Source organism: Maniola hyperantus, chromosome 26 (genome assembly GCF_902806685.2).
Source record: "Maniola hyperantus chromosome 26, iAphHyp1.2, whole genome shotgun sequence".
In the NCBI taxonomy this organism is placed as follows: domain Eukaryota; kingdom Metazoa; phylum Arthropoda; class Insecta; order Lepidoptera; family Nymphalidae; genus Maniola; species Maniola hyperantus.
This window is the reverse complement of record NC_048561.1, coordinates 3,312,468-3,600,825: the sequence shown is the minus strand read 5'-3', so window position 1 is coordinate 3,600,825 and position 288,358 is coordinate 3,312,468. Positions and strand designations below refer to the sequence as shown.

Here is a 288,358-nt window from a genome sequence, read left to right as displayed (position 1 = left end):
ATTAGGGGCGAGCGCGAAGCTCCGCCTGGGTGTGAGCCCTAGGGCTCGAAGAAATAATTTGAGAGGTCGGGGGGCTCCTCCTGTAAGGCTCAGACCACGGCTTAGAATGATATTGGGATGGGTGGATTGGTTGGACTACTGGTTAGTCCGTACGCCCCCGAGGCCGTGGCGTGAGTCCACGTCCGGGTGACGTTAGAAATCGGGGACCTCGTCTTCGCCGGCGAAGACGCTGTAATAAGGTTGAATTGTGTAGCCCTACGATATAAGAAGCATTGTCGGTCATGATTTGATCGTTGGGATCGTTAAGGACGTGCTTAGGGCACCTTTTATCGGGGGGACTGTGTCCACTGTGCGTGCACCCTACAATACCCTGTATTGTAGGGTGCACGCACAGTGGGGTACAGTGGGGAGAGTTGGGCAGTTGGGTATACTAACCTTGCCACTCGGGTGTCGGTCGCGGCACATGAGACTGAATATAGTCTTGGCATAGTCCGCGGTCTGGCTCTCGGTGGGCGCTCCGGAGTACTCCCCGTAGTTGGCGAGCTCGGCCGCGCCCCCCAGCGCGCAGACCGTGTCCGTGTACACCACGGACGCTCCTCCTCCGGCCACCATCGTCCAGATACGACCGGACTTGTTCAGGACTGTTAACTGGAAGAGAACAATATTTGTCATCTTCTATATATATAAAATTCAAAGTCCAGACTGACTGACTGACATATATATCAACGCACAGCCTAAACCACTAGTCCTAGAGACATGAAATTTGGAGGGTGTGTTCTTCGTAAAGAGTAGGTATCCACTAAGAAAGGATTTTTCGAAATTCCACCCCTAAGTGGGTTAAATAGGGGCCGAAAGTTTGTATGAAAGTCCGTCATTTTTCAAGTTATTTGCATGAAAAATGGTATTTGGGCCAATGATGCCTAATATTCCCTTTTCCCCTCCAACTAAGCGTTAAGCTTGTGCTAGGAGTAGGTACGACAATAGTGCAACGTGCGGGGTTTGAACCGGTGGCCTTTCGGATTTCAGTCCGATCCTCTTGCCTTTTACCGTTGAGCTATTGAGGCTATTGAAGCGTGGTTCGTGGTTTAACGACATTATACAGGATGTAACCAGATTCTGGTTCAAAATCAAAATACTCAAAAGTACCTAATACAATTTTTGGTCCGGCCGCCAATTCCAATAGGTAAACTCTTTCAGAAGCCACAGACAAGGACGGTTAGCAAGTTAATCAACCCAAGTTCGAGCCAATATTTGAACCAACAAATGTACCATGGTTTAAAACAAAAATCAAACTAACCTTAAGACTAGACCCCCGCTCTTGGCATCCAGATCAGCAATATGTGCCTCTTCAGGTTACGCATCCCTTCCGAATGGGGGTGGGAAGTTCACCTCCCCCCAATGCTTTGCGCAAATGAAGTCAGCCGTTTGCTCCAACTTGACCGCCAATATCGATAGGCAAACTCTTTCAGAAGCCACAGACTAGGACGTCGTTCGGACGAAGTTCGAGCCAATATTTGAACCAACATATGTACCAAGGTTTTAAACAAAAATCAAACTCACCTTAAGACTAGCTCCACTTTTAGCATCCAAATCAGCTATATGTGCCTCTTCGGGATACGCATCCCTTCCGAAAGGGGGTGGGAAGTTCACCTCCCCCCAATGCTTTGCGCAAATGAAGTCAGCCGTTTGGTCCAACTTGGCCGCCAAGTCCAATAGGTAGACTCTCTCGTTGGTGACCACTACCGGGTTGATTTCCATGTATGTGAAGTATAGGTCTACGAATACCCGGTATAGGGAGGTAATGAATGTTGTTAGTATCCTGGGAAAGAAAAAAAAACTATTATTTATCTACTACTATAGTCGACGCATTGTAAACCGAGTCGTCGAGTTATCTGTCTGTTTCGCTCGCACTTACCTACGACGAAGTGCGAGCGAAAAAGACAGATAACTCGACGACTCGATCCTTTACAATCCTTAAGGGGGGGTTTCCAAAATAAATTATACAGGTTTTTATTATTGAAAGCTAATAACCTATAAATTAGGTTCTGATAAAAAAAATCAAATGTTCCATATCTTAATCCTCTAAGTGAGTATAATATTATCATGCTAAACCGGATGGCAATGTAGTAAGCAATTGATAACTTTGATAACTTTTATCAGACTCAATAGCCTGTCGGTAACTTCTACTGATATGAGATATTTGTTTTCTTTATAATGCATCACACGAAAGTTTTTTTTTTTAACTTACTTATTACTAACTAACCTTTTAATAGTGATAGATTTAATGTTCTTCAACAGCGCGCGGTCAATGTCTTCGCCTGTAGGGAACGTGTCCACAGGTATCTGCCAAAATACGAAACAGTGACGTCAAAAACGGCGCCTGTACTGTAGTGTCATATGTAGAGACCGGATTGTATGCATTTGCATATTCGCATATGCATTTGCATATTTTAGCCATTCTCAGCGGTAATAGCATATTTTACCTAAGATCTAGTTATGATGCATATTATCGGTACATTTACAATATTGTTCACTCGCCCTGCATTCCGAAATGCGACCGAATTTAATAACAGTCACAAAATATAAGGGCCTATTGATAAAATACGCTAAATGAACTCCGCGTTGCCAAAGGCATTGTCGCATAACTTGAAGAAAAGTTTAAAAACATATTGCACAATAACTCAGGTTTTCAAAGTTTGTGTCAAATTGATAGTTTCATGAATGGGACTGCAGAACTTTTGCAGATTAACGAACTTTTTCCACTTACAAAAATATTGTAAATGATCGTAGACACAATCTTACCACTGAAAATTTAAAAAATTTTTGATTGTGACGTTTACAAAAATTTCAAATAGTTTAAAAAAATAATTAAATAATAATGTTACCGTACCTATTGTCGCCTATCAAAATATAATTTACTAATTGTATGCTGATTTTAAAATAAAATAAAAACGAATACTTACTCTTTTTTTTGGGGATTCCTAAAATTTATCATTTAATTTTGCATATTCTGCCATTTTTTGTGCATATTTCAAGCATTTTTCATGCATTTTTCATGCATATTTACATGCATATAATCCGGTCTCTAGTCATATGTGACTAATTCTGTTGTACAATGTCTAAACTAAATAGACAAACCTAAAGGTGCTGATAAACTTGAGCACATACTTGTAACAGAACATCGAGCATTCGCCGTTTTTATTTTTGCCGAACTGAACAACGAGCCGAGCCAAGCATAGAGCCAAATATTGCTACGAACATTTTGAGCATTCTAGGGAATGCTCGTGAAAATGTCAGACTTGACGGTCGCGTGTGCTCGCTAGAATGCTCGACAGAACGCTCGATAGAATGCTCGCTAATTGCGAATGCTCATTACAAGTGAATGCTCAAGTTTATCAGCACCTTTAGAGAGAGCGCACTGCGGTGCGGCGAGTTGCGGTGCTTTTTAAAATCCGTAAATTTGAATTTAAATAATTTCCGCACGTTCCCCCCCCCCCCCCCCCCCCCCCCCCGCAAAAACTGTGAACTGTAGAACTACATAGAAGTGCGCGTGCTGCGGAATTAATTCCGTACCGGATTTTGATAGACTGAAATTCAAATTTATGGATTTTAAAACGCACCGCAACTAACCGTACCGTGGTGCGCGTTAGCTCTTAATTTCGCAGTGCGCGCGCTTCTATGTAGTTCTCAAATTGAGGGGAGGGAGGAGGGGGCTCTATGCTCTTCTAAGAATATAATGAAGAAACAAAGAAACGAGAGAAGAATATGGCTTGTATAGTACGGTATAATAACATTGTAAATTGAAAAATTAAAAAAAAAAGAGCAACCGCCGAGTTTCTTGCTGGTTCTTCTCGGTAGGAACGGCATTCCGAACCAGTGGTAAATTAAAACTACCTGACTATTCATAAGCACTTGTAAAAAGTTTACATGAATAAAAAAACATTCTATTCTATTCTATTCTAATAGGCATCTTCTAGGAAAGCGCGCTGCATCTTATACTGCATCATCACTTTCCATCAGGTCTGATTGCAGCCAACCAAGCGCTAGTCTATAAATTAAAGAAAAATGTACTGACGTCAAGGCGCAGCGCGAGCGCGTCCACGTCGCCGACGTCCACGCCGCCCTGGTGGTGGAACATGATGGTGTCCGCGCGGCGGCCGGACTGGATGCACAGATACATCTCTTCCGTCTGGAAACAAACAATTGGCTATTTTCCTACTTTTGAATTTGATAAATATTACTATTTTATTATAAACTAGCTTATGCTCGCGACTTTGTCCGCGTGGACTACACAAATTTCAAACCCCTATTTCACCCCCTTGGGGTTGGAATTTTCAAAAATCCTTTCTTATGATGCCTACGTCATAATAGTTACGATACGTCCAGTAGTTTGAGCTGTGCGTTGATAGATCAGTCAGTCAGTCAGTCAGTCACCTTTTCCTTTTATATATTTAGACTAGGATAAAAATAATGACGTACTCTGTAAAAAATATTAAAATCCAACAAAGATTTACAAAGTTACAGGCATTTTAATGGAGCAGGCATAATAATTTGGAGTGGGAGGGTCTTCTATCCCTTTCTCGCAAAACGAAAATTTGTATGAAACCGCACGAAGCTACTATGGCATTAGTAGGTGTGACGTCAGACTGCTGTATCGCTATCTCTGTCTTATCAGAAATATTTAAATGCATATAACTTTTTTGTTATTAAATCGATTTAATTAGTTTTTTCAGTTTACTTACGTCATTATTTTTATTCTAGTTTATAATACAGTAATGAAAAAAATTGGAGTCAATTATACAATGTTAGTTTTAATTGACGCAAAAACCGAAACACGTCAAATGTTTATACATAAAAAATATATACACAATTTTTAAAAACATTTAATGAAAATTTACTAAATTTTAAGCTTGTTGTGTTGAGTCATTGTCCTCGAAAAACATGGTCACCCCAAGCGAGCGGCTGTGAGTGAAAGGGACGGCTAGCGTCGATCGTGCGCGCTCCCGCTTGCGCGGTTCGAATCAGCTGGTGTATGCAGTGTTCAAACTTGCAGGATTTTAAAGTATTTTTTGTTCAAAATATAACCCGTACTAAAAATGACTGCAATCGTATCTGATACTGATTCTGAACAACCTACCTTTCAATTTTGCGTATACTAAAACTAACGTTGTATACATTAAAAAGTATTCTAGATCCGTCTCCAATATGCAAGCCATCTCTGCCAAATTTCGTCAAGATTGGTTCAAGAGTTGAGCTGTGAAAACATAACACACAAACCTGGTTCGACAGACAAATACATATATCAGCAATTATCCAGCCAGTGACGCACTTTTGCTATCTCATTCTTTCTTACTTAAACCTACGTGAGATAGAAAAAGAGGGGGTTTCACTCGCATATTCTTGCTTCCAACGAACAATTGTAACAAACCTCCTCAGCTTTCCGGAGGCAGCGTCGATTTTCTGCTCCTTGTTGCTATATTTTTTTTTTTTAAATAGAATATTAGCCATGATAATGACTAATATTCCCCTTTCCTCTCCAACTAAGCGTTACGCTTGTGCTAGGAGTAGGTACGACAATAGTGCAACGGGCGGGGTTTGAACCGTCGGTTCGGTCGACCTTTCGGTTTTCAGTCCACTCTTTTACCTGTTGAGCTATTGAGGCTCTATATTCGAGTATCTATCTTGCTTTACACTGTGAAAACTGTCTCGTTCTCTCTTACCTACAAATGATGAGTTAAAAGAAAGAGGTGTCACACTCTGCCATCTTGCTCTCTCTTAGCTACAAATGCTGAGTTAGAAAGAGAGGGGAATCACACTCACGGGTTCATGCTTGATGAATGGTTCCACAACGAACCTCCTCAGCTTTCCGGAGGCGGCGCCGATTTTTTGCTCCTTGTTGGTGTGTTCGGACAACCAGCGACGCACTTCGGCAGCTGACTTGTTGACTCCGACCAGGCCGAGCTTGCCTCGGCGCTTGATCAACTGATCAGGTTTTACAACTAATTGCTGAAAATAAAAATAAATGTTATTAAATTAACCATTAATTTTAAGTTTATTTGTACCTTAGGCATATAAGATGAATAAACTAGTCTTATTTCTTTTCTTTCTTTCTTTTTATATTAAGTTATTTAAAAATATAAAAATCGGCGCCAAGTATTAAAAAAATAAAAAAAGTGTTATTTCTTGTACGACGGTACTGAACCCTTCGTGTGTGAGTCCTACTCGCACTGGCCGGTTTAAGATTCTATACTATAAGAACTTTCCTGGATGGGTACGATTCTTGGCTGGGAAAAATTAGGAATTCATTGTTTCCAAATTAACTCGAATCAGCCCCCCGATTGTGTACGAAAAACGTACTTAATCGTAATCGACAGCAAATCTTGCGCCTTGAATGGTTGAATTCGCTGTTCACATTTTTAACAGCCATCACATTTTTCACAGCCATCACATTTTTCACAGCCATCACTTTTTTCACAGCCGTCACATTTTAAACAGCCATCACATTTTTCACAGCCATCACATTTTTCACAGCCATCTCATTTTTCACAGCCGTCACATTTTTCACAGCCGTCACATTTTTCACAGCCAATCAAGTGGCAGAATTTGCTACCGATTATGATATCGTCGTTTTCGTAATACGTTTTCCTTACACAATCGGGGGGCTGGTCTAGGACAATCCAAACTAATATTATAAATGCGAAAGTGTGTCTGTCTGTCTGCTAGCTTTTCACGGCCCATCCGTTTAATCGATTTTGATGAAATTTGGTATAGAGATAGCTTGCATCTCGCGGTAGGACATAGGCAACTTTTGATCTCGGAAAATCTAAGAGTTCCCACGGGATTTTTAAAAACCTAAACCCACGCGGACGAAGTCGCGGGCATCAGCTAGTCTAGTATAGCATATTAAACGTAAATTGTAAACGTACCTCTTTCGTGAGCCATGGGTTTTTGCCCAATTCGTCTTCCCATATCGTCCCCTGTTCGAACACTGCGAACCGACACGGCACCAGCGCAGTGCCTGGAGCTATGTGCCTGGAAATAAACACTAATATTTAGAAAAAACCGGCCAAGCGCGAGTCAGACTCGCACACGAACGGTTCCGTACTGTCGTACAAGATATTTTAACACTTTTATGTGCAACACTGCAAGATAATGACAACAGCGCCATCTATATGTGATTTGATAAATTAAAATTAATTTGTCAAATCGGGATCTCTTTTTCTAACGCTGGCCTCGCGTCATATAGCCGCTGTATTTTTTAACCGACTTCAAAAAAAGGAGGAGGTTCTCAATTCGTCGGAATCTTTATTTTTTTTTTTATTTTTTTTTTTTTTTTTTATGTATGTTCCCCGATTACTCAAAAACGCCTGGACCGATTTTAAAAATTCTTTTTTTGTTTGAAAGGGTATACTTCAAAGTTGGTCCCATTTCAATTTGGTGAAGATCTGATGAACATCTTCGAAGATAGATACTGGAACTCCTCAACGGATAAGAGTAAATTGCTCGCGATCAGTGTAATAGCTTAGTAAACAGTAGATTTTTAACCAGGCATAGCATAATTCCATGGGGCCACTAAAAATTGTGAAATAAAATTTTTTTACAAAAAAAAATAAAAACCGACTTCGTTACATAAACACTAAAAATTGAAAAATAATTTAATTTATTACCGAATATATTATGTATACAAGAGTTAATATAGTTCCATAATAATATTTTTTGGGGTCGGTGCCAATGAGGTGCCATTGTGGAGTCCCATAAAAATATGAAGTCTAGACGATTCGCGCAGCTAAAGCTAATTGGCACCGGCCGCGGCACCAAAAAGTATTATTATGGAACTATATTAACTCTTGTATACATAATATATTCGGTAATAAATTAAATTATTTTTCAATTTTTAGTGTTTATGTAACGAAGTCGGTTTTTATTTTTTTTGTAAAATTTTTTTATTTCTATACTAGGGCCGAACGAACGTGCGAACTAGGCCATAAATCATTTATATCGGACCTCTCGCTCGCACTTACAGCCAATCCGATGCTTTGGTGTTGTGTGCAACAAAAGGATTTGTCGATAGTCGATAACAGCTGTAATAAAAAGCGCCCATACTTTTTACCTGCATCCTAACGCAGCATCCCTTTATCGATAACGACTTCTGCGGTATTCTCACAACCCTTGATCGTAATGACTTATGACTCCGTTCGCACATTCGTAATGGCTCAACTATATCATTGAAGCAAGTATGTAATAGCAAAGTTACCTGTTAATAAGATCCTTCCCTGTCGCCTCATATATAGCTTTCGACGACATATTGTCGGGTTGTCTGTGTGCTGTCTTATTCTAACGCTGGCCTCGCGTCATAGAGCCGCTGTATTTTTTTTCTGGAACAAATAAAATCTATATATATAAAAGGAAAAGCTGACTGACTGACTAATCTACCAACGCACAGGTATAACTACTGGATGGATCGGGCTGAAATCTGGCATGCAGATAGCTATTATGACGTAGACATCTGCTAAGAAATGATTTTTGAAAATGCGATAAGGGGAGTATGCGGACGAAATCGCGGGAATAAGCTAGTAGATAGATTTTTAACGATCTCCCTGGCGCAGTGGTAACAACTGTGGTCTTATTAGTGGGAGGATCCCGGGTTCAATTCCTGGCAGGGGTTTGGAATTTTATAATTTCTAAATTTCTGGTCTGATCTGGTGGGAGGCGTCGGCCGTGGCTAGTTACCACTCTACTGGCAAAGCCGTGCCGCCAAGCAATTTAGCGTTCCGTTACGATGCCGTGTAGAAACCAAAGGGGCATGGGTTTAATAAAACTGCCATACCCGTTCCAAGTTAGCCCGCTTCCACCTTAGACTGCATCGTCAGGTGAGATTGCAGTCAAGGGCTAGCTTGTATCTGAATTTAAAAAAAAAAAATGGGTTCACACACCGTTCAATGATCCACAAATTGATTATTGTAATAATTTCTGAATACCTAACTAGCAAAATTCGGTATATTTATAGGTATATTATGTAAATATCCATTCAGTATAATGTATAGGTACCTAACGTCCAGGCTAGTCGGTGGCATGTCGGTGGTCAATGACCGCCAAAATAACTTGGAAACACCTGAATATGGGGCAAAGACCTGCACCGCGCGCCACCGTAAGCAGTTTCACCCTCACCACCTGGGTGAGCTCCCTGGTTTTGACGACCTCCCTAGCGCAGTGGTAAGCGCTGTGGTCTTATTAGTGGGAGGTCCCGGGTTCGATTCCTGGCAGGGATTTGGAATTTTATAATTTCTAAATTTCTAGTCTGGTGGGAGGCCTCGGCCGTGGCTTGTTACCACCCTACCGGCAACGCCGTGCTCGCCAAGCGATTTAGCGTTCGATGCCGTGTAGAAACCAAAGGTGTATGGGTTTAATAAAAACCACCATACTCCTTCCAGGTTAGCCCGTTCCCACCTTAGACTGCATCGTCACTTACCATCAGGTGAGATTGCAGTCAAGGGCTAACTTGTATATGAATTTTAAAAAAAAGCTACGCGAGTTCGCGCACCACTGGCACAAGAGGCGGAACAGTTCGTACCGTGATCGTGGACCAGTGGGTGTTTGAGGAAGGATTCGGACCGCGGGGCACGCGGGGATCTGCGTTTTTGTGCACGTCTGCCCCAGAAAGGGGAGAAAGACTAATTAGGGACAAGGAAAGGTAAAAGAATTTGTAAGGAGTCAAGAAGGCGCCCCGGGAAAGAGCCACCGAGCAAGTACCTAACGCCCTCCCGCGATACGGCCCATATAACCGCGAGGTTGGTGGGGCCATGGGAGGTGGTGGGTTGTCACCACCTGGGTGGTATACTGTATGGCCAGGTCCAAAATATTTATTAAAAAAAAATATTTGACAAGAGCAACCGCCGAGTTTCTTGCTGGTTCTTCTCGGTAGGAAAGGCATTCCGAAAAAGTGGTAGATGCATCCGACTATTCGTAAGTACTTGTAAAAGTTTATTCGAATAAAAAAGATATTTTTTTTAAAAGGCAAAGGTTGGACGATATAGCACAGGTAGCAGGAAATGATTGGCTTAAAAGGCCAAGGATAAAGAGAAATGGCACCAACTGGAGGAGGCCTGTCCCCAAGGAGGGATCCTTATCAAATAGCAACGGAGCAACGGATCGACGTGATTTTTAGGGTTCCGTACCTCAAAGAAAAACGGAACCCTTATAGGATCACTTCGTTGTCTGTCTATCGGTCTGTCAAGAAACCTACATGGTACTTGCCGTTGACCTAGAATCATGAAATTTGGCAAGTAGGTAGGTCTTGTAGCAGACATTCGGGGAAAAATCTGAAAAACGTGAATTTGTGGTTACATCGCACAAAAAAATTAAATTGTGGTCATTAACTAATAATTAGTATTTTCAATTTTAGAAGTAAGATAACTATATCAAGTGGGGTGTCATATGAAAGGTCTTCACCTGTGCATTCCAAAACAGATTTTTATTTATTTTTATGCATCATAGTTTTTGAATTATCTTGAAAAATGTCGAAAAAATACGACTGTATTACGGAACCCACGTTGCGCGAGCCTGACTCGCACTTGGCCGGTTTTTTTTGCATGGGTATAGTCAAAGACCTGGAGAGGGACATAGGCTACTTTTTATCCCGGAAGATCAAAAGTTCCCACGGGATTTTTAAAAACCTAAATCCACGCGGGCGAAGCCGCGGGCATCAGCTAGTCTGAAATAAGAATGTTGCGAGGTTACCCAACTAGTTATACAACACGACAATTATCTCCGTGGTGAAGGGCACAGGTTAAAAACATAAAAATGCTATTTTTTTAATTTTTTTTACTGTCACAATCATAAGATTATAGATAGCCATTTTTTTAAATAAAACTACTTTCCGTAAAATCCGAGGTCGTACGATACTCGTACCTATGTTTGTTTTTTGGTTTATTGGTTTGTTAATTTGTCCTTCAATCAGGTCGCAAATGTGCAACGGATTGACGTGATTTTTTGCATACGTATAGTTAAAGACCTGGAAAGTGACACAGGCGTTTATCCTAGAAAATCAAAGAGTTCCTACAGGATTTTTAAAAATCAAAATCCATGCGAACGGATCAACGGATGAACGGAAATCAAAAAAAATGAATCTCACGCACTGAGGGTTCCGTATTACAATCGTATTTTATCGTCATTTTGCACGATATAACAAAAACTATTATGCCTAAACATATTGTATTTTATGTCTTTTTTCTTGTACCTTTATTTGTATTTAAATTTATTTTTAATCATCTAGTTAGTGTAAGTGGCACTGCCGTTCTAATTAGATATAAAATAAATAAAATAAAATAAATAAAATAAATAAAAATCTGTTTTTTTTCTTGTGATGTAACCACAAATGCGCGGTTTTCAAATTTTGCCCCTTATGTCTGCTATAAGACCTAAATACCTGCCAAATTTCATGATTCTAGGTCAACGGGAAGTACCCTATAGGTTTCTTGGTAGGTAGACAGACAACAAAGTGATCCGTTGAGGGTTCCGTTTTTCCTTTTGAGGTACGGAATCCTAAAAATAATAAATATCTTGAATTCCACGGATTTATCTACTTTTATTAACTGATGGAATAATTTATTTTAATTTTGATCATAGATAAATAAATTAATTATCACGATCAACAGTGACTGGTGGGGATGGGTTGATCATGATGAAATAAATTATTCTATCGTGCAGTCCGCACTGAAGCCCAAATCTAAAGAAAGAAAAAAAGAAAGCAAAACGTTTATTTTTTAAAGCTGTGCCCACACATTACCAGTTAGACCTAGTTAGGTTATCCCGGCGCCTCTAATACTTGAGTTCAATAAAATAAGAAAAGCTTGATAAATGTGTGCTATCCCCTTTAAAAAATTGCGGAACAAGTGATGGCGCGAACTATCCACCGGACTTATAACCACACGAGACTCTGTGCTTATAACTCCGGCGATCGGTCGAGAACCGGTGTGTTCAGCATAGTATGCCGTGATTGGTCGAGAGAGATGGTGTGGTGTCGCGTGTTCCGCGTCTCGCGTCTCGCGTCATCGTGCGTAGAGTAGAGTAGCGGTGGTAACGGCCGTAGTGAGACAATGGTCACGCCATATACCTACTTACGGTATTTTTAGTAATAGGGTCTTGGACTATAGTAATAAAATGATGTGATTTTTTTGAATAACGGTACCTTATGGGGCTAGAATTCATCATTAAAGAGAGTAATAAAAAAAAACATGATTTTTAAGTTCCGTACCTCAAAAGGAAAACGGAACCCTTATAATAATATAACAGTTCCATTATTAAAAATAACCGACCAAGTGCGAGTCGGGCTCGCGCACCGAGGGCTCCGTAGTACAGTCGTATTTTTTCGACATTTTGCACGATAAATCAAAAACTATGATTTATAAAAGTGAATAAAAATCTGTTTTAGAATCCACAGGTGAAGCCCTTACATATGATACCCCACTTGATATAGTTATTTTACTCAGAAAATTGAAAATCCTAAATATTAGTTCATGACCACAATTTAATTTTTTGTGTGTGATGTAACCACAAATTCACGGTTTTCAGATTTTTCCCCTAATGTCAGCTATAAGATCTACCTACCTTCCAAATTTTATGATTCTAGGTCAACTGGAAGTACCCTGTAGGTTTCTTATTTATTTTTGTGCATCATAGTTTTTGAATTATCGTGCAAAATGTCGAAAAATACGATTGTATTACGGAACCCTCGTTGCGCGAGCCTGACTCACATTTGACAGGTTTTTTTGTATAGCGGTAGCTTAATAATTCATCATTAAAGAGAATAATTTTGAAAAATCAGGATTTTTATTTCAAAGCGTAAACGACAAATATTTTTAAATTTTTTGACATATAAAAATACAGTAATTACTGCTGGAAAATATTGTTAAAAAAATTGAAAAATATTTTTTTTAAATATATAAAAATATTGTGACATCATTATTCGCTTTCCGTACAGCGGTGATGTTAATAATTAATTACGTTAAAAATAAATAAATAACATTTTTTTGAAAATTATTTTCTTTAATAATGATTTCCAGCCCCATACACTACCACTAAACAAAACATCACATCACACATGGATTAAAAATAAATGTCAAATGAGCTCGGTGGCTACACTAGATACTGAGTTAGCGAATCAGTCAGCATAACGTTCTCTCGTATGTGTCGTTGCCCTAATACTAGACTCATAGACAGGTGATTGTATATATAATATATGAATAAAATATAAACAATGGACTTTGTGCTTTGCAAATCTCATATCATCTAGAGGGGGATTCCAACAATGATCTAAACACACAATATTATAACTAGATAAGTACTTATTTATTGAGTCTTTCTTTCCAAACATATCTATGTATGTATAGTACGCGACAGGTCGAGATGGCAATCAGGATATGAGGCGGGGGGAGGCCCCGCGCGTCACCCGCGCTCGCCCACACCGGGTTAGCGCGGGGGCTGTGCGGGTGAGCGGGGCGTGGCCATCCTGAGCTCCAAACATATTTACGTACAGTACGCGACAGGTCGAGGTGGTAATCGGGGTGGGGACGCCCCGCACACCCGCACAGCCCCCGCGCTATCCCGCTGCGGGGACTCAAATATATGGTTAGCGTTATTTTCGTCTCTGTCATTTGTATGGCATTAAGTAACAGAGAGGGCCCTATACTAACTTCTTTCCGTGGATAGTATACAAGGGTGTAACCAGAACGCTAGCAAAAACGAAGACAGGTGATAGTACTGATGATAACTTATATGATATCACAAAACAAATGCGATTTTTTATTTTTATAAAATTCTATAATATAGTTCCACAGTTGCTATTTACTGCCACGCGATTGCTATTACCTATATCTAGTATATTTTGTGATATCATATCAGTAATCATCAGTACTATCACTACCTGTCTTCGTTCTGGTTACAACCTGTATAGTCAAGAGTCAAGACTTGCGTGCACCCTGCACAGTCGAGACTTGCGTGCAAGTACCAGTTGCTGTTTACTGCCACGCGATTGTTATTGCCTATACATATACCTAGTATCATTAGAGTAACTTATAATAAAAAGTAAAATCGAGTAACAAACCATTCTAATCAGTAATTAAACTTAATCATTAATGAAGTAAAAAATAATTATTCAAGTTATTACTCAAACAAAGGCTTTAAATACCTATCTATACTAAATGGTATAAAAGGAAAGTTGACTGACTGACTGACTAATCTATCAACGCACAGCTCAAACTACTGGACGTATCGGGCTGAAATTTGGCATGCAGATCGCTATTATGACGTAGGCATCCGCTAAGAAAGGATTTTTGAAAATTCAACCCCCAAGGGGGTGAAATAGAGGTTTGAAAGTGTAGTCCACGCGGACAAAGTCGCGAGCATAAGCTAGTCATATAAAAATAGATACCACAGAATAGATAAGTAGGGTCGGATGGAGGAAGAAGGAAAGTGAACACTTCAAACATTTTTAGTGCGCTACTCATAAAAGCCTGATTTTTAGGGTTCCGTACCTCAAAAGGAAAAACGGAACCCTTATAGGGTCACTTTGTTGTCTGTCTGTCTGTCTGTCAAGAAACCTACAGGGTACTTCCCGTTGACCTAGAATCATGAAATTTGGCAAGTAGGTAGGTCTTATAGCTGACCGTGAATTTAGGCTTACATCACACAAAAAAAATTAAATTGTGGTCATGAACTAATAAGATAACTATATCAAGTGGGGTGTCATAAGAAAGGTCTTCACCTGTACATTCTAAAACAGATTTATTTTTATTTTTATGTATCATAGTTTTTGAATTATCCTGCAAAATGTCGAAAAAATACGACTGTAGTACGGAACCCTCATTGCGCGAGCCTGAGTCGCACTTGGCCGGTTTTTTTAAACTAACAGCCGTACTCGGAGTCGCTTAATTATTACTTAAGTTAAGTTAAAACGAGACAGAGCTATATCTCTTACAAATCTGTCTCGTTTTAACTCAATCTTAAGTAATGATTAGCGACTCTGAGTACGGCTGTAAGAATAATTTATTTAAGTGTCGTTTAAAATTGAACTTTATACATTTACGTCACAATTAGTCGGTTCCACAACACAAAGTGACGTAAATCGAGTTATAAAGAATTTGTGCGTATACAAAACACATACATTATTAATGTAAAAACTCGTATAGTGAAATCTAATTAGTGCATAAATTACGTATAGAGACAATGAATTGATAAGTTAATTTATTCATTAAAAAGAATTACCCAAGTATTATTGGCGTAAAAAACCCGGCCAAGTGCGAGTCAGGCTCGCGCAATGAAGGTTCCTTACTACAGTCGTATTTTTTCGATATTTTGCACGATAATTCAAAAACTATTATGCATAAAAATAAATAAAAATCTGCTTTAGAATGTACAGATGAAGACCTTTCATATCATACCCCATTTGATATAGTTATCTTACTTCGAAAATTGAAAATACTAATTTTTAGTTCATGACCACAATTTAATTTTTTTTTGTGTGATATAACCACAAATTCACGGTTTTCAGATTTTTCCCCGAATGTCTGCTATAAGACCTACCTACCTGCCAAATTTCATGATTCTAGGTCAACGGGAAGTACCCCGTAGGTTTCTTGACAGACAGACAGACAACAAAGTGATCCTATAAGGGTTCCGTTTTTCCTTTTGAGGTACGGAACCCTAAAAAACCGGCCGAATTGAGAACCACCTCCTTTTTGGAAGTCGATTAAAAGGAACGTATTTTCACGGACTCTGCTGGATGAGTGCGTAAACGCTGTAAGGGGGTAAGTAAAATAGGGGTATGAAATTAGTGTAGCCCCCGCGGACGAAGTGGCGGGCATAACCTAGCTTTTTTTTTTGCTCTTCTGGCTTTACACAGATTAGCCAAGCTAGCTGTACATAATATAATATCCAGCATATGAAATTAAATGAAATAATTTATTTGTGTGAATATGGGAAGACAAGGTGTTTACAATAGAGAGTTGCCAACAATAATACGAGACCAATAATAATTAATATATGATATCCAGGTATAGAAATAATACTGATTAATACACACATTAGATTACAGTATTAATCAATAAACAGATTGTATTATCTGGATACTTTGGCCAGATTTGTTTTTTTTTTATTATGATACAAGTTAGCCCTTGACTGCGACCTCATCTAATCTGTCGAAAAAATACGACTGTAGTGCAGGAACCCTCGTTGCGACTTGCGCGTGCCTGACTCGCACTTGGTCGGTTTTTTAGGGTTCCGTACCTCAAAAGGAAAAACGGAACCCTTATAGGACCACTTTGTTGTCTGTCTGTCTGTCAAGAAACCTACAGGGTACTTCCCGTTGACCTAGAATCATAAAATTTGGCAGGTAGGTAGATCTTATAGGTGACATTTGGGGAAAAATCTGAAAACCGCGAATTTAGGGTTAGATCACACAAAAAAAATTAAATTGTTGTCATGAACTAATAATTAGTATTTTCAACTTTCGAAGTGAGTGACTATATCAAGTGGGGTATCATATGAAAGGTCTTCACCTGTACATTCTAAAACAGATTTTTATTTATTTTTATGCATCATAGTTTTTGAATTATCGTGCAAAATGTCGAAAAAATACGACTTTATTACGGAACCCTCGTTGCGCGAGCCTGACTCGCACTTGGCCGGTTTTTTTTAATTTATAGACTAGCGCTTGGCTGTAATCAGACCTGGTGGCAAGTGATGATGCAACCTAAGATGGAGCGCGCTTGCCTAGAAGATGCCTATTCAGTCTTGACTTGAAGGTACCCATATTACAAATTGGAGGGGAAAACTGATGCTGGAAGGGTGTTCCAAATCTTAGCGGTTCGAATTAGAAATGAGGAGGCAAATCGCTTCGTTCGTATCCGTGGAATTCGACCACACAAGTAGATATATAGACCAGAGGGGAAGCTTCATACTAGCGGATGGCTGTAGGCTGTAGGTTCACTCACTCAAGCGCAGTTTGCCATCGAACTGGGCGCATACGGAGCATCCGTGGCACGTCGTGCTGTGCGTGAGCTAGTGTGAAGCTTCCCCTCTGGTCTATTATCTACTCGTGTGATTCGACTACGTACGGGCGCAGACCTTGGCGATGCCTTGCGGTACGATAGTAGAAAGGTGACGGAGGAACCAGGTTGAAGTCTACAACCAATCACTTGACGGTAAACTTGATCGTGTCAGCATAAGAAGTCGAAGGCAAAAGCATTTTAAAGGACAATTTCTAAATTTAGCCAATCGGAAATCAAACCTAGGTCGAACTTGGGACTATTTTTGGATTGTTTTATATTTGATTAATGCAATGTCGTCCTTAAATCTAAATATATAATAGGAAAAAGTGACTGACTGACTGAAACCGATTAATGCCAACACTGGTTCGTAGGTGACTCACAAGGTCAGGTCAAGTAAGGAGGTCTAAAAAATCTAAATATATAAAAGGAAAAGGTGACTTACTGACTGATCTATCAACGCACAGCTCAAACTACTGGACGGATCAAGCTGAAATTTGGCATACAGATTGCAGATAGCTATTATGACGTAGGCATCCGCTAAGGATTTTTGAAAATTCAACCCCTATGGGATGAAATAGAGGTTTTATATTTGTGTAGTACACGCGGACGAAGTCGCGAGCATATAAGCTAGTTTACATCTAATAAGCTTTCAGCTGAAAACATACTAAACACATCACCCAGTGCATATGAGTCAATCATTTATTTCTCGACCCTCAGAAATGAGTAAAACGCCGCAGAGAGCATTTTAATGCCCGTTTACGCACACTGAGATTTTTTCTCTATCATTTTTATGGGATTACGTAACACTGACTTCTTTCCGTGGATAATGGAGCACGTGCGTGGCGGTTTATCAGTATGTATCCAGCCTAAGTGTGTCAGCAACGGTGAAAGGAAACAATACCGAAGGTTAGCAACTCCTTTTACAACCGGAAGCGGTTGGGTACAACGCTCGCGTTGCGTTCGTGAAACGAAAAAAATATTGCATGTTACATACAATATCTACACTAGCCTAGTTGTTAGTACGTCCGCCTCCTAATCGGAGATCACAGGTTCGATCCCACGACGAGTCGCAGGGACCCGCTGGATTCAGGCGGCGCAAGACCGTGGCGTGTGGAAGTCCCTACAAGAGACCTATGTCCAGCAGTGGACGTCTATCGGTTGATGATGATGATTCCTCAAAAGGAAAACGAAACCCTTATAGGATCACTTTGTTGTCTGTCTGTCTGTCAAGAAACCTACAGGGTACTTCCCGTTGACCTAGAATCATGAAATTTGGCAGGTAGGTAGGTCTTATAGCAGACATTCGGGGAAAAATCTGAAAACCATGAATTTAGGCTTACGTCACACAAAAAAAAATTAAATTGTGGTCATGAACTAATAATTAGAATTTTCAATTTTAAAAGTAAGATAACTATATCAAGTGGGGTATCATATAAAAGGTCTTCACATGTGCATTCTAAAACAGATTTTTATTTATTTTTATGCATCATAGTTTTTGAATTATCGTGCAAAATGTCGAAAAAATACGACTGTAGTACGGAACTCTCGTTGCGGGAACCTGACTCGCACTTGGCCGGTTTTTTATATGTATAAATCGGTAATGTAGGCAGTGCAGTGCCCTTTTGCCTCTTAAGATTATCATGAACCTAAAAATAGGTACCTTAACCGGACGAGCAATATTGATTTTATTTTCCTTCCTACAGTGCTACTTACTTGAACTTTGACGTACGACGTAACAAGAAACTCGGAACCGGTTTGAGTTATTTGCAAATAACTCTCATACATATTACATACCTCACATAGTATAGTATAGTATAGTACATTCAATATTAACTGGCGTGTTTCCACTTGAGACCGTCATTAGCAATAAGAACCGGCTCCTTTAAAAATGAATGGGCTCTATGAGTGTTTGGTTTATTACCCTCTATTGTTTGCATGGCAGTAATCCTATTGTTATTGCTAATGACGGTCTCAGGTGGAATCGCGCCAGTTTATTTTGAATGCACTATACCTTAACCGGACGAGCAATATTGATTTTATTTTCCTTCCTACAGTGCTACCAACTTGATGAACTTTGACGTCCGACGTAACAAGAAACTTGGAACAGAGCCGGTTTGAGTTATTTGCAAATAACTCCCATACATACCTCACATAGTAACACCTGTGAGATACGTACTAGTATTCTTCATCGTCAACCCATCGCCGGTTCACTACTTTTTTTAATTTTTATTCTTAACCGAAAGCCTGTACAATGTACATATATACCAATTTTCATCGATGTAATTTTAAAAAGATAGACTTTCATACAAACTTCCCGACAGACGAACGGAGTCTTAGTAATAGGGTCCCGTTGGCACCCTTCGGGTACGGAACCCTAAAAATACATATCTCATTATATTATTAATAACTTTTTTTAAATAAAGGAAACGTGAAAATATTACACGTCGTCGCTTCGTCCGTGGTCGCCGGTCGCCACATGACTGACGGAGGCGCGAAAATTCATTCAAAAATTATGGATTCCGTTCGTTGGTTTCCACGTATAGATTTCCATATTTAATCAACACACATTCAGACTTACACGGTTTATTTTAAAGTAAAACTAAAATCGAGTTGTTTAGTCAGTATACGGTGTCTATTAGCTAAAACGCGGCAAGTGTAAAAAATAAAAAATTAAACACCTACGGTTCGTAACAATGTTGGCAAATAGTTAATCTGATTAACGATTAAAAATTTAACCGTTAATCGCGATTAAAAATATATGATTAAACATATTATGTTATATGTATATGTTTTAAATGTTAGCGTACGTCATGATACCTATTGGTCGGACCACTTCCCGCTGTTATTAGAGTGTGATATGAGTTTAATCGTGCCGAAAATATATTCTGGAGATGACTTAAATAATAAAATCACATGGGGTCATAGATCAGATGAACAGGTTAGGGGTATCATGACTATTGCAATAGCAAACTTAGAACTATTTGTTTCCCTGAGATGTTTGTGTCGTGTGGAGGTAAAATATGTGCGGATCCTAAACACAGACAAGGACTAGAGAATATGTACAAAGAAATAGTGAACATATTTTCTGACGCTGCGACTGAAACTTACAGGGTAAATAAGTGTAGCAAAAAGGGCCCGATAGTTGGATGGAACAAGCACATACGGGCCGCGCACTGTGAGGCTCGGTCGAAATACCAAACATGGTTGTTATATAACAAACCGAAGTCTGGAAGGGTCTGGGACGAGATGTGTGACAGCCGTAAAATATTTAGAAGTCGGTTAAGATGGTGTCAAAATCATCAGGACCAAATAAAGATGGACATAATTGCTTCGCACAGATCGGCTAGAGATTTTTCCAGATTTTGGAAGTCAACAAACAATCTGAGTGTTCGACCAAGCCTTCCAGTGAGTGTCGCCGGGTGTAGCACGCAGAAAGAAATAGCAAATCTGTTCAGGGACCACTTTAGGGTATCGTCACCGCTGGGGCCGTCGACTCAAGTGTTCGATGCTCAGATAAATCGTGACAAGGAATTACTGCGTTTTTCTACCAAGGAAGTATCAGAGGCTATTCAAAAAATGACCCGAGGAAAGTCGCCTGGGCACGACAGCCTGAGCATCGAACATTTGAAGTACGCAGGTTTTCACTTACCCAGGGTACTAGCAATGTTCTATTCACTCTGCGTGAGTCACACGTATCTACCGGGTGACATGATGAGAACTATAGTGGTCCCTATCGCAAAAAATAAAACTGGAGATCTTTCTGATAAGTCCAATTATAGGCCCATATCACTTGCGACTATTATAGCTAAGGTTCTGGACAGTCTGTTTGATAGAAAGCTGAGCGAAACACTCGATTTTCACGATGCTCAGTTCGGCTTTCGACCTGGATTATCGACTGAGACCGCAATATTAGCCTTAAAAGAGACTGTACAATATTATACAAGGAGAAAGACACCTGTGTACGCCTGTTTCCTCGATCTCTCCAAAGCTTTTGATTTAGTTTCTTATGATATACTTTGGAGAAAGATGGAGGAAGCAGGGGTGCAACAGGAGTTGCTTAATGTTATGCAGTTCTGGTATGCAAATCAGGTAAATAATGTCAGGTGGGGGAGGGAGCTCTCGGATTCATACAGGTTGGAGTGCGGGGTGAGGCAGGGGGGGTTGACCTCGCCGAAGCTCTTCAATCTGTATGTGAACGAGCTAATCGTGGAGCTCAGCAGCAAGCCAGTTGGTTGTTGGATAGACGGCATTAGCGTGAACAACCTAAGCTATGCCGATGACATGGTGTTGTTGGGTCCCACGGCTGGTTCAATCAGGGAGTTACTTCTAACCTGCCAGGAATATGCTACTAGACATGGTCTGATGTACAACGTGACCAAAAGTCAGTACATGATCTTTAAGGCTCCTCGTAAGCAGGTGACATATGAGCCAAAAATTATGCTGAACGGCGCTACACTCACACGTGTGCAACAATTTAAATACCTGGGTCACTATGTTACGGAGGACCTTAAAGATCATGTCGACATCGAGAGAGAGAGAAGGGCCCTGGCAGTCAGGTGTAATATGCTGGCCCGCAGGTTCACCCGATGTAGTAAAGAGGCAAAAATAACGCTCTTCAAGGCTTACTGCCAAAACTTCTACTCGGGTAGCCTGTGGGTCAACTATTCGAAAAAGGCCATAGACACCTTAAGGGTGCAGTATAACAATGGGTTCAGGATGTTGTTGGGCTTGCCGCGGTTCTGTTCAGCGTCTGGAATGTTCGCAGATGAACAGACTGATGACTTCTTTGCAGTAATGCGGAAGAAGTCATCATCACTGCTGACAAGGCTGCGCTCAAGTACCAACTGCATCCTGAGCATGTTTGCGAGCAAAATGGACTCACCAATGCTTGAACACTTTGTTCAAGTGTTGGTGAGGCCACATTTGTAAATGTAAATAATAAAATTAAAATTAAAAACTGTCTTTTTCCCACAATTTTATTATTAGTTACTAACATTAGTTTTTAAGTAAATCTGTCTACTAACAAATTGAGCCATAGATGCTTTTAATAAAAAGATTTTATTTATTTTATTTATATATTATATTGTTGTGAAAGTAGGTACAACAATAATAAATAGACATCAGCTAAGAAAGGATTTTTAAAATTAAACTCCTAATTCACGCAGTCGACATCGCAGCCACATAGATAGTGATGCAGTTGAATAAACAAATGCAAATATTATACCGTATACCGTACGTATACGGTAAACGGTATATATTATATACGGTATACAAACAAATACACTTTCGCATTTATAATATTACTAGATGACGCCCGCGACTTCGTCCGCGCGGATTTAGGTTTTTAAAAATCCCATGGGAACTCTTTGATTTTCCGGGATAAAAAGTAGCCTGTCCTTCCTCGGGATCCAAGCTATCTCTGTACCAAATATCATCAAAATCGGTTGAACGGATGGGCCATGAAAGGCTAGCAGACAGACAGACAGACACACACTTTCTCATTTATAATATTAGTATGGAAGGATGGATGGAAGTGATAGGTACATCATCATCATCATCAGCCTGTGGACGTCCACTGTTGGACATAGGCCTTCCCTAAAGAGCGCCACCACACCCGGTCCTCAGCCTTCCTCATCCAGCCACTTCCCGCCAGCCTCTTTATATCGTTATGATTTCGTTATGAGGGCTATGTTAGGAGTTTCCTTGAGGGACAAGATCCGAAATGAGGAGATCCGCAGGAGAACCAAGGTCACTGACATAGCCCACACTATTAGCAAGCTGAAGTGGCAGTGGGCAGGTCATGCCTGTCGTAGAGGCGATGGCCGTTGGAGCCGGAAAGTCCTTGAGTGGAGACCGCGTTTAAGCAAGCGTAGTGTGGGACGCCCTCCAGCACGATGGACCGACGATAGGTACATAATATCTCAAAAACTACAAACGTTAGAAGCACAGTTCCAAGACAGATCGATGCAGAATTTTCTGCGCTATAAAACCGGCCAAGTGCGAGTCAGGCTCGCGCATCGTGGGTTCCATTCTACAGTCGTATTTTTTCGACATTTTGCACGATAAATCAAAAACTATTACGCATAAAAATAAATAAAAATCTGTTTTAGAATGTACAAGTGAAGCCCTTTCATATGATACCCCACTTGATATAGTTAACTTACTTTGAAAATTGAAAACACTAATCATTTAGCTCATGACCACAATTTAATTTTTTTGTGTGTGATGTAACCACAAATTCACGGTTTTTAGCTTATGTCTGTTATAATACCTACCTATCTGCCAAATTTCATGATTCTAGGTCAACGGGAAGTACCCTATAGGTTTCTTAACAGACAAACAACAAAGTGATCCTATAAGGGTTCCGTTTTTCCTTTTGAGGTACGAAACTATAAAAACGAGCGTGAAACCCTCAAATACGGCCGCTTTTGACTTAACGTGTTTTTACTTAATAAAATACGTAACCGGCGTATTTTCGCCACCAACATCCAATATACACTTTAATATAACGTAACTCAGCCAGATATGAATTATTTACCATTAGCGACCTGCTCCGGTTTCGACATAATATGTATTACAATTTTCGTAGGGATCTCTAATTTTTAGGGTTCCGTACCTTAAGCTTGTGCTAGAAGTAGGTACGACAATAGTGTAACGGGCGGGGTTTGAACCGGTGGCCTTTCGGATTTCAGTCCGCTCCTCTAACCGTTGAGATATTGAGGCTCTCTTTTGAAGAGACTTTACCTCTTTATAATATTAGTATAGATATAGGTATACCACAAAATATAAAGCACTCACATCCAAGCAGCGTGCTCCCAGCAATGTGAAATCCAATAGGAATTTTTATCAGCACGGTTTTATCACTCGCGGTTTTTTTAAACACGACCGACCACCTCGGCTGCCAGCGGACAACTGGTTACTCGACTTGAAAATGGAACTGGAAGGAGCTGATAGCGTGGCTGTTGTTACGTCACTACGATGTACGATATACGTCGAATGACGTTTCGTACGGGTGCAGAATGTAGAGATCTTGTCTTTTGACAGTATCTAATGGCCTATAGTGAATAGTCACGTTTGGCAAGCGTGTTTGGCCAATGCTTTAGGGTTTATTCCAACGTGTGTGTGTGTACAGCTATCAATTATCATAGTCTATACGTAAGCCTTGTATGACCAAGGTCAGACTAAGTTCATTGGCATTATAGGTACCTACCTAACTAATAATATGTTAGGATTTAAGAGCTAATGTTCTCAAAATCTCAGGTTTTACACGATTGCTCAAAAAAAAAACCGTCCAAGTGCGAGTCGGACTCGCTCACGAAGGGTTCCGTACCATCTATAAAAACCAGCAAAAAAATCACGTTTGTTGTATGGGAGCCTTATGGTTATTTTATTCTGTTTTTTTTAGTATTTGCTGTTATAGCGGCAACAGAAATACATCATCTGTGAAAATTTCAACTGTCTAACTAGCACGGTTCATGAGATACAGCCTGGTGACAGACGGACGGACAGCGGAGTCTTAGTAATAGGGTCCCGTTGTACCCTTTGGGTACGGTTTTTATTAAACCAAAGGGGCATGGCATCGCCACACTACACTACACGGGTCTCCTCTCAAGAGTGAGAAGGGTTTTGGCCATAGTCCACCACGCTGGCCATGTGCGGATTGGTAGACTTCACACACCTTTTAGAACAGTATGGAGAACTCTCAGGCATGCAGGTTTCCTCGCGATGTTTTCCTTCACCGTTAAAGCAAATTATATTTAATCAATGAAAACGCACATAAGTCCGAAAAGTTAGAGGTGCGTGCCCGGGATCGAACCCCGACCTCCGATTAGAAGGCGGACGTCCTAACCACTAGGCTATCACAGCTTGGTGCTTAGGTATATAATCAGTTATAATTTGAAGTCGTTACGTATAATGCACCTACTCACATTATTTTGTAATAAGTAAGTAGGATTTAAACTTGCATTACTTATGCAAGTTTTTTGATTACATAAAGAAAGAGCAAATTAGTTATTAGGCACTGGATGTGGATAATCCCCGCGACTTCGTCCGCGTGGATTTAAATCAAATCAAACCAAATCAAATTTATTTTGCAAATTTGTTTGTAAATAACAGATAGTGGTACTGATTCTGAGCACAACCAAATTTTAGAGTATTCTCTTCTTACTAATGTAATATGAAAAGGACAGACGCAGTTTGACAGTTTTAAATTTAATTTTTAGATGGTAAAACCCGTGATTTTGGCGCACAGTCGCGAGCCTACTGTTTAAATTTGTAGCGTGCACTAAAATTTAGAGTCTTTAAATGTTAAATGTTCTGTCCCTTTTTAGCATTGTTAAAAAGAAAAGGATGCAGATACCTACTCTAAATTTAGTTAAGAGAAAGACAACGGAATCGGTGCCAGTACCTACTGCAATAGTTAGACAACACATAGATAGAGTTATTTAAGAGGAAGGTGTATATTATGTACATAATATAATACATGCATAATATATATCTTTGTAGCTTTCGGGGCTGTGAAAATGTAATAAGACAGACAGAGATTTGTATTTATTGTTAGTATGGATATAACATACCTACCTATCCAGGTAGACGGTGATTAAAATGCTCATTAAATATTATTTCATAAGTAGGTAATTACCATTTTATTAATAAGTAATTTTATTCTTCTAATGACTCCTGTACACTATGGACCAATGCACTCTGACTAATCGGACAGAGTTGGCCAATGTGTAATGAGGAAGTTTCTAGCCAACGTTCGATAAAATTTTCATAGATGGCGCTAAATTACTACCACCACTAAAAACGAAAATTAATACCTATATCTATATGATCTATGCTTTAATGTTTAGGTCTTGTCGTGTCAATCAATGACATAGATGAAGAGTAACAGCTAGCGTGCACTGCAGTTTTCCTTATGTTTCTTCGCCACAAAATCTGTGAACTATAATAGAAGTAATTAATTAATTTTGCATCGGTGAAGAAACGTAAGGATTGACTTGACCTAAAGCATAGATCATATAGATATAGGTATCACTTTTCGTCTTTAGTGGTGGCAGTTTTCAGCGCCATCTATGAAAATTTTATCGAACGTTGCCCTGAAACTTCCTCATTGACCTGAAGGTCGACCTGATTGGCTGAATTTGTGCTATTCTTGTTGCAACAATGCATTATAGCCAGTAGTGAGCGAGCGTCAATCAATCAGCGGTGATTGCGATCGTGACATTGTAGCTGTCATTCTACCGCAATCGAGGCCCCGTAGGGCGATTGCGTAAAGCCTGCATCAATCATTATTACAATCTCAATTGTTGTGATTGGCTGAATTTGTGCGATTCTTGGTGCAACAATGCATTGTAGCCAATAGTGAGCGAGCATCATCCAATCAGAGGTGATTGCGATCGTGACATTGTAGCTGTCATTCTACCGCAATCGAGCAGCGGGTAAAACTTTTCCCGATGGTAACTAGGCGACGCGGGAGGCCGAATCCTACGAGACCTAAATAAAATGTTTGTCACATTATTTTTCCAACATAATGTTCTGCATCGTCATGCCACGTTCTAAATGGAGACAATAAAATCAATGAAACAATAGGCTAACTAGGTGAAACGCGTACTTTACCTATAGTCCGTACAAAATAAGTTCTCGCGCGCCATTTTAACTCTGTCAACTGTCATGTCTGTCAAAAGTACGGTTCACCTATAAAATAAGGACTAAAATCACAGATATGTCCAGATTTGCAACAAGCGTGGCCCCCTCAGTCCCTCTCGCTCAAACAGATTTTCTTACTTGTGAAATGTCATTCCTTCTACACTTCACGTTGTTTGCCAAATACTCACGTACAAATACATTTTGGCAAACAAAAAAAGTGGCCGCGGTGATAAGGACAAAACAATCATTTTGTCACGTTCTAACAAGAGCTTAAATGCATTTAGCTATCTCGCTCTAACAGTAAGTGTCACAATAGGGCTACTTCTAACAGTCCTTATTCTAAGACTATAATCGTACTTTTGACATGACAGTCGACACATAAAAAACGGCGCGTGAGAACTCATTTTGTACGCATTATACTCTCGTATATTTTATAAGGGCACGTTTATACTATAGCTAGTCAAGGCCAACTTCTACGACACAAATAAAAGGTTTAGGCCATAGTCTGCCACGCTAGCTAGCCCAGTGCGGATTGGCAGACTTCCCACACCTTTGTGAATATTACGGAGAACTCTCAGGCTCATTCTTCACGATGTACCTCACGGCCTTTACAATGACATTTCGGCTTTGTAGAGCGTTGTCTTTGTCACTCATACATATTATATAACGTTTTTTTCGGTCTCAACGACAGGAACAACGCTCTACAAATTTGCTATCTCCTTCATTAGGTCGATGTACATTACTTTCGGCCGCGTACTGTAAGTGATAATAGCTACGAAAATTTAGAGGTCGGGATCGAACCCCCGACCTTCCGAAAAGAAGGCCGCCTCCTAACCACTGGGCTATCACCGCTCGTCTATAAGAAAACTAACAAAGGCTTGCTAATAGCTGTAAAGTGCCTAAACGAGCATACAATAACTCTATTCGATGCTCGTCTCTACCCAATACTAATTTGCTTGGTGACACACGTCTGCGAGAAATCTATCCATTCATAATATAAATGCAAGAGCGTGTCTGTCTGTCTGTTATCTTCGAAATTCTTATCTTTTAAAGTTTAAATCTCTATAATATAAAAATGAATCACTAAATGTGTTGCTCATCGCAAATCTCGAGAACAGCTGAACCGATTTCGCTAATTCTTTTTTTATAATATTCCTTGAAGTACGAGGATGGTTCTTATGGAGAGAAAAATTTAAAAAATTTGAATCGACTGTCAGGCGGAACGAAGCTCGCCAGGGCAGCTAGTAAAGTAATAAAAAAATTAAATACCCAAATGTCAAGGACGAAATCGGTTAAATGGTTGATCATGATGATGATGATTTTTAACAAGTTATTATGCCCTATACAGTTATGCAATACCCTCTAGTAGCGTGACCACTTGCCGACCTCTCACCTCTGGACAGATAGCCGCGACCTTAGCAATGTCGCGCCAATGTCGAGCCGTCCTCTGTATGGATATCACGGAAGAGGTGTAAAGCTCAGCGCCGACCTCTGGTTGACCTCGGGAGAGAGTCATGATGAATTTACGAAGAACATGAATGATGTTACGAAATGATGCTATTGAAAAGAGCAACCGCCGAGTTTCTTGCTGGTTCTTCTCGGTAGGAAATGCATTCCGAACCAGTGGTAGATGCATCCGACGATTCGAAAGCACTTGTGAAGGTTTACTTTTTATCCCGGAAAATCAAAGAGTTCCCACGGGTTTTTAAAAAATTTAAAAGTCGCGGGTGTCAGCTAGTAAAAAATACTTTTATTTATTTATTAGTGGAGCACAGGAGGCAAAAGATAATTTATATTATGTTCCTACATTAAAATGAAGGAAACTGGCTACATTTTGATGACTAACCAAAGGAAATCATAACAAGGTTGGGTATTTTGTGGTCAGACCCACCTACATAATAAGGAAAATGGTTTTTCTTTACCACTACAAATACAAGAGTAACCATAATGCAGTATACCTACAGGAACCATAATATTATGTTATGACATAACTAGTGGTTCGCCCCAAACACAGAGAATTCAACTCCCAGAGTACGCGAGTACTTTGTTTCATGCAAAACCTTGTATATATACAAGGTTTTGCATGAAACAAAAATCGTAAAATGTTGGCGGGGGACAGGGGAGAATGCTTTGTTGTGATTGGTGGACTTAAAAGTCACATAATCAAAACAATGTGCGGAATGAGGGTACTGAACGGGCGTGGGTCGACTTTTATGCTAAGCAAATGCCTAAGCTTGGCGAGCGGGGGTGTTCAGCTATTAGGTGTCTATAGGTGGTGGTCTGTGGCCCCAAACTAAGACCTCGTGGTATACCATAATCCCTGAGAATAAATACCTGTAGAAGTATCCCTAATGTGACTCTTACTGTTAAAGCGAGATAGCTAAATAAATAAATTAAAAATCTTTTTATTCATATAAACTTTTACAAGTACTTACGAATAGTCGGATGCATCTACCACTGGTTCAGAATGCCTTTAAGCTCTTAAATGCATTTAAGCTCTTATTAGAATGTGACAAAATGATTATTTTTGTGCCTTATCACCATGACAACTTTTTTTTAAAAATAAATATGGCGAGCAAACGAGCAGCAGGGTCACCTGATGTTAAGTGATTACCTCCGCCTATGAACATTTGCAGTACCAGAGGAACCACCAATTTTTGTTTGTAAAGATGTATTTGTACATGAGATCTTGACAAACAATGTGAAGTCAGGTTATGTTGACTCAAGTATTTTAAAGAAATAACTGATTTGTTTTGTTGTCTTTTAGTTTTTGAAGTTATTGTGCAATGGTGGGTTGCAGTATACTAGGCTACAATAGCTGAAGCGAACGTAAAATAGAAGGAATCACATTTCACAAGTACCTCTGCTTGAGCGAGAGGGACTGAGGGGGCCACGCTAGTTGCATATATCTGTGCATAATCCGGTATTTGACAACTATCTATAATAATATAAATAACTATAGTCAAATCAGTAACTTTTTATCTAACGTCAAAACGCACGCTTAGTATGCAAGCTTCTATGAAATACTGGTATGTTACGTTGCAATGGTTTGACATGCTTTTTTTAGTTTAATCGATAATTTTAAATGGTTATGCTCGCGACTTTGTCCACGTGGACTAAACAAATCTCAAAACCCCGATTTCACCCCCTTAGAGGTTGAATTTTCAAAAATCCTTTCTCAGCGGATTGACAATAGCTATCTGCATGACAAATTTCAGCCCGATCCGTCCATTACTTTGAGCTGTACGTTGATAGATCAGTCAGTCAGGCAGTCACCTTTTCCTTTAATATATTTTCCTTTAATAGATGTTATCATATACCTAATGTATGTTCTATATAGGTACACATATTATATTATATATCTTCTATAATATTTTTCATGATAATGATCAGTTATTTTAATTATCACTAATCAATTTATACAGGTCAGGTCAAAACGTAAGGAATCATGAATTTGATTAATGAACTTAATTTTTTTGCATATTCCTTGATAATTTTTAAAGCATAGTTATGGATTATTTAACTACACAACCAGAAAAAAAACCGGTCAAGTGTGAGTCAGGCTCGCGCAACGAGGGTTCCCTTGTACAGTCATATTTTTCGACATTTTGTTTTAGAATGTACAGGTGAAGACCTTTCATATGAAACCTCACTTGATATAAGTAGTTATCTTACTTCGAAAATTGAAAATATGTACTAATTATTATTACTTAGTTCATGACCGCAAATTAAGTTTTTTTGTGTCATGTAACCACAAATTCAGTTTTCAGATTTTTTCCCGAATTTCAGCTATAAGACCTACCTACCTGCCAAATTTTATGATTCTAGGTCAACGGGAAGTACCCTGTAGGTTTCTTGATAGACCGACAGATAGACAGACAGACAACAAAGTGATCCTATAAGGGTTCCGTTCTTCCCTTTCAGGTACGGAACCCTAAAAACATCAACAGCATCAATAAATACAAGTGTTGAAAATCACCAAGGAAACCCGCAGGCGAAAACTAAACAATAATTACCCATGCAAAATCAATGCCTTCCAATCATACGTGGTATTACTTGGGTATTACCGGCTTAAGACATTGTTATCAAAGATTAATCAAGCGAAGTTGTAAAACTTATCTCTACCTCTATATAACCTATAAATAATGTTTTGTTAAACTGCAAAGACTCACCGAGAATGCGGCTGGATGTGGCGAAATGTGTGATGAAACTTGAATTAATAAAACATATAAATTAAATGCAACGAGAACGGAACAAACTGCAAAACCACTCACGACGCCCGACCATACGTTTTTATGGTTTTTAAGTTTGACAGTTCGGTTTGACACTTCATCAATCAATCGTTGACTTTGTCGTTTCGGCCCTATGTTTGGTCCAACAAGGTTTGGGCCATGTTTGGGCGTGGTTTGGGCACTTTAGATTTTAGCTGTGCAAAGAAAAACACACGAAGAAAGAAGCACACGAACACGACTAATGTACACAGTACAACTTACTCGGCGACCGTTTAGAGTAGAAAATAAAATATTTTGGAACTAAAATGTGCTTTAAAGCGCAACCCTAATATTATAATGCTTTTTGACGAAACTTGTTGTCGAAACTAGTTGACGGAACTTGTTGCAGAAACTTTCTGACGAAACTTGTTGCTGAAATTTTTGCCGCAGTGCTGTACTGCTGGAACACTTGTATTTTTCGTATCTATGCTTTGCTCTGTAGTGGTCCTATAGACAAAACTTGTATTTTTTTTTTGTTGTAGCGCACCCCGACTACTTCGAAAAATGTTTCCATCTTCGTGCGTTATAGACTTTGGAACCACCCAACCGATGTGTCCCAAACTGGTGTAATTATAATGCGAAGATGGTTTTAGATGTTTTTTTTTTATTTAGCGTAGTAGCATACACCGGCTATCCACTAATTTTATTATCTTTAAGGGGTAGGCAATAGGCATATTAAGTGAAAGTTAAGTGAAGTATTACTAGGGAGGTAGTACTTAGGTTATTTTAGGTTACTTTGTGAGTAGTTACAATATCCATGCAATTCACCAGTGCACGACAGTGTAAACGTTTTAGAATATTATGAAGTTTCAAGCAATTTGATAGTTTACACTAGGAATATTATAAATACAATTTTATTATTATTACGATATAGGTTCTCCAGCGTTTTAAACAATTTAAATTATCAAATATCAGTATTGTTTTGGTTGCAGTACATGCCTACATGGTGCTACCGCAAAAAAGGAAAGTGGCGCCCTCATTTAATTTCAGCTCTTTTCGGTTGAGCTATAGATTAAGGAACTATATAGGCACTTATACACAACGCCTAGCGGCAGCGTAACCCCTGTTCCCACTTGTCGTTTGTCGGGCCCGGATTAAAATGATGTTCCAGTGGCAGAACATTTTATATGAAGCTGTATAGCTTCATATAAAATGTTGGAAACCGATTTTGTGCCAAAATGTACTGCCACTGGAACATCAAGCAATAAACGACAAACGACAAGTGGAAACGGGAGGTAAGGGTTCATCATCATCATCATCAACCAATAGACGTCCACAGCTGGACATAGGTCTCTTGTAGGGACTTCCACACGCCACGGTCTTGCGCCGCCTGAATTCAGCGGCTCCTTGCGACTCGTTTGATGTCATCCGTCCACCTAGTGGGGGTCTTCAAATCGATTGATACCTCATTCATCAAAATCGGTTCAATAGTGACGTTACGGTGGAACACATATAAATACAAACCTACATAGACTGCTAAAATCATAACCTTTCCTTTTAGTTTTTTGGGTAAAAAGTAACAAAATTAAAGAGTTTTCACTGTATTTTAGTGTTTTATTAAGCTAATAAGTGTAAACGTCGGTGCCAAGATTCCGCTCGGCCACGTGTTGGTCGACCCAAGAGCGCAGTGTGGCGACGTGCGCGTGCGCAGTGGGCACCCCATGCTTACCGCACTCAAGGTCCCACAGCACTACGCCGAACGCCGCAAAACGCTCTCCGTTCTGAAATAAATGAGTACCTAGTTGGTTTACTTTGTGCCATTATTTGACGACCTCCCTGGCGCAGTGGTTAACCACTGTAGTCTTATTAGTGGGAGGGTAATATCGATCATAATATTATTATAATCATCATAAATAAAACCATCAAATTAATTGTGGTATGTACCCGTTATCTACATTAAAATATGTCGTTAACCACGAAATAAGCTTAAAATCATTAGACTGGAAATTCTTATAGTGATAGCCAACTTCTTATAGTGGAGAGGCACAAGAAGCTCAAAGAGCTGCATTGTAATATGGGCCTTTGAAAGTAGTTTCGATAACTGCAAAGTGTCGCTACTAGATGGCATTAAACAGTCGCTTCAGTACTGAGTGAACATACGTATCACAAATTTTGTCACTGGCGGTAAGCGAAACCGTGGCCGAGTTGGTCAAGGCATCGGGCGCGAACCTAAAAGATGCAGGTTCGATTCCTGCCGGTTACGCAATTTTTGATATGTATTTAAAATTATTTAGAAATTTCCTTGAAGTGTAGGTAAAAACACTAAAAAATTATAAAAAATATAAGAAGAAGACGACTAGCTAGTTACCACCCTACCGGCAAAGCAGTGCCCCCAAGCGATTTAACGTTCCGGTGCGATGCCATGTAGCAACCAAAGGGGCATGGGTATAATTAAAACTGCCATTTAGCCTGCTTTCATCTTAGACTGCATCATCATTTGACACCCAAGGGTTAACTTTAAATATGAATAAAAAATATAATGAAATCAACATCATCGTCTGTTAGACGTCCACAGCTGGTATAGGCACTGTCCAACATGCAAGTGCGAGAAACTCGTATGATTCGTACAAACAGTGCGAGTAATGCACTGCAGCTACTGGCTAGGCCAGCTTGCGCGCTAGCTCGCACAGTGTAAATCAGGCATTATACCTTAGTACCACAGAATATAATAATAGTACTAACTACCCGTATTAGTATATTATCTATGGTACTAACGTTAAAATTTCATACGAATTATTGTACTTCATGGACGGGTATGTGAGGCACATCACTAAGGTGCCGCCCCCTTAGTGATGTGCCTCACATACCCGTCCGATATAAACGATTACTGCTATTGTGCCACAGATTACAGAATCGGTAGAAATAAATGCTAGTATGTAAATAAGGTGAAATATGTTATTTAATAAGGAAGAACACAAAATTTTAAGGTTGAAACCAATAAATTAAAATATTAGCATGATATAAAGTTTTACTTTCTCCTTATTATAAGGCATACCTACAAATAAAACAACTAAAAATTTTATACGTTCACTCAGCGAATGTAAATGCGTGTGACTAGCACGCGCGTTTGTTGCGACTGACAGACTAACTACGTCAAAATGGCTGTCGCACGGACGGTTGACGTATATATAAGTTTTTACGATTGTAACATTTATTATCATACTAATAAAATAATATGAAAATAAATATTAAATTATATTTTTTACAAAAAAAAAATCCATATCAATTATTACGTCACGTACATCACTATAACTTAGCAGTCGTCGAGCTGTCAAAAGGCCGTTCTTAAAATGGACAAAGTATAGGTACTTTTTCTAACAACCGCTGAAGGACTTGTCGAGTCTGAAGTAGCCATAGCTACCCACGTGACTGCTGCGGTACTTGACCTGGCATTGCTGATGAGTTAGGACCTTACCTCTACTGGACAGATGAGGGGGAACCCCCCATCTCCCGTGCAGACTTCCCTGCCTTGCTCCCCGCCGGCGCACAGGAAGGACTTGTCGAGTCTGAAGTAGCTACCCAGGCGAGTGTTGCGGTACTTGGCCTGGCATTGCTGATGAGTTAGGACTGGTACTTCCACCTATGGAGGCATTATACTGTGTCACATTTAGTACCTACAAATAGAACTTACAGTACGCGGCAGATAGTACATGATGTCACATCGACCTTTAGAAGGGGACAGCGGTTTTGTAGAGCATTGTCTCTGTCGTTGACACCGACAAAACGTCACATAGGTATGAGTGACAGTGACAACGCTTTACAAAGTCGAAATGTCGTTCTAAATGTCGATGTACATTACTTTCTGCCGCGTATTGTTTTCGCTCTAATTCGATCTCTGATCCAAATCCTCTTGACATAACTACGTCATACGTCCGATTTGAATCGGGCACATCCAAGATATTCTCTCGGATGACAGACAGATATCGGATGACGGAAGTCGGATGTAGTGCGTAAGCTACCTTACAAAATATAATGCAATGACTACGCTACGGATATAATACGGGAATAATGCTACGGAACGTATTTTCAGTAATTACAGATTCAGCGGTGCGACGTCATAACACGTAAATCGCGAGTATTCAGTAACATTTCGTTAATTACCGACCTACATATTTTTATATTATGATCGCATCGATTTCATCTGTTTTGATTCGTACCTATAACCTAGTTATTATCTAGTTTTGTTTAGTATTATAAGAGGAATGTGCAACATCCATATAAACTCAAGAGAGTTTCTGGATGTCAAGCGTAAAATTGTATAATTATTATTTGGCTGAAATAAATAATTAAATTTTTTTTTTTTTAAATGATCGGATGAGTGCGTGACCGCTCTAATTCGAAACCGGTCGTACAAACTACAAACATAGTACGGCTACGTCAGCCCGAATATTTCTTCCGAATTGGAGACTCATGGATGACGGAGAGAAATCGGATGACGGAACTCGGACAAATAGTTCTATGACTACTTCGGAAATCGGAACGTAGGTATTTTCACGGATTCGGATCAGATGTCCGCGTGATCGCTCTTAAAGTAAAGAGAGCATTACCGTTTTGACGCTCCCATCTCCAGTGTGTGGGCTCTGTGCCCACTCCGTGGACATACAGCGCGCGGGCGCCACAGCGCCTGCGTGCGGTAGACAGACGAGCCGCACGCCGGGCGACATGGTCAAGGGCTCCGTCAGGAAGAGCAATGCGATGTCGTTGTGGCCATTTACTGAAACATAAAATAAGCTAAGTATTCTCTACAAGGTGTCTCTACAAGATCCGTAACATCCCGGCAAGCTGAGGTTAGATACTAGATGTACCAAAAAATAATGAGTCTCGTAGCATGACACCCGTGGGACAATTTGTTTAAAACTCCAATGAGAATGAGAAGCTGACCACGGAAATGAACTCATAAAAAACTTCTGTGCACTAGAAGGACCGTTTAAGACTGTTTGTCAAGGAGCAGATACAACGTAAGAATCGTGTGCACGGCTGTTAGCACCTCGCTGGGGTGTATGAGGTCTTGTACGTACGTCTGTTAAAGTGTTCATGCACTTGCACGCTGTCGACGTCGCGTGTCTGTTTGTGTGCTCTCCCGGCCAGCACTTGTAGCTCGTGTCTGGCATACACTGTGTGCGCGGCGGTTAGCACTACACTGGCATGTATGATGGTTCCGCCGCCAATGCTGCCTTCGTACAGGTTGGAGGATTTCCAAATTTTTGAGGGATCTTTTCTGAAATTGATAGATTATTCTATTAAAGACTAGCTGATGCCCGCGACTTCGTCCGCGTGGATTTAGATTTTTTAAATCCTGTGGGAACTTTTTAATTTTTCCGGATAAAAGTAGCCTATGTCCTTCCCCGAGATATAAGCTATCGCTGTACCAAATTTCATCAAAATCGATTGAACGGTTGGGCCGTGAAAAGCTAGCAGACAGACAGACAATTTTTCGCATTTATAATATTAGTATGGATGTTATCAGCTCTCCTGCCTGCCTGCGTGGATTTTTTTTAAGTCTCTTTTAAGTAAGTTGTTTTCCAAGATTAAGTGTCCTAAATTCATTTCCAGGATGCAAGCAGCTGTACCAATTTGGGGGTTGAGCCGTGAGGTAACAGACAGACAGTTAGACACACAATCTAGCAGCTTATAGGTAACTAGATGATGCTCGCAACTTCGTCCGCGTGGAATTAGGTTTTGAAATCCCGTGGGAACTCTTTGATTTTCCGGGATGAAAAGTAGCCTATGTCCTTCCCCGGTATGCAAGCTATCTCTATACTAAGTTTCGTCAAAATTGGTAGAACGGGTGCGCCGTGAAAGGCTAGCAGACACACAGGCAGACACACTTTCGCATTTATAATATTAGTATGGATAAGTATGGATAAGTAGGCCACTACATCACTGTACCTATTGAAAATTCAGCGAATGACAAACAGAAATGACCATAGTACCCAATTTGAACAAATGATTTGACTTTGATTTTTCGACTTAGGTACTGATGCCTGCGATTTACGTGCAGCTGATGATTCAAAAATACTTGTAAAAGTTTATAATATTGAATATTTTTTTTTTACACGGTTCGATCGGAAATCGAACTCGGTATTGTCCGACATATGTATAAGGCAACTGTATACGCTTCTGTACGTGGACGTGGACTTCTTCGAGACGTGGACACTGACAGTAGGCCTTGTCCACAAGTTCAAAGTCGCTCAGCGTGCTATGGAGCGAGCTATGTTGTGTGTCTTTCTGAGGGACAAAATCCGCAACGAGGAAATCCGTCGGAGAACCAAAGTGACTGACATAGCTCAACGAATTAGCCAGCTGAAGTGGCGGTGGGCAGGCCACGTCTGCCGCAGAACCGATGGCTGCTGGGGCAGACATGTTCTGGAGTGGAGACCGCGTATCGGCAAGCGCAGTGTGGGACGACCTCCAACCCGCTGGACTGACGACCTTAAGAAGATAGCGGGAAGTGGGTGGATAAGGAAGGCGGAGGATCGTGTGTGGTGGCGCGCTCTAGGGAAGGCCTATGTCCAGCAGTGGACGCAAACAGGCTGATTGATTGATTGATTGATTGATTGATTGATACGCTTCTGTGTCAGCCGCCAGGTCAGCAGTGGTTGGTTTGGTGGTACGGTGGTAGGTGGGTTGGTATACTCACATGATGACCAGCCAAGGCGTCTCCCCATCTTCATCACCGCGTATGCCACACGTTGGCTTGGGTACTTTGTCTTCGTCCACCTCTTGGTGTTCAACCACCTCTGTCAAATGGTCCATGTCTGAATATCTCTAAAAATAGTGCGAATAATTTTATAAGTTACAAGTAGCACCAAAAAGACTGAGGGATTGTCGCCCGTAGCGTAATTATATTAATACTGATCATCATCAACAATAAATTAATAACTATTGTTAACTATTCTATTAATTTTATAGTTTTAATAATTTAGTATTCAAACCCGCAATGCATAACGTGCAAAACTCGGGGTCAGTGCCCCACCTACGAGTCGTACGCCGTGGCATTGACCCCGCGGCATCTATCCACGTAACGTTCGTTGACGTTTGCGTGGGGGCTATACGGGTGTGCGGTGCGTTCCCTCCCCGATTGCCATCTTGACCTGTACTATAGAAACTGATCAGGGGTTTGGGTTTTTAACTGCCGGACCTCTTCCAAGTTAGCCCGCTTCCATCTTAGACATAATCATCACTTATCATCAGGTGAGATCGCAGTCAAGGGCTAACTTGTATCAAATATTTAAAAAAACAACTTCATCCATCTAATGGGGGTCTTCCAACGCTGCGCTTTCCGTTAGTGATTCCTACCAATTACAACCCGGGTATCTTTAAAACAAGAGTGAATAGGCATCTTCTAGGTAAACGCGTCCCATCTTAGGCCGCATCATCACTTTCCATCACGTGTGATTGTGGTCAAGCGATTTGCCTATAATGAATTTTAAAAAAAGAGGTCGCCATTCCAGTACCTTGGGACTATGAGGATAGCTGTTTGCATGTAGGGCAGGCAGATTCCTCTTAAACGGGCAGCAAATCTGGGTGTACATCGGGCATTGGACGTTGGAACTGTAAACAATAGACCGTAATATACCTAAATAATATCTGGCAAAGCCGTGCCGCCAAGCGATTTAGCGTTCCGGTACGATGCCGCGTAGAAACCAAAGGGGTATGGGTTTAATAAAAACTGCCATACCCTTTCCAGGTTAGCCCGCTATCATCTTAGACTGCATCATCACTTACCATCAGGTGAGATTGCAGTCAAGGGCTAACTTGTTTCTGAATAAAAAAAAAAATCAAATACGGTATTTGACAACAAGTCAAATCAGTAGGTAGGCTTTTATCAAATGTCAAAACGCGTAGCCGATATTCTATAAAATACTAGAATGTGACGTCATATCATAATGACGTACTTTTTTAGTTTAATCGATAATTTAAAATGATAACAACCGATTTTGATGAAAGGTGCAGAGTCAGCTTATACCCCGAGGAACGACATAGGCTACTTTTTATCCCGGAAAATTCAAGAGTTCCCACGGAATTTTAAAAACCTAAATCCACGCTGACAAAGTCGCGGGCATCATCTAGTAAGATGAATTTCTTTCGAATAATGCGAAGATATTAGCGTAGAAAAGTGTGACATCATTATGACGTCATAATCTGAGGTCATGATATTATCTCCAGTTTTCCTCTACCGCGACCGTTGTGTCATGTGTGTCTTGACCACAGATTACAGACTTCTCTAATCTGTGGTCTTGACGTCACCGCCAGAGAACAGAGCAGGCTCCTTGCGTCCGTCTCTATGACGTCATCATCAGGAGTGGCGAGTTCCATCTTCCAACACATTTTCCTTGGATTGCTGACCCACAAAACACACAATCCTCTTCACAGATGGTGTAAGACTATGGCAGTGGTCCGACCAGTTTGGCAGCGAAGATCACAGCTGTGCTAGTGACGTCTAGCCCCCAAGGGGGGAGAGTGAGCATAAGGGACAAGGAAGAGACAAAATAATTTGTAGGGAGTCAAGAAGGCGCCAGGGAAAATGCCAAGAGCAAGTACCGAACGGGCGCCCTCCCGCGATTCGGCCAATATAACCGAGAGGTTGGTGGGGCCATGGGAGGTGGAGGGTTGTCCCAGTGGTCCGACCGCCGGCGAGAAAACGAATAACTATCGGCGATTTTCTCTCTCAAGAAACGAACAATAAATGTACATTCCGTGTAAACGAAAGATATCAAATATATCAAAAGTTGCTCTCTGAGTGTTCACACTGCCGGTGACGACTCGCTTTACTAGTTTTGTCGCTGAGCGACGAGCTTTCAAAAATAAACTCGCTCAGCGATATTCGCTCAGCGATGCTCGCGCGCTTGAACACATGTGTAAATTGAGGACTAAGCGACCGCGGGCGAATGGCGCTCGTAGCCCGGCGAAAAAACTATCGAAACTACACACTCGCTTCCCGCTGATCGCCAACTCGTAGGGAGTCAAGAAGGCGCCCCGGGAAAGAGCCACCGAGCAAGTACCTAACGGGCGCCCTCCCGCGTTTCGGCCCATATAACCGCGAGGTTGGTGGGGCCATGGGAGGTGGTGGGTTAATCGCCAACTCGTTTATAGTTTCTAGTTTTACTCGTTTCTCGTTCATCGTCGGCGGTCGGACCACTGCCTATAGAGCATAGCGTGAGTGTAGAGTCCTTACCGTTCTGCGTCTATGACGTCACCGCCTTCAGTGATGAGTTCCATCACATCTTCCTTGCATTGGTCACGCAAAGCGCACCACCCTCTGCCACCAGATGGCGTGTGACATAGATCGGAAAACTTTTGTTCTGTAATAGTTAGAAAATTCAAAATATGTTATTGATATACCTACAGGGTGTAATTAGGTCGCTAGCAAAAACTTAGGACTACTATTTAGTATACTATCCTTACTACCCGACAGGTTGAGATGGCCATCGGGGTATGAGGCGGAGCGACGACACGCGCGGGGCTGTGCGGGTGTGCCGAGCGTCTCTACCTCAATCGATAAATTCAGCCAATCACAAGAATTGCGATTGTAATGATGATTGATGCAGGTCTTGCGGAATCGACCTACAGCACTCTTTTAGGCTCCACCCGCCGACCAGTTATCGCTTCCATTGATTGGTTTCGTGCGTTTCGTGTTACAGTTCTTGCAATTCACGAAGGCGAGTGAACTTCACTTGTGGTTACGTCGCATACGTGGGCATTTGCGTATGTATCAGAGGCGGTTTTTTTTTTAATATTAGCCATGTTAAAAAATGACTAATATTCCCCTTTCCTCTCCAACTAAGCGTCAAGCTTGTACTAGGAGTAAGTACGACAATAGTGCAACGGGCGGGGTTTGAACCGTCGACCTTTCGGTTTTCAGTCCACTCAGATTAAATGTCGAGAGCGCCCTAGGCAAGCACCTCATAGGCGCCCCTCTAAAAGCCATATCAAAAAATTTACTAATTTCAAAAGAACGAGGAATCGTCTCTTTGCATAGCTGGTTGTTGGTGATTATACTATTTATGTGAACGAGTGAAGAAAATCACGTCATGACACTTTGCTATATTAAAGAAGAGGCAGTTTCGGTCACTCAAAGATAATATTAGTAGGGATAATTAGGTAGGCCAGGTAATGGAACTCTATATGAACGCCTGCGCCCCTTCGTAACCTTACGTCCCTAGGTACGTGCCTAGTTTGCCTTTTAGGGATAATCCGCCTCTGGTAAGTGTGCATGCATGTCGGACCAATCAGTCGCAAGCGAGCGAGCGCTCGCAAACGCACACATTTACATTTACATTGTACCTCACTTATACCGATAAAACATGAGGCACTCGCTTTCGTGAAATGCAAGAACTATAGACAGCAAGTAACTTACTTTCAGTAGTTGTAATTATTGGTGGCGGAGTGCCGAACACTTTCAGCTTGAGTGCTTCAATGTCGATTTTGGTAGAGGCCGCCACTGCTGGGCGGATGTCTGTGACCACCAACACAAAGAGTGGCAGGATGATGGCGTATTGGACCATCTGGAAAGATGCATCTAAATAAATATAAGGAAAAGCTGACTGACTGACTGATCCATCAACGCACAGCTCAAACTACTGGACGGATCGGGCTGAAATTTAGCATGCAGATAGCTAATATGACGTGGACGTCCGCTAGGAAAGGATTTTTGAAAATTCAACCCCTAGGGGAAGAATCATTATCATCATCATCATCAACAACTGATATACGTCCACAACTGGACATAGGTCTCTTGGAGGGAATTTTACACGCCACGGTCTAGCGCTGCCTGTATCCTGCGGCTCCCTGCGACTCGTCTGATGTCGTCCGTTCACCTAGGGGGGGGGGGGGGGCTTCCAACACTGCGTCTTCCGGTGCGAGGTCACCATTCCAGCACCTTGGGACCTTGGGAGCTTCGCAACCCGTTGAGCTATGTCGGTTACTCTAGTTCTCCTACGGATCTCCTCATTTCTGATTTGATCGCGTAGAGAAACTCCGCACATAGCTCTCTCCTAATTCGACGCGGGCATCAGCTATGTAGTTTATTTTTATAATTATAAATATAGTACTTAGTGATTATTCTTAGAGACACTAACTTTTATCACAATTTCCTTAAGGTAGGACGTATTATTTTCAAGGAAAATAAATTCACAGCAAATCCGAGTGTGCTCACTTGTCAACCATTAGTATGGCACTGATTTACGATGGGGAACCCACTGATTAATATATAAGCGTGAGTAATTCACCTATGGGCTCACCCACAAGGAAACTGATGGCAAGACGTCATACTAAACGCGCGCGTACGCGTGCCTGATAGAGTCAGTCTAGTTAAAAGCTGAGGGCGAAAAATGGCGAAAAATTAAAAAAAAACCGGTCAAGGGCGAGTCGGACTCGCACATGAAGGGTTCCGTGCCATCGTACAAAAAAATATCAATTTTTAATATTTTGTGATGTCAAGCACAAATTAAGGGCGGTTTCAGACTAGCGTTTTATACGCGCGTTTTTGGAAGCGCATGTAGGCGCTTATAGGCGCTAACACGCTCAACTCGTACGAGCGTTGACGCGCTTCTAAGCTCGTATAAGCGCGAGCCGCGCGCTGTTCATACTGACAACATCACCGGTTCGAGCGAACACGCCGAAATATGCCCGTCTACGCGAGTCCGGTTTTTGGAAGCGCGTAATGTAGCGCGCGTGTAAGCGTGTATGCTGAAACGACCGTATACGCGCAAAAAAAAACGCTAGTCTGAAACCGCCCTTACGGTTTCGGATTTTTCCCTTGTGCGATAAGACCTATAGGTACGGTATACCTATACCTGCCAAACAGGCATGCTGATATTTGGCCCAATAGTCCCCAGCATATTCTCATTGTGAAATAAAACCGGCCAAGGGCGAGTCAGGCTCGCGCAACGAGGGTTCCGTACTACACTCGTATTTTTTCGATATTAATTCAAAAACTATGATGGATAAATTTAAATAAAAATCTGTTTTAGAATGCACAGGTGAAGACCTTTCATATGATACCCCACTTGATATAGTTAGTTATTACTGATTATTAGTTCATGACCACAATTTTCTTGTGTGATGTAACCACAAATTCACGATTTTCAGATTTTTCCCCTAATGTCTGCTATAAGACCTACCTACATGCCAAATTTCATGATTCTAGGTCAACGGGAAGTACCCTGTAGGTTTCTTGACAGACCGTTTAAGGGTTCCGTTTTTCCTTTTGAGGTACGGAACCCTAAAAAACCACAATAGTCATTGATAAAACTTTTGAAAGTTATGGTATAACAATCTCTGTGAAATAACTTGATGACTAACCCAACCACAAATACCTAGTACCTAAATACGGACGTAGTAGGTTAGGTTTAATAATAGACGTAAGTATTATAATTATTATTTACCTAAACTTTTATTTATTTATTTTATTTATTTATTTATTTATTTATTTAAAACTAGATGATGCCTGTGACTCCGTCCGTGTGGATTTAGGTTTAAAATCCCGTGGGAACTCTTTGGTTTTCCGGGATAAAAAGTAGACTATGTCCTTCCGCTGGTGCTGGAATGGCGACCTCGCAGCGGAAGACGCAGCGTTGGAAGACCCCCCACTAGGTGGACGGACGACAGCAGACGAGTCGTAGGGAGCCGCTGGATCCAGGTGGCGGAAGACCGTGGCGTGTTGGAGTCCCTACAAGAGACCTATGTCCAGCAGTGGACATCTATTGGTTGATGATGATGATTATGAACCCTTACCTCCCGTTTCCACTTGTCGTTTGTCGTTTATTGCTTGATGTTCCAGTGGCAGTACATTTTGGCACAAAATCGGTTTCCAACATTTTATATGAAGCTATTCAGCTTCAACATTTTATATGAAGCTATTCAGCTTCATATAAAATGTTCTGCCACTGGAACATCATTCTATACCCATGCAAAAATCACGTCAATCCGTTGCGACGTGATTGAAGGACAAACCAACAAACCAACAAACACACTTTCGCATTTATAATAAGGGTACTGATGATGAATGGAATATGAATTACTAGATGATGCCCGCGACTTCGTCCGCGTGGATTTAGCTTTTTAGAAATCCCTTGGGAACTCTTCAATTTTCCGTTATAAAAAGTAGCCTTATGTCCTTCCCCGGGATGCAAGCTATCTCTGTACCAAATTTCATCAAAGTTGGTTGAACAGGTGGGCCGTGAAAAGCTAGCAGACAGACAGACATACACACTTTCGCAATTATAAAATTAGTATGGATTAGCTTGGATTAACCCGTAACCCATTGATGACGTCCTATTTAGGCAATTAATTATTATTATCAATGAGTCCGTAGGTATTACTCATTTTATTAATTACTGCCCATTATCATGCCGTATCCACACTAATATTATAAATGCGAAAGTATGTCTGTCTGTCTGTCTATCTGTCTGTCTGCTAGCTTTTTACGACTCAACCGTTCAACCGATTTTGACGAAATTTGGCACAGAGATAGCTTACATCCCGGGGAAGGACAAAGGCTACTTTTTATAACGGTTTTTTTTATTTTAAAAAAAGAATATTAGCCATTTATAAATGACTAATATTCCCCTTTCCTCTCCAATTAAGCGTCAAGCTTGTGCTAGGAGTAGGTATGACAATAGCGCAACGGGCGGGGTTTGAACCGTCGACCTTTCGGTTTTCACTCCTATACCGGTTGAGCTATTGAGGCTCAAAATTGAAGAGTTCCCAAGGGATTTCTAAAAAGCTAAATCCACGCCGACGAAGTCGCGGGCATCATCTAGTAATTCATATTCCATTCATCATCAGTACCCTTATTATAAATGCGAAAGTGTGTTTGTTTGTTGGTTTGTTGGTTTGTCCTTCAATCACGTCGCAACGGTGCAACGGATTTACGTGATTTTTGCATGGGTATACAATAGAAACTGCCATAACCCTTTCAGGTTAACCCGCTTCCGTCTTAGACATACCACCATGAGATTGCAGTCACAGGCTAACTTTTATCTGTATATTAGAACCCCGGTCAAGTGCGAGTTGGACTCGCACACGAAGTATTCCGTACAATCGTACAAGATATTTTAACATTTCTATGTGCAACACTACAAGTTAATTATGACAACAGCGCCATCTATATTAATTTTTTCGTGAATTCACGGTTTCAGATTTATTCCTTTCATCATCATCATCATCATCAGCCTGTGGACGTCCACTGTTGGACAAAGGCCTTCCCTAAAGAGCGCCACCACACCCGGTCCTCAGCCTTCCTCATCCAGCCACTTCCCACCAGCCTCTTTATATCGTCGGTCCATCGTGCTGGAGGGCGTCCCACACTACGCTTGCTTAAACGCGGTCTCCACTCAAGGACTTTCCGGCTCCAACGGCCATCGCCTCTACGACAGGCATGACCTGCCCACTGCCACTTCAGCTTGCTAATAGTTTGGGCTATGTCAGTGACCTTGGTTCTCCTGCGGATCTCCTCATTTCGGATCTTATCCCTCAAGGAAACTCCTAACATAGCCCTCTCCATAGATCGCTGAGCGACTTTGAATTTGTAGACAAGGCTGTTTGTTAGTGTCCACGTTTCAGCACCATAGGTGAGGATGGGAAGAACACACTGGTTAAAGCCTTTCGTCTTCAGGCGCTGAGGAATTGAAGGAGAAGACTTGTTTCATTTATTCCTTTACTTGTGCTATATTCAGACCTACCTACCTACCAAATTTCATGATTCAAGGTCAACGGGAAGTACCCTAAAGGTTTCTAGATTGACAGACAGACAACAAAGTGATCCTATAAGGGTTCCTTTTGTATTATGGTCACATACCACATCTAACCCTGCACGTGTGGCGGTTTATCGTAAATCAAATATTAATGCATGATTTATTGATTTCCCCCATCCCGCCCACCCCGCCGGACGAAGTACGTGCCATCGTCACTCGTAAGCACAGAATAGATTGCTGTAAGCGGCAATTATAACGCGGAGCCATGTTTGTTCTGCTAGGCTCTTTATAGTGTACGGATCCGAGCCTTATTTTCTTTACTTACTTGTCTGCGGAGGACCCAGGAGAACTTCGGTCACATCGCAAGAAAGGACGCCAGCAATATTGAAAAGCTCATGGTCACTGGGAAGATTGAAGGAAGGAGACCCCGCGGACGTAGCCCGAGACGTTTGGTCAGACCAAATAAAAGAAGCGGTCGATACACCTATCTGCGATGCAATCCACGCGGCCAGAAACAGAGAAAATTGGATCTAAGGGGAGCCACAATCCTCAAAATTGAGGGAGCGACGCAGGAAGAAGATAAGTATACTAGCTGACCCGCCCCGGCTTCGCTCGGGTGGAATTTAGAAAATCAAGGACATAGGTCTCTTTTATAGGGATCCACAGTCCACAGTTTTGCGCTTGAATCCAGCGGTTCTCCGCGACGCGCCTGATGTTGTCTGTCCGCTTAGTGGGAGATCTTCTAACGCTGCGTTTTTCGGTGCGAGGTCGCTATTCTAGCACCTTGAGACCCCAACGTCTATTGGTTTTTCGAACTTTGTGCACTGCCCTTTGTGACTTCAGCTTCGCAACCCGCTTAGCTATGTTGGACTCGGTTGCTCTGTTTCTCCTACGGATCTCCTCATTGCTGATTTGAGCAAGCATAGCTCTCTCTATCGCCCGCTGAGGGACTCTGAGCTTTCTTATGAAGCTTAATAGTTAGTGACCATGTCTCGGATCCATTATGGATTTCTGGCAACAGGCATTGTTCAAAAATTTTTGGTGTTCAAGCACTGAGGGATTTTGGACGAGAAGAACGCTGCCCAGCCAAGTTGGGTTCTGCAGCTAACCTCTTTCTCGAAATTGGACTACGGTTAGTACTGCTGTAAAAAAAAGCTGTGATAGCCTAGTGGTTAGGACATCCGTCTCCTGATCGGGGGGCGGGGTTCGATCCCGGGCACGCACCTCTAACTATTCGGAATTATGTGCGTTTTAAGTAGGTACTTAATTGATTATCACTTGCTTTAACGGTGAAGGAAAACATCGTGAGGAAAGCATGCCTGAGAGTTCTCCATAATGTTCTTAAAGGCATGTGAAGTCTGCCAATCCGCTCTTGGCCAGCGTGGTAGACTATGGCCAAAACCTTTCTCACTTTGAGAGGAGACTCGTGTTCTGTAGTGAGCCGGCAATGGGTTGATCATGATGAAGTACTGCTGGATTGTGTGTAAATAGTTTCATCGTCAACTCCTCAGTGCCTGAAGACGAAAGTCTTTAACCAGTGTGTTCTTCCCGTCCTAACATATGGTGCTGAATCGTGGACACTGACAAACGGCCTTGTCCACAAATTCAAAGTCGCTCAGCGAGCTATGGAGAGGCCTATGTTAGGAGTTTTCCTGAGGGATAAGATCCGAAATGAGGAGATCCGCAGGAGAACCAAGGTCACTGACATAGCCCAAACTATTAGCAAGCTGAAGTGGCTGTGGGCAGATCATGCCTGTCGTAGATGCGATGGCCGTTGGAGCCGGAAAGTCCTTGAGTGGAGATCGCGTATAAGCAAGCGTAGTGTGGGACGCCATCCAGCACGACGGACCGACGATATAAAGAGGCTGGTGGGAAGTGGCTGGATGAGGAAGGCTGAGGACCGGGTGTGGTGGCGCTCTTTAGGGAAGGCCTATGTCCAACAGTGGACGTCCACAGGCTGATGATGATGATGATACTCATCAAATATTTCGAGCATCATAGTAACTTTATTTTGTTTCAAAGTCGGTTAAAAGTAATCAGAACTGTACACTATAAAGAACCCAACGTGGTTCGGAATCACTAATGACTCTTCATTAACAATACATCACCCATTACCCTGTGTCATAATGACAGGTAACTGGAAAGCGTGGGCGGGGCTCCGGCCAATAGGCGCCGTGAAAATTACCTAACGATTACCGAACCCACCAATCGCGGCCCGGAAAATTATCTAACCGTTACCGAACCGGCCAATCGGGAAGCGGGAAAACTTACATAAGTTTTTCGTGTGACGGTAAGAGGTTAGTAAGAGAAGTGCTTTTGTTGTGCAAACGTTGGTTTTAAATTAATATTTCCGGCTGAAAAAACTGATTAATTTTAATCGTTGTACTTAGGATTTAAATAATTTTTAGTTTTAAATAAAAACAAAAATACCTAAGTACCTTGGATTGGTTGCATTTGAACCTCATGAAAATTGGTTCAGTAGGTAGTATTGCTAGGTACCTACTTGCCAGTGCATGGTTTTTTGAAAAGATAAGGAATAAGGATCCTATCCTTCAAACAGTCAACGACGTCATTGATAAGGCTTTTGAAAGTTATTGTGGTACTTGAACGTTGACATATCTCTATTTTTAGGGTTCCGTACCTCAAAAGGAAAAAATGGAACCCTTATAAGATCATTTTGTTGTCTGTCTGTCTGTCTGTCGGTCTGTCAAGAAAACTACAGGGTACTTCCCGTTCCCGCCCGCAACGGGTTAGCGCAGCACCCGCGCTAACCCGTTGTGGGCGAGCGCGGATGACGTGCGGGTGTGCGGGACGTCCCCCCGCCTCATACCCAGATTGCCATCTCAACCTGTCGCGGACTATAAGTACATTAGATAGCTGTACTAATTAGGAAAGAAAATAAGCGCTACGTAGAGTCTACGAAGAATCTACGAATTCAGTGTCTACGAAAATCTATTCTATCTTTGATTTGAATTCCGAATGAATGCTAATTTCAGTAAATTACGAAATCAGCGTCTTTCAGTTCCTGTGGCAATTAATAATATGAATTCTCAGCAAATAACTTATCTTTCGAAGCAGTAGGTAGGTACCTACCTAATCAAAAGACGCCCTTACAAAGGATTAGTTTGCCAAGTGAAACCAATAAAGACTTCAACATACTCGTATCTCACACCCGGCTTTACTCACGTGTTTTAGTCGACGTTAGCCCGACTAGTTTCGAACCACAATTCGAACCCATCCGGGGTCCTTTTTCAAAGGGAGTCAGTTCGCGCACACGTCGACGGAACTGACTCCCTTTGAAAAAGGACCCTGGATGGGTTTGAAACTAGTCGGACTGACGTCGACTAAAACACGTGAGTAAAGCCGGGTGTGAGATGTGTAGAATGGAAATCACTCACGATAGTTTAAACATTAGAGTGTTATTAAAATAACAACGGTTTTATTAGAGTTTTGCCTATTTAAGTATAATTAAACTTCAATAAAATAGTCTGTACACTATTTGCTGGTGAAAATGGACCAAAATATGCTCTACGAATTGGACCCAGTGTCGTGCAGTTCCAGTCCGCACAGCAGTGCAATGACGGCGCTTCGCTTGCTGCGGAGCTACAACCATTTCGTGGTACCACCAGGTAAGTATAAAAATTACTTCTCTTGCTACCTATGGTAGGTACCTATATAATATACCCGCGGGGTGATTACGTAAAACTTTGCAGTAGTTAGGATTTTAAAAATCCCGTGGGAACTCATCCGTTTTTCGGGTTGAAAAGAAGCCTAAGTCCTTCCCCGGGATATAAGCTAACTCTGTACCAAATTTTATCAAAATCGGTTGAACGATTGGGCCGTTAAAAGCTAGCAGACAAACAGACAGACAGACATACAGACACACTTTCGCATTTATAATATTAGTCTAGATTTTTTCCGTATTTTTTTATGGTAACTCACAAAATATCAGTAATCATCAGTAGGTACTATCCTGTCTTCGTTTTTGCCAGCGTTCTGGTTACACCCTGTATAGGTAACTGTGTAACGAAGTTTTAATCTGGAGTTTGTTTGTTTGTTTGAAAAATGTCTATTAATAATTAATTAACAAAAATATATACATAGTTTATGTCCTATTTGACCTAGGATAAACACATAAAATATAATTAAACATAGTTTGGCAGGCTAAGACGCCCATTTCAAACTTACCAGCTTCATATTTTAACGTTCTATTTACACCATAAATACACCAACAATAGGATAAAAATTAGTTATCACTTGTAAACATATTTTTTACATTTAAAGCACTATTTCTAATATTCTATCATAAGTACAAAATTTAGGTAAGTAGTTAATTTAACTAATCACTAATCTTATATTTTTTATTTAAGGGGACTCAGTTCAGTGCTTTCTTCATACAAACGTAGGAGGGAAATTACAACAATATTCGATAATGTACGCCCAAAACTAAGAATTATATCGATTTATCTCGTCATTATCTAGGTTTATTGATATATAAAACATTGAAAAAAATATTGATTTAAAAGTTACGTGGCTCAAAAGATTCCTATTTTAACACTAAATTAATGACAACTTTGGGCGTAAATAAATAAGATTAGGGATATGAAAATTCTAAAACAATTTATCATTAGACATAGTTTATTTATTCATTAGTTAAAATAACTATACTTTGCAAACATAAACTCAGTAGTTTTTTCTCAAAAATACTTGTCCTAAACCCTTGATTTCGGTGAAAATCATCGTGCCTCTCACCTTTCTCATACAATGTCAAGTGAAAAGCAAATAGGTTAGGTCGAGCGTACTGAGGGCTGTTGAGTAATGGAAGTTCGTTTACGAGCCAAGAATTTCAGGAGTTTTGTAAAACCACTGGTGTAAAGCATAGTTACACTTCACCTCACTACCCTGCAACCAATGGGGCTGCAGAACGGTTCGTAGAGACATTTAAATCACTTAATTATGCTTTAAGCATATTTTTGTTTGATTATAGGACCACCCCTCACAAGAGTAGTCAAAGAGTGAATCCACAGATAACAAATAACATTTTAGTTCGTACACAGATATATAACAAGGGCAAAGCGCGGAACTATTGACTCGCCGCGCGGTTACCCGTCACGCGTTCACTCAAAGATCACATTCATTTAATCTGGAGTGAGGCCACGTGAGCCACACGGGGATCCAAGAGCTGGCAACTACGTTGGCCAAAGAATTAATTTGACCAACCAAAGAGCAGGTACAAAATATCAGCATCTCTGCTGCTCTGCGTTGGAATCCATGAGGTTATTTTAGATTGACCCGCCGAATTTTTAACATTACCATAGCCACACGCTTGACCACAATCACACTTTTTGGGAAGTGATTCTGTGGTCAAGACGCGACGCATTTGCCTATGGAAGCTCAGCACTCTCATTATAACGAAACCCGTATCATCATCATCATCAACCGATAGACGTGCACCGCTGGACATAGGTCTCTCGTAAGGACTTCCACACGCCACTTTTATGGTTTGTTAACATTATAGCTGTTTGGCATAGATTATACTTATTAAATAAATAAATAAATAATCTTTTATTTCAGACCAGTAGTCCATATTTAAATTTACAACTATATATTTACTAGAGTTAGTGTGTTAGTAACAATATTTCCTTATATTTATGTTAGTAATGTTAGTGCTTATTGATTTAAATAAAGTGGCCTAACGTGGCAGCTCTAGGCGCCCGGTGGTCACAGCCACCCAATGCTTAATTATTGGGCAGCCTATCCTATCTTTAATTGCACCCAGAATGCTGTTGGAACTGCTACGGAGACGCTGTAGGAGGGAGGCCATCTTTTTACGGATGATGGCATGAAAGCCATCAGTCCTGGCCTCCGTGAACATTCCACTAGCGCTACAGCCCCTCGGCAGCCCCAGCAGCATTCTGAATGCATTATTGTATTGTACTCTCAGTGAGTTCAACGCTTTTTTGGAGTATCTGACCCATAGACCGCTCGAGTAGAAGGATTGACAATATTGGTCTATTATTGGTTGGACAATTATTGGTCTTGCTACGCTGTTTGGCTTATGAAAGTTAATTTAAGTAAGTAAGTAGGTTTATAGGTACATCTTCACAACTAATAAAAGATCGGTGCGCCTCGCAAATTACACAAACACGAGGGTTAAACCATTCCATTGAACACCATTACACCTTACACCGGCGCCCGTGCGAATACCGCCACCTGACCAGGGCTGACACTACAATCTACAATAGATATCCCTAACTTCAAAACATCATCATCATCATCAACTAATAGACGTCTACTGCTGGACATAGGTCTCTTGTAGGGACTTCCACACGCCACGGTCTTGAAACGCTTGAATCCAGCGGCTCCTTACGACTTTTTGAAAATCTTTTTTCTTTTTTTTCTTTGAAAATCTTTTTTTTTTTTTATTCGTATAATCTTTTACAAGTGCTTACGAATAGTCGGATGCATCTACCACTGGTTCGGAATGCCTTTCCTGCTGAGAAGAACCAGCAAGAAACTCGGCGGTTGCTCTTTTCAAATATTTGATATAGGTACAAAATTATGCCATGTATAAAATAGTATTTGCAGTGTTGTGCGTTGCTGGAACGAGCTGCAGGTCAAATCCACGCTCTTTTATCATTTAGATAATCTTCAATTGTGTAATATGCTTTTTTCAGGAGCATATTTTTAATAGATTTTTTAAACTTGTGCAAAGTTAAGTCCAAAATAGTTTGCGGGATTTTATTATAAAAGTAGACGGACGACTCGTCTGATGTCGTCCGTCTACTTAGTGGCGGGTCTTCCAACACTGCGTCATCCGGTGCGAGGTCGAACCTTGAGACCCCGACGTCTATCGGTTTTACGAACTAGGTATATGCCCTGCCCATTGCCACTTCAGCTTCGCAACCCATTGAGCTATGTCGGTTACTCTAGTTCTCCTCATTTCTGATTTGATTACGTAGAGAAACTCCAACCATAGCTCTCTCCATCGCCCGCTGAGTGACTCTGAGCTTTCTCATGAGGCCCACTATTATTACCTTAAAATATAGGACTTTTATACCCTTCCAACCCCCATTCACCCCATTAGGGGTGGATTTTCATAAACCTTTTCTTAGCCAATCGCCCTAGAAAGAACTTACCTACCAAATTCAAGTTAATAATAACAATAATTAAAACATTCCAATACAAACTTTCATCTATTATTTATTTACCTTACTAGCTGATGCCCGCGATTTCTTTCGCGTGGAATTAGGTTTTTTAAAAATCCCGTGGGAACTCCGAGATAAAAAGTAGCCTATGTCACTCTCCAGGTCCTTATCTATACCCATGCAAAAAATCACGTCAATCCATTGCACATAGTCAAATGTAAAGATTCTAAAGATACCCCATGCAATTAAAATTGTTCAGGATATCAGAAGTTATGGTGGAATAAAGAAACTCACACAGGTAGGTACGTGAACCCTTTTCGGGCAGAAGGTGCCAACCCTGCGTGTAAATGGGGTACGTCATTTTGACGTCGCCCTCGCGCCCTCCCGTATTGACCTATCGCTAATTACCAGACTCGATCATATTCAAATCAAGGTGTTTTGTATGAAGTTACCTAGCTACCTACTTATATTGATTTAAGTACCTATTATAGTAGGTTTATGTTACAATCAACGAAACTATATTTTGTATTGTAAATTGTAATGCCAAGTCGTTTTGGCTCTTTTTTGTCACTGGGGAAAAAAATATTTATTACTTCACGGATACTCAATGCGAGTACGTGAGACTCACATTATTGAGTGAGACTGAACTAGTTACTTACTTGAAAAAAACCGGCCAAGTGAGAGTAGAACCACAGGTAGAACTAACTCCCTTCGGCGGTGTTCCCACTAGATTACAACATGGGGTTATTCAAGTGGCGAATCAACAAATTCCTGAAAGGCCGGCAATGTATCTATGTAGTCTTTTGTATGTTTCTTATACTTTATTTGTATGTATTAGTGTATTAACAATATGTATTTTATATTCTTATTATATGGTTTAGTTTATTTAGCTATTGGTATTTAGGTTTATTTTACACCACCTCCCATTGTCCATTTGTTCGTTTTTTCCCTAGCGTTAAGGTTGTCTGGAAGAGATCGCTATTTAGCGATAAGACCGCCTTTTTGTACCTACTTATTAAGATTTCTTTTTGTAACCTGTCATTTGTGTTTCTGTGGTGCAATAAAGTATATACATACATACACATACATGTATTGGCAGTTCTTCTGGTGCTGCAAATGTTCATGGGCAACGCCTTCCTGCTCGTTTGCTCGCTATTAATAATAATAATAAATAAAAAAAAAGAAAACCTAAAGCTAGCCATATCTTATTAGTAACTAGCTGATGCCCCCGACTTCGTACGCGTGGATTTAGGTTTTTAAAAATCCCGTGGGAACTCATCATTTTTCCGGGATGAAAAGTAGCCTATGTCCTTCCCCGGGATATAAGCTAACTCTGTACCAAATTTCATCAAAATCGGTTGAACGGTTGGGCCGTGAAAAGCTAGCAGACAGATAGACAGACACACTTTCGCATTTATAATATTAGTATGGATATGGATTACTTACTATACAAATCATGCCCCCGTGGAATGGTGCCAAGAATACTGGCTGCATTTCCGCGCTCGACAGCCAGGCTGATCCGTTGCGCGAAATCTGAGCCAGCTCTTCTGTCACCAGATGAGGCTATAAATCGCGATGAAATGTCTCGTAATTTTTTTTTAGCACTAAGACTCCATGGCCCCAGGGCCCCCAGGGTCACCACGGCAAATGGAACAAAAATGTAACTCTCGCAGAGAGAGGCATACCTACTCGCGCCGCTTGCCGTTTTCAGCTGTTTCTGCTGTGGCTTCCGGTCTTGATGCTGTCTCCTTGATATGACACGGGGCCAATGTGTCAACGCACGTTGCGTCCCACATTAGCACCCGTCCCCGTTCCCAAGAAACCAGCGTCAATCCATCAGGTCTCTTGCCATCATCCCGACTAATCCCTGCCGGCTCAATGAGCGCAGGAATATCTATGGTGGCAAGAGCTCTTTTAATCGTATCGCATAAAAAGATAAGTACCAATTCGTATGCGGTGGTATTTAAGTCCCGCAAATTGCGAATGTGCGTGGCCGCCATTTTAGTGACGTCAGCACTAGAAGTTTCGAGCTGGTGGTATATTTTTATTTCGGCTCACATCAAAATGACTTCATTTCGATGTTAATGAGACATGGTTCCAGCGTAATAGTAATTTGCGGGACTTATAATCACCAGCACGCTGCTTGCTATTTACCTCTATTTGCATAAAAAGGTAGGCAAATAGGTAGTATACATAGAAGTCATTGGCCAATACTTACCTACCTAACTGATAAACAAATATTGTTGTTTTTTCATCATTTAACGTGCCCCAACGTTTAAGGGTCGCGCACGCGGCCCCGATCAACAGGACGCGTCTCGCACGTTCATTATTTATGTGTTCACTCGAGTAAACAAGTACTTACTTACAGTATAATTCTTGCATTTCACGAGGGCGAGTGACTCATGCTTGTGTTTAAGTCGTATCGGTATAAGTAAGGTACAGTAAATGTGTGCGTTTGCGAACGCTTACTCGCGACTGATTGGTCCGACGTGCACGCACACTTACGCAATGCCCATGTATATGACGTAACCACAAGTAAAGTTCACTCGCCTTCGTGATTTGCAAGAACTGTACCCAGCAGGAAATATTGTAATTGTACATCGACCTTTAGAAAGAGATAGGGGTTTTGTAGAGCGTTGTCTCTGTCGTTGACAGACCGACAAAACGTCCTAACCCGTGGGTCTGAAACCCGCCTACGCCCGACCCTCCTACGACGGATGGCATGAGAGCCCACAGCGTCTTCTCTCATGCTCTCCACCAACTGCTTTGGCGACATTTCAATAAGGTCATTAACTAATTAGCTTATTAAGAGATTAGCTCATCAATTGGTTAAATTATTTGACTCATTAAAATATTAGGTCACTAAGTGGTTAGGTCATTAAGTAATACACATAGCCACGTGAACACGCCATTTTTATTTTTTTGTGATGTAACCACAAATACACGGTTGTGTTCTCGCCTGTACTTTCGGAAGGGCGGAAACACCTGCCAGTATTGATGTTACGCGTAATTACCTACCTGTAGGTAGTCGGTACGGTACCTACCTACCTACTGTTGGTACAGACTACAGCAAATTACATGTGCAACTCATCGTTAAACGATCGGTAGGTACACGATTTATACAAAGTATCACTACCCTTATCTTTACATAGTACTTAAATATAAAAGAAGTCGGTTAACAAAGTAGTCACCTTCCGTCACTTAGGTCTAAACTACGGAACTGGTTTTAATGCAGTTTTCATAGAATGATTCAAGAATAAGGTTTTAAAATACGTATTAAAGTAGTTTTACCTCTGGTACCTACGGAACCCTCCTCGGTGCGCGAGCCTGACTCGCTCTTGGCCGGTTTTTTGTATTGTAACCACAAATTCACGGTTTTCGGATAAAAATCACTCAATTAAATATCACTTGTTTTAACGATGAAGGAAAACTTGAGGAAACCTGCATGCCTGAGAGTTCTCCATAATGTTTTCAAAGGTACAGACTATGGCCAAAACGCCTCTTACTCAGAGAGGAGACCCATGCTCTGTAGTGAGCCGGCGATGGTTTAATCATGATGATAGTTTTTGGTATAAGTTCTTACAAATTTTTGCTACAGATGCTCGAGGGATGGTGCCACTGCTGGCGGCCCTACCACCGCCGTGCCTACCATCCTACTGTCAACACTTACCACTATGCTCGCCAAGTGTGTATTCATTTTACCTTCTACGTACTAGGTAGACCCGCGACTTCATCTGATCGATATAGGTTTTTAAAAATCCCACGGAAACTATTTGATTTTCCGGAATAAAGGTAGCCTTAGTATCTAATAGCTCTGATAGCCTAGTGGTAAGGACACCCGCCTTCTAATCTGAGGTCAGGGGTTTGATCCCGGGCACGCACCTCTAATTTTTCGGAGTTACGTGCGTTTTAAGTAACTAAATGTCACTTGCTTTAACGGTGAAGGAAAACATCGCGAGGAAACCTGCATGCCTGAGAGTTCTCCATAATGTTGTCAAAGGTGTGTGAAGTCTACCAATCCGCACATGGCCATCCGCAAGACTATTGCCAAAACCCTTCTCACTCTGAGTGGAGACCCGTGCTCTGTAGTGAGCCGGTGATGGGTTGATCATGATGAAGTACTTATGTGTTAATTCAGGGTATAACCTATCTGCATTCCTTTCCACCAAATCGGTTTGCAGTCAGTTAGTATAGGTATGATACCAGCCTACCTAAGCTAAAACGAACCATTGAAACCATTCAGTATGATCAAGCTATTTGATTTTGAAGCGATAATTAGGTATTTTTGTGTGTTGTTTTGGATTGACTATGCTGCGTAGGCCCTACTGGTCGCTACAGCGTCACCGGGGGGGTTGGAGAGCGCGAAGCTCTGCCTGGGGGTGAGCCCTAGGGCTCGAAGAAATATTTCGAGAGATCGGGGGGCAACGTCACGGTCCTCCTAAGGGCGCCTCCTGTGAGGCTCGGACCACGGCTTAGGATGACGTTGGGATGGGTGGATTGGTTGGACTACTGGTTAGTCCGTACGCCCCCGAGGCCGTGGCGTGAGTCCACGTCCGGGTGACGTTAGAAATCGGGGACCTCGTCTTCGCCGGCGAAGACGCTGTAATATGGTTGAGTTGTGAAGCCCTACGAGCTAGGGAGCATTGTCGGTCATGATTTGATCATCGGACGTGCTTAGGGCATCTTTTACCGGGGGGAGGTAGATATGAAGCTTCTTTTAAATGTCGGTCCCACGATCGACACCTCACGGCTTTTATTTTAACACTAACTTATGCTCGCGACTTCGTCCGGGTGGACTTCACAAACAAACCCCTATTTCGTAGGAGTTGAATTTTCCAAAATCCACTCTTAGCGGATGAGTACGTCATAATAGCTATCTGCATGCCAAATTTCAGCCCGATGCGTCCAGTAGTTTGAGCTGTGCGTTGATAGATCAGTCAGTCAGGCAGTCAGTTACCTTTTCATTTTATAAATTTAGGAGATTGTTTTGCATTTCTATATACAGTCACTGCAGCTGGCATCCCGAACATGACGGCTTGCGATGCGGAAGCGCGTCGCAGAGGCGAGAAGAGGCCTATACCTGCCGAGATGAAGGACGAGAAGTACTTCGAGAGGCGGAGGCGCAACAACCAGGCGGCCAAGAAGTCCCGCGACGCGAGGAGGATGCGGGAAGATCAGGTAACTACACACAGAGAGAGAGAGAGAGATAGAGAAGAGCGAGAGAGAAAGAGAGGGAGAAAGAGAAAGAGGAGAGGTAGAGAAAGAGAAAGAGAGTGAGAGAGGTACAGTATCTCGAACATCAAGTCCTGCGATTCGGAATACGAAATGCGGATGCGAATGGCAATTTGGGGTATGAGGTGGAGGGACGCCCCGCACATCCACACGTCACCCGCACTTACCTGCACCGGGTTAGTGCAGGGGATGTGCAGATTTGCAGGACATTCCCTATACCCGATTGCTATCTCGACCTGTCGCATACCTACTTACTAAAGATATCACTCGTCGGGATAATGTAAAGATACCCCGCATACCTACTATATGCCCTTCCAAATGAGCCCGCTTCCATCTTAGACTGCATCATCACTTACCATCAGGTGAGATCGCAGTCAAGGGCTAACTTGTATCAGAATAAAATAAAAAAGCTCTTGTTCCAGATAGCATGGCGCGCTTGTCTGTTGGAGCAAGAGAACGCGTCGCTCCGTGCGCACATCAACGCACTACGACAAGAAACGCTTGCGTTACGCGCACTGCTGGCTGCCAGGGACGAAGCACCAGCGCCCACCTCCACCACGACCGATTAGAACGCGTCGCTCCGTGCGCACATCGACGCACTACGAATAGATGAACGAATGTATGAATAGATTTTTTTAAATTTGTGTAAATACCTATTCAAATTTCGACTTAATTGTTTACCTACTTATTATAACTTTGTGATATTAGTTTAACTATTATTTTTTAATTATTGTTTATGTATTGTTATTAATAAAATATTATGTTGAAAAATTATTGTGATTATTGCGCCTTATTTTTTACCTGACTCTACTTATACAGTACAACACAGAAAAATTGTAAGACAAAATCCACCATGGCATGCTAGTCAAGTGCGCATTGGCAGACTTCAAAGAACTCTCAGGCAAGCAGGTTTTCTCACGATGTTTTAGGACCGATTTTTTATTGTGCAATTCACAACATACAGAAATCGAATACCTCTACAAAAATCGAATAGTTGGGAAAGCCATTTAAATATTAAGGTTCGTACGCACCTGAGCGGCGCGGCGCGGCGCTTCAGTCCGACTGCAGAACGCGTCACCTCAGGCCGCTCGACGGTGCCTACCGCACTATAACTTCAGTACGCGGCACCTCGCGTCACTTGCGCGTCACTTTTATACCCGTTCACGTACGAGCGCGAAGCGCCGTGCCGCGCCGCTGGGTATGTCGCACTAGCGTCACTGCACTGCGCGTCGCTTCGCTGCGCTTCAAAATATTCTCTCCAGCCGTGCCGCGCGGCAACGCGCGGTGAAGCGCTGTGCAGCGCCGCTCTAGTGCGATATGCGCCATACAAAATGATAGAAATGATATTTTGACGCTCTGTGCCGCGACGTGCAGCTCGCTGAAGCGCCGCGCCGCGCCGCTCAGGTGCGTACGAACCTTTAGCGCGCGTTCACAAGTTGTTATTTTTGTACAATTTCTATAAAAAGTTTTTATATTAAAAATACAGCGCCATCTATTATCAAATAGCAAACTTGCAGTGTTTTAAATAACCTCAATACTAGATGGCGACGTATTGCTATTAATTGTACATTTTTTACCAGTTTTATACAAATACAGCTAAAATAAATAAAATAAAAAGATAAAAACACATGGTATGCCAATTTTAATCAATTTTTTTTTATATTTTGTTTCACAATAAATTAAATGGTTGCATATTTATTAAGGTATCTGTAACACAAAACGAACTTACTAAAGTTGATTGGCTATAATTTCACAATCAAATCCCAACTACCAATCACGTACCATAATTTCAAATGTAATCGATAACAGTGTCCAATAAAAACAAACATGTCACATGTTTGAGATACGAGAACATTCTTGTAATTTTTCGAGTGGCAAGAATTTCGAACGAACTGTCATAAAAAAGGAAAATTATTCTTCTTGCATGAGTTGCGTCATCCACATGGTTTTGTCCGAATTGAAATAAATCGGAATTATTCTATAAGTTGGTGAAAATATTAAGTTAATAATGCTAACGGCTACGCGGGTGATAAGCCGAAAGGCTTTGGAGTGCTCCGGCTTGGGTTCCGAAATTTACACACACAGAAATTTCTCAACAATTCTCAAAAGCGTAAGTTTACCATTTTACTTTGAAAAAAAGAGAATCGTGCGTCTAAAACGCTGAATTTGTCAAATAGAGACCTAGAATCTTTAGTTTCTTTCAAAATTTATCGTTTTTTCAGTATACAAGTTACAAAGTTCAGTTTTACGCCGCCCGGACACATGCATGTTTGCTATAATTTTGCGTAACCTGAGATTTTCCTGTATCTTTCAGACTGCAGCGCCCACAGTTCCTATCTACCAACGACATGGCGTACAGTACAGAAACAAGTAAGTTGAAAAATTGAAAATTATTTCAAAACTATTTCATTATAACCTAACTTAAATCGACCTTTGTAGTTACTACTGTAGATAGTACTTATGCACTTATACTTATCATAAGGTCTAAGTAAACTTTGACTTATCTCAAAATGTATTCATCAGGGTCTAGTTTGAGATGAATTGTTCATAAAACTGGAATGTTGAGGTTATGCTAATGAACACTCCATTATACCTCGGAGACCATATTTTTTATTTCATTGTTCCTCGTTATTATTACTAACATCAGTTCCCATATTATAAATGCAAAAGTGTGTCTGTTTGTTGGTTTATTGGTTTGTCCTTCAATCACGTCGCAACGGCGCAATGGATCGACGTGATTTTTTGCATGGGTATAGTTAAAGACCTGGAGAGTGACATCGGCTACTTTTATCGCGGAAAATCAAAGAGTTCCCACGGGATTTTCATAAACATAAATCCACGCGGACGAAGTCGCGGGCACCAGCTAGTCAACAATAAATTGTAGATGGTGGTAGATGCATCCGACTATTCGAAAGTACTTGTAAAAGTTTATTGGAATAAAAAATTTTTTTATTTTATTTTTTATTTTGAAAATTATTAATTAGTAGATAATGGCTGTGATAGACAATATGCAGATTTAGGTTTTTCAAAAATTCCTGTGGGAACAGTTTCATTTTACTAGATAAAAGTATCCTATGTCTGTTATTAGTGATGCATGCTATCTCTGTACCATATTTCATCAAAATTGGTTCTTCTTGATATTGGCAGTCACACCTGTTGTGCCAGATCTTTTTCCACACACATGCAAACTGTGGAACCAACTTCCTTTGACTGGTTCCTACTAGATTACAACATGGGGTTATTCAAAGTGTGGATTTATAAATTCCTGAAATTGCCGGCAACATGTTGGTGGTTCCTCTGATGCTGCAAATGTTCACTTACCATCAGGTGGTCCGCCTGCTTGTTTGCTCATTATTTTTATTAAAACAAAACTATTGTCTAGCTGTGGAAAGGGCTTTGCAGATTTTGGCCTGTCTAGTAGTCTGCCATTTTACTTTTTTCCCAAAATAGTGGCCACATTGTCAACGCTTATTATTAAGTTGATAGTGCGTTCGCGGCCTGTTGTGACTTTTATGTAGATTGTGCCTAAAGATTATTATCTATGGTTAGCGAATAGTATATAAGAATGACAAATTAAACAGTCACACACGCTGTAAAATAAGTTTGTTTCATTACCTTGATCTGCCTATCGGATCTTCAGTGTTATTTCCAATAACTAACACACACATATAACCTACTAGATGATGCCCGCGACTTCCTCCGCGTGGATTTAAGTTTTTAAAAATCCTGTGGGAACTCTTTAATTTTCCAGGATAAAAAGTCTATGTCCTTCCCCGAGATGCAAGCTATCTCTGTACCAAATTTCATCAAAATCGGTTTAACGGATGGGCCGTGAAAAGCTAGCAGACAGACAGACAGACAGACACACTTTCGCATTTATAATATTAGTATGGATATAGTATTAATCAATGCTGGCACAAACTAGTATTGTATGAGACAAAATCTTCCAGTACTACATTTTCGAGATAAAAGCTATCAAAGTTGTACTTTTAGCATCATCAGTACAACAGTCTAGCCACCAGTACAACTTTGATAGTTCATATGTATAATAGGCTGTCACTTTGACTCTAGGTCGGAAGGTGTGCGAGGCGCCGTCATTGGTATTGACTTGGGAACTACCAACTCCTGTGTGGCGGTCATGGAAGGAAAGACGCCTAGGGTAAGAAACTTTCATTTTCCATTTAGCACAAAACATGAATTGGTTAATGGTTAATCAAGAAGAGAAAGGAACATGTCACAGACACTTAACTTTTTATTCAGAAGGAGCACAAAATCTTTAAAATTTTAAAAAACTTTTTTAGAAAAATGAAACCTTGAAAATGAAGATATTGAACATTTTTTTTCCCTTTTGAAAAATAATTTGTCTGTGATGTTTTTTTTTTGCCATGGCTTTTTTCCAAAGGTAAGTCCCGAGCTTAAAGCAAGGATGGACAAAAAAATTTTAAATCTAAAAAACCTTGGAAAAAAACAGCCTAAGATATTGAGTTATGAACATTTTTTGTCCCTTTAAAATAATTAGTCCATGGTGTTTTTTTTCAATGGGGTTTTCAAATTGAAGTAGTCCCTTGCTTAAAGTAAAGGACTTACAAAAAGCCACCTAACAAAAAAAGCAGTCTTAGGCTGAGATCTATAGAGCGCACTTTGACTTTGCTCAGACATAAGATTGAGTTAAAACGAGACCGATTTATGTAAGAGATATAGCTCTGTCTCGTTTTAACTCTGTCTTAAGTCTTAGCAAAGTAAGAGTGTGCTCTATAGATCTCACCCTTAGAAGTGAGGGACTTGTTCTGTTTTTTACAATGTGTTAGTTTTGGTGCCAAGTCATGTCGAATTGAAGTCATCAAACAATCCGCATCGCCGATCGGTGCTCGCATCAGTATGCGTGCGCGTTTGCAGCGGTGCGAGAGAGACGCGCGGTACCAGCTAGTCGCGGACTGTATTGCCGTAGACTTTCCTAGAAACCGCGCTACATTTACATTTTACTTTTACTATTATTTATATGTAAGGCAGCATGTGAGCCGTCTCTTATAGAAAAAGGGCCAAAATCCTAAATTCGTAATGTCTAGGGACAAAATCCCAAAATACTTTTGTTTGGAAATGAATAGGGCAAACATCCTAAAACTTTTAATTTAATTTATTTATAGAATCTAATCATTCAATTGTTGTTTCATGCACAGCTATTAGTTTTATTTTCTCTCAAATTTTTAAATGCTTTCTTAGGGTGTGTGTGGAGTCTAATGATTAGAGAGATTAGAGTCTTAACTAATCTATAGATTAGATGGTCCAGACATACTTTTAACATGCCAGGCAATCCTTAACCACATGATTTGTGTCAAATGTAATCGGCTGTACGGGGCATCCCTCTGCCTCATTCCCTGCTTGCCATTTCTACCTGTCGCAGACTATAGTAGGATCTGCTGTAAAAACTAACCAATCAAATACAATATGCAAACTTGTTGTTCAAAAAGTTTATATGTAGAAACAAACCTAATAGATAGTGACCTTCACAGGTAGTAGAAAACAGTGAAGGTTCCCGCACAACGCCTTCCCACGTAGCCTTCACAAAGGACGGCGAGCGTTTAGTGGGCATGCCCGCTAAACGCCAAGCGGTGACCAATAGTGTGAACACATTCTACGCGACAAAGCGTCTCATAGGTCGCAGGTTCGACGACCCAGAGGTGCAAAAGGACATGAAGAATTTGTCCTACAAAGTTGTGAGGGCCTCTAATGGAGACGCTTGGGTGCAAGGTGAGGATCTTGTAGATGACAAATAGTGATACTATCTGTTGTATCTCTCAAGTAAATTGTCAGGTCTACATCGAATGCTATCCTTTTCCGCAGATAACATGAAAGACGTAGTTATAAATTTAGACCTGCCATTTAAGTTTAGTGATTGTGTACAACAGAATTAGTCAGAGTCCTAATCGATATTTGGTTATTTATTATGAGCTCTTTAATATCTTCCTTGTCACAATCAGTACAGGTGTCATAAAGCCAAATTGGGAAAAAGAAATCGTAACTTTTAGACATAGCGGTCCAATACTTTAGTAGAGAAATGTTATAATTAATATAGAAACAAATCGCATCGCCGATCGGTGCTCGCATCAATATGCGTGCATGCTTGCAGCGGTGCGAGAGAAACGCGCGGTACCAGCTAGTCGCGGACTGTATTGCCGTGGACTTTCCTAGAAACCGCGCTACACTTTTGCCTGGTATTTTATTTAGTACTTTTCCACATTAATACTATCTTCTATTTATTTTATTATTCTCCTTTTTCTTAACTTTTGTTGTATCACAAAATTATCACAAATGTTAAAAATCGTTGTTTTATGTACATGATAGATTTTCTAGTCGTAAGTCACAGCCAAGTAGCTAGATATTTTATTGGGTTGAAAGAATAAAATTATGTGAAACTTATGTGAAGCTATCTATGTATTACTTGCATCATCGGGCAGGTTTTTTTTCCGCGGAAAAGATCAAAATACATATAATAATATGAGTATTTTTGAAGAGTGCAAGCTTTTGTATAGAGCAACTTAGCTATGAGTTAGTAAGGACAGACACTTTTACTTGAAAATAATTTGTAATAATATTTTTAACAGGCAGCGATGGTAAAATGTACTCCCCGAGTCAAATCGGCGCCTTCGTACTGATGAAGATGAAGGAGACAGCGGAAGCCTACCTTAACACGAGTGTCAAGAACGCAGTTGTCACCGTGCCCGCTTACTTCAACGACTCACAGCGACAGGCCACCAAGGATGCTGGTAAAGTGTTAACTTAATAACTCTACAACAAACTTAAGACCCCACTGATTTACACATAATTTAATACAAACTAATATGAGTATGTATTATTTAATAAAATGTAACTTCGTCAACTTTTAGAATTGTGAGATCTCAGGTGGGATTCTTAGAAAAAATGTACATATTAGCTAATTTTTGTAGATAATTTTATGATCTACAATTTTAATTATACTGACCTATTCCAAAAAACCGAAACTTTTGTCCTATGCCCTTGAGTAACTTTTTAGCAGACATGTGATCATGATGTGATCGATCGATGGGGACTTTTGATATTTCATTTGTAATGGTGTACCCAAGGTCTCCACCAACATTTAGCTATGTCGAAATTTTTATAATTTAAAATGTATATTTTGACCGGGCTATTACTAGTCATTGACGCATGGGACCTTCCCTAGTGCCTCTTTAAGGTATTATGATGTTTAACCCCGAATCAATGCTAATCCGCATCGCCGATCGGTGCTCGCATCAGTATGCGTGCACGTTTGCAGCGGTGCGAGAGAGACGCGCGGTACCAGCTAGTCGCGGACTGTATTGCCGTAGACTTTCCTAGAAACCGCGCTACATTTATGTAATTTTAACCATAATTTGTATGTAACTTCCTAAGGAAAACCCTTTAATGCTACTCGGATATCAAAAGGGGCCAACATCCTCAATTGAAAATTCAACTAAATGGGGACAGAATCCTAAACTATAAGTTGTGTTGTGTGGGGCAAAAGTCCTAATTTTCCTTAAATATAAATATTTATTGTTACTTAACAAACAATTATTTATTCAGGTCAAATCGCCGGGCTTAATGTCCTCCGAGTGATAAACGAGCCAACCGCCGCTGCGCTTGCGTACGGCATGGACAAGACCGATGACAAGATGTGAGTTCATAAAAGAATTTAATTTGTAGAACCTTCTGTCAAACAGAAAAATTAATGACAACACTAATGGAATTGAGGACCTTTTAAATAAAAACTTAAATAAATTCTCCATATTGTTCTTGAAGGCGTGTGAAGTCTGTCAATCCACACTTGGCCAGGATGGTAAACTATGGCCTAAACCCTTCTCATTCTGAGAGGAGATTTGTGCTCAGTAGTGGAATGGTTAAGGTGATAATGAAATGTCAATCAATTAATCCGCATCGCCGATCGGTGCTCCCATCAGTATGCGTGCACGTCTGCAGCGGTGCGAGAGGGACGCGCGGTACCAGCTAGTCGCGGACTGTATTGCTGTAGACTTTCCTAGAAACCGCGCTACATTTATATTTTAATTTAGAGGAGACCAGTCCTCAGTAGTGTGCGGGTGATGGGTTGATCATGATGAAATAAACTAATAGTTGTAATTTTTTATAATTTCTTTTTAGTATCGCAGTCTACGACTTGGGCGGTGGTACCTTCGATATATCTGTGCTTGAGATCCAGAAGGGAGTGTTTGAGGTGAAGTCCACCAATGGAGACACATTGCTGGGCGGTGAAGACTTTGACAATGTTATTGTCAACTTCTTAGTGGATGAATTTAAGAGAGATGTGAGTGTACATTTTTTTATTAAATCTATTCAATTATTCCGGAAAAAAGCAAATGCCAAAGTTATTAGCAAATTACGAACAACTTTAATATTAATAGGATCTATTATTAATTCTTTAACCCTCACCCGCGATGTTTGCATATCTGGAAAACTGTAAAATTTTCCATCAGTGTCTATATTAGGATGCAAGTTAAATGGACCAAGAATTTATTGCTTTAGAGATAAACTATTTTTGATTTTTCGTTAAAGCCAAGTACGTAATTTGTAAATGTATGGAGTTTAAAAAAAGGTCTAAAATAATATGAAATTCAGTGTTAGATAGTTTATTGAAGGTTGTATTTTTAAAGAGTTTTTCAGCATTACCAATAAAATGACTTAATTCTTTGATTTGTAATTAATTCATAAATTAATTAATTATTTATTTAATAAAAATCTATGTATTTTTATTAACAGCAAGGTCTAGACATCCGGAAGGATGCGATGGCCATGCAACGCCTCAAGGAAGCGGCTGAGAAAGCCAAGATTGAGCTGTCAGGGTCTCTACAGACCGATATTAACCTGCCCTACCTCACCATGGATGCTTCCGGACCTAAGCACATGAACCTGAAGGTGAGTTGCCCCAATTAGAATACCCAACTCCAAAAATCGAAACCTAATCCTAATTTAGAGCCTCAATAGCTCAACCGGTATAGGAGTGGACTGAAAACCGAAAGGTCGACGGTTCAAATCCCGCCCGTTGCACTATCGTCGTACCTACTCCTAGCACAAGCCTGACGCTTAATTGGAGTGGAAAGGGGAATATTAGTCATTTAATATGGCTAATATTCTGTTAAAAAAAAAAAATCTGGGGACAATCTCCTATAAATGATAATAATATCACTACTTGTATATAGGATTTCGTCCCCAGGTTGTGGGGATATATCCTAAACTTCCTCAGCCTGGGATATATCTTAAAGATAGAGGTGAAAGCGGATCCTGCTCCAATTTATTAAATAACATATGATACAAATATTTTTCTGTGCCATTATTGTAATTGAATTTTGTAAAAGTGATTTAAAACATTGATAGGATTTTATAGGATTATAAATATAGCAAATACCTTACTGTTTGTAATGCTATCTTCTTCTTTGCTCTGGGCTGGTTTCCGCACTTAAATGTTGTGCGTGTATTGCTATAAAAATTGCTATGTAATACAAATTGCTATTTATACGCCCGATTAAATAGAAATTACTACCATAACATCCATATTAACCTGGCATACCTTCATTTAAGGAAATAAATAACTATAGTATGGGCCTAATGATACCCAAACATGGGGACCTTTTCCTAACAATACTCAAACATGGGGACATTTTCCTAATGATACTCAAACATGACCTGACCTTTTACTAACAATACCCAAACATGGGGACATTTACCTAATGATACTCAAACCTCTTCCTAACAATACCCAAACATGGGGACATTTTCCTAAACATTCCACCAATTGTTTCAGATGACTCGTTCCAAACTAGAATCTCTAGTGGGCGACCTGATCAAGCGCACAGTGGGTCCGTGCCAACGGGCGTTACAAGATGCTGAGGTTTCACGCACTGATGTGGGAGAGGTTTTACTTGTCGGCGGAATGACCAGGATGCCTAAGGTATGTCTATGTTATGATTTAACTAGCTTATAACTTATATTTGATATTACAATATTATGAAAGCACTGTAAGCACAAGCCGATACTAGTCCTCTAATGGGCGGGTTAGGTGTCACACAGACCGGTGCCAGAGCAACCTTGAGGATATATTCCCTGGATGTGTCTATATGCTACCAGGTTATAATCACTCATACAAAACAAATCTAAATATATAAACAGAAAGAAAAGGTGACTGACTGACTGATGAGACTGACAGCTCAAGCTACTGGATGGATCGGGCTGAAATTTGGCATGCAGATAGCTATTATGAGGTAGGCATCCGCTAAGAAAGGATTTTTGAAAATTCAACCCCTAAGGGGGTGAAATAGGGGTTTGTAATTTGTGCATTACACGCGGACGAAGTCGCGAGCATAAGGTAGTTTGTTATATTTCTCAGGTCCTATGAGCTTTTTATCCTAATTCCATCCATTCTCCAGGTCCAACAAACAGTCCAAGAAATCTTTGGTCGTGCCCCCTCGCGTGCTGTCAACCCTGACGAGGCTGTCGCCGTGGGCGCCGCCGTCCAGGGCGGAGTCCTAGCCGGAGACGTCACAGACATCCTGCTGCTCGACGTCACTCCCCTGTCCCTGGGCATCGAGACCCTCGGGGGAGTCTTCACCAAGCTCATCACGAGGAATACCACCATACCTACCAAGAAGAGCCAGGTGTTCTCTACAGGTGAGAGGTCTTTACAGACATGCTGCTGCTCGGCATCGAGACTCAAGTCGAGAACTATAGAGCATACGTTATCTATGCTCAGACTTTACATGGAGTTAAAATGAGACAGACTTATGTGAGTGATATAACTGTCTCGTTCTATCTCATTTTATTTAACTATAGATCTCTCAGCCTCACATTATTTCATTTCCAAAAATAGAATAAATGAAATGAAATGAATTTATTTCATGTAGAACAGCAATAGCATGTGTCACCTATGATATATCAAGACTATACGATTGGTTCGGAAAGCAGATTCTACTGATAAAAGCCAGCAGGAAAAAATGTCGCGTTCACTATCGTGTTTTAAATTTTTTCTGTAAAATAATGCAAGACTATTCATCAAAAACTTATCCGCATCGCCGATCGGTGCTCGCATCCGTATGCGTGCGCACTTGCAGCGGTGCGAGAGAAACGCGCGGTACCAGCTAGTCGCGGACTGTATTGCCGTGGACTTTCCTAGAAACCGCGCTACATTTATATTGGTTATCCAATCTAGTGCAGCACTTTAAAAAAACAAAATCTATTTATTTGTTGAAATAGGTATGTTTGTAAGATGTTGGTACAATTTTAAGTCACACTATTTCATGCCTATGTAAGGCGTACAAGTTTTAGCCTTAAAACCAAAGTAGATACTATAGTATAGTATAATAGAACTATAGTAGTAAACTTATGTCGACGCAATTGGCGTCGACATAATGCATACATTTGGAGTACGCATTCGTTATTGTTGCAACTGTCATGTTGACACAGAAAAATGCATATATACAAAAACAAATGCTAGATTTGTTGATAAAAACATTCAACGAGTCTCAATACAACGATTGTCAAGTATACTAAAATCAATTTTCCTTCCCAGCTGCTGACGGTCAAACCCAAGTGGAGATCAAGGTCCACCAGGGCGAGCGTGAGATGGCTTCGGACAACAAGCTCCTCGGGCAGTTCTCCCTCGTCGGTATTCCACCAGCGCCGCGCGGAGTCCCGCAGATTGAGGTCACCTTCGACATAGACGCCAACGGCATCGTGCACGTGTCCGCCCGGGACAAGGGCACTGGCAAGGAGCAGCAGAGTGAGTAGTATAGCTCTTTCTCTTTTCCTCTTGTTCAGGTGCAAGTGGTGTAACAAGAAGACTTCCAACTGTCAGGTCCAAGGACCCAGCTCCGTAGAGAGAACTTCATCAGCGCGATTCAGGATCCATGGCGACAGCAACGCCATCTAGTTTGTGTGTTGTAAGTTACTTCGCCGCATCGTAGGACGGAGTCCTTCGTATGAGTCTAGTGTCTGTATAGGAGACCGCCACACTCTTTAGTGAGTTTACTTTGAAACCAAGGTCCACCAGAAGCGTGAGATGGCTTCGGACAACAAGCTCCTCGGGCAGTTCTCCCTCGTCGGCATACCACCAGCGCCGCATGGTGTACCGCAGATCGAGGTTACCTTCGACATAGACGCCAACGGCATCGTGCACGTGTCTGCCCGGGACAAGGGCACTGGCAAGGAGCAGCAGAGTGAGTAGTATTGCTCTTTCTCTTTTCGACGAGAGAACTTCATCAGCGCGATTCAGGATCTATGGCGAGAGCAACGCCATCTAGTTGGTGTGTTGTAAGTTACTTCGTCGCTGCGTAGGATGGAATCCTTCGTATGAGGTCGATTGGCGTCATCTAGTGTTAGTATATGGAGACCGCCACGCTCTTTAGTGAGTTTACTTTGAAACCAAGTCCCGTTGGCGCCCTCAGGGTACGGAACCCTAAAAATAAGATTATTCATCATCATCATGATCAACCCATCACCCTCCTTCTCACAATAAGAAGGGTTTTGGCCATAGTCTACCACGCTGGTCATGTGCAGATTGATAGACTTCACACCTTTGAGAACATTATGGAGAACTCTCAAGCATGCAGGTTTCCTCACGATGTTTTCCTTCACCGTTAAAGCAAGTAATATTTAATTACTTAAAACGCACATATGAAAAGCTAGAGGTGCGTGCCCGGGATCGAACCCTGACCTCCGATTAGAAGGCGGACGTCCTAACCACTAGGCTATCACAGCTATGCCAGCTTGAAGATTATTAACACGAATATCTTCCACAGTCGTGATCCAATCATCGGGCGGTCTTTCAAAGGACGAAATTGAGAACATGGTGAAAGCGGCGGAGCAATTCGCGGCCGCAGACAAGGGGCGTCGCGAGAGGGTGGAGGCCGCCAACCAGGCGGAGGGGGTCCTGCACGACACCGAGACCAAGATGGACGAGTACAAAGCTCAGTTGCCCCAAGACGAGGTAAGGTCTATACATACAGGGTGTAACCAGAACGTTAGCAAAAACATACTGACACTTACATCAGTATAAGTATTGATGTAACTTACAGTCCCGTTAGGTAACGGGAAACCTAACGTTTCCCGTTAGGTCAACGGGAAGTACCCTGTAGGTTTCTTGACAGACAGACAGACAGACAGACAGACAACCAGACAAGTAAGTGATCCTATAAGGGTTCCGTTTGAGGTACGGAACCCAAAAAATGATCGGTTACACAAGAAACCCTTATAGTTTCGCCATAGTGTGGGGTATCGTTGAATAGGTCTTTTAAAAATACTGTGGGTCTGGGAACATCATTTTTTGATTACTAGATCCGTTTGTAAAATATGATGTTATAAAGTGTTAATTTTTATTAGAGTCAAGTGTTCCCCGACCCCGTCCCCCCTATCAGCCGAATGGTAGTATATAGGAATGTGAAAAAATTCACAGCGGTAGTATATATAATTAATTTTAAAGGAAAACTATCATGGCTAAGTAGGGTTCACAGGTTAAGGAGTTACATCTGGTTTTCGAGGATTGTGACTACGGATCCCTACACTGCGCGTGGCCCGCCACGCACTTGGTCGGTTTTTAAGTGAAACGGGGTAGTGGTACAGATTCTGAGCGCAACTTAGAGTTTTCGCATTGAGTTTCATAAGAAGCACCACTATATAGCTGGTCGAATGTGCTATACATCGGCGGGTGATATCTGGTGCGAGAGAAGCGGCCGCGCGTTATCCCTCGCGCGTCACTTGCGCGCGAGACGATTTACGATGCCTACAAATACTCTTACAAATTTATTGATCGCTTAACAGGGGCGTTCCTGATAGCGACAACCCGTGGAACCCATCCTAAGGCATTAGAATTGTTGTTGTAGATGCGTGGATGACATGGATTTGAAGATGTTTCTTGCAATTGTAATAATTTATATGCCCAAGCGAACAAAATTTTTCACGGTTTTGGACCCAAATAAATCAGCGCCACCTCTTAGATACTAATGAACGACCCGTTTGAAATCCAGACGTTACTGAGGTTGCATTGGTGTTAAAGCACCACTGAGTCGGTGCCATTTTGTTTGTTCAATGGCCCTGTCCATACGAAGTAATATATGAGTCAATGGCGCAGATCGTTGGTTGGTTTTAATAAGAAGGAACAAAGGATTTTTTATAAAACGTCAAGTCTGATACTCTTCATTCGTGTCACCGAAGTTTTCCGAAGTAGTAGAGATTATAGAAGTAATTGTAATTTCCAGTGCGACAAGCTCCGCGGCGAGATGGCCAAGCTCCGTGAGCTTCTAGCCCAGAAAGAAACCGCCGACCCAGAGGCCATCCGCTCCGCCACCGGCCAGCTGCAACAGGCCAGCCTCAAACTGTTCGAGCAGGCTTACAAGAAGGTAACTCTTACATTTTACAATAGATGGCGTTGCACGGTTTTCAATCACGCTAGCAAAGAATTCAGTGTGAGACGGCTCAAGGATCGCGAACGTGAAGTGGCTTGAAAGGATCACCTACAACAGGCTAGACTTAAGCTATTCGAGCAGGCTTATAAGACGGTAACTTCTTATTCATACTACTATAGCAGATTCACTTGCTTCCACATAAAACTAGATGGCGCTGTACGTTATTCAATCACGCTAACAAAGTGATATAGTACAACAAGTCCAAGAAAACGCAATATAGATGGCCAGGCTCATTTGGTCAGGTGACCCAAGATATGCTATCCTTTTCTGCAGGGAGAATTATGAAAGTGATAGAAATAAATTTAGACCTGACATTTTAGAAAATATTAACTACAGAATTAACCTATATCAAATTAACTTCTTTATCATGTTAAGCTATTTTTTAATAATTTTGTATTTAGTTTTGCACATTTTTGAGCCGCTAAAAGCATCATAAATTGTTTTAGCGGTCAAGCAAATGTGCTAAATCATTATTGAAATGGGCTTTGATTGTTTTTTGGAATATCCCTTTAACATTATAAGCTCATTCCTACATGAATTTTGTAAAATATGACAAAAAGACTGACTGACTGACTGTCGATTGATCTATGGTCCATTCACTATAACTTGACCCCTGCCGTCATGTTGGCACTATTGCCTTATTTGCTGTATTCATTCATAGATAGTATATACCTACAGATATGCAACTAGCTGTGATAGCCTAGTGGTTAGGATTGCCACCACTGAAGGGGGCCAACGCCCCGAACAGTTGTCCTGGGGCCCGCAAGCGTCCGCGTGGACGACTCGACGGCGAGTGGTTAGGACGTCCGCCTTCTAATCGGAGGTCGGGGGTTCGATCCCGGGCACGCACCTCTAACTTTTCGGAGTTAAATGAGTTTTGTTTTTTCATAGATGGCGGCCGAACGTGAAGGCCAGTCTCAGTCGCAATCGCAAACGCAGGGCGAGCAGGAGGAGAAGAAGGAGAAAGAAGAGAAGAAGAACTAAACCCCTATCCCTAGCGACCCCTAACCTAAACTAGGGGTCAACTGTACATACTTACTTAGACCAAATAATTCACAAACACCGGTAAAAAAGGATTTTAGTTTAAACGTCTTGTGTTAGCTATAGTACGCGACAGGCCGAGATAGCTATCGGGGAGGGGACGCCCCGCTTACCCACACAGCCCCCGCGCTAACCCGGTGCGGGATAGCGTAGATGACGTGCAGGGCGTCCCCCAGCCTCATACCCCGATTGCCATCTCAACCTGTCGCGGACTACAACTAAGATTTTATTTAAGGTCCAGCATGCATCACTTCAAAACGCGTATTATTTTAGGCTGATGGTGCAAATACCAACAACAACTGTACGAAGTTCCAACATAATCTGTGAATGCATAGGTAACGAACGGATACACACATTAATTTTTATGTATTCGTTTTGTCGCTGTTATCGGTTATAAGATACTTAAATCATAAATCTTACACATGTACGCGCGCATTCAGTGTGATTCCATGCCTTCGCACTTGGTGTATATTCAAGTCCATATATGATGGGAGGCTACGGTAACGATATGCCATGGTATTTAGCGTTCTGTTACGATCCCAACTATAACGACATAGTGGTACTGATTCTGAGTAAAACTAAATTTTAGAGCATTCGCATCCTCTTCTTACTAATATAATATGAAAAGGACAGACAGAGTTTGACAGTTTAAATTTAATTTAGAGCTGTCAAACCTCGTGACTTTAGCTGCCAGTCGCGAGCGTATTGATTAAATTTGTAGCGTGCACTTTTAGAGTCTTTAAATGTAAAATTCATGCGTCCCTTTTTGGCAATATTAAAAAGAAGAGGATGCAGATACTCTAAAAGTTTAGAGAAAGACAACAGAATCGGCGCCATTGTTTAGCGTTCCAGTGCGATACCACGTAAAAACTTATCAGAGGGTAAGGGTTTGATAAAATCATACCTCTTCTACGTTTGGCTTCTATTTTAGGAAGCAGTCATGTTTTAAGTTGTAATTTAAAAATAATAGTTCAAAATACATAATTTCAAGATTTTATTTCTTAATGTTTCATAAGAGGACAATGTACCTAATTTTATTTATGAAGTTTTTTCAATGCTACGCTCCTATGTTCTAGGTAGCCCTATTTTTCTTTGATTTCACGTCACCATTGTCTAATGTTTGACATATCGTCGATTCAGGATCAAACCGAGAGTTCGCTCACTCCAGTTCACTCTGTTATAGTTGTCAGCAATTTTATAATCATCATCATCATCATCTAACTTGTTACAAGAACATTTTCTTTATTAAAAATCCTTTTTGAGTTCTCAGCATATTTTAAAGTGATATGATTTCTATTAGAGATGCGATGTTCGGCCGAATATTCGGCCCGAAATGTACCGAACCGAATATTCGGCCGAACATTCGGCGTATCTCTAATTTCTGTAATTTTAGAAACTCCGTAAACTAGATTTTAGTTAGATAAGTATTAGGTGAAATTCACTGTATGTAGATTTTTTAATTAGAAAAATGTACGGGACCCTTGTTTTTTAATTACGAACTACTACTACTTAAAAAAAAAAATTTTTTTTGAACCATATTTTGTCGAAAAAGAGGTGATAGCCTAGTGGTTAAGGAGTCGAGGAATCTAGCGTGCGATACCGGTATCCCACGCACCTCTAATTTTTCGAAGCTGTCCCTTGCTTTAACGGTGATGGAAAACATCGTGAGGAAACCTTCATGCCTGAGAGAGTTCTCCATAATGTTCACAAAGGTGTACCAATCCGCACATGGCCAGCGTGGCGGACTATGGCCAAAACTCTTCTCACCCTGAGAAGAGACCTGTCCTCTGTAGTGAGCCGGCGATGGGTTAAAATGGTACATATTTTTGCGATTGGATGGATGTTGGTTTTAGCATACGCAAAACCTGAAAGTAGTTTGTTCAGAATCAGTAACAGAATCGATTGCAATCATTTTTACTACGGGTTATATTTTGACCAAAAAATACTTTAAAATCCTGCAAGTTTGGACACCTAGTTGAATGACCGCATGCACCAGCTGATTCGAGCCGCGCGAGCGAGAGCGTGCACGATCGACGCCAGCCGTCCCGTTCGTTCACAGCCGTTCGCTTGGGGTGACTATGTTTTGCGAGGACAACGACTAAACACAACAAGCTTATAACTTCGTAACTTTTGAAATTTTGTAAAAATATTCGACGTGTTTCGGTTTTTGCGTTAACTAAAACTAAAACGCTTTATTTTAGCATTTAAACTATCGTGAGTGATTTCCTTTATATATCCCGACTCGCACCCGGCTTTACTCACGTGTTTAGTCGATGTTGGCCCGACTAGTTTAACTAACGTTGTATATTAATTAATTATAAAAAAGTCCTGTACATTTTTTACTTGAATAAAAAATAATATATTGTTATTTAGTTTAAAGGACTGGTTATCCTTAAGTTGAAAATTACAATTTCGTGTAAAATATAATAATAACTTGTATTTTTAAAATGTCTGTCTGTCTGGATATCGAGTGGGAAGGTTTTGTGGACGTATCCTTTGGTATGGATTTTCGAATCGAATAGTTGTGTTGTGCATTTAAGTAGATTTATAGGACGATAGATGTAAATTGACTAATGGACGTGATCACAGAATTGTAAGGTGTGGTGGAAGGCTTCGGCCGTGGCTAGTTACCACCCTACCGGCAAAGTCGTGCCACCAAGCGATTTAGCGTTCTGCCGTGTAGAAACCAAAGTGGTGTGGGTTTAATAAAAACTGCCATACCCCTTCCAGATTAGCCCGCTTCCACCTTACACTGCATCATCACTTACCACCAGGTGAAATTGCAGTTAAGGGCTAACTTGTATCTAAATAAAATAAAAAGTTCATTGCGTACATTTTGAGAACTCACTCGCCATTTTTGTTCTATCAACTGTCGTGTCAAAAGTACGATTCGCTTTTATAATAAGGACTAAAATCGTACTTTTGACATGACAATTAACATGAAAAAGTTAAAATGGCGCGTGAGAACTTAAAAAGCCCGCGACTTCGTCCGCGTGGAATTAGGTTTTTAAAAATCCCGTGGGAACTCTTTGATTTTCCGGGATAAAAAGTAGCCTATGTCACTCTCCAGGTCTTTATCTATACCCATGCAAAAATCATGTCAATCTGTTGCACCGTTGCGACGTGATTGAAGGACAAACCAACAAACAAACAAACTTTCGCATTTATAATAAGGGTACTGGTACTCAATTTACGTCTATCATCCAAATGGTATATTTTTGAATACATCCACAAAATCTCAATTTTGACTGAAGCTTGTTATTTTTTTTTGTTTTTGAAAACTTGTTGTTATAATGCCGTGCATTTTGATTTCAAAAAGTTTGCATTATAATGGATTGTGAGAAAATTGTATGTGAAATTAGAATAGTGAAATATATTATTATTTAGAAAATTCTGGAAGTTTTTTTTTCAAGTTTTAACTATTTCTCAAGGGCCATTTTAACTTTAAATGTCAAATGTGACTAATTCCGGTGTACACAATCTCTAAACTAAACTAAAATGGCACGTCTAAATCTATTGCTATCCCTTTCATAATGTTGCTTGCGGAAAAGGATAGCCACTAGATTTAGACCTGTTAATTTAATTTAGTTTAGAGATTGTGTACAGGAGAATCGGCCCCATTGTCATGTCAAAAGTACGGTTCACTTTTAAAATAAGGACTAAAATCGTACTTTTGACATGACAGTTGACATTTAAAGTTAAAATGGCGCGTGAGGAGTCATTTTGTACGCATTATACTTTCCTTTATACATGTAAGCTGGAAGAGGTGTGCCATACAGGAAGTTTTTTGTGTCGATCAGAAGCGCGGTACGTGTAACCCGAGGTACCCCCCAAACAAAATTGATACTATCATTTTTTTTAGGGTTCCGTACCTCAAAAGGAAAAACGGAACCCTTATAGGATCACTTTGTTGTGTCTGTCTGTCTGTCATGAAACCTACAGGGTACTTCCCGTTGACCTAGAATCATGAAATTTGGCAGGTAGGTAGATCTTATAGCTGACATTTGGGGAAAAATCTGAAAACCGTGAATTTAGGGTTAGATCACACAAAAAAAATTGTGGTCATGAACTAATAATTAGTATTTTCCACTTTCGAAGTGAGTGACTATATCAAGTGGGGTACCATATAAAAGGTCTTCACCTGTACATTCTAAAACAGATTTTTATTTATTTTTATGCATCATAGTTTTTAAATTATCGTGCAAAATGTCGAAAACATACGACTAGTACGGAACCCTAGTTGCGCGAGCCTGACTCGCACTTTGGCGGTTTTTTATTAAAAAAGAATATTAGCCATGTTAATTCTTTGGCGAAAGGTCGAGATGGCAATCGGGGTGACGTGTGGGTGTGCGGGGCGTTCCCCCGTCTCCTCGATTGCCATCTCTATCTGTCGCGGACTATATTATTATGTGCCCTAGGGCTAGGCCCATTGCCATTTCAGCTTTACAATGCGTTAGCGCGCCAACCAAGTTAGCAAAGGAGTTCCCTCACTCTCGAAAAAGAGTTTGACAATTACTTAATAGACTAAATAAATTTAAAAAAAAAAACGTTCTTACAAAAAAAACATATTTATTTTCTCATAAATATGAATAAGTGTACCGGTATTTCGAGGTATCTTTATTTTAATAAAGCTTCCAGTAAGTACCTAGTAAAACAATATAATATACTAGCTTATATAGCTAATGAGCGCAGGGCGATGGCGGTCCGATGCAATATGGTAGCCCGTAGGTTCGCACGTTGCAACAAACAAGTAAAAATAACTCTCTTTAAGGCATATTGCCAAACTTTCTACACGTGCAACGTGGGTGTCATATACGCAGAGGGCCTACAACGACTCGCGTGTCCAATACAATAATGGCTTCAGAGTGCTGATGGGGCTGCCGAGGTTCTGCAGTGCGTCGCTGATGTTTGCGGAGGCTCATACCGACGATTTTTATGCAATCATGAGAAAAAGAGCAGCTTCAGTGATGAGCAGAATCCGAGGTAGTTCCAACGGTATTCTGAAAAACTAGATAATCCATTTATGAGACACTGGGTTGGTTTGCACATGCACTCTCAGTGTTTCATGGGTGGTAGATTCCTAGATAAATAAAAGTACGCATGAAAAAGCCTATACTAACATAGTCATTAGCAATTAATTTTATTAATAACAAAATGGATGTAATATCTGAAATAAAGATGATTATTATTATTAATATTCCGCGTGGACTACACATATTTCAAACCTCTATTTCACCCCCTTAGGGGTTGAATTTTCAAAAATCCTTAGCAGATCCCTAAGTCATAATAGCTATCTGCATGCCAAATTTCAGCCCGATCCGTCCAGTAGTTTGAGCTGTGCGTTGATAGATCAGTCAGTCAGTCAGCTTTTCCTTTTATAAATTTAGATCTACCTACCTATGTAATACATAATTGTACATAGTTAAGCTGTGATAGCCTAGTGGTTAGGATGTCCGCCTGCTAATCGGAGGTCGGGGGTTCGTTCCCGGGCACGCACCTCTAACTTTTCGGAGTTTTGTGCCTTTTAAGTAATCAAATATCACTTGCTTTAACGGTGAAGGAAAACATCGTGAGGAAACCTGCATGCCTGAGAGTTCTCCATAATGTTCTCAAAGGTGTGTGTAGTCTGCCAATCCGCACATGGCCAGCGTGGTAGACTATGGCCAAAACCCTTCTCTGTCTGAGAGGAGACCCGTGCTCTGTAGTGAGCCGGCGATGGGTTGATCATGATGATGATGATGACTTAGCTTAGTTACATTTTACAGATCAAAAGTTCAATGCAAAAGTGTTCATCCAATGCAAAACACAAGACCATTTGCAAGGCATAGTAAGCTCACCTGACTTTGATTGCGGCAAAAGTACTAGAAGGAATAGAGTCAACTTTGTTTTTTCGAAAAACGTGAAACAAGACAGAAATAGCAACATGTTTGTGAACAAAGCTCCTAAATTGGGAGCTTGCGCTTATTTGAGAGTGCCTTCAGTGAACGTAAGTATAAAGGCCAACGCATACAGATGGAGTGGAGTCGAACTTTTAAAATGCTACATACTTTAAACTCAACTTTATGTGTTTTATCATACGGTTGACGTTTTATAGTACGCGACAGATTGAGATGGCAATCGTGGCATGAGGCGGGGGATGCCCCGAAGTCATTTGTGGGAATGAGTGTAATATTTTATAATAAAATTCCACAAGCAATTTTAGACTTGCCTTTACACGTGTTTAAAAAATGTGTTAAAAGTATGCTCCTAAAAAAAGCATATTATACAGTTGCAGACTATGTAAACGATAAAAAAGCTTGGATTTGACTCGCTCCAGCAATGCACGGGGCTGCAATGGCTTGTATAGTACGGTATAATAACATTGTAAATTGAAAAATTAAAAAGAGCAACCGCCGAGTTTCTTTCTTCTCGGTAGGAACGGCATTCCGAACCAGTGGTAAATTAAAACTACCTGACTATTCATAAGTACTTGTAAAAAGTTTACATGAATAAAAAAACATTCTATTCTATTCTATTCCGTACACCCGCATAAAGCTTAGTTTAAATTTTATCAAGAAAGACGCCATGCCTCGATTCCCCAGTCCACTCCAGTCTGCCAGTGTGCGTTGCGCCTAAGGCTGGGCGCACATTTTTTTATTTGTTATGGAAATTCAGAATTAAAAAAACAGTTCTACAATTCAGTACAGCATTTGCAAAAAGGCGGAAGAGAAGAAAGATGAAAGGACAAAAGCAGAAGGAACTAAAGCGGCTAAAAGTGGCAAACCACCCCCCGCTGCCGGTGGGGGGGCTCAGGGGAAGATCATTGCAGGTTTGTGCAAACCATTGTTAACAATTAAACTCTCAAATTACTAAATCCCGTATGTTCATTCAACTGTTGCTTGTGTGGAGACTAATCAAAAGTGCCGCTTCTTGTCCCACGCGGCCCAACCGCGCGTCATCGCGCCCATCCGCCGTCCTTTCGTGCCCCTGGAGAGGGGCGCTGACGTCACCGACCCAAAACCGGTGGTGTTGCCAACACTATTTTTTTAAAATAAAAATGGCGAGCAAACGAGCAAGCGGGTCACCTGATGTTAAGTGATTATTGCCGCCCATGAACACCACTTTTTAAGTAACCACTTGTTAAGTAATCTAATTATCATCATCACTCATCACCAGCTCATTGCAGAGCACAGGTCTCCTCTCCAAGGGTTTGGCCATAGTCTACCACGCTGGCCATGTGCGGATTGTTGCGGTACACTTCACACTCCTTTGAGAACATTATGGAGAACTCTCAGGCATGCAGATTGCAGGTTTCCTCGCGATGGTTTCCTTCACCGTTAAAGCAAGTGATATTTAATTGCTTAAAACGCAGGTAACTCCGAAAAGTTAGAGGTGCGTGCCCGGGATCGAACCCTCAACCTCCCGAAAACACGACGTGTCTGTCATAGATACTCTTCCCATGGTGCCTCGGCGCGACACCACGCCCTAATAGCAACCAATCGACTTATTTTTTGGCATAAAGATAGTTGAAAGGGCGGAAAGTAACATAGGCTACTTTTTATCCCGGAAAATCAAAGAGTTCCCACTGGATTTTTGAAAACCTTAATCCATGCGGATGAAATCGCGGGCATCAGCCGAATTTTGAAGCTTTATTTTACGGTTAAAGAGATCTTTATTCTCATTTAGAATATACAATTCACTTACATGAGAACTTAAGTAATAAACAACAGGTATGTTATTCACAAATCAACTGCGACTTTATACAAAAAAAGTGGGTAAGTAAGTAAATTAAAACTAATCGCAAAGTAAGCGAGATGGTGGTATGTGGACGACAAGGTTAGCCAGAAATAGAACCATTTAGAAAAGTTTAGAGGAGGCCTGCGCCTATGTCGATGGACACGCAGAACATAAAATATAAAACAAAAATGTTAATGTAAATAATCCTTACTGTAATAATTTTAAGTATTCAATGCATTATTTACCTAGTAATAAGAAAAACCTGTAAATACTTAACACTGCAATAAAGGCTCTTTTTATTTTATTTTATTTATTTATTTATTTTAAGCGAGACGGTCGAGTGCGCGGCACAGGCAAAACACGGAGTAATAGAGACTAGAAACGGCTTGGCACTTCACTGACATTTTTTTTTATAGTGATTGGCGCCGTGGTGGATGTGAAGTTCGAAAAACATCTCCCTCCGATTCTTAATGCGCTTGAAGTTCCTGGAAGAAGTGAGATTTTATGAATTTGATTCTTTATTGCAATCATCACTACCTACATAAAAAATCCGTTTTAGAATAGAATAGAATAGAATATGTTTTTATTCAAGTAGACTTTTTACAAGCGCTTTCGAATCGTGCGTCGGGTAGTTTTAATTTACCACTGGTTCGGAATGCCGTCCCTACCGAGAATACATATATACAGATAAATAATAATAAAATCTTTATTTTCAGATATAAATCCAGCAAGTTATATATTATACATTATATTAAATAGAAATAAAGAAATTAAATTAAAATTAAAATAACTAAAATATTGTTTAAAGTTCAAGAAGTAGAAGTAAAATTTTACTTCTACTTCTTATTCGCGTCCCGATGCACACGCCGCCAGTGATCGAATATCTGACCGGTCATATGCCCACCTATAACCTCAAGTATGACGTTATTGGATTGTCGTATTCTATCCCAGAAAGAGGCTACACAGTCACTGACTCTCGCCTCGGAGAACATGCCTGACGCGCTGCAGTACCTTGGCAATCTCATTAGGATGCGAAATGCGTCATTGTATTGCACCCTAATGGTGCTCATTGTTGCTCTTTTATATTTCGTCCATAATTGACAGGTATAAAAACACTGACAATATGAATATCATATTATGATTCATATTATGATACCCCACTTGATATAGTATAGTTCTTGCATTTCACGAAGACCACTGACTCATACTTGTGTTTAAGTCGTATCGGTATAGCTACGTCCTACACTAAATGTGTGCGTTTGTCAGCGCTTGCTCACGACTGATTGGTCCGACATGGACGCACACTTACACAATGACCATGATCCATGTAAACGACGTTACCACAAGTAAAGTTCACTCGCCTTCGTGAACTGCTAGAACTGTAATATTACTTTGAAATTTGAAAATACTAAAAACAAAAAGCTGAACTCAGCTGTAGAAATAATTTTACTGTTCGTAGCGCCTCGTCTGATCCTCGAAGTGGCCCAGCATCTAGGCGAGAACACCTGCCGCACTATTGCTATGGACGGCACTGAAGGCCTGGTGCGTGGACAACCTATAGTGGACACTGGAGCTCCCATCACCATACCTGTTGGGGAACCCACTCTGGGGAGGATCATGAATGTTATTGGCGAGCCCATTGGTGAGTTTCATAAGTTTTTTTCTACGCACATACAGTGCAACAAGGCTCGCTTGGCACTTGAATGACATTGACAGGGGGGCGCTGTTGGACAACAAAGGTTTAGAATATTCAAATAAGAACAAATGGGAGACTTGACGGCAACGTTATTTCCGATTTTCACCACGCGCCAAGATAGCCTTGTCGAACTGTAATTCAGTATTTGACAACTAGTCAAACCAGTAACTTTTTATCAAACGTCAAAACGCGCACTTACTGCCGCACTCAGAGTCGCTTCATTTTTTTTATTTTTAATTTTTAAATAGAGTATTAGCCATGTTAAATGACTAATATTCCCCTTTCCCCTCCAACTAAGCGTAAAGCTTGTGCTAGGAGTAGGTACCTACGATAATAGTGCAACGGGCGGGGTTTGTTACTTGAGTTTAGTTAAAACGAGACAGAGCTATCTCTCTCACATAAATCTGTCTCGTTTTAACTCAATCTTAAGTAACGATTAGCGATTAGTACGGCAGTTAGTATGCGATATTCTATGAAATACTGAAATGTGACGTCACATCATAATGACGTACTTTTTTAGTTTAATCGATAATTCAAAATGATGTTTACCTGTCTGTTTACTTTACCAATTTTCATCAAAATCGGTAAAACTGTTGTGCCGTGAAGAGCTAGCAGACAGACAGACAGACAGACACACTTTCGCATTTATAATATTAAGTATGGATATGGATATCTGTCACCGGCTTTACTCACGTATTTAGTCGAGTCGCAGAACTGATGGGTTCGAAACTAGTCGGGCTAACGTCGACTAATACGCGAGTACAGCCGGTGACAGATATTGTAGATAATAATATTATGCTTGTAGATGAACGAGGTCCCATCGAGACGGATCAGTTCGCGCCGATCCACGCGGACGCTCCGCCATTTGTGGAGATGTCTGTAGAACAGGAGATCCTGGTCACTGGCATCAAGGTTGTGGACCTCCTCGCTCCTTATGTCAAGGGTGAGACTCAATTTATAATAATTTTTTTTTATATATATTATATATTTTTATATATATATATATATATATATATATATATATATTTATATATTTATATATTATTTTTTATATATATTATACCTATTTTTAGCTACATTGCGACTCCCCGTCTTACAGTTCTATAAGTTCTTAAGTATGGGTTGCCTGAAAGAGATCACTTTAGTGATAAGGTCGCCCTTTGTTTTTTAAGTGTATCCTGTATTCTTACTCTCTGTAAATCTATTAACAATAAAGTTATTTTAAATTAAATTAAATTTTCTAAATAAATAGGTACAGTACGCAATAGGTCGAGATGGTAATCGGGGTATGACACCCACACAGCCCCCGCACTGGATTAATCCGGGGGCAGTGTGGGTGTGCGGGGCGTCGACCTGTCTCTTCTTCTTTTTCTTTCTCTTCTCTTATTATTACAGTAGAATAAGGCTTCCTTCATAATTTACCCTCAGATACTTATCTATTTTTAGGGTTCCGTACCTCAAAAGGAACCCTTATAGGATCACTTTGTCATCTGTCTGTCCGTTGTGTCTGTCAAGAAAAACTGTAGGGTACTTCCCGTTGACCTAGATTCATGAAATCTGGTAGATACGTAGGACAGGTAAAGGAATAAATCCGAAAACCGTGAATTTGTGGTGTATTAAAAAAAATGAGTTCACGAATCACATTTTAATTACAGCGCCATCTATATGTGATTTGATAAATTAATTTTAATTATAAATACAGATGGCGCTGTTCTCATTATCTTGCAGTGTTACACATAAAAATGTTAAACTATCTTGTACGATAGTCGTGAACCCTTCGTGTGCGTCCGACGCACTTGGCCGGTTTTTTCAATGGTCTAATAAAAATTCCAGGTGGTAAAATTGGTCTGTTCGGTGGTGCTGGTGTCGGCAAGACTGTCCTCATCATGGAGTTGATCAACAATGTGGCCAAAGCTCATGGGGGCTTCTCAGTAAGTTACACACTTCTACAGCTGTAGATTGACTTCTTTATTCTTCTTCACTCTGGGCTGGTTTCCGCACTAAAAGTTTCCGTCTGTTGTGCGTGCATCGCCTCTACCCGCCGAAGTCTTCACTCCAGCCATCCAAGATCGCTCCAGAAGCCGAGTAGACCGCCCAGGTTGGAGATTGACCTATACAGAAGAAGAAAGAAAGAAAGAAAAAACGTTTACCTACCTACTTATTTTTGAAAGCTGTGTATCTCTTCTTCATCACCAGTTAAACCTACGGGTTAGGTTATCTCGACGCCTATTGGTTGATGATGATGTACTTACTTACACCGATTTTTTCCGGGTTCCTGGACCGATTTGTAAATTATTTTTTAATCAACAGAGGAAGTTTCCGTGGTCCCATAAAAATTTCTGGATCCAACTCCTTAATCCTGATGCTGCAGGGTTACTGCCCGCCTAAGTTATCAAGATTCAGGAAATGTTCATAGTGAATTAATGTACGCGACAAGTTGAAAATTGAAATGGCAATTGGGGAAGTAACACCCCGCACACCTGCACATCCCCCACGCTAACCCGGTACGGGCGAGTGCGGGTGGCGTGCGGGTGCCTCATACGCCGTTTGCCATCTCAACCAGTCGTGGACTATACCTACTTATGATATAGGTATTCGCTGGTGTCGGAGAGCGGACGCGTGAAGGCAACGATCTGTACCATGAGATGAAGGTGGGAGGGGTTATTAAAGATGACTACAAGTCCTCCAAGGTATTTTAAATGCTGGTTCCTTACTAATAATAATAATAAAGTTTTTATTTCAGATATAAGTCCATAAATGTGTTAGTTACAATATTTTACCTGTAAGCCTATATATTCTAGTACCTACGCGATTACGCGATCATCGCAAGTACGAATGCGCGATCACCGATATTGACGTAAGTAACTTGATTCAGAGATAGCTTGCATTCTGTAAGGTTTTGTTCCCGAAAAGTAAACTACTTCCTCCGTGGTTAAAAATAAAACTAAATCCACGCTGACGAAGTGGCGGTCATCATTTATTTGGTACAGAGAGAGCTTGCATCCCGAAAAATCATCAAGGTTCTATGGGGTTTTTAAAAACTGAAACCCACACGGATATAGGTACATATTAACCCGGCTGAGTTTGTTGTGGGCTCTTCTAAGACCTGAGCGCGTTTGGAACCCTCGTAGCTTTAGTTTTAAATTCGTGTAAAAATTATCACCACTATAATCTTACAAATGCAACAACCGACTATCAAAAAGTATAATTTACTACCTACCTATTTTTAATAAACTTTTTTGACTTTCAATTGGAAATTCATAATAATATTTTACTATACCTACTTAGTAATAATTCTTACAATCCATGTTATAACATAGGTGGCGCTAGTATACGGTCAAATGAACGAGCCGCCTGGTGCTAGAGCCAGAGTAGCACTCACCGGGTTGACGGTGGCTGAGCATTTCCGTGATAAAGAGGGACAGGATGTACTGCTGTTCATTGATAACATCTTCCGTTTCACTCAGGCTGGCTCCGAGGTAAGAGTTAGAGAGGGACGAATAATTGATAGCGCAATGTCTTGAAGGGGAGTGCTAGTGTAAATAGTATATGATAATGGATAACAATTTGTGGGGCTGAGTATTTGCTTTTTTAATGATTCCAGAACAATTTTTAGATTTGCCATTACACTTTAAACATTTTCTAAAATATTAAAAACATGTACTTAAGTTTATAATTATGGAAAACGTAACATAAAGATCTCATAATTATAAAGTTCTCTATAATTAATATCTAAACCTAATATCGTTGCTCAGGTGTCAGCCCTCTTGGGTCGTATTCCGTCTGCAGTGGGCTATCAGCCGACCCTGGCCACCGATATGGGCACCATGCAGGAGCGTATCACTACCACCACTACCGGATCCATCACCAGCGTACAGGCAAGTACTTAGTGTGCTTACCTAGACGAGTGGCACTTCGTCAATGATAAAGGTGCCTGCTGCCGTTGACGTGCTTTGAGCTGCCGTCGACGACAGGGGTGACTCTTGCCGTCGTCGCATGTCGAGGGAAAGAAAGAGGTCTTAATAGAGATAGCGAGCAAACGAGCAGGCGGGTCACCTGATGTTAAGTGATTACCGCCGCCCATGAACATTTGCTGCACCAGAGGAACCGCTGATGAGTTGCCGGCCTTTTAGGAATTTGTTGGTCCGCCCCTTGAATAACCCCATGTTGTAATCTAGTGGGAACACCGTCGATGGGAGTTGGTTCCACAGTTTGCATGTGCGTGGAAAGAAGGATCTGGCACAGCGTACGGTCGAAGTGCACCAGACACCCAGGTGGTGTGGGTGAAATTCCTTACGGTTCTATTGTTGTCACCAGGCGGTATACGTGCCAGCAGACGACCTAACAGACCCGGCACCAGCAACGACATTTGCGCATTTGGACGCCACCACGGTGCTGTCCCGAGCCATCGCGGAGCTGGGCGTGTACCCCGCAGTCGACCCCCTGGACTCCACCTCGCGAGTCATGGACCCCAATATCATAGGCGATGAGCATTATGGAGTGGCGCGAGGGGTTCAGAAGATTCTGCAGGTATTTGCCCAGTTTTAGTAAGATCCACTTGACTAGAACAGCTGTCTGCTCACTCGAAAGCAGTTTCATGCCTAAATTCTAAGTTCTCGTGCGCCATTTTAACTTTTTCTGTCAACTGTCATGTTAAAAGTAGGTACTTTGTTGCTGACCCTACAATATTTCCTCAAAACTGCTGCTGTAAAGAGAATTATGAAAAAAAAAACAGGCCAAGTCGGCTACGATAATAATAAAATTTTCTATTTCTACAGGATATTAATTTAATTTGTTTCCTAGGACTACAAGTCTCTGCAGGACATAATCGCTATCCTGGGCATGGACGAGCTGTCAGAAGATGACAAGTTGACAGTCGCTCGCGCTAGGAAGATCCAGCGGTTTCTATCGCAACCATTTCAGGTACAGTAGTCGAAAGTAATGTACATCGGCCTTTAGAAGTATGACATTTCGGCTTTATAGAGCGTTGTCTCTGTCACTCATACCTATATGACGTTTTGTCGGTCTCAACGACCGAGACAGTGCTCTACAAATCAGCTGCTATCTATAAAGGTCGATTTACATTACTTTCGGCCGCGTACTGGAAGCACTTCTTAGGATTTAAGTTTTTTTAAAATCCCGTGGGAACTTTGAATATTCTAAAATATCCCGTGGGATAATTTACTAGCACTTTTCTTTCTAGGCCTCTAATAAATTAATTCCGTTCTTTCTTATTTGCATCTTCCATTACTTCCTCTCCATTCAAAGCAATGAAGTATCTTGCAACTGCCGAGTTTGTTATTGGCTCTTCTTAGTAGAATCTACTTTCTGAACCCGTTGTCGAGTCTTGGCGTTGTGGCGTAAGTTGTTCTAAATGATATAAATAAATATTCTATTTCATTTACTGTACTTTTACATGTACTATTTAAAGTTTAAATACCTAGTATAAACTGTTAAAAATTCCCCTACCTACTGACCTACTAAGAAATTAATTCTAGATACGTATTTAAAATTTAAATATTATAAACCTATTACTTAAGAAAGTCTTTTGTCGTGATAATATGTCGGAAAAATACTCTTATACTTGTACCAACGCTTTGGAACAATAAATGATTTATTTATTTATTTCAATTGGGTATTTTCCTACTTTTGAATTTGATAAATATTTATATACTTTATTATAAACTAGGATAAAAATAATGATGTACCTACGCTGAACAAAATATTAAAATTTACAACAAAGATTTACAAAGTTACAGGCTTTTTAATTTTGGAGTGGGAGGGTCTTCTATCCCTTTCTCGCAAAACGAAAATTTGTATGAAACCGCACGAAGCTACTATGGCATTAGTAAGGTGTGACGTCAACATGCTATATCGCTATCTGATCTTCTTTGTCTTCTTCTTTGTCGTATCACTCTTGGCAGAGCGGTCGTGGTCATCACGAAGCAACGTCTTTGAGGGCAGATGTTATATGCCTCACGAGCATTCGCCATTTCTCCCTGCTGGCTGACAGCCTGGTACACTCGTGCAAAGGACCGATAAGGATCTGATATCTCTATCTAATCAGAAATATTTAAATGCTTGATAACTTTTTCGTTATTTGAACGATTTAATTAGTTACTTATTTCAGTTTACGTCATAATTTTTATCCTAGTTTATAATAAAGTAATAAAAAAATTGGAATCAAATACCCAATTTCATTCTTCTGTATGACTAAAATGATGACTTGTATCCCTAGGTGGCGGAGGTGTTCACTGGGCATGTTGGTAAAATGGTGAAACTGGAGGAAACCATCAAAGGATTCAAAAGAGTAACTCTTTATTTTACACTAGCTTATGCTCGCGACTTCGTCCGCGTGGACTACACAAATTTCAAACCCCTATTTCACCCTCTTAGGCCTCGTTTACGGAGGCGCGGGGCGTCGCGCGTCGCGTGTGTCGTGGCGTCTCGCGGCGCGTCGTTCGTTTTTTTTGTTTACCGTGAGGCGGCGCGTGAAGCGGCACTTAGCATCGCACGCGTAATCACAAACATATGGCAATATACGATGTTGTTCATAGAGATGCGACGCGGGAAGAGTGGCGGTGCCCGCCGCTGTGCCAACTGCTAGCAGTTCCTCTGGATAACTGCCCACTGGGGCCGGGTGCGGGCGCGTCTTCGTCATGCGATTTCCAAATAAAGACTGGCGGAAGGGTCCGCTGCGGGCATCGCTTCATCGAGAATTGCCGCCGCGTGCGCCGCCACGATGAACGCCGCGTGGGTCGCGTCGATGCCATCCGCGGGCTCGGCCGCAAAAAACGCTCCATCTCAAACAAACGCGTATAAAATTGCTTCTCCGTAAACGCACTCATACAACGCCATATGTTTAAATTCAGTGCGGGCCGCGCCGCCCATCGCAACGCGCGACGCCCCGCGTCTCCGTAAACGAGGCCTTAGGGGTTAAATTTTCAAAAATCCTTAGCGGATGCCTACGTCATAATAGCTATCTGCATGCCAAATTTCAGCCCGATCCGTCCAGTAGTTTGAGCTGCGCGTTGATAGATCAGTCAGTCAGTCAGTCAGTCAGTTACCTTTTCCTTTTATATATTTAGAAGACTAGCTTATGCCCGCGACTTTCAAACCGCTGTGTATAGCAGCAGATAAATAATGCGCGAACGCATGTAAACGCAAAATCGCATCGTGAGGAAAGCTGCATACCTGAAAATTCTCCATAATGTTCCTAAAGGTGTGTGAAGCCTGCCAATTCGCAATTAATCAGCTTGGTGGACTATGGCCTAAGCTTGAGGCTATTCTGAGAGGAGACCAGTGCTCAGTAGTGAACTGGCGATGAATTGATGATGACGAACTGGACCTTAGTATCTACAGTGCGACAAGGCTATCTTGGCGCGTGGCGAAAATCGGAACTAACGTTGCCGTCAAGTGTCTCCGTTGTTCTTGTTTAAATATTCTAATCATAGTTATCCTTTGTTCTCCAACAGCAACCCTCTGTCAATGTCATTCAAGTGCCAAAAGAGCCTTGTCGCACTGTAATTACATTTTGTTTCCTTTCTACAGATCTTAGCCGGTGAGCTGGACCACATTCCAGAAGCAGCCTTCTACATGGTGGGCACCATAGAAGATGTCATCGCCAAGGCCCAAGCTCTCGCGAAGAGCATTTAAATTGTACTGATTTTCCCCTTTAGTTTTATTTAGATAGGTATTTAGATTAATAAACATGAAATGATTACTAAATGCGACGTTTTATTTTTGTTTTATTCATCCCAATTTCCATTCCAGTCCCATTTCCCCCTCGAGAAAAGCAAAGGTCGCGTAGACCATACAGCCTGACAAGTCGTACATGGTTTTTCAAAGATGTAATGTGCCAGTCTTATTTGCGTAGGTATATGCTGTGGGTGTCAATATTACTTTACTCTATGGTGGGTGCATAGATTATCTACTATATGGTGGGTGTATGCCACTTCTGAGTAAAATGTAGTGATTTACTCTTTGCTTTTGAATCTATGGGTGTTTGGTATTGTGATTTTTTAATTTATACTTAGGGTGAGTGCGGACTATCAACTCGTGTCTGCAATTTTGCTGTCCTACTTATCTGTATAGATCCCACAAATTGCTAATGTGTGTGGCCGCCATTTTAGTGATGTCAGCTCTAGACTGAAGTTTCGAGCTGATGGTATATTTTTATTTCGGCTGACGTCAAAATGGCGTCATTTCGATGTTAATGAGACATGGTTTCAGCGCAATAGCAATTTGCGGGACTTATATAAAGCCAAACTATAAAAACTAGAATTTGAGATAACTCAAATTCTACTTTTTATACTCCAAAAAACAGTTTTACGTAACTATGTACTTTTTGAAAATCCCCTTACGTATTTCGGGTAAAATTGGCAATTTTACCCGAAATACGTAAATCTTGGCAAGTTTGGCAAACGGTACCTATAGTACGCGACAATGGTAGTGTGAAATAAGCTTTAGAAAGAAATTTTGGCTTCGTAGAGCGTTGTCTCTGTCCCTCATACCTATGTGACGTTTCGTCGGTCTCAACGACAAAGACAACGCTCTACGAAACCGTTATCTCTTTCTAAAAGGTCAATGTACAGTATTCCGTGACGGATACTGTAAGTAAAGTATTTAAAAAATATTGCAGGTAAAATAATTCCGATATCATTTTATTCGCTAATTATTGAGACAACAATTTTATTTTTAAACAAAAGATTTTTTCCATGTATATTGTAGGATCACATAACAGTTTTGGACGGTGATATTTTCTTCGGATTTGCCATGCAAGGTTTATCCGTATTGGATCGAACTGGGTGAACAGGCAGCTTACACCCTTCTTTAGGGCACGCAAAAGGCCGTTTCTTTTCTACCTTCGGAATAGGCCAGGAAGGTATGGGTACCCAAGGATTAAAATCTCTAGCACACAAGACATCATCGATTTCATTGTTTCTGTAGTTAATACTGAAAAAGCCCAAAATATGGCTGAGATGCTTCAATTTTTTACTAACAATCTCTTTAGCCAATGATATGTAAGTATAAATCTGATCGTATCGCGTAGTGGCAGGGATCGAAACGTCAATAATTGTATGTAGAAAGAAGGGAAGAAATTTTGCGCAAGGATCCTTTTTCTGAGGTGGTTTGCACGGGCTTGGACATTTCTCTTTCTCTTTCTCTTTAGGTTTGGGTCTACAAGGTGATGGGTGCATGGTAGTTTTCTGTTTATTCTTATCTAACGGTGTCAAACAAGGGGGCTTCTTCGCTCCTTCAGTTTCCATCTTAACAGACCTTATTAATTCCAAGCGATTTCGTTCCCTAACCCGCCTTAATAGGACTGAAAGGGGAGTTGTTTCATCTGAAAGTGCATCTACATCCTTAATATCAGAAGCTTCTACTCTCTCTTCACTTCTCGTTTGCTGTTGGATACTCCCTTCTCCTAGCTTGGGTTTTGGCTCTAGGTGGACAATCTTTACTCGATTGTGTTGTTTTGCTTCTGATTGAATAAGTTCTTCTCTAATATCTTCTTGTTTTGGCTCTTGAAGAATGTGTGTATTACGCTCTTTCTCACTCAAATGATGTTGTTTAGATTTACTGAGAGTTTCTTTAGAATTTCCTAAAAAATCTGAGAGTTGGGGAAACGTTGAATAATACGATACGTTCTGTGACATAAGATTGTTACTAGTTGACTCATCTGCAGTATCGCTGCAGGTAGTTTTAGTATCAAACACTCCTGTATACGTAACACTACTATCAGTAACTTCATATTCGACTTGTTGAAAGCCAACATCCATAAAAGAATTAAAATGGTCCGTTGGAAAGTATTCATCGGGTTCTTGATGTGCAGATATAGCAGTGTCTGTCCATGTTTCATCAGATCGCTTATCCTGTGTATCACCAGCTTCGCTTTGTATAGGATTTCCAAAAGGATCTGTTGGCGTTGGCGTTGATGTTGTCAGTAAATTTTGCGTAGCGTTTTCAAGTGGATTGTTTTCAAGTGATTCAAGTTTCATTGTAGATGAGGGCTTCGCAGGTTGAATGCCAGTTTCAACAGTTGAAAGTTCACTAGGTACAATATTTCTCATATTTCCAAATGCTTCTTGTTGTGCCCTCAGCACATTTTTGTATTCAAGTAATTTTGAAATATCAGATTCAGACAAAGTGGGTGTCTCTGTTGTTTTTGAAGATGGAACAACTCCTATTAATGGTCTAACAGCACTAGTTGTGCCAACTTTACGGTCTTCAGCCTCTCCTTCTTCAAAATCTTTCGACACATTGTTTAAGGCATGTTCTTTAATGTTGTCCATTTCTTCTTCTCTTTTTAGTATTACCTCTTCGTTCATTGGGGCATTATTTTCAGTTTCACGTATGATCCCTGCACTAGAAGACTTCTGCACCGGGGCCCTATCTGGTTGTACTTCTTTTAGTATAGTATTCTCTTTTGTGTCATAATGATAAAAAGGAATGGCTTGCATCTCATATGGATCCAAAACAGCAGGAATATCAAGTAAAAGATTTTTAACGCCTTCGGGTGAATGTTTTCTGTCAAATTCATTTTTGTAATATCTCGTGTCAGTAGTAACTATGGGAACTGTATCTAAATGAAAAGGGTGAAAATAATCTAATATCATTTCATTATCTGCTAAACTTTTAGTCTCATTACGTAGAATTTGTTCAAGATGTGTGTCCGAAATGTCAAATACAATATTGTTATTGTCTTTTGTTTTGTCTTGTAATATTTGGCTAAAATACTTTTGATAAAAATCATCTTTTGGCAAATTGAATCTCATTGAATTCACTCGGGAAATGTTTTTCAACTCTTTAAGCAGAATTTGATCAACATCATCATCTGGCTTACCTAGACATTTCTTTGCTAGCTCATCTAAGTTAACTTGCTCTGGTTGATTAGGAATATTGTCTAGTTCGGGTTCCCTCGTAGATAAGTTGGAGTAGGGGTCATGATCTAGAATTTTGGGAGAAACATTAAATCCTTCATCTTTAGCAACGCCAGCTTCAACGTGTGGTGTTTCGTCAATTTGTTCAATTTTCTGAGCTAGCTTTTCTTCTTTTATTTTTCCTGTAGTGGCTTGAACATTAGCGTTTTGTTTTATTTCCGAAAGTCTTTGAGTAGGATTATCTTCAGCAATATTATATGTATGCTGAGCTAATTTTTCTTTCTCTAATTCTGCTGCAATAGCTCGATCTTCATCCTTTTGTAGTGCTTCTGATACTGACAAAGTAGCATTAGATTTTTTAACTTCTGTGTTACTAATATTAATCAATGGTGTCTTGTCAATATGAACGATGTGGTGAGCCAGTTTGTCTTCTTCTATTTTTGCTGCAGTAGCTTGCAGTTCACCTTTTTGTAGAACTTCTGCTACTTTTGGAGTGTTTATGTCTTTGATTTTATCATTTTTAAATATTTTGTCATAAAGCCTGACATTTTCGTTTGACAGCGGATCTGCTGTTTTATCATTTTCATATAACACCGCTGTTTTTTCGGGGAAGCATTGGTCAATTATAGCCTTCCGTTTTGCAGAACTATCATCATCTTTAGACCCCGAGTCAGTACTTTTATACTTTTTGTGTGTTGTTTTGCTGAAATAATCGATAGAACCTGAAAAATTAATATCTATTGTTACTAAAAATTAATTAAATTGAGGATTATTGTTAAAATCGCAGTCCCTTTCAACGATATGTTACATTTTATAACATGGCGTATAAACTGCATCCTCGCTGATGAGTAAGACAAAAGATACAAATTGCATGAGAGTAAAAGAGAGGTCAATTATTGATGAAGTGAAAATCGAAATTACTTCATCAACATTCGATTAGATTAGAATAGAATACTATGCAATACAATATAATATAGTACAATACAGTACAATACCTACGGTACGGTACAGTACAGTACAGTAGGTATGGTATGGTACAGTACAGTAGAGTAGAGTAGAGTTGATAATTACTCACACTTATCTATATCTTTTTTAACTGTTGTACTTTCTTTTAATATTCTAGGTATAATTGCAGTAGCGTAAAGTTGCTCCAGCTGTGATAGTTTTATTCGCAACATATTGTAAATACCAAACCAAATCATATAATATAATACGAGAACTCTAGATTATTTTGTATGGAAAAGAAAATCACTTGAATTTGGCCATGTAGGTGTATTTTGATATTTTGTAAGTTTTTGATTAATGGATTATTTCTTTTTATCACTTTTTATTCTTCTTATTACTATTTTATTGACAGCAATTTAGATTTTTAAATGAAGTTGGCCAGCATTATAAGAAGGAACTTAAGATTATTTTATATTTCGAATGACATCGCTGGGATATTTTTGTACAAGCTTTGCGCTTAGTTACATTCAGATTTGAGTTGGATCGTTCCTGAGGAGGCCCCAAGGCTCTATTTCTTATTTTTTATAATATTCAAGAAGTTTAAAAAGTTGATAGTGGGGTTGTATCTTTACAGAAATAATCTTTACTCTATGGAAATCAGCGCTGTAATGTAAACATCTACGCTGTAAATGGAGTAAAAACTACACAGAAAAATTAAAACGAAACGTCACTTCAAATGTATGAAAATAACAAAGATGGCCGAAGAACAGGTGAGAATCAAAATATTACGATTTTTTACTAATTTTCACATAATTATAGGCTCTCAATCTCCGTCGACCATTTTTACACAACTTAAAATAAGTCTGCGATATAATTTTCATGTGTAATCATTTAAAAAATGTGTTTTGTTACCATTTGTTTTTGTCGACTTCCGATGGCGTATTATAAAGATTCTTGCCGAATTTTTTCTATTAAATAACTATTTGAGGCGTTAGCGTGTGTTAAATTATTTGTTTATAAAAGTTTTTGATTGTTACGATCTTAATAATTTGCCGGCACATTGGTTATAAGGTGTTGACAATAGTTACCCTTGAAATGAAACAAGTAATTTGTAAACAGAGCGATTTTACGCTTTCTATTATGTGTACACAAGTTAGCCCTTGATTGCAATCTCACCTTGTGGTAAGTGATGATGCAGTGCTAATTTGGAAGGGGGATGGCAGTTTTTATTAAACCCATATCCTTTTGGTTTCTACATGGCATCGTATCGGAACGCTAAACCGCTTGGAGGCGGCTTTGTCAGTAGCCCATTGATAACTTCCAAAAATTGTAATAAGAACACATATTATTCTTAATGATACTGCTAATTTTGAGTTACAAAAACTGACCTAAACATTATAACATTCTAACTCATTCATTCATTCATTCATTTATTCATTTTGTTAACTCAGTTGTACACAAAACTTTAGAAACTGCTGAAAAATATCAAGCAAATTATTCTTCTTATTTATCTTGCTGAACAAGGTCGTGTAGGACCCGATTAGTGGTGTATATGGGTTTAATTAAACTGCCATACCACTCCCAAGTTAGTTTGCTTTCGTCTTAAATGGCGCTTCATGTTGTTATCAAGTATCAATATTATATTTTATGTATGTACATGAATGCCAATGAATTAATAAATGAGTAAATGAGTAAAATGCACTGTCCTCAGTTTAGATTGCAGTCGGGGGTTAACTTATCATTGAATGAAAACACTGAGGAAACCTGCATGCCTGACAGTTCAAAAGCTCTTGTAAAAGTTTACTTGAATAAAAATATATTCTATTCTCCATAATATTCTCAATGGTTAAGCCTTTCACTCTAAAAAGAGACAGGTGCACTGGCGATGTGTTGACGATGATAGCAACGCATTTAGTCCTGACATCTTAATTTGGATATTGTGTACAACAGAATTAGCCACACCTGTAACTCACCACTGCATGAAATTTCATAGTAATTTGTTTTTATTACTAAACATGTGACTCGTGCATCTGGGATGATACATATAAAAATTATAATTTATAACTGTTTGCTTTGCAATAACATCTTTTATAACGACTAGTTGACCTGTGACTTTTTGTTTCATTTACTTTTGAATATTCTAGTGTAAACGCCAATCATACTCAAACATATATACATTTAGACACTAACATACGCACATTAATACACACAAATACACACACATAATGTGGAGTAACATGCACATATTTTCTTTAGTTTGTTTTGTATTTACTGATTTGAGTCACTGATTCCGTGACACAGTTTTTACTAGTTCGGAAACAGGTGCACAGTAATGAAATGTTGTATTTGTTGTTGTAATAATAAACCAAACCAAAGGTCTGAAAATCTTTACTTACTGGACCCACGTAATTCGAACCCCAACCTGCCGAAAAGGAGGCGGAACGTTCTAACCACTAGGCTATCACTGCTCAAGTATATGTAGACTAAATTATATGACATTTCAGGAGGTGATCCAAATAGAGCTTCTGTGCAAGCAGCTGTATGAGTCGCAGGATCCAGCCATCCGGGACCAGGCTGAGATTGCTGTCGTCAGGTTCCAGGTGAGATACTACTGCTGGTTTACATTATTCACACCCCTGGATGTAGTACTTCTTACTTGTGTCTCGGCAGGTTTAATGCAAATTATGCAAATCCTGTGGGAACTCTTTGATTTTCCAGGATAAAAATTTGCCTATGTCACTCTCCAGGTCCTTAACTATATCCATGCAAAAAAATCACATAGTTCCGCTGCGACGCGGTTGAAGGACAAACCAGCAAGCAAACACACTCACATTTGTAATATGGGTAGTGATGTAGTGCATGCAAGCTCGCTCCATAAGCCAAGCAGACTGCCCAGGTTGCTGAGGGCTTCCCCGAGCCAGACTGGGGGCCTCCAGTTCTTAACTGAAATAAATGGTTATTGGCATACTTTCATCTTGAGATCATCTTCACATAATATATTTTTTATCAGTTTTTGGATAATCTATATACTAATATAAAGAGGTAAAGTTTGTAAGTTTGTTTGTAGGAGTAACCTCTGGAATTACTGAACCAATTTTGAAAATTCTTTCATCAGTAGAAAACTACATTATTCTTGAGTGACATAGGCTATATTTCATTTTCAAAAAATCTATATACATATTATATAAAAGGAAAAGGTGACTGACTAACTGATCTATCAACGCACAGCTCAAACTACTGGACGACTCAGGCTCAAATTTGGCACGCAGATAGCTATTATGACTAAGAAAGTATTTTTGAAAATTCAACCCCTAAGGGGTGAAATATGGGTCTGAAATCACGAGCATAAGCTAGTATTAGTATAGATAGTATAGATGCAACCTCAACCGCACATAAAGGTTATATGCACTTGTCCTCAATTCCAGGAGTCTCCAGACACCCTGAGCAAATGCCAGGCTTTACTGGAGAGGTCCAACTCAAGTTATTCCCAGCTGTTGGCTGCTACCACACTCGCCAAGCTTATTAGCAGGTAAATAACTTTTGAAATAGCGTTTGTTGTGGGCTCTTCTCAGACCTGGGCGCGTTTGGAACCCTCATAGCTTTAGTTATTAAGTTTGCGTCAAAATTATCACCACTATATCTTACAAATCCAACAACTGACAATCAAAAAGTGTAATTTATTACCTACTAGCTGATGCCCGCGACTTTGTCCGATTGGAATTAGGTTTTTGAAAATCCCATGGGAACTTGGATTTTCCGGGATAAAAATGACTATGTCACTCTCCAGGTCTTTAACTATACCCATTTCAAAAATCACGTTGATCTGTTGCTCTGTTGCGACGTGATTGAAGGACAAACCAACAAACAAACAAACACACTTTCACATTTATGATATGGGTATTGACTAGATGATGCCCACGGCTTCACCCGCGTGGATTGAAGTTTTTAAAAATCCCATGGGAACTCTTTGATTTTTGGGAATAAAAAGTAGTTTTTTTTTTTTGATTTTATAATATAATATTATAAAGGCGAAAGTTTGTATGTGTGTGTGTGTGTGTTTATGTTTGTTACTCCTTCACGCAAAAACTACTGGACGGATTTGGCTGAAATTTGGAATGAAGATAGATTATACCCTGGATTAACACATAGGCTACTTTTTATCCCGGAAAATCAAAGAGTTCTCGCGGGATTTTGAAAAACGTAAATCCACGCGGACAAAGTCATCATCAGCTAGTTAATAATATTAGTATGGTTTTTCCAGGTCTACCACAAGCTTCACGGTGCAGCAGCGTCTCGACATACGCAACTATGTCCTCAACTATCTGGCTACCCGCCCCAAACTCGCCAACTTTGTTGTGCAGGTAAATTTATACGGTTTTGGATGACATCTATATATTTAAAAGTAAAAGGTAACTGACTGACTGACTGACTGACTGACTGATCTATCAACGCACAGCTCAAACTACTGGACGGATCGGGCTGAAATTTGGCATGCAGATAGCTTTTATGACGTAGGCATCCACTAAGAAAGGATTTTTAAAAATTCAACCCATAAAAGGGGGTGAAATAGGGGTTTGAAATTTGTGTCGTCCACGCGGACGAAGTCGCGAGCATAAGCTAGTTTTTAATAATTTTTTTTTTAGTCAATTAAACTTTTGCCAAGTATTTTTGAATCGTCAGTTGCATCTACCACTGGTTCGGAATGCCTTTCCTACCGAGAAGAACCAGCAAGAAACTCGGCGGTTGCTCTTTTCAAAGATTTGATATTATACAATGATAGCTTATGCTCGCGACTTCGTCCGCATGGACTACATAAATTTCAAACCCCTGTTTCACCCCCTTAGGGGTTGAATTTACAAAAATCCTTTCTTAGCGGATGCCTACATCATAATAGCTATCTGCATGCCAAATTTCAGCCCAATCCGTGTAGCAGTTTGAGCTGTGCGTTGATAGATCAGTCAGTCAGTCAGTCAGTCACCTTTTCCTTTTATATGTATACTAGCTTATGCCCGCGACTTCGTCCGCGTGGACCACACAAATTTTAAACCCCCATTTTACACCCTTAGGTTTGATCTTTAACTATGAGATTTTAACATGAGCTTAATAAAATATGTCATACTGCTAATTGCAAAAATATTAACTACAAAACTTCTTTATAGACACTTCAAAACTGACAGAGTTTCATACAAACTTCAAACCCCTATTTTACCCCTTTAGGGGTTGAATTTTGAAAAATCCTTTCTTAGCGGACGCCTACGTCATGATAGCTATGTGCATGCCAAATTTCAGCCCGATCCGTCCAGTAGTTTGAGCTGTGCGTTGATAGATCAGTCAGTCAGTCAGTCAGTCAGTCAGTCACCTTTTCGTTTTATATATTTAGATTTAAAGATTATGCCATGTATAAGAAAAGTATTTGCAGTCCTGCGCGTTGCCGGAACGAGCTACGCTCTTTTATCATTTAGATTATCTTCAATTGTGTAATATGCTTTTTTCTGGAGCATACTTTTAATAGATTTTTTAAATTTGTGTAAAGAGCCTCAATAGCTCAAACGGTATAGGAGTGGACTGAAAACCGAAAGGATGACGGTTCAAACCCCGCCCGTTGCACTATTGTCGTACCTAGTCCTAGCACAAGCCTGACGCTTAGTTGGAGAGGAAAGGGGAATATTAGTCATTTAACATGGCTAATGAGGCTGATTCCGTTGTACACAGTCTCTAAACTAAACTAAAATGGCACATCTAAATTTATTGCTATCCCTTTCATAATGTTGCTTGCGGAAAAGGATAGCACTAAATTTAGACCTGTTAATTTAGTTTAGTTTAGAGATTGTGTACAAGAGAATCGGCCCCATTATTCTATTAAAAAAAAAGTCCAAAATATTATACAAATGACTTGGACTTTCCTGACTAAATACTAAGTATGTAAGTGTTTGTTTCCAGGCCCTGGTGTCACTGTTCGCGCGTATCACGAAGCTGGGCTGGTTCGACACTGTCAAAGAGGAGTTCGTGTTCCACAACGTCATGAACGACGTCTCCAGCTTCCTGCAGGTGAGTGTGCCGCGCAGTGGCGGACTATCCCAAAGGCAAACTAGGCACGTGCCTAGGGGCGCGAGTTTACGAAGGGGCGCGTGCGATCATGTAGAGTTGGGTTTCTATGCAAAATCTTATTTTATTCTGTTTTTTAGTATCTGTTGTTATAGCGGCAACAGATACAACATGTACCCTTTGGGTACTTAACCCTTAAAAGGAACCCTTGTTAGATCACTTTGCTGTCTGTCTGTCCATCCGTTCGTCCGTCCGTCTGTATGTCTGTCCGTTTGTCGTATCTGTCAAAAAAACCTATAGGGTAGTTCCGGTTGACCTAGAATCATGTTTGGCAGCTAGGGAGGTCTTACAGCACAAGTAAAATAATCCGAAACGTTTGTGGTTAAATCACAGAAAAATTAAAATGTGTTTGCAAACATAATTATTTCAACGAAATTACATAAATGGCGCTGTCCAGCAATAACTGCCAATGTTACGCATTAGTGTACTATTTTATTCCAGGGCCCAGCGGAATTATGTACAATTGGTGTACAGCTGTTGTCACAGCTGATTGTGGAGATGAACCAGATGTCGGACGCGGACGCGAGCCGCTCCATCAGCAAACACAGGAAGATTGCGTCCTCCTTCAGGTGAGTCATACCGACTCACTACTGAGCACGGGTTTACTCTCGGGTCTAGCAATAATTCACCACACTGGCCAAGTGCGGATTGACAGACTTCATACATCTTTGAGAAGATTATGGAGAATTCTCAGGCAGGAGGAGTGTTGTCTCTGTCACTCATACCTATATGACGTTTTGTCAGTCTCAACGACAGAGACAGTGCTCTATAATTTGGTCTTCGAAAGGTCGATGTACATTACTTTCGGCCGCGTACTGTATCTGTACTATCCTCTTATTCTTATTACTTTTATTTCATCGCAGAGACACCCAGCTATTCGAGATGTTTCGGCTAGCTTGCTCGCTGCTGGGCGCGGCTAGAGGCGAGGCGTTAAGCGAGGCGCGCGGCGAGTCTCACGCTCTGCTGGCCGCCTTGCTGCGGCTGGCGCACAACTGCCTGACCTTTGACTTCATTGGCACCACTAGCGACGAGTCTTCTGACGATCTTTGTACAGTACAGGTACGATACCTCACATGTACTTATTGGACACGGCTAAATGGGCTGATAGGCACCATGTGCTGTGGGAGTGTCCCCCTTTATGAGGACTTGCAGGGACTATGTTAGATGGGATCGTACGCGGGGAAGCGGGGCCGGTCTTCTGCACTAACCTCGTCTCGTCGGAGGCGAACTACAACCGACTACGGGAATTCGGCGCACTATTCATTGATATAAGAGGCGAAGCAGCGAAGACCTGCAAATTGGATCTCTCATCCAACTGTTTGGAACTCTCAGCCAACTGGAGACAAGGTATGTGGGACTCGCCGGCCGAGAAGCGACCGGAATATCCACTAAAACCGGGGACCCAACGGACGACAGCGCGATCCCGCGCACCTCGCCCGCGTCCCATCCTTCGCCTCATCTACTGTGCCCTCTGCTAGTCAGTCCTGGACACGCCGAGAAACCTTCCCCCTGCCAGGTCAATAGCCATTGCCAACAATATCCCCGAAGAGAAATTATTAGCCATGTAACCGGGGTGAAACCGGCCCGAATACTGCTCTTCCCCTCGGACCCTTCCAAAAGGGACCAGCAGCATCCAGGCACACAGGGAGATTATCTGGCTGGCACCCCATCCAGTTATTAACCTGCTGCGCGATTGCGGGAGAATGACAGCTACAATGTCACGATCGCAATCACCTCTGATTGGTTGATGCTCGCTCACTATTGGCTACAATGCATTGTTGCAACAAGAATCGCACAAATTCAGCCAATCAGAACAATTGAGATTGTAATAATGATTGATGCAGGTTTCCCGCAATCGAGGTGCTGGTCAAGGTTACTTAACCAGCGTAATCGACTGATATATGCTGGTGTAACTTTGCCACATATCCTTGTATCTTTTGTTTATTTACCTTCAATATTTATATTCCAGATTCCAACATCTTGGCGACCGACCTTCCTCGAAGCCGGCACTTTGGAACTGTTCTTCGAGCTCTACCACAGTGTGCAAGGCACCAGCGGCAGTCTGGCACTGGCCTGTCTAGTGCAGCTGGCATCTGTCCGAAGGTCGCTCTTCAGCAACAGCGAGCGTGCCAAGTTCCTCAACCGCCTGTGCGCTGGTATCATGCGTATATTGGAAGATACCCAGGTACGGTCCAGGGTTCGAAGGATCTCACTTCCTGTTGGAGATAGAAAGTTGTAGTTACTTTTATTCTTTGATGCTTAAAGGGCAAATACTACAGCCATGAGATCAAGGTTCTCATGATGACCTGATTGAAGTTACGAGGGATCTTCGTTTTTATTGGAGAAAGAAAGTTTCAATTTGCGATTATCTCTAAAGCTTATAAAGCAACTACCACTGTTTTCATTTCATAAGTCTGGATAATTAGCTCAAAGTTGAAGCTGAAAGTTACAAGGGATCTTCGTTTCTTTTAGAGTTACATACATCTAGTTAATTTTAATCCCTTTCAGTCATAGGGCAATTACCACAGCTGCAATTTTGTAGATCCTACCGGATCTACAAAATTGCAGCATAAACGATACGAAGATTTGAGGGTTTTCGGTTCCTATTGCTTGTAGAAACTGCGGACTTGCGTTAGTGGTTAATGCTCGTGGAGTAATTACCACAGCCGCAATTTTGTAAATACAGTAATAAACAAAACGAAGATATGAGGGTTTTTGATTTCTATTGCTTCTAGAAACTTCGGACTTGTGTTAATGGTTAATGCTAGTAGAGCAATTACCACAGCCGCAATTTTGTAGATACAGTAATAAACAAAACGAAGATATGAGGGTTTTTGGTTTCTATTGCTCCTAGAAACTTCGGACTTGCGTTAATGGTTAATGCTCGTGGAGCAATTACCACAAACTTAACCCTGTAGGTCTAATTAAACATTAAGTTAAAAGTAATAACTTTTTGAATTTTCAGGGTTTATCGGACCCCTTAAACTACCACGAGTTCTGTCGTCTGCTGGCGCGCCTCAAGTCCAACTACCAGCTTGGCGAGCTGGTGGTGGTGGATGGGTATCCTCGACTGATAGAACTGATCGCAAAGTTTACAGTTCAAAGTTTACAGGTAGGTACTTCTTAATTTCTTTTTTCATCTTTCTAGCATGATTTTTGCCTGGCTGGTGAGCGCTGTGGTCTTATTAGTGGGAGGTCTCTGGTTCGATTCCCGGCATGAGAAATTTGGAATTTTTAAATTTTCCCTGGTTAGGTCTGGTGGGAGACTTCGGCTGTGGCTATATTTACCACCCTACCGGCAAAGCCATACCGCCGAGCGACAAAGTCAAAGTTCAAAATATCGAAAAAATACACGAGTACGGAACCCTCGGTGTGCGGAACTCGCACTTGGCTGGTTTTTTAACTTTGTGTGGCGTGTTGGGTTTTCCAGATGTGGCAATTCGCGCCGAACTCAGTCCACTATCTCCTGTCGCTATGGCAACGCATGGTCGCGTCCGTGCCGTACGTGAAAGCGTCCGAGCCGCACTTGCTGGACGTGTACGCGCCCGGTGTGACCGCAGCCTACGTCGCGTCTAGGCTTGACTCCGTCGCGATGATAGTGAGGTTTGTACCTTAAAAACTTTAGTCCTGACTAGCTTATGCTCACGACTTCGTTCGCGTGGACTACACAAATTTCAAACAGCTATTTCACCCTCTTAGGGGTTGAATTTTCAGAAATCCTTTCTTAGCGGATGCCTACGTCATAAAAGCTATCTGCATGCCAAATTGCAGTTCGATCTGTCCAGTAGTTTGAGCTGTGCGTCGATAGATCTGTCAGTCAGTCAGTCACCTTTTCCTTTTATATATTTAGATTATTTCCACATATTTGATAAGTATACATATACAATAGAATAGAATAGAATATAATGTTTTTTATCAGTTTAGTCAGGTTTTAATTAACCACTGGTTCGGAATGCCGATAATCAATCTCTAAACTATGGTCTAAAAGTAGTGCTACCTATCTCATTCACAATGTTACTTGTGGAAAAGGATAGCATTACTTAGAACTGACAATTTTTGTTAAGTTGTCTTGTCAACCAAATAAGCAATTGTTTATTCTTAGGGAGGGACTTGAAGATCCCTTAGATGAAGTTGGAACCCTGCAGCAGCAGTTGGAACAGGTGTCGGTGATAGGGCGGTGCGAGTACGGCAAGACCTGCCAGCTGCTGGTGGCGCACTTCGACCGCGCCGCCGCCAGCTACAGCGTGGAGACCAATCCGCAGCAGATACTGCAACTGCAAGGTAAATCCTGCAGCTGTAGAGGAACAGGTGTCTGTGCTGGGCATTCCCTCCCCGATTGCCATTTCAACCTGTAGCGTACTATAAAAGTCTTCTGTGATTAAAACTTCGTTAGCGTGAGTCAGGCTACATAGTGTGTGATTGAAGATACTTGTGGTGCCATCTAGTGAAATCGTTGTGAGTAATCCGTCTTAGGTTAGTATCGTGTCACCCTGTACTGTATAAATATTGTTGGAATGTGGATCCACACTGCCTATTTATCCCGACAGGTGGCGCTAAGCGAACTGGCCACAGAGGTAGTGTCATCTGTGGAACCGACTATACTGAGCTGTCAAAAACCATAATTACAAAAATATTGGGGCTGATTCTCTTATACACAATCTCTAAACTAAACTAAAATGATACGTCTAAATCTATTGCTATCCCTGTCATAATGTTGCTTGCGGAAAAGGATAGCAGCCGGTTTAGACCTATCTGTCCCGGCTTACTCACGTGTGTAGTCGACGTTAGCCCGACTAGTTTCGAACCCATCCGGGGTCCTTTTTCAAGGGAGTCCGTCCGCGCACGCGCCGCGGTTTTGACTGCGGGACGCACGTGCCGCACGTGAGTAAGCCGGGACAGATAGTATTTATAATGGAAATCACTCACGGTAGTTTAAACGCTAAAACGGTTTAGACCTGTTAATTTAGTTTCGTTTAGAGAATGTGTACAAGAGAATCGGCCTCAATGTCTAAGTAAGAAACTATGAAGATGACAGCTTGCATTGGCCGGACCTCTAGTGGCGCCCTCTGAGATCAGTTTTTCCTGTAGAACCCCATTGAGATACTTCCACCATCCTTCCTTTTGCCCCATTCAAAGTGTCTCCATCATTTCCAGGCCAACTAACATGGCTGGTGTACATAATCGGCGCAGCGATCCTCGGTCGCGCGTCTTACAACACTAGCGATGAAAACGACGCAATGGACGGCGAACTGGTCTGCAGAGTGCTTCAGTTGATGGACTTGACTGACTCCCGGCTTGCCTCTGTGAGTCAGATTTTTTTAAATTGGGTATTTTCCTACTTTTGAATTTGACAATTTTTTTTTTTTTGAATATTATTGAAAATATTACACTAAATATTATTACATACTTTATTATAAACTAGGATAAAAATAATGACGTAGGTACGTTGAAAAAATATTAAAATCCAACAAAGATTTACAAAGTTACAGGCATGTTAATTTTTTAATGGGAGGGTCTTCTATCCCTTTCTCGCAAAACGAAAATTTGCATGAAACCGCACGAAGCTGCTACGGCATGTGACGTCAAAATTCTATATGGCTATCTCTGTCTGATCAGAAATATTTGAATGCTTATAACTTTTTTGTTATTTGATCGATTTAATTAGTTTTTTCAGTTTATGTCATTATTTTTATCCTAGTTTTGTAATAGTAAAAAGTAATAAAAAAATTGGAGTCAAATACCCAATTTATAGACAAGCGCGTGGCTGCAATCAGAACCGTATTAATTGTCTTTGTCAATAATAAATAATTGCTCAGTGACTAGCTTATGCTCGCGAATTCGTCCGCGTGGACTACACAAATTCCAAACCCCTATTTCACCCCCTAGGGTGTTGAAGTTTCAGAAATCCTTTCTTAGCGAATGCCTACGTCATAATAGCTATGTGCATGCCAAATTTCAGCCCGATCCGTCCAGTAGTTTTAGCTGTGCGTTAATAGATCAGACAGTCAATCAGTCAGTCAGTCAGTGTCAGTCAGTCAGTCAATCAGTCACCTTTTTTATTATTCATATACAATAATGTTCCGCAGGGTGGTTGCGAGAAGCTCGAGCTGGCAATGATGTCGTTCTTCGAAGCATTCCGCAAGATCTACGTTGGTGAACAAGTACAGAAGAACAGTAAAGTGTACAGAAGGCTCAGCGAGGTGTTCGGCTTTAGTGACGAGAGTCAACTCCTTAGTGTCATTATGAGGAAAATGTGAGTTTTCTGATGTTTCCACTAGATGGCGTTGTACGGTGCTGAATCGCGCTAGCGTAACTCGAGCTACTTGCATCCCGGGGAAGGACATAGGCTATTTTTTATCCCGGAAAATCAAAGAGTTCCCACGGGATTTTTAAAAACCTAAATCTAGTAGCGACACTTTGCAGCTATCGGAACTGCTTTCAAAGGCCCATATTACAATGCGAATTTTAGCGTTTAAACTACCGTGAGTGATTTCCATTATATTCAAGGGAAACCGCGGCGCGGGCGCGGACGGACTCCCTTGAAAAAGGACCCCGTATGGGTTCGAAACTAGTCGGGCTAACGTCGACTACACACGTGAGTAAGCCGGGACAGATAGTATTTATAATACAATGCGAATATTAAATTGTTACAGTATTACAAATCTGAAGTATTGGGGTGGTTCGGAGCCCATAATATCGAAGACTTTGGGCCTGCTGAGCGAGCTGAGTGGAGGTTACTCTTGCGTCAGGAAGCTAGTCAAATTGGAAGAGGTGCATGTTATGTTGACACACCATACAGTAAGTGGTCATAGTATGAGTAATTAATTCATCATGATCAACCTATCGCCGGCTCACTACATAGAACGGCGGGGTGATTTACGTAAAATGTTGCAGTAGCGACAGCAACGCGACAGCAGTAGCAATGCGACAGTTCATTTGCTGTCTCTCTTCTTATTTTGCTTTGTGGTTATTGCGGTCTCTCTCTAGCCGCTGTTACGTGTGACGTTTGACAGCAACGATCGCGAGATTTACGCTTGTCGCGAGATACATATTCACCGCGCGGGTCTCCTCTCAGAGTGAGAAGGGTTTTGGCCATAGTCTACCACGCTGGCCATGTGTGGTGGTAGACTTTACACATCTTTGAGAACATTATGGAGAACTCTCAGGCATGCAGATTCCTTGACGATGTTTTCCTTCACCGTTAAAGCGAGTGATATTTAATTACTTAAAAGGCACATAACTCCGAAAAGTTAGAGCTGCGTGCCCGGGATCGAACCCCCGACCTCCTATTAGGAGGCGGACGTCCTAAACACTAGGCTATCCTAGCTACAGTAATTAATATACTAATATGTAGTTAGCGAAGTCGCGGGAATCAGCTAGTAAAATCTATATCTTAAAATCTATAATATAAAAATGAATCATTAAATGTGTTCGCATCACAAATCTCGAGAACAGCTGGACCGATTTCGCTAATTCTTTTTTTATAATATTCCTTGAAGTACGAGGATGGTTCTTACGGAGAGAATTTTTTTAAAAATTGCCTGAAAAAGAATCGACTGTTAGGCGGTACGAAGTTCGCCGGAGCTGCTAGTATAATAATAATAGTTATAGTTCAATAACTTCGAGCCTCAATAGCTCAACCGGTATAGGAGTGGACTGAAAACCGAAAGGTCGACGGTTCAAACCCCGCCCGTTGCACTATTGTCGTACCTACTCCTAGCACAAGCCTGACGCTTAGTTGGAGAGGAAAGGGGAATGTTAGTCATTTAACATGACTAATATTCTTTAAAAAAAAAAAAAAAAAATCTTTTTTTTTTAAGGTTCCGTACCTCAAAAGGAAAAACCTAATATTCTTTAAAAAAAAAAAAACTTTTGGATTTTCTGCATTTTCTCTGTCATTTTTTTTCCAGGCGGAACACTTCCCGTTCCTGGGCATGGGTGCGAATACAATAGAGATGCGGTGTCGAAGTATGCTCTACACAGCTCTCGGCAGACTGCTGATGGTGGAGTTGGGAGAGGACGAGGAACGCTTCTACGCGTTTATGATGCCGCTCACAGGTTAGTAGGTTCCTTGTCTGGTGACTGACTGACTGACGGTGTTGTAGCATAGAGGAACGTTACTCTATGCCAAATGTCAAAGTAATGTCAAAGTTGAAGTGACAGATGACATATATGTCATTGTGACTTTTAAGACAAAGCTCGGTAAGAGACCATTGTATTTCACGGTGTGTGGAATTCAATATTAAATTACTAAAATAAGTTAATACAGTGTAATAAAAATAAATACACCAAAGACTTCAAAAAGAAGAAAAAAACTACATACATCATCCCCGTTTAATTTTAAAATTACATACATACATCTTCCCCTTTAAATTTTTTAAAAATATCTACATACAGGGTGTAAAGTGTTATTTAAATTGTAAAGGATTATTTAAATGATAAACAAGCTTGGGAATGAGTTGCTTAACTGCTTTGTGATAGTTCTAATGAGTTAAAGTGATTTTGTAAAGCGGTGATAGTAAAAAGAATAGCCAATACATTACCTATCCATCCATACTATAATATTATAAATGCGAAAGTGTGTCTGTCTGTCTGCTAGCTTTTCACGGCTCAACCGTTCAACCGATTTTGACGAAATTTGGTACAGAGATAGCTTGCAATCCGGGGAAGGACATAAGCTACTTTTTATCCTGGAAAATTTAAGAGTTCCCACAGGATTTTTAAAAACCTAAATCCACGCGTACGAAGTCGCGGGCATCAGCTAGTTTTGAATTAAGTTTTTTGACTTTTGACTTTATTTGTTGTCAGCCGCGTTCGAGAGTATAATCGGTCTGCTAAACAACACGGAGAGTCCCATGTTCGCTTCCGAGGACGCGAAAAAAAACGCTCGTAGGGCTCGCGAGGGACCTGAGAGGCCTCGCCTTCGCATTCAACACTAAGACCACATATATGATGCTGTTCGATTGGATGTAAGTATAATGGATGTTATGTTAACCAAACAGAGCAAAAAGCTTTTTTTTACTATCTTTATTTTTTACAGGGCTTTTATACAATATGTGTATTGTCAACCCTATCGTACCTTATAACATAGTCTAACTTAATTAACAATTATTAACAAAATCAAATTTTACATACCTAATATTCTACCAAATACTCTAACTTAAATAACTTAAAAATTTTGTGTAGTCCCTAATCTATTTTTAACACCATTTATGTACATGAAGGTGCTCCTTCGCGGTCTAGAGTTTCGCAAACCGTTGTCGGTTACACTGGTTCTTTTACAGATGTCATTTCTGTTTTTTTTTGTAACCGCAACCATCACCTGCCGCAATTCGATATCAGCTCGGCATCTGGTTCTTCTATACATTTGATTTTTAATTATTTTTTTGGTTACCGCAACCAGCAATTGCTGTTCGACGTCAACTCGTCAGAGCACGTTCCATCATATTTTGTATTGTATTGCAGCTACCTGTAGGGCGATTGTGTAAAACCTGCATCAATCATTATTACAATCTCAATTGTTCTGATTGGCTGAATTTGTGCGATTCTTGTTGCAACAATGCATTGTAGCCAATAGTGAGCGAGCATTAACCAATCAGAGATGATTGCGATCGTGACATTGTAGCTGTCAAACAACCGCGGTAGGGCCACTGGTGTACATGAAGGTGCTCCTGCGCGGTATAGAGTTAGAGTTTCGCTACCCGTTGTCGGTTACTCTGGTTCTTTTACGGATGTCTTCTGTTTTAACTTTTTGTGGTAACCGCAACCGTCAACTGCAATTCGACATCAGCTCGGCATCTGGTTCTTCTTTAGATTTTTTAAATTTTTTTTTTGGTTACCGCAACCAACAATTGTCGTCGACGTCAACTCGTCAGAGAGTGTTCCTTCATATTGCAGCTACCCGGTGTACATGAAGGTGCTCCTGCGCGGTATAGAGCTGTGGTTCTCCGAGCCGGCGGTCAGCACGCCCGTGCTGAAGCTGGCCGCGGAGCTGGCGCAGAACCGCAACCAGCGGCTGCAGTTCGACGTCAGCTCACCCAATGGGATACTGTTGTTTCGGGAGCTATCCAACATCATCTGCGCCTATGGTGAGTAGCATAATATAATGCCCTCCCGATCGAACTGGCCACGGCGGCCAATCTTCATAGAGATTAGCCAACTGCGCGGAAGATTATTGTAGTACACACATGTGTGCGCAAACGCAGGTGCACAATCTATTCCATACAAAAATGATTCTGTATAAAAAGTGCATAGTGTTATATTTTGTACGACGACGGTATGAAATCCTTTGTTTGCGATTCCGACTCGTGCTTGACTGGTTTTTTAATAATATTCTCCTTTCGTTTTTTTTCGTCGAAAGGTTGTCGGAGTAAAATCGGTCAAGGGTTGTCTCACTAAAATTTTATTCCTTATATTTTTAGCGAGACAACCGAGGTTTGAAATTCGGTTTGGTGTAGTCTACACAAATTTCAAACACCAATTTTACCCCCTTAGGGATTGAACTACAAAATGAGGCAAATGGTTCTTGTTAGTTAATTGTGTTTAGGTAATATAACAATAACGCTAAGTTTTTGCTGGCGTTGTGGTCATGTCCTGTATTTTATTTTTATTTTTCATGTACCAAAATTGTAGTTACAAAGTAATAATAAATTAAGTTACATTGGAAATGCTTATCTCTAAACGTATATATATAAAATCTGTATAGATTAGTATAGATTTATAACATTATTTTTGAATTATAATTTTAGATTTTAGATTCTTGAATTAATAAACGTGCAACTGTCAACTTCCAGGCAGCAGAATCTTGACAATAGACGTAAGCAAAAAGCAAATGTACGCGATGAAACTGAAGGGCATATCACTTTGCTTCACCATACTGAAGGCGGCGCTGTGCGGGAACTACGCCAACTTCGGAGTGTTCAGGTGAGTCTCTTATTTTATAGAAACCATTATAGGCGGCTTTTAGTCGTGCGAAAGAATTAGAATGGCTGTTGGTCCTGCCCCAATTTCTCCGGATTGCCGTCGCATAGGACTATGAGAGTGAGGGAATAGAGACAGCACTTATGCACTAATACCTGAGTAATACCTGAGTAAATGGCTACTGGCCGTTATTCTCAAGGTCATTATTAATCTAAATCTAAGGGTCCGATCAGATAGACTGGCTTGGAGAGTATCGCAGAGTTTCTTTTCAGCCGGAGCGCAAAACGGCAGCCAATGGGCTGCTCTAAACGGCTCATATTGGGAGCATCCACTTGTCAATATACAGGGTGTAACCAGAACGCTGGCAAAAACTTAGCGTTATTGTTATACTACCTAAACACAATCCAATACCAATAACCATTTGCCTCATTTTGTAGTTTTAGTGATTTAGTATTTTTCAAACCCGTAATGTATAGCGTGCAAAACTCGTGTCAATACCCCGCCTACGACGCGGCATTGACTCCGAGTGACCTACTTACGGAAAGTTTGTTCATCTCTAACGTTAGTGAGATGTTTTATATCGTGAAATTTTACAAAATAAAGGTTTTATATTTTTTTTTCGCGTTTTTTTGTGGTATCATATCACTGATCATCTAAGTCCCGCAAATTGCTACTGCGCGTGGCTGCCATTTTAGTGACGTCAGCTCTAGACTGAAGTTTCGAGCAAAAGTACAATTTTTTTATTTCGGCTGACGTCAAAAGGACGTCATTTCGATGTTAATGAGACATGATTCCAGTGCAATAGCAATTAGCGGGACTTATATCACACCTGTCTTCGTTTTTGCCAGCGTTGGTTACGCGTATAAAAGAAATGCAAAAATCAACCCTATTTCAATGGTCTAAAACTCAATTTTAATTGTCATTATTTGCCCTGCTTTCCACGCCGGTCTATCTGAACGAACCCTAACGGCGGTTACGCACAGCACTTCCGTCATCCGAGTTCTATCCGTCATCCGTGAGAATACCAGCGATTATCTACGACATATTATGTCTTATAAGTCCCGCAAATTGCTAATGCGCGTGGCCACAATTTTAGTGACGTCAGTACTAGACTGAAGTTTCGAGGTGATGGTATATTTTTATTTCGGCTGACGTCAAAATGCCGTCATTTTGATGTTATTGACTAATGAGACATGGTTCCAGCGCATTAGCAATTTGCGGGACTTATAAGGTCTCATACAAAACAAAAAGGCACGTATTTTCACGGACTCGGATCGAATGAGTGCGTAACCGCCGTAATGGGTGTTTAAAGTGGCATACCCTTTCCAGGTTAGCGCGTTACCACCATAGACTGCATCGTCACTTACCATCAGGTGAGATCGCAGTCAAGCGCTAATTCCTGTCGTTTGTAAACAGCAAATATAATAGTATAACCAAAATGATTTGTTTTAGATTGTACGGTGACGAGGCTTTGGATAACGCACTGAATATGTTCGTCAAATTGCTGCTTAGTATACCGCAGAGCGATTTATTGGTAAGAAATTAAAATCTACTATAGTCTATCCAAGGAAAGAAGTTATTATAGCGCAAACAAAACTCTCAGTGGGCTTAAATCATTTTGAGACAAGAAGGAAGGAAAACATCGTGAGGAAACCTGCATGCCTGAGAGTTCTCCATAATGTTCTCAAAGGTGTGTGAAGTCTACCAATCCGCACTTGCCAGATTATTTGGTTGTGGACACTTTTTTTTTGTGATGTAACCACGAAATATTCATTTCCTTTTCTTGTGCTATAAAGCATTGCTACCTGCAAAATTTCATGATTCTGGGTCAACAGGAAAGTACCCTATAGGTTTTGATTCTCTTGACAGACAGACAGGCAACGAAGTGATCCTATAAGTGTTCCTTTTTCTTTTTGAGGTAGGCTAAGTTCATTTTTAGGGTTCCTATTGGGTGTTTTCTTGCTACCAGAATTTTTGATATTTACAATCTTGTCTTGACTGATCTATTAACGCATAGCTCAAATTACTGGACGGATCTGGCTGTTTGGCAGATAGCTATTATGACGTAAACATCCGCTAAGAAAGGATTTCTGAAAATTCAACACCTAAGGGGGTAAAATAGAGGTTTGCAATTTGTATAATTCAAGCGTACGAAGTTGCGAGCATAAGCTAGTAACATATAAATTTTCAGGACTACCCGAAGTTATCACAGACCTACTACGTCCTACTAGAAAGGCTGGCACAAGATCACATGCCGTTCCTAGCTAACCTACAGCCTGACGCCACGTTATACATACTGTCTTCAATATCCGAGGGTCTTACAGCATTGGGTGAGTGTTTTATACCTACTGTATGTTTGCTATACTATCACAGACCTGCTACGTCCTACTAGAAAGGCTGGCACAAGATCACATGCCGTTCCTAGCTAACCTACAGCCTGACGCCACGTTATACATACTGTCTTCAATATCCGAGGGTCTTACAGCATTGGGTGAGTGTTTTATACCTACTGTATGTTTGCTAGACTATCTACGTCCTACTAGAAAGACTGGCACAAAATCTGAAAAAACTAATTAAATCGATCAAATAACAAAAAAGTTATAAGCAATTAAATATTTCTGATTAGACAGAGATAGCGATATAGTTTTGACATCACAACTTACTAATGCCATAGTAGCTTCGTGTGGTTTCATACAAATTTTCGTTTTGCGAGAAAGGGATAGAAGACCCTCCCACTCCAACATTAAAATGCCTGTAACTTTGTAAATCTTTGTTGGATTTTAATATTTTTTTTCAGCTTACGTCATTATTTATATCCTAGTTTATAATAAAATAATAATATTTATCAAATTCAAAAGTAGGAAAATACCCAATTATTTATTTATCGTTTGTTTCAGATACGAGTGTGTGTACGGGATGCTGCGCCACACTGGACCACATAGTCACATATCTATTTAAGCAGCTAGTGCAGAAATGTGAGTTGACCATCACCTGTGGACGTCCACTGTTGGGAATAGGCCTAATGAGTACCACACCTACTAGTACACAGTACTAGTGTATTAGTTAGGCTTTAATCTTAAACTTTATCTTGATATACCACATACATAGACAATAGACATATAGTTGACTAGCTTATGCTCGCGACTTCATCCGCGTGGACTACACAAATTTCAAACCCCTATTTCACTCCCTAGGGATTGTTTTTTCGAAAATCCTTTCTTAGCGGATGCCTACGTCATAATAGCTATCTGCATGCCAAATTTCAGTCCAATCCGTCAAGTAGTTTGAGCTGTGCGTTGATCAGTCAGTCAGTCAGTCACCTTTTCCTTTTATTTGTTTAGATTAGTAATTCTGATTATAAGTCCCGCAAATTGCTAATGCGCGTGGCCGCTATTTTAGTGACGTCAGCACTAGACTGAAGTTTCGAGCTGATGGTATATTTTATTTTCTTTTTACTTAAATATACTTAATTATTATATTTACTTAAATATACGTCAAAATGACGTCATTTCGATGTTAATGAGACATGGTTCCAGCGCAGTAGCTATTTGCGGGACTTATACTAATGATTTTTATTTTTTTTCAGCAAGTAACAAAGTGTCGAACCCGAGACATTCGGTGCCAGAGACAAGTAACATGTTCATAGAAGTTCTACAAAGGCGGCCCGAGATCATGCAGCAATTGTTGGCCACAGTAAGTTAATATTTAAAAAACTATGCTAGTTAGAGCGTTGCTTTTATTTTTCCTGTAAAATACATAGAAATTGTATTAAGTAAACTTAAATTTAAATTAAAAGTAAATTAAATCTACATTAAATCAAAACTAAAATAAATTAAATTAAATCTAAAACCTCATCGAGACTACCGCAGCGAGGCATTGTACCCAAGATGCTGGCAACATTACCCCTGTGGATGGCCAAACTAATTCTTTAACCGAGATAGCTGCCAGCTCTCGGGTCCAAGAAATATTCACCCTTTACCTTTTGTTTTAGGTATTAAACCTAATAATGTTCGAAGAGTGTTGCAACCAGTGGTCTATGTCTAGACCTTTACTGGGTTTAGTTCTGCTCAACGAGGAGCAGTTCGCGCGACTGCGGGCCGACATGATCGCGCAACAACCGCGCGACAAGCAGGCGCAACTCGCGCAGTGGTTCACCGGCCTTATGGCGGGCATCGAGCGGAACCTGCTCACCAAGAACCGCGACAGGTTAGTAACTTCCTGTCATGTCTGTCTCCCTGCTGCGCGATTGCGGGAGAATGACAGCTACAATGTCACGATCGCAATCATCTCTGATTGGTTAATGCTCGCTCACTATTGGCCACAATGCATTGTTGCAACAAGAATCGCACACATGCAGCCAATCAGAACAATTGAGATTGTAATAATGATTGATGTAGGTTTTAGACAATCGCCCTACTGGTATCAACACTGTCATCTTTGATGATACTGTGGCGGTTACCACAATTGCAACTAGATGGCGCTATTCAATCTATAACATTTCATGACGTAATCCCGAACAAATGTACCGCCGACAGTACTCGCACTAACGGAGTTTTTAAGAAGTTTCAAGATACAACCGTCGACCCTTTGGTACGGTCGAGCCTGCACACCGCCCCCATACAATACAATAGCCAACTCCTACGTTAACTGGTTGCCTGGTGTTGATGACATCACAATTCAATCTTACTACCCTTTTTTTTCTCGTGAGGAAAATCCATCATGGATATCACCGGCCACGGGGTTATGTTTTTTTTTTTTCATTTATTAGGATCACCAACAGCTAATCATCTACGTCAAACACAAAATTAAAAATACAAAAGTTCTTACATAAAATGACGCGCTAATTAAAGGTAATCACCGCATGCGAATAAAGTGTCAAGTAATTTTACTACTAAAATAAGTTACTTAATTAAAAAATAATAACAATAATTACATAAATAAACTCTAAACTAATAAACAAATGTAGGTAAGCAGTTCATATGGTATCAAGCAAATTCAAGCAGCAAGTCTTGAACTTGCGCTGTGGTTCAGCGGCCATATGGCGGGCATCGAGCGGAATCTGCTCACCCAGAACCGCTACAGGTTGACCCCTTGCGATTTCTGCCTCCCTTGAACGCAGGGTTCTATGACGTCACCATTCGATTTCAAACCACCCTCCGCGTGTTAGGGGTGTGCTTTTCATCATCATCTATCGTCCAGAGACTTCCACACAGTCTTGTGCCGCCGGCATCCAGCGGGTCTCCCTTCTAGTGAGTTTTTAGTGTGCCATAAAGTTTTTCATTCATTAATTCATTCATTCTCTATTCCAGGTTCACACAAAACCTCTCAATGTTCCGGCGCGACATCAACGACCTCCTGAAAGGCAGCTCGGGCTATTCCGGCTCGGTCAACGACATGATGACGTCATAACGCACTAGTAGTCACTGCCCCTCGTCCTAGTGTAAGGTGTCCGTTGAACGAATGACAGGATGTATGTGTATTGTTGTTTTTGTATGAGAACCGGTCATTGAATGGAGGCAGGTTATTGTGTTTTTCATATAACTCTAATTCTAGTCCCTAAAGGGCCCCATAGACGGTACGATTGATCTTTACGATCCGTCGTTTCAGACCCCATCGAATAATATGTAGAAGTCGTAGGTAGAGTAATAAAGGTAGATGCAGAAACGTTTGCTTTCTCATTCGCACTAAAAAAGGAGCACAGATAAAGTTGCTAATGTGATAAACAGAGACGCAGCTAACCTATTTTTTGTCCCTTATCGTGTAACTGGTTTTTTTCAAGAATACATACAAGAAGTTGCAAAACAAACTTTGAGAATTCGTGGCGTAATTGTATTTCTCACGAGTTATTTACTTGTTTTCACATAAAAAACGGTTAATACAAATATTGTTGATCGGTTAGTACAAATATTGACTACTAAACAATGGTAATAATTGTCGTGTTATTCATCGTTACGTCGTGCTATCGCTATCTCATACGCGGTTACACAGTACTTACATCTACCTATTATTGTATCTACGGTAGAAGTGCACCATTTACAACCCGTTTACTAAAAGAATGGACTTGGCGTCGATTAAAAATTAAAAAAATTAAAAACTCGACAAGTGGCAGACAAAAATTCGTAGTAAGTGTATGTTCGCATCTTTGTCACTGATACCACATACTTACTACGAATTTTTGTCTGCCACTTGTTGTTTTTTTTTTTTGATTTTTAATCGACGCCAAGTCCATTCTTTTAGTAAACGGGTTGTATTTACATCACTGAAGCTGTAATTCAAGTAAAAATATCGTTCTTTGTGTGGAATAAAAGTAAAAAATAAAAATACTTTTTTAGATACATCCGTTTTTCAAGATTATCAAGTTTTTTGTATATTATCTTAAAAAAATATTTTTGTCTGTACGTTGACATGTCAGTCAGTTAATTTCTCCTATAATCTATTTAAGATATAGAACGCGACAGGTTGAGATTGCAATCGGGGCGTCCCCCCGCCTCATACCCCGATTGCCATCGGGTGCCGGGTATATCAAAACCTTGTCATTCTGAAAGGAGATCCGTCATCAGTAGTGAGCCGGCGATTGTGATGATGTATGTCAAAAAGAAATGAAACTGAAAAACCAATAAACCTGCCTTAAGTTCCCCGTAAACGTTCAAACATGTTTGTCAAATATGACATGTTTCTCGAATATATTTGAACGTGAGCGGTCGAGTTTGATGTGTTTGTCAAACAAACTACGTGTTTGGCAACTTTGTTTGTCAAACATGCTTGAAGGTGTACAGCTGCGTTTGTCAAACAAACTACGTGTTTGTCAAACATACTACGTGTTTGGCAAATTTGTTTTTCAAACATGCTTGGAGGTGTACAGCTGTGTTTGTCAAACAAACTACGTGTTTGTCAAACATACTACGTGTTTGGCAAATTTGTTTTTCAAACATGCTTAAAGGTGTACAGCTGCGTTTGTCAAACAAACTATGTGTTTGTCAAACATACTACGTGTTTGACAAACATGTTTGACCGTTTACGGGGAACTTAGATAATGATATTCCAATTTTTAGACTCTTACTTTTCTCTCCTTGTTGAATAACAATAGATATAATTTAATGTTTTGACAATGAACGCTTCCAATAGAATCACTTCATTTTCATACATGCTGACAGATCCAGGTGGGGCTTCGATCGCAATCTTGAGGGAAAGTTTTTGGCTGATATCTCAGAAACTATTCACTTTAGGGCAAAAGTTATGCAAACCATTATTGTAGAAAATAAAATTTCGCATCTTTTGTTTCCTGTAATCTTTTTTGTAAAACTTACCGTTTACGATTTATGGCCGGTTTTTCTATTTCGGCCGATAACTTTTAAAATATTGGAAAAACCGGATCGGCCATATTGGTATTTGGCTATGGTGACGTAAGATCAAATAAAAGTGGGACTACTTGCGTCAAATGCACTAACATTTGACGCCTGCCAGAGCCGCCGCAGCCTCGACGATTTGTTAGCCCAGCCATACACAGACAGCTTGAAGCAGTCAGGATAGACTGATTCAAGCTGCGACTGCGTATTGAACTACAAACGTCTACGTACGTAGCAAGCAGTTGCAAATGCTTCGGGCGGTTGGGCGGTGACTGACTGCTCGAGCTGTCGACCGCTCTCGCGCAGTTACCTCCGCCCGCACTCCTCATTCCACACGCACGGTTCCCGCCCGCATTGAAATTGCTTGAAGCTGCTGACTCTGACTTCTCGAGCGGTCCGTGTATGTTGATCGCTGGCTAACCGCTCGAGCAGTCCGTGTATGGCCGGCCCTAGAAGTGATCGGCCCTGTCGTGAACTGGGCCTTCGCTCATTGGACGTAAGCTACGAAAGTGAAGCGATCCTATTGGTGGATCATATCACACAAATCCTTTGTTTTAATTTTTACGTCATATAAATATTATTATGAAGTTAGTTTTAAGTGTTTGTTCTAAATTCCAAAAAATGTGGTAATAAATCCATACTTCCATACTAATATTATAAATGCGAAAGTGTGTCTGTCTGTCTGTCTGCTAGCTTTTCACGGCCCAACGGTTTAACCTATTTTGATGAAATTTAGTACAGAGGTAGCTTATATCCCGGGAAAGGACATAGGCAACTTTTTATCCCGGAAAATAAAGGAGTTCCCACTGGATTTTTAAAAACCTAAATCCACGCGGACGAAGTCGCGGGCATCATCTAGTAATTAATATGGTATTGGACTGTTATATGAAAAGTATCTCAGCCTCAGAATAAATACCTGTAGAAGTAGCCATATTGTGACTCTTACTGTTAGAGCGAGATAGCTAAATGCATTTAGGCTCTTATTAGAACGTGACAAAATGATTACTTCCTGTCCTTATCACCGTAGCCACTTTTTTTGTTTGTCAAGATGTATTTGTACTTGAGATCTTGACAAACAACGTAAAGTGAGGTTATGTTGGTTCGAGTATTTTAAAGAAATAATTGATTTGTTCTGTTGTTGTCGACAGACAACAAAGTGATCCTATAAGATAAGGGTTCCTTTTTTCCTTTTTCATAGTTCATAATTCTTTATTGCAAAAACTATGATGATTTTAAGGTACGGAACCCTAAAAATTGATACGAGTTGGGAACGCCAATTTTGACTGGACTATAATAAAATTTATATCCCGTAGTGTGCAATAAGCTTTATCTGTGGGTTGTATGCTGAAATTTGAAAAGCTAACAGACAGACAGACACACTGTCGCATTTATAATGTTATTATGGATTAATATAATAATTAATCAACTACAGTGCGATGAGGCTCTCTTGGCACTTGAATGACATTGACAGGGGGGCGCTGTAGGAGAACAAAGGCTTAGAATATTAAAACAAGAGCAAAGGGGACACTTGACGGCAACGTTAGTTCCGATTTTCGCCACACGCCAAGATAGCCTTGTCGCACTGTAAATAAGTAGTTTAATGTGTCAATCAGAGACTAGGTAGAATTTGTGAACCATAGACCATACGTTATTCTTTAATTGCTGTTGTATTATTATATTTAACTTTTGAATATTATAAGTCCTGCAAATTGCTAATGCGCGTGGCCGCCATTTTAGTGACGTCAGCTCTACTGACTGACTGAAGTTGCGAGCTGATGGTATATTTTTATTCCGGAAAATGGAAAATGACAAAATGACGTCATTTCGATGTTTATGAGACATGGTTCCAGCGCAATAGCAATTTGCGGGACTTATACATCGGTACGGATACATGTGAAGTAAATTTTTAGTTAGGTATGTTATTTTTTTATTGCTATGTTATTATTTGCATGGCATTCTAATTATTTAGATATTTAATCTGTCAAAATCACAGATTAGAAGCACATGAAGTTATTATACGCATTTCGTAATATATTGTGTTAAAAATAGTGACTCATTTTTTTTATGAATTACAAAATTTGCTGCAAATTTAATAGTTATTTTTAGGATTTACTGTAATCGTCATCATCATCAACCCATCGCCGGCTCAATACAGAATACGGGTCTCCTCTCAGAGTGAGAAGGGTTTTGGCCATAGTCTACCACGCTGGCCATGTGCGGATTGGCAGACTTCACACACCTTTGAGAACATAATGGAGAACTCTCAGGCATGCAGGTTTCCTCACGATGTTTTCCTTCACCGTTAAAGCAAGTGATATTTTAATTACTTAAAAACGATTGGATGGCGGTCGTCCTAACCACTAGGCTACCACAGCTTTTTAGGCTACCACAACTGTATATTGCTGTAATAGTATCGTATAATGTACTAGCTGATGCCCGCGACTTCGTCCGCGTGGATTTAGATTTTCAAAAATGCCGCGGGAACTTTTGATTTTCCGGGCTTAAAAACTAGCCTTTGTCACACTCCAGGTTTCAAACTATACCCATGCAAAAATCACGTCAATCCGTTGCGACGTGATTGAAGGACAAACCAAAAAACAAACACACTTTCGCATTTATAATTTGGGTAGTAATAATATGGATAGTGATAGTACAGTAAAAATTACCATAGAGCTTTCAGTAAATCATAAAAACCTCTAAAGCGAGGTTTAGATTAGCAACAAAACTTGCAGGAGTTGACTTCCGCAAGCTATTTCTACCGTGTAAATCACGTCAAGCTCACTTCCGCAAGTTTTGTGACTTGCTTGACTTGCCGCAAGTCACAAATGTATGTACATGTGCAATATTGCTCGTAGTGTAAACAGTTTTGCTAGTACTTGCGTAATAACTTGCAAGAAGTTCTTGCTAGTCTAAACCTCGCTTAAGGATTTTTTTGTGATTTAATGTGAATTCATTATTCATTGTTATAAATTACTGTCAGTTTAATTGTCATATCTAAATATATAAAAGAGAAATACCACTCACTCACTGACTGACTGACTGACTAATCATGAAATCTCAGAAACTATAAAGCCTGCAAACTTGAAATTTGGAAGGTAGGTTCTTTCTAGGACGTACGTGTCAGCTAAGAAACGGTTTTAAAAAATGCCCCCCCTAAGGGTGCGAAAGGGGGGGGTCGAAGGTTGTATGAAAGTCCTATGTTTTTGGAGTTAGAGACGTGAAAATCGACATTTAGGTTATTAGCTTTAAATAATAAAAAGCTGTATTATTCAATTTGGGAAATTCCCCCCTTAAGGGTGGTAAAATAGGGGGGCAATGTTTTTATAGAAAAGTTTTAACTATTGTTATTTTCACTTGAAATTTGAAACGTAGGTTCTTTCTGGGGATAGGTATCAGATTAGAAAGGACCTAACTAAATTCTCCCCCTAAGGGGGTGAAATGGGGGTTGAAAAGTTATATGAAAATCCTATGTTTATGAAGTTAGAGATATGCAAAATTGGCATTTAGGTATTCTGGGTTCCGTGTCTTAAGGTGCGACTGAGTGAGTAGGTAAGTAAGGCCTTTTGCAGCGGGAAAATTTCAGATCTCATGAGAAACCAGTACGCGGACGAAGTCGCGGGTATCTGCTAGTTTATGATATTTTACTGAAAGCTCTATGGTAATTTTTTTATGATTTGCTGTGAGTTGCTTTTATAATTTGCACTATTATTTTTGTATTATGTAATATCCTTCGTCATCTATTGACCATCCGATGGCGAAGATCCATTGACAACTAATGTGAGTCACTATTTTTATAGCCTCTAAAATGGGGTCTAATTTTATAGAAATAGATAACTATTTATACAAATCTAAAAGAAATCCAATAAAATATACAACGCGACGGAAACAGAGAATTTAAAATAAAAAAACAGAACTTAAAAAAGTTTTAATTTTGAGGCGTAGATGTAGATAGAGTAATAAAGATAAATGCAGGAACGTTTGCTTTCTCATTCGCACTAAAAAGAGAGCACAGATAAAGTTGCTAATGTGATAAACAGAGACGCAGCTAACCTATTTTTTGTCCCTTATCGTGTAACTGGTTTTTTTCAAGAATACATACAAGAAGTTGCAAAACAAACTTTGAGAATTCGTGGTGTAATTGTATTTCTCATGAGTTATTTACTTGTTTTCATATAAAAAACGTTTAATACAAATATGGTTGATCGGTTAATACAAATATAGACTACTAAACAATGGTAATAATTGTCGTGTTATTCATCGTTACATAATATTTTATCTTCGTTTTGAGGCTATTTTAAGAGAAGGCGTTTCCCAGCGCTTATTATGCAATCGAAGTTTGAATACTAACCAATTTAAATTCAACGGAATTTTGTACACACATTTTAGAAACAAATATCAGCCTGAGCCTGTGGTTTTCAAGATTTTTGTAAAGTGGCCGTCGCTCACTTGGCCAGTTTTCTTTTTTAATAATAATAATAATAGAGTTCCGTGCTAAACTAAAGTGGCTGCCAGTATCTCGGCGGAGGGAGATGCACGCTTTGTCGCTCCTATATCGTATTCTGTACTACCCTCAAACCAAGGGCGGATCCAAGGGGGGGGTCACGGGGGTCATGACCCCCCCCCTGGGCTGCGTCCAGGACCTAGGTGGACCACTAATTAAAATTGTTAAACATAATGTTTTTTATATTTTTATATACCTAAATTTTATGTAAGTTCCTTCAATACTTAATCAATTTAATATAATATTTTGTATGATGGCAAAAACATTATGTTCTTGCGAACAAACGCATCCAAAATTTGAATTTTACCGCGCCACCGCTACCTTTCATCGAGATGTCACATTTCGTGTGTCATCCTTCAATTATTGAAGAACATCACACGGCACTTGCCCAGGGCCCACGATCGATTAGGGCCCAGTAGTCCCTGCCAGATCACCAAACTATAACAGACCAACCGATATTTTAATACCCAAAAACATATTTATTTCGATAAAATCAACGGTCAAAAAAGCCATCTCAAACAAAGGACCGTAGAGATTGTTAAATAGTCTTATATCCGATCTTTATTGCCTTTACGCAAATAATAGAATATTTCATTCTTTTTCACACTTTTTAAAAAATTCCCGACAGTAAAAACCTCTAAAAGTAAAAAATAATATATATTATATACCTATAATGTATTGGTCGGATTGGTCCTTTACGTTTATTATTTATAGTAAAGTTTTTATTATCCAAGCGCTCGTTGCATCTGGGGACCCCTAAAGATAATAGAACTATTCTTTATACAACAGATGACTTTATAGTTTTTAGTACAAAATTTTTGGCATTTATCTATATCGTAATACAATATTTCTGACATTTATCTTTTCTTTTTTTGTAAATAATGTCATAAATTTTGCGCTCGCTTCGCTCGCACGTATGGTCCACTACGATTAAAAATCCCTTCCGAGATGCAAGCTATCACTGAGTAGTACCTACCTACCTACATTTGGCCATGAAAAGTACCTAACAAGATGATAGACAGACAGAAAATTTCGCGCTCGCTTCGCTCGCGCTTTTGCTCTGTATTAGTTGTTGCCCGCCCGCAACCTTGTCCGCATTGATTTAGGTTTTCAAAAAACCGTAGGAACTCTTTGATTTTCCGCATAAAAAGTGTATGCAGGTTTCCGGGATGAAAGCTTTCTCTGTGTAGTACCTGGTCAAAAAGATAGACCGTCAAATGGTAACAGATAAGTAGATAGACACGCTTTCGCATTTATAATATTAGTAGCTACCTTATGATTTTATCGTAAATATATGAAAAATTTCGCGCTCGCTTCGCTCGCGCTTTTACTTTATATTGGTTGATGCCCGCAACTTCGTCCACATAGATTTAGTTTTTTAAAATATCCGTGAGAACCCTTTAATTTTCCGGGATAAAAAGCCGTTTCCGAGTGTAAACTATCTCTGAATAGTACCAAATTTTGATTTAGAATATGGACTTTGAAAAGGTAACAGATAGATAGAAACATTCGCATTTATAATACGTCTTGAACGTGACTTATCTGCTTTCTTTGCCTATTCCAAGAAAATAGTACCTACTCTGTCAAGATCATAGGGGCTCCAATAGGTTAAAGACGGCCCTGCGTGCGGGTGTGCGGGGCGCCCCCCCCCAACCCCCGCTCGTCATACCCCGATTACCAACTCGACCTGTCGCAAGAGGTCGAGATGTTGTGACTTGACCACGACTATGTGACCCCCCCCTGGCACCAAAGCTGGATCCGCCCTTGCCTCAAACACCATCATACTTAAAAGAACGGTTTTCCTATCTTGGTGAGAACAATCAGTTCTCCCTCCGCTCCAGCACCGACAATAAGCTTATGACTCCACACAGCTGCACGGTATACTATGGTAACTCTTTCACCAGTAACAGTGTCAAACTCTGGAATTCACTCCCAGCTGAAATACGTCAGGCGAAATCCTTAAACTCCTTCAAAAATCGTTTGAAGAACTATTATTTATCTATGTAAACAGAATTATGTAGTATATTATAGAGATATGTATATAGGTATATATATTTATATATATTTGTGTATTATTAGAATGTACTGTGTATGTAGTCTAATTTATAATAATATAATATACCTAGGGCCATTTTCGGCTGCCGCACCAACCCGTGCTTTCGTGATTCCTTTCGTCAAAGGTTGCCTGGAAGAGATCGCTTTAGCGATAAGGCCGCCTTTGCATGCTACAGCTATTAGATTAAGATCCTGTATTGTGTTTTTTCAATGTTTACTTTGTGTTGTGTGCAATAAAGTGTAAAATAAATAAAAATAAATAAATAATAATAATAATAATAATCATCTTTATTTCAGATATTACATCCATTTTGTTAGTAATAAAATTAATTGTTAATCACTAAGTTAGTAAGTTATAGGCTGTATTACATATGTACAAAATTCCCTGATTCCGTCGCGTCGTATCTTTTAGACGGTATTACATATGTACTTGGATATTTCTATAAAGTCAGACTTTGCCATTTTTATGGAGTAAGTTAGCTTGTTTTCCTATAATTTTACGATGATAGAATTATTATATTTATGTCGTTTATTAGTTTTGTATGTGCGGGCGATGTGTCGTGTAAATAGGTGAGTGAATAAATAATTGTGGTTTGTACAAAGCACATTGGTTGTTTTATTTTTATCACTTCTTTCTGGGTATGGTTTTTGCATTTGACGAGGCCGAGTGGCTCATGCTTGTTAGGGTTCCGTAGCTCAAAAGGAAAAACGGAATCCTTATAGGATCAATTTGTTGTCTGTCTGTCTGTCAAGAAACCTACAGGGTACTTCCCGTTGACCTAGAATCATGAAATTTGGTAGGTAAGTAGGTAGATCTTATAGCTAACATTTGGGGAAAAATCTGAAAACCGTGAATTTGTGGTTACATCACACAAAAAAATTAAATTGTGGTCATGACCTAATAATTAGTATTTTCAATTTTCTAAGTAAGATAACTATATATCAATTGGGGTATCATATGAATGGTCTTCACCTGTGCATTCTAAAACAGATTTTTATTTATTTCCACGTCTCCTACGTATCTACGTCTTTAAACTATACCCTTTTGGGGATTTACTTTATAATGTAGGCAAGAAATGAGGCAAAAAATTTCGGAATTCCCACGGGATAGGGAATAAAGAGGATTTATCTTTTCTCTGGGCGAAGCCTCAGACGTTCGCTAGTGGGTAAGAAAATAAAACGGCTATTTGATGTTTCTATTTTCGTATACATATTATATAAACTAGAAAGAGTACGTGCTGTTGTCGTACCCCGCGGCCGCCATCTCCTGCTGCACCCAGCTGTACAAGTGCGGCACGTTGACGTAGACCCCCGGCACGTCCTTCTTGCCGCACTCTAAACCGTACGCTACCATCCCTACCACCGCGTACCGTGTCTTGCCGTTTCGATGCTGAAAAATACAAAAAAATCAGAAAGGAACAATAGAAAAACAAAAAAATCTCCCCCGACTAAGGGATGATTTACGCTAACACGTCGTGGCGGGCATGAGGCGCGGATTCAAAACATCACGAACGTTTTATATAAAGCAGTTCAGATTTGTAACCCGTTTAGCAATGACGTAGAGACACGAATGGTGACTTGTAGAGGTGTTATGAATGTCGTGTGGTTCATCAACCACTAAGTATCAACTCACCCCTATAGGACACACGAGTGAGGAGCCGCCGTCTCCCTGGCAAGTGTCGACGTGCTCCTCTCCCCCCGCGCAAGTCAGCGACTCGTGCAGCACGAACTTGGGGATGTGACGGAACCGGGTGTTGGTGTGCAGTTGGGTTTCGCAAGTCTTGTGTTCCACTAGAGGCAACTTGATCTGAAAAAGGGGTAAAGCGATTTTAATACTAGGTATACCTACATTCAAAAATAGGGTAGGTATTCATTTTCAGAGGTTCTTGCTGATTCTCAATCTCAATTTCAATTTCTTTATTGCAAATTCTATACAAGGTAGAGTATGGATAAGAGTATGGATTTGGGTGTAGCAACTTGGTCTGAAATAGTAGACTATAGTAGGGAGACCCTTTCCACTGTGTGGAGGATCTGACCTTCTTCAGTATATTGACCTATCCGTCTGGATGTCTTTCCCCCAGCCTATACTTACCATTCTACAGATGGTATAGACTGGGGGTCCCTGTCTAGGGACATGGAAGCAGTGTCAATGAGGGCAGCTTCTTACCTTCTTCAATATATTGACGTACTCATCAGTCTGGATGTCTTTCCCCCAGCCCATACTAAAGCAAGAGGCGCGGTCGGGCATGACGCTGGACAAGCAGGCAATGCCAATGTGTGGAGGCTCTTACCTTCTTCAATATATTGGCGTACCTACTCATCAGTCTGGATGTCTTTCCTCCAGCCTATACTGTAGAACTGTGTCAGAATTAAGGTTCTGACAATGCTACAGTAGGTATAGACTGGGGGTCCCTGTGTAGGGACAGGGAAGCAGTGGGCAGCTCCTTACCTTTTTCAATATATTGACGTACTCATCAGTCTGGATGTCTTTCCCCCAGCCCATACTAAAGCAAGTGGCGCGGTCGGGCATGACGCTGGACAAGCAGGCAATGCCAATGTGTGGAGCCTTCGCCAGGTCGAAGGGTGACTTTAGGAATATGAGCGCGATGTCGTTGTAGACCGAGGCTGTGGACAGAAACAAGATTTTATACTTTGCGTTTCAACCAAAGAGTCACTAATAAGTATTTGAAATGCGAAATCCAGTGACTGTGAAGAAATTTGATAAAGAGAGCTTTCATCCTGTAAATCAACTAACGGGGCTTCATGTAACCATGAAAGCAAATGAATAAATAAATCATAAATCATAAATCAAAATTGGAACATATAGGCTACACCGGCATATCATTTTTGAATTTCCACGGGATTTTCAAAAACCTAAATCAATTTACACAGATTTTTTGGAGGTGTCCGGACCGATTTGCAAATTTTTTTAGTGAACAGAAAAAGTTTCCGTGTTGGTCCCATAAAAATTTGTAGATCCAACTCCTTAATCCTAATGCTGCAGGGGGCATTGTCCGCCTAAATTATCAAGATTCAGAAAAAGATGACAGTAAATTAATATTGTAAGTACCAAGCAATGACTTCATGCTTGGATTCCAAGTCACAACTCTTGAATCCTGATGATGTAGGGTACAATACTCCTAATCTATAGTGATTCAGGAACTGCGAATGATGCAATATTATTTGAGGTACCAAGCATAGACAACATCATTGTATTTCGGATCCCAACTCCTCAATCCTGATGTTGCAAGCCGTGAACTCCTAAGCCGTCGGGATTCGGGAATTTCTGATGGTGAATTGATATTTAAGGTGTCAAGCAACGGCTTCATGATTACACTCCAAGACTGAACTCCTCAAACCTGATGATGCAGGGTACAGAACTGCTCCTTGTCGGTCTGCGTGTCCCACTCGCCGGCGCGGCATTTAGGGTATAACTTACTTCGGAAGAAGTCTGGATGCGAGACGAACCTGTCCGCGTCCCGCTCTTGTATCTTGTACTGCTCCTTGTCGGTCTGCGTGTCCCACTCGCCGGCGCGGCATTTCAGCTGCAAAATAATCATCATCATGATCAACCTATCGCCGGCTGACTACAGAGCACGGCGGGGTGATTACGTATCTCGCGACAGACTTGCGACAGGCGTAAATTTTGCGATCATTGCTGTCAAAACAGAAGGCAGAGGATCGTGTGAAACATATGTCCAGCAGTGGACGCAAATAGGCTGATTGATATATTGATTGATTGATGTAGGTACAAGTACCCAGTCATTATCATCATCATCATTATTTACCGATAGACGTCCAATGCTGAACTTGACTCTTGTAGGACTTCCACACGCCACGTTCTTGCGCCGCCGCCATTTGAACGTTTGATGTCATCTGTCCAACTGGAGGGTCTTCCAACACTGCGCTTTATTATGCGAGGTCGCCATTCAAGCACCTTGGGGCCCGATATCTATCGTTTTTTCGAACTATGTGCCCCGCCCATTGCCACTTCAGCTTCGCAAAGCTATTTCGGCTATTCTGGTTCTACTACGGATCTCTTCTATTTCTGATTTGATCACGTAGAGAAACTCCAAGCATAGCTCTCTCCATCGCTCGCTGAGTGGGTAAGAGCTTTCTTATAGACCCATAATTAGCGATCATGTCTCGTATCCATAAATGTCTAGGGGGTGCGACGAATGTGAAAACGTACACTGCGGAATCAACTTCCTTCGGCGGTGTTCCCACTTGATTTCAACATAGGGTTATTCAAGGGGCGGACCAACAAATTCCGGAAAGACCGGCAACGCATCGGCAGTTCCTCTGGTGCTGCAAATGTTCATGGGCGGTGGTAATCACTTAACATCACCTAGATAACCTGCCTGCTTGTTTGCTCGCTATTTTTATTAAAAAAAAATACGGCTATGAAAGTTTACCTCTTCGGGTTGGACTTGAAGCAGTTTATGGTAAGCGGTGATCACGACGGATGGGTGGATGAGGGAGCCGCCTCCGATGTAGTCGTTCTGGACCCATACGCTTGTTCCTGTTTTCCTGGAAAATAATTTAGATGGGCACATTGTGAACCTTATCCTGCCAAAGTGTGTCAAGAATAAAATGCAATTTTTTTATGTTTTCATTGGAATAGTGTTAGAAATCACGTCATGCATTGCCAGACACTTAGGGCGAGGCCACAACACTGCGACATCACATCGCAAAAACGATGCCGCATCGCATTGCGATGATTGACGCAAAGCAAAAATTTCATCGCTTACGGCATCGTACGTGAAAACTCTGGCCATCAATTTATAGTGAACCATGGATCGCACTACACGTGTCCTACTTCTACTTGCGTTAAGATGCATCAAGAAGAACACACACAGCACAGAATGGTACACAGAGAGGTGTGGACACCGACTGAACGGGAATACGTCGTCGCATCGCTAGTTTGTATGGTGCGGCACCGCATAGGAAATTTACACAGTGCATTGTACGACGTTGTATATTTTTACGATCCGAGGTCGCATCGCAGTGTTGTGGTGAGACCTTAGGCTTAAAGTCGGTGTCCACACCTCTTTGTGTGCCATTCTGTGCGGTCTGTGTTTTCTTGATGCGTTTTAACGCAAGTAGAAGTAGGATACGTGTTGTGCGGGCCATGGCTCACTAGAAATTCATGGTCAGAGTTTTCTAGTACGATGCCGTAAGCGATGTTGCGTTGCGTCAATGCATCACATTGCGATGCGGCATCGTTTTTGCGATGCGATGTCGCACAGTAGTGTTATGGCCTCGCCTTTAGTGTCGTGGCAACCGCCTGCCAGACACTCAAGACATTAAAGCTTAAGGGTGTCTCGCGGTCTGTTATTTTACGGCTTCACTCACTTCAACAGCGCCACCATCCAGGGGAAGTCCCCATAGTTGGCGTACACCCCTCGATCAGCGACGTCCTGGGAGGCCGGCTGGAACACGAACAGCTCTGGGCTGTTCCAGCCACACTCTCTGTTGGCAGAGGTTGATGGAGCTGAAATAGATAGGTCGTCATCATCATCATCATCGTAATCAACCCATCGCTGGCTCACTACAGAGCACTATCTCAGTACCAAATTTCGTTAAAATCGGTTGAACGGTTGAGCCGTGAAAAGCTAGCAGACAGACACACACTCTTTCGCATTTATAATATTAGTATGGAAGTATGGATTGATCACTTGAAAAGAGCAACCGCCGAGTTTCTTGCTGGTTCTTCACGATAGGAACGGCATTCCGAACCAGTGGTAAATTAAACTAGTTGACGATTTAAAACCACTTGTAATAAGTCTACTTGAATAAAAATATATTCTATTATATTCTATTCTTTGATGTACCTTCATGTTGAGGCCCTTCCATTTCCTTAAAAGGTTTTGACACTGGCGGCGAGGTCTGATTGGGTTTGTGGGTAGGCATTAGCGATGACGTCGGTCGTTCAGAGACACCGTCCTCTTCGCTCGATGTTACGCGATCATTCAGCTGACAGCAAATGTCCAGGTAATGGGGGCAACTCCTGCCTGCCCTGTACACCATAATAAATACAGTATACGGTGTGTAACCAGAACGCCAGCAAAAACTTAGCGTTATTGTTATCTAAATATATAAAAGGAAAAGGTGACTGACTTATTGACGTGATTTTTTGTATGGGTATAGATAAAGACCTGGAGAGTGACATAGGCTACTTTTTATCCCGGAAAATTAAAGAGTTCCCACGGGATTTTTAAAAACCTAATTCCACGCGGACAAAGTCGCGGGTATCAGCTAGTGAATAATAAAAAAGGTGACTGATTGACTGAATGACTAACTGGTTGACTGACTGATCTATCAACGCACAGCTCAAACTACTGGACGGATCGAGCTGAAATTGGGCATGCAGAAAGCTATTATGACGTAGGCATCCATCCGCTAAGAAAGGATTTTTGAAAATTCAACCCCTAAGGGGGTGAAATAGGGGTTTGAAATTTGTGTAGTCCACGCGGACGAAGTCGCGAGCATAAGCTAGTCTAAATATATAAAAGGAAAAGGTGACTGACTGATCTATCAACGCACAGCTCAAACTACTGGACGGATCGGGCTGAAATTTGGCATGCAGATAGCTATTATGACGTAGGCATCCGCTAAGAAAGGATTTTTGAAAACTCAACTCCTAAGGGGGTGAAATAGGGGTTTGAAATTTGTGTAGTTCACGCGGACGAAGTCACGGGAATAAGCTAGTACTATGTAAATACAATCCAATACTAATAACAATAACGTCTGCCTTCTAATCGGAGGTCGGGGGTTCGATCCCGGGCACGCACCTCTAACTTTTCGGAGCTATGTGCGTTTTAATTAATTAAATATCACTTGCTTTAACGGTGAAGGAAAACATCGTGAGGAAACCTGCATGCCTGAGAGTTTTCCATGATGTTCTCAAAGGTGTGTAAAGTCTACCAATCCGCAAATCCGGAGTATAAACTCGCTTATGATCGATAACTTTCCTATAACGGAGATGTTTACAAAATACCTAATAATATGACGCTTTGATCAAGATTTTGTAGTTCCACGTTGGCAAAGCCGTGGGGTGAATACCGAGCAGAGCACGATAGACAGTGAAAGTGCTTAGTGCACGTCACAAGTCTATTTTTTTATTTATTTATTCAGATACAAGTTAGCCCTTGACTGCAATCTCACCTGATGGTAAGTGATGATGCAGTCTAAGATGATAGCGGGCTAACCTGGAAGGGATATGGCAGTTTTTATTAAACCCGTACCCCTTTGGTTTCTACACGGCATCGTACCGGAACGCTAAATCGCTTGGCGGCACGCCTTTGCCGGTAGGGTGGTAACTAGCCACGGCCGAAGTCTGCCACCAGACCAGACCAGAAATTTAGAAATTATAAAATTCCAAACCCCTGCCAGGAATCGAACCCGGGACCTCCCACTAATAAGACCACAGCGCTCACGACTGCGCCAGGGAGGTCGTCAAGACATTTAGGTTGTGGCAGTGTTTCCATATGTAAATCGAGAATTACCGTGTTGAAGGGTTAAAATTACGGTGTTTCTAGATTAAATTACTGTGGATTAGCTAAAAGAATACCGTGTAAATTACCGTGTCATTTTTAAAAGAAAAAAGTCACGAATTTGCTTTTTAATCAATTATTAATATTATTCTGAATCCGACTCTCCTAGCACAGCAATATCTTTTTCATATACGGATTTATTCATATTAATATTTTGTTAAATCTGATTAATTTTACATTTCACTCCTTCCTAATTGCTTGAATAAGGACGAAAATAGATTGCTGAGATTTGATGCTTAAACCCAGAGCAAGAGAAATGCTGCCATTACGAAATATGCTAACGTGACAGATTCGTACTCGTATTACGCAGTATATTATGAATTTTTTACGTGATTTTTGTATTACGATGACACGGGTCAAGGTAATGGCATGTTTACCTTGACGGTAGATTAGGACTGAATTACGGTGCATCTACGGTAATTACCTTGTACATGGAAACACTGGGTTGTGGGCATGCCCATCGTGCCCACAACGGTGGATGCGCGCTTGGTGTGACGTGCGGGTGTGCGGGGCGTACCCCCGCCGCATACCCCGCCCGCCATCCCGACCTGTCGCGTCCTATACGCACCTTATATCGATGAGGTTGGTGCCATCTCCGATGACCTTGCGCGTGCTCTGGTCGCACTGGTAGTACAGTACACAAACGCCCGACTCGCCCTTCTCAGTTTCACATGACTTTTCTACAAATTGACATGATTGTTTAGTTAATGAGGAGCTTTCCAGGCAACGTTCGAGAAAATTTTGATAGATGGCGCTAAATACTACCACCACTAAAGATGAAAAATAATACATATATCTATATGATCAATGCTTTAAATTTTTAAATTTAAATCGGATGCGAAATTAATTAATTACTTACTTCTATTATAGTTCACAGATTTTGTGGGGAAGAAACGTAAAGAAAATTGCAGTGCACGCTAGCTCTTTACTCTTCATCTATAGTTTGGATTGACACGACCTAAACATTAAAGCATTAGATCATATAGATTTACGTATTATATTTTTTCATCTTTAGTGGTGGTACAATTCAGCGCCATCTATGAAAATTTTCTCGAACGTTGCCTGGAAACCACCTCATTGAAATGTTAGGTAGTCAGTCAATTTTAGGTAACATCTATTTAGATGTTACCTAACATTTATAAAAGGAAAAGGTCACTGACTGACGACTGATCTATCAACGCACAGCCTAAACTACTCGACGGATCCGACTGAAATTTGGCATACAGATGACGTAGGCATCCGCTAAGAAAGGATCACGACCATCAAGATCCAGGAACCAAGAAGAACCAAGAAGGTCACGGCCATCTTCTAGTAATAATATAAACTAGCTTATGCTCGCGACTTCGTCCGCGTGGACTACACAAATTTCAAACCTCTATTTCACCCTTAGGGGTTGAATTTTCAAAAATCCTTTCTTAGCGGATGCCTACGTCATAATAGCTATTTCAGCCCGATCCGTCCAGTAGTTTGAGGTGTGCATTGATAGATCAGTTAGTCAGTCAGTCACCTTTCATTTTGTATATTTAGATAGTATGGGTTACGTAGAGATTATTTATTTTATTTTATTTATTTATTTTATATCTTATTAGAACGGCAGTGCCACTTACACTAACTAACTAGATGATTAATAATAAATTTAAATACAAATAAAGGTACAAGAAAAAAGACATAAAATACAAAACGATAAAAGATCAAAGAATTTTGAATATGTACGCTGAGAACATTGAATGACATATTCATGCAATGCTCTCAGCGTACTTCAGTAACTCCCGAACCAGTATTATAGACCCATCATTAAATGGGTCCCATTGAGCATTATTGTCCAAAAGCGCGTTGAACGATGCTAATGAACGGGGTATAGGTGACATAGATCTAGCAACAGTGCGATGATGTGGGACCACGAAAAGTTTGTTTTTTCGTGGACGAAGATTACTATTGGATTCAGGGACACGTATGCGACACAGTTGGTCATGAAGTTCTGGAGCATTAACATCTCCTCGCAAAATTTGACACATAATTTTCAGTTGATCGCAAATGCGTCTGACCTCCAGGGAGTTGAAACCTAAGCAACCTAATAGAAATTTGGTTGGATATAGGAAAGGGTAATATCCATAGCAACGTTTATACAGGTATCTTAGGAAGGCCTTTTGTACTTTTTCTAATATAAGTCCGTACTTTGCCTCGTACGGATGCCAGACACAGGTGCTTGTTTCGAGCTTGCTTCGGACTAAGGCGTAATATGGTAATCGTATTACCAAAGGACTATGGAACTCCCGAGAGTTGCGAGTAAGGTACTTGCCCCCAGCAGGAGTGGTGTACTTGCTCACAGCAGGAGTCGTACTTGCAATGTCGAACTTGTTAGAAGTTTCCGCTGGTCTGCTCAACGATGTATCTTGGATATCTGTAATATGACGTGATGAACTTTACACGTAAACTTTAACTTCAGAGCCTCAATAGCTCAACGGATAAAGGAGTGGACTGAAAACCGAAAGGTCGACGGTTCAAACCCCGCCCGTTGCACTATTGTCGTACCTACTCCTAGCACAAGCCTGACGCTTAGTTGGAGAGGAAAGGGGAATATTACTCATTAACCATGGCTAATATTCTTTTTAAAGAAAGAAAAAAAAATGCCGGTGCACGGATCTGCCTGGTCCGGTTTTTGATGCACCGGAATAATTATTAGTAATGTAATATTTAGAATAGTATAGAATAGAATAGAATTTATTTTATTCAAGTAGACTTATTACAAGTGCTTTTGCATCGTTAACAATAATGCCACTGGTTCGGAATGCCATTTAAAATGTATCTTTAATCTATAACATAAAAATGAATCACTAAATGTGTTGGTCATCGCAAATCTCGAGAACAGCTGAACCGATTTCGCTAATTCTTTTTTTATAATATTCCTTGAAGTACGAGGATGGTTCTTACGGAGAGAACAATTTTAAAAATTTGAATCGACTGTTAGGCGGAACGAAGTTCGCCGGGGCAGCTAGTTTTAAATAAATAATGAATAACCTGATATAACCTAATATAGTCTGACTAGCTTATGCCCGCGACTTCGTCCGCGTGGACTCCACAAATTTCAAACCCCTATTTCACCCCCTTAGGGGTTGAATTTTCAAAAATCCTTTCTTAGCGGATGCCTACGTCATAATAGCTATCTGCATGCCAAATTTCAGCCCGATCCGTCCAGTAGTTTGAGCTGTGCGTTGATAGATCAGTCAGTCAGTCAGTCAGTCAGTCAGTCAGTCAGTCAGTCAGTCAGTCACCCTTTCCTTTTATATATTTAGATTTTTATTTCCGTGGAATTCTGACGTTTCTTAATGTTACCAGAGATAAAACAATTCCCACAAAGAAGAAAACTTTAAATATTGTACATAGGTAAATTTAAGTATATACCTACATAAATCAATTGCCGCATGTATGTAAGATCATCACTTCAGAAGAAATCAACCGATTTGGCCGATTTTTTGTTGTTTTCGTAAAGAACAAGGTTTTTTTGAAATAAATTCTTTAAAAATCCTGAATCATAATCTAAGCGTGTACTTTTAGGCACATCAAGATGATTAAAATTAAAAGGAACTAAAAATAAACTTGTTCAAGATCCTCAAGTCCTCAAATCAACCGATCCCATTGCTGCCAGTTTCCACTTTCCACTGTTAAAGATTGCACCCTATTAGAGTGCGAAGTTATGTCTTGGGGCTTTTTATATTGATAGGAATTTAATGTAATTTGGGGTAAAATCGAACTTCACACTGTTTTTCATACAAATAACTCCCCTGATGTATAAAAAAACCGGCCAAGTGCGAGTCAGGCTCGCGCAATGAGGGTTCCGTACTACAGTCGTATTTTTTCGACATTTTGCGCGATAATTCAAAAACTATGATGCATAAAAATAAATAAAAATCCGTTTTACAATGTACAGGTGAAGACCTTTCATATGATACCCCACTTGATATAGTCACTCACTTCGAAAGTTGAAAATACTAATTATTAGTTCATGACATCAATTTTTTTTTTTGTGTGATCTAACCCTAAATTCACGGTTTTCAGATATTTCCCCAAATGTCAGCTATAAGATCTACCTACCTGCCAAATTTCATGGTTCTAGGTCAACGGGAAGTACCCTGTAGGTTTCTTGACAGACAGACAGACAGACAGACAGACAACAAAGTGATCGTATAAGGGTTCCGTTTTTCCTTTTGAGGTACGGAACCCTAAAAATGAGAACGTCAGAATTCCACCGAATTAAAAATCAGAGTATAGTACAAAAATTGTACTTACTGACGTTAGATGGATCCAAATTAACTGCACTCGTTCCCTTTTTTTTGATTCCAGTATTTTTTTCCGGTTGTACCAAATCGCTGACCCATTTCACAATATCGTCCACGGTTTCTACGGAAAAACAATGTTCATCATCATCATCATCATCAACCAATAGACGTCCACAGCTGGACATAGGTCTCTTGTAGGGACTTCCACAGTCCACACGCCACGGTCTTGCGCCGCTTGGATCCAGCGGCTCCCTGCGACTCGTCTGATGTCGTCCGTCCACCTAGTATTTCCGTTATTGTAAAACAATGTTATTAATTACTAACTGACCCGCGACTTCGTTCGCGTGGATTTCGGTTTTTAAAAAATCCCATGGGAACTCTTTGATTTTCCGGGATAAAAAGTAGCCTATGTCACTCTCCAGGTCTTTATATATACCCATGCAAAAAAACACGGCAATCCGTTGCACCGTTGCGACGTGATTGAAGGACAAACCAACAAACCAATAAACCAATAAACCAACAAACCAATAAACCAACAAACCAATAAACCAACAAACCAATAAACCAACAAACCAATAAACCAACAAACAAACACACTTTCGCATTTATAATAAGGGTACTGATTACTAACTGATGCCCGCGACTTCGTTCGCCTGGATTTCGGTTTTTTAAAAATCCCATGGGAACTCTTTGATTTTCCGGGATAAAAAGTAGCCTATGTCACTCTCCAGGTCTTTATAATATATACCCATGCAAAAAAAACACGGCAATCCGTTGCACCGTTGCGACGTGATTGAAGGACAAACCAACAAACATTGTGTTGTGTGTGTTGTTTCGGATTGACTATGCTGCGTAGGTATTATAATATTAATTACTAGCTGATGCCCGCGACTTCGTTCGCGTGGATTTCGGTTTTTAAAAAATCCCATGGGAACTCTTTGATTTTCCGGGATAAAAGTAGCCTATGTCACTCTCCAGCAGGGCGATTGTCTAAAACCTGCATCAATCATTATTACAATCTCAATTTTTCTGATTGGCTGAATATGTGCGATTCTTGTTGCAACAATGCATTGTGGCCAATAGTGAGCGAGCATTAACCAATCAGAGATGATTGCAATCGTGACATTGTAGCTGTCAAACAACCGCGGTAGAGCCATGGTCTTTGACTATACCCATGCAAAAAATCACATTGATCCGTTGCGACGTGATTGAAGGACAAACCAACAAATCAACAAACCAACAAACAAACACACTTTCGCATTTATAATAAGGGTACTGATTGTTATTAGGGTCGAGATAGCAATCAGGGTGGGGACGCCCCGTACACCCGCACAGCCCCCGCGCTAACCCGGTGCGGGCTAGCGCGGGTAACGGGCGGATGTGCGGTGCATGCCCCCGCCTCATACCCCGATTGCCATCTCGACTTGTCACGTACAATACATATATGTCTCAGATATTAGGTACATGCCTGTTGTCTGTGCTACTTGATTCCAGTCAACACCATTTTGGTTATTTCCATTATTTTGTGGGAAAGTGTTCATGATCCATTCCAGCGTCTTATCGTCTGTGTTGTCATTCGCCTGGGCCTTCACGTGACAAGTGGTCACTAGAACTATTATTACGTATCTGGGGAAACAAATATTACCCAGTTAAAAGTGAAACCAGATAAAGTGAAAAAACCTTATAGACTAGCTGTGATAGCCTAGTGGTTAGGACGTCCGCCTTCTAATCGGAGGTCGGGGGTTCGATCCCGGGCACGCACCTCTAGCTTTTCGGAGTTTTAATTAACTTTTAATTAATTAAATATCACTCGCTTTAACGGTAAAGGAAAACATCGTGAGGAAACCTGCATGCCTGAGAGTTCTCTATATAATGGTCTCAAAGGTGTGCGAAGTCTACCAATCCGCACATGGCCAGCGTGGTAGACTACGGCCAAAACCCTTCTCACTCTGAGAGGAGAGTGCTCTGTAGTGAGCCGGTTATGGGTTGATGACTAGCTTATGCTTACGACCCCTTGAACGTATTTTGAACCCCTATTTCAACCCCTTAAGGGTTGAATTTTCAAAAATCTTTTTTTAGCGGATGCCTACATCATAATAGCTATCTGCATGCCAAATTTCACCCCGATCCGTCCAGTAGTTTGAGCTGTGCGTTGATAGATCACTCGGTCAGTCAGTCAGCCAGTCACCTTTTCATTGTATATAGGGTAAACATACCGGTTATCGGCCATTTAAGCGGTTTGTCGACTTCAGAGTTGATTTCTATCATAATGCTGTATTCCAAGACTTTGAAAAAAAAAAAAACCATTTCATCCTACATTAGTCTAGTTTCATAAAACCTAACGTTTATAGACGTATCAGTAATACTTAATTTTTAAAAAAATGTTATTCGTAAAAATAGCAAATATACCGGCTATCGGCCTTTTCACTCAGTTATCGCCCACCAGTTTACTGTTTATCGGCCACCAAATTTACGGTAGAAAAACTAATCTTATTCAATAGTTCATAGGGTGTATAATTAAAATTGTATAAATGTATAACAAACAATAAGTAAATTCACAAAAAGCGGTATATTTTTATTCTCTTCTACGACTAAAAAGTACAATAAGATTAAAATTTCGATTCAAAATAGCTACTTTTTGCTTGAGCATCAATAAAAATCTCCATACAAAATAAAATCAAACATAACATAAAATTGTATGCCAAGATTAAGGGGAACTAAAATAGGCACCAATACCATTAATAAAACAAACAAATGATTCACAAACATTAAAAGAATTCTTATATAAAGTAAACATTTTAAAAAATCAACACAAAGTTAAATTAGGTAAATTACTTAATCAGTCTATCTATCGGTCAGCCTCAGCCAGTATTGTTATTGAAAGTCTTGCAAACTTCTCTTCTTCACACAACATACATTCATATGGTGCGGTAGCTGCTTGAACGTATGATAAATTCTTTAGTTTCGTGCATTTTAGGTGATACCAACGAATGCATTGATCACAGCCAATATTCATTTCGCCCTCTTCTTCGGTGTCACTTATAAGGTCAAGATCACAAGAACCACATTTAACGCGGGATTGAGTTTCTTCTACTATCTTTTTCTTCATCTATTTTGGTTGTGGTTATCTTTTCTCTTTAGCTCTCTTTCAAGCTTTCTTTTCTTAATTTGGTTTTCTTTGTCCTGTTTCGCTTTTTCTTTTTTTTCATAGTATTGTTGCCAAGCTTTAGATGTTATATCACTCGGAAACTGATTCGATGTACGAGTTCCTTTGTTTTTAGTGATGAAATCAGGAAATTTCAGGTGTTTTTAAATGGATCATCTATAAGAGTTTGTGAGAGCTTGTGTTTCTGGAGTTGGTGCTATTAATATGTTTTCTGTGACTATTATTTTACTGATAGGTATTTCCTGATTTATTGTTCGAAGATTCTGTAGAATGTATCGATTGTTTTTCTGCTAACGTAATAAAATCATTATCGGGTTGTCCAATTGCATTAACATAATCAATTTTCAACGCAGAAGAAACTATATTCATGTCAGATATTTTCCTAGCCTCTGTATTACCATAACTTATAATAATGGGTGAGTTCTTTTCAGTATGAGCCTTTTTAGTACATTTTTGTTGTTTATCTGGTGAAACATCCAAAGACCTGTTTACGAGGACATGATCGTGATCTATACCTGCAAATGTAATATTCATCCTGATATTTTCTCTTTGATCCTGGTACTTTTTAGATTCTTTAGCTTCTAGATTTGTATGTATTTCCGGATGGGGATCTTTGATCTTAGCTCAGGGACCGTTTTAATTTGGACTACATGCATCATGGGGCTTTCATCTCCCTCCCTTATTAATTTCAAATGGCCGAGAGAAGGGTTTGGTTTTTATTAACCAGTAAACCAGTAGTATTGAGCGGCCGATAACCATCGGCCGCTCAATATTTCAAATGGCCGGAAACAGATCAAATTTTACTAATTTTCGGCCGTCCTTTATTTCAAATGGCCGAAGATGGGTTTGGTTTTTACTGGTTAACGGCCGCTCAACTTTCGGTATTTTCGAAGATCATATCTTTGAAAATATGAGGCATACTGACGGCCTGAATCTAGTTGTAAATTCACAAAATTCTAGCTGTTCACAAATATAATGGAATCTATGTTGGTGAATTTAAGGTTTCCGCAATAAAAGAAAAGAAAAATAACGTAAATAAACCAGTTTTGCGACCACCCGGACGGAAAGTAGATTTTGAAATTAATCGTTAACGTATTATCCGACCACCAAAAATATCGCAAATTATGAAAAGTTTGATGAGATTGGGCACTTAAATATTTAAATTAAACATGCTAAATATACACAAACCTAAGCAATGACCAATAAACCACCAATAACACTTAAAACTTACATTTCAAAATCAATCAACGTGCTATTTTTTTCGCTAAATTTGATACACGTATACACACCAAATTTTGAAATGGTAACTGAGGGCTCAGTTCAAAAAATTCGAGGTCATGCCGTTGGATTGCGAATCGTGAAGTTCATCCGGATCGAATAGCGCAAAATTAAAAAGGAGAGGCGTATATCATTGCCTATTATTCAAAATAACGTGCGAAGTGGCCGAAAAGGGGTAGTGGCCGGCAAACCGGTATGTTTACCCTATTATTTAGGCTTGCTTATGCTCGCGACTTCGTCCGCGTGGACTACAAAATTTCAAAACCCTATTTCACCCCCTTAGGAGTTGAATTTTCAAAAATCCTTTCTTAGCGGATGCCTACGTCATAATAGCTATCTGCATGCCAAATTTCACCCCGATCCGTCCAGTAGTTTGAGCTGTGCGTTTATAGATCAGTCAGTCAGTCAGTCAGCCAGTCACCTTTTCATTTTATATATTTAGATAACTATAACTTTTTCCCGTGACTTCGCATTTATTCCGCGTAGGTATAGTGGAAAATCGGTGAAAGAATTTTTAGAAGGGATCATTAGTTCCGGAGAAACCCCTAGGTACAAAGTCACAAACTTTACCACATAATATTAGTTATAGGTTTAGAATATAGTACCTAGTATTCAGAATAACTCACCTTAACATTTTAAAAACACACAAATAAACTTAAAATAAGTATAAAACCCACAAACTTATAGATAGGTACTTAAATAAAACAAAAAAATGTAAAAAGGATGCGCGCGCGTCGACCGCGCTTACGGCACTAAAGTATAAATAAACTAAAAACTTATTTTTATCATCTAACAGTACGAGGAAAACTTTAAAATAGCCTTCAACTTAATGCAGACTAGGGTTGTAAGTTGCGAGATGATTATATTTATCGATAAAAGCTATGTGGAAGTTACCACGATATTGATAAACTGCGAAGGGTCACTGGAAGAGATCTTACAGTGACCCTATTGATAAGTGCTTCCGTCTTATCTTTTCTTTTTACCCGATTAGGGCAAAGCCAAAAGAAAGTGTTATGATTTTGGCAGTATAACAGCCGTACTCAGAGTCGCTTAATCGTTACTTAAGTTTACTTAAAACGAAACAAAGCTATATCTCTCACATAAATCTGTCTCGTTTTAACTCAATGGCACCGATTCCTTTGTCTTACTCTAAACTAAATTTAGAGTATCTGCATCCTTTTCTTTTTACTTATGCTAAAAAAAGGAACGGAACATGACTTTCACATTTAAAGACTCTAAATTTTAGTGCACAATACAAATTTAAACAGTAGGTTCGCGACTGCGTGCTTAAATCACGGGTTTTACCATCTAAAAATTAAATTTAGAAATGTCAAACTGCTTCTGTCCTTTTCATATTACAATAGTAAGAAGAGGGTGCGAATACTCTAAAATTAGGTTGTGCTTAGAATCGGTGCCAATGTTAAATAACGCTTAGCGACTCTGAGTACGGCTGTTAGTATGTTTGTATTCACACCGCGTTCAACGCATCCACACGATGCGTTTCCGTTGCGTAGTTGCGGCGCTGCATTTGAGTGTTGCCACACGGGGCACTGCGTCACAACTGGTTTGCCGCTCCGGCAAAAAATATGGCATTGCCGTTTTCGGACGGATTAGTCCAGTCAGTCAGCTTTTTATAGATGCCGCTGACGATTCAAAAATACTTGTAAACAGTTTAATTAAATAAAAAATATTTTTATTTTATTTTTTCATTTTATATATTTAGATTTATACTCATTCAATCATGGTAACGTCGATAAAAAGCCTTACTTCCATACTAACATTATAAATGCAAGTGTGTGCCTGTTTGTCTGTCTGTCTGCTAGCTTTTCACGGCCCATCTGTTTAAGTGATTTTGACGAAATTATATTATAGAGATACCTAGCTTGCATCCCAGGGGCTTGATGGGCTAATTTTGATATGATATCGGAAAATCAAAGAGTTCCCGCGTGATTTCTAAAATTCACGCGGGCGAAGGCGCGGGCTTTATCTCGTATTAATAATACGTAATTTATTCGTTTAAGGTAAACCCAATTGCATAATAAGTTTTACCGTAAGCGTAAACAGCGTGTGGGTTTTTTTTAAATAGAGATAGCGAGCAAACGAGCAGATGGGTCACTTAATGTTAAGTGATTACCGCCGCCCACGAACATTTGCAGCACAAGCGCCGATGCATTGCCGGCCTTTTAGGAATTTGTTGGTCCGCCCCATAGAGCAGAAACAAAGTTTCTGCTCTATGCTCCGCCCCTTGAAAACCCCCATGTTGTAATCTAGTGGGAACACCGCCGATGGGAGTTGGTTCCACAGTTTGCATGTTTGCATGTTGCATGGTTTTGCTATAGAATATAGATAAGCCGTAGATTATTAGGGTTCCGTAGTCCATACCCGAAGAATGCCTATAATTATTGCCATATAATATTATGCATATAATTATTTATTATTATGATATATCTGCTCTCACGCCCGTGTACAAGATAAATATAAAACTAAAAAGATTATGTAATACACTTACATACATAAAAATAGATAAACTGGCATTATAGGTATATACATATAGGTATATATCTTTCTGTGTATACATATAATAATAACTAAGGATTCTTTTATTCATTCCAATTACAACCTATTCCACTTCTTGGATTTGACTCGCTCCAGCAATGCACAGGGATGCAATGGCTTGTGTAGTATGGTATAATAACATTGTAAATTGAAAAATTAAAAAGAGCAACCGCCGAGTTTCTTGCTGGTTCTTCTCGGTCGGAACGGCATTCCGAACCAGTGGTAAATTAAAACTACCCGACTATTCAAAAGCACTGGTAAAAAGTTTACTTGAATAAAACATTCTATTCTATATTCTATTCCATTCTTAATAAGCCTTACTCACAACCTTCAATGGGAAGCTGGAAGAGATCTGTTTAGAGATAAGCATTTCCATTTTCCAATGTAACTTAATTTATTATTACTTACTCTGTTACTATAATTTTGGTGCATGGAAAATAAAAATAAAATCACTACCCCTATTAAAAATGTGAAAGTGCGTTTGTTTGTTGGTTTGTCCTTCAATCACGTCGCAACGGATCGACGTGATTTTTTTGCATGGGTATAGTTTACTTGGAGAGGGACATAGGCTACTTTTTATCCCGGAAAATCAAAGAGTTCCCACGGGATTTTAAAAAAACCTAATTCCACGCGGATGAAGTCGCGGGCATCAGCTAGTAAATGAATAAATAAAAAAGTTGGTCGATCTTTCAAGTAGCTACCTAACGGGATCTTCTTTATACATTTGCATTATCACTTGACCTCCATGACTATGTATATTTGTAACATACGCAATTATTGTGAATATTATAACATCATCTAGTGATGTTCAAGTGTTGTATTCATATTCTATCGACATCGATTAAAATTACAACTTATAAAACGTTAACGATCAGTATTCACCTAATTCACACTGAATTAGGTGAATACTGATCGTTAACGTTTAATATCGTTTGTAAAATATGTTAGTGAAATTGTTTTAACTAAAACAAAATCTGAGCAAAGTCAAAGTACGCTCTATAGATCTCACTCAGCCTATGTCAAGGGTATATTCTTTATAATGTCTTTCATTGGCACCGATTCTAACTAAGCACAACCTAATTTTAGAGTATTCGCACCCTCTTCTTACTATTGTAATATGAAAAGGACAGAAGCAGTTTTACATTTCTAAATTTAATTTTTAGATGGTAAAACCCGTGATTTTAGCACGCACTCGCGAACCTACTGTTTAAATTTGTATTGTGCACTAAAATTTAGAGTCTTTAAATGTGAAAGTCATGTTCCGTTCCTTTTTTTAGCATAAGTAAAAAGAAAAGGATGCAGATACTCTAAATTTAGTTTAGAGAGAGACTAGAATCGGCGCCAGCGTTAATTTTGTACACCACTTCACACTTGCACTAACTACTCTTACTCTACTCTCAGCAATACTCTAGAGTCTAGGTACCATTCTATATACGTGGGCATGACTTTTAGAGTAAGTAAATCTGGCTAGCTTAAATTTAATCATAACATTTTCATTTTGATTTAAACTTTTTCGTACCAAAAAAGTGTAACAATCAGAATTATCTCAATGAGAGATCTCTACCAGATTTTAAAAACTACACAAAATAAAGGTAAAGTTTATCGATATCGATAAAATGATGTAAGCACATCACTAGTGAAGTTGAATCATTTTATTTTCCTTGTTTGAGTCAAGAAATCAACAGTCCGGTTGGTATGTACCGACGGACTGGTCGCGATCTAGAATTTTAGTTTTTTTTTATTTAATTAATTTTGTGTTGCGAAAATGAGGTGAGTTTTATCTCTATCAGTTATCTCGTTCTGTCTCTTATTTCTCACTAGCTGATTCCCGCGACTTTGTCCCCGTGGACTACACAAATTTCAAACCCCTATTCTAAAGGGGTTGAATTTTTCCATTAAAAAATACGACAATAGATGTTCAGAATTGCGATTCATCCTTAAATTCTTTATTACAATATGATATTATTATAGCCCATTGGAACAGTTCATTTTTATGTTTAACTAGCGACCCGCCCCGGCTTCGCATGGGTGTAACGTAGATACTAATGTGGTGTCATTGAGGTGTCCATTGCCTCGGAAACTCTCAAATGAGAGGATTTTTTTCCGACCTAATTCACATTACTTCAATTTCTCTAGGGATCTCTAATTTTTTGAGAATTAAAGTATAGCTATAAACCTTCCTCTTGAATCACTCTATCTATTGGTGAAAACCGCATTAAAATCCGTTGCGTAGTTTAAAAGATCTACGCGTTCATACATACATACAGACGTGGGAAGCGACTTTATTTTATATTATGTAGAGAAGAAGAGATGTAGAGATACCGGATTTGATAGCAATGATCGCGAGATTTACGTCTGTCGCAAGCCTGTCGCGAGATACTTAATCACCCCGCGGGTCTTCGATTTAAAAGGCCCGGGCGCCAGGCTTTTAAATTCGCTAATGCCTTACAGGTTACATGCTCTTGCACTTCTGGTGGTTCTGGCATGCAGCAGTGCCAGGAGCCAGGAACCACTGGACCCTGAGGAAGAGAAAGCCATCGAGTGGTTGACACAGCTGTACAATAAGGACGTAGGTGTACCCAAAACCAGCTCGCAGCCGATCGACAACCGGTTCAATGAAGAGGCCTTCCTGTCACCCACACCTACAAAAAGTAACAGTAAGTGCAGGGCTGTATGGTTCAGCATCATCATCATTATGACGTAGTGATGACTAGACATAGGTAATGATGACTTCTTTGCCGTAATACAGAAGAAGTCATCATCATTGCTGACAAGTATAAGTCCCGCAAATTAGAACCATGTCTCATTAACATCATTTTGACGTCAGCCGAAATAAAAATATAGGTACCAGGGCCGTCTTTACCCGTGGGTTCAAGGGGTGCGGTGCACCCGGGCGCAGAGTCCTAGAGGGGCCCAAGCCGAAGCCGAGCGGTACCGAAAAGGAAACAAATATATATGCCTCCCATGGGCAATATTGTGAAAAATTTCTCGCTTCGCTCGCGCTTTATCAATTTCTGAGTGCCTAGATTTAATTTTCAGGGGTGCCGAAAAAGACACAAATATGCACCTCCCTTGAGCGATAATTAAACAAAAATTTGCGCTCGCTTTGCTCGCGCTTTCTAAGGTTTTGAGTACCTAGATTTTACTTATTTTCCGAGACATTTTTCTATTTAAATAATAAATAATTACGCGCTCGCTTTGCTCGCGCTTATATTGTGTGTAGTGCGTGACTGGTCGATATGGCACTCGGGCTGGGGACGCCGCGCACGATCCCTGATTTGATCCCGTAGAGATATTTTTAAAGGAATTTGGTTTAATAAAATATTATTAATTTCCAGAGGCAAAATCCTGCACTACCGACGCTCAAGAAATGGGTGTTTGTGCCAAAGCTTCCAGCTGTAGCAAAGAAGCTGAGAAGTTAGATGATAGCTCTTCAAACTTTATATTGAGGTACGTATGGCTATGATTTGGAATACTCTTCCGCGATATGTCATCATCATCATCATCATCATGATCAACCCATCACCGGCTCACTACAGATCGCGGGTCTCCTCTCAGAGTGAGAAGGGTTTTGGCCATAGTCTACCACGCTGGCCATGTGCGGATTGGTAGACTTCACACACCTTTGAGACACATTATGGAGAACTCTCAGGCATGCAGGTTTCCTCACGATATTTTCCTTCACCGTTAAAACAAGTGCTATTTAATTAATTAACGCGATATGTGTTTCCTACCAATTACAACCCGGGTATCTTTAAAACAAGAGTGAATAGGCATCTTCTAGGTAAACGCGTCCCATCTTAGGCCACATCATCACTTTCCATCAGGTGTGATTGTGGTCAAGCGTATAGGTACCTATAATGAATAATGAAAAAAATAAAAACTACCTATTTAATTCAGTAGGGCTGACCGAGTTGAAACAAAACGGTATTTGAAAACTAGTCAAATCAGTAACTTTTTTAACTCAAAACGAGAGCTTAGTATATGCGAGATTCTATGAAATACTGGAATGTGACGTCACATCATAATGACGTACTTTTTTAGTTTACTTATTCGATAATTTAAAATGGTTATTACACTTGAAACTAACAAAGGGCGTGGATTTTACGTATTTTGGAAGACCCTCTACTATTTAATAATCATTAAGAAATAATTTATTTTTGATGTACCTAGTCAAATATTCAATTATATCGGTGATTTCTCGGGTTAGGTATACGGGACTAAGTTATATAAGTCCCGCAAATTGCTATTGCGCTGGAACCATGTCTCAATAACATCGAAGTGACGTCATTTTCACGTCAGCCGAAATAAAATATACCATCAGCTCCAAATTTCAGTCTAGCGCTGACGTCACTAAAATGGCTGTCACGCGCATTAGCAAAATACCTTCGAATCTTTTATAAGTAAAATGTAGGTACATTTTTCAGGGAAGGTAATCCATGCCATTTCCTGGAAACCTGTTGTCCTGTCACCCAGCTCCTGGCAAAGCCCAGGAAACCCGAGGCCATCAAGGATGTTAGCTGCGGATACAGCAACCCTGGCGCAAGCGTGTTCCGGGAGAAGGTGGGCAGCTCCAAAAGCGGTTATGCGGACTATGGGGAGTTCCCCTGGATGGTCGCTTTGCTCAAAACTGGGTGAGTAAAGAATACGGGAAGAATACTTATAAATAACTACATGACGCCCGTGACTTCGTCCGCGTGGATTTAGGTTTTTAAAATCCCGTGGGAATCCCCCTTTGGTTTTCAGGAATAAAAAGTAGCCTATGTCCTTCACCACCGCCACACGTTTGCAAGCTATCCCTGTACCAAATATCGTCAAAATCGGTTGAACGGCTGGGCCGTGAAAGGCTAGCAGACAGACAAACAGACACACTCATTCTCATTTATAATATTAGTATGGATAATAGTTAATCCATTATGAGCGCAAACTCGCCGATAAACTGATGTGCTATTTGGCGAGATAGAAAGATGTAAGACGTGTAAAATAAAATAAATAAAAATAAAAATAGCTTTATTTTCTCCTTACAATATTTTCCTTATTACCAATACAGTGCATAATTAATAAAAATAAAAAATAAAAGAATTATTAGTAGGTTAGTAACTATGTTTCTTATTATTCTTAAATAACTATGTTAGTATAATGGGTTTCATTGTAAGGACCGCCTAGGGCGGTAAAAGCCTCCTCCATTAGAAAGATAGAAAGATGTAAGACGTGTGCATTATAATAAATAAATTAAAAAAAGGAAGTCTTTTTTTTAAATAGAGATAGCGAGGGTCACCTGATGTTAAGTGATTACCGCCGCCTATGAACATTTGCAGCACCAGAGGAACCGCCGATGCGTTGCCGAACTTTTAGGAATTTGTTGGTCCGCCTCTTGAATAACCCCATGTTGTAATCTAGTGGGCTTTTGGTTCATTGTACAATTTTTTTCTGTCTATAGCGCAGCCGGCTGGGTGGATGAGAATTATCTCGGAGGCGGCACAATCATCCACCCGTCCGTCGTGATGACCGTCGCACACAAGGTCGACACTCTCAAACCAGAAGAGGTAACCCTTCGAACCTACTTACTGCTATCCTATCTTTTTTTTTTAAATTCAGATACAAGTTAGCACTTGACTGCAATCTTACCTGGTGGTCAGTGATGAAGCAGTCTAAGATGATAGCGGGCTAACCTGGAAGGGGTATGGCAGTTTTTATTAAACCCGTACCCCTCTGGTTTCTACACGGCATCGTACCGGAACGCTAAATCGCTTGGCGGCACGGCTTTGCCGGTAGGGTGGTAACTAGCCACGGCCGAAGCCTCCCACCAGACCAGACCAGAAATTCAGAAATTATAAAATTCCAAACCCCTGCCAGGAATCGAACCCGGGACCTCCCACTATTAAGACCACAGCGCGCACCACTGCGCCAGGGAGGTCGTCAAATCTACTTCTCTAATCAATCTACTGACAGATTAGAGAAGTAAGTAATATCTACTACAAACCGATGTCGTTTCAATCGACATACCTAATCCATGGCTGAACGAAGGTCTCTCACAAGGATCTCGACAGAAAATGGACATTTGCATAAGTAGGCCACTCGGAGTCATAGGTTATAGGCATTGACCCGAGATTTGCACGCTATACATTGCGGGTTTTTAAAAGGGCCGATTATAAGATAATCGGCCGTTTTAAAAGTCGGCGAACTCCACCACTCCACCTCCACTAACTACAAAATGAGGCAATTAGTTATTGTTTTGTTGTGTTGTTTCGGATTGACTATGCTGCGTAGGCCTTACTGGCCGCTACAGCGTCGCCGGGGGGGTGGCGAGCGCGAAGCTCCGCCTGCAGGGTTAGCATGGGCGGGGATATAATTTTCTCCCCGGGGAAAGGATAAAATCTTTATCCCCTCCGACAGCTTTATCCACTCTCCGAGCATGGGCTCACGGGTGGATATAATTATCCACAGTGAATAAAACGGGGGACTTTTCGGTTTTTGGATCTTTTCCTTTACCTTTATTGGGTCAATGGTAATTGGTATTTGGGACCTATGTTGAGTTTATGTTGGGGTTCCCAACCATATTCCAAACATAACCCAAACACAACCCAAACATAGCACAAACACAACCCAAACATAACCCAAACACAACCCAAACATAACCTAAACCCAACAGGTACCGCGAGACATGTTTTGATTTTTTAAGTTCTATGAGAATAAACTTAAACCCACGTCTAATGTCGAGGATAAAATTGTCCCCGAATTAGGGATAAACTTCTCCTCTCCCCTGTTGCCGTGCTTTGAGAGGTGGACAAGTAAATTTTATCCCTCGTCAGTGGATATAATTGGGGGGATAATTTTTTTGTCTCCTGCCCATGCTAGGGGGGCTGGAGGTCAGCCCTAGGGCTCGAAGAAATAATTCGAGAGGTCGGGGGGCAACGTCCTCCTAAGGGCGCCTCCTGTGAGGCTCGGACCACGGCTTAGGATAACGTTGGGATGGGTGGAGTTGTTGGTCTACTGGTTAGTCCGTACGCCCCCGAGGCCGTGGCGTGGGTCCACGTCCGGGTGACGTTAGAAATCGGGGACCTCGTCTTCGCCGGCGAAGACGCTGTGGTGAGGTTGTATTGTGTAGCCCTACAAGATAGGGAGCATTGTCGGTCATGATTTGATCGTCGGGAATAAATTAGTTATTAGTATTGGATTGTGTTTAAATAGTATAACAATAACGCTAAGTTTTTGCTAGCGTTCTGCCCCCCAATTGTGTAAGAATAACCATTTCATGGCTATCGCAATCGTCAAGAAATTCTGCCCTTTGATTGGTTGATTCGCTGTTTACATTTTTTCACAGCCAATCAAAGCGCAGAATTCTTGACGATTGCGATAGCCATGAAATGGTTATTCTTACACAATTGGGGGGCTGGTTCTGTATTTTTGCAGCTGAAGTGCCGCGCCGGCGAGTGGGACACACAGAGCGAGTACGAGGCGTACACCCACCAAGACAGGAGCGTCGACAAGATCATCGTTCACGAGGAATTCTTTAGAAGTAAGACCATTTCATATTTAGCCTGTACCTAAAAAGCTGTGATAGCCTAGTGGTTAGGACGTCCGTCTTCTAATCGGAGGTCGGGGGTTCGATCCCAGGCACGCACTTCAAACTTTTCGGAGTTATGTGCGTTTTAATTAATTAAATATCACTTGCTTTACCGTTAAAGCAAGTGATACTTAGGAAGGAAACCTGCATGCCTGAGAGTTTTCCATAATGTTCTCAAAGGTGTGTGAAGTTTACCAATCCGCACATGGCCAGCGTGGTAGACTATGGCCAAAACCCTTCTCACTCTGAGAGGAGACCCGTGCTTTGTAGTGAGCCGGTGATGGGTTGATCATGATGATGATATTTAGCCTAAGGGCGTTTGTGCACTCATCCGTATTCGGTTCGTATCCGTGATTCTTAGAAGTGGCCGTCATACAAATACATTCGATTCGTATTTTTTTCACGGATCCGTCAAATTACGGATAAGTGCACGAAGACCCTAAGGGCGTTTGTGCACTCATCCGTATACGGTTCGTATCCGTGATTCTTAGAAGTGGCCGTCATATAAATACGTACATACGGTTCGTATTTTTTTCACGGATCCGTCAAATTACGGATAAGTGCTCGAAGACCCTTAGGGCGTTTGTTCACTTATCCGTAATTCGGCTTCGTAGGGCATTGTCTCTGTCATACATACCTATGTGACGTTTTGTCGGTCTCAACGACAGAGACTCTCTACGAAACTGCTATCTCTTTCTAAAGGCCGATGTACAATATTTCCTGCCAGGTACTGGAATCGTATTTGTATTGTCATATTTGCAGTCCACGTCCACAATAACATCGCGCTCCTGATACTGAAGAAGCCGTTCATCAAGGAGCCTCACGTGGGGGTGGCCTGCCTCAGCCTCGCGCTGCCACCCCCCGGGACTGTCTGCTACAGCATGGGCTGGGGGGAGGACTTTACTAAGAGTGCCAAGTACGCCAACTTGCTCAAAAAGGTAGGACAACTCATTCACATTTTCTCTTGTCTTCCCTTTGACGCCAATAGTTGCTTGTTGGTGCTTATACAACGTTAGTTTTACCATATGCAAAACCTGAAAGTAGTTTGTTCAGAATCAGTAACCTAGAATCGATTGCAATCATTTTTACTGTGGGTTATATTTTGATCAAATAGTACTTTAAAGTCCTGCAAGCTTGGACACCTAGTTGAATGACCGCATGCACCAGCTGATTCGAGCCGCGCGAGCGAGAGCGCGCACGATCAACGCCAGCTGTCTCGTTCGCTCACAGCCGCTCGCTTGAGGTGACCATGTTTTTGCGGGACAACGACTCAACACAACAACTTATTTAGTTTTTAAAAAAAAATTATATTTATTCTTTATGTAAAACTATTCGATACATGTTTCGGTTTTTGCGTATACTAAAACGACCGTTGTATAAAAGTCCTTGTGCAGTGGTAAATTATTATGTCGATTCAAAAGAACTTGTAAAAGTTTATCTAGGTAGAAAGAAAGAAAGAGAAAACGTTTATTTTGTAAGTTGTGCCACACACCACTTTATACCATAGTGTATAAATAGGGTTGACCCTTCCTCCACTTGAGCATATTTTTTTTTTTAATTTTTCAGATAACGTTGCCCCTAGTAAGCGGCGACGATTGTCAGAGACGGTATCGCAATACGAGGTTAGGGTCAAGGTATACCCTGCACCGCTCTCTCACCTGTGCGGGCGGGGAGGCCCTGGTCGACACTTGTATCGGGGACGGGGGGTCGTCCCTCGTCTGTCCTGTAGGGGTGAGTGCTTTGTTCTGACTACTCATTTCTTCATCTAGATCATATAGATATATGGGGTTATTTAGCGCCATCTATGAGAATTTTATCGAACGTTGCCCTGAAACTTCCTCATCAACTTGATTTTGTTGTTTAGAACCCCGGCGATCTGCGGTACGCCGTAGTCGGCATGGTGGCGTATGGACTTGAATGCGGTACGGAGAATGTCCCTGGAGTTTATGTGAAGGTAGGTACCTATACTTATTTATTTTCTAATACATATTTTTATTATTATCTATATTATCTACTAGCTGATGCCCGCGACTTCGTTCGCGTGGAATTAGGTTTTAAAAATCCCAACGGAAAATACAAGAGTGGGAACTCTTGGATTTTTCGGGATAAAAAGTAGCCTATGTCACTCTCCAGGTCTTTATCTATACCCGTGCAAAAATCACGTCAATCCGTTGCACCGTGGCGACGTGATTGGGCTATCGGGAATAGGCTTTCTTTTTGTGTTGTTTCGGATTGACGGGGGGGGGGGGTTGCATAGGCTTTCGAGATCTTTCTTTATAAATAGTGTTTTCCCAGGTGCCAGAGCTGTACGACTGGGTGGGGACACAGATGGCCCGCGAGGGGTTCAACAGGAGCACCTACGACGTGGGCACAGAAGCACAGTTCAAGCTCAGAAGTTAAACGTACTGTCATAGAAATTACAATTAAAATACCTTTTATAGAATTCTTTTTTTAATTCAGTATAATTAACCCTTCCAATAACTATAGTCGACGCATTTTAAACTGAGTCGTCGAGTTATCTGTCTGTTTCGCTCGCACTTACCTACGATCTGCTGTCCACCGTAACTGTCTCCTCTGTCCTCAGCTGTCTCCGAGTACCGCCGTAAGCTCAAGTGGCTCCCGATTCGTCTGAAAATCAGTGATCTCCATGATAGGCAAACTAGAAACAGAAATAAGCTAGCTACTCCTGCGCTCCGCCTCTGGAAGGTGCGAAAGTCATGAAGGTGCGAATGAGTGTAATATCTAAATGTATAAAAGGAAAAGGTGACTGACTGACTGACTGACTGACTGACTGACTGACTGACTGATCTATCAACGCACAGCTCAAACTACTGGACGGATCGGGCTGAAATTTGGCATACAGATAGCTACTATGACGTAGGCATCCGCTAAGAAAGGATTTTTGAAAATTCAATCCCTAAGGGGGTGAAATAGGGGTTTGAAATTTGTGTAGTCCACGCGGACGAAGTCGCGAGCATTAGCTAGTTTTATAATAAAATTCCACAAGCAATTTTAGACTTGCCTTTACACAAGTTTAAAAAATGTGTTAAAAGTATGCTCCTACTATGAGAGGATGTAAACGATAAAAAAGCTTGGATTTGACTCGCTCCAGCAATGCACGGGGCTGGAATGGCTTGTATAGAACGGTATAATAACATTGTAAATTGAAAAATTAAAAAGAGCAACCGCCGAGTTTCTTGCTGGTTCTTCTCGGTAGGAACGGCATTCCGAACCAGTGGTAAATTAAAACTAGGTACCTGACTATTCATAAGCACTTGTAAAAAGTTTACATGAATAAAAAAACATTCTATTCTATTCTATTCTATTCTTAGCAGGAATACTCATATTCTTCGTATTCTTTACTGTATACTGTTCAATCCCTCCATTCCTCTCTATCTTAAAGACCGATTTGAGTACCGATGTACACACTCTTTTTCTCTTCGTTCTCAAATAATCTACGCCTGAAAGTGCCTACACACTCATCTTCTTTTTTTAATTTTTTTATTTGGGACAGTAAACAATTACATATTAAAAGTTAAAACTAGGTACGACTTAAATCTAACAAAATTAACAAATATGTAATCCACTACACTATCCACAGCTTCCTACATACAACTAGGGCGACACAACATAAACAAACTACTATAATAATATGTATAAAAATACAAACCAACGATTAAACTATACATAAAAATTTAAACAACTAATCGCGCTAATGAAAATAAAAGTCTTATTTACAAAATAAGGGAGACATTCAATACAAAAATACATAATCATAACACTGTTCTACATAAGTGAATTCATATTATGCTAAATCATTTACTGTTATCGCTATACTGCTATGGAATTCTGTCCCCTTGGATATCAAACAGTCTCAATCACTATCAATATTTTCAAAACGAAATTGAAGCTATAATAATTAATTAATTAGGTCTTAAACTATACCAATGCAAAAATAACGTCTAGATCCGTTCCTCCGTTGCGACGTGATTGAAGGACAAACCAACAAACAAACACACTTTCACATTTATAATAGGGGTAGTGATACCTTTCTTATCATGGCAATTTATTTCATCCTAAAGGTATTTTTAAATTAAAAAAACAAGAATAAATGCAATTTTTTAATAAATGCTTCAAATAAATATTATTATAATCTATCGCACAGCTTAAATCTAAATTTATATAAGGAAAAGCTGACTGATTGACTGACTGACTGACTGTCTGATCTATCAACCTACAGCTCAGAGGCGTCTCTAGCCCTTGTGGCGCCCGTGTGCAACCAGTACCCCGGCGCCCTCTAGTCTAGTAGGAGCAGGGTCAAAATGGAATACTAACAGTTATATTTTCCAACGGAAATTCGGATGCAAATGGTGCAATTTTAAATGATGACGGCGTCGGCCATAACACGAGCGCAGGGTCTTTGAGAGCGCCGGCATCGACGCATCTTTATTCTTTATTATATTATATTTATTACTCCACTAATAATGAAGTTTTTTATTTTTTATTTTAGTTGATTTTTATATTATAGAGAACACTTTCGTTGTCGGGTCGTGACACTAGGGCTCTGCCTGAAAATCAGCGCTGCAGTAGTCAAATACTGCAGCATCATGCTGAGGCAGTAGCCTTTTCAGCTCAAACAAGACATCATTTTTCTTTTTAGTACTGTCGAGCTCGTAGTTTTAAGCTTACCTAGTTTTAATTTTTTTAATTTGTAACATTTGGTTTGTATGTTTTTTGTATTTTCTTGTTTTGTGAGCTGAATAAACTTTTATTTATTTATTTATTTATTTATTTGGAAGTGTCGCCATTAGAGGGCGCTCGGCGCCCCCTTAGACCCGGCGCCCGTGTGCGCCGCACACCCTGCACCATAGGTAAAGACGCCTCTACTACAGCTACTACTGGGCGGATCGGGCTGAAAGGCATGCAGATAGCTATTATGGACGTAGGTAATATCTGCTACCTACGAAATGGTTTTGAAAATTCAACCCTAAGGGGGTAAAATAGAGGTTTAAAATTTGTGTAGTCTTTAAGTTCCATTTTAAGTATTTTAACGTTATTTTGTTTCGACTCTCAAATTCTATCAATGCTATCAGAGTGAACTAGAGTGAGGGAACTCTCGGTTTAATCCTGAATCGACGATATGTCAAATATTAGGCTATGGCATCGACATAGTAGGTAATAGTTCTTAACGAAGTAGTACATAAAATTTCTTTGGGCTATGGTGACATAATCATAGAAAAATAAGGCTACTTTAGTCAAATGTACTATCATGTGATGCCTGCTCGTGACGTCGAAGCCTGGAAGTTTTGATAGAATTTCCCAACTGTCACGAACTGTGATGCTAGTGTGACGCAAAATCTCATACTACAGTGCGACAAGGCTATCTTGGTGCGTGGAGAAAAACGGAACTAACGTTGCCGTCAAGTGTCCCCTTTGTTCTTGTTTGAATAGTCTAAGCCTTTGTCGTAGACGGAGTAAAAAATCTAGAGAAAGGAACGTTTGCTTTCTCATTCACCCTAAAAAGAGAGCACAGATAAAGTTACTAATGTGATAAACAGAGACGCAGCTAACCTATTTTTGTCCCTTATCGTGTAACCGACTTTTTTCAAGGAAACAAACATTGAGAATTCGTGGCATAATTGTATTTCTCATTAGTTATTTACTTGTTTTCACATAAAAAACGTTTAATACAAATGTTGTTGATCGGTTAATACAAATATTGACTACTAAACAATGATAATTGTCGTGTTATTCATCGTTACGTCGGGCTATCGCTATCTCAGTCGCGGTTACAAAGTACTTTAGTCTAGCTTTTTTATTCAGTCTACGGCCTTTGTTCTCCAACAACGCCCCCCTGTCAATGTCATTCAAGTGCCAAGAGAGCCTTGTCGCACTGTAAGTACACTGGCTGGAGTTTTTTTTTTATAAATCATAAGGCCTGTCGCTGACGCCTGCCATTGCGATCTGGCTGGAGATCCAGCTGTAGAACTCTGGCACCTTCGTGTACACGCTGGGGATGTTGGCCTGCCCGCAGTCCAATCCGTAGGCCACCATGCCCACCACAGTGTACCGGAGATCAGCTGGGTCCTGAAATAATAAGAAAAAATGCGTTAGTATATAGTTAAGTCTGTGGCTCGATTGCGGTAGAATGGCAGCTAAGCCTTAAAAGACTGCCATTCAGAGCCGTAAAATATTTTTTTAAAAAAAGAGTGACATCTACAATGTCACGATCACAATCATCTCCACAGTGCGACAAGCATAGAGATGGTAATCATCTTTAATCATTCATCTAAGGCGACAAGGCTATCTTGGCGCGTGATAAAAATCGGAACTAACGTTGCCGTTAAGTGTCCCCCATGTGTCCCCTTTGTTCTTGTTTGAATATTGCCAGGGTGGAAGACTATGGCCAAACCCTTGTTGAAACTCGTGGTCAGTAGGTACCTATTGATCAGGCGATGAGTTGATTTTTTTTATTATTTTTTATTCAGATACAAGTTAGCCCTTGACTGCAATCTCACCTGAAGGTAAGTGACGATGCACTCTAAGGTGGGAGCGGGCTAACCTGGAAGGAGTATGGCAGTTTTTATTAAACCCATACACCTTTGGTTTCTACACGGCATCGTACCGGAACGTTAAATCTCTTGGCGGCACGGCTTTGCCGGTAGGGTGGTAACTAGCCACGGCCGAGGCAGCTCCCACCAGACATAATATGGGGATGATAATATTATGATGGGGATGTTGATAACTCACCCCTGTAGGACAGACAAGAGACGAGCCTCCGTCCCCGATACACGTGTCGAAATTGGGCACCCCTCCCGCGCAGGTGAGCGTGTGATGCAAGAAGTAGCTGTCGCTCAGTCTGGTGTTCTTAAGCGTCTTCTCGCATTGGTTAGATTCCACCAGAGGCAAAGGTATCTGCGAAAATACAAACAATTTTTAAAGGTTTTTTTTCTCTCTAAGTTTACAATAAGAACAAAATCTAGTGATATGAGGAATTACTTAGGTTAGAATAAGTATCCTTATCATGGGGTGCCAGCCAGGTAACCTCCCAGTGTGCCTGGGTGCTGCTGGTCCCTTTTGGATGCATCGGGCATCCGAGGGGAAGAGCAGTATTCGGGCCGGTGCACCCCGGTAACATGGCTAACAATTTCTTTTCGGGGATGTTGTTAGCCATGGCTAATGACCTGATAGGGGGAAGGTTTCTCCGCGTGTCCCTCTGACTAGCAGAGGGCACAGCGGACGAGGCGGAGGATGGGACGTGCGCGGAGTGTGCAGTTGTTGCCCCGTCTCCGGGTCGGGAGGCGCACGCACTTGGTCGTTGCGCCTCGGACGTGCGGTGTGGGGACCTTGTGAGCGGGGTCCCCGGTGGAGGGTCTGCCTCGGCGGATGTCGCTGACTGGGTCGCGGTGGTTTGCTTCGGCGTTCCCGTGACCCAGTCACCAGGTGACGTGCAGGAATGCCGCTGGGTTTTAGAGGGAATTCCGGTCGCCTCTCGGCCGGCAAGTCCCACATACCTTCCCTCCAGTTGGTTGGCTGGCTGGTTAGCTGGCTGGCTTCCAGGAAGGGGGGATGCGTAAACGCATTTCCCAGCATTAAAAAAAAGTATCCTTATCATAAATGCGAAAGTGTGTTTGATTGTTGGTTTATTAATAAACTCTGGTCAAAAGGTTCGAAGTGTATAATTAACTGTCCCAATATTACACTCCCCGAGACATCCCAACATTAGTGAAGATAAAACCTCCCATACCTTCTTCAGGACGCTGGCGTAGTATTTGCCCTGAGTGAAGTCCTCTCCCCAGCCCATGCTGTAGCACAGAGTCCCGGGGGGTGGCATTGCGGGGCTGAGGCAGGCCACGTTGATGTGAGGTCCCAGCACGAATGGCTTCGCCAATTTTAAAAGTGCTATGTCGTTATGGGCGTGCACTGGTGACAAAAAAAAATGTTAGCTCTTTAAATCCATACTAATTTGACCCTTTCAGTACCTACCCTTATTATAAAAGCGAAAGTGTGTTTGTTTGTTAGTTTGTTGGTTTGTCCTTCAATCACGTCGTAATGGAGCAACGGATCAACGTGATTTTTTGCATGGGTATAGTTTAAGACCTGGAGAGTGACATAGGCTACTTTTTCTCCCGGAAAATAAAAGAGTTCCCACGGGATTTTAAAAAACCTAAATCTACGCGTGCGAAGTCGCGGGTATCAGCTAGTAATTATTATTGTAAATACGAAAGTGTGACTGTCGGTCTGTATGCTAGCTTTTCACACAGGTACAGAGTTAACTTACATCCCGGGTACAGACGTTGGCTACTTTTTGTCACATCAAATCAAAAAGTTGGCACAAAATATATCTTGTATTCCGGATGCTAATATAGGCTACTATTTATCCTGGGACACCAAAGAGTTCCCAAGGGTTTTTTAAAAAATTTAATCCACGTGAACGAAGTCTCGGAAACTATTTATTTGGTACAGAGAGAGCTTGATACTAATTACTAGTGGAACAGCTTATATCGTTGACAATATTGAATCTTCTCGAATACTGCCCAGCCCAGTTTGTTTTTAGGGTTCCGTTCCACAAAAGGAAAAGAGGAACCCTAATCGGATCACTTCGTTGTCTGTCTGTCTGTCCGTCGGTCGTGTCTGTCAAGAAAACCTATAGGGTAGTTCTCGTTGGCCTTTAATAATAAAATTTGGAAGGTAGGTAGGTCTTATAGCACAAGTAAAGGAAAAATCTGATTACTGTGAATTTATGGTTACATCATTCAAAAAATGTGTTCATGAATTTTGTTATTTGTTATTAAAAATATACACATGTACACACACACACAATACACACTGATACACATATGTACACACACACACGTATTTTTAAGTTTCATATTCATATCATATCACTAAATTTAGTTTTCTATAAGTGTTTATTTGTTAATGATGGAGGGAGAGCGGGGACCCTGAGATACAGGTTTTGCAAACTTACTTCAGGGTCCCTGGCACAATTTTAAAAGACCCTTTAAAACAAATAAATCATTTCATTTCATTTCATTTCATGAACAAATAATTAGGTAGTATTTTCAACTTGTAACATTTTATACCAAATGGGATAACATATTATGAAAGGGCTTTACCTGTGCGTTCTAAAACAAATTTTTATTTGTTTTTGATTTATCGTACAAAATGTGGAAAAAATACATCTGTAGTACGGAACTCTCGGTACGTGAGTCTGACTCGCACTTGTCCGGTTTTTTTTGAAAAATGACTCACATTTGTTGAATTGTGGGTGCAAGAGCAAGTGGCTGACGTCACGGTCCTGGTGGCTGTACATCTCGTTGGTATTCTGGGTGTCCCATTCACCAGCTCGGCATAACAGCTGTGAAAACGGAGACATTAGTAGGTACATTATGGTACAAGTGTGTAAAGTTGTTTGTTGTGGGCTCTTCTCAGACCTGGGCGCGTTTGGAACCCTCGTAGCTTTAGTTTTAAGTACGTTTTAATTATCACCACTATATCGTATCATATACTTACTTGACTAATAAAAATTCGCACTTTAAAACATCATATTTTACATTCGGATCGGATATATCGAAAAATGATGGTTCCACACCCACAGTATTTTTAAAAGACCTACTTATTCGATATTCGAAGACGATAAGTGGGGGAGCTACCCTAAAAAGAAACCACAATTTTATTGCACTGCTGGTCCGCAATCGCAAGTCTAGCGTAGAATTCGTCAGTGATGATAAATAATAGAATACTTACATCACTCGGGTTCATAGTGTCGACTTTGTGAGCTACAGTTATCACAAAAGACGGGTGAAAGAGAGTGCCTCCTCCCATATAGCCAGAATTAGCCCCGCCATTTGCCCTGTTGAAAAAGTTTTAGTGTCAAAATACGCTGAGATGTAATGGATGAATGAAGCGAATGATTTTGTCGTGGTATTACAATCGATTTATAAATATAAAAAATTATTAGAATAAAAAATGCCAAATTTACAATCGAGAAAAACAATAATCGAATGAGACCTCGAACCAATAGTAATACCGCGTGCGCGCAGGCTAGTTTATGCCGTATCACTACGCGCGAGAGCTTATTTTGCTCTAAACTTTTTCACTTTATTGGCAGCGCGGTTCGAGTGGATGTACCTTATCACTATTCACGTTACATCTAGTGAGTTACTATTGTTTTTTCACACTTTCGAGTTGATGATTTTTTTTTTAATTATTTTAAAACAAAAACATTTTTGCTTTTTAAATTTAACTCAAAATTTCGATAGTACTACTGAGGGCTAATCGTTCTGCCGCGGGAAGACAACCAATAAAGTTTCAGCGTGTATAGAAGTGATTGCAAGAACCAAAATCAAAAATCAAAATCTAATTTATTTGTTGAAATAGGTGTATCTGTCTGTCTGGCTAGCTATTCACGGCCCAACAGTAAACCGATTTTGATAAAATTGGGTATAGAGTTATCTTACATCCCGGGGCATACATAGGCTACTTTTTATCCCAGAAAATTAAAGAGTTCCCACGGGATTTTTATGATCCTAATATCCACGCGGGCGAAGTCGCGGGCATCACCTAGTAGGTAATAAATTGCACTTTAAAAAGTGAATTAAAAATTATAAAAAACCAGCCAAGTGCGAGTCAGGCTCGCACACTGAGGGTTCCGTACTACAGTTGTATTTTTTCGACATTTTGCACGATAATTATGATGCATAAAAATCAATAAAAATCTGTTTTAGAATGCACAGGTAAAGCCCTTTCATATGATACCCCACTTGATATATTATCTTACTTCGAATATTGAAATACTAATTATTAGTTCATGACCACAATTTAATTTTTTTTGTGTGATCTAACCCTAAATTCACGGTTTTCAGATTTTCCCCCTAAAAGCTAGCTGTAAGACCCACCTACTCTCTCTACTACTCAAATTTCAAACCCCTATTTACCCCCTTAGGAGTTGAATTTTCATAAATCCTTTCTTAGCGGATGTCTAGCGTCATAATAGCTATCTGCATGCCCAATTTCAGCCCGATCCGTCCAGTAGTTTGAGCTGTGCGTTGATAGATCAGTCAATCATTCAGTCAGTCAGCCAGTCAGTCAGTCAGTACCTTTTCATTTTAAATATTTAGATTACATGCATATTCCCTATTATGATACTCACTGGTTTTTATCCACTAAAGCGACCATCCAGGGGAACTCAGCGAAGTCAGGCATAACCCTGTTGGTGATGTCCCGGCCCTAGCCTGAACCTGGCAGCGGCGGGGTTGCTGTACCCGCAACCTGGTGCCAAACCACCACCGGTGCCACCAGCGGTACCCACCGGGCCACCAGCGGTACCACCACCGAGACCACCACCGTTACCGGGACCACCAGTGGTAGGCGGTACTGGTGCCGGTCTAATCTGGCTACTAGGACAACAGATTTCGAGGAAAGCACAGATATGTGCAGGGGGTTTTTGACATCCTGAAACATACAGATAAATCATCCCATCATCATCACCATTATCGTCATCATCGTCAACCGTTACACCTTCACGGCTGAACATACAGGGTGCTACCAGAACGCTAGCAAAAACGAAGACAGGTGATAGTCTGATGATTACTGATAAGTGATATATGATACAACAACAAAACGCGAAAAATATATAAAAACAATCCTATATTTGTGAAAATTCACGATATATTGCAAATAAAACAGTCCGACTGACGCTAGAGGTCAACGAACGTTGCGTAAATAGACCACCTCGGAGTCCAATAGCGCGTCGTAGGTAGGGCATTGACCCGAGTTTTGCACGATATACATTGCGGTTTGAAAAATACTAAATCACTAAAACTACAAAATGAGGCAAACTGTTGTTGGTATTGGATTGTGTTTAGGTAGTATAACAATAATGTTAAGTTTTTGCTAGCTTTCTGGCAACGTATTTTCACGGACCTCGGATCGGATGAGTACGTAATCACCGTAACGGTGGACCCGCGCCTGGAACTAGGCTTTAGTAAGTACGCATTGCACAGACTGGTGCTGATTCTGAGCAAACCTAAATTTTAGAGTATTCGCAATCCACTTCTTACTAATGTAATATGAAAAGGACAGAAACAGTTCGACAGGAAAAAACCCCGTGACTTTAGCTGTCAGCCGTGAGCATATCGTTTTTTGTAGCGTGCACTAAAATTTAGAGATCTTTAAATGTAAATTCATGTTCCGTCCTTTTTTAGCAATATTAAAAAGAAAAAAAATGCAGATACCTACTCTAAATTTAGTTTAGTGAAAGACAAGGGAATCGGCGTCATTGTACCTGTACCCGAACAGCGTGCAGGGTTAATCTTCGGCGGCACCAAATTACACATGGATGTCTTCACGCATGTGCCTACTTTTTGCTGTTGCGTATAACACGTTCCAGGAGCTGAAATTGAAATTGAAATATTAAGTCAAAGTCAAATAATTATTCAAAACTAGCTGATGCCCACGACTTCGTCCGCGTGGAATTAGGCTTTTTAAAAATCCCGTGGGAACCTCTTTGATTTTTCGGGATAAAAAGTAGCCTATGTCACTCTCCAGGTCTTTATCTATACCCATGCAAAAAATCACTGTCAATATCCGTTGCAACGTTGCGACGTGATTGAAGGACAAACCAACAAACAAACAATAAGGGTAGGTACTGATATGTAATAAATTACTTCAGCGGGGCAATGCACGCACAACAGACGGAAACGATTGAGTGCGGAAACCGGCCCAGAGAGAAGAAGAAGAAGAAGAAGATGTAATAAATTACACTTTTTGATGGTCGGTTGTTGGATTTGTAAGATTGTAGGTACTTAGTGGTGATAATTATTACGAGAACTTAAAACTAAAGCTGTACGAGGGTTCCAAACGCGCCTAGGATCTGAGAAGATCCCACAACAAACTTAATTATGTTACTTATATAGCGTTTAAATTATCGTGAGTGTAGTTAAATTAGTATAGTTAAATTACGTTTCCATCGTAAATATAGATGATTAGTTTATGCTCGCGACTTCGTCCGCCGTGGACTACACAAATTTCAAACCCCTATTTTATCCCACTATGGGTTGAATTTTCAAAAATCCTTTCTTAGTCGGATGTCTACGTCATAATAGCTATCTGCATGCCAAATTTTCAGTCCCGATCCGTCCAGTAGTTTGAGCTGTACGTTGATAGATCAATCAGTCACCTTTTCCTTTGTATAATACCTACTTTAACATAGATTTAGATTCTGGCTATACTCACAGTCGAAGTAAGTTTTTTTGTCTGTCTGTCCTGTCCGTCAGTCCTTCCATCCGTCGTCAAAATACGTCTGTGTATGGAACCCTCAGTGCGCAAGTCTGACTCGCACATTGGCCGGTTTTTATTAATATTACTTACAGTAGGTATATTGGTACACAGCGAAAAAAATACCAGTGGCCCTACCCGCGGTTGTTTGACAGCTACAATGTCACGATCGCAATCATCTCTGATTGGTTAATGCTCGCTCACTATTGGCTACAATGCATTGTTGCAACAAGAATCGCACAAATTCAGCCAATCAGAACAATTGAGATTGTAATATGATTGATGCAGGGTTTTTAGACAAGTCGCCCTACTGTATTTCAATCCATGCAGACTTTTACGGATGCGGTCCATTTAAGAAAAAAATACATAGGTTACATTAAAAAAAACGGGCCGAATTAAGAACCCACCTCCAAAGTCAAAAGTCAAAGTCAAATGATTTATTCAAAATAGGTAATAAATTACTCTTTTTGATAGTCAGATGTTGGATTTGTATATAAAAGTAATAGTGGTGATAATTATTACGCAAACTTAAAACTAAAGCTACGAGGGTTCCAAACGCGCCCAGGTCTGAGAAGAGCTCACAACAAACTCAGCCGGGTACCTATTTACTCCTTATTAGAAGTCGGTTAAAAACAAGAAAACTTTTCACGATTCGTACCTGGAGTGGTTCCTTGCATTAGATTATGTTGTTGGATAAGTTCTTAGCTGACCGACACCAGCCAGCTGGGGTTCGGAGTAGGCCAATAGTGCACGCAGCTGAACAGAAACGTCAGCGTCACCATCAACATCGATACAGCTTGTAACCTGTGAAAGAGTATTTTTTAGTTACATACCCGGAGCGTGCCAACGGGAGTGGTCTGTCTGTCTGTCCGTCCATCCATCAGTCTGTCAGCGGGCTCAAATTCTAAATAACTAGAGTTAAGGCCCTTTCTAGGAAGGTAATCCATACTAATATTATAAATGCGTGAGTGTGTCTGTCTGTCTGTCTGTCCGTCTGTCTGTCTGTCTGTCTGCTAGCCTTTCACGGCCCATCCGTTCAACCGATTTTGACGAAATTTGGTACAGAGTTAGCTTACATCCCGGGGAAGGACATAGGCTACTTTTTATCCCGGAAAATCAAAAAGTTCCCACGGGATTTCAAAAACCGAAATCCACGCGGATGAAGTCGCAGGCATCATCTAGTTATAAGTAAAACAGTTTTACGCTTACCTCATGTTGCAAGCAGGTTAAGAAACTAACTAACTAACTACCTAATTAAAAATATTAAATGTTGATTCGCAGACACGCTGTTTGGCATCTGCCAAAGCTGACTGTCAATTTTAACTATCACTCAGACTATTTAAATCAACCCTAGTGGTGTGCTTTTAATCATATACTAATCGATAAAATTCAGTTTGATTTTTAACATGGATATACTCGTAGTTATAGATTTGGAGAGTAACATGAGCTACTTTTTATCCCGGAAAAATCAAAGAGTACCACGGGATTTTAAAAAACCTTTATCCACGCGAACGAAGTCAGAGGCAATCAACTAGTAAATCCCTGTCTGTCTGTGTGTATGTATGTATGAACGCGTAGATCTTTTAAAACTACGCAACGGATGTTAATGCGGTTTCACCAATAGATAGAGTAATTCAAGAGAGGTTTAGAGATATAATTTAATGCTTCAAAAAAATTAGAGATCCCTAAGGAATTGAAATAATGTGAATTAGTTGGAAAAATCCTCTCATTGAGAGTTTCCGAGGCGTGCGCTGCATAAATGGTCAAAGTTACGCGAAACAATGTATCGTTGAATTATGTCTCTTAAAAAGGTTCTACAAAAAAATTCGCGATATCATACATGTATCTTTTAAGGTTGGCTCACAATAATCGATTTTATGGTTTTCAAATGTGATCTGAAACAAAGCCTTACTTTCGAGGGTGTTTTTACTGACATACTATTGATTCTTATCAAAATTAAATAATTGATCATTTGTAATACGCATTTTAGACCAAAATTGCCCTTTACATCAATTTAATTTATGAAATATCGTAAAATTAAAACTAACGCCGCAAACAAAACGAGACGTAGGTGGCGGTGCCGCGGCGCCTATAATCTCCTCACTGACACCACATTAGTATCTACATTGCACCCATGCGAAGCTGGGGCGGTCGCTAGTCATCATCAATCAATCAATCATCAATACTTATAATAAAACTGTAACAGGTCAAATTCTGTACATTGAAGATATTTTGAAATTTTTTTCGAGGGCACTCTATAATCGATACTGAACCAAAACTGAAATTTTTTCATTTTTGTCTGTCCTGTCTGTCTATCTGTCTGTCTGTCTGTCTGTCTGCCCTGTATCACGGCCGCGCATCACGCTGAAACTACTGAATGGATTCCAATGAAACTTGGTACGATTTGAGGTCATACTATGAGGAAGAATATAGGATACTTTTTATCCCGAAATTCAGCATGGTTCCCGTAGGAGAGGTGACGAAAGTTAAAATGTATACTGAGTTGTAGTTCATTAACGCGTAGTCCGATTTCATTCATTCTTTTTTTGTTAGGTATTGTAGGGTACCAAGCAACGACAACAATCTCGAAAAATCAAAGAGTCCCACGGGATTTTAAAAAACGTAAATCCACGCGGACGAAGTCGCAGGAATCAGCTAGTAGTGAATAAAATACTAAATGCTGGGTCTTAAATGTAGCCGTCGCGTCGGGTGAAAAGATTAGTCAGCCTACTGATTTTGTTCATGTAGTAGCTGCTTGCGGAACGCCGGGTGTTTGTCATCAGTCTAAAACCAAGCACCACGCAGGAAGGCTCTTTTCATGTCCCCTTAAAATTCATAATAGTGTCCAAGCTTTTCTACCCGCTGTGTACAGTGCCTACGCGGGGTAGACAATAAGGTACGTCGACCCTTAGAAACAGATTAGAAACAGCAGTTTTGTAGAGCAATGTCTTTGTCGTTGAGACCGACAAACGTCACATAGGTATGAGTGACAGAGACAACGCTCTACAAAGCCAAATCTCATTCTGAATCTGAAGGTCGATGTACATTATTTCTGCTTCGTACTGTACTTGCGTAGATTTTTAACTTCTATACTAGGTCTGATTTTACAGTTTTTTTTAGCATTTTATCGATAAATCAAATTGTTACATAGATACATCACTATTATATAGAGGGGTCAAGCGATAATAGTTTTTTATTGGTATTATTATTGTAAAAGGTGAAGTTCAAACAACTTAATATTCCCAGTGACTAACGGCCGAATATTGAAAATTAGATGGAAATCTTGACATCAGTACCCCTATTATAAATGTAAAAGTGTGTCTGTCCGTCTGTCTGTCTATATGTTTGTCTGCTTGCTTTTCACGGCTCAACCGTTCAACCGATTTTGACGAAATTTGGTACAGGGATAGCTTCCCGGGGAAGGACATAGGCTACTTTTTATCCCGGAAAATTGAACCACAGGATTCCCACAGGATTTTAAGGAACCTAAATCCGCGCGGACGAAAGTCACGGGCATCATCTAGTAATATTATAAATGCGAAAGTGTGTTTGTTTGTTGGTTTGTCCTTCATCACGTCGCAACGAATTGACGTGATTTTTAGGATTACGTATCTCAAAAGAATAAACGGAAACCCTTACGGATCACTTTGTGGTCTGTCTGTCCTGTCGGTCCTGTCAAGAAACCTACAGGGTACTTCCCGTTGGCCTAGAATCATGAAATTTGGCAGTGTAGGTAGGTCTTATAACAGACAGTAAATGGATATATAGATAAATAAATAAAACCTTTATTTACAAAACAAGTTATTTTGGTGTCGTTTACTAGTGGTCTCTAACTAGTGGAGACCATATAATATGGGTTCCTAGTGGGTTTTCCTGAGGACTAGGAAAGTTTTGCGGGTTAGAATTTTTTTAAAATACATATCTTTATTTTTAAAAAAGGCTTTTATACACCATGTACAGGACAACCCTATATATTTATTACCCTATATATTTAGAGATTATTAATAATTACAGTTACGAAGATACAAACAAATATATATAAATATATAATATGATGATGAAACGAGTTATAAATAAATAAATAAATATATAAAAATATATAAAAATCTCTATATTATATACAAATGAATCGCTGAATGTGTTGCTGATCGCAAATCTCAAGAACAGCTGAACCGAATTAGCAAATTATTTTTTTATAATAATATTCCTTGAAGTACGAGGATGGTTCTTACGGAGGGAAAAATTAAAAAAAAATTGGCTGTTAAAGAATCGACTGTTAGGCGGTACGAAGTTCGCCGGGGCAGCTAGTTATATTATAAAAATTGCTAGTACAGTAAACGCTTAATAAGTAAGTAGATAGGTAGATATATGTAATTAAAATAATCCAAGCTCTTTTTATCACCGCCCTGTGACTTAAGTTCTGATAACGTTTTGTAATGGGTTGTTAACGTCAATTCGGTAATTCCATCTATACTTTATACTAATAAATAAAATTGAAGTGTCTGTCTGTAATTTTGAAATAATAGTTATTTGAACTGTACCATAACTGAATCACATGTTTATAAATTTTTGTCTGCCTGTCTGTCTGTTTGAACGGGCTAATTTTCGGAACGGCTGAACCTATTTTGACGGGACTTTCATAGACAGGTAGAGGATTAACGAAGGAGTAACATAGGCTATTTTTTTATTATTTGGCCATGGAACCCTAATTGATCATACCTACTTTTTTTGGCGAAACCCTAGCTGGCTATGTTGATAATGATAAATAATAATTATTATAAGTATTGCAAAACATTTATTGTGATAAAGAAATACTATGACGTTAATTACCTCCGTGGTGCAGTGCGTGCACTGTTGTATTAAAAGTTGGAGATCTCGGTTCGATTTCCGGCTCGAGTCTGATCTGGTGGGAGGCTTCGGCCGCGGCTAGTTACCACCCTACCGGTAAAGACGTAATGCCGTGTAGAAACCGATTAGGAGTATACCTACCGGGTAGCTTCCATCGACTGCCGTGTAGGCGTGACGGTGCGGCGCGGTTATGAGTCTTTTTTCACAAACGTTTTATTTAGGTAACTCTCGGACAGACCGTGGAACCCCTGTGAGTGATGCGACCCTTCCCCGGAACCCCAGGGTTCCGCGGACCACCAATTGGGAATCTCTTTCTAGTGAATCAAGTGACAGGGATCAAGATATCAATAACATAGATCATCATTTTATCATGCGCTCATTGAGCCGGCAGGGATTAGTCGGGATGATGGCAAGAGACCTGATGGATTGACGCTGGTTCCCTGGGAACGGGGACGGGCGCTAATGTGGGACGCAACTTGCGTTGACACATTGACCCCGTGTCATATCAGGAAGACAGCATCAAGACCGGGAGCCGCAGCAGAAACAGCTGAAAACGGCAAGCGGCGCAAGTATGCCTCTCTTATAGAGAGTTACATTTTGTGCCGTTTGCCGTGGAGACCCTGGGGCCATGGAGTCTTAGTGCTAAAAATTTTTTACGAGACATTTCACCGCGATTAATAGCCTCAACTGGTGACAGAAGGGCTGGCTCATTTTTTGCGCAACGGATCAGCCTGGCTGTCCAGCGCGGAAATGCAGCCAGTATTCTTGGCACCATTCCACGCGGTCATGATTTATATAGTAATTAGATAAGGCTAGCTTTAAGTTTTATTGTATTAAAAAAAAAAAAAAATCATTTTATCATTATTATGTAGGTATAATAGTTTTAAAGTTGTTACAGTAGACTAGTTAGATTTTTAAGAAAATATTAGTTAGAGAAAATTTTAGTGTTAACGGATGATTAAATGTAGTTTAGTTTACCTATGAATATTATAACGAGCGAACGCAAGGAATGCCGGTGTACGGACAAACCTGATCTGCTAGGTGATTCTCTAACTCAGTGTCTAACACTAAATGATAGCCACGGAGGTTGTTTAGTTCTACATTGCTGCTTCACTGGGTGATATTAAAATATTTTTTCGTAGAAAACCTTCAACGGATTAAAAAATGAGCTCCGTGCCTATCATTCAGTGTTAGAAACTGAGTTAGCGAATCACCCCGCAGGTTTTTGTGATACACCGTAATTGTCAGTAATTTAATATTTTAAATGTATCTTTGTTTTTAAATAAATAAATAAATTTATTTAGAATTGAATTTTATCGATATTATATTATGATTATACGCACATCACTAGAGTTGATTTAAATACTCTGATGTGATAGCAAAATTAATAGTCCACTTTGCAGATGCCAAACGGCGTATACTAGTTTATTAATCTGTTTGCAACATGAGGTGAGTGTAAAAACTGTTTTAAATAACTACTGCCTACCTACCTACCCTCCTTTACCTTCCTAAACTTGTGTCTGTCTGTCTATCTGTCTGCCAACGGTTTAACCGATTTAGATGAAATTTGGTACAGAAGTAGCTTACATCCCGGGGAAGGACATAGGCTACTTTTTACCCCGGAAAACCAAAGAGTTCCCACGGGATTTTAAATACTTAAATCCACGCGGACGAAGTCTTGGGCATCCCCTAAGTACACTAAATACATCATATCAGTACCCTTATTATAAATGCAAAAGTGTGTTTGTTTGTTGGTTTGTTGGTTTGTCCTTCAATCACGTCGCAACGGAGCAGCGGATCGACGTGATTTTTTGTATGTGGATATAGTTATTAACCTGCTACTTTTTATCCCGAAAATTCAAAGAGTTCCCCGGGATTTTGAAACCTAAATCCACGCGAACGAAGTCGCGCGCATCAGCTACCTAGTAGGTAGTACCTATAACCTAGGTATAGACTAAAGTCGCTTCCCGCTGTGTGCATGTTTAAGTACGCGACAGGTCGAGATGGCAATCGAGGTGGGAACGCCTCGCACACCCGGACAGCCTCCGCGCTAACCCGGTGCGGGCGAGCGCGGGTGACGTGCGGGTGCGCGTGGCGTCCCCCCGCCTCATATCCCGATTGCCATCTCGACCTATCTTATGGCTAATCTAAATATATAAAAGGAAAAGGTGACTGACTGACTGATCTATCAACGCACAGCTCAAACTACTGGACGGATCTGGCTGAAATTTGGCATGCAGATAGCTATTATGACGTAGGCATCCGCTAAGAGAGGATTTTTGAAAATTCATCCCCTAAGGGGGTGAAATAGGGGTTTGAAATTTGTGTAGTCCACGTGGACGAAGTCGCGAGCATAAGCTAGTTTCAAATAAGTATGATATCAGATTAACGGATGGACGGACAGACGGACGGACGGTCCCGTTGACACCCCTCTAAAAAAACTCTTTCGCAGGTTACAAGCTGTACCGATTTTGATGGTGACGCTGGCGATCTGTTCAGCTGATAATATTAGATGGCACACAATCAAAACTACTCCAAGCACAGGTACAGACCGTACAGTTAACCTTCAGTTAACATATTTTTTAAAGCATATTAACAACTTTGCAGCCTTGCATAACAAATAACTATTATTCATGTATCGAATCTTCTTGAATTAGAATCTCCTTCATAGCCAGACTTGTGGCCATTAATATAGAAACTTCTTACTGAAACCTTCACGGTACTGGCGCCTCTTATATCAAGCATCTAGCGTTTTCCTCGCGGCTGTAGTGAGATGAAAAGTTGTGTGTTTCGCACGGCTGCAAGTTTATTTGCGCTCTAGCCTTTGAATTCCTCGCTACGCTCAGGATTTTATTTTTTGAACCTTAGAGTCCTTCGATAGTCATAGTCATAGTCATTTATTCATAAATACACATTATACGTCAATTACAATAATTTATATATTTTTATTTTATTATTTTATTAATTATATTTTTTTATTATTCATTATAGGCAAACGCTTGACCACAATCACACCTGATGGAAAGTGATGACGCGGCCTAAGATGGGACGCGTTTACCTAGAAGATGCCTCTTCACTCTTGTTTTAAAGACCCCCGGGTTGTAATTGGTAGGAAACACATCATGGAAGAGTATTCCATACCTTAGCCATGCGTATGAGGAATTACAACGCTTGCTCGGAATTCAATACAAACTCTCGCGACAAAGTTACAACTTTGCAGCCTTGCATAACAAATAACTATTATTTATAAACTACTTACATTTTCAGCTCCTGTGACGTGTTATACGCAACAACAAAACGTAGGCATATGCGTGAAAGCTTCCATGTGTGACTTGGCGCCGCCGCAGATTGACCCCGCCTCGCTATTCAGCTACAGGTACACAATAACTACTCATTGCACGTTTTTTTTTAAAGAATTAAGCCATACTAATCAGGACTAATATTCCCCTTTCCCCTCTAACTAAGCGTAAAGCTTGTGCTAGGAGTAGGTACGACAATAGTGCAACGGGTGGGGTTTGAACCGCCGACCTTTCGGAATTCAGTCCGCTCCTCAACCATTGAGCTATTGAGGCTCAAGTATTGCACTCAATATCTACAGGATGTAACCAGAACGCTAGCAAACACTTAGCGTTATTGTTATACAACCTAAACACAATTCAATACCAACAACCATTTGCCTTCGCAATGTATAGCGTGCAAAACTCTGGTCAACGCCCCACCTATTGTTTACCGCTTTTTGTCCGTGTATATGACGTAACCACAACTAAAGTTCACTCGCCTTCGTGAATTGCAAAAACTGTAGGTAACCCCAAAAGTCCCTATAGGAGTCCTATGTCCAGAAGTGAGCGTCTAACGGTTGACTTTGGTGATGATGATGATAAATATTGCATACTACCTGATGCCCGCGACTTCGTCCGCGTGGAATTAGGTCTTTAAAAATCCCGTGGGAACTTTTTGATTTTCCTATAATCTATGTCCATTCCAAACTTCATCCAAATCCGTTCAGCCGTTTTTGCGTGATTGAATAACGAACATCCAAACATCCAAACATTCACACTTTCACATCTATAATATAAAAATGAATCACAATGTCTTGCTCATCGCAAATCTCGAGAACAGCTGAACCGATTTCGCTAATTCTTTTTTTATAATATTCCTTGAATACGAAGATGGTTCTTACGGAGAGAAAAATTTAATTCAACCTCCCCCTCAATTTTCTAAACTCCACCCGAGCGAAGCCGGGGCAGGTCAGCTAGTTTATAATATTAGTAGGATTAATTAATTAAATATAAAAACGTTTCATCCATGAACCAGCTCGGTGAAGGTCGTTCTATATCAGGATCCTATACTAATAGGAGTCCTATGTCCAGAAGTGAACGTCTAACGGTTGACTACAGTGATGATGATGATGAATATTGCATATTTTCAGGATGCAAAGCAAATCGGCAAATGAGTGTACTTTCCTCGAGACCTGTTGTCCTAGGGACAAAGTTAGACTGGAGCCAGTGCCGCCTTCCCTCCAGCCGCCACCAGGTTGCGGGTACACCAACGCTGGCAGAGAACGTGCGGGAACTGGTAACGCTGACTTCACTGAGTTCCCCTGGATTGTTGCTTTGTTGCGGAATAACAACCAGTGAGTATCTAAATATATAAAACCGGCCAAGTGCGTGGCGAGCCACGCGCAGTGTACGGTTCCGTAGTCACAATCCTCGAAAAACAGATGTAAACTCCTTAACCTGTGAACCCTACTTAGCCATGATAGTTTTCCTTTAAAATTGATTATATATACTACTGCTGTGAATTTTTTCACGTTCCTATATACTACCATTTGATTGATAGAGGGGGGGGGGCACTTGACTCTAATAAAAATTAACACTTTAAAACATCATATTATTTTACAAACGGATCTAGTAATCAAAAAATGATGTTCACAGACCCACAGTATTTTTAAAAGACCTATTCAACGATACCCCACACTATGGGGTAGAGGAGAAAAAAAAAAGTTCATCCCCACTTTACATGTAAGGGAGCTACCCTAAAAAAAATATTTATCAAAATTTTATTTCACCACTTTTTCGGCGTGATTAATGTTTATACCCATGCCAAATTACAGATTTCTAGCACTAATAGTCTCTGAGATTAACCGAGGACGGACGGACGGACGGACAGACGGACAGACGGACAGACGGACAGACGGACAAACGGACAGACAGACAGACAGACGGACGGACATGGCGAAACTATAAGGGTTCCTTGTTTACTACGGAACCCTAAAAAGGAAAAGACTGACTGATTGGCTGATCTATCTACGCACAGCTCAAACTACTGGATGGATCGGACTGAAATTTGGCACGCAGATAGCTATTCTGACGTAGGCAACCGCTAAGAAAGGATTTTTAAAAATTCAACCCCTAAGGGGGTGAAAAAGGGGGTTGAAATTTGTGTAGTCCACGCGGACGATGTCGCGAGCATAAAGCTAGTACTTAATAATTAGTAAATATAATTAAAGCGTCTGAGTGTTTGGTTTGATAAATCCCACCAATCCAACTGTCGGTCGCTCCCGCAGGCGGCAGTGCTGCGTGACAACAAGATTTATGACAATAATAAAAAAAGCTTGATTTTACATTTAAAAAAATTGTCGTACCTACAAAGACACAAAATCGTACGTACTAAGACACAAAACCCTCAATAATGTAGGGTGTCCGTGGTCCGGCCTTTCTATCCAAATGCCCGGCCAAACTGGCTGGTTTGTCCGGCTATTAGGTTTGGCGACCTGGCAACCCTAGATACGACGATATATACTTGTCAAAACTTTTTTCAACAGAGGTGGCTGGTACGAGTATCACGGTGATCACCTCGGAGGAGGCGCGCTCATTCACCCATCCGTGGTGTTGACTGCAGCGAGCAGCGTCTGGTTTTTACACCCTAGTGCTGTAAGTAGGGTGCATTAGGGTGAATGCGAATTTGGGGTTATTCCGAATCATTTTTTGGGTTCCGTGCCTCAAAAGGAAAAACGGAACCCTTATAGGATAACTATGAAAACCATGAATTAAGGGGTTATATCACACAAAAAAAATTAAATTGTGGTCACGAACTAGTAATTAGTATTTTCAATATTCGAAGTAAGATAACTATATCAAGTGGGGTATCATATGAAAGGTCTCCACCTGTGCATTCTAAAACAGATTTTTATTTATTTTTATGCATCATAGTTTTTGAATTATCGTGCAAAATGTCGAAAAAATACGACTGTAGTACGGAACCCTCAGTGTGCGAGCCTGACTCGCACTTGGCTGGTTTTTTTTATGTACTTTCTAGTACGGGATATGAAAAATGTGCTGCATGTTTTCAGCTGATGTGCCGAGCTGGTGAATGGAAGACGAAGGATGAGGAGGAGCCCTACGTCCACCAGGACCGTTTAGTCGAACGTATTATCGTGCACGAGCAGCGCGGTCATCATCAATGTGAGTGATTTTTCAAAAAGCTTGACTGGACAAACCATCAAACCAATAAATCTACAAACAGACATATTTTCGCATTTATAATATAATATATAAGCAGCGAATTTTTGATGATTGGTAGTGATTTTAAGAGTAACTATTTTTTTTGTCACCAGACCTTAACAACGTAGCATTGTTGCTGATGGTTACTCCATTCGTGATCCAACCGAACATCAACGTGGCCTGCCTCAGCCCGACAATGCCACCCCCCGGGACTCTGTGCTACAGCATGGACTGGGAGGACGACTCCTTCACGGGCGATTACTACACCCGAGTTCAAAAAAAGGTACAGCTCACATCAACGTGGCCTGCCTCAGCCCCACAATGCCACCCCCCGGGACTCTGTGCTACAGCATGGACTGGGAGGACGACTCCTTGACGGGCGATTACTACACCAGAGTTCAAAAGAAGGTACATCTCACATCAACGTGGCCTGCCTCAGCCCCACAATACCACCCCCCGGGACTCAGTGCTACAGCATGGACTGGGAGGACGACTCCTTCACGGGCGATTACTACACCAGAGTTCAAAAGAAGGTACAGCTCACATCAACGTGGCCTGCCTCAGCCCCACAATGCCACCCCCCGGGACTCAGTGCTACAGCATGGACTGGGAGGACGACTCCTTGACGGGCGATTACTACACCAGAGTTCAAAAGAAGGTACATCTCACATCAACGTGGCCTGCCTCAGCCCCACAATGCCACCCCCCGGGACTCAGTGCTACAGCATGGACTGGGAGGACGACTCTTTCACGGGCGATTACTACACCAGAGTTCAAAAGAAGGTACATCTCACATCAACGTGGCCTGCCTCAGCCCCACAATGCCACCCCCCGGGACTCAGTGCTACAGCATGGACTGGGAGGACGACTCCTTCACGGGCGATTACTACACCAGAGTTCAAAAGAAGGTACAGCTCACATCAACGTGGCCTGCCTCAGCCCCACAATGCCACCCCCCGGGACTCAGTGCTACAGCATGGACTGGGAGGACGACTCTTTCACGGGCGATTACTACACCAGAGTTCAAAAGAAGGTACATCTCACATCAACGTGGCCTGCCTCAGCCCCACAATGCCACCCCCCGGGACTCAGTGCTACAGCATGGACTGGGAGGACGACTCTTTCACGGGCGATTACTACACCAGAGTTCAAAAGAAGGTACATCTCACATCAACGTGGCCTGCCTCAGCCCCACAATGCCACCCCCCGGGACTCAGTGCTACAGCATGGACTGGGAGGACGACTCCTTCACGGGCGATTACTACACCAGAGTTCAAAAGAAGGTACATCTCACATCAACGTGGCCTGCCTCAGCCCCACAATGCCACCCCCCGGGACTCAGTGCTACAGCATGGACTGGGAGGACGACTCTTTCACGGGCGATTACTACACCAGAGTTCAAAAGAAGGTACATCTCACATCAACGTGGCCTGCCTCAGCCCCACAATGCCACCCCCCGGGACTCAGTGCTACAGCATGGACTGGGAGGACGACTCTTTCACGGGCGATTACTACACCAGAGTTCAAAAGAAGGTACATCTCACATCAACGTGGCCTGCCTCAGCCCCACAATACCACCCCCCGGGACTCAGTGCTACAGCATGGACTGGGAGGACGACTCCTTCACGGGCGATTACTACACCAGAGTTCAAAAGAAGGTACAGCTCACATCAACGTGGCCTGCCTCAGCCCCACAATGCCACCCCCCGGGACTCAGTGCTACAGCATGGACTGGGAGGACGACTCTTTCACGGGCGATTACTACACCAGAGTTCAAAAGAAGGTACATCTCACATCAACGTGGCCTGCCTCAGCCCCACAATGCCACCCCCCGGGACTCAGTGCTACAGCATGGACTGGGAGGACGACTCTTTCACGGGCGATTACTACACCAGAGTTCAAAAGAAGGTACAGCTCACATCAACGTGGCCTGCCTCAGCCCCACAATGCCACCCCCCGGGACTCAGTGCTACAGCATGGACTGGGAGGACGACTCTTTCACGGGCGATTACTACACCAGAGTTCAAAAGAAGGTACATCTCACATCAACGTGGCCTGCCTCAGCCCCACAATGCCACCCCCCGGGACTCAGTGCTACAGCATGGACTGGGAGGACGACTCTTTCACGGGCGATTACTACACCAGAGTTCAAAAGAAGGTACATCTCACATCAACGTGGCCTGCCTCAGCCCCACAATGCCACCCCCCGGGACTCAGTGCTACAGCATGGACTGGGAGGACGACTCCTTGAGGGGCGATTACTCCACCAAAGTTCATAAGCAGGTACATCTCACATTAACATGGCCTGCCTCAGCCCCACAATGCCACCCCCCGGGCATTTATGGTACAGTATGGACTGGAAAGACAACTCCTTCACTCTCTCGGTACTCTGTGAATCGCTCTCACTTCCATCGTAGACACACTTACTACCATGTCAAATCGTAGTCAAGGGCTGACTTGCCATCAGTACCCTCATTATAAGTTCGAAAGTGTGTTTGTTTGTTGGTTTGTCCTTCAATCACATCACAACAGAGCAACGGATCGACGTGATTTTTTGCATGGGTATACTTAAGGACCTGAGAGTGACATAGACTACTTTTATCCCGGAAAATCAAAGAGTTCCCTCGGACTTTTAAAAACCTAAATCCATCCATCCATCCAAACGAAGTCGCGGGCATCAGCTAGACTATATATATAAAAGGAAAAGGTGACTGACTGACTGACTGACTGACTGACTGACTGACTGATCTATCAACGCACAGCTCAAACTACTGGACGGATCACGCTGAAATTCGGCATGCAGATAGCTATTACAACGTAGGCGTCCGCTAAGAAAGAATTTTTCAAAAATCAACCCCTGAAGGGGTAAAATAGGGGTTTGAAGTTTGTATGAAACTCTGTCAGTTTTGAAGTGTCTATAAAGAAGTTTTGTAGTTAATATTTTTGCAATTAGCAGTATTACATATTTTATTAAGCACATAGTTAAAGATCAACCCTAAGGGTGTAAAATAGGGGTTTAAAATTTGTGTAGTCCACGCGGACGAAGTAGCGGGCATAAGCTAGTTGTTAATAATAGCTATAGCATAAGCTAGTAGACTTGAGCCTTACTGTACCGTGTTTCAAGCGGAGTTATTTGCTCTCCGAAGGGCAATTGAAAAATTCTCCAAGGGGAAGGACGATGAGGTGTGCATTCTCAGCGACTCCAGGTCATCACTGGACTTGCTGAGAAACCACAGGTCATTTCACCCCTTGGCCTTTGCAATAAGGAAGCAAATAGCAAACCTCCGCCAACAAGGCAAGGAAATACGACTGTATTGGATAAAAGCTCACGTGGGCATCGAGGGCAACGAACGCGCTGACGAGCTGGCCAAACAGGCAGCTCTCCACAAAAAAAGCAAAGCGGATTACGACGCCTGCCCCGTTTCGTATGTAAAACGACAAATCAGACAAGCTACCCTCGACGTCTGGCAGAAGAGATATAGTGAAGGCGACACCGCCAACACAACAAAAGCTTTTCTGCCAGACGTCAGGAACGCCTACAAAATCATAAGGACCATGAAACTGGACTCGACCACAACGCAAGTTCTATCGGGACACGGTGGATTCGCATACTACTTGCACAAATTCAAGTGCAAGGCGAGTCCATCGTGCCAGTGCGATCCAGAGGTGAATGAAGATATACTTCATTTGCTGCTGGATTGCCCGAGATTCGCAAAAATACGATTCGAAACCGAAATAATTTTAGATGACAATATTACACTAGGAACAATAAATACATTTTTGGAGAATAAAGACAAAAGAGATATATTTTTAAAATTTTGTAAATACATAGCAGAAAAAATAATAAGTCAAAACAAATAATCAAGTTATTTATATATGTGCTATAAAACATATAGCACATATATAAAATAAAAATACAAATAATAAATATAAACTAAATAAAAATACTTATAAATTAGCCACAATAATGTTATTGTGGCCAGTACCTTAACAAATATATAAAATAAAATATCACAATAATTATATATGTACCTTCTTTTTTTTTTTACAAGCAAAGGCTCTTTACTTCATGTTATAATAACATGAAGTAAAAAGACCAACAATAGAAATAATATATAAAATAAATATTAAACATAAAATATTAAATATATAAATGGAAATAAAATTTTAGATTTTATTTCATTTAAAAATAATTAAAAACGTAATACCAAAGACTCTGATCTCCACGTCAGAGGTAAATAGAGCAATCTATGATTTAAAAAAAAAAAAAAAAAAAAAAAGCTAGTTGTTAATAAAACATTAGCTCTGTTTCAAAAATTATTTGTATATTTCCAGTTAACTTTGTTCTTGGTGGATCAAGATGAATGTGAGACAAAGAAGCATCCCGATCTAATCTTAAAGGACTTGAACCACTCACTCACCTGCGCGATGATGGCGCCCGATGTCCACACGTCCCTCATGAACGGCGGTATGCCTCTCGTCTGTCCTGCAGGGGTGAGTTTGTACGACAAAATATCCTTAGTATACTTTAGTTGTAAAGTCCGAAATCCGTGTACTTATTCTTTTATACAAGCAAGTATCTTCAGCGTAGTGTGGGACGCCCTCCAGCACGATGGACCGACGATATAAAGAGGCTGGCGGGAAGTGGCTAGATGAGGAAGGCTGAGGACCGGGTGTGGTGGCGCTCTTTAGGGAAGGCCTATGTCCAACAGTGGACATCCACAGGCTGATGATGAAGATGAATCTTTTATAACTAAAAAGTATTTGCAGTCCTGCGCGTTGCTGAAACGAGCTGCAGGTCAAATCCACGCTCTTTTACCATTTATATAATCTTCAATTGTGTAATATGCTGTTTCCAGGAGCATACTTTTAATAAATTACAATTTGAAGTAATTACGTTCAGTAATTCAGTAAGTCGATTTTGTAAAACCTGCATCAATCATTATTACAATCTCAATTGTTGCGATTGGCTGAATTTGTGCTATTCTTGTTGCAACAATGCATTGTAGCCAATAGTGAGCGAGCGCCAACCAATCAGAGGTGATTGCGATCGTGACATTGTAGCTGTCATTCTACCGCAATCGCGCAGCTGCAGGCCGATTGCCGTAAACTGACATGTGACATCGCAATAGAAATATCCTTAAGAATCGTGATCGTTACAGTTGATAAATTTGCTATCGCGGACGACTAATGCACTATATCGCATTTGGTCATTATCGACATTTTGATGACGTATTGGTAGCACGGACCTATTTATAACCCGACTAAATCGAATATCTATGGTAATCACTTGGTAATCTAGCAATTTACATGGACATAACAGTCTCCTAAATTTGGCTACGTTACTTATTACAAATAAGTAGTTAGTCTGTGGTACCTAACTATTTAGAACCCCAGACCACAGAGTACAATTTTTTGTTGTTTTTCCTTAGTTTACCCGTTTGTTTTTTGTGATTAATTCTGCAACTTTGCTTGCTCCTCGGACTCCGGAGACTTAGTTTTTCTCACTGAACTTATACGCAAATGCCTGGGCACTGATTTGCCTAAGTATTGGGACCCTTATTGACGGACTGTGGCTGCTTCGAGAAGTTGTTGTGTGACGAGGTGTGGTAGAAGTTAGAACTCGTAAGTTAACAAACGTTATCATTAAATACAAGTAAAGGCTCTCATGCGGGTTTCCTCACGATCTTCCTTTTCCTTCACAGCTAAGCAAGTGATATTTATTTATACAATGGTATTAAACTCCGAAAAGTTAGAGGAGTTTTAACAGCGTTTCATAAAGTACCTATTATACAAATTGAGTCCATTGCTACTGGTGGTTATGACTTCATAGTAAGTACCTCCACACTACAAGTGCTTTCTCGAGTATGTTTCCTTATGTATCTAGAGCTGCCTAAAATGTTGCTCTTCATATGAAAGTTTGGATGTTTCTTACTCCTTCGCACCACAAATATTTAAAGAAACAATTTGGATTAGCTAAATTAGTAACAAAGATACCATATACACTGATTCTAAAGTCTTCGCAGACAACATCATACCTAAACAAAAGCTGGTAGTGCCTAGTGGTATAGATTAAGCAACACAGTCAGTGGTCACTTACTCAGTTATCATAATTTTTTTTCAGGCAAAGGTGATACAGTGCTGCATTCATTTCTTCATCCTGACAAAGATATGGATTGGGATATGTTGTGAACTCGAGCTCTTGGACCCCGTGCAGAGACAAATAAAATAATGAACGGTGCCAGATTAGATTTATAAGAAGCAGATGGTGATATAATTAAAATGTCAGAATCTAATCTACTTTAATAAAAGAATACATAAAAAATCATCAAAATGTTGTTTTATTTGCCTAAATAATTTAAATTCCAAAGTAATTTCCAAAGCTAAATCAATTAAATCAGAAAATGATTTGACTTTTGGACATTACTTTGGGGAATAATTTTAGAAGTCCCCCGAAAAGCCTAGTGGTTAGGATCTCCACCTCTGAATAATTGAAGGTTGGGGGTTCAATTCTAGGTACGCATCTCTAAGAGTTATGTGCGTTTTAAGCAATTAATATACTTAACTTGATTTAGCGGTGAAGGAAACATCATGAGGAAATCTGCATGCCTGAGAGTTCTCCATATTGTTCTCAAAGGTATAAAGGTATACTATTATGTTCAGCCTGTCGCTGGCTCACTATAGAGTACGGTTCTCTTGAGTGTGAGAAGAGTTTTGGCCATAGTCTACCACGCTGGCCAAATGCGGATTGGTAGACTTCACACACCTTTGATAACATTTTGGAGAACTCTCAGGCATGCAGGTTTCCACACGATGTTTTCCATCACCGTTAAAGCAATGATATTTAATTATTTACTTAAAATGCACATAACTGTTCTCCAAGAAGTTATAGGTGCGTGTAAAAAGTACTCTGTGATTCTCATTTCTCAGTGTTAGTATACCTCTATATTTAATGTACTCTGTGCATCAAACCTACTAATGAAAGAGTCATCACATATTCTTTTAAAAGTACTTATGAGACTTATATTAATCTAAAAATGCTTTTATACTATTATACTAGCTTCTAAAATTAATAATTGATTTCTTATCTAGCAGAAGAATTACTATAGCCTTTTTTAATCCCTTTCATAACTTTATTTTAATTAATATGAGTAGTAAAACGATTTGCGGATAGCTTATGTCACTGATAAAAACACCTCTCGAGTTGTTTCAATGAAAACCTCATTTGACGTAACATTTGTCGAGGTTCTTATATGACATCAAACTTCAAAACGCGTCCGCGATAGCATTTTTCATACAATAAATTTTATCGATAGTGTAAATGAACTGTCAAAACATTTTTTTGTCCACATCTATCCTTTGTGGACTGTCTCACCGAACCGTGATAGGAAAACCATATTTTGACATTGATGCTGTCATTAAATGATAGATGCAGTCGATTCGCAATCGGCCTGCAGTTATAAGATAAGGCTCTGACAGAGACAGACAGACGGACAAGTGCAATTTCACTTAAGTACCTATAGCCTGGAGCCCTACCGCGGTAGTTTGACAGCTACAGTGTGACGATCGCAATCACCTCCGATTGGTTGACGCTCGCTCACTATTGGCTACAATGCATTGTTGCAACAAGAACAGCACAAATTCAGCCAATCAGAACAATTGAGATTGTAATAATGATTGATGCAGGTTTTAGACAATGGCCCTACAGATTTTTAATTCCTAGGAATTCTGACGTTTCTTAATGTTACCAGAGATAAAACAATTCCCACAAAGAAGAAAACTTTAAATAAATCAATTGCCGCATGTATGGAAGATCATCACTTGAGAACAAATCAACCGATTTGGCCGATTTTTTGTTGTTTTCGTAAAGAACAAGGTTTTTGTGAAAGAATTTCTTAAAAAATCCTGAATCATAATAATCTAAGCGTGTACTTTTAGGCACATCAAGATGAATAAAATTAAAAGGAACTAAAAATAAACTTAGAAATGTTCAACATAAAAGTCAAGGTTACATCCTCAAATCAACCGATCCCATTGCTGCCAGTTTTCACTTTCCATTGTTGAAGATTGCACCCTATTTTAGTGCGAAGTTGTGTCTTAGGGCTTTTTATATTGATAGGGATTTCATGTAATTTAGGGTAAAATCGAACTTCAGGTGGTGGTCACACTGTTTTTCATACGAAGTAGTACTTAGAAATTCTTCGTACAAATAACTCCCCTGATGTATAAAAATGACAACGTCAGAATTCCACCGAATTAAAAATCAGAGTAGGTATAGACCTCAGAGATTTCGCTTCGCTCAGTCAATAAATCCCGCAATAACTTTAAACTCGCCTAAGTTACACAACTTTACATATTTTACACCTCTATATCTATTTCTGTTTCAGAACCCAGCTGATCTCCGGTATACCTTAGTGGGTTTAACAACGTACGGGTTGGGAAGGGAAGGTCCCATCGTATATACTAAGTTGCCAGAGTTCTACGACTGGGTCAACAGCCAGCTGTCCAAGCAACAAATCAGCGACCGACCTTATAATTTAAACTCTTTTTAAACTAAGAAATCTCTAACGATGCATCCACACCGCAGTTAACATTTGTCGAGCTGTCTATGTTAGATGAAATTAAATGATTTATTTGTTCCTACAAAGGTCTTATTAAAAATTGTGCCAGGGACCCTAAAGTAAGTTTGACCAACCTGTATCTCAGCGTCCCCGCTCTCCCTCCTCTGTCTACACTAATATTATAAAGAGGAAAACTTTGTTTGTTTGTTTGTTTGTTTGTTTGTTTGTTTGTTTGTTTGTTTGTACTGAATAGGCTCAAAAACTACTGGACCGATTTTAAAAATTCTTTCACCATTCGAAAGCTACATTATCCACGAGTAACATAGGCTATATTTTATTTTGGAAAAAAATAGGGTTCCGTAAGATATTTGGGTTTTTCGGACACAAGGTGTAAAAAATCAACCAGAAAAGTTACTTATTTTGCGTACGCTGCCTAAACTATAAAAGATAGAACCATAAAATGTTCTAATTAATTGTAGATCTTATAAATATCTACAAAAAAGTCCGCGACACACTATACCCATCTATGTCGAGTGAGGCACAGCAACCATTTTTTTATTTAAAAATCTTGAATTTTTTTTGGACTACATTTAAACGCGTTTATTTTACTCATGCTATTAATCCTTATCAAAATAAATGATTTCATCACTAAGAACAGTTTATGGAGATAATATTTGGTCTTTGAATGATTAAAATTGGACGTTTGGTTTTGAAGTTATGGCGAAATTAAAATATTACGATTTCTGCTGCACGGCCCGTTGTATTATATAAAGAGGTAATGTCGTTAAGTTTGTTTGTAGGGGGTAATCTTTAGAACTACTGAACCGATTTTAAAAATTCTTTCACCAGTAGAAAGCTACATTATTCCTGAGTGACATAGGCTATACGGGATCTTTAAAAACCTAAATCTACGCGGGCGAAGCCGCGGGGATCAGCTATATTATATAAAGAGGTAATGTCGTTAAGTTTGTTTGTAGGGGGTAATCTTTAGAACTACTGAACCGATTTTAAAAATTCTTTCACCAGTAGAAAGCTACATTATTCCTGAGTGACATAGGCTATACGGGATCTTTAAAAACCTAAATCTACGCGGGCGAAGCCGCGGGGATCAGCTAGTCATCTATATATATATAAAAGGAAAAGGTGACTGACTGACTGACTGACTGACTGACTGATCTATCAATGCAAAAAATCACGTCAATCCGTTGCACCGTTGCGACGTCATTGAAGGACAAACCAACAAACAAACGATGGTAGAGGTGTCAAAAAAAAATCACGCAAAAAATAATGTACCTATTTAATTTCAGCCAAATCCGTTCAGTAGTTTTTGCGTGATTGAGTAACAAACATCCAAACATATTAGGATTAGGATTTTCATTAGACATCCCCCCCCCCCCTTCCCACCCTGCTCACTCTCTATAGGGTCATAATATCAAGATCAAGGTACCCGTGCGAGGACAGTACTGGCGGGTCGCTAGTAGGTATTAAAATAAGGGGTTAGTTTTAAAATAAGAGGTAAATAAATGAAAAACCAGATTAAATGCTTAATTAATTTTTAATAAATTTAATTTTTAATAAATGCTTTAAATAATTAAATAATTACTAAAAAAAAAAAAAATTTTGATAAACACATAATTCCAATTGTTGTGATTGGTAGAATTTATGGTATTCTTCTTGCAACAATGCATTGTAGCCAATAGTGAGCGAGCGCCAACCAATCAGAGGTGATCGCGATCGTGACATTGTAGCTGTCATTCTACCGCAATCGAGCCCCTGGAGTAAACGCTACAGAGCACGGGTCTCCTCTCAGAGGGAGAAGGGTATTGTGGCCATAGTGTACCACGCTGGCCAAGGGCTCTTTAAAAACTGAAAATTTTGTAAATTGTTTTGGCTCTTCCATCTCAAAAGGTTGCCGGCCACTGCACTAGGGTATCACAGCTTGGAGTAATTGGGTATTTTTTCCTACTTTTGAGTTTGATTTTGATAAATATTATTACTTTATTATAAACTAGGACGAAAATAATGACGTACGCTGAAAAAAATATTAAAATCCAACAAAGATTTACAAAGTTACAGGCATTTTAATTTTGGAGTGGGAGGGTCTTCTATCCCTTTCTCGCAAAACGAAAATATGTATGAAACCGCACGAAGCTACTATGGCATTTAATAAGATGTGACGTCAAAATGCTATAACGCTATCTCTGTCTAATCAGAAATATGCTTATAACTTTTTTGTTATTTGATCGATTTACTTAATTAGTTTTTTCAGTTTACGTCATACGTCATAGTCTTCTTCAAAATATATGAAATGAAAAGGTGACTGACTGACTGATCTATCAACGCACAGCTCAAACTACTGGACGGATCGGGCTGAAATTTGGCATGCAGATAGCTATTATGACGTCGGCATTCGCTAAAGAAGGATTTTTAAAAATTCAACCCCTAAGGGGTGAAATAGGGGTTTGAATTTTGTGTAGTCCACGCGGACGAAGTCGCGAGCATAAGCTAGTTTATAATAAAGTAATAAAAAAATTGGAGTCAAATACCCAATTATTGATCAGTTTAAAACATAAGGCATGTCGCTGATGCCTTCCATCGCGATCTTGGTGGATATCCAGTTGTAGAGCTCTGGCACCTTGGCGTAGACGCCGGGGACGTCCGCCTGCCCGCAGCCTATGCCGTAAGCTACCAAGCCCACTACGGCGTAGCGAAGATCAGCTGGGTTCTACAATATATAATATAATATAATAATATAATAAAAAATATATATATATATATATATAAAGTTTTTAGTCCGAACAACATGAGATCTCACGCGCCATTTTAACTCTGTGTCAACTGTCATGTCAAAAGTACATCCTTGTACTTTACACATGACAGTTGACACAAAGTTAAAATTTAAAAGTTGCCGTAAGCTACCACGGCGTAGCGAAGATCAGCTGGGTTCTACAATATATAATATAATATAATAAAATAATATAATAAAATATATATATATATAAATATTTTGTATACAAACTACCCTCAACTAACATTGAAAACTTTTTTGAAATTTATTCAACGCAGCTGGAACAAAGGAAAAGATCAATAGTTTTTGGGGATTTTAATATAAATATTCTAAATAAAGACCGATGTAGTAAGAAATATATGTATATACTACAAGATGTAACGTGTACCTAGACGGTCTCGTTACACCTTTATTATAATTGTTTTCCTTTTTATTTTGCAATAGAATTTTGACACTGACAGGCATTTGTTTACATCGGTAACATAACCTCTACCCATTATTATCTTCAAGGAGACCATAGATCAGTGTTTTGACAGTTGTTTTTTTTTTAAAACGAAATTTATAGTAATTGATGGAAGACATTTGACATGACTAATGACTTGTCACTTTTCTTCCAAAATTCGTACGTGATATTCGGCTCTCTCCGGATTTTTATGAAATATGAGACGTTTTGTGGCGAAATGCCTAGAAAGCAGTAATTTCGGCCTTGAAGGCTTCACCTTAATATGGATATTATGAAATAACAGCGCTAATGCGGTAAGTATCCAAATTGTATAACCTCATTGCGCCATACAATTTTCAACAAGAAAATTATATACTAACTAGAATTTTCTTGTTGCAGCTGTTCCCCTGTGTTCCCCATGTGTTCCCCTTGTGTTTCCCTATTTATCGCACTATGAGGTGATTTGCTTCAAAAATATGTGTTTGTGGAACCTGATTAGAACATGGTGTTGAAATGTCCCTTCACACAAATCGGCCTGCATCCGAGCATCTGGTGCGTCGGTTTATAAATCTTAATCAGTGAACTCTTTAAAATATCCTCCGGCGCGTGGCGAACGATATATTTTATTAATTTTAGTACAAATTTTTCATAACCCTAGGTCTAATATTTAATAATGTAAAGGGTACCTATATTTCGTAGAATTAAGATAAGGCAAGGAACGTAGGGACGCTATTCATAGTAATTTATTTTAAATAGAAAATTATATTATAATTCAAAAACTTTTACAATTTTTCATTGTTTTGATCCTCCAACATATTTATCTGACATTTGTCGTCTCGTGAGAGAGTCCACGACGGAGTAGGCCCGAAATCCCTGCCTTGAGATTAAAGGTTCAGGCCTCTGCTCGGCTATCCGTGCGTCGTTCCTCCGGCTGGCTGGCGCCCGAATCTTATCTTATACTGTAGGGGAGGGCCATCCTTCTCCTACCCCTTATTTGCCCGCTGGAAGGAAAAAGGTAAGTATTCTCCACCTTACCTCACCATATAAATAAATTTCTTTATTTTTGTAATTTTTTTTTAATTTTTCACCTGCGCATTGGGGGTGAAAAATATTTTTATATGACATTTGGCGCCCGAACAGGGACCTGATTCTTTTTTGGGATCCTAGTCGTGTTGATTCTCATGGTTTGGTGGATCAATATTTTAATTGCCCTCGTTCTTGTCTTACTTAGTGTTTTGTAATATTTTAAGGTGTATTGTAACCGTGTAACCTATTTATTGTATGCCTAGATACTAAGATGTTTGTCCTAGCATAGCTAATTTAAGTGTTCTTTCATGTTAATCAAGCGTAGCTTATTTTGAGGTATATTGTGTATTACTTATTATCTATTGCGAGTGAAATTTAATGATAAAGCTTTGTATATCTATAGATTTTGTAAACATTACCATGTTCGGTCAAGATTCTATTAGTATGTCTGGAACGGAGTATAGTTCATCACAAATTGTAAGTAATTATTATGTAAACAAGCATTTCAATCTTCAAAATTTAACTTAACATATTTTCTTGGTAAGTCTTTGTCTTTTAGAGTTCTTAATCGTATTGCCCTTAATGCCAACTACCTAAATAGGTATATTTCCTCTTAGGAAATTTAACCTTAATACTATATAGGAGTCGTCGTGGCCAATTTTCTTGGAAAATGTAAGGTGCACAGCGACAAATAACAACTTTAATATTTTATTGACATCATCCTTGGTTTTGACTTTTATATTATTTTGACATTTTATCCAAATTTAAAATCGGAGAATTTCATTGTTCATTTACAAGAAAATGATTTCTTCCTTTCTAAATTTTATACTTACCTACTTATTTTACTTTTTTTTTGAATTTCATTGACTAGACCATGTTTGTAGTCCTAGGTCGTGGTTGTTTGGATTCGTTAGGATGTCATTTGATGTGATAAATGCACCGTCGAATTACAAGACTTTCTGATCGGTTATTTGGACAGATTTTGATAACAAACTGTTTTGTCACATAGATTTTATTATTACAGATGATTTATTTCGAACTTTTTACCCTTAACTAAATTAATTAACGTTCTGATGCAAGATGATGACTCATGTCAGCAACATCCTATTGCCTTCTTTTCTAAATTATTATCTAAAGCTGAACAGAATTATAGCGTCACTGAGAGAGAACTTTTAGCTGTTTTGTTATCAATTGAACATTTTCGACCCTACGTGGAAGGTACGGAATTTACAGTAGTCACTGATCATGCCAGTTTAAAATGGTTGATGAATTTAACTAACCCCTCTGGTAGGTTAGCTAGATGGTCCACTCGTTTGTCACAGTATAAATTTAATATTATTCACAAAAAAGGTAGTAGTCATACAGTCCCTGATGCTTTATCTCGTATAGAAATTGCTGAAATTGTATCATGTCCAGAGGATATCCATGATCCATGGTATTCTAAAATTTTGTAGAATGCCAGAAACATCCTTCAAAATTTAAAACTTATAAAGTAGAAAATGATACCTTGTATAAATATGTTAAGCCTAAATCTATTTTAAATCAAAATTTAGCTTGGAAAATAGTAATACCTAGAGAAAATATTTTAGAAACTATTAGAAATAATCATGATGATTTAAATTCGGTTCATTTTGGTATTCATAAAACCATAGAAAAATTGCGAATGCATTACTTTTGGCCTAGAATGTTCAAAGATGTCAAAGATTATATAAATAGATGTGATAAGTGTAAAGCATATAAACATTCAACTTCAGCTCCTTTAGGTTTCATGTCTAACCCTAAATTGGTCGATCGTCCCATGACTATGTTGTCTCTTGATATTGTAGGTCCATTGCCGAGATCTTATACAGGTTATGTTTACATACTTACCGTGGTAGATGTTTTTTCTAAATTTTGTTGGATCTTACCCATGCGTAAAGCAACTACTGGAACAATAATTAACTTATTACAAAAGGAAATTTTCTTGAAATTTGGCGTTCCGAAGATTTGCATACTTGACAATGGAGTTCAGATGACCTCTAGAGCTTTTAAACACTTTGCTAAAGAATATAGCATTCCAAAATTATTTTATAACACTTTGTATACCCCTCAGAATAACCCAGTTGAACGCTTTAATAAGACTATTGAAACTTGTATAGCATGCTATGTTGAGAACGATCATAGAACCTGGTCTAAATATTTGCCCCATATACAGGCAGCTATTAATGGCACTATTAATCTAGTTACCGGATACACACCTAATTTTCTTATGTTTGGTAGGGAAGTTTTCCTCGATGGGTCCCTACATAAATTTAATTCTATCTCTGATCCTTCAGAGTTAGTTATTGGTAGTCGTTCTGATTATTCGGACGCACTTCTTACTTTGAGTAATATTTTTGATAAAACTGTTAGTAATTTGGCTAAATCATATAGACGTAATGCCAAATACTACAATGTGGGAAGAAAAGTCATTTCTTATTGTGTTGGAGACATAGTTTGGAGGCGCAACTTTGTGCAATCCAATGCTGCTTCGTTCTTTTCAGCTAAATTAGCTCCTAGATTTGTTAAATGTAAAATAATAAAGAAAATTTCAGATACTGTTTATATATTGAAAGATTTGGCAAAGAATAGTACAGGTAGATACCATATAAAAGATATTCTTAAAATTTGACAAAATTAAAACTTAAAATTAATTTTAATTTGAAAAGGACTAAACAGAAGCTAACACAATAAGGACTAATCATTTTGAGTAGGATTCTTTGACACTCCTTGTCAGTCCTACTGATTTTATAGGATTTTTGGCTATTTTGTCAATCCTATCCTTTTGTAGCTTGCGGCTATGCAGTTGCCCCGCACTACCTTATGTGTATATATTGTACATTTTTATCTTTGTAGTTCTTTTATAAGGGCTCATTTTGTATAGGATTTTTGGCTCCTTTGTCAATCCTATACTTATTTTTGGTTGCGGTTGTCTTTGTTTGCACCGTATTACCTTATTTTGTTGTAAATATGTACAGTTGTTTTTATGTGGGATTACGGTTTAGCACATGCCCCGTATTATCCTCCTGCTTGTTTCTGTTTTAATCAGTCAAGTAGTTTTGTACATATGTACAGCTCTTTTGTGGGATCATGGTTGGCACATGCTCCATGCTATCCTCCTGCTTGTGTCTGTTTAACGGGCAAGTGGATGTAAATATTTTCTTTTGGATGGGTCTTTAGTACTCATATTCAGCCTTGTCTCACACATGTGGACATGTATGCTATGTCCTTGCTTAGGCAGGACGGTGTTTTGGATGTCGCTCTTTTGTAGTGCATCATTTTGGGTGGTTCGACACTGCGCGGCGAGGGTGCCCAGTGCTTTGTCCAGTTGCAGACCATTCCGAAAACCCTTTAGCTAGGTTAGTTCGTCAATGCGCGGCGAGGGTGCCTCAGCGGGTTGAACGGGTGCAGACTAACTCTAGACTCTTTTTGTTTAGGCTAAGTGTTGTGTTAGATTGGTTTATCATTTCACGGCGTTAGTGCTTAGTGATCTGGTCAGTAGAATGCCAATTCTAATCACACACTCTTTAGAAAGTTTTCTTCTCTTCTTCGCTAGTTTGGCTTACCATTTCACAGCGTTGGTGCTACGTGTCTGGTCAGTTGAATGCCAATACTATGCAATTTTAGTTTAAGATAATTTTTTTTGCTTTGAAGGATTGCTTCTCAATCCGTATTTATTAAAGATTATTTGGTCGTTTTGGCTTGAATGAATTTAGATATTTAATTCTTCTTTTGTTTGGTAGTTCCCTTCGTTTTTGCCTTACAGGATTGTTAAGGGTAAAGAAAAAAAAAAAATTTTTTTTTTTTCTTTTTCTCTAGAAAGGGGAAATTGTAACGTGTACCTAGACGGTCTCGTTACACCTTTATTATAATTGTTTTCCTTTTTATTTTGCAATAGAATTTTGACACTGACAGGCATTTGTTTACATCGGTAACATAACCTCTACCCATTATTATCTTCAAGGAGACCATAGATCAGTGTTTTGACAGTTGTTTTTTTTTTTAAAACGAAATTTATAGTAATTGATGGAAGACATTTGACATGACTAATGACTTGTCACTTTTCTTCCAAAATTCGTACGTGATATTCGGCTCTCTCCGGATTTTTATGAAATATGAGACGTTTTGTGGCGAAATGCCTAGAAAGCAGTAATTTCGGCCTTGAAGGCTTCACCTTAATATGGATATTATGAAATAACAGCGCTAATGCGGTAAGTATCCAAATTGTATAACCTCATTGCGCCATACAATTTTCAACAAGAAAATTATATACTAACTAGAATTTTCTTGTTGCAGCTGTTCCCCTGTGTTCCCCATGTGTTCCCCTTGTGTTTCCCTATTTATCGCACTATGAGGTGATTTGCTTCAAAAATATGTGTTTGTGGAACCTGATTAGAACATGGTGTTGAAATGTCCCTTCACACAAATCGGCCTGCATCCGAGCATCTGGTGCGTCGGTTTATAAATCTTAATCAGTGAACTCTTTAAAATATCCTCCGGCGCGTGGCGAACGATATATTTTATTAATTTTAGTACAAATTTTTCATAACCCTAGGTCTAATATTTAATAATGTAAAGGGTACCTATATTTCGTAGAATTAAGATAAGGCAAGGAACGTAGGGACGCTATTCATAGTAATTTATTTTAAATAGAAAATTATATTATAATTCAAAAACTTTTACAATTTTTCATTGTTTTGATCCTCCAACATATTTATCTGACATTTGTCGTCTCGTGAGAGAGTCCACGACGGAGTAGGCCCGAAATCCCTGCCTTGAGATTAAAGGTTCAGGCCTCTGCTCGGCTATCCGTGCGTCGTTCCTCCGGCTGGCTGGCGCCCGAATCTTATCTTATACTGTAGGGGAGGGCCATCCTTCTCCTACCCCTTATTTGCCCGCTGGAAGGAAAAAGGTAAGTATTCTCCACCTTACCTCACCATATAAATAAATTTCTTTATTTTTGTAATTTTTTTTTAATTTTTCACCTGCGCATTGGGGGTGAAAAATATTTTTATATGACAAAGAGTCAGGATATAAATTACTAAATAAAATACATAGCCAATATTGTACTAGAGAAACAGAAACATCTAAATCAATCCTGGACCATGTCTGTACAAATACTATCAATGATTTTCATATAGCTATAATAGATTCACCCCTATCAGATCATAAACAAATTTATTGTGAACTTAAAAATTTCAAAAAGCAACCCAAAAAGAAAATAAAGTATGAAGCAATAAATTATGATACACTATACAAGGATGTGGCCGAAAATATGACAAATCTTCAGATTACAGATCACAACTATAACCAATTGGACTGTTTTATTAAACACAATATAGAGAATCATAAAACTATTAAGCTCAAAATACAAAATCTACCTCAAGACGATTGGATAAATAAACAGATATTGGATGAAATTAGAAATCGTAATTTGCTGTGGAAAAACTTAAAACAAGATACTGATAATATGGAACTAAAGAATAATTTTAATAATATTAGAAATATAAAAAATTTTTACAAAAAAAATAAAAACCGACTTCGTTACACAAACACTAAAAATTGAAAAATAATTTAATTTATTACCGAATATATTATGTATACAAGAGTTAATATAGTTCCATAATAATATTTTTTGGTGCCGGTGCCAATTAGCTTCAGCTGCGCGAATCGTCTAGACTTCGAATTTTTATGAGACTCCACAATGGCACCTCATTGGCACCGACCCCAAAAAATATTATTATGGAACTATATTAACTCTTGTATACATAATATATTCGGTAATAAATTAAATTATTTTTCAATTTTTAGTGTTTGTGTAACGAAGTCGGTTTTTATTTTTTTTGTAAAAATTTTTTATTTCAAAATTTTTAGTGGCCCCATGGAATTATGCTATGACTGGTTAAAAGTCTACTGTTTACTAAGCTATTACACTGATCGCGAGCAATTTACTCTTATCCGTTGAGGAGTTCCAGTATCTATCTTCGAAGATGTTCATCAGATCTTCACCAAATTGAAATGGGACCAACTTTGAAGTATACCCTTTCAAACAAAAAAAGAATTTTCAAAATCGGTCTAGGCGTTTTCGAGTTATCGGGGAACATACATAAAAAATAAAAAAAAAAAAAAAAAAAAAGATTCCGACGAATTGAGAACCTCCTCCTTTTTTTGAAGTCGGTTAATAAAAATTAGAAGTACTATTAGGGACACTAAAGATAAATATTACTACGCAACTTTTGTTAAATGTTATAACGAACCAAAAAAAATGTGGGACTTAATTCACACTTTTGCAGGCAATAAAAATAAAAGTGGTAGTGCTCCCCCTAAACTTATAGTAAACGGTAAAACTATTCATGATGGTACAGAAATATGTGACAACTTTAATAGCTACTTTTCTACAATAGGTCCAATTTTAGCAAATGACATACCACAAAAATATCATAATAATACTATATATAATGCTCACATATACTCAAACTCACCCACGCAGAATAAAACCCTCATAGAATTTAAAATATGTACAAAACACGAAATACACTCCATCATTAAAAATTTAAATATAAATGCAAGTTCAGGTATCGATGGTATTACGGCCAAATCAATTTAATGTATTAATGACATAATAAGTGAGAAACTAAGTTTATGTATCAACAAATGTATGAAAGATGGTATATTTCCAGATAGTCTAAAGATAGCTAAAGTTAGCCCTATTCATAAAGCTGGCTCAAAATCTGACCCTGGGAATTATCGTCCCATATCGGTTTTGCCCGTATTATCAAAAGTATTTGAGCGGGTTTTGTATATTTATTTTATTTATTATAGCCTTTTTGTTCCTTAATAATGTTTCTTACACTTATTAACACACACTTTCATTTATGTCTATAGTTTGTTATTATTTATATGTATTATTTGATTTAATGTTAAGTTACTATAAATATATGTTTTATTTATTATTTATAATATTATGTATTAAGTTTTTTTTTTTTTTTTTTTTTTTTTAATTAAGGACCTCTCTATGAGTGTAGGCCTCCTCCATTTTTTTCCACAATTTTCTGTCTATAGCTTTATTGACCCAATTTTCTCCCGCTATGCTAGCTATTTCATCTGCCCAACGTTCCAGCGGTCTGCCTCTTTTTCTTTTTCCCCGGGGGCCAGACCAGGCAGACAATTTCTTTGTCCATTTTTGCGTATCCATTCTCGCGATATGACCTGCCCATGCCCATTTTAGTCTTTTACTATGTTTTAAAGCATCCACAACATTTGTTTTTCTTCTTATATCCGTACTTCTTTGTTTATCTAAGCGCTTTATGTTTAGTATACTTCGCTCCATAGCTCTTTGGCATGTTAGTATCTTATTTTTAGTGTAGTTGTTAAAGACCCAGGTTTGACACGCATATGTGAGACAAGGCAAGATACACATGTCAAGAATTTTCTTTTTCAGTTTTATGGGAAGGTTTGATTTTAATGTTTCTTTATAGCTCCAGAACTTGTTCCAGGTCATGGTCACACGTCGGTCAATTTCATCGCGATGTCTAGATTTTTTGAATGATATTTGTTTTCCCAGATAAATATATTCGGTTACATATTCTAGAGTTTCATTGTTGATTTGTATCGGTTTATTGGAATTGTTTGTCATGACTTTTGTTTTTAAGGTGTTTAATTCTAAGCCAATCTTTTTACTAGCAGAATACAAATCGTTTATCATTGACTCTAGCTGTGATGCTGTCTCAGCGAATAAAACAATGTCATCAGCAAATCTGAGGTTGCTTAGGAAGCTACCATTTATGTTAATACCTTTCTTGGACCAATTCAAGTCTTTCATGATGTTTTGAAGTACAGTTATAAAGATTCTAGGTGAGAGTGGGTCGCCCTGTCTTACACCTCTACATATATTTATTTTTTTACCTTTTTTGTCCAGTTTCACTTTACTTACACTGTTATTATATATATTTTTTATTACTTCAATAGCATCATTGGGAACATTGCATTCTTGTAGAGCTTTCCACATACTATTATGAGATATAGAGTCAAATGCCTTGGCATAATCAATAAATGCCAAGTAAAGTGGGCGTCTATATTCTTCATACTTCTCTATTACTTGTTCTAGAACATATATATGGTCTATAGTTGAGAAACCTTTCCTAAATCCTGCTTGTTCTACTGGCTGGTGTTCTTCTGTAAATAATTTAATACTATCTTCCAGGCAAGATGCAAACAGTTTATACAAGTTTGGTTGCAAACTGATGGGTCTGTAGTTTGAAATATCTGCTGGATTTCCTTTTTTGTATAATAATATAATATCTGACTCTGCCCATTCTTTGGGTATTTTTCCATTGTCTAAAATTTTATTAAAAAGGATAGTCAAATGAGGTGTCAGTAAAGTTTTTCCTGCTTTTATTGCTTCGTTAGGTATGCCGTCTGGTCCGTTACTTTTATCATTCTTTAAACTGACTATTTTTTTCATAATTTCTACAGTGGTGAATCTGTCCAACGTAGTAGAATTTAAGACAGGTATTTTGTCTATTGGTTCAATATACTGTCGAGTATATAGGTTTTTATAGAAATTTGTTGCTATATTTATTATTTCTGATCTAGAGAAAGTTTTTGTATTGGTCGAGTTATCATTTAAGCATGGTATCCACTTTTTACCAGTGTTGAGCTCTTTGGAGCTCTTCTTCGTGCTTCCTGAAGAGATTAAATGTTTCTCGATTGTATTCCATCTGTGTTCTTGATATTCCTTCTTAATACGTTTAAAAATATTTTTATATAATCCACTAAGTTCTTGCTTTTCTTCTTTAGTAAGTGATTTTTTATGTTGCAGTTCATTTCTTCTTTTCATTAAGTTTTTTGTTTCTACTGAGATTATACTTTCTTTAAGGCTTTTTACATTTTGGATAGAGTTTAAGCTTAAAATTATTGCTTGCTTAATTTTTGAGTAATACGATTCTACATCTTCATCGTCTTCCAAACTTATACATTCTGTGTTTATTTTGAGAGCCTCTACGAAGACAGATTCATCACTTTTTGTTGTAATTTTTATGTTTTGTTTTCTATATTTCGTTCTACTTTTTTTAGTGTTTGACAATATGAAAGTGCATCTAATGAGTCTATGGTCACTGGGAAAGGATAACTGATTAATTATTTCTATGTTAGAAATTTTTTCTTTTACATTTGATAAGACATAGTCAATTTGACTTTTTGTTTTATTTGGTGAAAGCCATGTCCATAAGGTATTTAACTTTTTTTTGAAAATACTATTGATTATTACAAGGTTATTTTCAAAAGCAAATTGTAGTAGCCTTTCACCTCTTTTGTCCCTTTTTCCATAACAGTAGGGTCCTAAAATAGTATTCTCTTCCGGGCGCCTCTGTCCTATGCGGGCATTGAAGTCACCCAATAAGATATATTTATGGTATGATTTATCAATAGCATTTTGGAGCTGATCATAGAAGTTATTCATTTCATCTTCCTTTGAGTCAATAGTAGGTGCATACACCTGAATAATAGAAAGTGACAAAGTGTTAAATTTTAGATTCAGTATACATATTCTTTCCGATATTGCAATGAAGCTCTCAATAGTATCTTTCCATTCTTTCTTTATGAGGAATCCTACGCCATATAGACCTTTTGTTTCACCATAATAGCAGAATACATGTTCGTTATCCTCTGTAATAGAATATCCTGTCCTTCTGATTTCGGAAAGTCCAATTATATCATAATTAATTATTGACATTGCTTCTTTGAGTTCTAGTAATCTTTCATCTGATAGGAGAGATCTGACGTTATATGTACAAATGTGGAGTTTTTGTAATGGAGGGTTGTGGTCACTTACCCCCACGGGGACCGGCCGTATTGGGGGCTGCGGTGGAGAGGTCACGTTTGGTTGTCAAATATTATTTTGTGGTGAGGTTGTGGTATTGTGTACTGGAGAGTCATTGGTATTTGTATAATTTTTTATGTTTTCTATAATAATTGGATTTTTAGTCATGTATCTTTGGATGCTGGAGCTGTTGCTAGTTAGAAATGATTTTTTCGAATTTTTCTTCCTTAATGATCCTGTACTCCCCGAACATTCTGGTGACTCTGATAAGGTTCTCTTATTACGGTTTCCGGGGTCTTGGTTTTTTTCTTGATCCTTTTGTGTTTGATCTGGTATTATTATCAATTTATTATATTTTAAAATGGCTTTCTTTCCCATGTTCCTTTGTTCTTGTAGTTGTTCTTTCAATTTCTTACGCTCTTCCAAAACTTCTGGTGGGAAATCCTCTTGTAAATAATATGGTGAACCAACCAGATTTTTCTTGTTTTTTAAAAGCTTAATTTTTAGCCCCATTGTATTTAAAGTGGTAACAACAGGCCGTAATTTTCCAGTTTTCCTCCCCAGACGTCTAACATTTTCAATATTGTCCTCACTACATTTAATTTTCATTTTCTGATTTATTATATCTATCACTTTATTCTGTAATTCATAGTAATTACTTTCAGATTCCTCTATTCCAAAGAAAATGATATTTTTCTTTCGGGTTGATCTTTCCAGTTGTTGTATACGCCGCCCCTGTTGTTCTACGGTTTTTTCTAATTCATTGTATTTTGATTCAAGTTTTGTAAAATTTTCATTTATATTTTTAGTTATGATTTCTGGTATAGTCTGTCTTAGCTCTCGTAATTCGTTTGTCTGAATATCAAATTTCTGTTGTAAATTTTTCATTATAGCTGTGAGTTCATCCATTTTTCTTACAGGCTGTTCTTTCTACCAATTTTGATAGATGCTGTTCTACTTAGTTGAATGTTATAATAGATGTATATGTACTTTGTAATATGTCTATTATAACTAGCATTACTAGCTTGGCAGAACACACTATTCCTCTATGCCTTTTAAACTCGTTTAATTTTTATTCATTTTGACAGCGTTTAAGCTAAGAGTAATCAGGTCCTTGAATGATGATGCTAATTCAGGTCAGGTTGATCTCTGATCCTTTAATATTACTCAAATAAATAGTTACTTTTAGATTAGGTACACACTGATAATATTTGTATTTTTAAGGTTAGGTATAATAACTCAATTTTAGGTACTGTATTATTTGCAATTTAAACACTGTAATTATAGTACTTTTGATACTCAGCACTAATTTAGTTGTTAATGTAGGATACTTATAGCACTTTTTATCGAATTTTGGGCCGGAAAACAGAAACTTATACACAGATTTTTAAATAATTTTTTGTAAGATTTCATAACAATGTCCAACAACGTCACTACAGTTTAGTAGGTAGGATACAATTTATACACGAAACACTGGTTTTTTCTTTGATTTTCCTCGTAAATTAGCACTAATTATTCGATTTGCAACACGGAAATACGGTTTGTTGACTTCATTTTGTCACTGTAATTTTTAGGTTATAACTTTGTCAATTCGTATTTTGGGACATATTTTGCACTGAATTCTATAGTTCTTTCTAAGTTTTTTAGTTGCTTTTGTAAGTAAATCACATTTATTAGCTTGTAAATTCGATATTTTTCATAACTTTAACGATCTTGACAGTCACTGTTAAAGATATTCACAAGTTTATAACTCGGTTTTCTGGCGTTTTGCAATAAACTTTTACGCGTAATAGTTATTATTGTAGTTAAATTTGCACTTTTTAATCTCTTTAACACTTAAATATAGTTATTTTCATTTTTATTAACGGAAAAAAACAGAAACAGATATGTTGACAGCGGCGCAGCAGCGACCTCTCAGCGAAATTTAAATATAAATGCAAGTTCAGGTATCGATGGTATTACGGCCAAATCAATTTAATGTATTAATGACATAATAAGTGAGAAACTAAGTTTATGTATCAACAAATGTATGAAAGATGGTATATTTCCAGATAGTCTAAAGATAGCTAAAGTTAGCCCTATTCATAAAGCTGGCTCAAAATCTGACCCTGGGAATTATCGTCCCATATCGGTTTTGCCCGTATTATCAAAAGTATTTGAGCGGGTTTTGTATATACGGCTAAGTAATTATCTAACAGAAAAAAATTTTCTTTTCAAAGGCCAGTACGGTTTTCGTGCCAAATCAAATACTCTTTCGGCAACAGTTGATCTGATTACTAAAATAAAAACTAATATTGACCAAAAAAAGATAGCTGTCGGTATATTTATTGATTTGAAAAAGGCATTCGATACCGTCTCGCACACTATCTTGCTCAATAAGTTACAAAGTATCGGTATATCTGGATCAGCTTTTAAAATTCTAGAATCTTATCTAACAAGTAGACAACAAATAGTAAAAATTGAAAATTTTAAAAGCAAACCATGTGACATTGTTTGTGGGATACCTCAAGGGTCCATCCTAGGTCCTTTGTTATTTTTGATTTACATAAATGATATTGGAAACCTGGGATTGATCGGAGAGGTATCCTTATATGCTGATGATACCTGCTTATTTTATTTTGGAGACTCAATCCATGAGATCATGTCGAATGCATAAACGGATTTAGATACACTAAATGAATGGTTTCAGTACAATTTACTCACTATAAATGTTGCTAAAACCTCTTATATGCTTTTTACTGCAAAAAACAAAAAAGTTCCTAATTTCGATCCCTTAACTATAAATAACCAAGAACTGAAACAGTCAGAAGCGGAAAAATATCTCGGTCTTATACTAGATTCTAAATTAACATGGCGAGCTCATTTAGATTATCTGCAGTCAAAAATCACATCGTTGACTGGAGCTCTGCGTAAATCTGCACGATGTATACCACATAAAGTCCGAAGTATCATTCATAACTCACTAGCCAAGCCTTTACTAGAATACTTAATAGAGATTTGGGGATGTGCATATAAAACTAATTTAAAGGATCTTCAAATATCACAAAACAAATTGTTAAAAGTTTTATTCCAACTAGACTATCGCTTCCCGACCAAAGAATTATATAAGAAAACTGATCAACTATCTATTAGTCAATTATACAAATACAAAACATGCATACTAGTTAGAAAAATACTCTTAGAGTCCGTACATACACAAATCACTTGTAAGACAAAATCTCATAAACATGGTACACGAAACAAACATAAACTACAATTAACTAAAGCTAGGACTAATTGTGGGGTGAAAACTATACAGTTTGAGGGAATACTACTATATAATAACTTGCCGAAAGACATTTTTAACGAAAAATCTTTTCCAAAATTTAAAGAAAAATTAAAAAAATATTGTCAAACACTATAGTTTTAAATATATAGGTACTAGTTTTATTATTGTATAAATTCACCGTATCATAAATAATGTTTTCTTCTATATTTAAGTTTAAAATTGTTCTCATGTAAGTGAACTTTTGTTCTTTTTGAGAAAATAAAGTCTTTAAACCTAATATAATATAATAAGAAAAAGACGAGCGTGTAAACCTTTATATAGTCCGAACAAAATGAGTTCTTACGCGCCATTTTAACTCTATATGTCAATTGTCATGTCAAAAGTAGGTACGGTTCACCTTTAAAATCTAAATATATAAAAGAAAAAGGTGACTAACTGACTGACAGATCTATCAACGCAAAGGTCAAACTACTGGATGGATCGGCCTGAAATTTGGCATGCAGATAGCTATTATGACGTAGGCATTCTCTAAAGAAGGATTTTTAAAATTTCAACCCCTAAGGGGTAAAATAGGGGTTTGGAATTTATGTAGACCACGCGGACGAAGTCGTGAGCGTCGCCCCTTCCCTTTCTTCCCCTCCTCTTAGGGTTGTCACTCACCCCTATAGGACAGACGAGAGACGAGCCTCCGTACCCGATACACGTGTCGACATTGGCCCTTCCTCCCGAGCAGGTCAGCGAGTGATGCAAGTAGACTAGATCCACAATCCTCCCTGCACTGTTGAGGGTTGTCTGTCACTCACCCCTGTAGGACAGACGAGAGACGAGCCTCCGTCTCCGATGCACGTGTCGATATTGGCCACCCCTCCCGAGCAGGTCAGCGAGTGATGCAAGTAGTACTTTTGGCCTAGTCTCGTGCTCCTAAGCTTCCTCTCGCATTGATCAGGATCCACCAGAGGCAAAGGTATCTGTAAAAATACAGACAATTTTTGAAACAGAACTAATTTTTAATTCCGTACCAAAATGGTAAAAATGGAACTTTTATGGTGCGACTTTCTCAATCCATCTATCTGTTACACTCGATTATTTTGGTAACTATTAAAGCTAAAACAAGTCTCCCCTTTCTACCGCCCTCCCAGCCCATGTTGTAGGATGTAGCAAGAAGGGGTAGAGGCTATGTTGAAGTGAGGTGAGATTGAGACGTACCTTCTTCAGGACGCTGGCGTAGTATTTTTTCCTAGTAAAGTCCCTCCCCCAACCAATGTTGTAGGATATAGCAAGAAGGGGTAGAGGCTATGTTGAAGTGAGGTTAGATTGAGACGTACCTTCTTCAGGACGCTGGCGTAGTATTTTCCCCTGGTGAAGTCCCTCCCCCAGCCCATGCTGTAGCACAGAGTCCCGGGGGGTGGCATTGTGTGGCTGAGGCAGGCCACGTTGATGTGAGGTTGGAGCACGAATGGAGTTGCCAACATTAAAAGTGCTATGTTGCTATGGGAGCGCACTGGTGACAACAAAAATTGTTAACTCTTTAAACACATAAGTAGGTACTTATTATCTTTATATATACGAAAGTATAGCTTTTCACGAACCATCACTTTACTGTACATCACGGACGGCGGACCCACAGTGCACTGGCGGATCACGGACGGTCATAGATAGAGCTTAAAGCTGCCCAGTCCTCTTCGATTTATTTCAAAAACTAGCTGATGCCTGCGACTTTGTCCGCGTGGAATTAGGTTTTTGAAAATCCCGTGGGAACTCTTTAATTTTCCGGGATAAAAAGTAGCCTATGTCACTCTCCAGGTCTTTAACTATATCTATGCAAAAAATCACGTCAATCCGTCACTCCGTTGTGACGTGATTGAAGGACAAACCAATAAACCAACAAACAAACACACTTTCGCATTTATAATAAGGGTACCTACCGATTGTAATATTTTCAATTAAAAAAAAAAAAATTACTCACATTTGTTGAACTGTTCGTGCAGGATAATCTGGCGGACATCGCGGTCCTGGTGGGTGTACATCTCGTTGTCGTTCTCCGTGTCCCATTCACCAGCTCGACATATCAGCTGCGGAAACAGACAGACAATTTTCATCGTGCAAAATTTAACGAAATATCAAAAAAGATACCTGGCATCGACATATTTCATGACTCAGCTACTGCATTCAAAAAAAGCTCTTATCATTTTACTGTGGGTTCATCTCCTAAGTAACTTAGTTATTTGTTTTGTTAAGTAAGTTCTTTTTATTTGTCTAGATATTTTGCAAATGCTGTGTACGCATTTTATAGATACATTTATCAGCCTGTGTTTGTTTATAAGTGTCGTAGTTTGTGTTAAATTAATGTATTGTGTGTGTTCCTAATAATCCTAATAAATAAATAAATAAATGTCTGAAAAATAATCGAATGTTAGGCGGTACGAAGTTCGCCGGGGCAGCTAGTAGATACCAACCATAAATCCTAAAGCTAGCCTTATCTAATTACAGTACAATAATAATTAGTCATGCCCGCGTGGAATGGTGCCAAGAATACTGGCTGCATTTCCGCGCTGGACAGCCAGGCTGATCCGTTGCGCAGCCCTTCTGTAACCAGATGAGGCTATTAATCTATCCTAATATTATAAATCCTTTGATTTTTTATCGTTTTGTATTTTATGTCTTTTTTCTTGTACCTTTATTTGTATTTAAATTTATTATTAATTATCTAGTTAGTGTAAGTGGCACTGCCGTTCTAATAAGATGTAAAAAATAAAAAATAAATAAATAAAAATAAAATTATAAAAAAGCTGTGGTAGCCTAGTTGTTAGGACGTCCGCCTTCCAATCGGAGGTCGGGGGTTCGATCCCGGGCATGCACCTCTGACTTTTCGGAGTTATGTGCGTTTTTAAGTAATTAAAATATAACTTGCTTTAACGGTGAAGGAAAACATCGTGAGGAAACCTGCATGCCTGAGAGTTCTCCATAATGTTCTCAAAGGTGTGTGAAGTCTGCCAATCCGCACATGGCCAGCGTGGTAGACTATGGCCAAAACCCTTCTCACTCTGAGAGGAGACCTGTGCTCTGTAGTGAGCCGGTGATGGGTTGATCATGATGGATATTAATAAAGAGGAAAAGTAAGTTTGTTTGTAGGGTGTAATCTCTGGAACTACTGAACCGATTTTAAAAATTCTTTCTCCATTAGAAAGCTACATTATTACAGAAAACTAGAATATTTACATCACCCTCGCTGAAAGTGTCCACTTTGTGCGCTACAGTCAACACCACGGACGGATGGATGAGCGTGCCTCCTCCGATATAGCCAGGACCAGTTCCTGCATTTGGGCTGTTCAAAGAAAGAAAGGTTTAATTTTTACACTGTGCATCACATCTTTATAACTAAGAGTGAAGCCACAGAGGCAGATTATCCCAAAGGCAAACTAGGCACGAACCTAGGGGCGCGAGGTAGAATAACGTTTAATTTTTACACTGTGCATCACATCTTTATAACTAAGAGTGAAGCCACAGAGGCAGATTATCCCAAAGGCAAACTAGGCACGAACCTAGGGGCGCGAGGTAGAATAACGTTTAATTTTTACACTGTGCATCACATCTTTATAACTAAGAGTGAAGCCACAGAGGCAGATTATCCCAAAGGCAAACTAGGCACGAACCTAGGGGCGCGAGGTAGAATAACGTTTAATTTTTACACTGTGCATCACATCTTTATAACTAAGAGTGAAGCCACAGAGGCAGATTATCCCAAAGGCAAACTAGGCACGAACCTAGGGGCGCGAGGTAGAATAACGTTTAATTTTTACACTGTGCATCACATCTTTATAACTAAGAGTGAAGCCACAGAGGCAGATTATCCCAAAGGCAAACTAGGCACGAACCTAGGGGCGCGAGGTAGAATAACGTTTAATTTTTACACTGTGCATCACATCTTTATAACTAAGAGTGAAGCCACAGAGGCAGATTATCCCAAAGGCAAACTAGGCACGAACCTAGGGGCGCGAGGTAGAATAACGTTTAATTTTTACACTGTGCATCACATCTTTATAACTAAGAGTGAAGCCACCGAGGCAGATTATCCCAAAGGCAAACTAGGCACGAACCTAGGGGCGCGAGGTAGAATAACGTTTAATTTTTACACTGTGCATCACATCTTTATAACTAAGAGTGAAGCCACAGAGGCAGATTATCCCAAAGGCAAACTAGGCACGAACCTAGGGGCGCGAGGTAGAATAACGTTTAATTTTTACACTGTGCATCACATCTTTATAACTAAGAGTGAAGCCACAGAGGCAGATTATCCCAAAGGCAAACTAGGCACGAACCTAGGGGCGCGAGGTAGAATAACGTTTAATTTTTACACTGTGCATCACATCTTTATAACTAAGAGTGAAGCCACAGAGGCAGATTATCCCAAAGGCAAACTAGGCACGAACCTAGGGGCGCGAGGTAGAATAACGTTTAATTTTTACACTGTGCATCACATCTTTATAACTAAGAGTGAAGCCACAGAGGCAGATTATCCCAAAGGCAAACTAGGCACGAACCTAGGGGCGCGAGGTAGAATAACGTTTAATTTTTACACTGTGCATCACATCTTTATAACTAAGAGTGAAGCCACCGAGGCAGATTATCCCAAAGGCAAACTAGGCACGAACCTAGGGGCGCGAGGTAGAATAACGTTTAATTTTTACACTGTGCATCACATCTTTATAACTAAGAGTGAAGCCACAAAGGCAGATTATCCCAAAGGCAAACTAGGCACGAACCTAGGGGCGCGAGGTAGAATAACGTTTAATTTTTACACTGTGCATCACATCTTTATAACTAAGAGTGAAGCCACAGAGGCAGATTATCCCAAAGGCAAACTAGGCACGAACCTAGGGGCGCGAGGTAGAATAACGTTTAATTTTTACACTGTGCATCACATCTTTATAACTAAGAGTGAAGCCACAGAGACAGATTATCCCAAAGGCAAACTAGGCACGAACCTAGGGGCGCGAGGTTACGAAGGGGCGCGTACGATCATGTAGAGTTCCGGGCCTACCTAATTCTTCTCCGGCCGGTCTTCTACACGGACCTCGTCTCATCGGCGGGGAACTACAATCGGCTACGGGCATTCGCGCACCATTGGCATAAGAGGCGAAGCAGCTCGGAGCGTACAGGTGCCAGGCCGGCAGCAAGGAGGAGCAGCAGCGGAGATCACAGCTGTGTTAGTGACGTCTAGCCCCCAAGGGGGGAGAGTGAGCATAAGGGACAAGGAAGAGACAAAAATAATTTGTAGGGAGTCAAGAAGGCGCCTCGGGAAAATGCCAAGAGCAAGTACCGAACGGGCGCCCTCCCGCGATCCGGTCCATATAACCGAGAGGTTGGTGGGGCCATGGGAGGTGGAGGGTTGGCCTACCTAATTATCCCAACTAACTAATATTATCTTAGAGTGACCGAAACTGCCTCTTTTTTAGGGTTCCGTACCTCAAAAAGAAAAACGGAACCCTTAGGTATAAGATCACTTTGTTGTCTGTCTGTCGGTCTGTCAAGTAACCTACAGGGTACTTCCCGTTTACCTAGAATCATGAAATTTGGCAGGTAGGTAGATCTGATAGCAGACATTCGGGGGAAAATCTGAAAACTGTGAATTTGTGGTTACATCACACAAAAAAAATTAAATTGTGGTCATGAACTAATAATTAGTATTTTAAATTTACGAAGTAGGATAACTATATCAAGTGGGGTATGATATGAAAGGGACTTGTGCAGTATAAAACTGATTTTTATTTATTTTTATGCATCATAGTTTTTGAATTATCGTGCAAAATGTGGAAAAAATACGACTGTAGTACGGAACCCTCGGTGCGCGAGCCTGACTCGCACTTGACCGATTTTTGATTTCACATGATACTCACTGGTTTGATTTCGTATTATTCAACAAAGCGACCATCCAGGGGAACTCGGCGAAGTCAGCGTAACCACTGTTGGAGCCTCTCGTCCCCTGTCTGAACCTGGCAGCGGCGAGGTTGCTGTACCCGCAACCTGAAGTCGTACGGATGGTAGGCGGTACTGGCCCGGATCTAATTTTGTCTCTAGGACAACAGATCATGAGGAAAGCACACTCATTTGCCGATTTCCTCGGCCGCAGCGGTCTGAAAATGTGCAAGAGAAATCATATAGTCCGTAAAATATGACTCCAAACTGTGAGGCAACTGTCACGTCAAGATTACGATTCACGCTAAAAAAAATATTTACATAATAAGGACTAAAATCGTACTTTTGGCATGCAATTTAACCGAATAAACTAAAATTGAGTGAGGAGTCATTTTTTACGCATAATACTTCCGTTAGAGGTTGAATTTTCTAAAATCCCTTCTTAGCGGATGCTTGTGTCATATTTTGAGCTGTGCGTTGATAGATCAGTCAGATCAACTTTTCCTTTTATATCTATAAATATATAGATTTTAAATTTACCGCTCTTTTAAGGGTTCCGTACCTATCTCAAAGGAAAAACGGAACCCTTATAGGATCACTTTGTTGTCAAGAAACCTACTTCCCGTTGACCTAGAATCATGAAATTTGACAGGAAGGTAGAGCAAACATGAGGGGAAAATCTGAAAACCGTGAATAGGTTACATACTTAACAAGAAAAAAATTAAAATGTGTTCATGAACAAATATTGCTATTTTCAACTTTCAAAGTGAGATTGTTATACCAAGTGGGGTATCATAATATGAAAGGGCTTTACTTGTACATTCTTAAACAGATTTATTTATTGTCGATAAGATACGATTGTAGTAGGGGCACTGATGCCCTCAGTGCGCGAGTTTGACTCGCACTTGGCCGGGTTTTTACATTTACTTACAGCGACTGTAGCGCCACCCTGTACCTACACATTTTAGCGGACACTTTTTATATATCTGGTAGGTATATATAGTGTGTTATCTATGTTTTTATACGCGGAGATCGTGCTCCTCACCTCTACACTCCAAGTTTGAATGCATTGCACTTACAAGAACCTATAATCAATCAACGTGTCTGCGTCAATCTTCGGCGGTTCCATGTCACACATGGAACTTTTCACGCACGTGCCCAGTTCCTGTTGATTAGTGTAGCACGTCCTAAAAACTGAAACTGTAAGAATAAGGGCATAACTTATACAGACTTATATGTATACTAGCTTACGCTCGCGACTTCGTCCGCGTGGACTACAAATTTCAAACCCCTATTTCACCCCCTTAGGAGTTGAATTTTCAAAAATCCTTTCTTAGCGGATGCCTACATCATAATTATAGCTATCTGCATGCCAAATTTCAGTCCGATCCGTCCAGTATAGTTTGAGCTGTGCGTTGCCAGATCAGTCAGTCAGTCAGTCACCTTTTCCTTTTATATATATATAGATTACTTCGTATGGAGAGAGTTATTGAACAAACTAATTGGTGCTATGCAACCTCAGTGACGTCTGGCATTCGAACGGGTCATTCATTACTATCTAAGGCGATGGGTAGTGCTGATTTATTTGGTTCCTAAACCGTGAGAAATTTTGTTCGCTTGACCATATCTTGTCATTTATATCGATGAATAAGGGATGATTCATGCCAAAACGTGGCAGGCACGGATTCAAAATAACACGAACATCACTACCCTTTTAGTTTCTTTGTCATGTTATGTAATATATTTTGTGTGCAATAAAGTATTTCTATCTATCTATCTACCCTTACTATAAATGCGAAAGTGTCTTTGTTTGTTGGTTTATTGGTTTGTCCTTCAATCACGTCGCAACGGCGGTGCCACGGATTGACGTGATTTTTTGCACGGGTATAGATAAAGATCTGGAGAGTGAGTGGAGTGGAGAGTGGGCTTACTTACACATACTTTTAGTCCCGGAAAATCAAAGAGTTCCTACGGGATTTTAAAAAACCTAATTCCACGCGGATGAAGTGGCTGGTTTCAGCTAGTTTCATAACATTTTTTGCGTTGAAGGACAAACCAACAAACCAACAAACAAACACACTTTCGCATTTATTATAAGGGTACTGATTATAGAACTATAATAGATCTTGTATACATATATGTATATACATAATAATATATTTAATATCTGTCGCGGCTTTACTCACGTGTTTAGTCGACGTTAGCCCGACTAGTTTCGAACCCATCCGGGGTCCTTTTTCAAGGGAGTCAGTTCGCGCACGCGTCGCGATTGTGACTCAACGAATTGTGACGCGTGCGCGAATTGACTCCCTTGAAAAAGGACCCCGGATGGGTTCGAAACTAGTCGGGCTACCGTCGACTAAACACGTGAGTAAAGCCGGGACAGATATTATATATAATGGAAATCACTCACGATAGTTTAAACGCTAAAATAATATATTTGGTAATAAACTAAATTATTTTTTAATTTTTAGTGCACAATCACGGCTAGGTATTGAAGTCGGTTTTTTTTGTTTTTTTAGGGTTCCGTACCTCAAAAGGAAAAACGGAACCCTAATAGGATCACTTTGTTGTCTGTATGTCTGTCGGTCTGTCAAGAAACCTAAAGGGTACCTACTTCCCGTTGACTTAGAATCATGAAATTTGGCAGGTAGGTCTTATAGCAGACATAAGGGGAAAAATCTGAAAACCGTGTATTTGTGGTTACATCACACAAAAAAAAATTGTGGTCATGATCTAATAATTAGTATTTTCAATTTTCGAAGTAAGATAGCTAAGTATATCAAGTGGGGTGCCATATGAAAGGGCTTCTACATTCTAAAACAGATTTTTATTTACTTTTAGGCATAATAGTTTTTGATTTATCTTGCAAAATGTCGATAAAATACGATTGTAGTACGGAACCCTCAGTGCGCGAGTTTGACTAGCACTTGGCCGGTTTTTTTATATTATGTAGATATAGATATACATACCTGCGGCGGGAGTAGGACTGACTAGGCCCCAAAAGTTATCAGCCGAAGAGAACGCCAATGTCATTATCAAGACTGGTACAGCTTGTAACCTGTGAAAGAGTTTTTGGTTAGGGTGCTACAGGACCATCCGTCCGTCTATCTGTCGGTTCTTCCCGGACGTGGCCGGTCGGCTCAGGGCAACCTGGGTCGTACCGGACTATGAGACCTCGCAGATCCTGACAGGCCATGGATGCTTCAACAAGCGCCTGCATGACATGTGTCTCGTGGAGAGTGGTGCATGCTTGTGCGGACTGGCGGAGGAGGACCTCCACCACGTCTTGTGGGAGTGTGCGCTGTACGAGGACCTCCGGTGCGCCCTGCTGGACGGGATTGTTCGCGAGGAAGAGGGTCCGGTTTATTACCAGGACCTCGTTGCTTCGGCGGAAAACTTCGGCAAGCTACGGGAGTTCGCGCATCACTGGCATAAGAGGCGGAACAGCTCGGACCGTGATTGTGGACCAGTGGGTGCTTGAGGAAGGATCCGGACCGCGGGACACGCGGGGATCTGCGTGTTGTGTATGTCTGCCCCAGAAAGGGGAGAAAGACCAATTAGGGACAAGGACAGAAAAGAAAGAATTTGTAGGGAGTCAAGAAGGCGCCCCGGGAAAGAGCCACCGAGCAAGTACCGAACGGGCGCCCTCCCGCGTTTCGGCCCATATAACCGCGAGGTTGGTGGGGCCATGGGAGGTGGTGGGTTGTCCATTCTTCCGTCTGTCTGTCAGCGGGCTGTTCCGTATCTAAATATATGAAAGGAAAACTTGACTGACTGACAGATCTATCAACGCACAGCTCAAGCTACTGGACGGATCGGGCTGAAATTTAGCATGCATGCAGATAGCTTTTGATGATGATTGATTCCTACATCCGCTAAGAAATGATATTTGAAAATTCAACCCCTAAGGGGGTGAAATAGGGGTTTGAAATTTCAAGTCCACGCGGACGAAGTCACGAGCATACCTATATAAGCAAGTTAAAGTACCTTTAAGATACAACACTACACATTTACTTTTGATTTTTTTTATACATATTATATACCTACAAGGCAGCCATTTTGAAATTGGTATTACTTTTTTTGTGTACCTAACTATACACATAGACGGAATGACACACTTTTTAAACCTTCGTGGTTTTTTGCTGTGTCTTAATTGGATTTGTTAAACATTCTTTATGTTGGTAATTAAAAAAAAATATGTGAAAATTTCCACTCACTAACTATTAATACGGCTCATGAGAGCCTGCTGAGTGCTGACAGACGGACGGAAGGACAGACGGACGGACGGACAGTAGCTAAACACAGTTTTTACACTTACTTCATGTTGCAAACAGGATAAAAAACTAACTATAAGAAAAATATTAAATTTATGAACTCGCAAACACGCCGTTTGGCATCTGCAAAGTGGACTATTAATTTTGCTATCAAATCAAAGTATTTAAATTAACCCTAGTGATGTGCCTTCAATCATATATCGATAAAATTCAATTTCAAATAAATTATTATAAACATACCAGAATTAATTGAAGCTAAATATCAATCACGACGCGCAGAGGCTTATCGAGAGTTTTACCTTTGTAATAAGCTAACTGCAATATTAACTTGATTAGGGCACAATTATTGCTATTGCAATCACTCAATCAATATGGCCAGATCACGTGACTTTCGTTTCAAACGGCGGCAATTACAAATGCGATAACATAGGTAATAAATAAAATAACAGATCTTAATTTATTATTGTCCTTTCCACAATGCTCCCTGCGGAAAAGGATAGCACTACATTCCGGCATTCCGAACCAGTGGTAGATCCATCCGACTATTCGAAAGTACTTGTAAAAGTTTATTTGAATAAAAAAGATTTTTATTTTTATTTTTTATTTTATTCAGACCTGTCAATTTAATTTAGAGATTGTGTGCAACAGAATTAGCTGCACTGTTTGGCAAGGGATTAATAGACATGTCAAAAATCACACTTTTTACTGTAATGTTTTGTGTAGCAATTTGTTTGTGCACCGAATACTACCTGATACCGATCTTAGCAACTACAACCTAAGGTTCATATTTTTTTAATAGAGATAGCGAGCAAACGAGCAGGCGGGTCACCTAATTTTAAGTGATTACCGCCGCCCATGAACATTTGCAGCACCAGAGGAACTGCCGATACGTTGCCGGCCTTTTAGGAATTTGTTGGTCCGCCCCTTGAATAACCCCATGTTGTAATCTAGTAGGAACACCACCGATGGGATTTGGTTGCACAATTCATATATTAGTACCAGAAACGTCTATTCTTTGTACTAACTAGAATGAGTCCGTGTCATTCACCTGCGTCGCAGCATTACGCCTCGTAGCCTATGTCTGCCAATTGCATTGCAATGTAAAATCTATACTGTGCTGTGCTACGCCTGGCGTCAGGTGCTTCTCAGCATCATCATCATGATCAACCCATCGCCGGCTCACTGCAGGGTTTCCTCTCAGAGTGAGACGGTTTTGGCTATAGTCTACCACGCTGGCCATATGCAGATTGGTAGACTTCACACACCTTTGAGAACATTATGGAGAACTGTCAGACATGCAGGTTTCCTCACGATGTTTAATTATTTAAAACGCACATAATTCCGAAAAGTTGGAGGTGCGTGCCCGGGATCGAACCCCCGACCTCCGATTAGAAGGCGGACGTTCTAACCACTAGGCTATCACAGCTTCTCAGTAAAAGCTTAGCCTAATATTATAACGTAGGTCTGGTAATCACGGGTTGCTTTTAGCATTTTATCGATAAATTAAAATTGAATTGTTACCTAAGTACATCACTATTAACGATATAGAGGGGTCAAGCGATAATAGTTTTTATTAGGTAGATATATATTATCCTACCTAAGGTTCAAAAAAACAACATAAGTATTTCCCAGTGACTAATGACGGAATACTGAAAATTTTAAGGACACATTTTCAATATGTACCCACTTATAAAGGATCTTTATACACATCGATATAAATGACAAGATATGCCCGAGCGAACAAAATTTTCACGTCGAGGTCGTCAAAAAATACATATTTCTTAAATTCAAATAGAATGTTATACACGTCACTTGCATCTTCATGAAAAAATTATAATTATCTAAAAAATTAAAAAAGAATCGACGATTTCCTACGGAAGAATTATTTAAGCTAAGTAAAGTACCAACCTCAAGAAAAATATTCATTTGGCGAATAACAATGTACCTATATGGCAAAATATATAGACAACTTCACAACCGAGCAAACTCCCAGTCACCTTAGGCAAAGAAAACTAAGATGTTCAGTTCCCCGACGAACGTCTGGATTCTCGAGTAGACATTTTATAGTTGCGGCACCAAAACTATTCAATAACCTTCCGCTGGAGGTATCTAATCTGATTTTATGTGCCCAGCGCCCATCCTTAAAGAAAAATCTTAAATTCTATATAAAGAAATTTCTCCTAGAAAACTCTTTTGAAAATTTTAAAAGTCTTTATGACAAGATCTGTTGAAACGAATGCTTTAACTTATTAAAATTTATCCTATCTATTTACATTATATATCTAAACTCCGTATGCATTGACAATTATTGTTGCACCAAATATAATATAGTTTTAGTAATGTATGAATATATATTATAATATAGTATAAATATAATATAACACATATATATATAGACTATATATATGGTTGATAAATTTGGAATCCACGGACTCTCTTGCCAAAGGAGCTCCGGTAGGCTGTTTAGGCATGGCTCTCTTAACGATACAATTAAAAGAGCTCTTGCCACCATAAATATTCCTGCGCTCATTGAGCCGGCAGGGATTAGTCGGGATGATGGCAAGAGACCTGATGGATTGACGCTGGTTCCCTGGGAACGGGGACGGGCGCTAATGTGGGACGCAACTTGCGTTGACACATTGGCCCCGTGTCATATCAGGAAGACAGCATCAAGACCGGGAGCCGCAGCAGAAACAGCTGAAAACGGCAAGCGGCGCAAGTATGCCTCTCTTATAGAGAGTTACATTTTTGTGCCGTTTGCCGTGGAGACCCTGGGGCCATGGAGTCTTAGTGCTAAAAATTTTTTACGAGACATTTCACCGCGATTAATAGCCTCAACTGGTGACAGAAGGGCTGGCTCATTTTTTGCGCAACGGATCAGCCTGGCTGTCCAGCGCGGAAATGCAGCCAGTATTCTTGGCACCATTCCACGCGGTCATGATTTATATAGTAATTATTAGATAAGGCTAGCTTTAAGTTTTATTGTATTAAAAAAAAAATATATATAACATATAATATAATATAATATAATATATAATATAATATAATATAATATAATATAATATAATATAATATAATATAATATAATATAATATAATATAATATAATATAATATAATATAGTATGAATGAGGTCGATGAACTTTGTCAGCCCTAGCACAGACTACGGTCTATTTGGGCTGCAAACTGCCAACACCAGTCTCGGCTTTTTATCTAGTGCTTTGGTCTAAAAGTGTGGTGTAAATTGTTCACTTTTCGATTTGTCTAAATAAATAAATAAATAGGTATACAAAACCGTACAAAGTGACTTCGCGCGCCGTTTTAACTCTATGGGTTAATTTATTAATTCCATCCATTAAAATAAGGACTAAAATCGTATTTTTGACATGAAATTACAATAAGTAAAAGCCATTTCGACCTGTCGCTTACATTGTCCATCATAAAGGCGTAAGTGCAAAGAACACGCAAAGAGAGCATAGTACGTCTCTGCAGTGCTCTAGGCAGCTAACATCCAATGGGATATTTCACAAATCGCACTGCCCGCCTTGCGAACAAGAAGGGGCCTGCTGATAGACAGGCAGACGGACAGACGGACAGCAGAGGCTTAGTTGACCGAGGGAAGCGAGTCAGTGGCAATAGAAATTTTAACATAAGTTTTGATTTGTCGATATTTCGTCCCGGCGCGGCGCCGTGACCACGACCCATGCAACTGGGTCGAAATATCGACAAATCAAATTCATCAAATTAATCGAAGTATATGTACCAGTTACCTACATTATAATAATACCTGTCTATATAGGTAGATTAGGTAGTATGAAGGTATTTAGGTAGGTACTTATAATTCTACAATTTTAAAAATCCCGCCATAGAAAATCCGCAGTGGCGCTAGGCGTGCTTGTGTCGTGTCGTGTATAAACTCCGTGGTAATTTTTTTTTTAGTAGGGGAATAATGATCTGTCAAAAAAAGTCTAGAACCCAGAGTCGTAAAATCAGTTTAAAAAAAAAGATCTATCAAACTTCAAAGTCGTAGATAGAATAATAGGTAGATTTAAGTACTGTGTGACCGCGTATGAGATAGCGATAGTACGACGTAACGATGAATAACACGACAATCATTACCATTGTTTAGTAGTCAATATTTGTATTAACCGATCAACATTATTTGTATTAAACGTTTTTTATGTGAAAAGAAGTAAATAACTCATGAGAAATACAATTACGCCACGAATTCTCAAAGTTTGTTTTGTAACTTCTTGAAAAAAACGAGTTACACGATAAGGGACAAAAAATAGGTTAGCTGCGTCTGTGCTCTCTTTTTAGTGCGAATGAGAAAGCAAACGTTCCTGCATCTACCTTTATTACTCTATCTACGATCAAAGTAGATTGTCACTACAGCGTGACACTTACTCGGCAGCTTTAGTTCCAATTTGGGACACGCCACGCGCCAAAAGAGCCTTGTCGCATTGTAAAATTTGAGATTCGTGATCCATGCGGCTTGCACATTGACTTCTTGCCTCCTTGGTATGACGGTAGACAAGATGTAGGCTCAAAAAGCAAGAATCCAGAGCCTGCCTTTAAGGCAGTTGAAAAAAAAATGAGTTGACTGAGGTTGCATACGGTTGCATATGTAGTAAAGTGTTTCCAATTTTTTTTTACCCTATTTTAAGGGGAAATGACTTAAAATATTGGGTACGGGTTGGGGCGTTATTTAAAGCGCAATACACATTGAGCCCGCCGGGCCGCTGACAAAGCCCGGCGACACAACCCGGCGGCCTGTATGAAAAGAATCATGTCGGCAACATGCGCCGCCGACATGTTGGCGGCTTGGGTACGCCTGCGCTCAGTTGCCCGGCATCGACACGCAGCAATAACTGACTGCCAAATAAATTTCTTATCTCAAGCCGCCGACATGCCGCCGACCAAATTTTCCGACTTGTAATAAGTGAAAACGCCAACTAGACCGCCGACAAAAAGTTGCCGACATATTATGTCGGCGGGCCGGCAGGCTCAATGTGTATTGCGCTTAATGTTGACAGATTTATGGTAATTTGGGGTAAAATTCAAAGGGGTTACGATAGGTTTTAAAATGCTTTCTAGAAGGAAGGGTGGATTATTTTTTTTTGGAAATATAGGAATAAATAACAGCCTACTTTAATACGTTAGGTACTGGGTATTCATTGTGGCTGATTCCCTTGTACACAATCTCTAAACTAAACTAGAATGGCACGTCTAAATCTATTGCTATCCCTTTCATAATGTTGCGTGTGGAAAAGGATAGCACTAGATTTAGAGCTTTTAATTTAGACATTGTGTGCAAAGAGAATCGGCCCCATTATTTGTCAAGGAAATAAGTATTTTTTTTTAAATATATTAACCAAATATCTTCCACACAACACGTCACAAGATTTGAGATTTTGGATCGCGATGGATATTATTTACACGTAAAATAATGTTGTTAAAATAACAACGTGAAATGCGCCCCAACCAGGGTATATCAAATAATTTTTTGCTTAATTTTACAGAAACTAGGGTAAAACCAAAATCGTAAGTGGTAGCACTGATGCAGTTAATGTAATACATACTCTTTGGTAGCAGTCCATTCAGCAGTCAAGACTCAATCAAAAAGACTAGAACCCAGATCCGTAAGCCAACCACCGCCAAATATTGGCAAAAATTGTTTCGTAGTGATTAGAGGTATATACTCTTTGTTGTTTTCTATTCTTTCATCTCAGAGGCTAGAACCCAGAGCCGTAAAATTAGTTAAAAAAATCATCTCAGCATTCTCGTTTCTCACGTCTGAGTTTCTTACAGCCATTTTATGAACTTTCAAGTTTCTTTCAATGTGTAAAACTCAGAACAATGTGATGAATCTTACAAAAAAGGTAAAACCATTTTTAAATTACTGTAAGTATTAAACTTGATTTGGTCTTTCAATAAAATAGATTCTTCAAACACTGCAATATGTCCATATTGTACTGAAGTTGGATTTTACCCGCGGCTTCGTCCGCGTGGTATTAATCAATTTGCTACTTATTTGCTGACAATTCTATAATTTTCTTAAGTTTTTCAATTACATATTTGATTGTTTGTGATGTGTCTAACAAAAACTATGATTAATGGAACACAGGTTTTGTACAAAAAGTTAATGGTTCCATAAGCCGTGTCTTCAACTTTTATCTATCAACAACTTCAGACCATCTTTTCTTTGGTCAGCCCACATTGGTTTACCAGCTGGCTTATTTTGTTTCTGCTGTTGTCCATATGTCTGCCAATCTGCACCTGGCTAGAGTATATTATGGTCATAAAAACTCATTCTGAGAGATCCATTCTCAGTAGTGCGCCGGCAATGGGTTGATGGTGTCTATCTAGGTACTTGGAGATATGACCAGCTCAAACTCAAAGCATGTTGTACTTTCTAGTGTCCGTCAACATAGTTTGAACTTTTGAAGTTCTAATACCCTGCTCAAATGCACAATTTGATATCTGCTAACTTCACCATGTACCTAAATGTATTATTGGTTAAGTTTAAATTATGAGTGAAGTTAGTCAAGCTTATTTCAAACTGGGATGTAAATTATATTATAGTCCAGTCAATATAGTAGTTTGAAATAAGCTTAACTGTGGCTGAATAATACTACAATACAAATGAAGGGTACAGGAAAAGAAGTGGGTCATCAACATTTAGGATAATTTGAAAAAATGGCCAATCAAAAGTTTTTCAACACTTGCAGATCTTCATATTTTTCTCTAGATATAGGTCTTCATTGTAACTTGGAATAGGTAAATAGAACTCATTCTCACTTAAGTTCTTATTCTAGCTGACCTGCCCCGGCTTCGCTCGGGTGGAGTTTAGAAAATTGAGGGGGAGGTTGAATTAAATTTTTCTCTCTGTAAGAACCATCCTCGTACTTCAAGGAATATTATGAAAAAAGAATAAGCGAAATCGGTTCAGCTGTTCTCGAGATTTGCGATGAGCAACACATTTAGTGATTCATTTTTATATTATTGAGTAAAGGCTTGTGTATTTAATACTAAGCCTTTATTACTGATTTACAATATCTTACAAACAATTAGTATAGTATGTATGCAATACGCATATCTGTCCGGTGGTTCCAAAGTAATGTGATCTGTAGACACAGGCCTCCTCCAACGTCTTCCACTCCTGCCTATCACCAGCAGTTCTTACCCGCAGTACTCCTGCAACCTTTTTTGTCATCAGTTGTCTATCTCACTTCCTCTTAAGGTGAGATCTATAGAGCGCACTCTGATGTTGCTTAGACTTAAGACAGAGTTAAAACGAGACAGAGCACACATAAATCTGTCTCGTTTTAAGTCTAACTTAAGTCTGACTGAGCAAAGTCAAAGTGCGCTCTATCAGATTTCAGCGTTAGTGTTGTATTGTGGAATCCATTCTGTTATAATAAATAAATAAATAAATTCTTTATTAAGGCAACAGAGACCTATATTTTGTTAGTATAGACAATGCTTAAAAAACTATGTTAGTATATTTTGTTAGTATAGACAATGCCTAATAACTATGTTAGTATAATCGTTTTATTTTTACAACACAATAAGGGCGCAATCCGATTTCTCTGTATCGGAGTAACAACTTTCCGTCGAGTCTCGCCTGTCACAGTTATAACGAAAAAATCTACAGTTTTGTCTACATTATGATCTATACTGCCTAATTTCAATTCCTCTTTTCTTACGTGACTTTTGCCATTTTTCAGCTGAAATGTTACCTAATGCCTCCTGCAACAGCTTTTTAACATCTGCCATTTTAAATGTAGTGTTTTTCTTGGCCACATACCCCTTGACGTCAGCCCACACTAGTTCGATGGGATTCAATTCGCGGTGGTATGGAGGTAACCTCAATACCTCCACACCAACTGCTTTTGCCATCTCATCAATCACGTATGATTGGTACTGAGTTTTAACATTTTTCACCTTTTCCAACAGTTGGACTTTTTTTTCATTTGTTTCAAAAGAAATTTGCTTTGATGAAAGCCATTATTGTATGTCTACTTTTTTTACCTATTGGTTATCGATTAATTACCTGCCCCTAGGTATTTCTTCTAGGAAATATCTTACCGATAGATAGCGCCGTGTCCTGTTCAGTATATCGGGTTCAATAACACAAAGTTCACCAATTAATTACGGATTTATTAAAGTTACAATGTTACAACATAAAATACAATGAATACTGTGAACAAACTAAATAGCAAAGGACCAGTTACTTCGGCGGGCAGGGAGCAACTAAACTGCTCACGCTAGTTCTACAAAATATGCCCCGTGTGGCGAACTGCTAGCGTCAGCAGCTCCCTACATCACACCGCCCCAAATTTTTATGTCTATAAAAATTAACAAAATGTAAAGTTACGATATCTCAGTAACAATAATTAACAAAAAACTCTTTCCTTTGTGACAACCCTAAGGCTCAACTCACACCGAAAGAGCGGCGAAGGGCAGCGAAGCGCAGCGACCCGCTCGATAAAGAAGGCGCGCGGATTCCCGCGACTGCTCGAGAAGTCGCTGGAATGCTCGAGAAGTCGCTGGAATGCTCGAGAGGTCGCGGGATGAATTCACGGGTCGCTCCCCTATGCGCAGTTCACTTCCAACAAAACTGGAGTAAACTTGTGTTTAAGCAGTGAAAATGGGTATTTTGGATTTAATTATTATTGCACATATAATTGAAGCAGAAGAGGAAGAGGCCGAAGAGATAAGGAGGGAAAGATTTAAAAGAAAAAGAAATATTTGGGTACACGACCTGTGGAAGAAAAGACGTTTGTTTGGCCAATTTCAAACATTTTGCACAAATTTACATCTGTATCCTAGCATTTATTATGACTATTATAAAATGAACTATGACAAATTTGAAAGTTTGTTGGAAATTCTCAGGCCACATATTCAAAAACAAAATACCAATTATAGATTGGCTATTTCCGCTGAAGAAAGACTGTCAGTCTGCCTCAGGTAAGTTAGTAAATAAAAAGTATATGGTTCAATTGTATTGTTATTTATTGTTCAAATACACTATTCTAACAAAAAAATAAAATAGTTTTAAAGAATAAAAAATAGTTTTAAAATAGTTTTAAGGCAACAGTTCTTTAATAGTCAAATGTCGTATCGATATTGGTTTCGGAATCCTCTTCACGCAATACAGAATCAGAGGATCTTTGTTGTGATTTCGACATAGCCTGTGGTATATAAGGCGATGGAGGTGGGTCGAATGAACTAGATCTGGAAGTTAAGGTTGAATAAATCGGAAGTGGGGAGTTTGTCTCGTAGATATTTTCTGTGTTCGTTTCTTGATAACTTGTTGAAGTAGACGGTATTTTGGATGGTGTGTATGAAAAGGATGTGGTTGGAATGTTTGTTTCATTGTAATTTTCTGTCACAGATCTAGGACTGATACTGGTTGTTTCCAATGGATAATTTGAAGAAGATGGCATGGTTGTATTATTTCCTGTGGCAGATAAGTTGAATTCAGCTGTATCTCGTGTCATTTTATCACCGGTGTCATCGGCAAGTCTTATTTCCGTTTCATTTATAAGGCGGAAAATTTCGCCCTTTAATTTGGCTTGAATATTTTTAGGCATTGTTTTCACAGTTCGGCCCATGGTTAAGAAAAAACTAATGGTTGGGTCATGTTCTATTTGCTTTCCTTCAATATATTGTTTGAACAATAAATTTGACATTTTGAGAGGCTGTTCGTTGGATGAAGAGGTCTGGTTTGACAGCTGCGACTGTGGCCGTGGTGACGGTAATAGCTGCGACTGCGGTCTTGGTGACATAGACTGATATTCGCCATCTGTGGTAATATCTGAATCTTCTGGCGAACTCGTTAAATTTGAAATTTGTTTCCTGCTTTTCATGAAGGGTTTTATGAATTCTAATTCTTTTTCAAATTTTAATGGGCGTTCCACTGTTCTAGCTGACCCACTTCTACTCTCTCTTAATGAAATGCCCTTTCTATAACTATCTCGTAATTTCTTCCAAGACTTTTGGCAATTCTCCACTGAAAATGGTAATAATATAATTATTAATATAACAATCTTGTTATGTTTTTATGGATTTTAATTTTTCATGATGGTAACAATAATCTAGATAATAATATATACACACGGATAAAAGTAGACAAACTACCGGGGCTGTTACTCTTGATTTATCGATATGTGTAACTATATCTGATGATAATAATTATATTTTGTTTCAGATTTTTAACTACTGCTATCAGTTTCAAAGCGCTAGCTCACGAGTATCGAATGGGATATAGTACTGTACTTCTAATTGTTCACGAAACTTGCTCTGCGATATGGAAGTGTTTACGGCCGCGTGTTATGCCAAAACCGACAGCTCAGCTATGGACCAAACTAGCAAAAGAATTTGAAACTCAATGGAATTTTCCTAACTGTATAGGAGCCATAGATGGCAAACATGTTAATATAAGAGCACCTTGGAACAGCGGCAGTCAATTTTATAACTACAAAAAATATTTCAGTGTAGTTTTATTAGCCATAGCTGATGCAAATTACCGATTCGTTGTAGTCGATATTGGAGCATACGGTCGCAATAGTGATAGTGGCATTTTAAGCAGCTCCAGATTAGGACAATTATTGAATAATAATACACTGGATATACCACCTAGTAAATGTTTGCCAGGTACGACAGAAGCATTGCCACATGTATTTGTTGGAGATGAGGCTTTCCCGCTACATGAACACATAATGAGACCTTTTCCTGGAAGCCAAATGTCGACAGACGTCGAGAAGAAAATATTTAACTATCGCCTAAGCCGTGCAAGACGTATTGTAGAGAGCAGTTTCGGAATACTAACACAAAAATTTGAGGTTTTCCAAAAGAGAATTAGAATGCAACCCAAATACCTGGACATTATGATACTAGCGTGCACTTGTTTACATAATTACCTAAGAAATGATGAAATATTTGAAAACATAATTGAAACAGTGCCAATAAATAGTATATTACAAAATCTTCAAGCGGATTCTGTTTCCCGAGAAAATGCTATCTCTATAAGAGATAAATTTAAGACTTATTTTAATTCTTGTGGTGCCGTTTCTTGGCAAAACGAAATGATTTCCCGTAGTTAAATAGATTTAACAACAAAATGGTGTGAAGTTTTACAAAAGACTGCGCCGTATGTAAACTAACGAGTTCTAGAATTTGCGGACGACATCGCAACAATTAAAAGTTTTTTTTTCATTTTAATTAAAATTTTAAAAAAATGGTTTATTTTAATTTTCAAATAAAAATAATTAAACAAATACATACTTACCAGACATATTCATTTCAGCGCCCACTTTTTGCCAAGCGTTATTTTTCATTTGTTTATCGCTGTAATGCCTTGATTTGATATTGTATAGGCAGTCGTACATTTGCACTAAATAAATAAGCTTTTCTTCATCAATTTCCATCACTTCTGTATTCGTTGAACTGCAAGGAATGAATGCGAATGCTCGCGCGGGAAGCGGGCGTGAGGGGCGGGATATTGCCAGCGGTCGCTCGCGACTGCTCGAGCATTCTCGGGACTTCCCGCGACTTCTCGCGCAGTCGCACGGCTCCGTTCGGAATTCGCCGGAATTCCCGCGGCGCCGCAGGCATCCGCGCGACTCGTTTGAGTTTACTCATGCGATAATAAGTATTATAGTAATGAAAATAAAGTTAAAATTCAAACTGCACTCCGCTTCGCTGCGCCTCGACGCTCTTTCGGTGTGAGTTGAGCCTTAAGGCAGCATTCGGTTCTTCGGCGACCGCGACGAGCGACTGCGACCAGCGACTACGCGACTATGGTCGCCTGTCGCAAGGCGACCCCTAGCTTTCAGATGTCAGCGACTGCGACATCGCCAGTCTTCCCGTAGTTTTTATGTGTGACAGTTGTGTTCTATTGCAGTACGATATGCCGGACAATTTCAACAGCTATTGGAGGACGAGGAAGATGGTGATAATCTTATCATGTTATTATCTATGCCTCCGGAAAAAAGGATGAAGATCGACTCAATTTTCACATCGCGAGAAGAAGAGGGTTGCTTTCAAATACCTACTCATAAAACGACATTTAATTTATAAAGAAGAAAAGTTCCGAAAATATTGTAGGTTAAATCATAAACAGTTTGATTTTGTACTCAGTTTAATAAATTAAGACATGAAACCAAGAAGAAATGGCACATCGTTAATTACAAGCGCTGAAAAACTTTTTCTCACATTAAGGTAAAAAAATAATTGTCTTCCAACCCTTCATGGGTACTTAAGTCAGTTGGTTGGGCGGGTGGGGAGGCAACACTTATAGGAGAATATGGGGACTGGTTTGATGAGGAATTATTTGAAATTGGATAGCTTTGATTGAAATGTGGACTAAAGGAAATGTTGCGACTATCTGAACTTTGATCAAGACTTCTCAATTCAAACTCTGCCAGTATATTAAAAAGTTTTGTTTTAGCCTCCACTCTTAAACCTGGTGGTAATTTCTTTTAAACTGGCCCATATGTGAGCAAAATGAATCAATTCCGTCTATATCAGCGACTGCCTCCTGTGTTCTCAGGGTTCTCATTTCCGCTTGTCTTTGTTCGTCTCTCTGTTTCCAATATTCTAGTAATGATGTATGAATATTATTCTCCGATTTACGTTTTCTATATGTTTTGATGTGCTTCTCGCCTGTCTCGCGCTACGGCACTGGCTCCGGAGCGACTGGGTCGCGGTCGCCACGCCGCTCCCTGGCCCCGCCCACCTGTCGCGCGACGCGGTCGCGGGAATTGTTTAGTGCTCCATATAAATTAATACTAAGCAGTGGGACGCGCCACCCGGAACCGGTCGCGGGTCGCCGTCGCGCGTCGCTGTCGCTAAGAACCAAATGCTACCTTAACAATGACTCCGATCCGCTTACTCCGCAAATTATAATCTACGCGCGACACCTGGTTGCATTGTTCATTATTTCATTGACCTCTCTTAATACATCATACTAATTATATTGTCTTCTAATGAAAAATAATATTTGCGGATTGGGGCCATTTCACAACACTTATTTTGCAATGCCTATTTCCAAATACTTAGTTGCTATTCTAATTAACCTACTTTAAACCTAACAGGCATTTTGCTTACTCGGCCACTCCGAGTTGTTCGCGGCGTCAACATGTCGCCGTTGCACTTTTCGCTACCCGGCACATTCTGATCAACTACTTTTTCACCCGGCGTTTGACGTGCATTTTCGCCATCCAGGACAAAGGCTGATTTCAATCTGTCTATCGATACAAGTACTAAATAGGCTTTCTCCAACCGCTATATGACGTCATAGGGACCGTCGTAAGGGGGTTGTAGACATTTTCGCAATACCTCGTTTCTAATAAATACTTTTATTCCTTGCAATCCTTTAAGGCTGGGTGCACGAAAATAGTCCTAGAGTCTCTGTGTCTCGGGTTTTGGTCTTAAATTACTAATTACCTGTTTCAACTGCCTTAGGTACTCCTCACCGTCCGTTATCTTACTATCCGATGGTTCAAAAAATTCTCCAGGGAGCCTCAGAGTTCGCCCAAAGGTTAATCCCGCGGCACTTACCCTGTGTCGCTGCGCGGCGCTGCACGCAGCCCCATCATAACGGTGTGCATTTCTTCGACCCACGACCTATTGTCCTTTAATCTCGCCATTAAGGCGGCCTTCAGACTACGATGCCATCGTTCTATTGCTCCATTACTCTGTGGGTGGTACGCTGTCGTCCTAAACTTATGAACGCCTAAATAATTCATCAAATGCCTAAAGAGACTGCTCTCGAACTGCTTTCCCTGATCTGAAGTCAGATTAATAATACTGTTATTTCACTGAAACCAAGTCACTATTTTTATAATTTTATACACTGATGTTATTATGAAGTTTGGTATTAAAACTTTCAGTTCTACACATTTCTAAATTATTTAATAAATAATTTTCACTGAAAAATCGTTATATAAGATGCTTCACAATTTCTACCTATTCCTAATCTAATCTATCTAATTCAAATTCTATTCTCCTACCGCGTGAACGCTATGGGTTGTTGGTTAGAACCTCTGGAATCGCTACATATAACTACCTACTAGTAGTAGGAAACCATTATAAAAAAACATGTTTGAGCGTTATTGCCCTTGACTTTGGGTAATGCAACGGCATTACCCAAAGTCAAGGGCAATAACGCTCAACCCTGAACGCAGGGTACGGGGTCTTTGCCCTTTTTCGGCGAGCACTCTTCCTGGGTCTGTCACTGTGGTGATACCAGTTTCGTCAGTATTGTAAATGTTGTATACAGTATTGTTGGGAATAAACTTATGTCTTTCCATTACGTCGCCAAGTTTATCATAGAAATATGTTATTTCTTCTTTGTTGAAAGCAGGAATTCTATTTGAGCTTGTCGCTTCAGCTTTGCGTATAGAAACTGAAGGATTGCGTCTCATAAAGGCGTGCACCCAATCCAACCCAGCTGCTTTTGAAAAATGAAAAAAAAAATGAAAAAATATTTATTTACCATAGTTCAATTATGTCAGATTTTGATCCCCTGCATCCTTGATATGATCAATAGCCGGGTCCACACCGGACGATCCATCGATCCCGCGATCCGCGATCCAGGATCGCGGAGCGTGGATCGTGGATCGTGTTATGCCGATCCACTCTTGGAAACTTGCGATCCCAAATATGCGCTCCAAGCGATCCTAAGGCGATCCGTGATTCAGCCAGTCTAACTCTTGTACGATATGGAGTCACACGTACAACGGCGGCGTCTTGCCGTTGCAGCAGTAACTTTTATTTTGCTTAAATGCTTGCGCAAAAAATCACAAAAAAGAAAACGACGGTTTTGGGTGAAACAAATTTACAAAAATCGCTTGGAATCTGGGACTCAGCTGTACGCAGAGTTAGTGTCAGATAAAGTTGAACACAATTTTGCAAGAATGAATGCTAATCAATTTGAGATATTGTGTTCATTATTAAATAACAAGCTAAGAAAGAATGATACAAATTATAGAGATGCCATTACTGTGAAGGAAAGATTATTACTAACATTGAGATTTTTAGCAACTGGAGATTCGTACGTCAGTTTGCAGTATCTGTTCCGCATTTCCAAACAGTCTATATCGATAATTATTCCTGAAGTTTGTGAAGCCATCATTGACCTGTTAAATGATTATGTAAAGGTAAGTAAAACCATACTTTATTACTCAATAAAAAAGTAGTGTATTACAATCATAATTTAAAGAAGTAACATGTTTACAATTATTAATTATTTTTTGAAAACATGATATAGGTAGGTACTTATTTAATTCGGTGGTGACTGTGGAAGTGAATAATCCTGAGGTTTCAGAAACTGGGACTGCGATGAATTGGAGGCTAGATGAGCAGACGGTGATGTCTGTGGAATTGGAGCTGGATAATTTTGAGGTTGTAGAGACTGGGACTGTGATGAAGTGGATGCTATTGGTGTGCCAGGGTATGAATTAGTGTAATATCCATAATTGCTATCCCCATATCTTCCTGTGTCAGCTTGAAAAATAACTTGGCATATAGCATTTTTGACATTAACTAATGTTACTGCATCATATTTCCGCAATTCAGTAGATATATACTGCCCGAAAGCAATGTAAGAATCAGTTTCCGGTTGTGGTGGCTGAGCACATTGTTGCAGAAGTTGGAAAGCCTCTGAAAGAGTTTCATCTGATATGTCATCTGCATTATTAGAAGTAGTTTTCTTTCTTTTTTTTGTTCTTTTGTTTGTTGTTTGGACACTGGATTGTGCATTCTGATCATTCTGCTCTCTACTCTGATCTGTGTGGTGGTTGGCTCTCTCCGGTTGTGTGTCACTAGTAATGTTACTGTTCTCGTTTTCGCTCACTGTAGTATTAACTTCAAGTTCCCCATCAGTCGTATCAGATTCTACCTGTAACAACAATTATTATTACTATTTACTGCTTATTCTTATTTTCAGCTTTATATTATAATTAAGATCTCCTTTATTTTCAGGTGCCGTCAACTAAAGAAGAATGGCGTACAGTTTCTCAGCAATTCGAGAATAAGTGGAATTTCCCACACGTGATAGGAGCGATGGACGGCAAACACGTCGCTATACAATCGCCTTTTAATAGTGGCAACGACTTTGATAATTACAAATTATTTCCTAGTATTGTTCTTTTTGCATTAGTAGATGCAAATTATAGGTTCCTGTATGTGAATGTTGGGACTAAAGGCAGAATATCAGATGGAGGCGTGTTCAAAAGCACAAATTTATATAAAAAACTTGAAAAAAAAGAGCTAAATATTCCTCCACCGGAGATATTGCAAGTTCCCTATAAAATTGAGGTACCCTATTATATACTAGGTGATAAAGCTTTTCAGCTTAATGATTATACTATGAAACCATACGATGGTACACGGGAAAGGGGTTCTTGTGAAAGAATTTTCAACTACCGACTGTCAAGAGCACGTAGAGTAGTTGAAAACGCGTTTGGAGTACTTAGTTCTGTCTACAGAGTCCTGCGTAAACCTATGCTTTTGGAACCAGAAACTGCGACTAAAGTCGTGCTGGCAACGGTTCATCTATATAACTACTTACGCAGTAATCCTAACTTTATATCGCCAGGAACGTTTGATACAGTACAGGAGAATGGAGATGTAATACCTGGAAGCTGGCGAAATGAACCGCCATCACAATCGCTACAACCGATGGCCGTCGTACCAAGAAGAGCAACAGAAAATGCCACTACAATACGGTCCCACTTAGCAAGACACTTTGTTACAAACCATACAATAGTTTGGCAAAATGAATATCAGTAAACTAATAGCTCACAATATGTTCCAATGTATCGCGTGTGGTTCCGGGTTCATTTTTATCCGCCATAAAGTCGAAGTCATCATACGCAAACCACTTTGATTTATATGTATCTTGAGCACCTGAAATAAACAAGTTACTCATTAAAATAACCACGTGTATTTCTAACAGCTTAAATGTAAAAAGCGAAATCACGTGAAATCCACAGTAAATATTATGATGTAATTACTTATAATAAAATATATAATTTTAATACCTACAGATAAAAAGTAGCTTTGTTTTCTTACCGGATCCAGTTATACGGCTTTGCTTCTCTCTGTGTTTCTCCCTTCTGTAGCCTCCCGCCAGAGATCGCATTTTTTTCTTTAGGTTCTCGATCGACTTATTCCCCATTTCACGAGAAATCTGACACCAAGCATCATCTCTAACACCTCTATTGGTGTAATTAGAATCTTTGGGATCCCATAAACATTTAAATTCTTTATAAAGCGATATCAAACGGCGACTTTCTGAGATGTCCATGGCGAGGTGGATCGCGCGAACCAACACAACCGTCCACACCGCGCGCATCACGCAACTGAGGCACCTTTGAGGCTGGCACAAAAACCGACCGCACACGGATCGCGCGAGGTAGGGAGCGCGCGCTCCAATACGTGCGCATGGATCGCGCGCGGCACGTCCACACCGCCTGCATCTTTGGATCGCGCTGCTGCCGCGCGCGATCGGAGCGCGATGGATCGTCCGGTGTGGACCCGGCTATTGGCAATCTTGCGACTAAATCAGTTGAGTATTTGAGACAACCTTATTTAAAACAGTACCTTATGTAAAACAGTCACTTTTCTCTATACTGCGACTGAATCGCACTATGCGCTTTGGAGTTTACAGCCTGGTACAATGCATTAGCTTGTCTGTGTACCTCGGGTTTTGCATAGACAGCAAACCGCTTTCCGTATACAGGGACTTTTCCTTTGATTTACGATGTGATTCAGGCTTAGTCTGGTTATACGTTAGTTGTGCTTTTTGATTTGATATTTTCTTGTGTAATCAGTATACATATCTAGCCTTACGTTTCTTTTTACATGAACTGTGTAGCTTCACTGTGTACTGAAGATGTAACAGGCAATTAGTGACGCTCAATAACAGGCACCTCATTACAACCCTGATCTGTTTCAATGCGAACTGATAGGTTAAAGTTTGCTCTCTACAATAGGTACTTCCTTACGACCCTGCATTATTCAACAAAGTACTGAACTCGTGTCAGGCTTTTCCACAGGTACATCCATACGACGCTGAGTATTTAGGAGATAATATCTGATATAAGCATCTAAGAAACTGAGAATAAAGAATTAATTACACATTCCTTAGTACCTTATTTATTAGACGTGTCACCAATATGAGAACGTAGTACAGACTACTTTATATAAAATAATATTTTCCCTACGGCGGTTGTAAAGCACTTGCACTTATTATTGGCGGGTAAGTAGGTATGACTAGCTACGTGCGACTATCTACACTGAAACAACAATGTCCATTGGACAAATCCTGGCTAAATCGTAATAGCTTTACTGGACAGTTATTAGACCCAGATTCTATGTATAAGAGAACGTTTCGATAAACTTCGATCCGAAATGGAAATATCAATCCTGCTGCTATGAACTCACAAATCAACATAATAAGTATTCATTAGCCGTTGAGTAATTATCGCCATTTCTATCGTGGGACATAACTGAAAACTTAGTCTAACGTGGACATAAAATTTCCTTCTCTAATTTCTTTCGCGCCAAACTAAATCACTTGTAAGACGCTATTGTACCTACCACAAAACACCAGTTGAGAGTCTGGATTCCAGAAATGGGTTAATTAATTATTTTTCACTGGAGCGCGTGTGTTCATCGACCATTGAAATGGATCGAGATTCGAGACCAATATCACGGCGGTTGCATCGCCGGCCGCAGTACCGAGTAGCCAATTAGAGTGACGCATTGGCTTGGCTTAAATCTGCGCTAAGGGCGCTTTTAGTGTCACGCGGATTTGCTCACGCACGCGGGATTGGACCGCATGCGTAAAATTTCACGCTGCGGATCATACGCAGCATGAGTTTCAGTTTTCTACGGGCTGCGTAACGGTATAGACGTGTTCAAAAATGATCAATGTCAGAAGAATATGTGTCGCTTACATACTTTACAAACGACGAAACAAGAAGACAAGAGTACATGTTGATCCCTTTCTTGAAAATAGGCTTCTTGCTGGGGCGTTTGTTACACGCTTTGGAAAACTACAAAATAATGAACGTAAATTTAAAAATTACTTTCGAATGTCCATTCGTTCTTTTGATGAACTGTTGTGTAAAATTGAGAATAAGCTACAAAAAAGCAGTTTACGAAGGATTACAATACAACCGATTGAGAGGCTCGCTATTACATTAAGGTAAGTTTTAAATTTTAAATATTTAATTTCCTGCTATGATTTAGTGGAAAGGGATTTGAACAGGTAGGATAAACGTTTTTTGACTTCAAATTACTGTCATGTGTAAATTTACATGTGCAAAAAAAAATTTGTCATGTACTCTGAAATTTCATTGTTCATAATTTCATTCAATTTCATGTTGAAATTTCATTAAATAAGATTATTTCACTCATAAAATGTCGCCATTAAAGTGGAATCATTCCTACCTTTCATCACACGCTACTTATTATAATATAGATAAAAGTTATAGGTTTGCACATGACAGTAATTTAAAGTCAAAAAAAGTCCTTAATTGGTTTGGGATTGGTACGTTCAACCTACATACACAATCCTTTTTTTTATCTGATAAAGTACACATGGCCACAGATCAAGTTACCCAAAACCAGCATAAATGGAACTCGCGCCTTGCGTATTATCATACTTAGGTAACCCGTCGGAGTCCCGCTTATACTGGATTTGAGTAACTTGATCTGTGCCGTGTGTACAACCGCACTCATATGACTAAACAAACAATTAGAGAGAAACTGGAGAAAAAAAGTTAATCGTACTCATTTTAATAAAAAGAGTTTTATTCATAAATTAAAAAATCAAATTTTACATCATTCATTTCTTTGTAAATTTGTATCCTGAGCGTTGACATTACTTTCGCCTGTAGATGATGTTGTTGCTGGGGTATAAATTACGTCATAAGACGTGATATTAAACAGGCCGCTTTCAGTCGAAATAAGAGTTTCATTGTCATTCACTGCAGCAGAACTAATAGCATTGTCGTTAAGACTCGAAGTATCCTGGATTATACTATTGGTTTGGTAATCTTGATTTATCGGTGACAAACTGTCAATCTCAGTAAAAGCACTAGAACTTGTTGTAGGTATGGGACTGTAGTATGCAGGTTGTGTTTGACTTTCCATTTCCATAACTATATTTAACACTTTTGTTCTGAACATTAGTTTTTGATATCTAGTGAATCTTTTTAATGAAGGCTGCAGAGACTGAAAGAAAGCCAAATCCTCACTTTCTAGCTCCTGTTGATTAGACTTTAAGCATTCTAATAACTGTGCCTCAAATTCAGATGGTGCTTGCTTTTTAGATTTTACTTGTTTTTGTTTTGATGTTGGGTGAGAACTTTCTTGACGTGAAGTATCTGGTTGCGTGGACTCATTAGGTGTTTCTAAATTACTTTGTTCAGACATTTCTTCACAGAGTGACTCTTCTCCAGCAGTTTCCGTTGTACTGTCTAAGAAAGTCAAAATGTCATAGTAAGAATATTTCTTCTTCTTCTTCTTACTCCCAGAGCCGGATGGCTGATTTTTTTCAGATATCTTGTCTTTCTGGTAAGTGTCCCTTGCTGTTCGCCAGCGTTGTTGTATTTTCTTGTCTGAAATGACAAAATATAATAAGTAAGTGGCAAAAGTACACACAGTTTCAGATCAAGTTACCCAAAACCAGTACCAATAAACGGAACTTGCTAGGGCCTCGCCGGGCGCCGAGTCGTCTACGATAATAAACAACGCATGAGTCCTGTTTATACTGGTTTTGGGAAGCTTGATCTGTGGCCGTGTGTACAAATCTGATATTAGTTGGAAATTTAACTGCATTCGATTAACACTCTCACTGCCAGCAATATATAGCATTGTTCCAGTTCAGTAAGCCACGGAGTCCGCCTGCGGGTCCCAACGTATCCGCTGCGGTAGGCCGTCACTCAAAATGAAAAAATATTGCAGCAGGCCGTGGGGTCCGCCGGCGTCTAGTAAAGAATGCTTTTAGCACGCCGTGGGATCCGCTGTGACCCCCTAAATTCAAATAGATATTTGTACTACTGGCCTGCTAATAACGAAAAAATATGGCTAACATTGGCTTGCGCATATAGTGAGCTACATGTTGAAAAAAAAAATCAAGTCAATCGGAGCAATAATTACATTTCTGTGTGGCGGGGAAAAAATAAAAAAATAAAACATTAAATTGACAAACCTTTATTGTTGTAGCACAAAAAGAGGAAACAACATGCATTTTGAAAAAAAAAAAATACTATTTGCTATGCTTATTGGCAAAACAAGACGCGCAAACACTGGGCTTCGTTGGGCAAGTGAGGCATACAGTACTTGTTTTTTTTGTAAGTTTCTTCGCCTCTACGCTTGATTTGCCTTCTTGACGTAAACTTTCGTAGCAGTGTATACACTTACGACGTATTAATCGATTGCGATGGTCAGTCAATGGGTTCTTTCCGAACTCATGTTTAGTTACGACAGGGTCGGTAGCACGGCGCTGCTGTAAATCCATCAACTGTATACATAGGTTCTCACGAAATTTCGTTATTGTATAAGTTTTAGTTGTAAGTCTTTTACGAGACTTGTATATCAAGTAGGCATTTACGACAGACGTAGTTAGCAGTAATTCAATTCCCAGTTTTTGAAACCAACGTACATTTCTTCTTAAAGGATTACAGTAACTGCCCATCTGATCAGAAAAGTCTATTGCACTTTTGTATTTGTTGTATTCGGCAATTACTGATGGTTTCAAAGCAGTTTTTCGCCTATTTCGCTTGCTCCGGACTGTTACGAATCCAACTGAATGTTTTGTTGATAACGCGAGGACGTCTCTCTTGTCTTTCCACTTTAAAACCAAAATTCCGTCATCATTTTCTTTTGCTATCATCTCACCTTTATGCAACTTTGTGGAAATAATATCTTTCGGCAACCCTCTTCGATTTTTTCGAACTGTGCCAAGCAAATGCGTAGACCGGTTTAAAAGGGACTTTGCTAAGTCTACGCTTGTATAAAAATTATCGGTTACAATACTTCGGCCCGCATCTAAGTATTTCTCGCTCAGATTCATAACCACATCTTTTGACAAATTTTGGCCAGGCGTCGTTTTCTTACCTTCATATACAATCAGATCATGTACATAACCATTTTCATCACATATTTTGAACAGTTTTATCCCATATTTGTGCTTCTTCCCAGGGATATATTGCATGAAAACAATCCTGCCACGGAAGGCAACCATTGTCTCATCCACTGTTAGATATTCTCCAGGTGTGTTATAGTTCTGAAATTTTTTGGTTATCAAGTCAACCAGACGTTTTACTCGGATAAGTCTGCCAGCATTAGATGACAAATAAAAATATGTATCCTCAAAGTGCCAGCACCGCAGCAGCAATTCAAAGCGATTTCGGCTCATTACTGAACCAGCTACGGGATTTTTGTATAATATATTCTTACTCCAGTAATCAGATATCTTAGGCAGTTTTTTTATACCCATCCATATCAGCAGACCAAGGAATTTTTTAATTTCATTTTGATCACAATCCTTCCAATCTACTAGTCTACTTGATCGTCTCAAAACTTTAAGTATCATAGTTTTATTCGCATAACAGTTAGTCATGGTCACCATCAGGTTAATTATTTCGTCGTCCACAAACAAACTATAATAATCCAGTTCGGTCTTACACGTGTCGGGAATATTTTTTATACCAGATGTAAAAGCTAAAGGGAATTGTTTTTGACGAGAGCCAGTTGGTATACTCCATTGACCACTACTGTCTACCGATTGTTGTACGGGGCGGTCCCTTTGAGTTTGATGTAAACTCTGCGCAGTGACATCTTCATCGGTGCTTTCGCTATCGGAGTATCCATCACTATCGGTACTACAAGTAGATTCCGATGAAGGCACGTAATCAGGATCATAGTCCGAGTCGTCCGACATGTTTTACATACTCTAAAACAATATTCTTCACAAAAAAATTAACTCTAATCCCGAAAGTTGTGAAAGCGCGGGAAAACGACGCACACAGCGAGCCAAGGGGGCGGCCGGCGGTCAACTAACAATTACTTTAGCTGGCGTCACAATGAAATTCTAGAAAATTACAAGCGGCGTGACAGACAAAATCTTTTGGGGACGGCCGGCGACCCCCACGGCCTGCTGGTTAATTTTTCTTTAAAATAAGACCGGCCCTTTGCACTCGAAAACTTGGGGCCCGCCAGCGGATCCCACGGCAGTGAGAGTGTTAAAGGCCCTCCTTAATTCACACATGTTGTCAACTTTACACTGTCTCATGAAGCATTAGATAAATCAAGCAATATATATATATACCTATACAGAGTGGAAAAATAAGGCCGCAGTTGAAGGAAAAGTACCCTTAGGCGCAACGCAAACGGCGGGCCGGCGCAGGCCGGTCAATTTCGCCGCGAACGATAGCGCAAAGTGAATCTTATACTAGACGCAGACGGCGCGGCCGGGGCGGCGCGGCGCAGACATCGACGAAATAATTCATTTTTTACAAAAATAATTAGTTACAGTAAAATTTGCCATCATCAAAATTAAGGTGAAAACTTCCGGAAGTCACTAGCGCTGTAAGTTTTTAATTTGTTTTAACAAAAATTTGCTTTATTTGCATCTGTCAACCTTCATGAAGGAGGACATCTTGTAATGTAAATATTGCCTGAAATAAACGATATTTCATTATATTATATTATATATATTTATTAGATTCCTTTCATTTGCCGGAAATTTTACCATAGGGGTTAATTTATACAGAGAAGATTTCTTATAAAATATTTACAGCATAGTTATGTGTCTCAAATCTGCTAAAAGTGGCCACTTTTAGCAGATATGAGATACATAACTATACTTCGAACTTTTCATATGAAATCATAACTGCATAAATACCCCCCTATGATAAAATTTTCGGCAAATCATAGAAATCTAACGTAGCTATAGTACTGTAGTTAAAACGAATTAAAAACTTCTAGCGCTAGCTACTTCCGTGCCCTTTCACCTTAAGGGTATTTATTTTTCTTCTGAAGTAAAATTCGAGCGGTGCATGCTGTCTTATGTCTGATGTCAGCATTATTAATATATTATGTTATCATATTATTAATATATTGTTTTTGTTTTCAGATATTTGGCAACTGGTAATACATTCACTGATCTACACTATTCCTATGTGATTGGAATTGCAACAATTAGCGAAATAGTAAGACAAGTTTGTTACATAATATGGATTGAACTAAAGTCTGAATGTATTCCACAGCTTAATGGGATCAAATGGAAAGAAATCGCAGAGGGATTTCTCACATATACAAATTTTCCTAATTGCTTGGGTGCAATTGATGGAAAACATATAAGAGTGATTCGGCCGCCGCACAGTGGATCACTATATTTTAATTATAAGAAATATTATTCTGTAGTGCTCCTCGCAATGTGTGATGCTGATTATAATTTTACATATATTAATGTCGGTACCAGTGGAAGCAACGCCGATTCAACCATCTTTAGAAGGAGTCAATTGTATACGAAACTGGAAAGTAACACGTTGGGTATCCCTGACCCGCAAGAGTTGCCTATTATTTGCCCCGAAGTAGCTTATCCATCTAGTGTAAGAGCAAAGTTGCCGTTCGTGATAGTGGGAGACGAGGCATTTGGTTTATCATCACATGTGATGCGGCCTTATGCTCGTGATAATTTACCTTACAAAAAGAAAATATTTAATTACCGTCTGTCCAGAGCTAGAAGGTACATAGAATGCACTTTTGGAATTATGTCAAATAAATTTAGAATATTTCACAGATCCATGAATGTCAAGTTAGATCTAGCACAATTAATAGTCAAGACGGCATGTGTACTTCACAATTTCATAAGGAAACGGGATGGCTACAAGGTCAGCCATACATTTGTCACAAATGGTTTTACGGGACCACTACCCAGGCAGCAGACTGAAAGTAGTAATACGTCGGCAAGTAATATCAGAGATATATTTGCAGATTACTTTATCAATGAAGGAAAAGTCTCCTGGCAACACCGATATATAATTAATTAACTAAACTCAAAAGGTTTTAGAAGGTTTTTGATGTTATTTGTGAATTAAATAATTATGCTTATATTAATAAAGTAATGATGCTTGTATAAATAAAATAATGAACCAAACACATACCCGCCTCTTTTCTTTCCTCTTCGCTCAAATTTTCGTAGTTAGGTGCCAATTCCTTCAAAATATCTCTCCATGCAGCCTCCCTCGCGTCCCTGTTTTTGTATAATTCATTGCGTTTATCCCACAAAACGGGCCGCAGATGAACTTCAATGATTACTCGTTCTGTATCGATTTTCATTTCGGTAGTACAATACGGCGCGTGCGCCCCGCTCGACTCTAAAATGGGCACTGAAGTTGTAGGCAGCGCTTACGCATGCGGATACCCCGCACCGGGGTGACGCCCCGCACAGCGCCCCGCGTCCCGCGTGCGTTTATCACGCTTTACAATAGATACCTATATGAAATTGTTCTTTGCTGATGCTACGCATGCGGTCCAATCCCGCGTGCGTGAGCAAATCCGCGTGACACTAAAAGCGCCCTAAGGGGTGCTCGAAGTACAAACCCAATGAACTATTGTTGAAATAAATATTAGATAAATTACTTAAAAATCCTCCAATTTTTTTTTTATTTTTTTTAAAACATCCTGTTCCAGTGCGGAACACAGACTTACAGAAAAATGTCTTCGTGAATCTCTTGGTCTCTTTTTGTGAGGGTTTCCCTGTTCTTTTTGTGCCTTGTGGTAGTTTGTTATACCATCTTTGTCAAACTTTGACTCATCCGCTCATAGATTTTTTTCTTAAGAACATGGGGGTTTCTGTATCACTGTGTTGTATAATTTATGATAATTTAGTATAAATAATATAACAATAAAATAGCCTGAATCAAGTGTATAAAAAATATATAATTTATAATAATCACAAATCACGAGATGACTTTTTTCTAGCAAAAGACTAATGACACGGACCTCTTGCATCAAGATTGACACAGATAATGTATATTCATAACATCTCCCTTTTTCATGTTGTTTTTTTAAAAACATTAACTTAACTTATGAAGACATTATGACTAACATAATGTGTGACAATTTTACAAAAATTTACATATTGACATTTGACATAACATTTTAACTTATAGACTGACAGTGGTACGACTATAGTTTGAAAACTTAAAATCTACTTTCACAAATTATCCTTAATCATAGCAATCTTGAAATCTAACTGGGGGTTTGACCTGTCTACCACTTATTGTTCTCTTTATTCCCTCATCTTTACTTTCTTTACAATCTTCCATTCTCATTTCCTTCTTTGGACTGACATGTTTACTACTGACTGGACTTTCTACTTTGTTTTCATGAATTGTATCCTTAGTTGGACTTGAAGAATGCGAAGATAGCAAGTGCTGGCGAAACCTGCAGAAATCTAAACGTCTTGTAGGATCTCCTTCCTCAATCACATGTACGGAGGTGTGATGATAAGAATACATCCAGCAGTATGGACAGTGAACCACACTCTCCATTGAGACATGTTCAGTCGGTTTGCCATAACATTGAAGACCACTCTTACATCTGTAAATAGTAGCAAACGGTATTAACATATTAACGTCTGCTATAATACGGATAATGCGGTAATTTACTCACTCATTTCTCACCGTAGATGGCACGGAATCAACCCCTAAGATGCACTCCGCTTGCGCTATGATAGCATAATATTTATTTTCAAAACATTCTCTCTCTTCAAGCTGCTCATCATTCTTAAGGATTCCATATAACTTTTCATTTGAATTTGATTGAATTCAGACAACAAGTTAGATGCACCTTGTATTCTTAAATTTAATTCTGTCCGCTTACTGCGGTCTAAAATGATTTTCAAAAGAGCTTACATTATGCAGATAATTTAGTTAATCTGCCTTTTAAAACACCCCTTTGTTTGATTAACTCTTTTATCAATTGCGCAGATGGGTCTAACAAAGGCGATTTGGGCAACGTAAGATGAGTTTTTGCCATTTTGTAGGTTCTAAAAAGAGAAGTAAAGTCACAGCAAAGTACTTACATGTAAATGTTGTAGTGTTACATTGTTGAACTCTGTATTAGCACAGGAATTAGGAATTAGATGAGATGTCTTGGCTGGCACGTCTCACCGATTCGCTTTGCGGTGATGCGAAGTCGCGCCGCAAGTCTTGTCCCCGCGGGTTATTTGGTTCGAAGCTGACCATTAAGCTAAGCTAAGCAGTAAGCAGCATTGATAAACATAGGTTTATATTTTATTTGCTACCGTTAGTGTGCGAACGTATTTCATTTTGTAACCTATAGTCGTAATCTGGGGTGCTAAATACTTTGTAATAGATCCACGAGTTCCTTCCAGCTATTTTTACTATCCTTAACGCTCCTATACCAATGTAGTGCGTCGTCTAATTTAAGATTTGAACATCCAAATCATACTTATTCCGGAGTTCTGTTAAAGATAAGCAATAAGCATCGAGCTTATTTAATAATTGGGAACGTTCCTTTCTTAATGAAATATTTCTTACCTGGATATTTTGAGATTTTAACATTCTTTTCGTTTTTCTGATTATTTTACTAAGTTTAATATATTTTTTTATTTTATTGTGGCTATTAAAATATACTAAGTTATGTTCCTGCGGTGACTTCAAGGACTGTCACATGTCAGATCAATGGTCACTCTTGGCGCATTTGAGGATGAATTGAGCAACTCATCATACAAAGTATTTATTGCCTTTGTTTCATCGCTTTGCAACTGAGACTGAAGGTCGTTAATTGTTTTCTGTCATTCAACTGTGACTACGTATCAATTGTTTCAAGCGTTGTGACTACTGTGTCATATTTACATGGAAATGAGTGCATATTATGTTCCTTAAGCTTATTTTACACTACGGAATATAAATCATATTATCCCGGTCAATATTGGCGTTCCCAACATTCGTATAAATTTTTAGAGTAAAAACACTTGCTGCCCTTGGTTCCCATTCTTTACGTTCTGTGCGTTTTTTAGTCCACGAAGTACACGACTTGTCTTGGAGAGTTTTTAAAATTGAGTTCCACTTAATATTTTAAAGTCTAAAACAATCTAACTCGACGTTCTACGACTACGTTCACAATGCGCTTATTAAATAAATAGTACATTTACTTATTTGGAAGTGCAGCGTCTGCGTGTTTTTAAGTACATTCTTGCACGCTTCTTTCCAATCATATACAGGCACTTGATCAACAACATGATAGATGGTAGCATTAAACTAAAGAAATACCTACTTATTTATTCAAATAAACTTTTAAATAGGTGCTTTCGAATCGTCATGAGAATCTATCACTGGATCGGAACGCCCAATACTTAAAGAAAAACCTATGCGTGAACCATATTGTCATCAAGTTCAAGGATTAAAGTAGATATGACGGTATTACAATGGCATTTACAAACCTGCAGTGAACCTGAACAGCCTGGAATACAGCCCCTCTTGTAAGACATGTTCACTAAACTTAACTAGTACCTAACTTCAACTATACTGGAGTCCTGTCTCGAAAATAAACACTGGAGTTCTGTCTCAAAACACTGGAGTCCTGTCTCAAAACACTGGAAGTCACTGTTTCAAACATGGATATGGAAAACTTAAAATTTATTTGGTCTCAAAACACTAGAATCTCTGACAGCTTACTTAGCGTGGGTTGGGTTCACTGGTTTGCTAAACGTAGCGTGAAATCACAAAAAACTTTAAATAGTCACAAAAGGTATTAAAAATAGCTTCTTCTTCCTTACCTTATCCCACGCTACGTGGGGTCGGCACAACATGTCTTCTTCTTCCACTCATTCCTGTCATTCGTCAACGTATTATCCACCTCTTTTTCACGCATATCCTCTTTCACGCAATCCATCCACCTTTTCTTTGGTCGTCCTCTCCTCTTTTTTCCTTCCACATGCATACTTAACATTCTTCTAGTGACATGGCTTTCTTCCCTCCGCATTATATGCCCATACCATGCCAGCCTATTACCCCTCATCTTTTCTACCACTGGCGCTACTTTCAAACTACCCCTTATATATTCATTTCTTATCTTATCCATCCATCCTTGTCACACCACACATCCATCTCAACATTCGCATTTCAGTCGCATGTACTCGCCTTTCATCCGTCCCTTTTACCGCCCAACATTCTGAACCATACAATGTGACAGGTCTAAAGACTGTTTTATAGATTTTCCCCTTAAGTTTAAGGGGCATTTGCGGGTCGCATGTAACACCTGAGACCTGTCGCCATTTCATCCATCCCGCATTCATTCTATTGTTCACGTCTCGGTCAATATTACCGTCGTTTTGGAAGAGCGAACCGAGGTACCGGAAATTGGAACAAACAGGTAAGGTTATGCCATCTAGAGCAATCTCAGAGAAACTGGAGGGGCCACCGAAGTCACAGAACATATGTTCTGTCTTAGTCCGGCTGATCCTTAGGCCAACACTTTCCAATTTCTCTTGCCAGCTACATAGTCTGTTCTGGACTTCGGTCGCATCTTCTCCGACAAGCACAATGTCATCGGCAAACAGCATGCACCAGGGTGCCTGCTCCTGTATGTTTGACGTCAGAGCATCCATTATCAGGACAAACAAGTAAGGACTTAAAGCCGATCCCTGATGCAAACCTACTTCCACATTGAACCTGTCTGAAACTCCAGCTTCTGACCGGACCCTTGTGCTTGCTCGTCTATACATCGCTTTCACAAGCCTCACGTACTTCCCAGGCACTCTCTTTCCTTTCATAGCCCACCACAAAACATCTCGAGGAACTCTATCATATGCCTTCTCCAGGTCGATAAATACCATGTGCAGGTTTCTACGTGCACCCCTGTATTTCTCGCAGAGTTGACGGAGTGCGAATATTGCATCTGTGGTACCTCGACCGGGCATAAACCCGAACTGGTTTTGTGTGACCTCAGTCTCCTCTCTCAGTCTCCTTTCTATCACTTTTTCCCAAATCTTCATACTATGCGACATGAGCTTCATTCCTCGATAGCTGTTACAGTCTTGTACATCACCCTTGTTTTTGTAAATGGGCACCAACAAACTGTTGCACCATTCTTCGGAGATCTCCTCCTCATGCAACAGCTTATTGAAGAATAAAGTCAGCCAGCTCCATCCATCTTCTTTTAGGAACTTCCATACTTCAGCTGGTATACTATCTGGCCCTGTTGCTCTACCATTTTTCATACTCTGTACTGCCTTTCTTACTTCATCTATACTCACCTGTTCTACCATACCCAAGTTAGTTGGTACATTATCTAACTCTCCACTCCACTCATTCTCTTCATTCATTAACTTTCTAAAATATTCTCTCCAACGGTCTTTTATGTCCTCTTCATTTGTTAAAACTTTCTTTTCACTATCCTTTATGCATTTGATGTGAATAATATCCCTTGCATTCTTTTCTCTTGCTCTTGCTAGTCGGTATAAATCTTTTTGGCCTTGGGGGCTTTCAAGAGACCTATACAATTTTTCTTGTGCCTTTCCCCTTGCGATACCGACAGCTCTCTTAGCTTTCTTTTTACGCTTCATATATACTTCCCTTTTATTTTGTTTCATAATTACGTCACTATCGCTCACTCCTTTCCACTCTTTAAAGGCATCTTTTTTTTCTTTCAGAACTTTTTGTACGTCCTCACTCCACCACCAGGTGTCTTTGTCAATCCGCCTTCTATTCTTCGTCTCACCAAAAATATACATTGCCACACTCCTCATAAATGAAGCTATTTCATTCCAGCACTCATTCACCGATTTCTTTTGAAAATCACCATCCATTTCAATCATTTTGTCTACCACTCGTCTTTGAAATTCTATCGCGCACTCCTCTTTTTCTATCATGTACCATTTTATTTTAGGCAGGGTTTTAGGCTTGGACTTGATGGTTTGAACCTTTACTTTCATTTCCATTAGTAAAAGTCTGTGTTGAGATGCTAATGGTTCCCCCGGTATGACTTTACAGTCCTTCACTGTGTTAAGATTTTTCCTACTAATTAGAAAATAGTCTATTTGTGATCTGTGGTTGCCACTTTGGTAAGTAATTAAATGCTGGTCTCGTTTCTCAAAAAATGTATTTACTATGACCATGTCAAAGGCAGATGCCGATTGCAGTAGTGTTTCTCCCTCTCTGTTTCGAGTCCCAAAACCCCAACTATAAAAAATATTTTTAATTAAATATTCGAATAACTTCTTTTTAAGGCTTTCTATTTTATTTATATTTACAAGTTCTCTTATTTCCAAAGGTAGTTTGTTTACAATTTTGACTGCCATAACGTTAAAACTATTATTGATGAGAGCGGTTTTATGTGATGGGAATTTTAATTTATGTTTTTGTCTTTTGTTATCAAGTTCTGTAAACATATTTTTAATGTTAGCAACAATCAAAATGGTTTCATAGATAATATATAATGAAGGTACTGTTAATAAACGAAGTTTTTGGAAGTAAGGTACGCAGCTATCTCGCTGGGACAACCTACCTTCGTGCCCGAAGTGGACGCCTCAGCTGTCGACTCGTCCAGAGGCGTCGGTCGGCGCATCACTGAAATTGTTATACTTTTCAGATATTTAAATACTTAAGTAGGTATATTGGCTTCAACAACAGCATTATTTTGTACCCGATTGCAACGAAGCCCAAAAAGAGGGTTATGTTTTTGACCTGTATGTATGTCCGTTCCTATGCCTGCTCGTAACTCATTAACGGCTAACCAATTTTGGTAAAATAACAGGTAAAATAACAGTCGGCATGTCTACTATCGCCTTACTACTCAATAATTTCTTCTTAAATTCAACTATCGATAAATTTGCATCCAACAGTTGTCTAAGACTATCGAACAAGCAGTTTCCATCACCAATCGCAGTCCCAATTACAAGGTCATTAACCGCAGGGAAATCTTCGTGGTTTTCAATCCTTTCCGTAGTCCCTGACATAGATGATGTCTCGGACTGGGATACTTCAGAAGTTTCTTCGTTGATATTATCTGGTACTTCCTCAATACCACACGCTTCGTCTGATAACGGACTTTCCCTGAAAGGATCGAGTTCATCAACTAATGGGAAACATGGTAAATAATTTCTAACATTTTTATTCAAATCCGAAAAATCGCTTTCTATTATCGTTGTTATTTCAACGAATTGAACCGCGTCACTGATATGCACGGGATATTTCTGTGGTATTGCTGACCATTCTATTAATAGTGACAAGAATCGCTGATACCATCGCGTACCACAGTTCATCGCGGGTACCCCTTCTAGAGGGACATTGCAGGGATTGTCATACGCTTGTTCGTATACTACATTTTTCTCATTACATGGTTTCGGAACTCTGGGCGATATAAATTTTTCCCATAAATTTTTTATAATATTTAAAGGACTAAACCCTTTCTGCAGTCTTAATTTTTGAATTTCATCCGTAACCTCTGACGTTGCCTTGGTAATACCAAATCTATCAACAAAACATTTTAAAAAGATGGCACTCGCTAAAAGATATAGTCTTTTAGGTTCCATATCGTAGGCCGCTTGACTAATTGCTTTTGTCCCAACCACGCGTGTTGAAAAAGATTTCAACGCTGCAAGTATGTTTACCACTGAAAACTTGTTATGATCTAAAGTATACGCATAATTCATCGCATCGTTGACTAAGCGTTTTGGAGCCTCGAAACGCACAAGACGCATATGATTCTTATTTGAATCGTATCCGTCTGCCAACCAGTCAAAACATTGGATGATGACGTTTTCGGAATTATCAAACCATAACCGATGAGTTAACTCACCGGGTAATACGTTTTTTGAACCACATTTAATTATTCTGAAAAACACTATCGAATTTCTTATTGATGATATGTTAACGAAATAGTGTTGACCGTTACTGTCTTTGATTATCGGTTGTTGCAACAATGTCATGTATGTATCAATTCGATGAGTATAAGACCATGACGGGTCACCTTTAAAACTCATGTTAATATACTTTACTCCGTCTTTCGTAAATACTTTGTAATACGCACCTAAAGGTTTTATAACACATTCAGGGTTCAATAACATATCTGTACTAAAGATAAACGACCCAGTCCCTACTTTAGCATCTGCTGCGGTCATAGCATTAGCTATATCCGTAGCGGTCCTATCATACGTCGAGTGCAAGAAAGTCATGAATGGTGTCTTTACATTACACTGCTCGGATACATTAGCGCAAGAAAAGGTATTACTACCATTGCGAATATCATCATTGTATTTGTTTAACGCTTTTAATTGTAAACTAGAGCATTTTTGCATTGTTGCTATCGACGCTCTTCTATTTGCATCTCTTTGCTGATCATATATACTTATGATCGGTGAACAGCAGTGGAAGTTATGCCTACCTCGTATAATTTGCTTGAATGCGTCACCACCTGAATCTTTAACCAACGCATCATAACCTTCTGGTACTTTGACATTAGCTATTCTTGCCAAACCCAAACCTAGAATGTTGATTTGTTCTTCAATTATACGAGACGCGGCTGCGTAAGCGTGTGGATGAAACAAATCATGTTTAAAATCTAAACTCAATTCTGGAAAAATCTCCGTAAGTGTCGCTTCTTCCTCCGTCGTCAATTTCATCTCAGACAAAGCACTTTCACCTGTAGCTAAATCACGGGCAATTACCTTAGCTACTTCCGCTTGATAGTCAAGTCCTGCTCTCTGACAAATAGCCGGTATAGCACTGTGTGGTACTACATTCGACCCGATACTGTAATTTAGATGTCTGTACATCTCTCTGATTTCCCTATATGTTCTCTTACATGAACGTTCGGAGACATGCAATACATTTTGACATTTTACTCTAGGTGCCAATATTATATCATCGTCTTCTAAAAATTTTTTTAGAAAGTCCATAACATGGTTTAATTTTGGATATGATTTAAAATATTGAGCTACAGTCAAAATTTGTGCTGTTGAGAATCCTAAGTGGTGGAAGTATATCAAATAACAATAACCATTCTTCGCGTAAAATTTTTTATTAATTACACAAAACTTACCTGCTTCAAGAGTATTTATATCGAGATACAAATACACCCTCGATAACGACATTTTGTAGTATTTGAAGTTGTGTAGCTGTCCAGGCGAGGAGAACTATACGTTTTGAAAATATATGTACGACGAGGTCCAGGCGAGGACCACGTTTATGTGATATATCCCAGGCGAGGGATAATCACTTAACGTTTCACTTTCGTGAACACCGTAGATATGTTTTCGATTTTTCGATTACATTACATTACATTAGATTTGTTTTAAATTTTAATGGCGCGAGTGTCACTGAGTACATAAAATTACAAAAAATTAAAATGGCCAAACTGGGCTCAGGTTTAGACCGAAGCCGAAGGTTAAGCGCAGGAATTGAAAGAACAAAACTGACGCGTGAGGACACTGACCCCCGCCTCCCCACTGGACGTACTCTTATTTATTTATGACAAGTTCAACAAGACAAAAGTCAAACTAAAAAGAAACTATTATTTTATTCACTTGAAGTCAATTTTAAACTGAAGTTCTTACCTTCGGCTTCGGCTAAACATAGTGGCGATAGCCGATAAAGCGGCTTCGGCTTCGACCAGAATAGGAACTTCGGTCGGACACTATTACTATACAAGGTTAACATTCACGTTGACTCACATCCTCTGGACGGGCGGGATGTTCCCGCTGCAGCCGAGTTTGCGTCCGCCTTCGTGCCCGAAGTGGACGCCTCAGCTGTCTTCTCGTCCAAAGGCGTCGGTCGGCGACATTTATTCTTCTCTTTTCTAATACATCCGCTAGCTCTCTTCCTCTTCCAGTCATCGTTCCCACATTCCAGCTTATCATCCTCATTTTTACTTCTCGGACTCGCTTCTTACGTTGCACCCGTCCCTGATGCAACAACCCTAGTCCATTTCTCACAGGCGCCGGGTGCTGCCCCTGCGCGTCGCCTAGAGGGTACGCCCTAACATTTTCACACATATCTTTATTATTCTTAGTCATGTTGTAGGGATTTGGCAAGATGTTTTGCAGCCGGCCGCCTGCCTGACGCTAACCCTCTTTGGGAACGCTTTTGTTTGGTGGAAATACGTTCGAACCGCCACCATTCGGTTTACCATCAATACACCCTAAAGGAAAAAAATGTCATCTTAGATATTCGTCAACACTATAAAAAATATTTTTAATTAAATATTCGAATAACTTCTTTTTAAGGCTTTCTATTTTATTTATATTTACAAGTTCTCTTATTTCCAAAGGCGTCGGTCGGCGCATCACTGAAATTGTTATACTTTCAAATATTTAAAAACTTAAGTAGGTATATTGGCTTCAACAACAGCATTATTTTGTACCCGATTGCAGCTAAGCCCAAAAAGAGGGTTATGTTTTGACCCTGTATGTATGTCCGTTCTTATGCCCGCTCGTAACTACTCAACCCCAACCCCACTGGACGTATTATTACTTGATAATACATCATTAGATTTGTTTTAATGGCGCGAGTGTCACTGAGTACATAAAATTATAAAAAATTTAAATGGCCAAACTGGGCTCAGGTTTAGACCGAAGCCGAACGTTAAGCGCAGGAATTGAAAGAACAAAACTGACGCGTAGGGACACCGACCTCCGCCTCCCCACTGGACGTACTATTATTTTATTTATGACAAGTTCAACAAGACAAAAGTCAAACTAAAAAGAAACTATTATTTTATTCACTTGAAGTCAATTTTAAACTGAAGTTCTTACCTTCGGCTTCGGCTAAATATAGTGGCGATAGCCGATAAAGCGGCTTCGGCTTCGACCAGAATCACTAAAAACATTACGACATATTACAGGAATCAGAAAAACATTACGACCGCCAGCACAGACCAGGTTGTTTGCCCAATTTCTACCATATCAATAGCAAAAAATTGTCTGAGAATTTTATTTTGAAGAATATTTATTAAATCAATGATACATACCAAAGGTAGAACCAAATAAAATATTGGTAAATAGAAATTAAAGGTTAGAGAATATTTTTTTGCTTTAAAATACAAATATGTTAATGTAAACTAAACTACCAATTTGGTAGAAAAATTAAACATGGGATGCCTTGACCACAGAATAATATTATATCGAATTTGTCCAGTCACAGTAGCGCGGTCTGCTATTGCCTTTTGGTACTAAATGAATTGAAGTACCATGCTATTTGTTCTAAGATTGATGACCCTGATTAGATGACATCAAATTAATATAGTCACTTGGATTTAAAACATTTTAGACGCCGAATTTTTTTTTCAGTACTCGCAAACACTCTATTAAGAAAAATAAAGCTATGGCCGGTTACTGGGAAAATTATCTCAACTCTGGAAATACAATTTGGCGTCTCGTTAAGCCATTTTGAAACAATCCTAATCAAAATGGAGTTTTCATTCTGGTTTTAAAGAGTGATAGACGCTATTTTTACATGCTGATAGAAGCTACGTATTTTACATGCTGTCAAATACCCTATTACAAATGTTGCCACTTGGCTACTTTTATTTCTCCATTCAATTTATACTCTAGGTTTTTCATCAACAGGTTGTTCCTTACTCCCTTTAAAAGATGAAGGGGGTCAGTGGCACTATTTCTTCTCCATTTACAATAAAGACTGTCTTTTGGAGTTTCTTCGTGTCTGCAATAATTACCCCTGGTCTCATCCATTAGATACTTGAAAGCTTGGCGATTGTTGGTGCCTTGGTCACACACAGTGGCGACTACTTTGAAGCCAGCTTCTTGTAAACTAATTGTAACTTCTTTCTGTTGCCTGGCCAATTCTGGTCCTTTTGTTGCGTAAGATACCGGCTGCTAATGAAGTCCTCGGATCATGAATACTTGAACATGATTTGCAAAAATGGTTGTGTTTGTTTGCCAGTAGTCACAAAGCCGGTTATATTGTCTTTTCTTTCTTTCTTTTACACCAACAGCAAGTTCACAGTACACACACAACAGTAAATAATACAGCCTTTACAGACATAGGCGACCGCTCACATTTTGTACATAATTTTTAAAAAGGAGAGCTCCAAACTTGTAATGGAAACAATAAATCTACTAATTTTATGAGTAAAAACAAAACATATAAATATTTATTTAAATAAAATCGAAAACAACAACTAAAAACCTAAAACTGAAACAAAAACTGGTTGATTAATCTCTCAAAGCAGAAACAGCAGCCGCAATAGCTTTTTTAAAAGCATTTGAACCCTGCCGAAAAATGTTGACTTCTTGAACACTGGCGAGCTCGTTATAGACACTATTTAGGCGATTTAACGCAGCGTTACTACCCAAGTTAGTTTTGCTTAAGTTGATAGTTACGAAATGTTTTCCTAGAAGGTGTTCTTTTTGATTTCTTTGGAATAGTGAAGGATAAAGTTCATATAAATTTTCAAATCATCTTCGTAAAGGGAGAATTTACAATATCGGAAGATATTAGTTATATCGTTAATAAAGATTAAGAATAAAAATTGGGCTCAGGTGGGTACCCTTTCGTTGTATGTCACATTCATTCATCGAATATCTCTCTCTCTGCTGATTTCGATTTCAGCTACACAAAAATCTTTCTGTTGATGTCAGGCTTAAGAAAAAGACTTTTGGAGAATTTTTAAAAGTTTGCCCCTTAAATGTTATAAAAGCCTACTCAATTTGTATGCCTAAATGTTTTAGGTCGAAGGTTTCGATACCTCGCCTTTAAAATAAAATAAAAATCTTTTTTATTCGAATAAACTTTTACAAGTACTTACGAATAGTCGGATGCATCTTTCTGATATTGGATTTTGAATTATCTGTTCACTTCATTTGCATTTAGGACTTATTTGTATAAGATTATCTTATTTCGAGTTGACAGCGATGAGTTTTTACCTGTGAGCCAGTACAATTTTTTGTACCTTATCTCCAGCTCTTCTGTTATCTTCTTTGCCAGCTTTAGTTTAATAGTCTGCTTTGAGAACTTGTTCTTATATTTAAAAAGTTTTCTTTTCAAAGACACTAGTTTTTTGTATAAATCCTGTTTAGGTTTGGTCAACTTCAACTTAACAATAATAAATAATAATAGTAATAACTGTTACGATAACGGTCCCTAAGGATATTTCTATTGCAATGCGACATGTCAGTTTAAGCTGCTGAAATAGATGTAGTATAACTCACGTCAAATTTTATTTTTTAGAAAGCAGTGCCATGTAGTGGTCATAGTTAAAACTTGATATATAAGGGTTGTTCCAGAAATATTTTCGGTTTTGTTTCGGCTGTAGCGTGCCATATACAGGCAGTAGAGGGTGGGGGAGGTGTTACACGCTTGCCCAACTTATTTTATAAACAGTTTTGCACCAGGTAAATAAATCAAAAGTCACACTTTTATTCAATAAAAAATTTAGAATTTCATCTTTGTGCAAATTACATTTTACAAATGACAAATCCATGTTTATTGAGCAGACTAATTTTATATATTCACATTTTTTTTTGTTATCAAGATATGTTTAGTGATGTTTTCACATTGCACATTTTAGTTAAATGCTTCTCTGGTAGGGTATGTTAGCCAGGTTTTTTGTAAATCTTAGTCTTTTTGAGCCAGCCACTGCAGTAGCCTAGGGCTTCGCATTTCAACGTCGATTATGGGTGATCGACTCATAATGAAATTTTCTGTATTAATTTCATTATCAATAAAAAATGTTCTTCAAAAACAGTTTTTTGATTGTTTACTTCATTGTTTTTTTCAAGGTGAATTTTCGGTCTTTTAGAAAAATCTTCTTAATAATTCAACAAACATGAATTTTATCTTTTTCACAATTTGCACCTACAGAGAGCGATGATATCATGTTATTTACCACTAGGGTCTTATATGCGGACTGAAAGTGGATAGAATTGAGCATAATATTATGACAGCATTGAGCTCTTATAGCGCCAAAAAAGTTTTCAATTGGATCTTGATAGAAATGGCGCAATAAAATAAAATTAAAACCTTGTTTATTCAGGTTATTTAGTATGATCTGAAAAGCCTCTATGGTATTGGCTATTGGTTTTCCATTATTTCCTATAAATTTCATTGATTTCAAAATTGGAATACGTGTATTTTAATTTTTTTGTAATTAAATTGTTCATTAAGTAAGGAGGATCAACAATAGGAATTTTTTTTATTGAATCAATTTCGAAAATCTACCTTTCTTTTTTTATGTGATCTTCTCTGGTTTGCTTTAATAAATGGCAGATATATTAGTTGTACCCTGGTGACTAGTGTTTCAAAGGACTCGAGCCTTTTAGCCCTAATATTAAGACGCCTATAAGGCTCGCAGGCTAAAAGACTAAAAAGCTCCTTTTTATTCAAGAGCCTTTTTCTCGGGGCTTGTAACAAAAGACTCTTCTATTTAAAGGGCTTCAAAAAACCTAAAAGGCTCGCGTCGTTTCTTTTATGGCTAAAGGGCTAAAAGGCTTCGAGCCCTTTAGTCTTTTAACTCTTTTTGAGAGTCTTAATTTTCGGAACTTGGAACCCTATAATAAGATTAGGGGAGGAGGTACTCAATTCTTTTGTAATTATAATATTAATTATCAACACGTTTTTTTACTCGCTTCACCCGTCTCCGAAATCCTCAATCATCAGCTTGAGATCAATCAAAAATTAGAATAAAAGTTTTAAAAAAAATAGTAAGAGACTAAAATGGCAAGTAATCATTTCTAATAATAGTATTTAAAAAAAATACATACTGTGGCACTATTTCCTCTCTTGTGTCATTCTTTTCTCTCTCTTCTGTGTGTTGGATGGAAAAATGTATTTTTCATTAATACCCCTGGTGTTAAGAGCGTTTGTAACTTCCTCCAAACACTTTGATAGAGAAGTTTGGCTCATGGGGTTATAGTCTGACACAACAACAAAGTGTTGGTGTGCTCCACTAGCATAGAACGCTAATGCTGCTAGTGCTATAACAGAACATATTTATTTATTTAATTTGTTAAAGTTAAACCTTTGTTTCTGCCTTTATAGCAGTCCACTTTTGAGTAGGCACAAGTATTGGAGCCAAGCCGTTGTATATTACTTCAAAATATTGTTTGGTTAACCGAAAATTGTTCACAAATTCTTCATCGGGAAGTAACACCAGTTTGAAATTTTCTCTGTTCCTCCGTCTCTTCTGAATAAGTTTCCACTTTTTTCTTTCTGCTTCAGCATGTCCTAGCATTATTGCTCTTGTTGCCATAATTTTAATTAAATACCTGCAAACAACATAGGCAATCTTTTTCTAAGTACTTTTTATACATATACCCAACCTAACCTCAGTCATTTATTGTATGACTAAATATTGACTGTGACTTCATCCAAGTGGATTTAGGTTCTGGAAAATACCATAGGAACTATTTGATTTCCCGGGATAAAATGTCCGAGACATAATATAGGCGTGGTCGAGTTGCGGTAATGCGTAAAAGAACTTCCGCTTATGATATTCGATAGCGTGAATTGTAACTCCATTTGCCGAAAGCAAAGGTCAGGGTCCTCCGGCCAAAACGCTCTTCACTCCAACTCTGAACACGTCCTCTGCCATTTCGCCTGCAACGGTTTCCGCGTCAGCGTTTCTAGAAACAAGAAAGACAGAAATGTTAACAATTAAACTCTCAAATTACTAAATCAACCCGTATATTCATTCAACTGTTGCTCGTTTCGAGTCTAAACAGAAAGTGTCGCTTGTTGTCCCACGCGGCACCACGGCGCGCGATCGCTCGCCTTTTCTTTTTGCCGCTGGAGGGGGCGCTCACGTCACCCACGCAACACCGGTAGTAGTGGTGTTGCCAACAGAAAGAAGAAAGAAAACTATATAGTTTATTCATCTTATGCCTAAGGTACAAACAAACTTAAAATTAATGGTTAGTAGTTAATAAAAAAATTATTAATTTAATTTAAAATGAGTTCTTGCACCCACTTGGCACAGGATGAAATGGCCCCAGCTCAGCATGAATGCTGCAGGTTTTAAAATCAACACCACAAGGAGCTGCATGTGGCAATGACTTACATTATAAAACCGCATTTTCACTAGGCGACATGTCGCAGATACTTGTCGCTCGACATTCACGTAGTTGTCTTTGCAAAAGTTGTGGGACAATGTCCCGCGACATATGACTCGTTCACATTAGCCAGTCGTGATCAGATTGTCGCCCGAGGAAGTAGTGTTGTTCAGTGCAGCTTACATAATTATTCGGAAGACATTAGCAAAACGTAAAAAAAAGAGGTGGTGGGTCACGGGAATATTTGCTCCAAAGAGAAAGTTCAAGTTTAATAACCAGTCTTCGAATGCGCGATGGATCTTTCGAAAATTTTACTAGAATGTCTGGAACGGATTTCGAGATACTTTTAAATATGGTTGCCGGCCGTAGTCAAGCAAGATACAAAGTTTCGGAAATCTATCGACCCTCACATCAGACTCGCTATAACATTGAGATACTAGGCAACTGGAGATAGTTATGGTTCATTGTCCTATACTTTTAGAGTGTCAAAACCAGTAATTTGTCATACTATACCAGAAGTTTGCAAAGAATTAATTAAGGCATTAAAGTCTTTTGTTAAAGTAAGTATTTAATAATATTTAATCTCATGTACCCTTACTTACGGTAATAATACCATAAACGTTTACCGTAAGTAAGGGTTACGGTAAACTTTATTGGTATTTTAATTTTTTTTAATTTTATATTGATACTTAATAATGTATGTTAATTTATTAATGTTATTCTTGAATTTCAGACGCCAACCAATGTAAACGAATGGAAAGAGAAATCTCGTAATTTTAAAATATTATGGAATTTTCCTCACTGCATCAGAGCGATAGATGGAAAGCATGTGTTACTAGAAGCGCCACCCAATTCTGGCAGTGATTATTATAATTATAAAGAGAATTTTAGCTTAGTTCTCTTAGCAATTGTGGATGCCGAGTATAACTTTGTATATGTTAACTGTGGTGCAAAAGGGAAGTCGTCTGACAGTGGAGTGTTTCAGGAGACTTCATTTTATAACGCACTTAATGAAAGGCAACTGAATTTACCAGATCCCGAGCCACTGGCCCAAGGTGGTCCGAATATACCATACGTTCTAGTGGGAGATAGTGCATTTGCACTATCTGAAAATATGATGAGGCCCTATCCCGGCATTCATGAAAAGGGAAGCTTAAAGCGGATTTTCAACTACAGGCTCTCAAGAGCACGAAGAATTGTTGAAAATGTTTTTAGCATTATGTCTGTAGTGTTTCGCGTATTTCGTAAAGCTATCCCATTACGTCCAGTAAACGCTGAATTAAATGTAATGGCTTGCGTGTACCTACATAATTTCCTGAGACGTAATACATCTTCAACCGCGAGTTATACACCAAATACCACATTCGATTTTGAAGACGCTGCTCATAATGTTATGGAAGGTTCGTGGCGAAGGGAGTTGACAAATAATAATATGAGAAACTTAAGTAGGCAAGGCAGACCTCCTCCTCAATCCGCTCAGACAATAAGAAACCACTTTGCTGAATATTTCTGCAGTGCTCAAGGAAGTGTCCCATGGCAAACAATTCAATCATAGGCTGCAGGAAATTTGAATGACGTTTTTTATAGCTTTGGGTTAAAGACCAAGGAATAAATGATAATAAACTTAGTGGCCACTAAATCTATTAATTTTCATTCCTCAATAGGACCCTTAGTCACACATAAAAAACTAATCTAAATATATAAAAGGAAAAGGTGACTGATTGACTGACTGACTGACTGACTGACTGACTGACTGACTGACTGACTGACTGATCTATCAACGCACAGCTCAAACTACTGGATGGATCGGGCTGAAATTTGGCATGCAGATAGCTATTATGACGTAGGCATCCGCTAAGAAAGGATTTTTGAAAATTCAACTCCTAAGGGGGTGAAATAGGGGTTATTTGTGTAGTCCACGCGGACGAAGTCGCGAGCATAAGCTAGTTACTTATAAGTTTTTATTATTTTTAAGTATTTATTTGTTATTATTTTTTATAGATATAATATATGTTTATAAAAGTGACAGAAAATCAACGTTATTATTATAATAAGTGTTATAATTATTCTTTGTTCTGCGTTTCTGATTCAAAGTGGGAAACTAGTTCTTGAATATTCTCAAATTGTCGTATTTCTGTGAAAGTTGCTGCATTTGGAGCTTCATTATCATTATTAACATGAGAGGCATTAGCAGTTACGCTATCATCATTAACAGAATTTGTCGAATAAGATGACTGTTGAGAAGCAGAACGGTATCCATAACTTTGAGTATGGCTCGAATTACTTCCCCTTTGGAAGTAATAACTGCATAGTTGTATTTTCCCATCCTAGCCTCTAATAAGATATTAATTACGTACTTTGCCTGTAGCACAGCATATTCATTCTTTATATTTCTTAACTCAGAAGCTACATAGTCAGCGTAAACTTGAAATTCGTCTTTTGGTTGATCCATCCTGGCTTTTGCGCTCTTCATTATTTCATATACCTCACTCAGATCATCTTTTTTTTCGTATTTGGAAGCGGCACCGGTATTGGTTGCGTTGGTAATGGCGGCGACGTTGGTGCCTCTGGTGACTGCGTTAATACTTGCGATGCTACTGGTATTTCTTCGAGTGCCACCGAACTTTCGGATGACTATAAAAGGAAAAAATCAGTCAAACATTAAATCAGTTTCGCAGGCGCAGAACAAAAGACAAGAAATAAAATAAATCGTAGAAAAAAACTACAGAAATTTTAATTGTGCATTTATTACCAAAGGAAGATTATTTTTAGTTTGTTTAACTTTTTATTAAAGAGATCTATGGAATGTAAGTTACATTTTATTGAAAATTCTAAAAATCTTGAGATTTGCAAAATCCACCGCAATCCTGAGAAGAGTCCAAAAATCCTGAAATCTCAGACAAATCCTGAGATATGGTAACCCACGGTATGCACTAAGACGACCGTGGCTCTAGTTACAGATTTATAACAGTCCTAGTAAAACAAGCGTACAAAACTCCCGCACTGAGGGTTCTGTACTACAATCGTATTTTATCGACATTTTGCACGATAAATCAAAAACTATTTAACTACAAGATCTCGTTCAAACCAATTTTCGGTGGAAGTTTGCATGGTAAAGGGGGGGGGGGCGCATTTGACCACTTTGGAAGTGTCTCTCGCGCAAACTATTCAGTTTAGAAAAAAATATATAAGAAATTTCAATATCATTTTTGAAGACCTATCGATACGTCCACACGTATGAGTTTGATGAAAAAATTTTTTTTTGGGTTTCAGTTCTAAGTATGGGGATCCCTCCATTTTTTTGTGTGAAAATCTTAATGCGGTTCACAGAATACATCTACTTACCTACCAAGTTTCAACAGTATAGTTCTTATAGTTTCGGAAAAAAGTGGCTGTGACATACGGACGGACAGACAGACATGACGAATCCATAAGGGTTCCGTTTTTTACCATTTGGCTACGAAGCCCTAAAAATTATACTATACCTACGCCTGAATTAGCCCTAAATTTTTGTATCTTTTCTGTCAAATTATTTAACTGAAAAATGATTTGGAAACGAGTACTAAAAAAAAATAGAAACAATATTAACGGAAGCATACCTGCGTATTCGTAGTGTCCATACTGCCCGAACTTGTCGACCCTTTTACTAGGAAAAGCAGCGAATCATACGCAAACCAGGTACTTTGTGAACATCCCCACTTCTACTTCCAGTGGATTTTGAGCTCGCAATTTTTTTTCTCTCCCTGAGAAACTGAGACCTTATGTTATGAATTTTTCCCTCGACGTCTTTTCTAGGTATATCTCATGTAGTCGCGATAGATTCCCATGCATCTTTTTTTTAAATTTTGTTTTTATAATCACGATGTGAAGTGTCCCACAATAATGGCGAATTTTAATACATCTCGATCAGGGTCAAAGTAATCTCGTTGGACCACACTACTGCCATTTTCAGAACACAAAGCGACACACGTTCTCACCAGTCAAAGCCTGTCCTGCGACTGTCGAGGGACACCGAGGTCGCGCGCGTCGACGCTCGCAGACCATCGACTAGCGTCAAGTTGTGCAACCCGTAAATGTCCCAAGCGACGTCGGACGACGTCGGGCGACATCGCGCGGGACGTGTCGAGCGACAGAGTCGCGCAACAAATGTCCCCTAGTGAAAATGCGGCCTAAGTCATTGGCATGTGGTCCACGTTTAAGCTTGAAACATACTATCACCACGCAATCCGACATGGCGTGTCGACACCTGACGTATGCCGTGCACATATAACAACACGCCACCCGACGCTATAATCTACATTAGCTTTGCCAGTATCATGTGAAAGGCGAAAGAGTAGTGACGTAGCCATGGATTTACTATTACAAAACGAGCTGGATGAAAATTTCGAGGAAGATTTATTGCAGATTTTGGGTTTAGATATTATACAAAAAAAGTTGAATAAGAAAAAACATATTAGACGTAGAAGATATTGGATTCATGAAATAAATCTACAGAGAAACACTTACGGTGAATATCATACCCTTTATAGAGAATTGCTCCAAGATAGCGAGAGATATCATTTATATTTTCGGATGAATGAAACTCAATTCTAAGTTTTACATAACTTTATTAAGAGCGACATCTACAAGAAGAAAACTACTTATCGTGATGCTATTAGTACACAAGAAAGACTGGCAGTGTGCCTCAGGTAACAAAAATATTTTAGTATTAGTATCTATTGTAGGTAGTTACAATAATAGTCTTTCAGGTTTGTATCTTCAGTTTCATTTTCAATTTCTTGTGTGATATCTTCTATCTCTACAATATTATCTGGCGTTGGAGCCGTTTCATAGAGTAGTACATTCTCACCCATATCATGATTGGTTTTATTTTGTGCATTTACTGTTCCAGTGTTTTTATTCAGATAAAAAGAAGTATTGGGATATTTTATGACAAATCTGATACATACAAGAAATGTAAAATAAAACTGTAAAAATGTTAAATGTAAAATATAAATTTCTGTCACAACTTTCTGTGTATTTTCCTTTTATAAATTCCTTTATAAAGGTATTATGTAACTTTGTCAAAAGTTAATATATTTTAAAATTTTCAAATTCCTTTGAATATTAAAACAATAATTTTCTGAATCTATAATCTTCTTTGTATTCAATATTGTTCGTTTATAACGCGTAGACCATAATCATAATAAAGATAACACTCACAGTTCGACGAATGTTAATATAAACAGGACGCTCGCCTGCATTCTTCAGCGATAAGCGAAGATGTTAATAGAATAAGCGGCCGGACCTCCCGTGAATTCCAACTTACGGTCACACGGTCAGGGTCACACCCTGGTGTTGCACCGGACGGGTAACAACACTTCACGAATTTGAGATCGTCTGCCGACACAGGACTCGTGCACTTTTCACATCACTTTTCATTAATTAGCTTTTTGCACAACACTATTCACTTTTGAGCCCTTGTTTTCTTCTTTTAAATTTTCCTTCCGGAAAAACGTTTAAAAATCGGTATACGCGGAGCCAGGGATATACGAAACTTTTTAAGGCAAACCGGAATGTTCAGGGTCCCATCGCTGTCACCAAATTGTTACGGGATTCCTGGTGAAAGTCTTTTTATAAAAAAAGATTTATTTCACTGTCAACTTGCAAAATACGTATTGATGTTGCCCTCAGGCAAACAGCGAGCATACCACTCTTGTAGTGGTTCATTTGGGAGTCGGTTTGGCATTTTCAGACTTTCCATTTCGTTACTGATGAACAATGATTGTTTACCAGTCGATTTATAGTCTATTGTCCCAGATACGAGCTTGGGAACATGTTTTTGTAGTTTTATCAAGAAAGGTTGGATGATCCGAACCTCCCTTTGGAGATCGTCAAAGTCATATCCTGCTGGCATTATCTCATCTGGATTTTGTAACAGATGGTTAACAAAAATGGCTCCTGGAATAGGGCTATGCGCTTCAAAATATTGGCGCACCCTTTCTGGCGCGGCTGGGTTTGCTAATGCCATAACAACCTCTCGGAGATTAGAGTACATGACACTCTCCGGCCTGGGGACAAACACGCCATCTCGTCCCGTGACATTATCAATCACTGCAGGTATATATACGGCCCCTTCTCTCTTTACAATTCCTACTGCATTCATAACTTTCACTAGCGGGGTGGGGGCTACAGTTACCGTCCGTGCAATATGTTGCAGTCGAGAGCTAACGGAATAATTGTATGTGGTCGCGGAATCGCGACTCACCAGGGGATAATCTGCTTTTAGACTTTCCATCTTTGCCTCGAAAGTAGCCAGAAATATCCTGTAAAGGCTATGGCAAGACGGAGGAACTATGTTCTCATTAATTGAGATTGCAGTAAATGTGGTTTGGCAGATTCCAAAACCAATAGCGCGTGTTGTAATAGGTACTTAGAGTGATGGCTCTTAACTGTTTCGCCTAATTTGGCGAGAGCATCATCTTCACCTGCGGGTACCAAGGAAAAGCATCTTCTTCAGATCTTCCTGCAAAACGAGTTCGTTCTGTTGGCCCTTTCTAAGACTGAAGTCTTCCATTCTCTGGTCTGACCTCTGTTTTCCACCTCGTCGTCTATTATTGTTGTTATGATTATTATTAATATTTTGCGACGGTGGATTTTGTTGATTACGGCGGTAGTCCTGCCGATTATTATTTCCCCTGTTATTGCCGCCTCTGTTATTGTAATAAGTATGTGAGCCCGAAGGCTGGTTAAAACCGGTAAAATGATCATAGTGCTCCATATTGTTGCAACTACGTCGCTGGAAATCCAAGCGAAAATCGAAGAGGGATATAGCCAATTAGAGAAAGAAGCAAACGCTATATTAGTAGCCTGTAAAAAAATTCATAACTACATATGGGACTGTAAGGACTTAACAATAGAATCAGACCATAAGCCGTTAGAAACTATATTTAAGAAGCCACTCATGAAAGCTCCACCCAGGCTTCAACGAATGTGTTACTAAATTATGCCCTACAACCCTAAAATAATATATTAAAAAGGAAAGGAAATGTATGTGGCAGATACACTAAGCAGAGTTTGTAAAGACTTGGATAGCGAAGAACTAGATAATGTCTTACAAATATGCTTAGTAATTCCATTCTCTAATCAACGTAGAAAGGAGTTAAAACAAGAAATACACAATAATAAGGAGTTATCAGATTTGAAACAAATCATCTTAAAAGGGTGGCCAAGAAGCATACATGAACTTGAAGAGGACGTAAAAAAATATTGGCATTATAGAGAAACACTTAGTGTTCATGATGACATTATTTTCAAAAATGATAGAGTATTAGTACCAAAGGACATGGTACCATTAGTGATGAAATACTGCCATCTCAGTCATAAAGGTATACAAGGTACGTTGAGACTGGCAAGAGACAGAGTATTCTGGCCAGATATGATCAAAAGATCTAACAGAGTATGTTAAAAACTGCAGGGTTTGTAATAAATTGCAAAAAGATAATGCGATGGAACCTATTTTAGTGCAGAAAGTTCCTAAGTTACCCTGGAGTGTAGTGGCTTCAGATCTTTTTCATTTAAAAGGTAAAGACTATATTTTAATAGCAGATGCCTACTCAGGGTATTTTGATTTTAAAGAACTGACCACGATCAACAGCAATTCAGTAATTAAAGAGTTAAAGACATGGTTTGCTGCTTTTGGAATACCGGACTTGCTGCAATTTTGACGGAGGGAAAGAGTATGACTGTGAGGAATTCAGAAAATTTTCAAAAGATTGGAAAGAACATCGGCGTGGGATTACCTGAATGTTTTAGGAAGCGTCTAGAAATGTGACCTATGCAAAACTTAGTAATTTAATTGGTTAGTTTTTATACAAAATTAGTTTTGTAAGACTTTATCGTAGATTAAATTATTAAATTAATAAATTATTATTTGATTAAATTCATATCCGGTGTTGGTTATGAATGACAAAACATTACCAGAGTTGCCACTCTAGAAAAAGTTACCTTTAAAATAGGTATTTCGTTATTATTAAGTAATAAATAAAACTGTTTATAAATCAATGCTTACAAACTATATTTATTATTGTGCTAACTATTACCCGCAGCTTCGCCCCCACGTGGCTCAAGGAAAGAATAATTATTGAGGGTTTGTTACAACAATATTTGATGTAATAGTTGGTTAATGGGAACAGTTTATTTGTCTGCGCTTAAACTTGCTTTACGGCTCTAGGCTCTAGTGTAACTATAATCATGCAAAAAATTACATCAATCCGTAGTTCAGTTTCGCATTTATAATATTATGGTTAGGTATATTCCGTAAATGCATCAACTTAATTTTACCAGAACAGCTCTACACAATGTCCAATACAAAACTATAGTGCATACCTAGACTTGTTAGATACCAAACCATCGCACTTACATCCGCGCTTATTTACAGTAGGTACGCTGCAGAAAATAATGTACATCAACCTTTAGAATGAGATTTCGGTTTTGTAGAGCGTTGTTTCTGTCACTCATACCTATGTGACGTTTTGTCAGTCTTAACGACAGAGGCGATGCTCTACAAAACCGCTACCTCTTTCTAAAGGTCGATGTACATTATTTTCTGCCGCGTAGGTACTGTATATTAGTGTTGAGTTTACTGGACGTCTAAAAAGTTGAATATTTTCTTTTCTTTATACTTATAGAGCATTATCCAAGAGCTATTAAACAACTTATATATTGTAAGTCTTAATTAAAATAAAATTAATGGCAACACTTATTGCCATTGCCATCTTGACAAAGTCTTGACAAGTATTTATAATCGCTGTTGTTTTAAATGAGGGTTTATATTAAAAGCAGAATAAATGAAAAAGGTTTTATATCTGATTTTTAATAGAAGAATAAAAACTTTTGATTTTTAATAGATTATTGGAATGTCATCTGAACATAGAGATAGCATATGCATCTGAATAAGATAAAACCTTAAAGGATAAAACATGGTAAAAATTGGGTTAAAAGGAATTTAAATACCTACAAATTAAATAACAACTTCAAGACTTGTATTTCAGTTGTATTCGCAGTTTTTTTCCAGTTTCTAGTTTATCGTTAGTTAATCACAAGCTCCCTCTCTGATTATCTTGTGTGTTTTGGCTCTATCAAAATATGAGAGCCTTGCTCCGGATTGGTTGCATATTGCCTTTCTAGAAGAAAGAGGTAGTTACCAACTCTCCGTGATTCATAGGGATCTTGGTTCCATTGTCAAATCGTAACTGTTTACGTGATAACAACTAAACTATAATCACAGATTAGTACATCATGCTAAATACTGAAAGAGATCTTTTATAGACAATGCTAATGCCAATGGCATGTAAAGGACCATTGTTTAGTAGGTAAGTATCTTAGCTGTGTTCGTTTGCTACTCTTTGTGCGCATGCGCGTGATTCGTGCATTTGCAGTTGCAAATGTCACTTGTCAGAGTCTCTGCCTCACGAGTTGGGCACACAACTCTTAAGTGTTTTTACTTGATAATATTAATGCATCAATCTTGCATATACTACCAACCAAAGAGTATGTAACCACTACGTTACTTTCATAATCTCAAAATATAAAAATATTAATATCTTTTTTTTGGTGGATCCTGAAATGAAAAATCTTGGTGATTATGTTTAAGTAATGGACCCCCTGTGGTATTAATATTTTTTCCTACATAGACGCATTCAAGGTAAAATTTTGTTTGAAGCTCGCCTTTGTTCTTTAAACATAGGATATCAAGCCCCCATTTCCCCAGATCAAATGGATTAGCAGAAAGGTATGTGCAAGAAGCAAAGAGTTTACTGAAGAAGTGTATTGAGGAACAATCAGATGTGCAGCTTGCACTACTACATCACAGAAATACACCACGACCAGAACTCGGATCACCAGCTCAACGGCTGATGAGTCGCAGAACTAGAACATTACTGATGACCAACAACAAACTATTAAAACCGAAAATTGTAAAGAAGGTATCATGCAACATAAAAAGCAATAAGGAAATGGAAAAGATACAGGCAGATAAAGGTAAAAAGGAAATGATAAAGTTTAGTCCAGGTGAAACCGTGTTGGTAAGGCAGAGTCACAGAAATTGGATGCCAGCCAAAATCCTATCACAATCTGCAGAAGGGCCACGCTCTTATATTGTGAGGACACAGGATGGAAGCAAGCTTAGGAGAAATAATTGGCACTTGGAAAAATACTCTCAACAGTATGAAATCAATGACAATGATACTGAGTTGGCGCTGTGGGATGTTTTTATTTTATTTTATTTATTAGGAACACACACAATACATTAATTTAACACAAACTACGACACTTATAGACAAACACAGGCTGATAAATGTATCTATAAAATGTGTACACAGCATTTGCAAAATATCTAGACAAATAAAAAGAACTTAACTAACTACTTAACTAAACAATTAATAATTAAGTTACTTAGGAGATGAACCCACCGTAAAATGATAAGAGCTTTTTTTTAATGTAGTAGCTGAGTCATGAAATATGTCGATGCCAGGTATCTTTTTTGATATTTCGTTAAATTTTGCACATATACGCATAATTGGGGCTTGATTTCCTAGATGAGATTTGGTGAAAGGTATATGGAAGATTTTTGGGGATATAAAACTGCGGGAGTGTCTATGTGGAACAGATAAGGATATTCGATTGAGAAGGTTACTACATTTAACTTTATTTCGTAAAATTTTATTATTTATTTATAAATGTTCCAGCTGATTATAGTGCAAATGATGAGAAGTCTGAGGGAGAGAGCCCTGAACACCAGCTGGTGATGGATAGGGAGCCGGTGGACAGCACCGAGCAACAGGCTACCACCACAAGAAGTGGTAGGGTTATAACATTACCAGAAAGGTATAAAGTTTGAATAAAAAAAAAAAAAGGGAGATGTCAAGAGATAGTAAATAAAGATAACAGCTCTTTGGTTACAGTCGGATATTATTATAATATTCTGGGTACACATATCTTTGTCTTTGTCTTGTAAGCTTCATAAATAATGTAATGTTAACTTTAAGATAATTCAATAAATAATAATTCCCTTTCAAAGTATTTGGGTTTCATTATAACAACCCAACTTACATTCACTAAAACTATTTATCACTTTTACACAATTTTATTTTAAGAAAAATGGATAACCGGAAAAACTTGTTAACCGTTTGACGTATCCCCGAAGACTGACTGCCGTGGCTTGGCCTCTGTTAGGAGAGCTTAGATAAATGGTAGGGGATGTTGCTTGTGTCAGCGGTATGATATACCTATCTAAGGTATAACAGTACAATATTTAGTAACAATTATTGCTGATTTTGAAATGAGTATTATTATGAGGTTTAATGAACATCTGTCCATTTTTTACAAAAACAACATAACTAACAATATTTGGCAAAAACTACATAGAGGCAAAGCCTATTTTTTCAGTTTACTTAACTTATAGGAAATATAACTGTAAATAATTTGTTTATACAGCCTTAAATACACAATTAAATAAAACATTTAATTGTTTTATATGTCGGAGAACAAGAGGATGGCCGATAATTATTATTCATCTTTAGCCGACATCAGAAGGTAGTAATTAATAAGTAGGTACTTTAATCCATGTTCTTTACAAATAGTTCTCAGTAACGTATCGCACATGAAAACCATCAACGTAACACAACCAGATCACCCTAACCTAACCCTACCTATGGTCGCCTCCAACCACCCCTCACAGCGACCCCTCACCTCACTCTAAACTAGCTATCCTGAGCTAAACACTACATCATGTGATTAGGGCGCAATTGCCATTGCAACCTCTCAATCAAATCATGACCTATTCCGTTATCTAATCATCTCAAGGTTATCAATCACAACTTCATGAACGCTCTTAAAAGGATCATTGCATTGACTCTCTTACGATCTAAACCCGATCGTATTATTGACTTCTCATTACTAATTCAGAATATCGCTATTGCTCTACCTTCTTCACTCTGTGCACATCTACACACAACACCATAGTATCGTGCGCCACACGCTACTATCCACCCAAATAAGCGAGCACCACAGAAACCAGGTAGAATGCAAGCTATTCGATCTTATGGGCAACTCATTGTCTAATCCATTTCAACACTACACAAGAGTCATCAATGATTCTTTACCAACCGGGTCATTCCAGCATTAGTCCATCGATATTCCATATCACAATCACACCAATATTAATCATGCTAGCAGCCTTCGCCAATAATAATTATTCTAAGCTAATCCTAGCTAATATTCTGATAAATTGCAATTCTTCCATTCTAATTGACAACCACGCATGTCAGTGCCAAATCACTCTTTTCATAAAACATTCCTTTTTAATAGAATCCATGACAGTAAGAACTCTTTTGACATCAACACGCCTACATATATTTAGTAATTATGAAGATATTAAGTTTTTTATCAATACTGAATAATTGTGTCACAATTGTTTTTGTAAAAATCGCTTCAATTACAACACGTGAAAGTTTGCAGTGAAGATCATACCGTTTAATCCGCCAACTTTACTTTCCAAGCCTAACATTGGCCAGTTACAAAAATTGTACCAAAATAAATGGTACCAAAAAAAATACCTGAAATAGCAACATTTTTTAGTCTATTATGGAAAATAGAATGTATTTATGGCAATACTGATGGGAAGTTCGCCTGTTAACTTCACTCAGTTGGCTGTGAACGGTCGTCAAAGCATGGCGTATTCTGGTGGTACCAAATTGCTCGTTAAGTATTTTTCTTCTAGCAAGTGCCAAAAGTTGTCCAGGTGAGTGGTTTTTTGATATGTTTTTGTATGAATTCAAGGTGATAGATATAGTGCTCATTTCAAATCCTAGCGAGTCTTTTGAACGGAGAAATTTAAGTGGCCAATGTTACAGTCACTTGCTGTGAACACAAGATGTCAACTTTGGCCACCAACAAACATGTGCTAGGGCTGCCTACAAAAAATTTAAAGGTCTATCTTGAAAGGTAAATTAGGTAATTTTTAAGTGAAGCTTATTTATTACCATCTTGAAGAGGTGCACCACTTTTTTAACGACAGATACTTATTTTTTATCGGATTAAAAAAAATTAAGTAGTAAAAATATAATGATTATTATGTATTTAAAATCTGCAAATAAATAATTAGTTAATTTATTTCATCATTTTTTGTTTGTTATTGATGATTATTTGATTATTTATAATATAAATTAAGCTTTTTGCTTATTTGGAGGGAAGAGGAGAATATAAGTCTAGTTTAACTTACTTGACTATTCAATAGAATAGTAAAGTAAGTTAAACTAGACTCTTAACTAGATTCTTAAATATAAGAAAATATAATATAAAACTGCTTATTTTAAAAAAATCAGTAGGTAGGTTTACTTGGTTAACAGTACTGAAGCAAATACTTTGAACTTTACTCTTACGGTTCTCTAACTACCTACCTATATTGGTTATAGGTATTAATTTCAATACCTATTAAATTTGTTCTTAATTTTTCTCCATTATTTGCCATAATATCAATAAAGGAAGAGTGTAGCCGAATTAAAATGATTTTTACATACTTAATTAATTGTGGTCTCTAAAATCGATTAAATACTTATTCTACGTCATCAGTTCGCTTTGAGATTTCTACTTATTTTTCTATTATATTATTACAGAATGAATACATCTGGACCGAAACCAAGAAAAAGTCGCAGGCGTCTTGGTGCACGGCAATACAAAAATTATTCAAGTGAAATGCTTGAACTGGCTATCGACCTAGTGAAAAAAAACCACTTGTCTGCTAGAGAAGCAGCGCGACAGTTTGCAATTCCGAAACAAACGATTATAAATAAAGTAAATAACTGTCATACAAAGTCTGTCGGCTGTCCTACGCGACTTTCTGATCATGAAGAAGCCAAACTCATAAAAGTTTTAATTGCTGCTGGAGAATTCGGATGTCCTCTTACTAAATTAGATCTTCGGTGGATCTCGGTGTCTACTTGGACACTACTCTCTCGTGGTCTCATCAATTAAAGGAACTCAGTAGAAAGACCTTTGCTGCCATGGGTTCTCTCAGGCGCCTACGTTCTTTGCTTCCCATTCCTACTAAGATTATGTTAGCTCAATCTTTACTGCTCTCCATTCTCGATTATGCAGACGCAAGCTACATTGATTTAACCGAGGACCAACTTAATAAACTTGAGCGAATTCAAAACCTTGCTATTAGGTTTATATTTGGCTTGCGCAAATATGACCATGTCTCCGAATTTCGTTCAAAGCTCAAATGGTTACCCATTCGCTTTCGCCGGAATCTGCACATTGTTTCTCTTCTGTACTGTGTATTGTTCAATCCAATGACTCCAAGTTATTTAAAAGAAAATTTCAAATTTCTAGGCCATGACAGACCAGATAGAGTTTTACGATCAGCGGGAAAACTCATTCTAGCGCCACCTACACATCGGATAAAATACTTTAGGAATTCCTTCACGGTCACTGCTATCTGTTTATGGAATGAGCTTCCCTCGCAAATCCATCGTGCTGAATCCCTTAACAAATTTAAAATTGACGTCAAAGATCATTACCTATCTCTTTGCTATCATCAGTAACGGCATAGTTTATTATTTAAATCTATATGTGTATATATATCTATGTAATCTTATGTATGTCTATTATATTTTATTTGTATGTATTAGTGTATTAATAATATTTATTTTATATTCTTATTATATGGTTTAGTTTATTTACCTATTGGTATTTAGGTTTATTTTACACCACCTCCCATTGTCCATTTGTTCGTTTTTTCCCTAGCGTTAAGGTTGTCAGGAAGAGATCGCTATTTAGCGATAAGACCGCCTTTTTATACCTACTTATTAAGATTTCTTTTTGTAACCTGTCATTTGTGTTTCTGTGGTGCAATAAAGTATATACATACATACATACATACATACATCTTCGCCTCGTGGTATTCGATTACCTGAAAAAAAAATGGCCGAGAGGACACTTTCAACGGTAAACCTCCTGGAAAAGCATGGCTTGATAATTTTTTGTCGCGACATTCCTCAGAGTTAGCTGTCCGCAGCACCCAGAATATTAAAAAAACCAGGGCTGAGAAAGGTGTTGAGGAGTTTATGGAATATTTTAGAAATTTTGAACAGACTTTAAAAGATGTCCCTCCGTCAAATATACTTAATTTTGACGAGACAAATGTAACGGACGATCCAGGAACTTCCAAATGTTTATTCAGGAGAGGAGTAAAATACCAGAAAGAGTGCTGAATGCGACAAAAGGAGCCATCTCGTTGATGTACTCCGTAACAGCGGACGGAGTGTCCTTGCCTATTTATGTCGTCTACAAGGCAGAAAATTTATATTCTGAGTGGATTCAGGGCGGACCGCGCGATACTAGATTCAACCGCACTAGATCTGGGTGGTTTGACTCCACTGTCTTTGAAGATTACTTCAACACAATTGTTTCGGATTGGGCAACCTCTTTACCTGGTAAAAAAGTCATAATATGTGATAATTTATCAAGCCATCTAAATATGAGTGTTATTGAATTGTGTGAGCGTCAGCGTTTCAAAAGAAAACATTCCCTTTATTTGCAAACATAAACCCATGACTTTAAAAAAAATTGATATTCATGATTCATTAAGTATTGACATTGACATGACATATGACATGGATAAACAAAAGACTGAAATACAAAATAATAAGACGGCTAAGAGAGGAGAAGGGTTACAGAAAATTGAAAACGATGAAAAAGGAAAAATGAATGTAGGAGGAAAATTATGTTTGCATGGTAGTAGTGAAAACTTAAACCTAACGGACCACTATGATATTGGAGATAAAGTGTTGGTTAGATATTATGTGTCACGAAAATGGAAATTTTACGTAGGAATAATAGAAAATATTGATTTTGACACAAAAACTTTTACTATACTTTTCTACAAATGTGTCAGAATAAAGGATGACATAAAATTTATAAAACCGAAACGTCAAGATCGGGATATTAGCGTACCTCAAGATTCTATCGTTAAAGTTTTTAAAATGTTACAAATTAATGAACATCCCGAAGAATTTATTTTGATGTCTGACGAAGATATTATTTACTTTAAAAAAAATTGTGATTGTATTAGTTATTAACGTAATAACGTATATTCCAAAGGATTTAGGCTGTGTTTTATTATATAGCTGCATTTCTTACGTACGTGACTACCTACCTACCTTGATTAGGAATATCTAAGCAATGTAAATGGCAGTTACTTAAACACACTTAAATAATATAAGATTCTAATGTTTTTTTTATTAATTATACCAAAGCGTATTAGTTACCTACCTACCTATTGTATCAAAGCTGAGATAATTAAAGTTGATTGACATTATAACATGTTTTTTCTGTTAAAGAGCATCCATTCGATTTAAAGTTTAATCGTATGTATTTATCTAAGTTAACTTATTTTGGTCAACCCTAAGTCTAAAAATCATTTGTATGAAAATCAGAAAAAATGATTGGGCAATATTAACAGTAACTTTTTGCGATTATTATCTTTTAACCGTCATCTTTGACCAGTTTCCTAGCATGGTTCTTAATTATAAAACTGTAGAGGCGATAGTCTAATTGTTATAAGCAGTGGCTAATGTTGGCAGAATGTAGAGGTAATTTTGGTTAACTATATAATTATTTTTTGGGCAAGAACAATTATAAATTTTGCAGTGTTCGAGCATAAAACCAAGGGATAAGGTTGCATTTGGTTTGCCAATCTAAAAAAACTACTCGTTATCTCACATTTTTCAAAGTTGTGGCCGTTTATATGCAGAAAGCGGCCAAAGATGGCGGATTTTACGGTACTTGGAGCACGAAGATCTTTGGCAATGTGTGGATCCCCCAGTGATGTGGTTATCTCTAGATTTGTTGTCAGTGTATCAAAAATGGAACGAAGAATAGGAGCCATCATATCGCCAATAGGTCTATTTCAAATTAGTATGATCCAATCATAGCCAACATTAAGACGTCAAAATGATAAAATGCGCTTTTATAATATTTTGTTAAATAACCACCTAAACACCAATATTTCAGAGGGAATATCTTTTTTAGTTAAGTTTATGTCGATAACTGTTTTTTTCATAATACTCAAAATATAATTTAGCAATAAATATAAATTATTTAGCTATTATAGTTATTTGACCAATGTTTGTGACAATACGCCAACTTTTTTCACAACCAATATTGACTATTCTGAAACAGAGAGTGCATGGAGTAGAATTGTTACTTTAAGTATAAGTTTTTTGAAGTGAACCTTTTTTATCCGCATAGGAAAGCCTCCGTATGACGGTAATTTTATGAACAGTAATGGTTATCGATATGCCGTCATCTAAGCGGTGAATTATGAATTTGAATGGATTAGATTACATTGGACAGTCCAGTCTAGTCAGTCTGCCAGTAATACGAAAAAGTCAAGTAACATAAGAAGTTGCTATCACGTGCGATAGTTTGCATCCCGGGGAAGGACGTAGGGCGGAAAATCATAGGAGTTCCCACGGGATTTTAAAAACCTAAATCCACGACGCAATCAGACGAAGTTGCGGGCATCCTCTAGTCGGTCATAACCATAATTATTTGCGGACCTTTGCCTAGAAAACTTGTTGAATAGTAGGTACATTAGAAAGAAGTAAAACTTTGGATAGATCAGATATAAAGTATATTTTGCTACTCCATATTTACTATGTTCCAACGGTTGAAATGTCAATTGAAAAAACTTGTCTAAATTGTTTTTAGACCCAAATCGAAGTAGGCACCAAATTGTCAACACATTGTTTTGAAACTTATTGCTAAGGCGTTAAGTTTTATTTCTGAATAAATATTTTTATTCTTATTTTGAAAATGACTTCCTTTTCCGAATTGCATTAAATTTATAGGGTAAGGTAAGGTATTAATAGACTTGAAGAAATTAAAATTTCATATCTTTATGAATATTTCTTATATTTATTTTTATAGAAATCCAAGGTATATTGGTGATATGGTTCGGTAGATTGGTGACACTAGGTAGGAAATTTGGTGATATAATAATAATAGCAAATAATCATAATTAAAACTGCAAAATATTATTATTCAAGTTACAAAAATCACTCATTAATGAATACAATTGTCACATCTGTAATAAAGCTGTTCTTCGAGGTCAGCATCCTCAATAGATACACATATCTCGTGGTACGGTGTGAGACAGTAGGAACATTGGATCCATTTGGCACCATTTCTTTTTTTTACATCCACTGAGTACAAAACCTCGCATAACCCACACTCCCAATCATCTTCTTTCTCTTGAGCCTTAGTTTTCCTAGTTCTTGGACCAGGATTTCCTGATGTAGAAGGCTGAGACTGAGAGTTTTCTGTTAAAACCTCTTCATTCTCATCCACAATTGGTGTTAAGCATTTGGCACTCGAATCTCTTTTTCTTCTCTCTTCTCTTTTTCGTTTTGATGATTTAGGTGTTTGGAGAATTGCACCTATTTCAGTATTTTGATTGGATGAAGGTACTGCAATTATTGGGTTTTCAGGTTGAGCTATGTCTGTTAGCGAGGAAGGCCTAAGCGCTTGCTGTGAAATAGCATTTTCATTAATAGGAGAAATTCCTGTTTTCTTAAAAGTATTTTGGATATTCTTTGCAGTAAATGAATTTATAAATGCTGGATTCAAAATGGAGTGAAAATTAGAACGGTTTGGAGGATCTGTGGGATTATCGTTCATGTACCTAGTCATGCTTTCTCGCCAGTAGCTTTTCAATGGCTTAAATACACCGACGTCCAGAGGCTGTAATAAATGTATGCAATGAGCAGGAAAGGTGAAAAGAAATACTTTGTTATCCTTGGCGATTTTAAGGACTTCTGGTCCAATATGCGCAGAATGTGAATCCACCATCCATCATCCAGAAGGACTACGGGACGTTCGGGCGGTATGCAATTTATAAAAAAAATTAACCATTCTAAAAATAACTCGGAATTAATCCATCCCTTGGGAGACAGTTTAACCAGGGTATTAGGAAGAGCGTCGTTTTTAAGTGACTCATTCCAACGCACGCCTTTAAATATGATCATAGGTGGAATCCAAGTTCCATCTCCACAAATGCATGCTAACATCGTTTGGGTTTGGCCTCGTTCAGCATAGGTCCTTCTGTAAACATATTTTTTACCTATCCCAGTAACAATTTTCGATGGTTTTACCACATATGACAAACCAGTTTCGTCACAACAATTCCAAATAAGTTGAGGCTTGTCTTTGATAGCTAGTGTGACGTTGGGGGTTTAGTGGTGAGGAATGAAACCCACAAGTCGACACGAGAATTTATTTAGGTAAGTAGGGTCGTGAGTTATCGTGCTGGCGTCACTACAATCACTAAACTTGCAGTAGGCTGTACTTCCCTGTTTCGCCGTGCGGTAACGTCCCAGAGGTAGCGGGAGTCCGGCGAGATGGTCTTGGAAGTGGAATGCGCGCTCGACGAGGTGCACGGCGGCAGACCGCTGGCCAGGTGCGGGGAGTTTCGTAGCGCCGGAAGAGGGTGCCACGTGATGCGCCTGGCGTAGGCAGCGGCAGCGAGAACCAAGGTGCACGAAGAAGGTGCAAGGAGAAATCAGAAGGTCCAAGCGGAATCCAGAAGGTCCAAGCGGAATCCAGAACCCGATATAACGGGTTATGAAATTCACGTAGGTGACTAAAATTGTTATTAATAGTTCCAGGAACACGGAAACTATTATAAGTAAAACTTCCGAGAAACAATTCGCCTCCTGTCACTTTTCGAAAGCTTCCAGACTGATCTTAGTAAATATGCGCGGGCGCCGCGCGGCAGTGTCGCCCTCTCGCTTCTCGCGGCTGCACGCGGAACTCATTGATTGAAACACGATTGCAGTCGCATGCGCGCGAGATAGTTCCGCTAATATTCGGTTAGGCGCCGAATTTTTTATTAAATAACATGCAACGTTCTTGTACAACGTTACACTAGTTTAGTTAACAAATCATTTAACTTTAAAAAAAATCCTTTACCATGACTTCATTGGCCATGGAAGCTCTATTAAGCTGAAAGGTTTTCAGGCACTCGTAAGCATAAGTTATATCTAGCTTTAAAACTGTTCCACCACCACTTACTGGCAATGCGTTTTGCCGAAGGCAAGAAGTTTTCCCGACCCGTGGCCTCAGCAAGGTCATAGGCATATTTTCTTATTTGAAATACTGTTAATCCAAATCCCAGTTCCTGCATTTCAATAATATAGTTGTATAGTCTTAACTCAAAGTCACTTGGAAGTGCATAAAGCGGGTTGCAGACCGAAAACTAAGCTATTCCAAAGCTAAGCTAGGGAAGCTAGGCTAAGCCAAACTAAGCTAAGATAGAAATAAATGGCGTGCACACAAAGAGCTAAGCCAAAGCTCAGTTAGTGTTGCGGAGTTCAATTAGACGGACGTCAGGCGCTTGCTATGAATATAATCGATGAAGAAAGTTCCGATGATGAATACGACGTTACACATAGAAAAAGAAGATTAATACTGACTTATTATTATTATATAAGAAAACGACATTCTAGACCTTGGATATGTCAACACATTGAATCTCGGCACGCAAGTAGAGAGTTTAGAACTTTATTTTACGAATTAGATGATGAACATTTTCAGTTATATTATCGTGTTACAAGAGTTCAGTTTCATGATTTGTTATCATTGATTATCGGAGATATTACTAAACAAGATACTAACTATCGGAAGGCTATAACCCCAGAAGAAAGATTAGCTATTTGTTTAAGGTAAGCAAAACTATTTTAATTAAAAAAAACATTTATTTATATTTGTTATTGGTAAATGCCAAAAGGTTACAAATTATCTAAGTTATCGTTTTGAGTTGGCGTCGAAAATGTGGATGATGATGAGTACCCATATTGATAAGTCTGCCTAGACAAATAACTTTCATAATTTTCCTCTGCTTCGTTTACAATTTGAAAAAGCTTTTTTTTTACATCTCTTTGTATCCAATCGGGAAGCTTTTTAGTTGACTCGCACATACTGTCAAAAAATAAATTTAACGGATGTCTGTGTTTCTCCGCCTCTTTTGCCTCCTCAGCCTTCCGTTGCTCTCTTTGCTCACATCGCTTCATAAAATCGTTATCGACTTTCTGAAGTAAGTCGTTTAATGATGCGTCATCGGCAACTTTTCTTTTTTTTATCCTTGGTGGTTCGGAAGTATTTGGGTCGATCAACTTTTATTGGTCCGACGGTACACTCATCATGTCCCTGAACGATAATTAATAAATATTAAATCATAAAGAGTTAAATTGGTTTTAATTATATTCCTTTTAATATTTTCTAGCGTTATTGTGAACAATATTTTACTTGTTTTATTAATTTGTGCGTAGTTTTATGGTTGTCCAAGAGACTAAATGCAATTTTCCAGTACTATCACATTTGTCCCCAAGCCACAATGCATTAACAAACTTCGCATCACGAAAAACATACTATCACGAACATAAATACCAAGTTCACTTCTTGTTTCAGTTCATAATTATTAACATCAAAACATACAAACAATTTTTTTTTATTGGATATAATACGATTTTCAGGCATTTTACTTTTGTCCCCATATATCACCTACATGGCACAGGTCTCACGGACAACCGTAATTTAGTTATGGAACCAAAACACAGGTGGCGCGGTAGACTCCTAAACAACAAGCCAAACACAATAGATATCTGTCGGGCTCAAACGCCATTTTGATTTGTATAAAATTACGGCGACAGTCGTCCGAGCGACGTTGGTGAGTGTGGGTGGCTTTTTTGTCAGTCCGTCGGACAACTGTGATTAAAACGTAAGTACTTGATGCATTGTCATCAATTATACTACACGAGATGCGCTTTCGCCTATATTTTAGTGTGAGCTGAGATTAATATATAAAATAACAATAGTATTTGCTTGGCGACTCAAAATTTTAAAAATGTCCCACGGACAACCAAAGTGGTTGTCCCATGGACAATTTGGTTGTCCCTAGGACAATAATTATTTAAAACTTACTTTAGCAGTTAAATAGTTCATGTTTTGTTTATTACTCGGCTGTTTCGGGAATACATTTTTATTACGCGATTTTATGTCTAGTTTAATTGTAATTTTTACATTTTTTAGATAAGATAATGGGATTGTCGGAGAAAGAAAAGTCAAGACGCTATAGAGAAAGGCTTAAAGCAGACCCAGATAAATTGGCTGAACGGAAAAGAAAAAAAAAGAGAAAGTTATCACAAAAATAAAAAGTTGGTTGCGAATATGGAGCCGGAGGAAAAAAATAACTCCAGAATAATTTGGAAATTGCGCAAACAACAACAAAGACGACGAACAAAAGCTGTCCGTAATATCATTAACGATACACCTCCCAGCTCTCCATCCATTTTGCAGGAAATCAATTTACCTCATGAACAACATGAATCCACTCCACCTCCCTCTTCTCCTGCTGCGTCTTTGAACTCCATACATAAAAAGAGAGGAAGAAAAAAAATTCGAAGAGATAGAACCAAGTTATATAAAGAAAACTTGAAACTAAAAAATGAAGCAAATAAGTGGAAGGTAAAATATGAAAAATATAAGAAAAGAGCTCATCGTAAGGCTAAAGAAGCACTTGAAGCAAAAGAAAAACAAGCCAGAGAAGAAATTAAATACAGGACCCTAACAAACGCTATAAAAGAAAGATACAAAAATATAAAGAATAGAAAAGAAAAAAATACGGTGAAGAATATATTTGACAACATTACAAATGCACGGCAAAAGACAACAATTATAAAGGACAGTTTGGGGTTCACAAAAGGACATTTCAAGGCAAAGATAACAGGACGCAGAGAAGATACAGAACTTAGAAAAAAAAATTCAATGTTTCTTTTTGAGGGATGACGTATCGAGGAATACCGCTGGAAAAAAAGAAACCGTAACTAGGGGCCAAGAGAAAGTACAAAAACGTTACCTTTTGGACTCGTTAAAAAATTTATTCAAGGCTTTTAAGGCTGAGAATCCGGGCGTCAAATGTTCATACTTCAATTTTACAAAACACCGGCCCTTCTACATACTTAGACCGACAGTAAATGGAAGAGACACGTGTCTTTGTAAAACACACACAAATGCCGAACATAAGTTCAAGGCTTTAAGACGAAAAGGAGTCATTAATGCAATAGATACTGGCGCACTGATAATGGAAACAGTTTGCAACAGCAATCAAAAAGATTGTATGTATGGAGTCTGTGTTCAGTGTCATGATAAAGAAATAGAAACTAACAGCGAAAATGTTAAAGGCAAAATACAATGGTTGGAATGGGTGAGAGAAGAGGAAATCTATTTCAAAGAAGGGAAACGAATTAAAACTATAAAGAATGTAAAAAAACTGATAGAAGACACGATACAAGATATGCTCGAGAATTTTAAAGGGGATCTGAAAACATTAAAAAAGCATATTTTTAATATGAAAACACAGAACAAGAACTTCCGGCAAAGTATTGACGAGATTCGACCAAATGAAGCGGTAATATTGGTTGATTTTAGCGAAAACTACAACGCTAAATGTAGTGAAGAAATTCAAGCGCATCATTTTGGTGGATCACGTAACCAAATAACTCTTCACACTGTTGTCGCGTATGTATATGACAGTGATGAAAAGCACAAAGTTTTGCCATTTTGCACTATATCACCGTGTAATATACATCAACCGGCTGCAATATGGGCGCATTTAGACCCGATACTGAAACATATAATTGAAAATTACGGGGACATCGACACTATTCATTATTTCTCTGACGGCCCGTTTTCACAGTATCGCCAAAAGGCAAATTTTTATTTGGCTTGCACAAAGACATTTGATTATGGGTTTCAAGCTTTCAGCTGGTCATTTTTCGAAGCTGGCCATGGCAAGGGTCCAGCTGATGGGATAGGAGGATATTTAAAACGAGAAGCCGACAAAAAGGTGGCTACTGGAAATGACATTATTGACGCATTTGGCTTTTACACAATTCTTCAAGAATCAAGTAAGATTAAGTTGTTTTACATCACCAAAGAAAATATTGACAACGTCCAGAGATGTATTCCGAATGATCTCATCCCTCTGCCTGGAACCAAAGATGTTCACCAAATCTTTTCAAGGATTCGTGGTCAAGTAATGCACAGAAATTTGAGCTGTTTCTGCTCACGAGCATTCTGCGAATGCTTGCATCCAAAGATGTACTTACCTTCACAAGCTGCAAGAAACGCTTCATCCTCTGTCAATAATTGTGAAGACAAACCTGAAATCGACAACGTGGTACTGAATCCTGTGATACCTTTAAACTTAAATCTTTGTGAAGACGTTTCTAGCGATGATGACGTACCTCTTATCAACTTAAAATCTTCAAAACAAGGTGATTTTTCATACACCAATCTGCATGACACTCGACGCGCTAGTATTTACAAGAGAGTATATGGTGAGGATTCTGATGATGAAACCAATACCACCCAGCCATCAGTTTCAGGACAAAATTGTGAATTACCTGGAATCGGAAATTCATCAGTCGATAAAAATGCGTCTACTTTTCTGACCGAAAGTATGAATGATAAGAAAGAGGGCAAGGAAAATAAGGCGAAAGCTATGGAGGTCAAACGTAAAGCGATTTTAGATAACAAAGAAAAAAAGATTGTTCCCAAGAAGAAGATAAAAAGGAGTTTCAATAAAAATAATATTAATGAATATACGACTGAAGAAGAGACTGGAATTATGCCCGAACCATCTAATGACAAAAGTGTTATGGACGAAGTGTATGAAGATGATGAGGACTTCTCAGTAATAAGAGGAAATTTCGGAAAGCTGACTAGAAGACCGGCCGAAGATGATTACGTTTTAGTCATGTTTATTGCAAAAAACCTCAAGGTTTATTACGTCGGAAAGATCATTGAAATAGAGGGCAATGATTGTTATGGAGTGTCATTTATGCGGCTTCTGAATAAAGCCATTATGAAGTTTCGGATGCCTTTAGAGCCAGATCTAGCAAGTGTTGAATTGAAGGAAATCAAGATGATTCTACCAGCACCTAAAATTAACGGAACAGGACGCCGAAACTCAACCTTTTGCTTCCCAGTACGAGTTGCTCCTACTATAAACTTACGTTAAGAAATTTTGTTTTCTTTTTTAGCTAGATTTTAACTACGTTTTCATTTAAACAGTTTTAGCTAGAAGGATAGCATTTTTTTATATTATTGTTTTTTAAGAGTTAAAAAGTGTCTTCTTAGGTTTAAGTAAGAATTTTTATATAATCTCAAGTAAGTTAATAGAGGTTCTACTGAAAATATTGTGATTCTAGTTAGTAATTTAATGAAGCTCAAAGCATATTTTGTGATTTAAAGTACATTAATTTTAACATTTGGATCTCAAGAAAAACTTAAGAGAGATTGTCTAAGACTGTAATACAATAGATAAGAGAGTAAACTATTTGACTGATTAGAAAAAGCTGTTTTATTTTGAATTCTAAATGTGGACCCTGAAAACCATATCAAATGTAAGTAAATTAGGTATCTTTATATTGTTTTTCATACAACACAATAATTACCTTCTAATAATATAATATTTCAAGGTGGTCATTATCGTTTGGACAAACAAATAATGTCCCATGGACAACCAAATATGTCTTCTGGACAACTAAGATGTCCCCATATGAAAATCACATTATACTTCATTCATTCAGTTTTATCGAGAATCAGTTCATTTTAATTTAGTAAAATCAATAATACAATACGTAACAACCTTGCCTTAATAGTTTTTTGTAAAAAAATATCACTATTTTCGCTTTACTTAATGTTTTTTATATATGAAACATAATTTGGTTGTCCAAAAGACATCATTCGTTTCAATTTTAATAAAAATATTTCGTATTTTGGGTGTACATAGAACAAATATCAAAATATTATTTATTATTTAATATTAGAAGAATTTGTTTTAATTCTTAAGGGCATTTAACATTTAAAAAAGTACTACTGGGTAAGTTGTCCAAAGGACATTATTTCCCGTGAAAAGATCGGTTAGTGAAGTTAAATCCACAAATGTATTTAATCAACATCACTGCTGCTTATATAATCTTAATCTACGAAGAATCCTCTTCTAAATGAAATAGTAAAATGCTGAAAATGAAGCAAAAAAAATAATAGGAGAAAATTATGCTCGGGACCTTTAAAAATTGATTGACCCATTTTCATCATCATCATTCGGAATTTCTTCGAAAATCTCAGTACTTTGACTTTCGGTTGATGTACTGGGCAAAGTATTTTGACTTTCGATCGAAGTACCGGGCAAAGTATTTTGACTTTGAGTTGATGTACTGGCCAAAGTATTTTTATCATTAATTGATACGTTACCAGTTCTCTTACGGTTTTTCATGTGGGGTAAAAGAAATTCGAGTAACTCGGCATATTTCCAGTTATTTGCCGGAGAAGCAGCCTGACCACTTGTACTGGCTTTCATCCTTTTGAGTGACTCTCGATGACTATCTCGTAATTTTTTCCACTCATTCTTCGCAGTTTTCACTGTAACAAACACCAAGTCAAACTTAGTAATAAATATTTATGTGTTTCAGGTTTTTAGCTACTGGCGACTCCTTTAGAACAATTGGATACAATTACAGAGTGGGTAATAATACAGTTTCTTCGATTGTTAAAGATGTGTGCAATGCACTTTGGATTCATTTGCAACCAATATATATGAAGTTACCGACAGAAAGTGAATGGGAAGTAATTGCAGAAGACTTTAATGATAAATGGCAATTCCCTAACTGCCTTGGTGCCGTGGATGGGAAGCATATCTCAATAAAATGCCCTCCTCAGTCGGGTTCTAATTATTTTAATTATAAAAAATTTATTCTGTCGTCCTTCTCGCAGTCGTTGATGCACACAAAAGATTTATTATAATAGACGTTGGTTCAATGGGCCGATTTAGCGACGGAGGTATTTTTGCAGATAGTGCATTTGGCCACAAATTACAAAACGGGCAATTAAACTTGCCCAATCATAAACCTTTAACGCCTGATGGTGATCCAACACCTTTTGTGTTTATAGGTGATCAAGCATTCCCATTACAAAAACACTTTATGAGGCCGTACCCACGGAGTACATGTTTAGATAACAGAGCAAAAAACACCTTTAACTATCGTCTCAGTAGAGCACGAAATGTAGTAGAAAATGCGTTCGGCATATTAACAGCGCGATTTCGTGTGTTTCGTCGACCATTTGAATGTCAATTGGAACTAGTGGACGTCATTACAAAGACTACCTGTGTCTTGCACAATTATTTAATGTCTTCAAGAACGATAACTAGTAACGCCAATACCGTCAATATTGAAGAACAGCAAACTTTAAGATCGGTACAATACGACAACTTACGAGTAACTAGAGAAGCATTTCGTGTCAGAGAGTTATTTTGTAATTATTTTAATAATGTAAATTAGATTAAACTTGAAATAAAAAATAATTAAACTCACCGTCTGGTATGTCTGGATTACTTATTTCCTCCACTATTTGTTTCCATACAACATCCTTTTTAATGAAATTGTGATAGTCCTTTAACTGTGTGTTCCATAACACAGGAAATTGTTCAACTTCGATAAATTGCTCCATATTCGCTACGAAACGACCGTGCGTACGACAAAGGACACTGGACAGCACTGGCGAAGGATGTGCGAAGGGCGTGCGGGGAAGGCGGGAGGGACATAGCTTAGCTCGCGTAGCTGCGCATCGGCATACACAACTAACATAACTTCGCATATTTTAGTTAGCTCACATAGCTTAGTTCACATAGTTTGCGGTCTGCACACAAGTATGGAAAACTGCGTCAGCTATGCGAGCTAAGCTAAACTAACTTAGCTTAGCTCTTGGTCTGCAACCCGCATAAGGCCTTCCCATTTTTCTTACAGAATCTTCTTCACGTTCCAGGTACCTCTTTAAGGTACTCCATGGGACTCCCGTTTCCTTGGAAGCTTTATAAATGGTCCTCCCTTCATTTTTGACTGAATTAACAGCTTCTTTCAGTTGTTGCTGGTTATATTTTCTATATTTATCGCTGATCTGAAACAAAAATAAGTTATGAGGTAATTTGGTGATAAAATTATGTACAGGCAAATTGGTGATAAAAAAAGTACTTCAAATCTAAATGAAAATATATTCACCGATTGCCAGAATTACTAGGTTTCGAATATTATATTACACTTTACTATTTTATTTCAACAAAAGCCACAAATCAGATTCAAACTGCGCCTTCCAAAAACGTACCTAAAACTTTCGTAAAAACACTAAGAATTGACGTTCACAACTTAAGGAATAACAACTTACCTAAATCCTCTTACAACCTCACTGCAGCTTTTTTAATTAATAGTAATTGTATCTTAAAGATTTTGTGTGTTTTGGCACTGGAACACTAACTATTTTAATTTATTTTCGTCAAAATATGCAAACAGCGCGAACACACGACAAAAATGGCGACACAAACGTTACTTCGATGAAAAAGTTTGTTTAGAAAACACTCGAGCAGTCAAGAGAAACGTGAGATATATGTCTGTCTTCCTCACACTTGTGATAACCCGCTACTGCCGTCTCGTCAACTTGTCATAGGTTAGGGCGCTTTTAGTGTCACGCGGATTTGCTCACGCACGCGGGATTGGACCGCATGCGTAGCATCCGCAAAGAACAATTTCATATAGGTATCTATTGTAAAGCGTGATAAACGCACGCGGGACGCGGGGCGCTGTGCGGGGCGTCACCCCGGTGCGGGGTATCCGCATGCGTAAGCGCTGCCTACAACTTCAGTGCCCATTTTAGAGTCGAGCGGGGCGCACGCGCCGTATTGTACTACCGAAATGAAAATCGATACAGAACGAGTAATCATTGAAGTTCATCTGCGGCCCGTTTTGTGGGATAAACGCAATGAATTATACAAAAACAGGGACGCGAGGGAGGCTGCATGGAGAGATATTTTGAAGGAATTGGCACCTAACTACGAAAATTTGAGCGAAGAGGAAAGAAAAGAGGCGGGTATGTGTTTGGTTCATTATTTTATTTATACAAGCATCATTACTTTATTAATATAAGCATAATTATTTAATTCACAAATAACATCAAAACCTTCTAAAACCTTTTGAGTTTAGTTAATTAATTATATATCGGTGTTGCCAGGAGACTTTTCCTTCATTGATAAAGTAATCTGCAAATATATCTCTGATATTACTTGCCGACGTATTACTACTTTCAGTCTGCTGCCTGGGTAGTGGTCCCGTAAAACCATTTGTGACAAATGTATGGCTGACCTTGTAGCCATCCCGTTTCCTTATGAAATTGTGAAGTACACATGCCGTCTTGACTATTAATTGTGCTAGATCTAACTTGACATTCATGGATCTGTGAAATATTCTAAATTTATTTGACATAATTCCAAAAGTGAATTCTATGTACCTTCTAGCTCTGGACAGACGGTAATTAAATATTTTCTTTTTGTAAGGTAAATTATCACGAGCATAAGGCCGCATCACATGTGATGATAAACCAAATGCCTCGTCTCCCACTATCACGAACGGCAACTTTGCTCTTACACTAGATGGATAAGCTACTTCGGGGCAAATAATAGGCAACTCTTGCGGGTCAGGGATACCCAACGTGTTACTTTCCAGTTTCGTATACAATTGACTCCTTCTAAAGATGGTTGAATCGGCGTTGCTTCCACTGGTACCGACATTAATATATGTAAAATTATAATCAGCATCACACATTGCGAGGAGCACTACAGAATAATATTTCTTATAATTAAAATATAGTGATCCACTGTGCGGCGGCCGAATCACTCTTATATGTTTTCCATCAATTGCACCCAAGCAATTAGGAAAATTTGTATATGTGAGAAATCCCTCTGCGATTTCTTTCCATTTGATCCCATTAAGCTGTGGAATACATTCAGACTTTAGTTCAATCCATATTATGTAACAAACTTGTCTTACTATTTCGCTAATTGTTGCAATTCCAATCACATAGGAATAGTGTAGATCAGTGAATGTATTACCAGTTGCCAAATATCTGAAAACAAAAACAATATATTAATAATATGATAACATAATATATTAATAATGCTGACATCAGACATAAGACAGCATGCACCGCTCGAATTTTACTTCAGAAGAAAAATAAATACCCTTAAGGTGAAAGGGCACGGAAGTAGCTAGCGCTAGAAGTTTTTAATTCGTTTTAACTACAGTACTATAGCTACGTTAGATTTCTATGATTTGCCGAAAATTTTATCATAGGGGGGTATTTATGCAGTTATGATTTCATATGAAAAGTTCGAAGTATAGTTATGTATCTCATATCTGCTAAAAGTGGCCACTTTTAGCAGATTTGAGACACATAACTATGCTGTAAATATTTTATAAGAAATCTTCTCTGTATAAATTAACCCCTATGGTAAAATTTCCGGCAAATGAAAGGAATCTAATAAATATATATAATATAATATAATGAAATATCGTTTATTTCAGGCAATATTTACATTACAAGATGTCCTCCTTCATGAAGGTTGACAGATGCAAATAAAGCAAATTTTTGTTAAAACAAATTAAAAACTTACAGCGCTAGTGACTTCCGGAAGTTTTCACCTTAATTTTGATGATGGCAAATTTTACTGTAACAAATAAACAAATTGCCCGATTCAATCCGGTGTTTTTCCAAAAATCCTTAAATGAAGTTCTAATTATTTTTGTAAAAAATGAATTATTTCGTCGATGTCTGCGCCGCGCCGCGCCGCCCCGGCCGCGCCGTCTGCGTCTAGTATAAGATTCACTTTGCGCTATCGTTCGCGGCGAAATTGACCGGCCTGCGCCGGCCCGCCGTTTGCGTTGCGCCTAAGGGTACTTTTCCTTCAACTGCGGCCTTATTTTTCCACTCTGTATAGGTATATATATATATTGCTTGATTTATCTAATGCTTCATGAGACAGTGTAAAGTTGACAACATGTGTGAATTAAGGAGGGCCTTTAATCGAATGCAGTTAAATTTCCAACTAATATCAGATTTGTACACACGGCCACAGATCAAGCTTCCCAAAACCAGTATAAACAGGACTCATGCGTTGTTTATTATCGTAGACGACTCGGCGCCCGGCGAGGCCCTAGCAAGTTCCGTTTATTGGTACTGGTTTTGGGTAACTTGATCTGAAACTGTGTGTACTTTTGCCACTTACTTATTATATTTTGTCATTTCAGACAAGAAAATACAACAACGCTGGCGAACAGCAAGGGACACTTACCAGAAAGACAAGATATCTGAAAAAAATCAGCCATCCGGCTCTGGGAGTAAGAAGAAGAAGAAGAAATATTCTTACTATGACATTTTGACTTTCTTAGACAGTACAACGGAAACTGCTGGAGAAGAGTCACTCTGTGAAGAAATGTCTGAACAAAGTAATTTAGAAACACCTAATGAGTCCACGCAACCAGATACTTCACGTCAAGAAAGTTCTCACCCAACATCAAAACAAAAACAAGTAAAATCTAAAAAGCAAGCACCATCTGAATTTGAGGCACAGTTATTAGAATGCTTAAAGTCTAATCAACAGGAGCTAGAAAGTGAGGATTTGGCTTTCTTTCAGTCTCTGCAGCCTTCATTAAAAAGATTCACTAGATATCAAAAACTAATGTTCAGAACAAAAGTGTTAAATATAGTTATGGAAATGGAAAGTCAAACACAACCTGCATACTACAGTCCCATACCTACAACAAGTTCTAGTGCTTTTACTGAGCTTGACAGTTTGTCACCGATAAATCAAGATTACCAAACCAATAGTATTGTTAGATATTATAAATAAATGCAGGTACCTAGTATAAAATAATGTACACAGTTGTAGGTAGATTCTAAATATTGACTTGACAGTGTTAATTTATCTATATTTTGTGAGTGTAGGAATGGATTGATGTGAAGGTAGGCTATAGAACGAATGTTGCCTGCATTCGCTTCGTTTATTTTGAGTTATAATAGTTAGTCTTACGACACACCGATTTATTCCTATACCAACATCCAAAGTGGTAACAGTGATTAATAAAACTATAAGAAATTCATCGTTATTCTTTCTGACGATAGAATCCTACCTTAATATTCAAGATTCATCCTCGGCTTTCTATTATCAGAAGTGGTACGAAGCGATCAAAATGCTCACAATAATTCGGAAACAAAAACGACGACACGAAGAAACGACGATTGACTCATCTTGTAGTGAACCGCTGCTGCTACATCAGAAAAATAATTGAGTGACGGTGTATCTGCGACCGGACGAGTTGAAACTTGTACTGAAGGAAGGCGAAATAATGATACGATCAAGAAGTTCTGCGACCGGGCGAGTTGAAACTTGTACTGAAGGCGAAAAAAGAGATATAGTACGATCAAAAGGTTCTGCGACTGGACGAGATATACCCTAACTACCTTCGGCAATGGCGAGTAATGGCGCGGCGGGCGCTAAACCGGCACCGGCACCGCCACCGCCGCGCCACGCGTCGCGACCGTGCTGCGCCGCCGCAACCGCGCTGCGCCGCCGCGATTGTGCGGCGACTATAGATGCGGCACCATGCGGCCGCCGCCGTTTGAGCTGGCGAGGGTCCAGTTGCAGAGCATCAAGTAGGTACAGGTATCGCGCCAAGATACATCAGGTCGGTAAGAAAGCATTTTTTTTAGTTAGTTATAGGGACTGCGCAATTATTGCAATCTTTTATAAAGCCTGGTTAAATCATTTATGTAAATGTAGGTAAATAATTAATAACTATGCAATTGACTTGGGATATCAAAAAAAAAACGACAGCCCATGAAGCTCATTATTATTGCATACTGGTAGGAAACTTGTAGATAATACAAAAGAATAAGAGTATCAGGATTCAGGATACATATTATACGTAATTACCAAGAATGGCAGGTAGGCACCTACTTTAACGTTAAAAGTCCGATATCAATATTTTCGTAATCGAAAACTTTTAATCGATTTTGTTTCATCTTATTTCGAAATGATATTAGCTATTATGAGTAGGTACAATCTAAGAAAGGGAAATCGGTCCGTTATATTGTGTCGTTGTAGCAAACAATATGATCATAATATTAGGAAGGGTAAAAAAAAATAGTTTGCAAAATAGGTAGGTACTTATTCCTTGCTAATCACGAAACTATGTTAATCGATGCTTTGGGTGCATTTCACCCACTTATTATTTACTTACGCCATTCATCCGTAGTTTGTGGTCATAGTCACCATTTAACCCAATGTTGGTATGTAATTTAACCTGTAATCTAACCATAAATCAAAACAGAAATAAAATAATCTTTATTATTTTTAGTAAGAATTTGTTGTAAGTAGTGAATTTTCTGCTAGTGACATTGTCGATGTGTTAAAAGTAACACGAATTTTGTAAGAATAAAATCAATAAAAGAATGGCTTGAAGAAAAGAAATGAATAGTAATAGTTTAGCTAGAATGCGTATTCCTCTAATTTAAAAAGGAATCTTATACCTACATTTCAACACTTAACAATGTCAAAGTCAAAGTCAAATGATTTATTTAAAATAGGTAATAAATTACTCTTATAGATAATCATTAACAACAATTAATTACATAACAAATAAATAGATAATCATTATTGAGGGATTAATTGGCCCTGCTCAGTAGTAGGCTAGTAATGGGTTGATCATGATGATGATGATGATGATGAGATAATTGATGAAGATGGTTAAATAAATAAATAAAAATGCGAATAACCTCAGAATATTACAAACAAGCTGTAGTCAATTATCGGGTCTAGTGTTTAATTAATCTGGGCAGCGCCTCTTTGCACATTACTAATCGCCTAAATCGTCAAAATAAAAAAAAGGTTTGCACTCTTTACGAGGCGTGGCTGACGTGGTCATTTCGATTTAAACTACATACTTACTTACTCGTACCTTCTCTTTATGCATTGATTGAGTTGAAGCAAATATTACCGCATACGTGGTTGACTATCCGCATGTGCACGTATCCTATATTTCAATTCCATAATGGTAACATGTTACAGAACTACCTGATTCAATTATTACATCAACTCTGATAAGTCATTTAATAGTTTGTCATGCATTTAAATGCCTGTAATACCTACTCTTCAATATTGATGTAGGTAGTTTTAATAGCAGAAACGTTAGATCGTACCTATGTCAGTTAAAGGCTTATAGTTATTAGTAAACGATATATAGTATAGTTAGTAGTAAAACGATTTACTTAAATAAAATGAAATGTAAATAGTCAAGACTATTGTATATAGAAGGGTGTACTATCACAACAGTAGTAGTAAGGTAGTAGAAGTAGTAAAAAAAAAAAAAAAAATCAATATGGCCAGAATTAAAGATTATGATCAGTGTCAAACTCGAACAAACTTGTATAATATTAGGTATACT

The 288,358-nt window shown here is 39.3% G+C and overlaps 15 protein-coding genes and 1 pseudogene across 25 annotated transcripts in view; 9 read left to right on the top strand and 7 right to left on the bottom strand.

Annotated features, from left to right (window-relative positions):
* The window catches only part of ATPCL (ATP-citrate synthase), a 56,017-nt gene extending 25,000 nt beyond the window's left edge, over nucleotides 1-31,017 (bottom strand). The window contains exons 1-8 of one of the 2 annotated variants that reach the window (XM_034982354.2): nucleotides 30,866-31,017; nucleotides 8,255-8,375; nucleotides 6,927-7,032; nucleotides 5,821-6,006; nucleotides 4,076-4,189; nucleotides 2,264-2,343; nucleotides 1,561-1,819; nucleotides 436-648 (exon numbers count right to left, since the gene is read on the bottom strand). In XM_034982354.2, coding sequence (XP_034838245.1) covers nucleotides 436-648; nucleotides 1,561-1,819; nucleotides 2,264-2,343; nucleotides 4,076-4,189; nucleotides 5,821-6,006; nucleotides 6,927-7,032; nucleotides 8,255-8,304 — 1,008 coding nt within the window. In that variant the 5' untranslated portion in view covers nucleotides 8,305-8,375; nucleotides 30,866-31,017. Of the gene's footprint in view, nucleotides 1-435; nucleotides 649-1,560; nucleotides 1,820-2,263; nucleotides 2,344-4,075; nucleotides 4,190-5,820; nucleotides 6,007-6,926; nucleotides 7,033-8,254; nucleotides 8,376-23,843; nucleotides 23,997-30,865 lie in introns of those variants that run through there. The other variant, XM_069507440.1, reaches the window with a different exon arrangement.
* Nucleotides 31,018-32,518: 1,501 nt separating this feature from the next.
* LOC117994097 (phenoloxidase-activating factor 2-like) lies at nucleotides 32,519-50,657 on the bottom strand. 2 transcript variants are annotated; one of them, XM_069507558.1, is made up of 9 exons: nucleotides 50,416-50,657; nucleotides 41,325-41,472; nucleotides 40,143-40,269; nucleotides 38,422-38,518; nucleotides 37,605-37,732; nucleotides 35,983-36,182; nucleotides 35,512-35,678; nucleotides 34,380-34,544; nucleotides 32,519-32,685 (listed from the first exon to the last, which is right to left on the bottom strand). In XM_069507558.1, the coding sequence occupies exons 1-9, from the start codon at nucleotides 50,422-50,424 to the stop codon at nucleotides 32,527-32,529; spliced, it is 1,200 nt and encodes a 399-aa protein (XP_069363659.1). In that variant the 5' UTR covers nucleotides 50,425-50,657; the 3' UTR covers nucleotides 32,519-32,526. The 2 variants fall into 2 exon arrangements, with proteins under 2 accessions (XP_069363659.1, XP_034837868.1); XM_034981977.2 differs by lacking the exon at nucleotides 50,416-50,657 and adding an exon at nucleotides 42,046-42,130.
* A 9,278-nt stretch (nucleotides 50,658-59,935) lies between these two features.
* Hsc70-5 (Heat shock protein 70 cognate 5) lies at nucleotides 59,936-74,527 on the top strand. Its single transcript, XM_034982380.2, has 14 exons — nucleotides 59,936-60,153; nucleotides 60,358-60,413; nucleotides 62,115-62,202; nucleotides 63,554-63,791; nucleotides 64,646-64,807; nucleotides 65,622-65,712; nucleotides 66,195-66,357; nucleotides 66,810-66,965; nucleotides 67,852-67,998; nucleotides 68,474-68,714; nucleotides 69,613-69,822; nucleotides 70,841-71,028; nucleotides 72,296-72,436; nucleotides 73,394-74,527. Exons 1-14 carry the CDS (start codon nucleotides 60,052-60,054, stop codon nucleotides 73,484-73,486), a joined length of 2,076 nt encoding a protein of 691 aa, XP_034838271.1. The 5' UTR covers nucleotides 59,936-60,051; the 3' UTR covers nucleotides 73,487-74,527.
* A 3,578-nt stretch (nucleotides 74,528-78,105) lies between these two features.
* LOC117994466 (ATP synthase subunit beta, mitochondrial-like) lies at nucleotides 78,106-90,621 on the top strand. Its single transcript, XM_034982381.2, has 14 exons — nucleotides 78,106-78,180; nucleotides 79,309-79,529; nucleotides 80,225-80,351; nucleotides 81,676-81,753; nucleotides 82,719-82,901; nucleotides 83,761-83,898; nucleotides 84,789-84,886; nucleotides 85,547-85,645; nucleotides 86,276-86,434; nucleotides 86,711-86,833; nucleotides 87,273-87,485; nucleotides 87,759-87,878; nucleotides 89,194-89,265; nucleotides 90,507-90,621. Exons 1-14 carry the CDS (start codon nucleotides 78,129-78,131, stop codon nucleotides 90,609-90,611), a joined length of 1,788 nt encoding a protein of 595 aa, XP_034838272.1. The 5' UTR covers nucleotides 78,106-78,128; the 3' UTR covers nucleotides 90,612-90,621.
* Nucleotides 90,622-95,531: 4,910 nt separating this feature from the next.
* Nucleotides 95,532-126,315, top strand: Ranbp16 (Ran-binding protein 16). The gene is given in 25 exon segments (XM_034982379.2): nucleotides 95,532-95,553; nucleotides 97,288-97,383; nucleotides 98,209-98,312; nucleotides 99,045-99,144; nucleotides 100,724-100,831; nucleotides 101,330-101,457; nucleotides 101,752-101,947; nucleotides 102,858-103,073; nucleotides 103,854-104,000; nucleotides 104,319-104,491; nucleotides 104,991-105,169; nucleotides 106,043-106,191; nucleotides 106,975-107,141; nucleotides 107,542-107,686; nucleotides 108,799-108,946; nucleotides 109,697-109,764; nucleotides 109,766-109,857; nucleotides 110,786-110,976; nucleotides 111,682-111,811; nucleotides 113,261-113,342; nucleotides 114,000-114,138; nucleotides 114,706-114,783; nucleotides 115,395-115,501; nucleotides 115,800-116,014; nucleotides 117,118-126,315. Coding segments are annotated over 25 exon segments (3,273 nt in total). The 5' UTR covers nucleotides 95,532-95,538; the 3' UTR covers nucleotides 117,218-126,315.
* A 577-nt stretch (nucleotides 126,316-126,892) lies between these two features.
* On the bottom strand, nucleotides 126,893-142,762 carry LOC117994096 (phenoloxidase-activating factor 2-like). Of its 2 annotated transcripts, XM_069507528.1 has the most exons (12): nucleotides 142,614-142,762; nucleotides 139,012-139,169; nucleotides 137,554-137,664; nucleotides 135,566-135,667; nucleotides 133,835-133,946; nucleotides 131,545-131,729; nucleotides 131,066-131,204; nucleotides 130,126-130,240; nucleotides 129,150-129,255; nucleotides 128,160-128,335; nucleotides 127,344-127,517; nucleotides 126,893-127,100 (listed from the first exon to the last, which is right to left on the bottom strand). In XM_069507528.1, the coding sequence occupies exons 1-12, from the start codon at nucleotides 142,619-142,621 to the stop codon at nucleotides 126,933-126,935; spliced, it is 1,554 nt and encodes a 517-aa protein (XP_069363629.1). In that variant the 5' UTR covers nucleotides 142,622-142,762; the 3' UTR covers nucleotides 126,893-126,932. The 2 variants fall into 2 exon arrangements, with proteins under 2 accessions (XP_069363629.1, XP_069363630.1); XM_069507529.1 differs by lacking the exon at nucleotides 135,566-135,667.
* On the top strand, nucleotides 141,737-154,553 carry LOC117994199 (phenoloxidase-activating factor 2-like). 2 transcript variants are annotated; one of them, XM_069507548.1, is made up of 10 exons: nucleotides 146,215-146,313; nucleotides 146,995-147,200; nucleotides 147,882-147,993; nucleotides 148,971-149,177; nucleotides 149,984-150,089; nucleotides 151,957-152,062; nucleotides 152,873-153,048; nucleotides 153,677-153,841; nucleotides 153,975-154,064; nucleotides 154,406-154,553. In XM_069507548.1, exons 1-10 carry the CDS (start codon nucleotides 146,309-146,311, stop codon nucleotides 154,508-154,510), a joined length of 1,278 nt encoding a protein of 425 aa, XP_069363649.1. In that variant the 5' UTR covers nucleotides 146,215-146,308; the 3' UTR covers nucleotides 154,511-154,553. The 2 variants fall into 2 exon arrangements, with proteins under 2 accessions (XP_034837976.1, XP_069363649.1); XM_034982085.2 differs by lacking the exons at nucleotides 146,215-146,313; nucleotides 146,995-147,200 and adding an exon at nucleotides 141,737-141,740 and having other exon boundaries at nucleotides 147,884-147,993.
* Nucleotides 154,554-156,217: 1,664 nt separating this feature from the next.
* On the bottom strand, nucleotides 156,218-166,721 carry LOC138404177 (phenoloxidase-activating factor 2-like; annotated as a pseudogene).
* Nucleotides 156,218-212,989, bottom strand: LOC117994095 (phenoloxidase-activating factor 2-like). Of its 4 annotated transcripts, XR_011238214.1 has the most exons (10): nucleotides 212,903-212,989; nucleotides 211,554-211,642; nucleotides 209,661-209,781; nucleotides 208,563-208,799; nucleotides 205,885-205,990; nucleotides 204,632-204,737; nucleotides 203,991-204,166; nucleotides 203,469-203,633; nucleotides 187,645-188,028; nucleotides 156,218-156,996 (listed from the first exon to the last, which is right to left on the bottom strand). XR_011238214.1 is itself a non-coding variant. In XM_069507561.1 (9 exons), the coding sequence occupies exons 1-9, from the start codon at nucleotides 212,905-212,907 to the stop codon at nucleotides 187,861-187,863; spliced, it is 1,173 nt and encodes a 390-aa protein (XP_069363662.1). In that variant the 5' UTR covers nucleotides 212,908-212,989; the 3' UTR covers nucleotides 186,863-187,860. The 4 variants fall into 4 exon arrangements, 3 of the variants coding, with proteins under 3 accessions (XP_069363662.1, XP_069363664.1, XP_069363665.1); XM_069507561.1 differs by lacking the exon at nucleotides 156,218-156,996 and having other exon boundaries at nucleotides 186,863-188,028; XM_069507563.1 differs by lacking the exon at nucleotides 156,218-156,996 and having other exon boundaries at nucleotides 186,863-188,028; nucleotides 209,661-209,768; nucleotides 212,903-212,954.
* Nucleotides 171,619-185,389, top strand: LOC138404178 (phenoloxidase-activating factor 2-like). The gene is made up of 9 exons (XM_069507565.1): nucleotides 171,619-171,688; nucleotides 172,692-172,783; nucleotides 173,507-173,615; nucleotides 174,669-174,872; nucleotides 176,064-176,172; nucleotides 176,592-176,703; nucleotides 176,856-177,025; nucleotides 181,078-181,236; nucleotides 185,130-185,389. Exons 1-9 carry the CDS (start codon nucleotides 171,684-171,686, stop codon nucleotides 185,292-185,294), a joined length of 1,125 nt encoding a protein of 374 aa, XP_069363666.1. The 5' UTR covers nucleotides 171,619-171,683; the 3' UTR covers nucleotides 185,295-185,389.
* Nucleotides 212,990-218,661: 5,672 nt separating the features above from the next.
* On the top strand, nucleotides 218,662-224,150 carry LOC138404231 (uncharacterized). 2 transcript variants are annotated; one of them, XM_069507635.1, is made up of 3 exons: nucleotides 218,662-218,739; nucleotides 221,293-221,830; nucleotides 223,074-224,150. In XM_069507635.1, the coding sequence occupies exons 2-3, from the start codon at nucleotides 221,511-221,513 to the stop codon at nucleotides 223,966-223,968; spliced, it is 1,215 nt and encodes a 404-aa protein (XP_069363736.1). In that variant the 5' UTR covers nucleotides 218,662-218,739; nucleotides 221,293-221,510; the 3' UTR covers nucleotides 223,969-224,150. The 2 variants fall into 2 exon arrangements, with proteins under 2 accessions (XP_069363736.1, XP_069363737.1); XM_069507636.1 differs by lacking the exon at nucleotides 218,662-218,739 and adding an exon at nucleotides 218,743-218,761.
* A 2,894-nt stretch (nucleotides 224,151-227,044) lies between these two features.
* LOC117994417 (uncharacterized) lies at nucleotides 227,045-229,675 on the top strand. 2 transcript variants are annotated; one of them, XR_004675360.2, is made up of 3 exons: nucleotides 227,885-228,027; nucleotides 228,195-228,320; nucleotides 228,851-228,991. XR_004675360.2 is itself a non-coding variant. In XM_034982325.2 (2 exons), the coding sequence occupies exons 1-2, from the start codon at nucleotides 227,590-227,592 to the stop codon at nucleotides 229,658-229,660; spliced, it is 1,248 nt and encodes a 415-aa protein (XP_034838216.1). In that variant the 5' UTR covers nucleotides 227,045-227,589; the 3' UTR covers nucleotides 229,661-229,675. The 2 variants fall into 2 exon arrangements, 1 of the variants encoding a protein (XP_034838216.1); XM_034982325.2 differs by lacking the exon at nucleotides 228,195-228,320 and having other exon boundaries at nucleotides 227,045-228,027; nucleotides 228,851-229,675.
* On the bottom strand, nucleotides 228,069-230,225 carry LOC117994425 (uncharacterized). The gene is made up of 3 exons (XM_034982336.2): nucleotides 229,943-230,225; nucleotides 229,674-229,777; nucleotides 228,069-228,767 (listed from the first exon to the last, which is right to left on the bottom strand). Exons 1-3 carry the CDS (start codon nucleotides 230,223-230,225, stop codon nucleotides 228,150-228,152), a joined length of 1,005 nt encoding a protein of 334 aa, XP_034838227.1. The 3' UTR covers nucleotides 228,069-228,149.
* Nucleotides 230,226-231,505: 1,280 nt separating this feature from the next.
* On the top strand, nucleotides 231,506-238,050 carry LOC117994419 (uncharacterized). 2 transcript variants are annotated; one of them, XM_034982329.2, is made up of 2 exons: nucleotides 231,506-232,082; nucleotides 237,021-238,050. In XM_034982329.2, the coding sequence occupies exons 1-2, from the start codon at nucleotides 231,799-231,801 to the stop codon at nucleotides 237,937-237,939; spliced, it is 1,203 nt and encodes a 400-aa protein (XP_034838220.1). In that variant the 5' UTR covers nucleotides 231,506-231,798; the 3' UTR covers nucleotides 237,940-238,050. The 2 variants fall into 2 exon arrangements, 1 of the variants encoding a protein (XP_034838220.1); XR_004675361.2 differs by having other exon boundaries at nucleotides 231,977-232,082; nucleotides 236,420-237,104.
* Nucleotides 232,669-238,486, bottom strand: LOC138404228 (myb-like protein X). The gene is made up of 2 exons (XM_069507631.1): nucleotides 238,054-238,486; nucleotides 232,669-233,499 (listed from the first exon to the last, which is right to left on the bottom strand). Exons 1-2 carry the CDS (start codon nucleotides 238,226-238,228, stop codon nucleotides 232,721-232,723), a joined length of 954 nt encoding a protein of 317 aa, XP_069363732.1. The 5' UTR covers nucleotides 238,229-238,486; the 3' UTR covers nucleotides 232,669-232,720.
* Nucleotides 238,487-282,536: 44,050 nt separating this feature from the next.
* LOC138404127 (uncharacterized) lies at nucleotides 282,537-285,765 on the top strand. Its single transcript, XM_069507365.1, has 2 exons — nucleotides 282,537-282,950; nucleotides 285,164-285,765. Exons 1-2 carry the CDS (start codon nucleotides 282,776-282,778, stop codon nucleotides 285,763-285,765), a joined length of 777 nt encoding a protein of 258 aa, XP_069363466.1. The 5' UTR covers nucleotides 282,537-282,775.
* Nucleotides 285,766-288,358: the final 2,593 nt, after the last annotated feature.

Bases quoted from the DNA above. Each gene is read 5' to 3' on its own strand.
- LOC138404127 (XM_069507365.1), top strand. From the start codon at position 282,776: ATGAAAATCGATACAGAACGAGTAATCATTGAAGTTCATCTGCGGCCC. The intron at 282,951-285,163 runs GTATGTGTTTGG...TTGTCATTTCAG, and splicing joins AGAGGAAAGAAAAGAGGCGG to ACAAGAAAATACAACAACGC.
- LOC117994419 (XM_034982329.2), top strand. From the start codon at position 231,799: ATGATCAATGTCAGAAGAATATGTGTCGCTTACATACTTTACAAACGA. The intron at 232,083-237,020 runs GTAAGTTTTAAA...TTTTGTTTTCAG, and splicing joins AGGCTCGCTATTACATTAAG to ATATTTGGCAACTGGTAATA.
- LOC138404178 (XM_069507565.1), top strand. The intron at 172,784-173,506 runs GTACAGACCGTA...TTACATTTTCAG, and splicing joins CAAAACTACTCCAAGCACAG to CTCCTGTGACGTGTTATACG. The intron at 177,026-181,077 runs GTACAGCTCACA...GTATATTTCCAG, and splicing joins ACACCCGAGTTCAAAAAAAG to TTAACTTTGTTCTTGGTGGA.
- LOC117994199 (XM_069507548.1), top strand. The intron at 147,201-147,881 runs GTAAGTGCAGGG...ATTAATTTCCAG, and splicing joins CACACCTACAAAAAGTAACA to AGGCAAAATCCTGCACTACC. The intron at 154,065-154,405 runs GTAGGTACCTAT...GTGTTTTCCCAG, and splicing joins TCCCTGGAGTTTATGTGAAG to GTGCCAGAGCTGTACGACTG.
- LOC117994425 (XM_034982336.2), bottom strand. From the start codon at position 230,225: ATGCGCGCGGTGTGGACGGTTGTGTTGGTTCGCGCGATCCACCTCGCC. The intron at 229,778-229,942 runs GTAAGAAAACAA...TGTTTATTTCAG, and splicing joins AAGCCGTATAACTGGATCCG to GTGCTCAAGATACATATAAA. The intron at 228,768-229,673 runs GTGAGCTATTAG...TTGTTGTTACAG, and splicing joins GCGATACATTGGAACATATT to GTAGAATCTGATACGACTGA.
- LOC117994466 (XM_034982381.2), top strand. From the start codon at position 78,129: ATGAATAAGTGTACCGGTATTTCGAGGTATCTTTATTTTAATAAAGCT. The intron at 78,181-79,308 runs GTAAGTACCTAG...TACATTTTACAG, and splicing joins TTATTTTAATAAAGCTTCCA to ATCAAAAGTTCAATGCAAAA. The intron at 82,902-83,760 runs GTGAGTTTCATA...TTATGCTTGTAG, and splicing joins TGTTATTGGCGAGCCCATTG to ATGAACGAGGTCCCATCGAG.
- LOC117994095 (XM_069507561.1), bottom strand. The intron at 209,782-211,553 runs GTATGTATATCT...TTATTCTTACAG, and splicing joins CAGTCCTACTCCCGCCGCAG to TTTCAGTTTTTAGGACGTGC. The intron at 208,800-209,660 runs GTAAGTGCAATG...GCACATTTTCAG, and splicing joins TTGATTGATTATAGGTTCTT to ACCGCTGCGGCCGAGGAAAT.
- LOC117994097 (XM_069507558.1), bottom strand. The intron at 40,270-41,324 runs GTAAGTTACTTG...TAACTATTACAG, and splicing joins AATAATTACAACTACTGAAA to AACAAAAGTTTTCCGATCTA. The intron at 32,686-34,379 runs GTAAGGTCCTAA...CATTTATTTCAG, and splicing joins CCCTCATCTGTCCAGTAGAG to AACGGAGAGCGTTTTGCGGC.
- LOC117994417 (XM_034982325.2), top strand. From the start codon at position 227,590: ATGGAGTCACACGTACAACGGCGGCGTCTTGCCGTTGCAGCAGTAACT. The intron at 228,028-228,850 runs GTAAGTAAAACC...CTTTATTTTCAG, and splicing joins TGTTAAATGATTATGTAAAG to GTGCCGTCAACTAAAGAAGA.
- LOC117994096 (XM_069507528.1), bottom strand. The intron at 128,336-129,149 runs GTAAGTTATACC...TTCTGTCCACAG, and splicing joins GCATCCAGACTTCTTCCGAA to CCTCGGTCTACAACGACATC. The intron at 127,518-128,159 runs GTAAGGAGCTGC...CCCCTTTTTCAG, and splicing joins ACGTCAATATATTGAAAAAG to ATCAAGTTGCCTCTAGTGGA.
- LOC138404228 (XM_069507631.1), bottom strand. From the start codon at position 238,228: ATGAAAATCGATACAGAACGAGTAATCATTGAAGTTCATCTGCGGCCC. The intron at 233,500-238,053 runs GTATGTGTTTGG...TTGTCATTTCAG, and splicing joins AGAGGAAAGAAAAGAGGCGG to ACAAGAAAATACAACAACGC.
- LOC138404231 (XM_069507635.1), top strand. From the start codon at position 221,511: ATGGGTATTTTGGATTTAATTATTATTGCACATATAATTGAAGCAGAA. The intron at 221,831-223,073 runs GTAAGTTAGTAA...ATTTTGTTTCAG, and splicing joins AGACTGTCAGTCTGCCTCAG to ATTTTTAACTACTGCTATCA.
- Hsc70-5 (XM_034982380.2), top strand. From the start codon at position 60,052: ATGCTAACGGCTACGCGGGTGATAAGCCGAAAGGCTTTGGAGTGCTCC. The intron at 60,414-62,114 runs GTAAGTTGAAAA...CTTTGACTCTAG, and splicing joins GGCGTACAGTACAGAAACAA to GTCGGAAGGTGTGCGAGGCG. The intron at 64,808-65,621 runs GTAAAGTGTTAA...TTATTTATTCAG, and splicing joins ACAGGCCACCAAGGATGCTG to GTCAAATCGCCGGGCTTAAT.